This window comes from Periplaneta americana, chromosome 6 (assembly GCF_040183065.1).
Source record: "Periplaneta americana isolate PAMFEO1 chromosome 6, P.americana_PAMFEO1_priV1, whole genome shotgun sequence".
Classification (NCBI taxonomy): Eukaryota; Metazoa; Arthropoda; class Insecta; order Blattodea; family Blattidae; genus Periplaneta; species Periplaneta americana.
In genome coordinates, this window is record NC_091122.1 from 117,667,983 (window position 1) to 117,956,340 (window position 288,358).

The following is a 288,358-nucleotide window of genomic DNA, read 5'->3' on the forward strand; positions in this document are numbered from 1 at the left end:
ATGTTTTTTTTTTTTTTAACACAGAACCTGTTTCTACAAATGTTCGATACCACAACATTATGAAATCGTATTTAGGTACATTATGCACACCATACTCACTCTCAAATTTAGCATACCAAAGAACACATTGTGCTCGCTGTTGATTTGTAGTAGCCATTTTAATCATTTACGATTTTCATTTGTCCTTTCAGACTACGCATTGCTGATTGTCATATCTTTTAATCATAATATAACCAGCAAGAAATTGTTCCTACTATCATAAGAACTTTATAAGAATAAATTAAAATTATCCATACCCAAACGGATCAGACTGTATTATAGGCCTAAATATTATACATTTCAGAAATTATTTTGTCTGGGATGTGATTGCTTACCAAAATTTCAAACAATTTATTTCCGTTTATCATGTCGAAAATTTTAATAAAATCAACAAAGCTAAATAGCAACTTAACTGTTAAATGAACTTCACGACAAATATTACAGTGACAAACCAATGACTGTAGAGGTGCCGTGTACTAGATTTGCGGCACTTTAAGTAACCCTGTCCATGATACAGGGATTTAGGGACAATTTTCCACATATTTCTCGCCGAAGTCAAAATTTAGAGGAAATACAATGAGCCCATATTTATGGCCAAAGTGCTCTACTTTCTACTTGACACTCCATTTTCTTCAGTTCATAATTAGCAGAAACTTTCTAATGAAGTATTCAAGACATATTCAGCCACCGGCGTGGCTCAGACGGTAGCACGTTTGCCTGTTGATCCGGAATTTTGCTCGGGAGCGGGTTCGAGTCCCGCTTGGTCTGTTTATCTGTTTTTACCGCGGTTTTCCCCACTCTAAAGCGAATGTCAGGTAATCTATAGCGAATCCTCGATCACAGCTCGCCAAATACCATCTCGCTATCACCGATTCCACCAACGCTAAAAACAGCAGTTGATACAGCGTCGTTAAATAACCAAGTAAAAAGGCATATTCAGTAATCAATACACTATGACATTAAAATGACAAATTACATCTCAAACAAATTCCTTACAAAGGCCGTATTGCCATGGAAACCAGAAACGCTACGAACATGTGCATCAGCCTGTTAGAAAGTAAACCTATATGCGAGTTAGAGTTTATTTCTCTTATTTATATATTTATTTTTACATAGGATATTGATGTGGATTTTAGGGCCAACTTAGAATTTTAGTAAATCCTATTCACTTCTGTGCTTGATTTTCATCATTTAGGGTAAACATTGGTAATTTCGTGATAATTTCATGAAAATTAATTTAGAATGCAAATGTGTAAATATATCCTTATTCTGATTTTTTCATCAAAAAGACGATAATTTGCTGTACAAATCTGGAGACATAAAAGATTGGACACGTTCTTGAACAAGTGCCAAAAACCACTTTTACAACTTAAGCTGAAAGGTTGGTTATTTCGTGATAATCCTGATAATTTCGTGAGAGGTAGAAGAATTGTGGAAAAATGCATTAAAGTCAAATAAAATTCTCATTTATTGTTACAAGACTTCAAACATAGTAGTTCCGTCTAATATTCATAGCAAGAAAACATAGAAATATATATCAACACATAATAAGAATGAAATCAAAGTAAAAAAAGAAATTGAAAAGGGATCTTCTTTGCCCTGAAAGGGTGAACACTTTTATTACGGACTTTACTATAGCCTACAGTATATTACTAGGGTAACTCCAAAAGTAATGCATAGCATTTGTTTAAAAATTATATTTTTATCCTACAGCTTTGCTATTTTCACAGAATGTAGATACATCCTTTAGGAACAAAATGTCACTTTTCCACATAATCCCCGTCCCTTTCAACTGCCTTACGTAACCTAGGAACGAGGGTCTGTAGACCAGCACGGTAAAAGTCTGGACCAACTCGTCTGAGCCACTCTTTAGCAGCGTGCACAAGGGAGTCATCTTCTAACCTCGTTCCGCGAAGGGATCCTTCAGTTTGCCAAAGAGATGGTAATCGCACGGTGCCATTTCAGGACTGTAAGGCGGATGTTTCAGTGTTGTCTATCCGAATTTTCTGATCTGGTCTGCAGTCTTGTGACTGACATATGGCTGTGCGTTGTCATGCAATAGCAGAACATCCTGCTTCTCCCGATGTCGTCGAACACGACTCAGTCGAGCTTGAAATTTCTTGAGAGTTACCACATACGCGTCGGAATTAATGGTGGTTCCGTGTGGTATGATGTCCACAAGCAAGAGTCCTTCTGAATCGAAAAACACAGTAGCCATAACATTTCCTGCCGAAGGTGCACTTTTGAATTTTTATTTCTTTGGTGAATTTGCATGATGCCACTCCATTGTCTGCTTCTGTCTACGGTCCAAAATGGCGGAGCCATGTTTCATCTTCTGTCACAATTCTTGCAAGTAAGTCATCTAGCACTTATCATTGGCACCTTAGCATGATAAAAAATCAAACAGAAGCTACACTGAACCCATTACGCCCCCCTTTTCTTTTTTATTATCACATCTTATCTTCAGATTTCTAAAATTCGTATTTTAATACAATTTTTAAAATAGTATAAAATGTAACGTTTAATGCTCAACAAAATTTCGCCTGAAATAGCTAAGATTTCTATCGGTAAAGCTAAGCCTGTGTGGCGACTACAGCTGTATCTAAAATTCCAAAAACATTTCCTAAAATTTCATTAAGATATAATAAATCATTGTGCCAAATATCATATGCTTACCTTTAGTAATAAGCCTGTAATGTAATAACAAACATCCACAAAAATTTGTACGCCTGAGAAGTCGACGCTAACTTGCTCTCTCCAAACATAAAAGCTCACTGAAGCAGCTACAATAGTCACACAAAGCGTAGCTGTATGTTTCTGGAAACCGGACAACATATGCAATCCCTTGGCGGAAATTTGAATCTCGTAATATCATTGGTTAGTTCACGAAAGAGCAAAGAAAAAGTATCACGAAATAACCACTGCCACGAAAATACCAATGTTTACCCTACTCTCTGTTTAGATACGCCGCGATGTCACACATGTTATTTATTCAAAATAATTCAGTTTTGAAAAGTCTGGCAGAATTCTCATTGGATTTGTTAATATTTTAAACTTTGTATTCATGACGACTTCAGCGGAAGAATTTCAAAAGGTTAATATTAAATGTGCCTCGTGATATCAGTATTCCATTTGTCCTTATACCCTTGAGGACACGTGCAAGACTGCAACATCGCGAATTTAATTACTTAACAGCATTACTAAAGCTGAACGTTAAAAATTTGATTTAAGCCGAACGTAAAAAGAAGGAAAATTCTAAGAAATTCCTACTGTGGAATTATATCTTGAATTAAACGGTAGCAAAAAAAAAATTCATTTATTAACAATTTGTGGCCTTGCTGGGAAAATTTCCATCGCCCATGTGAAGTAAAGGGTGTGCTAAGTTTCAAGCCTTGAACACGTAAAGAAGTTGAACAACAAAACACAGCTCAATGAAAATTCAAATAACACAATTTCCAGTCTCTTTGTTCCTATTTTCGGACGAAACACCTTGACAACATCTGAGTGGTTCAGTGCCAGACGTGCCTAGAAACAACAATTACTCTGAAAAGAGTTGAAGTTTAAACTTGGACGTAATTTTCTTAAATAATAATTAGCTCTCAATTGGAAATAATTTCTCCTTTACTATTATCTAATATTTATCTAGTCCATGTAAATCAGTAAGTTGAAAAATGCCATTAGTACAGAAATGAGTTAACTTAAAAACAAATTATAGGCAAGTTTAGTCCTAAAAGAAATTACATTTCAAGATCAAACATGTGGTATAGGTGGGGTGACCAGACGTCCTCTTTTGTCCGAACATGTCCTCCTTTTTAGACTTTTGTCCAGAGTCCGAGCGGATTAAAAAAAATCGAGAAATGTCCTCCTTTTCGTAACTTGTATGCTTGAAATGTTGAAATTATCTGATTTGACTCCTTCTTCGAGTAATTTGTCTGTAGGTGGCAGCAGCATTGAAGGAATATAGATACTCTTTGCCGATGATCAGAACATAACTCTCCTTGCCCTTACTTGTTATGGTCGTTGCTTTCATTTGTAGGTAACTGTAAAATGATTTTATATTATTAAGTATTTTCTGTCCCCTTTAATATTATACGTAGTTCCCTTGACTTTCATATTTTAACTAACTGTAAAATCATCATTATTTATTATTATTATTATTATTATTATTATTATTATTATTATTATTATTAAGTTTTGTCATAATTATTTTGTAATAAAATAGATATTAACATACTTTTGAATACGATATGATGTAAGCTTAAATCTGTACTGTAAATATTTTGTAATAAAATAGATATTGACGTAATTTAAAGTATAATATAGGCCCAAGCCTAAATGTAAGTACATATTTTCTGTCCTCTTTTTTCCAACAATGTCCTCGTTTTTTAAGCTCTGTGTCCTCTTTTTCATCGATATAAATCTGGTCACCCTAGGTATAGGCAATGTTCAGACAAGTTTAGCCCTCATAAAAACGTTTCAAATTCAAATAACTGGAATATACATTTTAAGTTGAAAAGGATAGGACATTAAAATCATTGTATTAACAATATTTTCTTTTTAAGTCCGTCATAAACTTATATAATAATGTGATATTTTTATTTCGTTCTACTTGATGAACGTTTTCGGCTTAGTGAGCCATCTTCAGATCACTTGCACTGTTACCTCTATTGAACTCTTGTGTTGATGTGCAATGGGTTACATTAACCATATTGTATTAAAATGTAAAATATAAAATATGAGATAAAACATTAATGATTGCACATATTTAAAAATGATGACATATTAAATTAAATTAATCTGAAATGAAGGTTTTGCAGCTTATACAGTCCTTTCAGATGTGAAACAATTATTTTCTTATGACTTTTACGTAGTAACTATCATGATACTGCATTTACAAGTAGTTATTGCATAATTATGAATCACTGAAATTCGTGCTTCATAATTATGCAATAACTACTTGTAAATGCAGTCTCATGATAGTTACTATGTAAAAGGTCATAAGAAAATAATTGTTTCACATCTGAAAGGACTGTATAAGCTGCAAAACCTTTATTTCAGATTAATTTAATTTAATATGTCATCATTTTTAAATATGTGCATTCAATAATGTTTTATCTCATATTTTATATTTTACATTTTAATTCAATATGGTTAATGTAACCCATTGCACATCAGCACAAGAGTTCAATAGAGGTAACAGTGATCTGAAGATGGCTCACTAAGCCTAAAACGTTCATCAAGTAGAATGAAATAAAAATATCACATTATTATATAAGATAAGTTTATGACGGACTTAAAGAAAATATTGTTAAATTAACAAAACTTATCGGAACAAAAATGGGTATAAAAATAATTGTAGGTCAATGGTATGATGACCGATTTATCAGACTAATTTATTGACAAAATACAAACTTTAAAGCTTTGAAACATACAAAGAAAAATACGACACTCTTGACTCATTATCCTCGTCAGTTGCTTCCATCTTTGGATTGTTGAAAGCTTCACCTTCTACTTTCAGACTTCGATAATAGTTGTGGTAAATATTGTTGGAATGTATTTTAGTAATGATATTAGACCTAAATCTTTTTTCTTCTCTTTAGTGATTAGCCGACTTCTAGGATAAAGGACATTGAATTTCTGAGAAAAATTTCGTGATGGGCGCCCTTGGTTCCCTTTCCGTGCTATATTGGCCACATAAAAATCTATACAGTCTGACACGCTGTACATTTTGAAAAAAGTTGTCCTTTAGTCTTCCTGATGACTTTTTTATGTTCAACTGGTCGCCTCTTTCGCTTTCTTTTTGGCATATCCTTTTTGTTGTAGAAGTGCCTGCTGCCTTTTTAGTCCTGTTTCTTCCTATACAGTAGTCTCGTAGTCTTCATTTATGTCAATGTTTTGCCCATTTCCCAGGTGGATATCACTCAGCAGCGGCTGATAGCCATTCTGAACTCCGTAGTCATCTATAATGACGAAGAAAGTGGTGCATATGGTGACGTAACATATAAACTTTAGCCTCACTAACAACAATTATTTATACTTAGCTCTAAGCTTGCCTAAGGAACCTTGTCGAGGTTTGTTTTAAATAGCCTAGATTTGATTTTGTAAAATACTACCTTCAATTGGATGGAGTTACGCAATAAGAGACCAAACGACAAAAACATATTTTCGAGATATTCACCATTGAAGTAAATTTGGTTATTTATTAAATATTTTATCCAAGGAGTATTGCAACATTCATACTGTTACAAAAATAGCATAAATAATAATAAAAAATAACCGATTTTTAATAATATACCAGAAGTTGAGTTAATATTGCAAAGCAAAATAAATAAATAAATAAATAAATAAATAAATAAATAAATAAATAAATAAATAAATAAATAAATAAATAAATAAATAAATAAATATTATTCAATAAGCGAATTTTGCTTATAAATGGCAGCAGAGTGCAGATAACGCATTCTTGATTTTTTATGAGTAAAATAATCCAGCCAGTAACAGATTTTTGCAAATATTTTTTTTTCTCAAAATGTCGGTTGGTCTATTGTTGCGTATCTCCATCCAATTATGTTTGATAAAATGGTCACAGTCCTGCCATCTATCCGCAGTACGCGGAACCCGAATCACGAAAGTGAAGTGGGTAAACATTATGAAGAGTCAAGTTATAGCCTTCAGTAGAACTCGAAGTGTACCACAAACTAAACTAACACTATATGGTACTGCTCTTGAATTTCAGGATTCTGTTAAGTATCTTAGAATCCATTTGGATAGTCGTCTGTTATGGCATACCAACATTGCAAATACACGAGCAAAAACAATAGCAAGAATGGAACAACTATATCCCCTTCTAAAAACATATGCATTGTCAACATCTAAAAAAGTGACAATTTATAAATTGCTGATTAGATCAGTGCTTTTGTATGGTTCAACAGTATGGGGATATGCACCTAAGACAACGTTAGATCCCATTCGAGTAGTACAAAATAAAGTGTTACGTGTAATTCATAACAGCGGGTGGTACACAAGAAACGAACAGATACATCAAGATCTAAAAGTGGAAAGTATCCCAGTTATCATTAGGAGATTCGCTGAAACATTTTATAAGCAGGCACATTCCCACCAAAACGTGTATATATCAAAACTAGGAACTTATAACCCTCAGTACTACACAAGACATCGTACACCTTTGTTCCTCTTCTCATAGTTATCTGTCAAATTTGTTTTCACGCTGTTCATCCTGGTTATGACGGGAGTGCAGCATCATAAATGAACTACCTCTCAGCAATAAGCAAAAAGTATTTAGGAACAGTCGGGAGATCACCCAAATTATTTCAATACTGTATCCAAAAAGTTGATGAATTAAAAAAAAAAAAAGATAGACATTAGACAAACACACATGTTTGATGCACGGGAGGGAAATAAAACAGGAATGTTCATCATGTTGTAGAAGACTTCAGGAAAGAAACTGTCTGTCATTTCTCACCACGTTCAATATCTATGCTGAATAACAGCTGCAGTTCAAGGCGTCATTAAATAAAATATTATTTCTCCTCCTCCTCCGTTTCATGTTCTTTACATAACGCGATATTGTAGGCCTACCGTTGAATTTTCTTGTTACCGTTTTCTTCATGCTTTTGGCTCTAACCTCTTGAGTTGACTATACCGGGTGATTCAGTAAAATAGCGTAAAAATTTAAATAGGAAATAGGGACTGCGATACTGAATATTTTGAAACATGGAACGTGGGATGAAGACGATCAAGTCATAATCTCTGTAAATATCTGGCTCTGCTTTGTAGATAATAGGACATCTCATTAGGCCAGTGCAATGGTGGCCAACCTTTATAGGTTTCAGGCCTGCGAGTATTTTTCATTTCAGAAATCACTTACGGTCTACTTTTAGACTATAGATAGTCCAGGCATGCGCCTAACGGAGGGAGGTAAATGTGATCCAGTTCACCCGTTCCACAATATTTCGGATGTGTTTACACCATATAAACTTGCTTCTCTTTTTTTTTTAGTAGGTTATTTTACGACGCTTTATCAACAGTTTAGGTTATTTAGCGTCTGAATGAGATGAAGGTGATAATGCCTGTGAAATGAGTCCGGGGTCCAGCACCGAAAATTACCCAGCATTTGCTCATATTGGGTTGAGGGAAAACCCCGGAAAAAACCTCAACCAGGTAACTCGCCCCGACCGGGAATCGAACCCGGGCCACCTGGTTTCGCGGCCAGACGCGCTGACCGTTACTCCACAGGTGTGGACACTTGCTTCTCTTCCGCTTAGTGATGTACAAAACTAATGCGGCTTGCCATTACATTAAAGTGATTAAACATTTCAAATGTAGTCAAATACCGGTACTTAATATAGGCATTCATATGGCTTAACACTCATTATAAATAACCACTTATGAGCTCTAGATCGCCTATACTGTTTGCTCAGGCATATAGCTGTACACTATTAAGCGGTTCCATTGTATTGACGAGGAGCAAACACACAACTTCACTAATCAAGCAGTTAGGCCTACTCCTCATGACTTGCATGGGTGGTGCCATTTGGAATTCGGGTGGAGGAAAGACCAAGGTCAAACATGTATCTGATAGGAAACTGGAGTGTTTGCCTCATCAGGTGGGAAAAAATCAGTCTTCTTACTTTATTGTATCCACACCTGTGGAGTAACGGTTAGCGCGTCTAGCCGCGGAACCAGATGGCCCGGGTTCGATTCCCGGTCGGGGCAAGTTACCTGGTTGAGGTTTTTTCCGGGGTTTTCCCTCAACCCAATATGAGCAAATGCTGGGTAACTTTCGGTGTTGGACCCCGGACTCATTTCACCAGCATTATCACCTTCATCTCATTCAGACGCTAAATAACCTAAGCTGTTGATAAAGCGTCGTAAAATAACCTACTAAAATAAAATAAAAACTTACTTTATTGTCCGACCTCGTCATCTATTTTATTATTTATAAAAAAAACATAAAAATTTGCAATCTCTTATGTGTGATAAAGCAAAAACATTGCAAAATTGAATCATAAACATACTTGCATATGTTTCCCATTACAGATGATTGATGAAATGAGGGGTACGTGGGAAACGTTGGTGGAATAAAAGGAGGGGAATGGGATTAAACCCACCCTGAGGAAACTATCTGCAATGTCAGCTTTGTACGCCAGAAATTCAATTCCGACCAGGCCGGAGATCGAACTCCTGCTGCAAAAATGGAAGAACACTGTGCTAGCGCTGAGCCATATTCGCGGCGATTTTTTGTAGGATCAAAATATATTTTCCTTACAGGTGGTATAATGAGTAGACCACGGAACTTCTTGCACTAAAGACCCTGAAAATATGCATTCAACTATGCAGTAAAGACTTGGAATATGCGCTAAAATTACACTTTAGAGTTTTATATGGTTTAATAATATAGTACAAATAAAAATAATACTTTAAAGAAATAATAATCATCAAGCCATCATCATTAATAACTAATGGTAACCATAACAGATAATTCTGTAGGACCAAAAATTTAATCTTTACGTAGATCATTCGCCCAACAGTGCACACATACTGTGGAATCCCGGCCACCAATGAGTGCGCTCCTTATGTGATGACAATTGACTTAATATAGCCTAATGTACAGTGAGGTTAGTTGGGGACGCTCGGGTTTTGCAGGAGCCGTTCCCCGCCAAGAGATGGCATGATCACCGGGAATAGTGCGTTCGCAATCTCGGCGCGCAAGCAATGAGTGGCACTGCAGTTTCGCTTTAGTTCCTGGAGGTTCATTGTCGCCCTCACATAAGCCCGCCATCGGTTCCTATCTTGAGCAAGATTAATCCAGTCCCTACCATCATACCCCACCTTCCTCAAATTCATTTTTATATTATCCTCCCATATACATCTCAGCCTCCACAAAGGTCTTTTTCACTCCGGCCTCCCAACTAACACTCTATATGAATTTCTGGATTCGCCCATACGTGCTACATGCCCTGCCCATCTCAAACGTCTGGACTCCAAGTATATTTGGATATCCTTATGAGGAATGTTGTACTTTTCACAATTAAATTTTTTGATGTGGCAAAATGGACTGACCTAACTCCATTATCATTACTACTTACATGTAGGCTCTCTTTTCCAATAGTCGGTTTAAAAATACTACTTTAGAATTGAAGTTAGCATTGAAATCCTCCAACAAAATTTTCATGTGATCTCTAGATAGTTGATTAGTGTGTTCCAATTCCTCATAGAAGCTATTACATTTCATAATACTAGGCGAAATATGAAACTTGAACCGAAATATAATAAAAAATGTAGGCACATTCATTCTTTATATCATGAATAATGATTATACAATCAGTTTATTAAAATAAATGAAGAATTAAGTAACCTTAATAATAGGCTAACATTTTCAGTAAGAAAATTAAATGTTACGTTTCTTTAAATTGAAATAGTTTATTATCTAATTTTAATATATATATATATATATATATATATATATATATATATATATATATATATATATATATATATATTCAACTGATTCTTTGTTCAACTTCTATTATTTGTAACTGGAAATGCTTCAAGCGCGAGCATTTGCTCTTTAGTTCAAACTTGAATTTTTAATATTAATTAAATAAATAATTTGTAATTTAAATTTTAATAAATTCAATTCAATTGAATAAAAGGAAATACTATGTTTCCACGAACTTTTGTTTTTTTTTTTTCGAAGGAAATCACGTCCAAGGATTTTTATTGTATTTTCCTCGTGCAGTAACGAACTCATTTATCTAGGGATACTGGGGCCACTGATGAAATGTTTAATTTCTTGGTTAATCATATTTAACATTCTTCAAAACTTGACGGTATAACATCGCCTTTAGAAGACTAAACGTTTACTGTTAAAAGAGACAGAATATGTTCCGGAGAACAAAGATGTGGCATCATACCTTATAGGTGTGGTGCCTGTGTAATAAATTTTATTGTTCATAGTTATATGCCTACTAAATATTTAATGATCACTAAAGTAATTTAAAGGACTAAATTAAAACGGTGTGATGATAAACGAGGCTTAGGGCATGTCATGGCAACTATTTATTTTTCAAAAGTAAGGGTTGGTATCACAAAATGACATAGCTATGTAGTCATAGTGTGTGCCCACAACACACGATGGCTCTATGCTTGTCTGTAATAGAACAGAGAGTTAATGTTAATTCAGTTGTCAGTGTAGCGCCGTATAGGATGGATATAAGATACGTTGAACAACGCTCGTATATCAAAATAGCCGTACTCCATGGGAGAAATGCCAGAGAATGCCACAGAGAGTTGGTAGAATCTGTCGGGAATAATGCCCTTTCATACTGGACAGTCGCGAGGTGGGTAGCTACTTTGAGGACCTTTAGAACGAGTATGTGTGCTGTAATGATTCTGGCACAGAAACCCTGTAATGCTAGGGCAACGACCGTAATAAACATGAGGAGCAAAATGATGGCGTGTTGTTAAATATCCGTACATTTCGTCCAGTCCTGGTCCTTGTATCTGTATATTTCACATTTTCCACCCACGCTCGAATTCTCACAAAAAATAATTAGTTGTCATATCTTATCCCCCAACCCTAGATAGATAAAATAATACCAACTTCACCATTAATTTCATTGCACTGGGGAAAATTAGAATAGAAATAAAATGGAATACGTTGTTCGTTAGATAAGAAATTACTATATAATATTAGACTATATATTCAGCAATTAATTATTATAAATTACCTTTTTTACAGACAAATGATAGTAACTTTGACATATGCATTATTCTCACTTTCTCATTATACGATATAAAAAGAAAAAAAAAACTCTGAAACTATAAACATCGATTTCTGTATCTTCTCGGAAATTACATGAGTAGGCTACAGTACAGCAATTTCTACCCGACTACTAGGCGAGCTTTTTAGTACTCATTATCTACGGGTAAATTGATCTGGCACTGATGGACAGGGTATACAATGGTTAATGTCTAATAATAATATTTACAAAAGTGATAGAGGGTTCATCGACTTCCAGTAATTGCATGAAAGTTTATGCTATTCATGATTGTTATTGTGAGCATGGTTGGGATTGTAAGGATGCTTGGGATTTGAAACAAAATGTTGATATTTCTTTTCCTTTCTGTTTTTTTACACCCCGCATTTAAATTTAATAAGACGGAGCATTCTATTTAATATTATTGAATGGGATTGAATTTCGGAAGGGGGTACTACAACTCAGGTCCATCATTGTGGAGTAACGGTTAGCATGTCTAACCGTGAAACAAGGGGCTGAGACTGATTATTTACATATGTTCATTATTCTATCTCAATTTCAAAGTAATTGCCTTCTACTTGAATGCACCTGTTATAGCGTTTCTTCCAGTTCTCGATGCAGTCCAGTCTGAATAAAGCGATCATTCCATTCAGTTCAACTGTAAAAAACCTGGGAGTTCATTTTGAATCTAACCTTACCTGGGTCACGCATATCAAACACACATGCAAGAAAGTATTTTCCACTCTTCACTCATTAAAAGGATTGTACCACTGTCCAGCTAAATTAAAGCAGACGCTTGTACAGACTCTTATTATGCCTCATGTCGATTATTGTGACGCTTTATTCAGTGATCTCAGGGTGGATTTATCCCAGAAACTGCAAAGTGTTCATAATGCGTGTGTTTGTTTCATTTGTAATGTCCGCTACTACGATCACATTTCGCCTTGTTTCGATAAATTATTGTGGCTCAGGTTAAATGAGAGGAGAAAGTTACATTCCCTTTCTCTCTTATACCGAATTTTGCACACCTCTACTCCCTCTTACGTATCTGTCCGATTTCACAGTCTTTCTCGGTATCATAACTTAAATACCCGGTCACAATATGATAACACGCTAGAAATACCACTGCACACATCATCTCTTTATTCTTCATCTTTCACTGTTGCTACTTCTCGTCGCTGGAATTCTCTGCCGCCTGAAGTCAAGGGCTGCCGAACTTTAATTTCTTTTAAATGTAAATTAGAAAAATATCTTATGATGAGTTGCCAGACCTAACGCATTGAAAATATTTAATGCAATGTATTCCACTGTATTTATTTATTTATTTTTGTTTCTTATTTTTATTGTGTAATCATGTAAATCGTGTTTATTTATCACTTAACACCAATGTGTATCCTACTGTGTTGTTTCTTTTATTAATCTATTTTCTGTGTACATTTTATTCAATTGTCGGTTTCTGGTTTAATTATGTGAATCCTACTTAATTGTAATCTAATACTAATATGTATACTAATGTGTTTATTTTTATTTTTACTGTGTACATTTTTATTGAATTATTGGCTTCTGTTTTTATGTAATTCGTATTTGATTCTAACAACATTAATATGTATTCCACTATGTTTATTTTTATTTTAGGAGGTAAATTTTTATGTAACTACCTCTTTTGATCTCATTATGTACCTAAATTGTATCAGTGTGTAATTACTTAATTCCGACCCAGTTGTATGTTCAACTGTGTAAGCAAGTTTTAATCCCGGTTGAGTGTAAGAGAAGGCCTTAACTCTGCCAGGTTAAATAAAACCATTATTATTATTATTATTATTATTATTATTATTATTATTATTATTATTATTATTATTAGCACGTATGGGCGAATCCAGAAATGCATATAGAGTGTTAGTTGGGAGGCCGGAGGGAAAAAGACCTTTGGGGAGGCTGAGACGTAGATGGGATTTGAGGGAGGTGGGATATGATGATAGAGACTGGATTAATCTTGCTCAGATAGGGACCAATGGCGGGCTTATGTGAGGGCGGCAATGAACCTCCGGGTTCCTTAAAAGCCAGTAAGTAAGTAAGTAAGTAAGTAAGTAAGTAAGTAAGTAAGTAAGTAAGTAAGTAAGTAAGTAAGTAAGTAAGTAAGTAAGTAAGTATTATTATTATTTGTCAGGTCTTTGACAATCGTCTCATATTTCTGGAATCAGTTATCACCGGTGATGTGTCATGAAGCTACATCATTATGATTATGACCCTGAAGAAAAACAAGCCAGCACAGTGTGGAAAATAAAGAGAACGTGTGATCTGTATACCGATATTTAAATTTCGTTGATCATATTACGACACAATAAACCTACTGCAGAGAAAATTGCGGGTCTTTTTGCCTCCGAAGATAGTGAGTCACCAAAATATCGTTAATCTCCTTATTATTCATAATTGGAACACAGTGCCCCACGTCAGCAAAACAAGCTCGCTAGGATGACTTTACTTCAATTTATATCATTTCGGATTGCTGTTCGTAACCATTTCTTACACATTCATTAATCACACAAGTTAGTCCAGCAATATTTAGTAGACCAGTATTGTCGGGTGGAAAAACAAAGATTACAATTCCTGAAGAAAAATCAAAATATATTACTTACTGCTCAAATAAGAGGTCTATAAGATTTTGTAGTATCCCAATCACTTCAGTAAGGTCTCTTAACAGGAAAAATAGTGATTCTGGCCTGTATATTTGATGACAGTTCACGAACCATACATCAGCTATACCGAGATGCTTTATCATTGTTTGAAAATCTGACATTTTGCTAACTCTCATCTGCAACCCGCAATGACCTGAAATAGCTACTGCTTTACTTCCACATGAAAAACCCGCTGATCATTCTGATATTACTTGCGTTTTCGCATTAAAACTCAAAGAACTGAAGATGGATATGTTCAAGAAAAGGCATTTGGCATAAAAACCGTTCTGAGGGAAGCTTTTTATAAAATATATTTTTGACAGGATTACACTTCATTCTGTTATTACGTTGCTTTCAATGTTACGTATTCCATGGAGTATGTTTCATTGTTATGGGAGCATATAACTTTCAAAATGTCTGGAATTGTTTCCGGAAAATAAATCTGAACAGCATTTGCTGCACAATGCACTAGTAATATTAGGCTATATTTGGCTGTGAATCTAACCTAGGACATAAAGTACGTCCTTTTAGTTCTAAAAGTATGCATATTTTAGAAAGTGTGAGGATAATTTGCTTTTCGTTATTGCAGTTACCGTAACTAGGCCTATAAAAGTTTCACATTTGCGCAATGTTCACAGTGACCGAGAATAAACACTAAACCATAAGTAATGTCACTAATTTCAGGGGATTATTCTTTGAGATATTTCAAACGAAAAGGTTTAATATAATTTTGCTCATTTTTGCTTCCTATTCGAGATAAAAATAGTTTTATATGGAACATTTCATAGCGTGTTTTGGGAAAGTCATTGATTTAATTCTCAATAGTAATTTTAAGGGGTTAGGTACTGCTCAGAGCAGTAAAATTTTTGGAAATATTCGACATTTTTTTCCCTCCATTACTGTATCTTGTACAATAATGAAAATTTGTATATGTAAAACACTGTCCTTCCGCTATAAGAAAAAATACTTTTACGATTTAAAAATATCATATATATATATATATATATATATATATATATTTAAGATTCATCATGCTGGTAGTTCACTGTGCAGTGATGAAGCGTTTCCCTCATAACTCATAAACTTGTTAACTTTTTTATGTTCTCTCACTTTTATTTTTTTGTTGTTGAAACTCATGTTTACAATATCATGCTCTTTCAGCTACATTCCTTAATAAATATTATTTTTTTTTTAATTTTGTGTCAAAAGAAAATAATGATATTTGACCATTTTTAAGTGAATTTATTTTTTATCAGACAATCTATCAAAGTAGAGAAGTGATTTTGCACCATATTGTAGATATGACATGCATAAATACACACAACAAATTTCATCACAGAATGTAGGATAGTTTTTGAGTTATGTGGGAAAAGCTTCATCACTGCACAATGAATTAAATTTTGAAAAAAAAAATGTAAATAAATTTTTTAATTGTAAAAATATTTTTTTCATATAGCAGAAAGACAGTGTTTTACACATACTAAGTTTCATTGTTGTACAACATACAGTAATGGAGGAAAAAAAGTTGAATATTTCCAAATTTTTACTGCTATAAGCTGTACCTAACCCCTTAAGACATTATGATAATAAATGATTGAAATAATTTTAGTTTTGTCCTGTAAATGTGGAGAAATGTGATCGGAACAAATGTAATTTTTCCATCTGCAAAAGAATTTTACTTCCGTTGTAGGCCTATGTCTTATCCGACTCAACCTTTTCTATTTTTTTTTTTTTTTTTTCAACTTTCGGTTCCCTTCTTCACATATTTGACTCGGAACCCCTTACACATCTTCTAACCACGCGTTTTATCACAACCATGTACTCATCATATTATCTTACTACGGTACCTTTAAAGAGTGAAAATGGTATATTGTGCATGTTCAGACTTGTGAATACAACAGAGAACAACAAGTTTATTGAGTTCTCAGTTTCAAAGCTTCTTATGCTGGGATAGGATATGACTAGTTCACAGGGTACCAAATTGCTGTAATTATAAGTTCAAACAAACGGGAATTGCTATGAATACGTTTGTATGCATTATTAATTACAATTGAACCGGAAAAGGGAAGTTCATTGTACTTTTTTTATCGACTATACATTAACTGCTGTTAAATGACGTAAGATAAATGGAATAAGGACCAGGTCTTAATTTACTCAGTCAGCTGACAGCTTCTAGTCCAGACTCAGATCTTTGTAAGACATAAGGCGTACAAATTATCTCTCTCCAACTATATTCTGATTACCTGATTGATTTTTTTTTTTTGGAAATTTCCACCAATTGTAAGGCGAATGTCAGAAAATTTCATGGTGATTCCTCGGATATCTCGTTATAATTTTTATCTACACTAGATAATCTCGCAGTTGATACAGCGTCGTTAAATAATATATTTAAAAGTAACAGTACAAAAAATAGGGAAATAACATTACAGATCAGAACTGTATCAAAATAACATAGAGCGCAGAAATCTGTGTTTGCACAAAACAATTTCACGAAATCAGTGGGTGGGTTTCGATAGAGTGACCCTGTCCATGTTGTGTACCTCCTGTCCGCGTTGACAGTATACTATCGTGATCGAGCCGCGTTTGAGGCCCTGGGACTTATCAGATAATCGTCTGAAGATGAAATTTGGCTCTGTTAGGGTTGAGGTAGGATGGTCCACCTGTCAGTAGCGGATTCACGAATATTACCAAAGCCATCTGTCGGACTAGGACAATAATTGCGTTTATAGAGCGCACAATGGACCAAAGCAAGAAACTATTGATTTGATGTACAAGTTCGTAGCGTTTTTTCGCTGTGACAAATTTCTTTTATTTGAAATAAATAGAGGACAGAAATTATTACCTATGACTGTTTGCCAATGCTGGTGTAATTTTCTGATTCCGCGTTTGGAGGCATCTGTTGGTCTGGAGTTAAAAAAGTCGTCAAGTCTAGTTTGTAAACCATCTTCGTTTTTTTTTTTTTAAGGAGTTCACTTGAAGATTGTTGAATAAAGAACGGAAAAGGTGGAAATCTGAGGGCGCAAGATCGGGAAAGTATGGAGGATGTGAAATAACCTCCAAACCAAGCTCCTGCATTGCTGCTTTCGTCATGTTAACGGAGTGAGGGCGTGCATTATCGTGTTGCAGCAGTACTTGATACAGCCTTCCCGGTCGTTTTACTTCAATTGCATAAATTCCCTTCTTGTGCCGAAGGGCTCGTGAAATTATACTAATGAGATGAAACCACGAGTGCAATTTAATAAGATTATTCAACGAATGAAATTAAATAACTTGCAAAACCGAATTACTTACGTAAATGATAATAATTAAATTATTATAAAACACAGTATTAAGACATTACTATGTTTCCTTGTAATGAAGTTCGAAAACAAACTGCTATCTATCACAACATACTAAAATATTGCCAATTACTCAGAGCGGAAATATGAAACAACAATACTTAACGTCAAAAATAAGATAAGCTGGAATGTTACATTAACAGAATAAAAACACGAAAGTTTTTTTTACAGACATTTATTTATTACTTGAAGTTACAGTTATTGAAAACGAAATTTTCAAAGTTAAATTTTGTTGGCATTTCTTGATTTTCTGTGATTGACACTGAAGTGGACTGAACTGAGCTGGAGGTAGAGGGAGTAGCAGTGGGATGGGTAGGATTTCGTAATTTCTCTACAATCGATAAAATGATACTGATTGCTTATGTGCAGATAGTGTTTCAGTGATGCTGAATTGCGTGACTTGACATTTGTAATAATTATATATTAATTTTATTAATCACTGCTTACTAATGCGATTACATGTCTAGTATTTTACGAGGCGTCTTATCAGGTAAGACTATGAGACGTCGTATCAGATAATACGCTTCCTTACAAAGCGTCTTGTGAAGAAACACAACTGTGATTGGTCCTGAAACGTTATTGGCCAATATCGCAAATTCATCCTATAAGCACAGTCTAGTTTATACAGTCACGAAGCTTGAGTTTATGAGGGTACTAGGAACAATAGACTGTGCAGGTACTATTTCGCATTGTCTGTAATAAGGCGATAGTAGCGATCCTAGTGGTTAGCGACTGTCTATGGATGCATATTTACTACGTATTGAGCTTCGTGACTATGTAGGCTATACTAGACTGTGCTGTAAGTTGAATAGTCTTAATAATGCTGTAGTATAATTTTAAAATTCGAGGAAAAGTTATGTAGAGGGATAAATGATTAATTTTATTAGTATTTTGGCAACTGTTGGCTGGTGATTATTCCATATTGATTATATTTATTGATAGAGATTTATTATTATTATTATTATTATTATTATTATTATTATTATTATTATTATTACTGTTATTACTATTATGTTACGGAAGTGTAACTTTTCTATCATGTTAAGAAATGCCATGCCAAGAGAAGGTTACGTAGAGAGTTAAGGTAGCTGTCCTAGCATTAGATTACCAATTGGCTTAGCTTAGCTTTTCGAGGGCCAGACCCAATAGGCATATATATATTTATATGTAGTCATGAGAGTAGCCTATAGTGTACTATACCGTAGTATATATGTATATACATATATATTATTATTATTATTATTATATTATTATTATTATTATTATTATTATTATTATTATTATTATTATTACTGACCACTAAGTATATGTTTCTATAATTCTTCTGTATGTGCATGAATATTGATATTTTTAGATCTTCTCCCTAGAAGGATAAAAATTATTAGATTTTATCTCAATTTTAATCTTCTTAATCTTTAGATGAGGGTAACTATTTATTAGTTATTCATTTAATAATAATAATAATAATAATAATAATAATAATAATAATAATAATAATAATATTAATGTAGAAAAACTGATTCAATCTTATGTGCCAACGAACTGTTAAACGCCAGGAATTGATATGTCTTAAATCATAGCCAGGAAGAGAAAGATGAGATAAGTAAATGTAAGGAAGTCAGCTACATAATGAGGTTTGAAATATCTCGTGCTCAAAAGCCTTTTAATTGAGCAGAATTTCTCAAAAGAGTAATGATTAAAATAGCTTAAATAACTTGTCCATAAGAAGTTTTTAATTTTGAAAAACTACGAATTTCTCGACCAAGTATCGAGAGAAGAATTTAGAAAATTCCTGATTATATTCAAGAGGAATCTTAAAAAAAGAAGCAAGAAAAATCGTATATTATGCACTGGCTCTTGATGACAGCAGTGACATTACTGATACAGCAAAGCTTGAGATTTTTATCCGCGGGATTGATCAAGATGCTAGTACAAGAGCCACCACTGGTTGTAGTTTTCATGCCAAGTACCTTATCTCCTTTCCTTACTTCATAGGCTGTCTGTCGCATGTAATCACTGCAGTTCGAGTTTTGGTCATATATATATATATATATATATATATATATATATATATATATATATTATTGTTGAAAGATACAGGTATATATATATATATATGCCTGTATCTTTCAACAATAATGCTGTATTATTTATAGATAATCTGTATTTTATATAAATTAATTATTTTAATATAAATAATCCTATTTTTTATTAAATTAGATTATTTTATTTAAATAATTAATTTATATATAATAACTTATATTAATAAAAATTGAATTACCAAGAAGTAAGCAGAAAATATATTACAAAATAAAAATTATGAACCAATAAAGAAACAATTTTCTTAAAACAATAAAAATGAAGTGCCTGAATAAAGGATTATCTGATAGAACAAATAAAGTAATGTAAAATTACCTTTATTACATCTAACAGAATTAAACTATTACCTAAAATATCAAAACTTTTTGTGCACCATATACCAAAATGTATTCCTATTATTATTATTATTATTATTATTATTATTATTATTATTATTATTATTATTATTATTATTTCGTTTTTGTGTTGGTACCGCAACTCTGAAACGTGGGTGTGCGCTAAGGAAGCTCTTTAATATAGATGAGCCAATACGGTTTGATTACAGCCAGCCTGACAATGGACTTACGACCGCCGCAAAACCTACTTTCCCACGACACCTGAAATATTAAGCAATCGATGACGATCGATGTTCTCGTGTAGGCACGTAGCTCCACGAGGGGTCGACACGTGTCCCATTCCCAATAAGCGAGTCCTGAATCATGGGTCCCATTTCCGAAACGTTGGGGAGGAGGTCAAGAATCTTCTGACATAGCTAAATGCGAAATATCCACCATCAACGGTAACATCGGCATGTACTTAAAAAGGGGGGGAAGTGGAAGATGTTGAAGGAATAACAAAAAGTGTTACATTATTTTTTATTCTTTTACTTATATAGAAGGAAAGAGAAGGGAACAAAGAGGTTCAGGAAAAAGTAAAAAAAATAAGATGAGAACGAAAATAAATGAGGAGAATAGAAGATGAAAATAAGGAGCAGGAAGAAGAGAAGAATAATATGGTCGAAAAAATAAGTACTCCCCCATTGCATTCTTATTTCACTTACTTTGTGAATGTTGAATGTGAATGATGGTACTCCCATGTTTACGTTGGTACCATAATACTATGGTAATCGTGCAGTTATAAACAAACATGGCTGAACAGAGTCCGTTTACCATCGAACAAAGATTAGCGACAGCGGTTTGGCTTCATGAAAGATGTCATACCGGCGATACCGTGGAAACAGTGAAGATGAAATTTCGTGACCGCTTTGGTGTGGAACTGCCAAAGAAAGCAACAATGTTGAGGCAGAAGAAATGTGCATTCGCAACACTTCGCATTGCAAGAGCGCCGATACCTTTCCCAACCGGTGGATTGGAAGAAGATGTGCATATGATCAAGCTCCTCTTGCCTGCCTACACGAAGTCCCGACCTCATAACACCTGATGATGCTCTCTGAGGGTTCATCAAGGATAACATGCGAAATCACCGCTATAACACAACAGCACAATTACGAGCAGCTGTGGAAGACGCCTTCAAAGAAGTGACCCTTGATTATCTCCGCAAAACATCTGCCAGGACATGGCACCGAATTAAGCTGTGCTATGAAAATGAAGGTCTTCATACCTATGTCTTGGATCGTTAAATATCAGGTACATGTCCAAATCAATCAATGAGCCTTACATAGCGGGTACGGCCACTTTGTGACCTTTCTGTACATATCTAAAATATTGATGTACAGTTGTCAAAAAAAAAGTGGCCGCACTCGTGAACAGCGAATATTTTCAAAGTCCACTTCGGGTCGCGGCGATGTTACACAATGCATGTGCTTGTACAAGCAGTTCCGGAACTATGAAAGTGTTCCATATCTGCGCCTCGTAGACCAGCGGTAGAGTGCTTGTTTAATGATTCAAAGGTTGTGGGTTTGGGCCTTCTTCAAGTTTTCATTTTATTTTTTAATCGTTCTTTAGCTATGTAAATGATATTCAAATTATCATTTATATCCAGTTATCGTTCTTCATGGATATCACGTTATTTATATTTTGTTATCGTTCTTTAGAGATATGAATAAAATTCAAGTCATCATTTGTATTCTGTTATCGTTTTATAACGATATGAATAATAATAATAATAATAATAATTATTATTATTATTATTATCATTATTATTATTATTATTATTGTATCTCCAATGGGGATTAGCCCTATTTTACATATGTATGTTAGGGCTATAGTTTTATACACAAAAAAGATAAGCATAAAGAGAAATGGAAAAGAAAATTAAATTAGCTTACGCGATGTAAACAAAACATAAACAATCCGTAAATTAGGCATTGCGATTGCAAAACAAATATCAGTTATCAATTTGAAACATACAAAAACATTAACAACACACATACGTAACACTTCTATAACACAAATATGCAGCTTTCCGTACCATACATCATAAATTAATACACAATAGTCACACAAACACAATCAAACTATAATTACGACATTGCGACGACATCAAGCATCCCATAACTGACTCACACACATAACAAATCAAGCATCCGTTGCAACACATACACTTCAACATAGTAACCACACTTTTAAAAGTTACAAATTTGGCTCCAAGAAGAATAAATAGGACGCTGTTACTAATTACTATTCTTCTACAATTTCTTAAATACATCTGTAATAAATATGTGAAATTTCGATACGAATAATATTCACGTTTTTTGTATTGTTATCGTTCTTTAGCGATATAAATAATATTCAAGTTATCATTTATATTCTGTTTTCCTTCATTAGCATTATAAAATAATATTCAAGTTATTTATATTGTTATTGTTCTTTCGCAATATAAATAATCTGTATTTTATGTAAGTAATTATTATAACACAAATAAACATCTTTCTTTGTAAAATAGGTTATTTTATTTAGATAATTAAATACGTATTATATAATATCTTATATTAATTAAACAAACCGATATTTATCATTTATATTCTGTTATCGTTCTTTAGTGATACTGTATAAATAATATTCAAGTTATTTATATTGTAATCGTTCTTTAGCGATATAAATAACATAAATTTAATATTAGGTTTGGAAAAATCCAGTTGCATAATACTGGTATTAGTTTTTTTTTGTATTATTACATTATACTATCTTGAACCACAATAAAATGAAAAGGAGTAACGAGGAATTGAACCTGAGACGTTGACATCTAAATTCCGACGTTCGTCCGCTGTGCTACGAGGGCAAAAGTGTGGAAACATTTTCAGAAAAATTGGCCCAATCACACTCTAAGATTTGCTGATGATTCGTAGAAGCTAGTCCAGGATGCGGGGGGCAAAGGCTAATTGAGATTTCCCGGTCTCTGATCGGGTCAAACATCCTGATAGAATTAATATTCAACCCTTGCCGTGACTTGCGGTGAAGTCCGGAGGGCCCAATTAGTCAAATCCACTCTCCTCATCTCCACGCTTGGGCCCCCTGGAATTTAATAAGATGCGAAAGAGATAGTGGTGTGCAGAAAGCAACGGGATGTTACCGCATTTAGGCCTATCCTTCCCAAGAAAAACTGCAAACATGAACAAAGGAAGCTTTTAATAGTAGAAGAAGGATCTTCTGCGGACCTCTGGTAAAAGAACTAAGGAAGAGACTAGTGAAGTGCTTTGTGTGGAGTGTGGCATTGTATGGGGAAGGAACATGGACATTACGACGAAATGAAGAGAAACGAATTGAAGCATTTGAAATGTGGATGTTGAGAAGAACGGTGCGTGTGAAGTGGACAGACAGAATAAGAAATAAAATTGTGTTTGAAAAAGTGAGTGAAGAAAGAATGATGCTGAAACTGATTAGAAAGAGAAAAAGGAATTTGTTGGGTCTCTGGTTGAAAAGAATAATAGACGACATTAGGATATGTGGCTCATATGCGGAGACTAAGAGGAAGGCAGAAAATAGGAAAGATTGGAGATTGCTGGGTTTGCAATGAAAGATCTGCCCATGGACAGAACACTTATGTATGTATGTTCAGAATGCCTGGAATATCGTGTCTAAGAACAGTCGCTATTTGCAAAGACTAGTCAATTCCATGCCCACTCGACTGCAAGATGATCGAGATAAGAGGAATATAGACTAAATATTGAATTGTGGCTTTTTGTTTTGTTTTTTGAACGCTTAATTGTTTGAATGTTTTAAGGCCGACGCCAGTAAATTAGTTTTGTTTATGCCACGAAAGATATTTTTATTGAGAAGAAAATCTTTTTTCTTTCTATTTGCAGCCACAATATCATAATGATAAAGTTATGGCATAATATATTAATGAACCTGATGTTAATTACTAAAATAATCGTAAAAGAGAAAGGAGGCATTATGTATAGTTTGTCTCTCTCAAAAACAGAACAAAAAAGAACATAAAAAGCACGTGGTTGTAGTCGAACGCATGACCTCATGAATAAGAGGCCTGAACGCTACCATTACGCTATCGAATAACACACAGAATACTTCAATTATAACTGTAGATATCGGGCAAGGTGGTCCAACAACATGTAACATCCCCTGTCTCCGAATTGTAGCGAAGATACCCGAAGGGAACTTTGTTTCAGGAGAGCGGCCACTTTTTCTTTTGACAGCTGTACATTCAAGTGACGAAATAAATAAATAAATAAATAAATAAATAGATAAATAAATAAATAAATAGAAAAATCTCTTTTCTATCGGTTTAGTTAATTCATTCACGAAGGCCTTGTTTCACTTCATCAGAAAAGCCTATGTTATCCGTCTATGATGAAAATTACGAGGTTTGGAGTAGGACAAATGACGTCATGGTAGACGATGCTTGAGCAGAGCCTACACACACTGCATCCTTGCACTGCGTGATGGCGAGGTATGCCCGAGGAGGATGCGAAACCGGTTAAGGCTGATTCACAATAAACCGGGAACGGAAACGACAACGAGGACGGAAATACGGTTAAAATAAATGTATTTAAATGTGAGCATTCATAATTAAATTTCACGTTTCCGTTCCCAGGTTCGGTAAGCTTTTCGTTAATTGTGAATGCTCACATTTAAATACATTTATTTTAACAGTATTTCCGTTCTCGTTCTCGTTCTCGTTGTCGTTCCGTGACAACGCTTTTTAGTTCTTTTAAGTATTCCGGTCATTGTATTGTGTTTCTGTTTAGTGAAGGATTTTAGATAAGGGCGCAAATAGCCATAGTAGCCGACGCGCCCTTCTTAAACCCCACTAACTAACTCGTTGTCGTTTCCGTTGCCGGTTTATTATGAACCAGCCTTTAGAGAGCTCGAGTCTTTTGAAGAGGAGTATGGCCACTGTTTTTACGGCTTTAATGCACACTACATCTATTAAATATACACCCGGCCAAATAGAAATTGTCAAGACGAAATTGAAATACAAACTACTGAGCCATTTATACCCAAACCCACACTTTCTGAAGTCGAAATTGCGATAGAAAATCTGAAAAATTATAAGTCTTCAGGTATCGATCAAATTCCAGCAGAATTAATACAAGAGGGTGGAAGCGCATTATCTAGTGAAATTTATAAACTTGTGCTTCCTATTTGGGAAAAGGAAATTGTACCAGAACAATGGAAGGAGTCCATAATCGTACCTATCTTTAAGAAGGGGGACAAGACTAATTGTAGTAACTTTCGAGGAATATCACTTTTGTTGACGTCGTACAAAATTATGGCCAATATTCTTCTAAGAAGATTAACTCCATATATAGATGAAATTATTGGGGATCATCAGTGTGGTTTTAGGCGTAATAGATCAACTATTGATAAGATATTTTGTATTCGACAGATAATAGAGAAAAAATGGGAGTATAAGGGTACAGTACATCAGTTATTCATAGATTTCAAAAAGACATATGACTCGGTTAAGAGAGAAGTTTTATATGATATTCTTATTGAATTTGGTATTCCCAAGAAACTAGTAAATCCCGAAAAGACAAAGTATATGATTATGTCTCGTGACGAGAATATTGTACGAAATGGAAATATAAAAATTGGAAATTTATCCTTTGACGAGGTGGAAAAATTCAAACACCTGGGAGCAATAGTAACAAATATAAATGACACTCGGGAGGAAATTAAACACAGAATAAATATGGGGAATGCCTGTTATTATTCGGTTGAGAAGCTTCTATCATCCAGTCTGCTGTCAAAAAATCTGAAAGTTAGAATTTATAAAACAGTTATATTACCGGTTGTTTTTTTATGGATGTGAAACTTGGACTCTCGCTTTGAGAGAGGAACATAGGTTAAGGGTGTTTGAGAATAAGGTGCTTAGGAAAATATTTGGAGCTAAGAAGGATGACGTTATAGTAGAATGGAGAAAGTTACACAACACAGAACTGCACGCATTGTATTCTTCACCTGACATAATTAGGAACATAAAATCCAGACGTTTGAGATGGGCAGGGCATGTAGGACGTATGGGCGAATCCAGAAATGCATATAAAGTGTTAATTGGGAGGCCGGAGGGAAAAAGGCCTTTGGAGAGGCCGAGACGTAGATGGGAAGATAATATTAAAATAGATTTGAGGGAGGTGGGATATGATGATAGAGACTGGATTAATCTTGCTCAGGATAGGGATCAATGGCGGGCTTATGTGAGGGCGACAATGAACCTCCGGGTTCCTTAAAAGCCAGTAAGTAAGTAATGCACACTACAGTGATATATGCTATCGGAAAAAATTCTGGCTGGCTTTTCGGGTTCGGACTCGGAATGTATCCTGCACTTAGGTTTGCTTTGATACATCGTGCGCCCTTTATTATGTGATGATTGTTATAAATACAACAGGTGGCCTGGATGACATTCTTGATTCGGACGCTGAGAGACTGAATAATCTGCCTGCCTCAGACGAGACCTGATAAGCCCGCAGCCACAGGACCTTAAATCTTTATCAGCATCGGAGAGCCTTACTACCTTCAATAGGCTACTTCATCCCTGTTTATATTTAACTATTTCAGATGATAGATGAAATGAGAGGAAGGTGAAGAGGGTTGGTGGGATGAGAGAGGGAAACTGAAGTACCCAAGAAAAGTGTCTGAAATGTCTGCTTTGTCCAGCACAAATTCCATCACGATCAGGCCGGGAATCGAAGCCGAACAGTCGGGTTGAAAGACCAATACGCTAGCACTTAGTCACAGTCAAGGAAAAACACTGCTGAAGCAATTGGATTAAAATGTGAAATCTCTGTTCGAGACTAAAAGGAATACAGTAACTTTTGTAGTTTATTATTAAAATGGAGACTAAAACGAGAAAAATAACTTCACTTTGTGCAGCTTTTTTGTCCTCCTAAACACATTAAAATTATTCCACCTCCAAGAGTGAACTTCGTTGTAAAGAAGACAGCCCATTGCTCGTATTAAATATTCATAGGTTCTGAAATCACAATGGGAAAATTGTCTTGTACTAAAAAGGATCATTGTCGGACTTAATGTTGTATCTAGAAGAGAAAACACGTATTTTCTAGTCTTATTCAAAACATGACTGAATCTCTTTACAAGAAGATTGTAAAATTAAATAATAATTCTCGTAATGACGTGCATTTGCAATATTGCAAATTCAAATAATGAAAATATTAGTATTCACAGTAGAACAGACTAGCAGCAATTTAGTGAGCTGGATTTGTACTCAAGAAATTAGAGGTTCGAAGCTTGATACCGACTATTTGGATACTGTCCAAAGTTATCCTCATTTTCAACCTATAGGGATGGTAATTTTTTGCAAGAGCGGTAAAATGCAAAATGACTGCAAGGGCTTATGTTTTATATTTTCATTTTTCACGACCTATGTATCTCATTTTAATGAATTTTGAATATGCGATAAAATGCTAAATGCATTCAAAATGCAGAATTTATACTAAAATACGTTTTAAGTATAAAACCGAGTTTTTTAAATAAAATATATTTTATATGAAGTTAAATTTACATTTATATCATAGAGAACAGCTTTATATATTACATTCAAGAAGTTTGAAAAATACTTATGAGTTTTCTTGAGGAAAGATATTCAAACGTATCACCAGTTTACACTCTGGAATTCATGGTTTTAGTCTGAATAATATATTGACAAGTACTTACCTGCATTAAAAATTTGTTTCAATTTTGGATGAGAATTTAGTGAATAGTAATTCTTTTTTCCTTCTAAATATTTTTAATGAAGACTGCAATTATTCTGAAATATAATATCAGGTTAAGTTTGTGAGCCAGGTTTCGGTTTCAATTAGTAAGTTAATCATTCAGTTAGAGAGTTCTTCTTACCTTTTTGGATATAAACTGCGGGACGAACTGTTAACATTATGCACTGTCCTCGAAAGTTATGCTGGATGATGGTTACCCACAGATGTGTTAGAATTCTTAAACTCTTTTTTCAAAAGAAAACGCTAAAATACGCTAAATAACGAATGTATACAGTAAATGCTATAAAATGCTACATGTTAAAATACAGGAGGTTTTTAGTAATATAACGAACTTGAATTCTTTAAGGTATTATAGAGAAATGAAAACTTTCTCGGAACAGGAAGAGAATGTCAGATTAAACACAAGAAAAGTGAGAGTAGAATTAATCTGATGGAGAGTAGGTTTTTGGAGACTCAAAAATAGAAGAAGTAATGTGGGCAAGGATATTTTGTCTCCCATGTGAGTGTTTTGAAGATGCAATCCATATACTCTTAAAATGCACAGCGACAAATGACCTCAAAATTAATGGAATAGAAAATAAATTTTTGAAGATAACTGAGAAGATAACTTTCATAAAATTAAGTGAGCCATTAAATATTAACAAGATTAAGGCCTAATAATTTAGGTAAATTTCTGTTCAGAAGCACAATTAGATGGGAATAAAAATAAAGGAACAATGTGAAGATATATTATAATGTGAGAGAATCCTTCACAATACAAAAGCTATTAGTTAAGGAGTAACCAAATTAGTGGTCTGTTTAATAGTTAAGTAAACAAGTGAAACGATGAATTAGAATAAGAATAGTAAAATATTATTATTATTATTATTATTATTATTATTATTATTATTATTATTATTATTATTATTATTATTATTATTATTATCAGGGAACGGATTTATATGGACTAAAAATATATGAAATATGTAAATATATATGTAGTTATTTTTACCAAAATATGGAATTAAATATGGATTTTTACCAAAATATGGAATTAAATATGGACTTAAAATTATAAAAAAATGACTATGTACGTTAAATATTGGTACATTTTAATCAAACTAAACAAAAAATATAATGGACGTACCTTATCTTCCAATGTAGTTTCAACAAAACACAATTTTTATTGTCTGTTACCATAACAATAGGTTACAAACATTTCTTTCAAGTGCTGAAAAGTGAATCTTCTTCTATTGTCTCTGAGGATAGATTTATACTGACTAAAAGAGCGTTCGACGTCACAAGAAGTAACTGGTACATAATTCAATTTCACAATGTCTGCTGGGGATAAGTCCAAGTTAATCTTCACTGTTGATTCACCACTCATCACAGCAACAACCTTTTGTAGTTCTTCATATCCAGGGTTTTTTGAAAGTACAGTGTCCACCTTAGCTCTTACTGCATCTGCAACTTTACCTCTACCACGATTCAGTTGTTCCACAGTACTATTTATAATTTCAAAACTTTCAGATAGTGAAAGGTGCCTATTTTGGAGACTTTTGAGCGTTTTTATGATGCATGAAAATGTATGCTGAATGTGAGCTAAGTCATTCTTCACACTTATGTCACAGGTAACTGTTTTCGCAGTATCAATTGAGACTGCATCTTCAGAGTCCAATGCAAGGAGAACATTGTTAATAGAGTCTATATGTTCGGCATAATATTCAACTGCTTCTAGCCATGTACCCCATCTAGTTAAAATTGGCTTTGGTGGCAATGGAATTTCAGGGTACATTTCTTTCAACACGTTAACTCTACTGGGAGCTTTGAGAAATACTTTTTTCACTGATGAAATCAACAAATCTACTTTAGGGAAATTGTCTCTGACCACTTCTGCCACACGATGAAATGCATGCGCCACACAAGTAAAATGAGTCAATTTAGGATATACAACAGATAATGCTTGTCCAGCTTTGACCATATAAGGGGCAGCATCGCTAATAAAGAATAACACATTATCGTACATAATACCCTTTGGCCACAGGATACCCATAGCTTCGTTGAACAGTTTAACTATAGTTTTGTTATTGCACTTTTCTAGAACATCACAATGTAAAAGAATTCGTTCAGAATATTGTTCACTTAACAAACCGATAACTACATTACCAACAAGTCTACCTTCTTTGTCGGGAGTCTCATCAATGGAAACCCAAATTGAACTATCTTTAATTTCATCTCTTATCTTCTGTATTGTCTCATCGTAGATGGATGGAGCATACGTCTTCCTAAGTGTTGACTCATCCGGGATTGTATGTTGAGTATATTTTTCAAGGAATTCCCTGAAGACCTTATTCTTTAGTTTGTAGAGAGGAATATCAGCAGAGATGAGAGAACGGCACAGGTCGATGTTAAACTCAGATCTTACATTCGATGTTGTTGGTTGTGTTAAAAACAATTGTCTCTGCTTGGAATTTAGTTGTTTGTTGGCCTGATGTTTACTAGTTGTAATGTGTTGTTGCACCAGGAACTTTTGTGTAGATGATACTGCACACTGACACAAATTACAAAATAATATTTTATTGTCAGTTGATAAACCATCTTCTTTAAATTCTGAAATGTAACTTGTTAGTTTTGATTTTAAATTGACTGAATGACGTACTTTTGGCATATTTACCGTCTTTATAGTATGATTTACAAAACTGAACCTATGTGTACTCTGACTGGCATTTAACTGTTGAGCTGCACAACTGAAGTCTGTTAAAAATTTTAAATTAAATTAATACAGTTTTGTAACTTACTTTCCCATTGTTGATAGGACTGCTAATTTTCAAATAACTCTGATGTTAAAGGGATTACTGAACATGTGTTTAAATCTCTATTGTTGAAATGTATTTTTAAAAGTTAATGGAATTTTGTTTTGTTTTATTGTTAAACCTAATATAATATGGACTGTTTTATATGAAATATGGAAAATATATGGAAATTAACGAAAATATGTACTAAACTCTAAAATATGGAAAAATATGGAAAATAAAAGTAGGATTTTTCAACCCTACACATTGTGAAACATAAAGATAATGCAAAATATAAATTATATTAGCTTTATAAGTAAATATGTATTTACATATAAATCCTTTCCCTGATTATTATTATTATTATTATTATTATTATTATTATTATTATTATTATTATTATTATTATTATTATTATTATTATTATTATTATTGTATTCGTGTTGCATCGTATAGTATAGTAGATATACAGTATTAAATAGTATCGGTACTAAACTGTTGTTAGCAGAGTTGTTAAATGAAGAAGTTGTTCATAGTAGCCTACTAGTGAGACTAGGCCTATATGTTATATTTCGTCGTTGTTCCTGCAATAACTCCTATGTGCAAAATATAAAAATTTTCAGTAAGAAGAAAAACACATTTATTCATCCTGTGGCAGCCGTATACAGGTGACTTTGAATTCTTACATTTTCGAAACAAAGAAATATGATTACATATAGGAGATTTCATTATTTGCTGTATCACTATTTAAGTTATTTAATAGAGCAAAAATCTGAAAATCGATCAATATGTCACATAGGAGTTATTGCAGGAAAAACGACGATTTATATTTGATATGTGAATGTCGGATTTGAACTGGAATGTATCAAATCCGCCATATCCCTACAGACAAGATCGATGAGAAATGAATTAGTAAATAAATAAATAAATAAATAAATGAATGAGTGAGTGAGTGAATGCATAAATAAATAAATAAATAAAAATAAATAAACAAATAAATAATAGTACATTATGCAACGAGCCTATAATGGTAGTAATTAAGACGCGAGTATGTTTGTTTATGAAACGAGCGCAAGCGAGTTTCATAATTTTCATACGAGCGTCTTAATTACCATTACAGATAAGTTTCATACGACTTTTTATGCTCGACCATATTTCTAACTTGAAATTATTCATAAGTATTCATGTTATGGTTATATAAGTGAGGAGGGGAACTGACCTTCTAAATTGTGAGATGTGCGCAGACGCGAAAGTATTGATTTTTTCCGAGCCACGAATGTGTCATTGACCTTGATATAATCTAGAGAATAACATGAACATTAGTCTTGATATAACCTGGAAATTGATTTAGAATTGAAAAACGAGATGACAAATTGAATTTATTTGAATATTATTTATAATTAACGCTAATTATTATAGTAACAGAACATAACCTTCTGCGACAGTATTGGATTTCCAGCCTCCGTGACTTTTCGCTAGTTGTCTTTCGATTGCATATCCGAGAATAATCGATACTTGCGCTTTTATAATGGTACAATGGTGATTTCTCATTGGCTGAACAACTGAACTATAATGAATAGGTATACTTTAATGAGGTGCATTAAAGGGCTACTACCAGGTGTATAATTACTACATTTCGGCATGGTCGAGCATAAATAAATAAATAAGTAAATGTTAAAATCAGAATGCTAAATTTCTAATTTAAAATTGCTAAATATCGTCACTACTATCAATAGGTAGGATAAAGGTTGGTAATATTGTGATACTGATAATATTATGACAGTACTTTTTGAGATTTTGAGTATTTTTTACAATTTTACTGAGCGAGAGAAGGACCGGTTTTGTACAGAAACTTGTCCACAAACATTCCCTCAATATATTGACGCAAAAAACCGATCTTCCTCTAGCTCAATAAAATTGTAAAAAATTCTCAAAAAGAACTATCATAATATTATTAGTATCACAATATTACCAACCTTTATCCTATATGTCCTGACAATGGTAAAAAATATATCTTGCCTACAGATTGAAGCAATTCCCAATTTTGTAGAGATGAGATCATCCAGAATTGTCTTTCTGTTGAGGTTACATCGGAAAATGCCTAGCCAAATAACCAACCCAAGCAAGATTCGAACCCATATCCGACTGAAGTCTCTGAAACACCTTTTTTATGCCTTGCATTTATTATGAGATAATTTGAAGGCCAGACAGTTGTAGAAGTAACAAAAACCGAGGTCGAATGTACGCCAAGGAATAAATTAGAAATGAAATTCTAGTATGAAAAGTTAAGAAATTATTGATCACTGGAATCAATTCAGCAAGCTGTCAGAAATACTAGTCTGAAGTATTTGTGCAGCCCTGCAAATCCTGCACAAGATGCTGTGATGTATTATGCAGTGTGCTCATGCACAAAGAGAAAAGACAATCATTTGATTCTTAGTTATTTCTAAGCCACCTACGAGTATTTCAAAGAAAAAGTAATAGCATCAGAACGAGGAAAGTGATGTATATATAACATGCAGGCCGGTGCTTGTCATTCTCAAAGTTCAAAGTTCTGTTAGATAACAAAATTAGTGAACAAATTCAGTGATATTTAGAGGTTTTCAGTGTCTCCCTATATCTCCTACTACGATATTTCTGAAATTCAAATTTAATTAATAAGCTGAAAGTATTCATAAAGAGGAATTATTTATCATACATTATACCGAATAAATAATTTAATTTTCGTTTTATCTCGAAATAAAATTAGGAGATTCTTACTTATTCGTGTGCCGTGAATTCGAATCCGAAATTCAAAATGCCCATCATTTAGCATTTGTCGAGGAAATCAGATTGTAGACTGGATAGGGGGAAGTTGCCTAACTTTTTCTTTCATTGAAAATTTAAGATAATGTTCATTTTGTTTTCAATTTCATATTGAAATATCAAAGTCTGGAAGGTATTTTGAAACTATATTTTTGGTACAAAACAGAAAATATTAATTACCTTGTTTATAGGTAAAGATTTTCTTCTTATCTGCACTGTAGGCATCTTTCCCCGATAGTCGAGTAAGATGGCAAATGCAATTAACACATTTAATGATATATGTATTTTACTTGAACTTGGTTTGATACATATATATAACAAAAATAACTTAATCTAAAGCTCATGGACACTTTTTCACTCGTTTATCACTCGTTAGCAACACAGTCATTTACAGATTTTATTGCCGTGTGCAAGACTCATGAAATCACTTCTTGCACATAATGAATTCAATCCAGTACATTTTTTGTCATCATTCTTTTTTAGACGGCGTTTAAGGGTACGGTAAAGAATCCCGTATTCCTTGCGGTGCTATAAAACAGTTCATACCCCTTGCTCTAACATGTTCCATCGCAAGTTGCAGACTGTCCTCAATCCACTGACCTTACGTAATTATTACGCATTGCCTGCAATAAAACAAAAAATAAAACTCTTGCAACAAGTTGCCATCTTACCCCGAAAAAAAAGCATCTTCCTCAAGTATCGGGGTAAGATGCCTAGTGCTGTGACGCAACCTAAGATGGCGAAACAAGGTCGTTGGTTGTTAACAATACAAACTTTAGAATCTTTACTACAATATCCATTACAAAGGTTTGACAGTTATTATGAATTTAAGGATGTATTAACATTTTAACATACCTTTGCAATTATTTTATAGCAGAAAAATGAGCTGTTTTCGTGCGTTTCTTCTTCTCACAACAAGAACACGTGCAAAATGAGTTAGCTTCCACTCTACAGACATTCAACTGTCTCAGTGATCATGAAGACATGCGCGTGGCGCATTCTTCCTCTTGGAAGAATGTGAAACTACAAAGAAATAAGCATCTTCCCCCGATAGTCATCTTCTCCCGATAGTCATCTCCCTCCAATTCACTCTATTATTTAAATATCCTACATAATATAAGTATTATGTAGAAGCAGAAGAAGATATCAAATAGTAGACAACATTAAGATACATGGATCGTATGCGAATTTTAAAAAGAAGACGAAAAGAAGTAAGATTGGAGAATACTAGATTTTGCAGTGAAAGACCTGCACTTGGACAGAAGACTATGAATGAATGAATGAATGAATGAATGAATGAATACAATTATTTTTTTATGTTTCCATTTCTGCAAAAAATTTTGCAATACGAAACATTCTAAGTAGTCAATTTTAATTCAGGAATATGTGCAGAACACAACAGAACGTTTATATATATATAATAATTACAGGGTCCTATATATATATATATATATATATATATATATATATATAATATCTCTAAACTTTACTTCGTCGTCTTTTGCAGTTACAACTTTACAAATTTGTAGTGATGTAAGAACTACGACTCATTGGTCCTGTAATCCTGTGAATGGATTTTAAATAGGGTGCATGACGGCGTAATTGTCCTTAATCTCTTTCTTTCTTCAAGCGGAGCTTGGCATCATCTCCATGGGTATGTAAAAACCCAGATCAATAGGTATTGGAGCTCCGAAAAAATTCAATTTTGTTCGTGAAGTGCCTTCCATGATGTGAAAACAGGAGAATGGTATGCTATGAGTGGTGAGAGCATAATAGCCTATTTTTTTAACAAACTTCGTGAAAATTATTTTGCGTCCGTTACATCGAATCACTGATAACACGTTCGCTCCGTAACCAGCGCGTGGGAGCGTCTCGACCCAAGAGTGAAGTTGCCGCTTTAGTGGTTCACTCATTCAGTATTTATAAATCAGTTACTTTTAAAATCCAATTGTTGTTTATTTTCTAATCTGTTTTCATCCGAAGTGCCTTATTAGATAGGAAATCCTTCCTATATGTCACAATGCTGATTAATGTTGTCGAGTAATTTTACATTGACTTATGTTAGTGAGTTTTGATAGAAAAGTGCGGGATTGTGACCGGGAAATCTACCCTTGTGTCTCTGTCTTTTTAAATAATTATTATTAGTCTTCCTCATACCTCAATATGTCCAATGTAAACATTATATTAGTAGAGATCCCTACACTTAAGCACGCTTTGATCCATTGTGCGTCCTCTAAGGGGTGTAAGGGTATGCCATTATTTTAACTGATTATTATTCATGTCTTAAGGAAGAAAAAAATTCCCTTAAAATTTTTTCTAATTGCAATATTTAACTAATTATTAAAGTTTACAATAATAGACGTTTTGCAACGTTGCTGGATGGGGAGGAGGGAGTTTAGAAATACACAGTACAGCTTAAGCGGGTAGAAGGAGGTTTAGAAGTACACACTACAGCTCAAGCGGAGCGGAGGGGGTTTATAAGTACACAGTACAGCTCAAGCGGGTGCATACATACCGGTACATAACAGATGCTCGGTTCTAATGCAGGAGCGACCATGACAATACTGCTGTTTATATAAAACGAGCAGAAAATACAAACTTTCACTTTCATTAATATAACATTATGGTAAAATTACATTTTAGGTAAAAAATATTGTTCCATTTTTAATTGTACGTCTAAAGAATAAACAATAATGGTTTTCTGCACAAAATCACATCAACTTTTTTCTAATGTAATATTTTAATCTCTCCCTCTTCCGTAAATCAATATCATTTTTAAACAAATTTCTGGTTGTGTGATTGTCGAAACGGGTAAGAGACGTCTAATTTCTAATAATCGTTGAGAAACTGCTACTAAAATTCGCCGATTAGGTAACCTTCTTTGAGGAAAAAATTGACGGTACATCCTTCTTGCCTTATTTGAATTACGACGACTTTCTCCATAAATTAATACATATGATATTCCTAAACTGTGAATGACATTGTAAGTTGTTTATCGAATACCCTGTACTGAACTGTCATCCGCTCGGCAGTATACCTATGGACAGGGAGCTTGAACTCAGTGGACTCGTACTTATGTATGTGCAGAGTACTGCCTGCTGAACATTGCCACGTCTCTCACGCCAGAATATTAACAAATTTAAGCATGCAATTTTATTTAATTTCACGAAAACGTAATAGGACACACAAATATTTATTTAAACTAATATTAACTCTTTGCTAGATATACCTACTGATATAATTGTTTTCGTAATTTTACTAACGATATAAGTAGTATAACGCAAATAAAATAACAAAATAAATATTTTTTTCTGGAAAAACTATCGAGTTTTGATCCCATGTTGTATGGACATTTTTTGATCCTGTAGACCGTCCACGACGACTGTAAAAAGGACGGCACTTATACCCCTTACACCCTGTATATGCGATGATGTCCAAATCCGACAGGTGGCCTGGATGGCATTCGTGAATCTGATGCTGATAGATGGAAATTCTGCCTCAGCCCCTGGTACAGCCAGGTCCCATTTGCAAACGAGTAGCCTGATAAGCTCTAAGCCCTTCATTTATCAGCAACGGAAACCCATACTATGCCCAACACTCCATCACAACCTATTTTTAACTATTGCAGATGATAGATAATGTATTTCGGAGAAGGAATAAACTTAAATGTAAAACGATAGTCTTACGTAAACGTAAGCATATGAACATTGAGAATGAGAATTCTACTCATAATTTAATAACCACTTGCATTCGTTCCCTAATGCTATTCTTCATTGATGGAATCGATTGCGGGGAGGAGTCGATTGTGTATGGTTGCCGAGGCAACAATTTTTGTTTACTTTATGTGCCCTGCAGTGTGGGCTCTAATTCCGATATAGTAGGCGAATTTTACAGTGTTGCTCGATTCCTTGCACCATCAAGGGCGGAGAACACACTGAACATTACGACAGTAGGTTTATCCTGTGCTTGATTCGAGTCTCGGTCTTTCATTGCTCACTTTATTCCTGTCTTATGAATGGCTGAATGACTGACTTTGACGTAAACTTAATCTTAAAAGCCTGGAATTACAAACTTTAATTTCGCGTCGCTGCAGGTGCGTTTACGTGAACTTCTTTCGAATGGTCATATGTAATGGAATGGTTCCTAGGGTTTTTTTTTCAAAGTTATGTTTAAGTTTAAATTATCATTGTGAAAGGGATCTAAATCTCCAAGTCCAGTCACATAGTTACTCGTACGAGAGAAAACCACGAGATAGAATCTTATCCCGGACAGGAAGAGTTTCGGACAAAATTTACTTGTCACTCATTTCACCAATATTTCTGCTTTCCGAATAGACGTATCAGTAGACTGATTTTTTTTTTACTGAGATTGCGTATGTCATTACTCCACGTTAGTGACTCAACGCTAGTGAGCTGGTTTGCCATCTAGACGGCCCGAGTTCTATCCTCAGTCTGGTTGTGATAGAATTTGTGGTGAACAAAACAGGCATTGCCTTTATCATGTCTAGTAGCTGAAAATGGGCTGGGGTGAAGTTTTGTGGTAGTGCGGGCTTCCGTGATAGAAAGTACAATTTATGGACTTTCGACTCCGGGTTCTGGGGTTTATCAGATACTTGTCTGGGGATGGGACCCAGCCCTCTCAGGGATGAGTTAGGACGATCCCTTTGCTAGTATCGGATTTACCCAGGCAAGTCATCGGACTTGGACAATCATGGCAAATAGAGGGGGTAAAATGGGCCAATGAGTGCGTAGGTGAATGAATCCGTCCTGGACTAGGGTCTCGAAAAGTCAAGTCAAGAATGTCTTTACGTGACAAAGTAGGAAAGAAGTTAGAATATATTAGGGCAAACACAAGTAAAAATAGCACGGAGAGCGCCGATTCCCTAGTATTAGTGTATGGCATAATACACCAAAAAAAATACGTATATATAGAGAGTGAATTATAAGTAATGTCATTAATTCCAGGGGGTTAGTCTTTGAGATATTTAAAAAGAAAGAGTATAATACAATTTTGCTCCTTTTTGCTTCCTTTTCGAGATAAAAATTGTTTTGTATGAAACATTTCATATCGTGTTTTGGGAAAGCTATTGATTTAATTCCCAATATGCTCAGAACTTTTAGTTCTGAAAAGGAATTTTACAATATTACATTTGTTCTCATCAAATTTCTGCACATTTAAAGGACAAAACTAGAACTCTTTCAATCATTATTATCATAATAAACTGATCTTTTACTATAAATTGACTGAGCATATTGGGAATTAAATCAATGGCTTTCACAAAACACGCTATGAAATGTTTATTATAAAATAATTTTTATCTCGGAAAGGAAGCAAAAACGTGCAAAATTGTATTTAATTTTTTATTTTAAACATTAAAAATAATAACCCCCTGAAATTAAAGACATCACTTACTATTCATTCTGTATTATAGTTGTTTTCTTCTTGTTGTTCCACTAAAATTAGTCCTTATTTTTTCCCGTATTAAAGGAAACTTTCTTGCCATAAACTAAGTGATCGACATACACTACAGCTCTCTATTATACAGATCTGTAGTACAAGGTGTAAGTTATTTTCGTGTAAGGCGTTCTTTCATTCATATTGTATGTTTGTACCAGCTGAAATTTTTTAAGTTAATTTTTCTGTTAGATTAAAGATATTTTAATTGTGTCCGTATTTCTGCAATTTCCACTTCATCTATGAGGGATCAATAAGCAAAAGCGCGTAGAAATTTCAACTACACAGTCTCAACTTTTCTCTTCAACATCCAGTTCTTTACTTTTTACTCGTAAAATAGGCCTACTATATTCAAGCTATTGGCAGAAGCTTCCCAATCTGTTCTTAAAAATATTAACGACGTTTTTCAAAAGACTGAATGTTGAAATTCATCAAAGATTTAGCACAGTCTAGTATATACAGTCAAGAAGCTTGAGTTGTGAGGGTACCGGTACTATTTCGCATTGTCTGTAATGAGGCGATATTAGCGACCCTAGTGGTCAGCAACTATCTATGGGTGTATATTTACTACGTATTGAGCTTCGTGATTGTATATACTAGACTGTGGTTATAGAGAGAGGTAGATAGACAGACAAAGACAGAGTGGGAGCAAGACAAATAGAAAGAGAGGACTGTCAGACAAAGACAGACATAAAGAAGGCTATCCAGAAATGTCACCGTCAAAGAGCAACCGGTCACTTAGCCATGCATATTTTGTAACCTTGTGTACCGACGTATCCAGGCAACGATGACCAAGTCATTAACTATTTACACTGCAGGCAAAGGCAAGCTCAGGCAATACAATTGATCCAACCACAGAGGGAGGGTGGGGGCAGTGTGGGATGTAACAGGTGAGTCTCCGAAGACAGTCCCAGTGTCCGATGTGACATGTGGTGAAGTGGTTAATTCAGGAGTGCACGGACAGGTCTGCATGGCACAGGTGACAAGGTGACATGGCACAGCTACCAGGGACTAGTCCTGCGGCTATCGCCGAAGAAGACGAAGATGAAGAAGCAAAAGGTGGGCTAAGTGTCGTCTAACGTCAAACTGTGAATATTGTTAGTAGCCTGTTTCACCAACACAGAAACGTTCACTGTGAATATTAAAACTGGATGTTCTTTCCACGTAGTAAAAGGTAAAATTCCACCATGTGGTGTACAACTATATAACACACAATTTTGGTAAGCTTACTTTATGTTTGATCAGTTATTAAGAAAAATCTGCACGACATCCTTGATGACGTCATATTCTTTCTGTGTGTTTTTCCATTCTTCTTTATCTTCTTTCGCAACAGTTATTCTTTTTTTATTGTTTAGCCACTAATTTTTATACACTCAGCTTGTAAATAATATTGCATTACTACATCTACCCAGCATGATTCTGTTTGTTGTTTTATCACCATTACCTTGTTATCGTTTCTTTCTTTTTCATTTTCTTCAAGCATTCGATCCTGAAGTTCATTGCAGCTCTAATTTTTCAAGCTATCTCTTCTTCGATAGTTTCACGTACCTTCTTCCGGCCTATGCCTTCTGTGGTTGTCTTAATTCCTCATTTAAACTGAATATTTTCAATTGAATTTCTTGATCTTTTGTTTCTTGCAAACACCAGTTCTTTCGTTTCTATTATTTAGCCAATAATTATAATTATTATTCTCTTAACTTATTAGCAGTCTGCATGTAGCCTACTTGTATCTTTCTATATCACTGTTCATATTCAACTTCCATATAGCCCACAAAATACTACCATCGCTTATGAAATATTAATTTTCTTCCCAACATTATGTGTTATAGTATTGTAGTAACAAAGTCATGTCTCATGTCTGAATATTACAATGCTATCGTTACCGTACATCAATTTCTTCCTTATGACAGAAGGGCAGCTTAAGTATTTAGCGTTTCTAACTTGTTAAATCAGTTTGCAATTTTATTACTTTAATATTTGTTATATTTAGGTTCGTTCAATATAAATCGAGTTTATGTACAAAAATTTTATTTAATAAAAATATTAAGCAAGAGTTACATAAAAACTACGTGTGACAATTACATGCAGTGTATAATTTGGAGGATCATTTGTAAATTTTTTCTTAATAAATAATATTTAAGACTAAAAAATTATTGCTTACTTACTTACTTACTTACTTACTTACTTACTTACTTACTTACTTACTTACTTTTAAGGAACCCGGAGGTTCATTGCCGCCCTCACATAAGCCCGCCATTGGTCCCTATCCTGAGCAAGATTAATCCAGTCTCTATCATCATATCCCACCTCCCTCAAATCCATTTTAATATTATCCTCCCATCTACGTCTCGGCCTTCCCAAAGGTCTTTTTCCCTCCGGCCTCCCAACTAACACTCTATATGCATTTCTGGATTCGCCCATACGTGCTACATGCCCTGCCCATCTCAAAATTATTATTATTATTATTATTATTATTATTATTATTATTATTATTATTATTATTATTATTATTATTATTATTATTATTCAGAAATTCAGAAATATTTTTTCTTTGTTGTTAACACATTCATTTACGCTAATTTTTAGAGACTATTTAATACACATAATCAGTTTCAATATATTGGTGTTATGAAATATAGATTAGAAATATTTAAAAACACGAAGGTTCCCCCATAATTAAAGCACCACATTTGTAAACCTAAGTTTAATGAAACACGAAAAGCTGAAAATGAGAATTTTTTGTGCCCCTTTTACTATCAGTTTCTTGTTCAGCAACAAGAAATTCGAGCTGTGGAGTAACGGTTAGCGCGTCTGACCGCGAAACCAGGGTTCGAATTCCGGTCGAGACAAATTACCTGGTTGAGATTTTCTCCCTCAACCCAATATAAGCAAATGCTGAATAACTATCAGTGCTGGACACCAGACTCATTTCACCGGCATTATCACCTTCATTTCATTCAGACGCTAAATAATCTGAGATGTTGATACAACGTCGTAAAATAACCACTAAAAAGAAAACGAGAAATTCGATCATACCTATTACTTACAGATTCCATCTTGAAACTCGTCTATAGCTGCGCTATCTGTTGGAATGTTCTGTAATTTTTTTTTCGCAGGTCCGGAAACTTGGAAATTTTAGCTATACAAGCTACGTACTTCCTTCATTCTTGTAGCCGAGAAATCCCCATAAAAATGTAAGAAATATTTATGTATTTCGTAATATATTTATTTAAGAAAACTGTTACATTTCTCGTTATAAAACTTTTTTGAGACGACAAAACTTACAACTTACTCATATAGCTTACTTACTTACTTACAAATGACCTTTAAGGAACCCGCAGGTTCATTGCCGCCCTCACATAAGCCCGCCATCGGTCCCTATCCTGTGCAAGATTAATCTAGTCTCTATCATCATAATCCACCTCCTTCAAATCCATTTTAACATTATCCTCCAACAACGTCTCGGCCTCCTCAAAGATCTTTTTCCCTCCGGCCTCTAACATTCTATATGCATTTCTGGATTCGCCCTTACGTGCTACATGCCCTGCCCATCTCAAACGTCTGGGCAAACCGAGGCTTATTGTAAGATTTCGTAACAAGCTGTTTTTACGGTGATAGGTTGTTAGCCCTTCGCCGAAGCCCCAAGCTGGAGGACCACTCCTTATCGGCTGTCCACGACTGCTTATTCAATATATTCACAGCTACCCTCCATATCTGGAAGCCGCCTCCTCTATCCGAAACCTGAGGATCGCCATGCCGTGGTGATAGGGACCCACAATGCATGGACTCATATAGCTACTAAATAAAAACTGTTCTTGTACAGTTTGTTAATTCACTTTTACGTTATTGTCTAAGTTTCATGCCTATTAAAATAAATCTGCTTCCAAATGTAAAATATCATCATCAGCATCATCATCATCATCATCATCATCATCATCATCATGAGTCTTCATGTTTTAGTCCCCAGTGGATCTGTTAAAGTCTCGTGCCAGCGTTTTTTAGATCGTCCTAAATTTCTTCGTCCTCTTGGAACATACTGTAAATAGAGTAAAGCCTCCGAGAAACGCGCAGCAGTGTGGAGTGATGTTTAGTGAACCGTGCCAATAAAAACCAAAGCTAGACGGCAGGAAATGAGAGTTCCAATGGGAAAAGTTGGCAGTGAGCAATTCATTAGGAAAGAAGAAGACGTATTTTATCAGAAAGAAGGAGAAATTTTTCTTTTGAAAAATTAAAATGTTTACATTCACTCGTTGTAATGTATAGAGACTCGTAAAGCAAGTAGTCGATGTAAATAATTTTGTTTTTATTGTGATCTTTTGTATTATTTTAATTTCCACCTTTTATTTATGTATTTATTTATAGATGTGTACATATATAGGCTGTGTTAATTACAACGTTCACGTGTAAAACAAATAGGCCTATTCATAGCTAATTTCTGTAATCTGGCATTAGAGATGGTAATAGAGGGACATCACTTTATTTTTACCAACATTTTTAACATTAACTGTCTATACTCGGAAACACTGTTATCCCCTTCCATTACAGGAGTTTGGTGTTACTAGTGCAATATGTAAACAAATGATTTTACTAGTTATAGGAGGAGAGAAAAGTAGTGCATCCATTTATGCGATATTAGGATTTTCAGTTTGTTTATTACTTTTACAGTATTTTATCAAAATACAGTAGAGTTAGTAACAGCTTTTTTTCACAAACTCAACTCTTCAGGCGGTTGTATTCTTTATACAGGGACATCATTTTATTTTTACTAACATTTTTAATATTAACCTGTCTATACCTTTAGAGAACCGGAAACCCCGCTTGCTCCTCCCTCCAAGACTGGAGTTCGATGATACTGGCGTAAACACAAATCACTCTACTAGGTATAGGAAGGAAGAAAAGTAGTTCATCCATTTACGTAAACTAGGAAATATCGCGATTTTGAGTTTGATAATTTTCATTGGGTTTTTCTTTAATCAAAATACAGTACTGTATTAAGAATAAGTGTTTTTACTCACGAAGTGAGTTATCCATGCGAACGTATTCATTATGCAGTGTATATTATACTGTTTACAGCACATTAGCGTACAAATTACAGGGTGTTTCAAAAATACGGGGCATAATTTCAGGTATGTATTTCCCACATGTAGACAATCAAAATAGTTCATTACAACATGTGTCCGGAAATGCTTTATTTCCGAGTTATGGCCTTCACAACATTGAAATTCACCGGAACGTTTTTCTTTCCGCAGGTCGTTGCCGTCAAAGGAGACATTAAGAGGGCATTCTGACAGTTCATTCCGAAGCGAAGTTGTACATTCAGTGTTGTGTAGGCGTTAGACTGTGCGACATGTATTCAAATCAAGACCTGGCAGAGATACACTTCATGTACGGTAAGGCGGACGGCAATGCTGCGCTGGCTCGTCGTTTGTACCAGGAGAGGTACCCACAGCGACAATGTCCAGATCGGAAGACATTTGTATGTCTCCATTACCGTATGTGCGAGTATGGAAAATTTAACTCTCCTGATCGATGGATAGGTAGAGGTGGACCAATTGCTTGGCCTCCACGCTCACCTGATCTGAACTCTCTCGATTTCTACTTGTGGAGCCATTTAAAATCATTGGTTTATTCGTCTCCGGTGCCTGATTTGCAATCCCTTCGGAATCGAATTGTGGCATGTTCTGAGGACAAACGCAATACTCCTGGAGTTTGGGATTGTGTTCGCAGGTCAATGAGACATCGATGTAAGGTCTGTATTCAAGCAGGGGTTGGACATTTTGAACATCTTCTGTAATGACAACGACCTGCGAAAAGAAAAACGTTCTGGTGAATTTCAATGTTGTGTAGGCCATAACTCGGAAATGAAGCATTTCCGGACACATGTTGTAATGAACTATTTTGATTGTCTACATGTGGGAAATACATACCTGAAATTATGCCCCGTATTTTTTAAATACCCAGTAGAGAAAGAAGTTAAATTGAAAAATAATCATAATATGAATATTTAAACACAATTTTGAAAATGGTGGCCGTTCATTTCGATACAGGCTTCAGTTCTTTTGTGCATATTATCGCACTATAGACTATTGCATCTAATTCCAATTGCCAGTTTCGTCCTTCGTACTAGTAACTCATGTTGAAATAATTCTGTACCTACTCTACGTACTGTAAATTCAATCTTCACTTCTGCCCGACCCGAAAATATAAAATTACTCAGACATGCTATCTACTGTCCGTCCAAGTCGTTACGCCGCAGGATTGTAGAAAGGGAGGAAATCACATGACAGTTAATTACTTAACGAGGCCCTTTTATTTAAGTTAAATTAAACAGCTGTATAATATTACGTAAACTTCCAATTCCTAAGAGAAATTAATGTTTTCAGAAAAGAGCTAAGACAGGCCAGCTATTACAGAGGGGCGAGCAGAAGCAGGTGGGGGAAATCGGGATGCGACGTAGGCAAACGGACAGTACCTGTGCGAAAATATGATTCAATATTGAAAGCTCTTTCGTCACTGGAAAACGCGAACATATTTCTGGAACGTACTATACTCAGTAACTCAGTGCTGCTTACTATCTGCGGTCTTGGTTCTGTGTGGAGTTGGAACTTCCTTAGTAGAAGGGGTGGGAGTGAAGTACATTCAAAAACTCAGGTACAATAAAAATTGAAGAAAATAAAATGATGTCCCTGTATAATGGCTACTTTATTCAGCATATTACCGTACTTTCGGTAACTCTAATCTTCACTTCTGCTCATTCTACACAGATAAAGTTATTCAGTCATGTTACACACCGCACCTGTGCGAAATAAGCAGGGGCGGGTATTTATGGAGATCGCGAATATCACAACATAATAGATATACAATAGATTTTTACTAATCTTTACGAATTAAGTGATTCTGATTAATAATATACGGATAAAACAATCGCGACAAATCACGAAATAGAGTTCTAATAGCGAAATATGAACACATTCGCGAATTATTATTATTGTTGCGTCGTTTTATAGCGAATTTAATATTCTGAGTTCGTTTTTAGGACTTTTTCTTTTGAATTTGTTATACATTCAAGCAGCCTACATTACATGGTATTCCAGGTGTTCTGATTACATTAGTGAACTCAAAAGACGGAGAATTCAACATTTCACCAATAATTTGAAAGTGTTAATTTGAGGGCTGCAAGTTTTTTTCGTGTTTAATGAATGTGTGGTAAATGCAGTCTCAATCCAACAAATATTGTCTATTGGCCATACCACACCTTTACCAGAATCCAACGAACCTTTAACGTTAATTATTTGGAAAGTAATATTCATACTGAGTTAATACTCCAATTTCAAAATAATTGTATTTTCCAAAATTTCCATTAATACCCGCCAAGAATACAAATCAATCTCCAACAATCTCCGCCGATACCAATATTAAAAAACACAATTGATAAAGTTAATCTCCGTAAATACCTACCCCTGAAAATAAGCTTCAATAATATAGGCCCTTCCTTCTATGGAAAACGCAACCATATTTCTGAAACACACTATACTCTGTACTGTTTACTTCACTGCTAGTAGACTTCGAATGCAACAGCGGCGTAAGTTTGTGTGGCTGGCCGGAGCAAGAACATTAGTGAAAGGGGTGTAGGTCAAGTACATTCAGAAACGCAGGTACAATAAAAATGCAAGTAAAAATAAAGTGATGTGCCTGTACATGGAGACAAAAACGACCTACAGACATTTCTAAATGAACAAAAATTGAATATCAGAGCCGAAATATATTATATATTTCAATATTAACACATTTTTAATCGTGAATATTCTAATTTCAATAAATTATCATATTATTTTCTTCTAAACTCATTCCGTTTTATAAAATATACTTCTTTATTTTAATAGTGCAATTTAAATATTCAAAACTCTGTAAATATGCGAAAAATAATGAGTATTGACTTAACTCGGAAAAAAGATTACATTTCCAAAAAATTATAATTATCAATTAAGACAAACGCAATATTCCCAAGTTCCGAATTCAGTCCTTTTATTGTCCGTTCTTTGTTGGATTTTCGTTTCGGCATTCTGATACAACCTCAAGTCACTCAAGCAGGTCTACTATTAAGGAAAGTCGGATGTTCACTCTCTCTGCTCCTTCAGACAGTAGGGACACCGGACAACGCGATGCATGTTGTAAACAATGTATATAAAAGTTATTTACTACCCTGATATCAATCCTTTTCTTCAGCCTTGAATTCACATTATTTCTTTACAATCTACGACTCGCTGACATAAACTAGAACTGGTCGTGCATGGGTTTTATTTATTCTCAACTTTGTATATATTTGTACTTGGAATGGTTTGAATACATTGATAATAATTCCGGTAATTTTTAGAAATTTAGAAATTTCGTTAGTCATATCAACATTTATGTATGATAAATTATAACCTAAATAACTAAATGAATTCACACGTTCTACGTATTAATGTATTATTTATAATAATTTTGTAAGGACTTTGATCTTTTCCTAAAAATTCTATCACTTTAGTTTCTTCAGTTAATATTTCCATGTTAAATTTTGAAGAGGTTCTCTATAAGTTGTAAATTATCTTCTGTGTAGGCCTATTAAAAGATAAGAAACATAAATAACAAATGTTGCATTTATTTTTAAGAGTTTCGAGTAATACTGTCTACACCATTTCTATTTAAAGCTCTTTTCCTACAAATAAACAATAGGAGTAGACTAATTCAAAATAGTCTACCTATTATCTTCCAAATATCTATTATTTACTAATGCTGATGGCTTCATGGAGACTATTGAACCTTTTATACGTTTTATTGATCGTTTACATAAATAAAACAAATGTAACCAACTGCCGTCATGAAACATAAGTAATAGCACTTATGAGCACATACATTTAAGCATAATTTATATTTTTAGATACCGTCAACGCGGGCTACTTGGACCCTTAAGGTGTTACTTGGACTCAGAAGAAAAAAAATGTTTACTTACCATTGGAGTAACTTAGGTGAAAATATTTGTACAGATGAAAGTTTGCAGAGAAAAAAGACCACAACTTTCGACACCAAACTGTTATTTTACATCGACGAAAACATTTTTCTCTTCTGGGTTCAAGTAACACCTTAAGGGTCCAAGTAGCCCGCGTTGACGGTACATGTTTTAAATGACTAAAATTAAATCCGAAGGCCATTATGCGACTGCGGTGGCTGAGTGGTTAGACTTCGAGCCTATCACGCAGGCGGCCCGGGTTCGAGTCCTTGTCAGGCCTGAGATTTTTAATTAAAAAAGTGCAGTGACACTTATGACGGACAAGGTCACAATTGGGGTTTTTCTCGCGGTTCTCCAGTTTCCCCAGATTGTTTTCTTATTTATTTTTATCTTTAACAAGGTAAAGCTCTAATTACAATAGCCAATACAAATATTTGCTTAGAATATAAAATCGGAGATAACACGAAAAGAGATAAAAACAGGTACAATTGCAAGATACAAGTGTAAATACAAATAAAAAATGAAAAGAAAAAACAGACAAATAGATAAGTTACTACCTAAATAAAAGACATAGATATAATTGAAAAATACAAAATAAAAGTAAATGAAAAATAGATCAATATGATATAACCAAAAGATGTAAAATGTAGCTATAAATGGCAAATTACAGAGTAACAAATAGATAGCAATATTATTTAAAATAAACTACCTTCAGTATATTAATAAGAAAATGTTTATATTTCATGTAATAAATGTTGAAATCTAGATCTCATGTTTTACATATTTCATTGAAATTTGAACACATTTTTAACACTGGTGAATTTTTATGTGCTGAAGTGTTTGTTTTTTTATAATGTAACAATTGACGATTTCTTAAATGTGATTAGGCATCTACATCATTCCTTTAACATTTCTCCATTTCGTTACCACTCCATAGCATTCTCCGAAAGCCGGCTTGCGACGACGGATGGTGCTGATCTAGGGACGAGTGGAGTTGTTTGCTCGAACCTGGATACGTAGTGAATCTTAGTAGTATGGGTTTGGGACTGCTCCTAGCTTGAGGGTTAGCACAATATATCGTAAGAGGTCGCAGTTCTGCGTCATACTGCCCCCCTCCCCGAAAATTCCATTCCATTCCAAAGGCGTTACGCTAATATTTGCAATGTTTTGTGCTTATGTATTCTGCAGAAATGAACAATGCTGATAAATAATTTACTGGGACATGGACAATAATAAAATGGGCCTTAATACTTAAATTCTCATAACATGAAACTACGTAGCCTATCGTCTTTATGTTCACTATTAGAGTATCAAGATGTTGCTAGGCCACCGGCATAGCTCAGTCGGCTGAGGCGCTTGCCTGCCGATCCTGAGTTGCGTTCGGGCGCAGATTCCTCTGCTTCGGAATGCAAACGTGAGGCCAGCAGCCGGCTGGTCGGTCTGGGCCCTTCAAGGGCTGTGACGCCACGGATTTATTTTATTTATCTTTTATTTAGATAATGTAAATAATAATTATAAATACAACTATCTAATTTGAAAAAATATATTGAAATAAAGTAATGAAATATTCCCCTAAAACAGTCGTTCTTAACTTTTTTTTGATCATGAATTCCTTTGAAAATCTGGTGGAAGCTATGCACTCTTTTGTTGTAAAATTGCAAAACAGTGGCAGATTACGTTAAAATAAAATAGTGAATATACATGCTAATTTTTATCTACTTTACGGACGTTCTGAAGCCCTCCACGGACTCCAGGTTAAGAACCGCTGCACTAGGAGATTAGCGACTGAGTGGTCGCCACTGAATTCCTCTTGCCTCATATTAAAATCAACGTGTGCTCAGTACTTTCCCACCTAAGCCACAGCATACCCGATTCCTGACCACCAGACCACCTGTGGTCTAGAGTTTGAGTAAACTATCTATTGAAAATAAATTTTAGAATATATATCTTATATGTCTGAGGTGACACGTGGACACATCGTAGGAACGTGGGAAGCAGGTCTTCCTATAAATCAGATAGTAAATTATGCAGTCCAGCGAGATATGAGGGCTATATATCGATTGTGACAATGAAAACATCCATGGATAATAAATGAGATCGTGGTATAGCATGTAAAACGAAGTAAGGCCGTGTCTCAATGCTACATTTTTACAGTTGAAGTGAACTAGATTGTTGACTAAATACTCGGATATGATGTCAGAAGTCATGATATAAAGCTTCATAGTGCATAGCAATCAAGTCCGTAGTAACTAGTAAACGAAAATTCTTGCTTAGTCCGTGTCTCAAAGCTCGTCCATACTACACACTAGTGACTAGCAACTAAGTGACTTGTAAACTACACACTAGGAAGCTTTGGAAATGTATGCTTGAAACACGGCCTTCTTCATAGACTATTTTTCTAAAAACCATGACATCACGGTGGAGAACTAAATTAAGAAGGGGTCCCCGGTTCATACCCGGGTGCCCCCTTCAAATAATTTTCAGGATAATAGACAGGGTTTGGAGTTGAATGGGTTACATCAGCTTCTTGTCTATGCGGATGACGTGAATATCCTAGGGGAAAATCCACAAACGATTAGGGAAAACGCGGAAATTCTAGTTGAAGCAAGTAAAGCGATAGGGTTGGAAGTAAATCCCGAAAAGACTAAGTATACGATTATGTCCCGTGACCACAATATTGTACGAAGTGGAACTATAAAAATTGGAGATTTATCTTTCGAAGAGGTGGAAAAATTCAAATATCTTGGAGCAACAGTAACAAATATAAATGACACTTGAGAGGAAATTAAACGCAGAATAAATAAGGGAAATGCGTGTTATTATTCGGTTGAGAGGCTCTTGTCATCTAGTCTTCTGTCAAAAAATCTTAAAGTTAGAATTTAGAATATATAAAACAGTTATATTACCGGTTGTTCTGTATGGTTGTGAAACTTGGACTCTCACTTTGAGAGAGGAACAGAGATTAAGGGTGTTTGAGAATAAGGTTCTTAGGAAAATATTTGGGGCTAAGAGGTATGAAGTTACAGGCGAATGGAGAAAGTTACACAACGCAGAGCTGCACGCATTGTATTCTTCACCTGACATAATTAGGAACATAAAATCCAGACGTTTGAGATGGGCAGGACATGTAGCACGTATGGGCGAATCCAGAAATGCATATAGAGTGTTAGTTGGGAGGCCAGAGGGAAAAAGACATTTGGGGAGGTCGAGACGTAGATGGGAGGATAATATTAAAATGGATTTGAGGGAGGTGAAATATGATGGTAGAGACTGGATTAATCTTGCTCAGGATAGGGACCAATGGCGGGCTTATGTGAGGGCGGCAATGAACCTCCGGGTTCCTTAAAAGCCAGTAAGTAAGTAAGTAAGTAAGTAAGTAAGTAAGTAAGTAAGTGTCCTAATGCAGTTTCATTACGAGTTACGTGGAAAATATAAGGACCTAATATATTACAGTAATGTTTAAAACATTATAAAGAAGATACTAGCAATGTCAGTGTTCAAAGTTAAAGTGTTATTCTACATTATATTTAAATTATTTAACTTCCAAAGCATCTTCAGATTTCCAAAGCATTTTCAGATTTCATAACCCCAATAAGCTGATGAGGCATCCAAGTTTGTTTAGTGAACAAGTGGTCAATCAAGCAAGCATTTTCGTTTACTGCTACTATGGTCTTGATTGCTGTGCACTATGTAGCTTTGGATCATGACTTCTGACGTCACATCAGGCTTTTTAGACAACTATCCAGTTCACTTCAGCTGAAAATGTAGCTTTGAGACGCTGCCTTATTTGATGACTTGTTCATTAAATAAACATGGATACCCATCAGTAATTGGAGCTATGAAATCCGAAGATGCTTTGAAAGTGAAATTATGTAAATACAATGTAAATAACACGTTAAATTTGAACATTGACATTTTGAAAATACAGGTACTATTGTAATATATTAGTCTCTTATCTTTCTCGCAGTGAAACTGCATTAGGACATTGCCTTCTTAACTCAGTTCTGCAGCGTAATGCGTAGTTTTTATAAAATTAGTCTATGAAGAAGGCCATGTTTCAAGCATACATTTCCAAAGCTCCCTAGTGTGTAGTTCAAAGGTTAGCTAGTTGTTAGTCACTAGTGTGTAGTATAAGTCGCGAGATTTTATTGCTGAAAGCTGAAGCGCTGAATCACTTCTAAGCGGGCAGTTATTTGCCCATGTCACTTTTAAAAACTGAGCCGTACTAACCAAAACCTGTTTCCAGTACGCTTAGAATGGCCAGAGAAGGTGGTCAGAATGAAGACGGAATAGTCTACAAGTCTTCTTCTTTTACGGAGATGTTAAGTTCGAGCATATGAAATAAAAGACTAAGGCCCAGTTGTACCAACACGGTATAAAGTCCTGTTCAAATTCATTCCATGGTTACACGAGAAATGTGTTGTACGAACTCGGAATAGTGCGTTATTCGGAGGTTATCTCCCGAATAAGCTATTCCATGCTTTCAGTCGCTGTTAAATAGTTATCTAGAGAATAAAATATTAAATGACAGCAGCATTAGACGTCAATAATTCCGATAGTGATGATGAATTATTATATAATGTATTTTTGAGAATGCGGAAACAAAAGAAAATGAGACATAGATCTGACCTATTAAATGAATATGATGATATGATGATGTGTTTGTGGAAGAAGATTCTTCATGTGATGAAAGAAGAGATATGTTTTGCATGCCATTGTCACTAGATATCGGTTCCTGTTCCACACTTGCATATTTATTTGCTTGAAAAGCGGGATGTAAGGGAGATTTCAGCATTTGTGGAATATATTTACTCCACAGTTGACCTACTCCAGGACCAGTGTCATCATGAACATTCGCAACGTTAATAGCAGTCACTGCTTCTGAGGCAGATTCTAATGTCACTTCTATTGGCTCATCTACACTAATTTCTTCCAAGACGAAACCACTATTTAATTCACTTGCCATGAAATTAGCATCGGAATCATATATGCTGTCGTGTATGCTGTCCGCAGAGAGTTTGATCATTTCTAATACTTTTTCAAATAACGTATTTGTTTTAACTGTATCTGCAGGACCTCCGCCCGTCTGGAGCCTATACTGTTTCTTTTTTGCTGCATATTTCCTTGCCTCTCTCTTTATTGAATCGTACTTCTGACGAAGCTGTTCTGCATTTCTGTAGGTAATTGTCTGAGCATTAAACAACCTAGCGATAGACTCCCATGCTCTTACATGATTTGAGGTTATGGGATCGGTCTTTTTGTTTTCCAGCACGTTCCGATAATCAGTCACCATCTCAACTAGGTTAAGTGTATCTTCGATATTATAGTTTTGATTCCTGATTCGTTTTGACTTACTCATTTCTTTATAATAAATTCCATAGACAAAATAGTGTAAACAATTACTGCACTTCATAAAACAAAACACCATCTATAGTGTTGCCAACCTCTGTTCCAATTCTGCTAACTATGGAATAGGTAACATTGGAATAAACGAATGTCATACAACACGGTAGTCCATTTATTCTATAGACCCTAGTTAGGCTATTCCACGAATAACTATTCCAAGATTTATTCCGCGATCGTACAACAAGTAATAAAATTGCTTCTGAAATCATTTATTTTGACACTACAATTGGAAGACTATAATCCATTAAAACTTTCTAATAGAGTTCATACAACTTAAGAAAGTAATATGAGCCATTCAGAGCAGAAGTGGTTTAAGTCAAGAATGGGTAATGAAGGTTAAAGTAAACATTCTGTAAAATACAGCGCAAAGTAGCAATTAATATTCAATTTATTTAAACTACTCATATTATAGTCAGTGGAGGACATATCAATTGCTTCTTTGTGCTGTATTTTACAGAATTTTTACTTTAAACCTCATTACCCAATTTTGACTTACACCACTTTTGCTCTGAACGGCTCATATGTTGTTACTGTTGTAAGCTACCATGCAGGCGATCGAGGTTCGAGTTCCGCTCAGGCCCGGAATGTTTTATTGAAAAATCCATAGTGACACTTGTGGCGGACAAGGTCGCAGTTGGGTTTTTTCTCAGGGTTCTCCCGCTTCTCTATATTAGGCATCTACATAATTCCGTCAACATTTCGCACTCTCAGTAAAATAGTGTCGTAACTCGAAAATTGTGGTTTGTAAAGATATCCTATTTCCTAGTAAAATACTGCTGTAAAAATAGTTTAATAAATAGGTACCAAAAACATTTGATAATTTTATGGATTTATTAATTTCTCCTACAGAATAACCTCTGTAATGTTGACAATTAATATCTGAGGAGAAAAATTCGCTCCGGCGCCGGGGGTCGAACCCGGGTCCTTGGTTCTACGTACCAAGCGCTCTGACCACTGAGCTACGCCGAATTCAATCCACAGTACCGGACAATATGAATTGTCAACATTACAGAGATTATTCTGTAGGACAAATTAATAAATCCATAATATTCTCATGACTAGCAGGGCATCATAAGTGCGAATCCCGGCCAAATAAATCACTCAACTGAGTGCGCAAAATTAATAAGTCCATAATATTCTCATAACTAGCAGGGCATCACAAGTGCGGAATCCCGGCCAAATATGTCACTCAACTGAGTGCGCAAAATTAATAAATCCATAATATTCTCATAACTAGCAGGACATCATAAGTGCGGAATCCCGGCCAAATAAGTCACTCAACTGAGTGCGCTCCTAGTATAATGGCAGTTGAGACTAGACAAATACGTCAACATATATGCCTAACTTGGAGTCAGGCCACAAAGGGAAACACTGAAGGAGGAAGATTCGATCCGGTACTGTGCATTGAATTCGGCGTAGCTCAGTTGTCAGAGCGCTTGGTACATAGAATCAAGGACCCGGGTTCGATCCCCGGCGCCGGAGCGAATTTTTCTCCTCAAATATTAAATATTAACTTTGATAATTTACTATTTTATTATTAGAATTTCATATCTTTAACTAGTAAACAGCGTTGGAAATAATTTACGAAAATAATACGTGATTTTCGACACACAACAATATTTTACTAGGGGTGCAATTTCTCCATTTCGTCATCATTCCATAGCATTCCCCGATCGCCGGCCGGCGACGCACGGAGGGGGCTGGCCTAGGGACGAGTGAAGTTACCTGGTCGAAACCTGGGTACACAGCGAACCTTAGTGTAGTTCAGCCGGTGTGGGTTGGAAATGCGCCTAGCTTGAGGGTTAGCGCAATAGATCGTAAAAGGTCGCAGTACTGGGTCATAGTGCCCCCCTCCCGAAATTCCATTTAATTCCATTCCATTGCATTCCACAGTCTTGTAAGATCAGCTGTTTGAACAAAAACTTCTTTTAGATTAATTTCATAAAATTTACTTAGTCTTACGTTAAAAAAGTGTAAAATTGTTTAAAAAAAAGGCATATACCTTCGACAGATGGCCCGTTTCAACGCTATGTCGCGTCATCTTCAGTGTCTCTTGAACCACTGGCGATCTTGACTCTATGATGTGCATTTGTCGATGGTAGGGGTGGGGGTGTGTTGTTCCTATGGTGGGGGCTGGCTGTTTGTGTGTTATGATGTATTATGACGTCGAATAATGTGTGTGTATTGAACTGCAATTGTGTGTTAAGTATATATTGTAGGTATGCTATTGTATTCTTATATATTTCGTACTGTTCTAGGATGTTTAATTGTGAACTTTTTGGTGTGATGTGTAAAATTTCCATATCTATTTCTATATTATTGTAGTCATGATTATTGTTGATAATGTGATCTGCATAATTTGATTTGATGTAGGGTTTGGTTATAGCTTTAATATGTTCATTATATCTTGTATGAAAGGATCTTCCTGTCTGTCCTATGTAAAAATGTGGGCAACTATTGCATTTTAATTTGTAAACTCCAGTTGAATTATATTTGAGTGTTTATTGTGATTATTTAGGTATCTCTGTGTTGTATTATTTGTTTTGTATGCTATCTTGTATTTTAGTTTTCTGAATGAAGTTGCAATTTTGTGAGTATTGGTATTATGATATGTTGATGTTATGTATTTATTCTCGCGTGGTGTTTGTGTTGGTTTATTCTGTTTTTGTTTTGCCTTTTTTATTAGTGTGTCTATTATGTTAGGGTTGTATCCATTGTCTTGTGCTATATATTTTATTGTGTTTAATTCTTCAGTGTAGTTGTCATTGTTCATTGGTATATTAATTAATCTGTGTGTCATTGTACGGAAAGCTACATGTTTATGTTGTATGGGATTAATTTGCGTAAATATAATTTACTTTGAGAACATCTAGTTTATCTTATCATTATTATGCACTTAATTCAATAATAATTGAGATAGGTGTTGACTTTCGATGTTACATTAATATTTCAATTACCGTATTGGTCCGAATATAAGCCGCACTTTTTATTCAAATTTCAAACTCGAAAAGTTGGGGTGCGGCTTATTTGCGCGGCCGATAAATTTAAACTTGAAATGTGGCGCATGTTGCTACCGGTAATTTTATCATTTTGAAATGGAGCAACAATGCCACGCGCTCGTGTTTGAAATTGTCAGCAGTCGTATGGTATATGACGCAACAATGTACCAGTCTTCATATTACAGTGATCGTACTCTTTTGTATGATAGGACAGATTAAAACAGTTTGTACGTAGCTACGGGTTCAGCCATGAGCGGAAACGTAGAAAGAAAAGCTTCAACAAGCTTGGAAATTCGGCGCAGTTATGACGCTAGTTTCGAACTTGCAGTTATTCGTCATGCTAGGAGTACGTCTAATAGGGAAGCCGGCAAAAAGTTTAGTGTGGATGAGTCTAATGTGCGGCGCTGGATCGCCTCGGAGGATAAACTGAAAAATGCCAATACAACCAGAAAATTTTTCAGAGGACCCAAGGCTGGGAAATACCCTGAACTAGAACGTAGGGTCCTTTCCTTTGTACAAGACAAAAGGAAAGAAGGTTTGCCTATCTCTCGACAAGTAATCCAGGTAAAATCGTTGGAAATAGTGAAGACCCTAAACATTCCACAGACAGAATTCCATGGGAGTATAGGTTGGTGCCGCAAGTTTATGCGTAGAAGTGGCCTTGTTCTCCGACGAAGCACTTCATTAGCACAGAGACTGCCAGAGGATTTTACTGAGAAACTCATCACCTTCCAGAGGCACGTCATTGAATTGCGTCAGCGCCACTCTTACCCATTACACCAGATAGGCAATGCCGACGAGACGCCCGTATTTTGGGACATGCCGAGCAATATGACAGTTGACAATAAAGGGGCGAAAAGCATATCATTGAGAACAACTGGAAATGAAAAACAAAGAATCACTGTGATGCTGGCGGTTACAGCAGATGGAGGAAAACTGCCTCCGTACGTTATTCTGAAGCGTAAAACTATGCCCAAGGAGAATTTACCTAAGGGATTAGTGATTCGTTGCCAAGAAAAAGGATGGATGACAACCGAACTAATGGTGGACTGGCTAGCTACGGTTTGGAATCGCAGACCAGGTGCGCTGCTCTGTAAGAGGGCTATGTTAGTATTGGATGCCTTTAAAGGTCACCTCACACCCGAAGTAAAGAAGAAAATTACTGCATTGAAGACAGACCTAGTCGTCATACCTGGAGGTATGACATCAAAATTGCAGGTGCTTGATGTCGTCGTGAACAAGCCTTTTAAAGACCATCTCCGAAAACAGTATTCGGATTGGCTTCTAGAAGGGGGTCACGCATTCACTCCATCTGGGAAGATCAAGAAGCCATCTGTCAGCCTTATGTGTGAGTGGATTCTCTCTTCATGGCACACGATATCACCAGATTCAATCATCAAAGGCTTCAAGAAATGCTGCGTGTCTAATGCTCTGGATGGCAGTGAGGACGACGTACTTTGGGCGGAAAGTGATGAACAAAGTGACAGTGATGAAACAAATACCGGTACCGGTAGTAGTGAAGTCAGCAGTGACATTGGAGAAGACGGTGATTAGGTTTACCGGTATTTTTGGTGATTTACCCACGTAATACCGTAATTGAAGAAAAAGTGCTTAAATAGTATAAACAGTTTTGTAACTGGATAATGTGACAGGTAAATTTCACTGCACTCAATTTTCCTTTTTTTCTCATTCTGCACTCAATTTTTTCTTTTTTTTTTTTCTCCTTTCCCCCTAAAATTAAGGGTGCGGCTTACACTCGGGCCAATACGGTATGCTTATGCATTAATGTATGAATGAATTCCAACGGAGCACATACAGAGAGCTACTTTTCTTTAAAATATACGATATCAGGATTAGTGGGTTTTAAAATGCTTTTCTCCAGTGAATTTCAGATGACTAAACAAGTACGGCATTTAAAGATACGAGTAAAATGAAACACCAACGCTTTCGCTTCGATCGACTCGTCACTAGGATACCGATTAGTAAACAAACTCCCACCGTAAACAAAATAAAACGAAAACAGAAAAGCTATGAATTCTATGTATGTTCCATTAAAAATCATTAGAATTACAGCCCTTGTGTTTCAGAAACTGACAATAGACTAAATGTAAAACTCAAGATTTTGTATTCGTCCTAGAAAATAGACTCCAGGTAGCTTTCACAGAGTGATTATTACTGTCTTATAAAACTTCACCTCTTTGCACGAAACAGAGAAGCCACTTCGCTGTGTTTTAGAAAAAAATATCCAGCATAATAATAGCAGAAACGGCTATCATCGAAAACAAGAATTGAATAACTATAAGAACGATTAATTTTGGTTTTCAACCTATGTAAATTTGATATCTCTGGACTTTTGGAACAATTTACAAATTCCATCATAAGTATAATTTTGTTCAGTACATTAAAGGTAGCATATTCTGTTGGGTCCGTTATGCTTATCTAGCCCAAAAAAGATGGAGCGAGTCCTGAACCAATTAAGGAAACAAAATTAGAGGGAAAAGTAATAATCTAAAATGCATACACAAGCACGCGTATTTGTAAGAGGTCATGGAACAGTGTATAAGAAACTGAATGAGCTCCAAGACAGTTGGCCATCTGTCTCAGTCGAAGGCCACTGTTACACTGAAAGAAGACACTTAGAAAATTTTGAAAGGAAAAGCCAGAAAGGAGGCTGCGTCTCTGTTCAAGCGCTAGAGCGCTGGCCACCAATCCAGGCGGCCGGGATTCGATCCCCTACGAAATCTTCATGAAATTTGTGGTGAACAAACCAGGCATAGTAGAGTTTTTTTTCGAGGGACCCCGTTTCCCTCTATCATTCCACAAACACCCTCGATTCATTTCATGTATCATCTGAAATAGTTAAAAATAGGCTAAGATGAAATCTTGGATGAGACCTGGCTCTATCAAGGCTGAGGCAGGATGACCCACCTGTCAGTGTCAGATTCACGAATGCCATCCGGGCCACCTGTCGGATTTCGACTATCATTACAATCACCGGATAATTCAGTAAAAGCGTGCTAAAATTAAAGTGGAAATAGAGGATGTTCTACTAAATATTTTGAGATAGGAAACTTAGGGTGTCCACCGCTGTGGAGTAGCGATTAGCACGTCTGCTAATCGGGCCCGGGTTCAAATCCTGCTTGGGATAAGTTACCCGGTTGAGGTTTTCTCCGGAGTTTTTCCCTCAACACATTAAAAACAAATGCTAGATAACTTTCGGCGTTGGACCCTGGACTCATTTCGCTGGCATTATCACCTTCACTTCATTCAGACACTAGATAAACTTAGCAGTTGATAAAGCGTCGTAAAATAAGCAATTGTAAAAGATACTTGAGGTCTGCGAATACAGATTAAGGCGATCAAGTCAGTTTCGATGTAAATATTTGAGTCGTCATTGTAGAGTATAAGACCATTTCATTGGCCTATATCTCCTACCTGCTCGCCTGAAGTCCACATTTGCATATTTACTAAGCTTCGTGCAAAGAGCTTCACCTGAGTTGTTGCAGAACGTACTCTTTGTTGTCCGTGGGAGGATGTGGCTTCAGCACAAGGATCACCGCCTCACTTCAGTCTATACTTCGTTCCACACTGTCTGACAGGAGACGTAAACATAGTCGGCAGAGAAAGAGAGAGAGAGAGAAGTATAATTGTTTTTGAACCAATGGGAGAGATCTCATTCCACGCTTGTCTTGAAGTTGGGCAATCTGAAGCGTTCTACCTCCTCCCAACTTCAAGACAAACGTGGAATGATACCTCTGCCATCGGTTGAGTAGCAATTATCCTTTTCCCTCTTTCTGCCTTCACTGCTTACAACGCCTGCCAGACATTGTGGGACGAAGTATACATGTCCGCAACCTTCTGGATGATACACTATCTACCAAAAAGTAATTGGGCACTGTTTTTGCCCCTTTAGAACCTCGTGGTACCACCTCTTGTAGCTATAACAGCAGCCACCCTGTCAGGCATGCTCTCCACTAGTTTGTGTAGGATATCCACTGGAATGCGTCGCCATTCCTCTTGCAACATGGCACTCAGTTGGGGAGCTAAAGTGAGTAGCGAAATTCGCTTTCAAAAGCCAGCTATAACGACTCCAGAGATCATCGTACAACCAAAGTCACTCATACTGGTTTGATGATCGTTCACCTCTGTTGAACCAAGTGAACTTGAAGTTAGAGTCAGCTTGTCGGCCTTGGCCCTTTATGGAATGTCACGCCGTGGATTGGTTGACTATTGAATAATGTTCTGAAGGTTGGACTACCTGAGGATGGGCGGGTATAGGGGTGAAAAGTGGGACAAGCTCACGCGCAGTTGATGAGGTGGATTCCAAAGTGTCCTAAGTCATTTTTTTAACTGAATGTAGCTTCAGACTCCTTGTTTCGCCTTCTATTAAAAGGACATAAACATATATTCTGTAATGCTAAAAGTGAAACATTACGTGTAGTGAGAAATATTAAATTTGTTCCAAATTATCCTAAGTATTCCGTTTATTGCTTCTCAATTGACCTTAACCGGCATAAGTGGCTATAATATACAAGATACCCGTAAAATATTAATGAACACGTGGTTTAATGCCAGTAATTTGACAACTGATGAGGTAAATTACTTTTAATATATATCTACAGTTACAAAACAATGTCTCTAATGGCCGAGTTACTGTTTGTTATCGATGACCCAAGACATACGAAGAGATTGAATGATTTATGTATATATTTTATTAATCAAGGTCACAGTAGATCAAATAGAAGAAGAGGTAGCAGGCAAACTACAAGGGATGTGCGCGTTTATTGCATTTATTTCGAAACTTAAATGTCGGGAGAGCCATTATGAGAGGAGAAAATAGCTATATTCTTCCATCCTCGAGTTCAGTGTTACGAAATTATGGTTTATGTAGAAATTTGAAAGAAATGATTCAGTATATCAAATTTTCTCCTCAAAGTTTTTAAATCTGTTTTATCCACTTTTTAATTTATTCTTCGCAAATCTATACTGTATAAGTATAAGTTTCTTTTCCAGGTTCTGAGTCTTGACTTAGATCTGTTTGAAAAACTCTAACTTCATTAAATCTATAATAACAAGCAGAGTAACTCTAAATACTTCAAAGAAATGTCAAATCAAATAAAATATGCAGGCACTAGAAGCGTCAGTTTTTGTCATTTTTCTCATAACTTCTCATTTGGCTTAGGGTCGGGCTAGGTAGCGTCGGTATAGTGCTGGTCTTCTGTGCTCGAGGTTACAGGTTCGATCCCGGCCCAGGTCGATGGCATTTAAGTGTGCTTAAATGCGACAGGCTCATGTCAGTAGATTTACTGGCATGTAGGCCCTAAATGAAATCCTGCGGGACAAAATTCCGGCACACCGGCGACGCTGATATAACCTCTGCAGTTGCGAGTGTCGTTAAATAAAACAAATTAAAAAAATTGACTTAGGTCAATTTGGAATCTACCTCTTCAATTAGGTCATTGAAATAGCCCAATGTGCTACCTCTAACTTCACCAGGGGCAAGAAACAAGTATAACCTACTCTATAAAACGAAGTAATAATAGTAATAATAACCATCATCATCGCCATTATCATCGTCGTCATGATGTCGTTCCTATAAAAGGGAAATAAATCTTCTTTCCAAGAATCGAATCCAACACCACAAGTTTTATGACTATAAATCAACAATTATTGGAATATAGGGAATAATTTTATTATGGTAATATTTCTTCTGTTTTCGTTCCGTCCTCGAGAAGATAGGTATATACGTCGGATTTTGTTTATTGATATGGTATCTGAAAACGACACAAAATTATTCTGAAAATTATCACCACAAAAAAGAAACATTTCTTGCCTATGCCCGGTATTCAAATTGCGACCTTCCGATCTGTATTCCGTTTCGTAGGTGTCGGATCGATGGGAAACTCTATAAATGTGTCATTTCAGTCCAAAAATATTTTCTGGATTTACAGAGATAAACCTATTTCTTCCAAAAATAATTGTTGGTCTTTACTTTTAGACGATGAAAGAGTAATGGAACGGAGAAAAATTCTCTCCGGCGCCGGGATTTGAACCCGGGTTTTCAGCTCTACGTGCTGATGCTTTATCCACTAAGCCACACCGGATACAACCCCGCGTCATTTCAGTGATTTATGCATATCATATATATTTACGCATATCATATATATGATATGCGTAAATCACTTCGTGATTTAAGACGGCGCTTATTCCGTCGGATCCCGGCCAACTAGTCACTCATAACGAGTGCACCTCAGCACATGTGTGGACTTCGGTCCTACGTTCATAGACATCTATGACGTAGTGCAGAGGGCGGCCACTAGAGGGAACCCAAGAGTTGGAGCTTAATCTGAGACGATTCTATTCGACGCCGGGGTTGTATCCGGTGTGTCTTAGTGGATAAAGCATCAGCACGTAGAGCTGAAAACCCAGGTTCAAATCCCGGCGCCGGAGAGAATTTTTCTCCGTTCCATTACTCTTTCATCGTATGATGACGCAGAATATCTGCATGGAAATATCATATGTACTTCGGTACATTAAAATAATATATTTACTTTCAGAGCTAATATTCTTGTGGTTTGACGATATTTATAATATTGATGAGAATGATGATGTAAGCGATTTGTTTCGTCATGCTAATCACATAATCACCTGAGAATCATAATAATCCCACTATTAATTTGCGAATATCTGGTATTGATTAATAATACCAACAGGCATGTTTTGTAGCACAAATTTTGAACGTTTCGTGTAGCTTTATTAATGTTTAACTTATTATTATTATTATTATTATTATTATTATTATTATTATTATTATTATTATGTTTATTATTATTATTGTTATCATTTTCTTTCTTTAATTAAGAACTCATTACTTATTGTTATTCGTAGATTCTGAGCGATCTCAAAATATAATAACAGATACCCAAATATTAACCCAGTCCTCTTCTAAGGTCAAACTGTTTGGCTATTTCGTGCTATAGTATTCTGATAGCAATTGAATAAAAATTTAAGACGCATACTATGGAGAAATGTGAGTTCTAGATTATAATTTGACGTCATAAATGTGCAGTTTTCTCAGTGAATTGCAGAGGTTCCCACACTACGTTTCATCAATAGTGTAACAACTGGTGACCGGTTTCCCACGCCTACTAATATTACACAAGTTATTACATAACAGCCTATTCGAATGGAGGGAATTTTATAAAAGAGGCTTCAGTATTGTGGCATTATGACTTTTAACTCTAAGATTGAACCTTCAAAATTTACAGACCTGCATTTATCAAATGCAAATGCGGGTGGAGGAAGGAAGGGAAACAGGTGTTGAGCTCGCGTATCTGTACAACACAGACAATGTGGGTACCATTGGCTCTGTTCTTAGCAATCAACGCGCGATATTCATATTGGTGTGGTCGTACTTCTAGTTTTTATAACTCTGGATACTTTAAGAGAAACTTGGTACAGTTCCAGGAAAACTAACATTCCTGTTCTCCGAAACAGTATAGAACGTAAGATATACAGTAGTGGCAAAAAAAACCGGACCGACCCTTGTAGATGATTTCAGAACCTTGTTCACTCCAGAGCACGATACGCTGGTAACTAATCCCCATTTCAGTTTGGTTGATAGGCTTTCCCCTCTACTCACCCTCTTTACCATCCGTGAAGGGGAAGATGCTACTGTCTATCTTACTAACGTTCGACTAATTGACTTTGAACATAGTGAAAATTCTTATTATTGAAAATGTTTACCGGTACTCTATATTTAAAAAATCTATACTAAGCGTTTGTATTTCATTTTATTGTTGTTTATATCAACTGGCATATTTATTTTTTATTTTTTATTTTAGTAGGTTATTTTACGACGCTTTATCAACAGCTTAGGTTATTTAGCATCTGAATGAGATGAAAGTGATAATGCCGGTGAAATAATTCCGGGGTCCAACACCGAAAGTTACCCAGCATTTGCTCATATTGGATTGAGGGAAAACCCCGGAAAAAACCTCAACCAGGTAACTTGCCCCGACCGGGAATCGAACCCGGGCCACCTGGTTTCGCGGCTAGGCGTGCTAACCGTTACTCCACAGGTGTGGACAACTGGCATATTAAAACGCTACTGACAGAAGAAGATAAATGTTTTCTTCACCGCTAGTTGCTACTCTACAACACACACAATGGGACAATTTGCACTGTGTCACTCCCCCCTGACTTCATAATACAAACTGACATTCCTTAATTTAATTAATTATTAGTTGAAAATATTATAAGAACGACAATAAAGCATACTGAAACATGTAATTGTCAAACATCTGTGTCACTGTATTTTATATCCACTTATGTACTTTATTTAAAATTATATTTTCTTGTGTGTACAACTTGGGGAGTGCAGGTATAAGAGATAACAGCTACCGGTCTGTTATTGACGTACTCAGGGCAAGTAGAAGGGGAAAGAAATGCCTTCGCATCCTCTCAACTTGTATGAAATGTCGTTTAAGACTTTCGTGGTTCGAATCCTGCCAGGGAAGGAAACTTTTTTTTGTTCCTTATTCAAATTTATTCCCAATACTTTTCAATTGCTGGTAAAATTCATGTTCTGGAATAATAAGTTAATTAAGTAGTAAAATATCGCTGCAATTAAAAAGTATTGGGAATCAATTTGAATAAAGAACAAAAAAAGATTCCTTCCCAGGCAGGATTCGAACCACGAAAATCTTAGTTACCAGTCTATAGTGCTCTGGAGTGAACAAGGCTCTGAAATCAGCTACAAGGGTAGGTCCAGTTTTTTTGCCACTATTGTACAACAACAATATCGCCCTGTCTCCAAAGACAAATGTTTGATATTACTGCTAAATTTCGAACTCTGTTTCACAAATATATATATATTTTTTGTGTTCAATTTTTTTCAATTAATTGAGAATAATAAAACATAATATAATTAAATTCTCATTCACTCAGCTTCTACCTACTCATTCTTTTACCACTTTCCTACATATTTCTGCTACATTAGTTTTGTTACTCTTACTTCTGTCGTCTCATTAATATAAAACAAGTAATCGTGATGCACTTGGGGAGCTACGATGAGTAGCGAAATCCGGTTACGAAAGCTATAACGGCTGGGGGATCACACACCACACGATACTCCCATTCTGGTGGATAATCGTCCACCTCAGCGGAAGCATGTGAACGTTACGTCAGCAGCTGGCTGGTCGGTCTTAAAGGGCAGTAGCGCCAAGGTTAATTATTATAGGTGCTATTCATAGATATTTCGCTAGCCCGCGCTACGAGCGTGTTAAACTAGCCGCGGCTATCGACTGGTTATTTGTACAGGATTCATATCATATCATATCGCTAACACTGGTTTATGAATACGAAAAACGTTAGTTCGCTGATCATCCACCGGAAGCCCGGGCTAAGAATGTCTATGAATACGGCCCTATATGATTATAATAAAAAACCACACCCGTAAAACTTCTCTTTCCTTCCCTACCCTTTCCATTTACACCTCCTTCTCTTTCTCCTGGTCTCATAAACATCCTCATCATCGCCATTTACATCGTCCTTCTCTTCCCCCCTTCCACTCTTCATCAACATCCTCAACAATCGCCATTGTCATCGTTCTTCTCTTTCCCCTTCCCCTCCTCATCAACATCCTCACCATCGCCGTCGTCATCGTCTTTTCTCCTCTTTCCCTTTCCCCTCCTCATCAACATCCTCAACAATCGTCGTTGTCATCGTCCTTCTCTTTCCCCTTCCCCTCCTCATCAACATCCTCACTATTGCCGTGGTCATCATCTTTTCTCCTTTTTCCCCTTCCCTCCTCATCAACATCCTCACCATCGCCGTGGTCATCGTCTTTTCTCCTTTTTCCCCTTTCCCTCCTCATCAACATCCTCAACAATCGCCGTTGTCATTGGCCTTCTCTTTCCCCTTTCCCTCCTCATCAACATTCTCACTATCGCTGTTGTCATCGTTCTTCTCCTCTTTCCCCTTTCCCTCCTCATCAACATCCTCAACAATCGCCGTTTTCATCGTCCTTCTCCTCTTTCTCCTTCCCCTCCTCATCAACATCATCAATAATCGCCGTTATCATCGTCCTTCTCCTGTTTCCCCTTCCCCTTCTCATCAACATCCTCAACAATCGCCGTTGTCACCGTCCTTCTCTTTCCCCTTCCTCTCCTTATCGACATCCTCACCATCACCGTTGTCATCGTCCTTCTCCTCTTTCCCCTTCCCCTCCTTATCATCATCCTCAACAATCGTCATTGTCATCGTCCTTCTCCTCTTTCCCCTTTCCCTCCTCATCAACATCCTCAACAATCGTCGTTGTCATCGTTCTTCTCCTCTTTCCCCTTTCCCTCCTCATCAACATCCTCAACAATCGTCGTTATCATCGTCCTTCTCCTCTTTCCCCTTTCCCTCCTCATCAACATCCTCAACAATCGTCGTTGTCATCGTCCTTCTCCTCTTTCCCCTTTCCCTCCTCATCAACATCCTCAACAATCGTCGTTGTCATCGTCCTTCTCCTCTTTCCCCTTTCCCTCCTCATCAACATCCTTAACAATCGTCGTTATCATCGTCCTTCTCCTCTTTCCCCTTTCCCTCCTCATCAACATCCTCAACAATCGTCGTTGTCATCGTCCTTCTCCTCTTTCCCCTTTCCCTCCTCATCAACATCCTCAACAATCGTCGTTGTCATCGTTCTTCTCCTCTTTCCCCTTTTTCCTCCTCATCAACATCATCAATAATCGCCGTTATCATCGTCCTTCTCCTGTTTCCCCTTCCCCTTCTCATCAACATCCTCAACAATCGTCGTTGTCATCGTCCTTCTCCTCTTTCCCCTTCCCCTCCTCATCAACATCATCAATAATCGCCGTTATCATCGTCCTTCTCCTGTTTTCCCTTCCCCTTCTCATCAACATCCTCAACAATCGTCGTTGTCATCGTTCTTCTCCTCTTTCCCCTTTCCCTCCTCATCAACATCCTCAACAGTCGTCGTTACATCGTCCTTCTCCTCTTTCCTCTTCCCCTCCTCATCAACATTTTCACCATCGCCGTTGTCATCGTTCTTCTCCTCTTTCCCCTTTCCCTCCTCATCAACATCCTCAACAATCGTCGTTGTCATCGTTCTTCTCCTCTTTCCCCTTTCCCTCCTCATCAACATCATCAATAATCGCCGTTATCATCGTCCTTCTCCTGTTTCCCCTTCCCCTTCTCATCAACATCCTCAACAATCGTCGTTGTCATCGTCCTTCTCCTCTTTCCCCTTCCCCTCCTCATCAACATCATCAATAATCGCCGTTGTCATCGTCCTTCTCTTTCCCCTTTCCCTCCTCATCAACATCCTCACTATTGCCGTGGTCATCATCTTTTCTCCTTTTTCCTCTTCCCTCCTCATCAACATCCTCACCATCGCCGTGGTCATCGTCTTTTCTCCTTTTTCCCCTTTCCCTCCTCATCAACATCCTCAACAATCGCCGTTGTCATTGGCCTTCTCTTTCCCCTTCCCCTCCTCATCAACATTCTCACTATCGCCGTTGTCATCGTTCTTCTCCTCTTTCCCCCTTCCCTCCTCATCAACATCCTCAACAATCGCCGTTTTCATCGTCCTTCTCCTCTTTCTCCTTCCCCTCCTCATCAACATCATCAATAATCGCCGTTATCATCGTCCTTCTCCTGTTTTCCCTTCCCCTTCTCATCAACATCCTCAACAATCGTCGTTGTCATCGTTCTTCTCCTCTTTCCCCTTTCCCTCCTCATCAACATCATCAATAATCGCCGTTATCATCGTCCTTCTCCTGTTTCCCCTTTCCCTCCTCATCAACATCCTCAACAATCGTCGTTGTCATCGTCCTTCTCCTCTTTCCCCTTCCCCTCCTTATCATCATCCTCAACAATCGCCGTTGTCATCGTCCTTCTCCTCTTTCCCCTTCCCCTCCTCATCAACATTTTCACCATCGCCGTTGTCATCGTCCTTCTCCTCTTTCCCCTTCCCTTCCTCATCCTCATCCTCACCATCTCCGTGGCCTTTCTCCTCCTGCTCTTACTGGTCTTCACCATCAACCTCATCAGTCACTACCTTCCTTTCCATCCTCCATCATTCTTTCCTACATTTCAAGATCTATTTCAGACTTGTTCCAACACTCACTATTTTGTTGTACGTATACATCGCTTTGTTTTCGGTCATCCTGAGCCTCTCTCTACATATGTTTTCTACAAGGATACGTTACATAAATATTCATGAGAATTCTCTAGTTTTGTCGATTCTATTATTCTTCCTTCTCCTAACTATTTTGATATGTATTTTCTCTTCAGATTATACTGTACCTTACAGCTGCTCTGACAATATTTAGTTTCGGTGGAATTTAGTTGCAGTTGGAAAAAAAGCATGGCGTCTTCATTCTTTTCTTCCCTTGCTTCCACTGTTCTCTGTTGTCGCTTTCAAACGATCACAGACAGCTTATTGAAGAACGGAGAAATGCATGTCACTCAAGTGCAAGTTGGTTGGTTTTAATGTTGCACAGTCTTACACTAATGATGTACATTATTTGCATATTATGGATTGTGGATGTGTTTTATTTTTATATACTATATATGATAAACGTGTATTATTTCTCAGCTTACATCATGAACGACCAGAAAATATCTGACAAGAGGAGGCTTTAGACTTCACGACGAGAATAGTTACAAAACTTTCTGAGATGGACAAGTATGAGACCAAAGTAACTGGCGTGAAGTGCAGCATTTCGCAAATGCCGTAACCCCTATAACATGGCTTATAAAAGTGGAATGCGCATCTAAAATGTTTGACGCTACGAAGTGTCTAACACAATTTACCCGTGAGATAATAGACATGTAAATGATGAGAGAGATTATGTACTACATCATAAAGTTGCAAATGTCATACACATACCTCATTCCATGTGATGGTAATGTGGTATGAAAAGGCAGTGTTGCAAACAAAATTGATTCCCGCAGTACGAACAGATAATGACGGCACTGTAATCATAGTCAGGAATACTACTTGTGAAAAAAAAAAACAGCAAAATTGATGTCCAACATAACAGGCGTGTCATGTTACATGTATCCAGACACCTTCCACGCATAACGAAGCAAAGATTGGTAATGTGGTGCACTCAACTTATTGTGTATATAAGAGAATGCAACTTGAAAATGAAATGACCTGAAATAATGTTTAAAAACAAATCAAGAAAGTTATTTAACCCTAAAAGGATTTTCATTTTAAAGACGGAATATGTAAACAATAAGCTTGGTAAGGAACAACGCGGGAGTTGTAGCCTATAACCTATTGGAGCAACACAATGCGGCGACCCTGTCATGTCGGAAGGACAGACAGGCTATTGTGATTTGACAGTCATGGAACGTCGTATACTTATCTGAAGATATAGAGTGTTAGTTGGGAGACCGGAGGGAAAAGACCTTTGGGGAGGCCGAGATGTAGACGGGAGGATAATATTAAAATGGATTTTAGGGAGGGGGGATATGATGATAGAGACTGGATTGCACATAATAGGGACCGATTGCGGGCTTATGTGAGGGCGTCAATGAACCTGCGGGTTCCTTAAAAGCCATTTGTAAGTAAGTAAGTAAGTGGTATTCCTGGTCCTCCAGCACACAACACAGTAACAATTTCCACTTCCCATGAACCGTCACTCCCCTAAATGAAACGGAAAAGCATCAGTTTTCTGTAAAGACAATGCAAAGTGACTATGACAGTGTCAAGATTGCGAAGAAAACTGTTCAGTAACTGCTCTAAAAATCAAGAGATCACCAGGAAAGGTACGGCAAATAGCAATTTCTCTTGAGAGTGGTAGTACGATAGAACACACAACTGCTCCAATTCACAAGAAGATTCCGGAATGCGCGTGACATGGGGCACGTAATTCACTACTGGCATTTAAAGACGCAGACGAAAGAAGCAGCTATTTCGAGGGTATTTCCAATTTTGAAGTAGGCAAATATTTCCTGGACCAATTCAAACGCCGCTATAAAATAACTTCACACAAGATCACAAGGTTCGTTATTAGGCGAAATGTTACTCTTGACACCGTCGTGAGGATCAAAGCATTGGAATTTGAACGAGATACAGTGTGTATGACACTTTATGGCTGCCAACATTACAGGCGCGCGCTCCACTTTCGTGAGCCATGTTATAGGACCTACGTAAAAATTAATTTTTGGTCCTACAGAATATATCTGTTATGGTAACAATGATTATTAGAGGAGAAAAATTCGCCCCGGTGAAGCTAACTTTAATGAAATAGAATTTCAGTAAGTCAATTAATATTTTATTGTATTAGAGTACTGTATTTCTTCTAATCTTTATATACTTTCTTGTAATCGTGTAATAGTCAATTAAATTCCACTCGAGTTTCGATTTTCTCTAGATAAATCAAAACCTCTAGTGTGATTACTATTGAAAAATCAACCCTCAGTGTATAATAAAATTATCTTTCATAATCGAACCCGGGTCCTTGGTTCTACGTACCAAATGCTGTAACTACTGAGCTACGCCGAAGTTCAATCCACAGCACCGGATCGAATCCCTATCCTCTAGTGTTTTTCCCTGTCGCCGGTACTGTGGATTGAATTTCGGCGTGGCTCAGTGGTTAGAGCACTTAGTACGTAGAACCAAGGACTCGGGTTCGATCTCCGGCGCCGGAGCGAAGTTTTTTCCTCTAATAATCATTGTTATAGGAGTTACGGACGATTGCGAAATACCGCACTTCGCACCAGTTACTTTGTTATCATCCTTGTCCACCTTAGAAAGTTTCGTGATGATCTCGTCGGAAGGTCCAAAGCCTTCCCTTGTGAGTTTAAACTAAATATGATTTATTAGTGTACATTTTCAGTTAGACGTTTCAATTCTGTTAATGTGAATGAAAATCTTGTAAAATGGTTATACACTTTCTGTTTATTATTATTATTATTATTATTATTATTATTATTATTATTATTATTATTATTATTATTATTATTATATAAGGGTATAAAGGAATTTAAGAACGGATATCAGCCAAGGGTAAACGTGATCAAGGATGAGAATGGTGACTTGCTTGCAGACTCTCCTAAACAGATGGAAAAACTATTTTGCGCAACTATTAAATGTACAAGGCCAAATAGAAATGATCGGAACGAAATTGAAATACAAACTGCTGAGCCATTTATACCTGAACCCACGCTTTCAGAAGTCAAAATTGCGATACAAAATCTGAAAAAGTACAAGTCTCCAGGTATCGATCAAATTCCAGCAGAATTAATACAAGAGGGTGGAAGCGCATTATATAGCGAAATTTATAAACTTATACTTGCTATTTGGAAAAAGGAAATTGTACCAGAACAATGGAAGGAGTCCATAATTGTACCTATTTTTAAGAAGGGGACAAAACCAACTGTGGTAACTTTCGAGGAATATCACTTTTGTTGACGTCGTACAAAATTTTGTCCAATATTCTTTTGAGAAGATTAACTCCGTACGTAGATGAAATTATTGGGGATCATCATTATGGTTTTAGGCGTAATAGATCGACTATTGATCAGATTTTTTACATTCGACAGATAATGGAGAAAAAATGGGAGTATAAGGGTACAGTACATCAGTTATTCATAGATTTCAAAAAGACATATGACTCGGTTAAGAGGGAAGTATTATATGATAATCTTATTGAATTTGGTATTCCCAAGAAACTAGTTCGATTAATTAAAATGTGTCTCATATGTATGTGTGAAACATACAGCAGAGTCCGTATAAGTCAGTTTCTATCTGATGCTTTTCCAATTCACGGCGGGCTAAAGCAGGGAGATGCACTATCACCAGGGAACGGATTTATATGGACTAAAAATATATGAAATATGTAAATATATATGTAGTTATTTTTACCAAAATATGGAATTAAATATGGATTTTTACCAAAATATGGAATTAAATATGGACTTAAAATTATAAAAAAATGACTATGTACGTTAAATATTGGTACATTTTAATCAAACTAAACAAAAAATATAATGGACGTACCTTATCTTCCAATGTAGTTTCAACAAAACACAATTTTTATTGTCTGTTACCATAACAATAGGTTACAAACATTTCTTTCAAGTGCTGAAAAGTGAATCTTCTTCTATTGTCTCTGAGGATAGATTTATACTGACTAAAAGAGCGTTCGACGTCACAAGAAGTAACTGGTACATAATTCAATTTCACAATGTCTGCTGGGGATAAGTCCAAGTTAATCTTCACTGTTGATTCACCACTCATCACAGCAACAACCTTTTGTAGTTCTTCATATCCAGGGTTTTTTGAAAGTACAGTGTCCACCTTAGCTCTTACTGCATCTGCAACTTTACCTCTACCACGATTCAGTTGTTCCACAGTACTATTTATAATTTCAAAACTTTCAGATAGTGAAAGGTGCCTATTTTGGAGACTTTTGAGCGTTTTTATGATGCATGAAAATGTATGCTGAATGTGAGCTAAGTCATTCTTCACACTTATGTCACAGGTAACTGTTTTCGCAGTATCAATTGAGACTACATCTTCAGAGTCCAATGCAAGGAGAACATTGTTAATAGAGTCTATATGTTCGGCATAATATTCAACTGCTTCTAGCCATGTACCCCATCTAGTTAAAATTGGCTTTGGTGGCAATGGAATTTCAGGGTACATTTCTTTCAACACGTTAACTCTACTGGGAGCTTTGAGAAATACTTTTTTCACTGATGAAATCAACAAATCTACTTTAGGGAAATTGTCTCTGACCACTTCTGCCACACGATGAAATGCATGCGCCACACAAGTAAAATGAGTCAATTTAGGATATACAACAGATAATGCTTGTCCAGCTTTGACCATATAAGGGGCAGCATCGCTAATAAAGAATAACACATTATCGTACATAATACCCTTTGGCCACAGGATACCCATAGCTTCGTTGAACAGTTTAACTATAGTTTTGTTATTGCACTTTTCTAGAACATCACAATGTAAAAGAATTCGTTCAGAATATTGTTCACTTAACAAACCGATAACTACATTACCAACAAGTCTACCTTCTTTGTCGGGAGTCTCATCAATGGAAACCCAAATTGAACTATCTTTAATTTCATCTCTTATCTTCTGTATTGTCTCATCGTAGATGGATGGAGCATACGTCTTCCTAAGTGTTGACTCATCCGGGATTGTATGTTGAGTATATTTTTCAAGGAATTCCCTGAAGACCTTATTCTTTAGTTTGTAGAGAGGAATATCAGCAGAGATGAGAGAACGGCACAGGTCGATGTTAAACTCAGATCTTACATTCGATGTTGTTGGTTGTGTTAAAAACAATTGTCTCTGCTTGGAATTTAGTTGTTTGTTGGCCTGATGTTTACTAGTTGTAATGTGTTGTTGCACCAGGAACTTTTGTGTAGATGATACTGCACACTGACACAAATTACAAAATAATATTTTATTGTCAGTTGATAAACCATCTTCTTTAAATTCTGAAATGTAACTTGTTAGTTTTGATTTTAAATTGACTGAATGACGTACTTTTGGCATATTTACCGTCTTTATAGTATGATTTACAAAACTGAACCTATGTGTACTCTGACTGGCATTTAACTGTTGAGCTGCACAACTGAAGTCTGTTAAAAATTTTAAATTAAATTAATACAGTTTTGTAACTTACTTTCCCATTGTTGATAGGACTGCTAATTTTCAAATAACTCTGATGTTAAAGGGATTACTGAACATGTGTTTAAATCTCTATTGTTGAAATGTATTTTTAAAAGTTAATGGAATTTTGTTTTGTTTTATTGTTAAACCTAATATAATATGGACTGTTTTATATGAAATATGGAAAATATATGGAAATTAACGAAAATATGTACTAAACTCTAAAATATGGAAAAATATGGAAAATAAAAGTAGGATTTTTCAACCCTACACATTGTGAAACATACAGATAATGCAAAATATAAATTATATTAGCTTTATAAGTAAATATGTATTTACATATAAATCCTTTCCCTGACTATCACCTTTATTTTTTAACTTCGCTTTAGAATATGCCATTACGAAAGTTCAGGATAACAGACAGGGTTTGGAATTGAACGGGTTACATCAGCTTCTTGTCTATGTGGATGACGTGAATATGTTAGGAGAAAATCCACAAACGATTAGGGAAAACACAGAAATTTTACTTGAAGCAAGTAAACCGATCGGTTTGGAAGTAAATCCCGAAAAGACTAAGTATATTGTAACTTTATTTCAACTAAACAATAATAATTCCTTTCTACAATTCACATTAAACGCTCTCGGCAACAATGGGATTTGCTCTCCACACACGTAACACAGTATTCGTTAGTGCACTCCACAGACGACGACAATGACAATTCACTAGGACTATTACGAACAACAATGAACTGTTAATCTTAACTAATATTTACAAAGCACTATTTACAAATCAGAACTGTCAGTTCTCAGTTCACAGTTCTTCTAGCACAGTCACTCGAGTTCACAGTATCTTGAACCACAGACCTTCAGAGACAACCCACTGTACTCGAACTCAGGTCCCTCCAACTGCGGTTCACTGCACTCGAACTCAGGCCTTCGGATGCTGACACAGTTGCGGACGCACACTCAAGTCGAACTCCGGTACACAAGACTGGCTGGCTTGCTCTGTTCACTGGCTTACTGACTGAACTAATCATGAATCACACTCTGTCTAAGTTCGCTCGCGCTTCTTCTTTTATAACCATAGCGACGTAGCCTGGAAAGTTCGAATTCCCGATTTTTCCACTTCGACGGACTTCTCGAAGAGTCGGGAGGGTCCGTCCCCCCTTCACTCCGCACGCAGCAGTTGCGCGCGCACACTCCCTCGCCGCGTAGGCACTTTCCCCTATCTTCTCTCCGCCGCGCGCCGTCCCTCAGTGCTCCGTGGAGCCCGCGCGATCTGCTCTCTTGCGGGACGCTGGTCGTGAGTTCGAATCTCACGTCGCTGTCACAATGTGATTATATCTCGTGACCAGAATATTGTACGAAATGGAAATATAAAAATTGGAGATTTATCCTTCGAAGGGGTTGGAAAAATTGAAATATCTTGGAGCAACAATAACAAATATAAATGACACTCGGGAGGAAATTAAACGCAGAATAAATATGGGAAATGCGTGTTATTATTCGGTTGAGAAGCTTTTATCATCTAGTCTGCTGTCAAAAATCTGAAAGTTAGAATTTATAAAACAGTTATATTACCGGTTGTTCTGTATGGTTGTGAAACTTAGACTCCCACTCTGAGAGAGGAACATAGGTTAAGGGTATTTGAGAATAAGGTGCTTAGGAAAATATTTGGGGCTAACAGGGATGAAGTTACAGGAAAATGGAGAAAGTTACACAACGCAGAACTGCACGCATTGTATTCTTCACCTGACATAATTAGGAACATTAAATCCAGACGTTTGCGATGGGCAGGACATGTAGCACGTATGGGCGAATCCAGGAATGCATATAGAGTGTTAGTTGGGAGACCGGAGGGAAAAAGACCTTTAGGGAGGCCGAGACGTAGATGGGAGGATATTAAAATGGATTTGAGGGAGGTGGGATATGATGATAGGAACTGGATTAATCTTGCACAGGATAGGGACCGATGGCGAGCTTATGTGAGGGCGGCAATGAACCTTCGGGTTCCTTAAAAGCCATTTGTAAGTAAGTAAGTATTATTATTATTATTATCATTATTACTTATTCTCGTTACTGTATACTGTATTATATAGATTAAAAAAAATAACGCATAATTGCAATCATTAAATTGAATGAAGGACTTTTGGAATAAAAAACTCAGACATATCAAACCTTGATTTAGAAAGGAATATTTTTATGAAAGCAATTTTTTGCAATGTTGTGCGAGTAATGACGTCATCGAATAGTATATTTTAAATGGCACCTTATGTTCTAATGTTATCTCAGAAAACTTATTTTTCACATTAGGCCTATAATTACTTCATTTACTCTATACATAATTACTGTGATTATGGTTACTATGTTATTTCTAGTGTTCTGAAAGCAGTTTTATTGATGAAATCAGCATAAAATATGAAACTTTTAACAAAAAATGAGAGAATTCTCACAGTTGGCTGAGAAATAGATGGCCGATGGATGAGTTTCATTCAAATGTACAATTTATATACTTCTTCTGTCAGCAAATCCTAACCTCTTCAGTAGAGCTCGGAAGTTGATGTAATATCATCTTTTCTTTTTCTTCTTAAACCTCAAATACAATGCAGGATACAATACAAATTCGTTTCACTTCAACATGAACTAATATAACCTACTATTATTCTGCATTTATTTGCATTTTTCGGTCTTCTATTGTCTATTGGTCATTTTTTAGGAAACGTTCTACTTTTTGTTATATTTTTGCCTTTTCTGCTTGTGAACGAACATTTTTTTAGTCTATATTCGAGAACCTGCTACAGCTTGCTTACGAATTCGATTTCGTCTTACAAGTATTTTCCTTATGGTTGCATCAGCCTTGACTCCTGATCACGTGTGTCACATTCTTCCCTCCATTCAACGCAACAGAACAAATACTGCAGTCGCAATGCTCACAATAAGCATATTGTATCATACAAGTGAAGACGTCAAAAAGTCGAAAGAAAAACAAAGCAAAGTTTTTTGCGACAGTCAATGAGCTTGGTAATAATGTATTTTCCACAGATGGAAGTAGTGTACAGTATACTATAATTTTATTTGTATTTTACTATTAAAATCATAGTCATTTTTTTTAAATATAAGTCATATTTTCAAAATTTAAAGTCATATTATAGGTCATTTTTCTATGATTTTTAGGTCATCAACTTCTGAGCCCTACTCATCAGAATCTCGATTTTCTCACTTTCTATAAGAATATTTTGATTTATGTTCATTTCATTAGTGAAATAATTGCTTTCATAACACAATGACTAACAAGATGTATCAAAAATTAAATTATTACCATTGAGCCATAACCATAGAGCTTCTATTTAAAACAAATGAAGTTCTGTATAGCGATACAAAAAATACTATTTTAGATGATATAAAAAAGTCTATAGGGTTCATTTAGAAATGTTCTCGATTACGTAAGTCGCACAATAGTCGAAAAAATATTTTGTTTCTTCCTACATACAAGATTTGATGTGTCTGAGCTTTGCAAAATCCATTTGATTCAATTTTAAATAGAATTATGCGTTACTTTTGAAAATATTGTGTATACAATAGGTCTTTGCAAGTATCTTAAGTAAATGTTTAATATATGATCAAAAGTTTACTTTGTCGCTTGTGTTTAGTGAAACAGCTTTTTGCACTCCCATTTATCTTGTGCACTTATTATAACTTTTTTGTTTGGATTCGTATTGAAATTTTTGTTTTTGAGAGTAATGTTAGAACGAGGGGCTAACATGAGTGTAGAGATTTGATGCATGTAACTACATTATGGTACAAGGCACACGTGACGTCATCAATTTTCTAATAGCACTACGTACTTTAATCATGTTACATTGATTACATACATTAAGACGAGTTCAAAAATGTATCGCAATGTCTCCGTCCCAATAAATAACAACAAAATTCAGAATGAATGTCATCAGAATGCGCCGTTTGTTGTGGTGTCCCATTCATCTTGTGCATGAAACGAAAGACGACTGACATCCGTACACGTCGTGTGTTGTGTGTTTGCTGTCCTAACATGTAAACAAACCACAACAACTGTCGACGCCACAATCCACGTACAGTGGCCTCCACGTTCTCCGGGCCTGTCGCCACTCGACTTCTTTCTGTGGGGAACTGTAAAGGATAGTGTGTACCAGAACATTGTGACAACATCAGACGACTTGCAGCAACGCATTCGACATGCTTGTGTGTCCATTCAGCCAGCAATGTGCAGGGCAGTCATACGTTCTTTCGGGGGACGCCTTCGAATGTGCATTAATGTGAATGGTCTTCTGTGACTCTCATAGCATAACATTATCACATTGGAAGTACGTTTTTTGTTTCGTTTTGTTGTTGTTATTGATTAGGAAGGTGACGTTGTGATACATTTTTGAACTCGTCTTAATGTGTGTAAACAATGAAACATGATTAAAGTATGTAGTGCTATTTGAAAAATTGATGTCGTCACGTGTATCTTGTACCATAATGTAGTTACATGCACCAAATTTCCACACTCATGTTAGCCCCTCGTTCTAACATAGCGCTCAAAAACAAAAATTCCAATACCTATCCAAACAAAAAAGTTATAATAGGTGCACATGACAAATGGGACACTCTGTATAACTTATATACGAGTGTGGACAATGACAGTTTAAAGAATCCAGATGTTTTGAGAACGAGTCTATTGTGATTTCTATAACTGAATTGTATGTTATTATTATTATTATTATTATTATTATTATTATTATTATTATTATTATTATTATTATTATTATTGATGCAATTTACGGAACGCGCCTTCCCCGGTACTTGTTGGCGGGTTTCCAAGTACAATTTCAAAGAGAGCCAAAACCTACGAGTTTATTCGACGTGTGGCCGACTATTAATATTAATAATAAGCAGTCTTATTCATGAATTAGTAACAGGATCGAGATTGTATAACATTCTTGATTTTAAGAATTTATAACAGTGTCGTACACGCTAAATTAGAAATTTGTTTAGGTCTGATAAAATTGATAATGCAGTTGTCGGTACATCGGGCTTGTCTTTGACTTACTCCTATCTAGGAACCAAACTCCCTTCAAATAGCCGCGAACATGTTGCGGAGGTAACAGTCAATGAAGGAGAGAAGTGTAATAAGCTATTCTGCCACTATTCGCGTTCTAAGAAAAACACTTGAAATTGAATAAGATCGATCATTAGGTCAAGGATAGACAGTCTTCAACGTCGCTCCGGTGCGTTCCGCCTGAATATTTTCCCTGTACTTATTTGTAATATGTACAGTACTAGCAAAAAAAAGCCGGACCGACCCTTGTAGCTGATTTCAAAGCCTTCACTCCAGAGCACGATAGGCTGGTAACTAAGCCTTGCGTGTTCGAATCCTGCCTGGGAAGTAAACTTTGTTTGTTCCTTCAAATTTATTCCCAATCCTTTTCGATTGCTGATAAAATTCATGTTCTGGGAATAATAAGTTAATTAAGTAGTAAAATATCGCTGCAATCGAAAAGTATTGGGAATAAATTTGAATAAGGAACAAAAAAAATGTTTCTTCCCAGGCAGGATTCAAATCACGAAAGACTTAGTTATAGGTCTCGCAAGTACGGATTACCGACGGAAGGAATGCGAATCAAACACTGCGATAAGGAAGAGCGGGCGAGAGAAAAGGTCACGAGATAACTTGAATGATATTCAAGAGTACAGTCGGAAGGGAAATAACATCGACAGAATCAGTCTTGCGTTGTTATAGTTACATTACGACTTTAGTTTGTTCCATTGCATGTGAATACGTGTCTTGTATCGCACGGTATTGTTATTTCAGTCGTAAACATATGTTGCGCGTTTAATTAGCTTCGAATTTTTCTCTTGCTACGTTCTTTATTTTCACAGCGATGTCCTCATTTGTTCATCTTCTTGGAAGAGACAGTACTTCCTTCGGCTCGCACCTCTCCTCCTCGGCGTGCCTACATACACACGTCAAAACAGACAGCAACGCCACCATTGGTTTTCGGTAATCGTTTCTTGCGCGAGCTATACCAGTCTATCGTGCTCTGGAGTGAACAAGGCTCTGAAATCAGCTACAAGGGTCGATCCGGTTTTTTTTCCACTACTGTATATACTCTCAGGGCCGTCTTAACAGCATTATAGGCCCCGGACCAAAGCAGTGCACTGGGCCCAGCCTATAGAGCCAACCACAAGAATAAAAATGTAAATTACCTATAAAATAAAGTATCTGCAACAAAATCAGTGCTTTAATATTAAAAAGAACCATGATGCACAACACAGTTTAGTCAATATTTACTTTTGGACAATAATAAAACATGAACCTTGAACTTGAAAAACAGAAAATTTCAACATGAAAATGGTACTTTGTAAATCATACTAACGGAGATAACATAGACCCACATTATGAAATTACTTACTTATGGCTTTTAAGGAACCCTCAGGTTCATTGCCGCCCTCACATAAGCCCGCCATCGGTCCCTATTCTCAGTAAGATTAATCCAGTCTCTACCGTCACATCGCACCTCCCTCAAATCTACTTTAATATTATCCTCCCATCTGCGTCACGGCCTCCCCAAAAGTCTATCCCCTCCGGTCTCCCAACTGACACTCTATATGCATTTCTGGATTCTCCAATACGTGCTGCATGTCCTGTCCATCTCAAACGTCTGGATTTAATGTTCTTAATTATTTCAGGTGAAGAATAAAATTCATCCAGTTCTGCGAGGTATAACTTTCTCCATTCTCCTGTAACTTCATCCCTCTTAGCCCCAAATATTTTCCTAAGCATCTTATTCTTAAACTCCCTTAATCTCTGTTCCTCTCTCAAAGTGAGAGTCCAAGCTACATACCCATACAGAAGAACCGGTAATATAATTGAAGGGTACAAGGGAAAAACGAACAATGTCACATTAAATTAATGGTGAGATAATGATCTATTTTAGTATATTACTGCAAAATTTATTGGTCTTTCTACTTGAAATGAAGGAAATTATGAGTGTATCCATAGTTTCAATTCTCCTTTACCACTTTTGGTAAAAAAAAAATAGCACTAAAATTTGTAGTAATACAGTAAATTGGATAACGACATCACCCTTAAAGGAATTGTGACATTGTTCGTTTATCTCGTGTACCCTTCAATTGTTTTGTAAATTCTAACTTTCAGCTTTTTTGAGAGCAGACTGGATGATAAAATCTTCTCATCCGAATTATAACACGCATTTCCCATATTTATTCTACGCTTAATTTTCTCCCGAGCATAATTTATATTTGTTACTGTTGCTCCAAGATGTTTGAATTTTTTTTCACCTCCACTTTATGAAATTACCATAAATTATTTATTACTGATCATGTGTTAAATACAAACATTTGCGAAATTTCTTTTCAGAGAATTCCTTCTGATCCATCATATCTAATAAGACTAACTTCGCTTTCCCCCCCTCCCCAGAATTTTATAATCTGAATCTCAACATCTACTTCTGGCTTTTAATTCGTATTACAAAACGTGTCTCTAATTTCATGAAGATAGGTTTTTAGAGGCTTAACAAGATTCAGGGCGACAAATATATTCACATCTTCTGACTTCAGGATCTTACTTATTTTGTCCTATCTTTAAGGATGTAATTCCAAAAAATTGTAAGGAATATCATTTTCAGATGCTAAATTTTCTCTCTCAGTCTTTCTACTTCTCGCCTTATGTTCTGTGCTAAACTCAAAACATACGTTTCATTTCTGTTCGAAGGATTATTTACGAATTTCACTAGTAATAACACGTAATAGTCCACATCTGTGGAGTAACGGTCAGCGCGTCTGGCTGTGAAACCAGGTGGCCCGGGTTCGAATCCCGGTCGGGGCAAGTTATCTGGTTGAGGTTTTTTCCGGGGTTTTCCCTCAACCCAATACGAGCAAATGCTGGATAACTTTCGGTGTTGGACCCCGGACTCATTTCACCGGCATTATCACCTTCATATCATTCAGACGCTAAATAACCTGAAATGTTGATACAGCGTCGTAAAATAACCCAATAAAATTTAAAAAAAATTAACACGTAATAAGTCTACAGTTTCTTTTACTTCACTCCACTTTCTTACACTTCGTCTAACCTTCACCATACAAAATATAATTCTTGGAACAGAATCAGTGGAGGCTCTGATTCCGATAATGGAAATGCACAGTGTCAGTAATGAGGCGTTCAGAGCTAAAGTGGATCAAGTCCATGGGACGTAGTTTTGAGATAATAGGATTTAAAGCTAATTTGCTCTAGTGGATTATCTAATTCCACTAGCAATAATTTTATTGCTGCATTATCAAATTCTAGATTTATAAAATATAAACAATTGTGATGTTAATTGATGCAACGCTTTGGTGACTTGATCCACTATGGCTCAGAACATCGTGAACAAATAATCTGAGCCAAAAGTGACTGGTGTCACCTACCGGCGAATGCTTGAAATTAAGACTTGATCCATTACTGCTCGGAAAAGATCCAACTTCAAATAATCAGAAAATGAATTAAACTCAATTTATGAAAATTTGTGACTTGATCCATTTCAACTCTGAACGACTCAATTATTGTTTTCTCCGGGCGTTAATTGCCTCCCGTGAATCCGTTACTATATTTTGCAACCATAACATCACAAGTAATCAAAACGGCAAAATTTCTCTTGCGAATGCAGTTATGTTAATTCTCCGATACAAGTCGTAATTTTTCTCTTTCTACCGAGTTAGAAGGAGATTTTAATGATGAGGCGGGTGATATAAAATTTAGTATTAAATTATTGCCTATGCATAGAATAGCATGGGACCGCTATGTTCTTGGGGCCCTCTGGGAACTGCCCCGTTTGGCCATGCTTTAAGACGGCACTGTATACTGTATATTGTTTTCGTGTAATTAACACACTATATGCGAAACCTCTTTTCTTACTATGTGTGCTATGTACAAATTTTGTGTGCTATTAATCAATTTAATGCACTTTTTGAGTGTCAGTATTTACGTAGAATAATTTATTGTTGTTGATGTTGTTATCGGTACAAGTAGAAATAGTTGTAGTATTGGTAATAGGCTACAATTAGTAACAACAATAATAGTGGTAGTAGCAATATGTTGGCACTAAAGTATTAGTAGTACTGTAGTAATAGTATGTAGTAATAGTAACCTAGTAGTAATGGTGTATTAGCAGTTACAGCAACACTAGCGAAAGTGGTATCAGTAGCAGTATTTATTGATTTATGGCAGTCATCAAGGACAAAAGTTACGTAGTAGTTGTATTGTCATTTATATATGACATCCAGTTTATATTTACAGACCATCAAGAATTCATCAGAAGTTGGAGGTCTTGGAAACACATAATATATTTAAAAGTGAAAGTGATAGCAAGTATTTTAATACATCACGTTATTTATTTTAGTGCGAAGTTTTTCGGAGTTTGCGTTGTGTCAAAACTACAGGAAATCCAAAATTTCGGAAGTACTTATTGGATCCATTAGAAGGGAAGATATGGAAAGAGAAACTACACTGGACTGGAGAAGAGTTACCAGTAACGGATCCAACACACATGTTACTCTTTCCTTACTCTTCCTGATGATAGAGTCTAAAAGTACTTCCAAATCTTTGGATTTCTCTGCATTCATATCATCGTAATAGTGTTAAATGATACTTTAATAATTATATTTTATGAAAGAGTTGATGAATTGTCAGGAACTTATAAATGCAGTTACAAACAATGGAGTCATTCTACAAGCCAATTCAAGATCAGATAGCTGCGGTACAAAGCAATTTGGTTACTGTTCAGGATGAAGCCCTGATGTTAAAGATATTTATGCAGATTATACTGTTTTTTTTTAAGATTGCTCACGACGGCTCAAGTATGATAGAGAAGTACAGAGTAGCATTTTTATTTGTCAAAAAGTTTCCCGCTAGGGGCGCTGATAAGATGAATCGCTTATGGATCTAGGATCGCTCTGACTCCCTGATATTATTTTTCCATTTGTGTTTAAATAGTTTTCTGTTGAAGTCATGTGTTTTTAATCAGACTGTTTCACTTTGAAGGAGCGTCTATGGCTCAAGTCGTGCTCGTCTTCTATCCAAGCGGCCAGATCGTGATAGAAATCGTGGTGGATAAAGCAAGACAAAGAAAAGTTATTGCATGTCCTTTATTATGTACTTCTTTTATCGCAGGCTCATACTCTCCAAATCGAAACAAAAATAACATTACTGTAGTTTTCCTCTCGAAATTTGGTTATATATTCTACGTGCCGGTTTACCCCTAATACAGCGCAGAATATTTGTATAGCTGTTTTATCAAGATTGAAAGTGGAAGGGTACATATTAAGGAAAAATGGAGAGGAAAATTCTTAGATGCATACAGGCCGCAGAATTGTAAATCCGTCACTGCCTGCAGGACATAGGATTATTTACTCAGTTCATATTGTGTTAGGGGAGAGTCGGGTAGTATCGGACATCGGGTAATATCGGACAGTGAGTTTCTTTGATCTACCACACGATGATAGTACCTGATTGACATGGTTACGTTTCTGTGATGTCGCATAGAGAAATGTAATCATGTCATTCAGATACTACCATATGGTGGTAGATGAAAGAAACGCACTGTCCGATACTACCCGACTCTCCCCTAAATAATGACACTCGTTTTTTTTTTTTCTAAGTTTCATTGTGCTCTTTCCAATGAGGACATGTTTGTTGTCTGCGACATCAGTAGTTGTTTTATGATCGTCAGTAATCCTGTGTTTCTTTCGAGTGTTATTTTTTTTTACCATGGAACGCACAAATGCTTAAAATTTGCCTGAAATCTAGTAAACTACAGTCCACACCTGTGGAGTAACGGTCAGCGCGTCTGGCTGCGAAACCATGTGGCCCGGGTTCGAATCCCGGTCGGGGCAAGTTACCTGGTTGAGGTTTTTTCCGGGGTTTTCCCTCAACCCAATACGAGCAAATGCTGGGTAACTTTCGGTGCTGGACCCCGGACCCATTTCACCGGCATTATCACCTTCATATCATTCAGATGCTAAATAACCTAGATGTTGATACAGCGTCGTAAAATAACCCAATAAAATAAAATAGAAAACTACAAAGAAAATGTAACAAAATCTGAATAATGTGTATGGTGCAGCTTATGAGTCGTGCACTGGTTTTCTGATGGTCCGCAATTATTAAATAAGGAAGAACAGTTTGCGTTCGATATATAACAATTGTGGATAATGGACGGACACTATTATTTGCAAATGATAGAAATTATAGTCTGCACGAACGCTTGTGGGCAGTCCTAACCAGCTGTTGTTACACGAAGACGCGCTCTCTCACACTGCGTTGAATGTTAAAGCAGTTCCTTGCCTTCAAATCGATTAGAGTGATCCAGCATCCTCCGTACTTGCCAGATTTTGGACCGGTAGGATTTCTTATCATTTCCTAAAATCGATATCCAATTCGATGAGACAGGTCAATTGAAAGGCGTTTCTATGCTGGACTTACAATATTCTTTCCGATAGAAATTATAAACGGTGTTGTACGGAGTTGATTAGGAGATAATTAATTGTATTGAAAGTTTCCAAGTAACTTCTAAGTAGTCTATAAACATTTTCTTTTGCCCTAATAATTGAATATTAGGAAAAGTTACAGTATGCCCAGGGGAGGTATTTATGGAGATTAATTTTATAATTTGTGTTTTTTAGTATTGGTGTCGGCGGACATTGTTGGAGATTGATTTGTAGGCCTACTCTTGTCGGAGATTAATGGAAATTTTGGAAAATACAATTATTTTGGAATTGGAGTATTAACTCAGTATGGATATTACTTTCCAAATAATTAACATTATAGGTTCGTTGGATTCTGGTAAAGGTACGGTATGGCCAATAGACAATATTTGTTAGATTGAGACTGTATTTAACACACATTCATTAAAAACGAAAAAAAAAAAAAAAAAAAAAAAACTTCCAGCCCTCAAATTAACACTTTCAAATCATTAGTGAAATGTTGAATTCTCCGTCTTTTGAGTTCACTAATGTAATCAGAACACCTGGAATACCATGTAATGTAGCCTACTTGGATATATTACAAGTTCAAGTGAAAAAAAAAATCCGAAAAAACTCAGAATATGAAATTCGCTATAAAACGACACAATAGTAATAATTCACGAATTTGTTCATATTTCGCTATTAAAACTCTATTTCGCGATTTGTCGCGAAAGTTTTATCCGCATATTATTAATGAGAACCACTTAATTCGTAAAGATTAGTAAAAATCTATTATATATCTATTATGTCGTAATTTTCGCGATCTCCATAAATACCCGGCCATGAATATGCCCAAAACTGCCCGCTGAATTGAAGGTTGCCTAGTAAATTCTATCTTAAAAACAATAGCTGCTGTGCTGAAGGACGAAGACATTTATTTTTATGTAGGCAAGCAAAGTAAAAACCAAAAGAAGCATGAAAACAGAGTCCTATGAATTGAGATAAAATTTAATTAATTCTGGGAATAGAGCTGGTGAATAGAAGAGAAAGTTACATCGCCCAGGCGACAGTGACTGCTCAGAGAGGTGACAGATTTTACACCGAAATTAGCTCTGTGATAATATTAAATTTCTAGCAACGTCTCCAGCAAGATCCTCCTCCAGCAGCGTCAACCCACGCTCAAGACCAGCAAGCCAGCCTACAGAGTCATGTCTGGAGCTGCAGCCACCCATATCACGCTCTGCCACGCCGAGCAGGAGCCCCTCTCGTCTGAAGGAGGGGAGTGATGAGACCCTACGACAGCGGCCCGCAACCGCCAGCCAAGACCTGCCCGGCACCGCCACCCGCAGCGCCACCCCCACCTCCAGCCCCAGCATCCCTTCCTGCACCATGCGCCGCTTCTCGAGGACGGGCATCCACCCCATGCTGGGGGCCGGTCTCGCCATTAGAGAAGCTTTTGGTCAGTTTCCATGACAACTATTTTCAACTTGTTTCCATAACAACTAGGCCCTACTATGAATTTGTTTCATATATAGGTAACTGTTAAGACTTTGTTCTCATAATATTAATTACTTGCCTTGACCACATCTACAGTATTACTTCATAGTTGAATTTTCTACACTTTGTATATACAGTAAAATACCGGTACGGTATAACGAAATCTTTGGGACCACTGAAATTATTTATACCCTTCTCGCTGTAAGAAAAATCCTAATGTAAACAGAAGCACGTGGCTGTCATACCCGTGATTGGCTCCCAGTCGAAACACTCACACGACATAGGAAAATATAATTCCCTATTTGGAAATCATAATCTTGTATTATTTTAAAATAAAAATTCAATTCTAGTTATTAAATACAACGAAACATATAACTTCACTCATATGTAAAACGCTATGTGAAAGAAAAGCTACTTGTATATTTTGTTATTTACGTTGTAAGCGGATGAATACTAAGAGTAATACCAAGGTAGTCTGTTCTTGTAATAAGCTGGCGCCACTTGACCTTGTTCTCGTAATCACGGCTTCTGCATACTCAATGTGTGTGGTTAGTAAACGTAAGAGTCGAAACCCTCCCAAAAGCGGAGGGAAAGAGTGTTGAAAGTATATAGTAAGTTCCAATTAATAAATTGTAAAGCAACATTTTCCTAAGCAAACCAATGCATAATAGTGAGGTTAGGTCTACTTTTACAGTAACGGGAAATGTTTAACATGAATGTACAGGAGTGGGCGAGATCACTTACTGAGAATCTCTGGCGCCAAACTGCGGCTAATCAAGCTTCATTTCAGTCACGTGCCATAGGATTATTCTTACAACGAAAAGATTATAGTTATAGTGCAATTTCGTTATATCGAAATACATTATTTTTCTAAAGAAAAAATTGCATGTTTGTTCATTTACCTGTACTTACACCGTAAATATTGCATATTCTACATGTAGATCTGGAAAAAATCCCTAAATAAATTAAAAAGCTGATCTTGTATTGCATTTAAAAATAAAAACAGAATTCAAGTTTTATAAAGCAATTTGCATGACAAGAGGTGTCATGTTGTTAGGTAAATCATGTTGTGAGATTAGTGTAGGTCATAGGGAAGTTAAATGGGGAGAACAAGAGAACAATTGCACGAAAAAAAACTAACTCAAAATTCAGAGACAATTGCATCACAGTAGACATGCTAAATTAATTTGATATTTAATGACCACTGGTCACTATGAAATTGCAATATTATTGTAATACAAAACATGTCCTTACTTGCTATTGAATTGTACTCTTTATTTGAAATTTTTTCGTTAAAAAAAAATAGATTTTTTCGGCAAGGGAGGAAAATTTTTATTTCGTTATAGTCTACTGATTTTTTTTTTTTCGCAGAAACGAAATTTGTTAAATTAAAATATTTTAACATTAAACAATGTGGTGAAAAATGGAAAAATACAGGGGACAGAAAATAATTTCGTAACACTGAATGTTTCGTTATAATGACATTTTACTGTGTGCACACGCGCACAGAATGACCCTAAGTTATGTCATTAATTTCAGGGGGTTAATCTTTGACACATCTCAAACAGAAAAGTTTAGAAAATGTATTATGTGTCTTTCTCGTGTTAAATTTTACATTACCTCGTGACATGTTTCAGCCTGTTATCAGCCATCTTCAGAACTGGTTCTGTTCTGAAGATGGCCGATAACAGGCTGAAACACGTTAACGAGATAATGTAAAATTTAACACGAGAAAGACACATAATACGTTTTCCGAAGTGATTTAGTGTTAAAAGTTGTATAATATATGTAGAAAAGTTTAATACAATTTTACTAGTTTTTGCTTACGTTTCGAGAAAAAAGGTGTTTTAAATTAAACGTTTAATGGCGTATTTTAGGAAAACTATTGACTAAATTCCCAATATCCTCAGTCAGTTTAAGAGAGAATGAATTCTGATAGTAACTGATTGAAAGAATTTTAGTTTTATCCCTTAAATTTTCAGAAATTTGATCCGAACAAACGGTAATTTCCGTTCCTCAGAACAGTTTTAAAATTTTATGGAACCGTGACAACCTTTTAAAAGGTTATTGCCTGGAGCCAACATATAAAAATAGACTACAACTAGCATGTACTGTGCTTATGTTATAAGCGAAGAAGGAGGGAACAAGAAATGCAAACAATGAAATATGTAAACCGTAAACAATTGCGTTTAAAGACGAGTTCTAGATATTTACCCTCTCTTATGTAAATTTACTGGTCAACTACTTCAAAAATTGAAATGGGAGGTAACTCAAAACACGTCCGGTGAAGGGGTTATTCACCGGAACAAGCAGACTAAAATATAATCCATCTTTTTGTCAACAGATCATACTGTTTTTGAAGGATACAAAAAACCATAGTCAAATTTAAATCGCTAATTCTGCTTTATCTATATCAACACTAGTATAATTTATATTATTGTAATAATACTGTTAATTGTTAGACATGTTGTCACTTAATTTATTGTTTCTCTATGTTGTAATTCACATTTCCATTGTTAATGTATGTATTGTGATTGCGATTATTGTTAAAACGATAAAAATGAATTGATATTTAAAAAAGACTGCTATACTTTCGGTCACTGATTACAACGTTGCACGAAGGTACAATTCACGTGTTCAAAATTGCTTGTTTTCTGGAAAAGTATTTACAAAAAGCTAAATAGTACTTGATATTTTGTTGCTATTTACTAAAGAAATCATCCACCAGAAGTATGACATATTAATTTTGGTGGATGTGTGTAGTTCGCTTGTTATTTGGAATTGCATTGCATTATTTGTTTATTAACTTCTCGCGTTCTTTCCTCTGTTATTACATGTCAATTAATTGAATTTAGTTCCTTGCAACGGTTCGCTTTTTCGCCTTCGAAAGGTTATGAATAAACTCTTTATTTTATTGAAAGTGATAAACAACGATCTATACGTCTCTCAAATAAGCCACTACATATAAAACTACTAAAAATACGGTGAACAAAGTTAAACATAAGCATATGATACAAGATCAAATCACTTATCTAAAGGATAACTTACAGTAAGTTGTGTCACAGATAAGAATGGACATCGTTACATTTAGATAACAGCAGACAAAATTATTTAGATACTAGTTCAGGCAGATAATGTCTACTGCACTTTGATGAAGCTGATAAGATATTTGTTGCGAGGGGTGAAAAAAGTTTGCAAATAAATTTTGTGATACCGTTGATCTTGTTCTGAGTCAAAAAGACGATGAAAATCATCAATAAAAAAATTCATGAATATTTCCAACAGTACTACTGTTTCATAGTATTTTGCTGTAGCTAACGTGTGGCGATTTAAATTATACATACAATGGACATGTGTTCGATTCTAGACAAAGTAGTGAAAATTTGTTGGCGTAACCTTCCGCGGCCGGTGTTCATTGAGAACGACCACAGCTGGATGGTCGAAACGTTAGCTCTAAAAGCCGAGATAACGCGGCAGAAGTCCGGAAAACCACAACCCATAGTGAAAATTTATTTAGTTCCCATACTATCAACAATTTTTGTGCACCATACACCTAAATGTATTGAAAACCTCGGAAAAAAAACATACATAATTATATCAGATTAAAATAATTTGGATTTTCTAACAATTTTAATTTTCTAGAATATAAAAGTTATTTACTAATAAACGAATATATAATAAACCAAGAAAACTATAAATAATTATACTTTATTGTACTTTTGGAAGATTAAGAATATTTTCGTTTTATTTATTTTTGTTTGGGAGTAGGCTATTTAGTACTCCTTATGTTTGTGTTGAGGATGATAATACATTATAACTAATCAGCTTATAATCATAATGGTATTCTGCTCTGATACAGAGTGGCTAAAATTAGCACAAATTGCAAATTGCTGGATAAAGTTGTGGATGCCAAGAGGGTGATATTGAAATATGGAAACGGCCAGAATTGAAAGTCTGAAACGATATAGTAGTTTAAAAATTGTTTTACGACGAACAGGTATTCTTTCATCCATATGCTATTGTCAAGCATATTTGCACATGCTTTGAATCTTTTCCTTCTCACGCGCTGCAGATTTTGTTCTGTGCTTTACACTCAATGTGAAAAGTCGCTTACATAATCTGATGTACTGTAAGGATTCCATAGCAGCAATAAAAGAAAATCTTACCTGCAAAAACAATTAATAAAATTATTAATAATACCTCAAGGAATAATTTCCGAAAATGCGTTACCTATTTCCTTCCCTTTGGCATGCATACATCTATATCAGTTTCCGGCAAATATTTTGAATTACTCTGTATTTGTGCAGACTTTAAGACTGTAAGTAATTGAAGACCTAACATTATAAATGTGCTAAGTGCCAATTTTTCAAATTTCATTTTATTCAATCTAAGGGAAGATCATCCATATGAGAATATCATACCAAATTGTCTTTGTCGTAGCTCAACTGTGTATGACTCATTCGCGCGCCAAAAGACGGTGTTGTAGGTAACTCAACATACATTTCGCAGTGTGCTTTTCATCATTATCTCAGAAAGTTGTTTTTGGGATTTACCACATTTAGAATGTTAGGACCTCAATTGTAACTAATACAATTAAACGATAACAACAACAACAATAATATAATTATAATAATACGTAAGTTACATTAATTGTACAGGTATAAATAATAATGATAATAATTATCGAAATTAATATAAATAAAATGTGGTATTATTCAATTATTATCTTACATATTAATATGAATATTAAACATAGTGTATAATAATTTAAGATTAAATTATATATACTTTAATTTAGTATACGTATTTCAAGGTAGACATATTTTGAAAAATAACAATTTGCAGGAATTGCACAATTAATATGTATATGGTTAAAAAGTTGGTATCTGGATCTATGTCTTTTCTTGCAATATGGTCTAGCTTGAGTGTAATATTATATCTTAATGACATATAATATACTTTTCTTGTAGCCTAATTCTTTGTTAACTCTCTAGTTTTAATGCTTTCTAGTTGAGCTCACAGTGCCCAGTCTTGATATATTATTTTTATTTGAAGACTGGGTAATTAATAACACGGCACAAAAGTATTCACGCTCTAATTGATACAAATTTCCAAGACACCCAGGGACCGCTTCTTCTTCGAGGAAATCTCCTCGAGAGCCGAATCTGGGAATCAAGCTTGAGAACTCCAGATCTGGAAGCCAACATACTGACCACCAGGCCACGGAGGCAGTTAAAATAATAATAATAATAAAAAAAACAGAAATTTGTAATACGAACATATAAGATATTTTAATGTTATTTCAATAATTTAAAAGATATGCCTTACGTTTTTATGCTTGTACTTATATTAGGCCTACACATAATATTTCAAACGTGTACAGATTTTATACATGCAATATAGAGAAGAAAAGAGATGAAAATGAAACTAAAATATTCCGTAATATTATTTTCTAACAATATTTTGTGTCTTAGTTGCAATACAAAGAAATAATAATCATTAGTATAAGCCGAAAGAAATGTCTATAGTCATAAACAATACAATGTACGAGTATGTAGCCTACGTGGTTGCCATTTTGTTGATATTTCAACACCATCGAATACCTTTAACTTATTTCGAAAATTTGCAATTTGTTGCTGCAGTTCTACTCTATCAGATGACCGTATGCGGATGAGTCCGGTGGTCTTGCTGGCCTACCAACAGGTCTTCTATTATCCGTTTATTTGGATAAAAGAAACCTTACTTGATGACTGAAATGTATAGCAGTACCATCACACACTTACCAAAACTCACCTGTGTAGCAAAAGAACAGTGAAAAGTTGCCCTGTATTACATCATTTAACATAAATAATTCTCAGAAGAAGTAACGAAGGACATTATATTTTAATTTTAACTTTTGCCTCTATAGTACACACTTAATATTTTTAAAGTTACCTATGAAAAACAATCTGCAAAAAAAATATTTTACCACAATCTATCAGAATTATGTTTGTTCATCCCTGAATCGCGTAATTGCTGCAAAATATCTCAGCTGTTAAATAACAGTGATCATTTCCCATTTTTAGAGCCAGACTTGATAAGAGCATGGAAGAGACTGTCAAGTATTGTGTACATAACATCAAGTATTCGTTGTCAGTAGTGCTTGCTATTAAGTGTTCATAAGGAAGAGAGGCAAATGGAAGTGTAAGAATGATAGAGGTGCTTATAAGGTAATGTAATTATTTATTTAAAGACATTCTAAAATATATAGACTATTTCTAAACGAAGTGTTAGTGTTGTGCTTTCAACAGAACAATAGTGATTTCAAAATAGCAGAAGAAACCTGAAATCCTCATAGAAAACCTGCCATAATTTTGCCTACTATGTTTGTGTCAGTGAGATGGTAAGATATTTTGTTGGTCATTTAGTCATACTGTATCATCTGTGATGTTACCTAGCGTCGATGGAATTGGTGATAAGAAGGGAGGATTTTGATGACGTAAAAGTTAAAAATAACAGTGAATATATATCGTTAGCTGTGTGTAAGAATACGTAAGGTAAGCGTCTGATTTTTCACTGCTTTGAAATTCAAAGCGTCTTTGCTAAACACATGTTCTTTCAAATGAAAATATTCGTTTTCTGTACAAACCGCGCGCCACAGATTTTGTTACCTACTGGGAGGATATTAGAATCTTCCTTTTGTTTATGTTCATTGTCAAAGAATTGGTGAGTAGATTAAGGAATCAGTGTTCCCCAGGCCGTAACAAAGTAGCCAGTAACATTGAGGATTCCACTTGAGATAGAGGAAATGTTCACTGATCTTGAGCTGTACTACGTTGCAATAGGCAATACTAAATTTTAGGTAATCAAAATCCTCCCTCTAGTGATAAAGATATGGTGTTTTGCCGAAATCAGACAGAGGATTCGCTAAAATCTTAGCCTACTTGAAATTCGCCTTGCAGTTGGGGAAAAACCTCGAAAAGAAATCCAATCAGATGATCAGCTCAAGAAAGATTTGAACTTCCATTAGAGCGTAGCCCCGGGCCCAGAGTTCAGTCCATTTCCTTTTAACTAAGCCAGTGGCTGTGAATTGGTTACATGATAATATAATATTTGTCACACGATAATGTAATATTGGTCACATACAATATAACATTGGTACATGATAATATAATATTGGTCACATGATAATATAATATTGGTCATATGATAATATATTATTGGTACATGGTAATATAACATTGGTCACATAATAATATAATATTGGTCACATGATAATATAGTAATATTGGAAGAAACTCGATCACCATTTTACGACTTCCGACTGATCCGTCAAAGTCAGATGATAATTAAGCAATTATAGGAAAAGTGAGAAGGGAAATCGAAATACTTCATGAACACATAGTTTTATAGAATCTGAAAGGTCTCCATAGTTTAAAAGTGTCATTAAATAAAGACCTTTTCTACCTCTTATTTACGTTGTTATCATTCTCATAAACGAAATCATCAGGCTACCAGATTCTCTCATCAGGAATTCAGAACGAATTATGGTACTGCGTACCTTAACGTGCCTACTACAGATTGGATCTAAATCAATTTGCAATACAACTGATTTTATTTGTTTTATTTATTTCAACTATTTATATAGAGTCTAAAATGTTTAATTTGTTACATTTGTCCTAGATTATGAAATTTCCTTTGAATTATTGATAAAATCTGAAAAACAAAATGTCATAGTACACTTCATCTATACAGAAAAAATGCGTTATACTGTTTAAATTTTATTAATACTAAACCAACTTTCAAAGAGTGTATAGAATAAAAATAAGTTACTATATAATATCAAATAATACTACAGCGTTATCATTTTTATTTCAATACAACCCGATAGGAGGCGCCAGGCGGCGTTGACGACGATGTTGAATGTGGTTGAACAGGGTCTTGAAAAAATGAATAAGGAATTAAAAAAAAAATTATAGAAATGAGCAAAAATTGTTCTTTTCCTATTTTTTTATATTCCGGGACAAATATAACTGAATCCAGGACACAGGACACACCATTAAAATCCAGAACAATCCTGGAAATCCAGGACGTTTGGCAACCCTGGAAATCATACTGATAAATAAGACCGGTGAACGTGAAAGGAGACAATTGAAATCTCTTAAGAATAAGGTAGTAAATCGTCATCATCAACCTCCTTCGTCTCAGGCCTATAACGGACTCAATCCAACGTTTCTGGGGTGGTTTTAAGCTTCTCTTTCTCTTTGGCATGTACTACATGCATCGAGTGCTTACTTCTCTCTATCCCTCATCACAGAACTTCTTTATATTCATTCTCCTACACTGTCGAAATACCTCGCCTCTGGAATTCTTTATCTAATGACGTCAGGGATTACAGGACATTATCACAACTCAAAATTAAATTGGAAAATTTCGTCTTATTCCATAGTTTTTAGGTATTGTTATATGTGTTGATTTGTGGTTCTACTCTAGATTAAAATTGAAAGTTTCTTGTTCGTTAATATCTTAATTAACTAGGAAATAATTATGATACCTAATTTAAGTCTAGCTTCACTCATTTAAACCTGGTTTCCCCTACAGAAGTCTCCCACTCATGTCTATTCTGGGCACATTCCTCCAAACTCTCATGCCCAACACTCCAAAATCCTTGCTAACGTCATCAAACTATCTCTTCCTTGGTTTGCCTGATCTTCTTGTGCCTTCTGGGCGTTAATTGAGGTCTTCTTTGAGACTCTGTCCTGCACCATGCGTATCACGAGTCCCAAATATTTCAGCCTTCTTTTCCTTACCTCTTATTTTTCATTTGGTTTTGTTTTATATTTATAGTTCGATTTTTCTGTTATTGTATATATGTGCTCGTATTTCCGGTGGTGTGAAAGAGATGGGCTAATGGCCTGAACTACACCATAATAAATAATAAATAGTAATGCAGTATGAAATTGTTCGTTTCAGAAGTACGCTTTCTATCCTCTCGATATGATGTTTTAATCTTTATTTGAAGATTATATTAGGCCCATAAAAGTATTATTTATATTGCTAATTATTTTAGAATGCCTAACTACCACAATTCTTGAAATTCGCTAGCTTTTCACACATGTCATCTCTGTCATTGTCAGCTTTTGTAGGCAAGATTTTTAATGGCCACACATAGCTAGTATCATTATTTTCCTTGACAGACCAGGAATACCCAAATAAATTTTTGGTTCTGTCTTCATCATTATCGTCATAATCATCACCATCATCACAAAGAGAAAGTTGCAATCCGACAGTTTACCGCAGGTAGATTTATTTATGGCAATTTCCTCCGTAAAAGAGAACGGTCTTCGTTACGGCCGAAGTTCTACAAGACAAGCGATGAAAGTTGTCTCTTCTTGAATAATTAAATCTGTCTACTGTTGTAACATGAAACTATTATAAAGCTTCCTTCCCTCCAATTTTGTAAAGGATATCGACAGTGGAGAGGATTTATGTCCACGTCAATCGCGAAAGTGAAAGTACGTTGGAAGAGCATAAATTGTCCTTGTAAGCGTAGGACTATACTAAAAGCCAGGTTATGAACCGACTAAACCGGAAGCAACGTTCTGTTGCTCTCTTTCTGAGCTCTATTGCCACATAGTGGCGCGAGATTAAAAGCGTGTTCAGCGTTTGTCACGGATATGTTTAAAATAACTACTATATATAGTTCTCGATAACACCATCAACAATATTAGTAATTAAAATTATTGTTTTAAGAAAGCACGAGCTAATGACGCTGGTACGAAATGCGATTCGCAATGCATGTGGTACTGCAAATGAACTGGGAAGTTTGGCTACACTGTCTCCGTGATTCCGTTGCCAGATTTTCGTTAGCAGACGACATTTGTGATGTACTAATGTATCTCCTCTCCTTACATTCCAATAATAGCCTATATCAGACAAAAGATTTCTTCGTATGCCTATTTCCAGCAGAAATACATATGATAGTTAATGTACACAATAACTAATGAGCAAACGCGCGAGCCACCGATGTAACTCAGGCGGTAGAGCGTTTGCTTGGTGATTTGGTGCTGCGCTCTGGCGTGGGTTCGACTCCCACTTGGGCTGATTATCTGGTTGGATTTTCAAGAAGTTGTCTACAACTATAAGACGAATGTCAGGTAATCACATGGCGAATCCTCAGCCTTCTATCGTCAAATATCATCTCGCTACCACCAATTCCATTGACCTAGTAGGCCTACTTTACATTTCATTAATTCATTCACTTATAGTTTTCTGCCTAAGATCAGGTATTTCACTCCAAACTTAGCATTCTCCATCTTTCCAATTGTTTGCCTTCCTCTTAGTCTCCGCATGTAATTATATATCTTAATATCGTCTAACATTTGATATCTTCTTTTGTCACAAACTCTTCTCCCTTTCACCATTCTTTCATGTGCATCCTTCAGTAGACAATTTCTTCTCAGCCAGTGGCCCAGCCAATTCCTTCTTCTCTTCCTAATCAGTTTGAGCATCATTCTTTCTTCATCCACTCTTTCCAACACAGCTTCATTTCTTATTCTGTCTGTCCATTTCACACGCTCCATTCTTCTCCATATCCACATTTCAAATGCTTCTAGTCGCTTCTCTTCACTTCGTCGTAATATTCATGTTCCTGGTCCATACAATGCCACACTGCACACAAAGCACTTCACTAGTTTTTTCTTGTTTCTTTTTTCAGAGATCCACAAAAGATGTTCCTTTTGCTATTAAAAGCTTCCGTTACCATTGCTATCCTTTTGACTTCCTGGCAGCAGCTCATGTTACTACTTATAGTAGGCTACACCTGCAAGTATTTGAAGCTGTCCATTTGCTCTACTGCCTCATTTAGTATTCGCACGTTTAACTTTTTTATTTTTCTTCCTGTAACCATGGTCTTCGTCTTGTTTGCATTTACCTTTATCCCACACTGCTCACAGCTGTCATTTAGCTCCAGCAGCATATCCCTTAGTATCATCTACTTTTCTGCTTACAACGCCATATCATCAGCAAATCTCGTGCACTTTATTCTTCTTCCTCCTACTGTGTTCCGAAAATAGTTCTTGACTAAATTCTTCAAGTAGATATTCAACAGGATAGGTGATAAAGAGCATCCTTGTTGTACTCCTCTCCTATTCCACTCCTCTCTGACATTTCTTCTCCTATCTTGACTATGACTCGTTGTTTTATACCTGACATTTTGTCATTAACATTAAGTGAATAAAAAAGGCCGCTGAGAAGTTTCAGGCCATCTGAATCGTATAAATACTATTGGAGTAACCTATTTCACATCAATTAAATGACATATTCGAGTCACGTCATATTAATTTTTTTAAATCGGTCGCATTTAATTGACGACTTTATAGGGAAGGCAAAAATAGTATTAAGTTTTTAAATGTACTGTTATTGTGAGGTTACAAATATGTTTGTCTTTGGAAGGAAAATAAAATGCATGAATGTCTCCTATTATTATTATTATTATTATTATTATTATTATTATTATTATTATTATTGATGATGATGATGATGATGATGAGGGTGATGATGATGATGATAGTGATAATTTGATAATGTTAACGATGGCGACGACGATGAAGATGATAATGGCATTGACGACAAAGATGATTTATGATGATTTTGATAAATATCATGACGGCTATGATCACAATGATGCTGATGATCATGGTTATGATGGTAATGATAACGAACTGCAATACCCATGAAAGGCAGCTAGTGTTCTACTTATAACTTAAGTACTTATTTCTGTAAGTCCGTTTCTAACATCATCTGTTGCTCATAATATATAAGACATGAAAGGATAAAGAAAATATATGCTGACTACAGGTCCACGAGTAACAATGCTGAATCCTAGCTACGAGAGGGCTCCAGAACACGACTCACCATTTCCTGTTGTAGAAGAGCTCAACGTTAGCAATCTCAGCAATGTTAGCACGATCAAAGAACCGACTTCGTTCGAGGACTCCTTGGGCGGACTGGCGGGGGTATACAGAGCGGAAGAACAGGGGGCAGTAAGTACCAAACTGAAACGTTAAAATATTTGTTTATTCTTATGTACTATACAGAGTAGAAGGAGACCGATGCACCAGAATTTAAGACGTGATTCTACATGTTAAATACAATAAAACTTTTATTACACTTTTTTTAGATGAAGCACCGTTAATCAGGAAAAAAAAGTCTTTGCTCAATGTTTGCAGCGCTCTATTGCGGCAATGGCCCGGGAGAAATGACTGATTGATATACAAGCAGATAGGTAAAAATAATCTGAACCGTTAATGTATTGAGTTTTTTTTTTTTTTTTTTTTTTTTGCAAATTAAACCGTTTAGCCATGAATTTAAATTAAACAATTGCGAAAATCGTTACAATAAATCTAGCAACGCAGCGCACCGTCGCGTTGCAGCGACTGAGTACAGCAGAGGGGGAGGGAAAGGTAGGGAGCAACGATTTAGAAGCAGTGAGCTCTATATTAAACTGAAGGCAACACCACAATGCTCTTTCCTGCCCTGCCTATCTTTCACTTACTGAAATTTATTCCCACATGCACGTATTTGTTTCCCCAATAAAATGAAAATTCGTACGTTCTTCAAAATTACATATTGACTCCTTATTTCAATTAGTTTAAAGTTTCTCAGAAGATTATATGAATACTTTCATCTCTTTTTTCTATCCACCTCTTGACCCACAAGTTCCTTTTAAACTTTTTTTAAATATAGTTTCTTTTTGGTAGGCTAATAAAGCTTTTTGTCTGTCATTCATGCTGCTTGTCAATCCAAGATTAATCTAATCCCATAAAACAGTCATGTCAACTGATGCCCATAGGTGCAAGCGCGCCCTTTAGAGCTCAGGAGAACATGAGCGCTTTACAGTGGAAAGGAAAGAGACAGACGAGAGAGGTATTATATGCCGCTTGGTCGAGCTATATACAGAGATGGCCAGCACTGATTCAGTGGATAAAGGAAAGAGAACTTGTTAAAACTATATCCATGTTAACTTTTAGATTTGTCTGAGAAGTATAAGTGCATTATAAGAATGTAAGTTTTAATTTTAATGCTCATTTTTCACAAGTTTGCTTTTATTCAAAAGGAATATGTTCTCAACTTTCTTTTTACAGAAAAGTGAAATTTTCAGATATGTTTGTTTAGTAGCCTTACACGTACTGAAACAATGTTGTAGTAAATCTAATATATCGTAAATACGTATTACTGAAGATAGTGTTTTGAAAATTGTGAAAATATTCGAATATAAAATGTTTGTAAGGAAATGAATTAACAAAGCAACTATTGTTACATTATAAACATAAGATATGTGCCCATGTGTTGGTAAGACATCAGCTCTATAGCTTCAGCAGAATTCGAGAAAATAATTTAATATTCTGATAATAGGAAGTTGCGCACCAATGTCACCTTAAAGTCATAATGCGATAAGAGTTTCGTTATGTAATATTAATTACAATTAAAACATATACCTAGGTAACTTTGCTTTGTACTATAATATTGTTTTGATTAGTTTATTGATTACTTTTATAAGGCTAAAGATACCATGAAGATCAGTTCCAACTTATTATGTCATACTCAAACTCTTTCTTTGGGATACCACTTTCTTTATAAATGATGTGTTTCATTCACTTAGTAAAATATAGTTGTACTACTATTGGAATTTATGTGAATATTCCTTCTTAACTCTTTATTATGTTATTAACGTTTAAAAAAAATGCAATATTAAGAAATTGGTGTTAGTACTTTTATTTTACAGGCAATATATATAATCTCAAACAGAAAGAAGCCATATAAAAATAACAACATAAAATTTCACGTTCCGTTTGAAGTTTGTACACCACTGTTTTCTTAATCCAACAGGCTGCTTATTCATATAAATAATACTTCCTCCTTCTATACCTAGCGCTTGATGCCCTCGCACGACATCAGGGTCAGAAAAATGCACTTGCTTTGACATCACTGCCATAGAAGCAGGGTTTCTTATTTCTTATTGGTCGTAGAAATACGTATACAGAGAGAAAATATTAATTGTATCAGGAAAAAACATTGTCAATAAATATTTTAATAATATCTGTACTTAAATTCTCAGTTTCACCAGTACTTTAACGGTACCGTAATATTTACTAACCGTTTCATACATAAACATACAAATAGGCCCATATACATATTAAACATGACGTATGTGTTTCTTTGAAAAAACGTGTTTAGCTAACCGAAGAGTATACATTTCAGTACAAGAACCACAATGTTGCTCAGGGCTTACATTTTCTTTGAGAAAATCGATTGTTTATACTTCATTTTCTACTCTGTTGCCTTTACTGCCCCCATAGCAGTGGGAGTTGATACTTTTAATCAATAGGAATGAAGAAGGTGGACACAAACGGAATGGCAAAGTCATAGCATTAGTGAGGTAACTATTGATCTGATACTGCTGCTATGACCATTTCATTATTATGTGCAGGTGGCTAGTATTGCTACAGAATAACGCAACATTCATAATAAATATTGTATTACAGAGAAATCAACAGACCTAACTAACATTTTACGTTCTAAAAAATAAGCTAAAGTTTCCAATAATAAATTAGGCTACTGAAACATGACAGAGTCTTTCAGCTAAAAGGTCACTACTCCCACATATGTATTACAGAGACGAATAAGCCAGCCTTGGGTTACTTTTCTTATCTTGAGAATCAATCATCGAACTTCGTAGCGCCGAAGCTACGGAACCATCACTATTAACGATCGAGAATGGCTATTTCAGTTCCTAATCAGAAATTGGGTCATAAACACAAAGCCACCTGGAATGTTTTGTTACTATGCCAATCATTTCGAAAACAGACTAGAGTCGAGTGAATTACTTAGTTTGTGTAAGTTACTCGTATTGTGTACACACGTGACAAATGGAATGACATATGCTATCAATCTTAACCATTGTTTTTGAGAACATTCAGCAGTTCACATTCAAAATGAAACACTCCATGCTATAAAATAATACCACTGGCTTATGAGAATAATAACGTCATGAAAATACAAAGCCTTTAAAAATAAACACATTACTGATTACTCAAATAAATACAGTGAAATAATAATAATAATAATAATAATAATAATAATAATAATAATAATAATAATAATAATAAATCTTGCACAGGATAGGGATCGATGGCGGGCTTATGTGAGGGTGGCAATGAACCTTCGGGATTCTTAAAAGCCATTTGTAAGTAATAATAATAATAATAATAATAATAATAATAATAATAATAATAATAATAATAATAATAATAAATCTTGCACAGGATAGGGATCGATGACGGGCTTCTTAAAAGCCATTTGTAAGTAAGTAAATAATAATAATAATAATAATAATAATAATAATAATAATAATAATAATAATAATAATAATAATAATAATAATAAATCTTGCACAGGATAGGGATCGATGACGGGCTGACGTGAGGGTGACAATGAACCTCCGGGCTTCTTAAAAGCCATTTGTAAGTAAGTAAATAATAATAATAATAATAATAATAATAATAATAATAATAATAATAATAATAGTAATAATAATAATAATAAATCTTACACAGGGATCGATAGGGATCGATGTTAAATGTTATGTTTCATTCAACGACGCTCGCAACTGCAGAGGTTATATCAGCGTCGCCGGATGTGCCGGAATTTTGTCCCGCAGGAGTTCTTTTACATGCCAGTAAATCTACTGACATCAGCCTGTCGCATTTAAGCACACTTAAATGCCATCGACCTAGCCCGGGATCGAACCCGCAAGCTTGGGCATAGAAGGCCAGCTCTATACCAACTCGCCAACCAAGTCGACGATAGGGATCGATGACGGGCTTATGTGAGAGCGGCAATGAACCTCCGGGTTCCTTAAAAGCCATTTGTAACTAAGTAAATAATAATAATAATAATAATAATAATAATAATAATAATAATAATAATAATAATAATAATACAGTGTGTTTTATAAGTTACGCACTTTGTTTTTTACATTTAAAATAATATTTTTTTTGAAGATCGCTCGGATACGTCAAACCTTATGTTTTAAAGGAAACTTTTTCTCAGAAAAAAACCATTTTTAATATCACTGTTGTGCGAGTTGTGACGTCATACAAGCATTTTAAAATGGCACCCTACATTTTTCTTTATACAGTTTAAAGAGAATCTTCATAAATGTATGCCCACGTAGATCCCATTCTTTTAATTGAATTTGACGTTCGTAACTTGAAGTGTTAGTTGGCAGCCCAGAGGGAAAAATACCTTTGGGGAGGCGGAGACGTAGATGGGAGGATAATATAAAATGGATTTGAGAGAGGTGGGATATGATGATAGAGAATGGATTAATCTTGCACAGGATAAGGACCGATGGCGGGCTTATGTGAGGGCGGCAGTGAACCTGCGAGTTCCTTAAAAGCCATTTGTAAGTAAGAACTTGTTGAAAACAATACACATCTCGTATAACTTCAATAGTTGGCACTTATAATTGAGAATAAAATTGTTAGTAATTTCTCTAAAACGAATAAATTAATTTATCTTAGTCAATACAGCAAATGTTCAGTTAATTAAATGTTCAAAATGTTTACCATTTACGATCTAGCAATGATAAAGACGCAGCACAAATTCCTTCTTTACATTTTCAATTACGTATTTCTCTACACACAATTCGTATTCTTCTTTTCAATTCATCCATATGAGCAGGCTTCGTAGCAAATACCTTACATTTCAGTTAACTCCATAGAAAATAATCAAGTGGGAAAATATCCGGCGATCTAGCTGGCCACTCTATATGTCCTCTTCTTCCGATCCATCTATTAGAAAACACCACATTAAGATTTTCCCGTACAGGAACAGAGTAATGAGGAGCCCCATGTTGTTGATACCAGATGAAATAATTTGTTAAGTCTGTACCCTGAAGGTTTGGGTGAATAACGACAAGGACTGGTATCAAATCTTCACGTAAAAATTCTAAATACCGGTCCCCATTAAGTGTACCATCAAAAAAGTAGGCCTAAGGGCTCAAAAAACTGCATCCTAGAATTCCTGCCTATACATTTACTTTTTGGGGAAACTGAATCTGAGTTTCTACCATCCAGCGTGGATTAGTTTCTGACCAGTACCTGCAATTTTGTCTATTCACTTCTCCAAAATGTAGATTCATCAGAGAAAAGCAAGCTTTATACAAAACGGGGTCTCTATCGCAGTGATTGGTCATTTCCTCACAGAACTGCAATCCGTTATTTCCGTCATCTTCCTTTAACTCCTGCAAGGGTTCTACTTTATAAGGATGATATTTAGAATGTTGGAGCATTCTCCAGATAGTTGTTCTCGATATATCAAATGTAGAAGCGAAGAATGTTAGCAAAATGTCTAGCTCCAAATCTTTATTAGTTGTCGTTGTACCAGATCTTTTTACATCTCTGGCATATCCATGTTACCTGAATTTGTTTTCTATTCTACTCACAATAGATTGATAAATAGGAGGTCGATTTGAATGTTTTTTATTAAAAAATATAGGCTACATACCACCTTTGTATATGTTTTCTGTCAACATATCCAATCATTATTAAAATCTCATTTCTCTCATTTTCACTTAAGAACACCGTTATTTTCTATTGATTTCAACAATTAAATGAACGCCAGGAAACCAAATTATTTATTTAGTTATCATAGCAACGTTTAGTATAACAACAATATTGCTAGAGCATGTACTGATAGTGAAAAAAAAGAAAATCTTTCAGATGATGCGAATAAAAATATAGAATGCCATTTTAAAAAAAAAGTTTCCCATCACATCACAACTCTCATAACAATGACCATAAAAATGTTTCCTTAATGCTAAAATGTTTCCTTCAAGATATACATGTAAAATACAATATGCAGAACTTATGTACTATGACAGATATTTTCATCTTTAAAAACTCACAACTCTTTGTTAAAGGAAGTTGAATTATAGTTTTATCATTCATACGAGATGTATAGTTATCTCAGTTTACTTATCACAATGCAGTTTCCTGTGTCAAGTCTCCATACTATTGGAATAAAATAAATTGTCTACGTAGCATACAGTCGGTGAAAGAAGCACGAAGTTGCAAGTGATGTGCGCTCAGTGTTCTATATGTTAAACATGTCAATTTTACGTTTTTAAATAATGTATCGTGTTTGATAGATAGTAACTGTATGTTATAGTTCTAAATATTTTCAATGTTAATCAATAATATTGCGTATATTAAGAGCCAGGTATGAAAAAAATAGTTATAGACTAAATAATGTTTTGTAGGTAAATATTACATGAAAGTTTATAAATGAAATTATTCCCAGAATAAAATTGAAAGTACAGGAAGGAGTGATTAAAAATTATATCGACAAAATAATAAATAAAATAAAATATAATATAATATAATATAATATAATATAATATAATATAATATAATATAATATAATACCGAGAACTTCACGAAAATGCAAGTTTTCAGTGTCCCTGATAGCTAAAAATTGTTTTTATTATAATTTCTTTGGCATGTTGTTTAAAAAATGGAGGTAACATATAAATTTAAGACCCAGTCACAGTTTGGAAAGTTGTCGACTTCTTACCAGAGCTTGTGGTTTGGTTGTCAGATTTTGCAGAATTTATGGTGGACAAAGTAGCTGTTGGGACCGGTGTTTCCGAATTGGCTCTCAGATTAAAATACGTCATCCGAATTGGCTTCCAAATATTTTCGGATGTTACTTCCAGAGATAAACAATTCGCGTCTGAATAGGTTCCCACAAATTGATGATTTTTGTGGTTATGTGTTAAAGACATATAATATTTCCGTCCTAAGTTTCCCGCCTAAAATTTGGGCTGAATTTTTGGATTCTATTTGCCGTACGACTAACTGCTGTGAGTCTTTCAATTCAACGTTGAATTCACAGTTCTATTCCGCTCATCCCAATATTTTTAATGTTATTGATGTTTTAATTAGTATTCAAAATAACACATATAGGTCTATCAAACTGAGCAACAAGAAGAAATATATAGGTAAATCACAACTTGAGAAAGAAAACGTTCTTAAAAGTATTACGGAAGAATACAGACGACGTCATATTACACAGATGCAGATTTTTAAAAAGTGGGCTATAAGTTTTTATCACAAATTTAAAACAAACGAAGCTATTGGTTTAAGTACTGATTTACTGCAACAACATTTTTTATACTTTTATTTTGCATTTTTATGAACAGAAAGAAAATTGCACGTTTATTTTTAACTTATTCTTTAATTTGCAATTGACCATTTCCTCTTACAGAAGTATGCATGAATAACGCGAGAATGTCCTGCAAATTGTATTCAATTATCTTCTATAATACGAGTGCTGATAGTTTCTCGATAATTTTATTGAGCTTAACGAATATATGTTGTCATGATATTTTTTTCGAGACCGAAGGTAGAGAAAAAATTACCTTATGGTAACATACATGAGTTTAGAAGCTCAATTAAATTACCACAGAGAAAATATCAAGCACGAATTATATTCAGTGAGATAATTCCGATGCTAGAAAGATGCCATGTTGATTGGAATTTTTGTAGGCCTAATATAATCATGAAGTTCATGTTCATGACAGTGATCTACCTCTTTCATCTTCGCAAAACACACCAATTTTATTACCTTTATTGCAAAGAGAACCGCGCAGATATCTGAAATTTAATTTATTTAAAAACAACTGAACATTTCAGGTTGTGTAGCAGCATAATGAACCGTCATTAATCAATAGCAGAATGCATGTTTGCATGAGTAAAGTTTTCAACATTAAACTTAAACTTATAGGCATAGATCTAATAATTTTATTAGTTATTTTTCCATCAACTCTTATTTATAAGTACAGGCTTACTATCGAAGCAGAGGTGATGGTAAAAAAATGAATGTAGGATAAACAAAAGAACGTAAGAGAAAAATATTATCGGTTATTAATTTTAGAGCATCATGCTATGTAGGCCTACTATCAGTATAATCAGATTCTCTTAGGTCAATCGAGTGTCAATGAGCTGGTTGATTGGCGGTATGGCGTTCGTTTGGAATTATCTCTATTATTACATATTAAATGTTGAAAAATGTTAAACAAACTCCGGATATTCAACGAAGAAATTTGAGCACAGAGTAAAGGAACTGGAGCGCAGCGGCTTTTTAAAAATGACGTAACAGCAATTATTTTCTTCCTAACGACCTTGAAATTTCACTCAAAATGAAGTCAATACTATGAAATATTTCTAGGCTAGAAATAAAAAAAAATGTTATTTTCCTGTAGTTCCTTCTCCTTACTTTTTAGTTCACTGGAAATTCACAGATATTATTCATTCTGACTTTGGGTGTTTGTTTATATCTATTTCCCTCTTTCACTTTCATTTACCATCATTGTCTCTGTCACTATAATCCCTTCCACCATCATCCTCATCATTGTCGTCAACATCACTTTCTTTCATATTACCACAGCGATCATCATTAAATCAGATCAAAAACACCACCATCACTACCATTACCAACACCACACTACCACCAACACCAACCACCATTGCCATCATTATCCCATCACTACTATTACAAATTGTCACCACCACCACCGCTATTACTCTATCATCATCATCATCATCATCATCATCATCATCATCATCATCATCACCACCATCATCATAACATCATAATTAATGTCATCAGCACCACTATAATATACAAATAAGTATTGAGTCTCTGGATGTCCTTTCTTGTCTTTGTAGCTCCCTGACACAGAGACACTGCTGTTCAGGGATGGCAAGCGTCGTATTGACATGGTGTTAGTTTATGAGGAAGAGGATTATGGTGTGATGACGCTGGCAGAGGTCACCAGGAGAGAGATGCGGAAGGTGTTTCAGGAAAACCTAGTGAAGGAGGGACTGGAACTAGAACTGGAGGAGAAGCAGGTAGGAAGAGTGTAAAGCATAATAATTGCATCTTTGATATAACAGAGATCGTTAGTAACTGGCCTTCACTTTATATAGAGGAAGTGTTACAAATATGGAATACCATTTTGTTTTTTTCGTTTTTTCGTTTTGAAACATACACGTTTTCAGTACTGAACGAAAAGTATCGTCCTGTTTATTGATGTGAATGGTACAGCGGACTTAGAAGTTCGTAAGATGTTATAAAATGTTTGACAGAAATAAATTCCCCAAAATCTAATATATTTCCTGATAAAATGGAGGTACAAATATGGAATACTATTAACAAATTACAAGAATAACAGAATTGCAAAGTCAAAATGGCGTCTACTAAGAAAAGCACAGAACAAGCATTCAGCATCTTCATTAGAAAGTGTTTTCCTAACCGTAATACTGAATCCAGTTGAATCGTCTCTCACGTTTTTTCTCGAACTTGTTTCATGGCTTCTTGCGTTACTTTTTCATTCCACTGTTTTCTAAATTTGTTGAAAAGTAAGGTTTTCCCTTCTCTTACAGGTGCCAACACTTGTAACGAAACAAAAAACCAGAGTATAAAGGTGAAATACTAATATTATTAGTATTTCATATTTGTAACACATTGGTGTTGTAAGTCATAACCTCAAAACATATCGTAATTTAAAAACAAAATCAATTAAACACACATTGCTATAAACGTAGATTATTTATCTTTAAGAATAACCTACATATAATTAATAATTCTAACATTGAGGAATAACAAAGTATATTCAAGAAAAAACTTACTTCCAAAATTTTCACTTTCCTCGAAAATGCAGTAATGATAAACATTTCAACAGTTCAGCTTCTAACTGCAAACTAACACATTCCAGCGAAAAAGAGTATCAGTGCGTAGTAATTTGGAAGACTTTCGCTAGAATACAACATGTCTCAGGTCATATATCACACTATTTCATATTTGTAACACTTTCTCTTTCAATTTAGTGTATTCTTTCCGTACAAATTCAGTTTTAAAGATGCCAGAGTATATCACATAAAAATGCACTCAACATTAGTATGCATCATCACATATTTACTTAGCTATAGACATACACATATGTGTAAACAGGAATTTTCAGAAGTATAATCAGTTTAGGAATGTCATGTACAAGTCAAAATAGGGCTATAATACTCTATGACACTTTTTCTTCGAATACTCACATTTACAGTGCAAAGAAATAGTAACGAACAGTCAAACTGAAAGTAATTTTCACAGTAACAAGAACAATAAACAACAGCAGCAATAATAATAATAATAATAATAATAATAATAATAATAATAATAATAATAATAATAATAATAAACATTCGCATTTTGTTGGTCCTGAACTCGGAGAGAGACGTTCTCGTCATAATTTCGTAATGCCATTCAATCTGATTCCTCTTTTTGAATAGTTTTGCAGACACATTCAATTTGTCGCTGTAGTTCTGTTATGTTTTTAATATAACATTAGATATTTCAGGCAACAGCGTAAATAGAAATTCAGAGGTGCGAGTCTGGTGTTATGACCAACTAACTGGTCTTCGATGACCTATCCATTAGTTTGGATATCCAGCCTTGAGAAAGTCTCTTATTGGTAGGTCTATTTGATAGATAAAATACACACAAGTACAATAAGATTGGTACGTAAGTCATACGCTAGTTCGTGTAGCAAGAAAACAGTTGGTACAGTTTGTTACTATCTCTTTAAAGTATAACTCTAAAATAAATAATTCTCGAAAGAGTATCACTTTATATTTTATTATTATTTCTTCCTCTTACATTAGGCCTACACCACTAAAATGTTCGCACTCATTAAATACTCAAGCTTTCTATTTATTTTAGTAGTCAAGTTGTTCCAAATAATTAATTTACAAATTGGAGTACCGGTATAAAATATATATTTAAATACATCAAATTCTTGAATGCTCGAAAAAAAGAGTTAAATACTGTAATGTGATTATTATAATGTATAGGCCTACAGTAATTTCATTATTAAATATTTAACGCTTTACTCTTGTAAAATTGTATTTGATGACATATAATTTTTATTAATGTAAAAAAGTCATATTTATGTAAAAGTGAATCAATTAGAACATTTAAAGAAAATTTATTAAAACATATTTGTGAAATAATATTTTATCATCATTGGCTACTTTAATCTAATATAAAAATCAACCCTTATAAATTTATTAAATAAAGATATAAATAATCTTTATATTGCAGATGGCTTTTGACCAAGAAAAATATTTTGTGAAGATACACGTTCCCTGGAAAGCGTTAACACGATATGCTGAGGTGATGAATATGAAGATGCCCATCAAGGTAATAGATTTCATCTTTTATGTATGTTATTATGTCAGTATCAGATGGTTCTTGTAACAAAAATTGTTTATTATATGGCTGTAAGTACGGGCTTTTCAACAGTAAAATAACTACAATATTAATTTCTTAATAACAGTAGACTTACCAGTACTTTATTTCATTCTTATTATGAATTTAATTTTCTCTTGAAACTCTTGGATCATGAAGTACGCAATAATTTTAAACATTAAAAGAAACTGTTGCGTTTTCCATAAACTGGTAAATTTGAACGAAAAGCATTCAGTGAAAGCAATAGTATTTTAAACCTTTTAAGAGAGAATTCTAGTAAATAAATTAACAAGACTCTCAAGTGAGTGCATTGTTTTATTCATAGAGAGTACAAATGCTGTATAATCAATCATTCGGCCATGGCACATGTTACTTTTCCGCACACTTGCCAAAGTAATTTGTTCTGCTAACACACAAGGCATTGATCATAGCATAGAAGAAATCATAATCAATTTTGTTCCATTATTTTGTAAATTAAGTATAAAATGCCTGATACCTTAATCAATTTTGTTCCGTTATTTCGTAAGTTGAGTATGGAATCCCTGAAATCATAATCCATTTTGCTCCGTTATTTTGTAAGTTGAGTATGGAATCCCTGAAATCATAATCAACTTTACTCCATATATTGTAAGTTGAGTATGAAATCCCTGAAATCATAATCCATTTTGCTCCGTTATTTTGTAAGTTGAGTATGGAATCCCTGAAATCATAATCAATTTTGCTCCGTTATTTTGTAAGTTGAGTATGGAATCCCTGAAATCATAATCAACTTTACTCCATATATTGTAAGTTGAGTATGAAATCCCTGAAATCATAATCCATTTTGCTCCGTTATTTTGTAAGTTGAGTATGGAATCCCTGAAATCATAATCAATTTTGCTCCGTTATTTTGTAAGTTGAGTATGGAATCCCTGAAATCATAATCAACTTTGCTCCATATATTGTAAGTTGAGTATGAAATCCCTGAAATCATAATCAATTTTGCTCCGTTATTTTGTGAGTTGAGTATGGAATCCCTGAAATCATAATCAACTTTGCTCCATATATTGTAAGTTGAGTATGGAATCCCTGAAATCATAATCAACTTTGCTCCATATATTGTAAGTTGAGAATGAAATCCCTGAAATCATAATCAATTTTGCTCCGTTATTTTGTGAGTTGAATATGGAATCCCTGAAATCATAATCAACTTTGCTCCATATATTGTAAGTTGAGTATGAAATCCCTGAAATCATAATCAATTTTTCTCCGTTATTTTGTGAGTTGAGTATGGAATCCCTGAAATCATAATCAACTTTGCTCCATATATTGTAAGTTGAGTATGGAATCCCTGAAATCATAATCAATTTTGCTCCCTTATTTCGTAAGTTGAGTGTAAAATCCCTGATATCTTAATCAACTTTGCTCCGTATATTGTAAGTTGAGTATGGAAGCCCTGAAATCATAATCAATTTTGCTCCGTTATTTTGTAAGTTGAATATGGAATCCCTGAAATCATAATCAATTTTGTTCCGTTATATTGTAAGTTGAGTATGGAACACCTGAAATCTTCATCAATTTTGTTCCGTTATTTATGCAAGTTGAGTATGGAATCCCTGAAATCTTAATCAATTTTGTTCCGTTATGTTGTAAGTTGAGTATGGAATCCCTGAAATCACAATCAATTTTGCTCCGTTATATTGTAAGTTGAGTATGGAATCCCTGAAATCTTAATCAATAACCTTGTTATTTTGTTACACTATACTGCGATCCTGAAGGATAAACATATCAAGAAGTTTGCGTTGTGTACACAGTTTCATGCAGCGTTTCTTACAGGGGCTGAAGGTGCATACAGTGACACGTAGCCCCTCAAATACAGATTCAATGTATGAACAACGTATACAAACAAATAAGCAACATTGGGACCGAAAAACGTTGAAGGATACGTCTAGTAGAGATGTATGTCGTTGCATTCATTGGTAAATACTGAAGAGTGAGCACTGCACATTCTTCGCATGGCTTGCAATGGCCGGTTTCCGAAACTGTCTACTTATTACACAGAGTTTCTTCATTCCTATTACTTGTGAAACTTTCAAGTGTGGAAACATTTTGATGTATTGCTTGGTGTACAGAAAGCTATAACCCTTATGGATTTCTCTGTGAATTGTAAATTTTACTAATGCATCATAACTTTATCTTATCTTACAGCAGTTGGAGAAGTTCCCTGAATACATTTCTTGACTAAGAATTTCATAAACTTGTATTAGTAGTTGTTAATGTTTTCAGGTGTTCAGATTATGTAAATAATTTAAGCATACTAAGATAACTATAGGCCTATATTATTTATAACCTAATTAACCTAACCTAATGTTATTTTTTATATTATATAACAATACGGTTTCAAAAGTACTGATCAATAATTTGGGTATGAAAAGTAAAAACGAAGAGAAGCGAAAAAGTTCCAGTAAACATGGGTCCGCAAAATAACCATTTACGAGATAATGCCATTTTGTGCTGTGTGGGGGCTGCTGAATACTAAATACTAATTCCCAACAAAAGCAGTGACAATTTTATTTAATTTATCACTCATGAGACAGTAAAATTCTTAATTTTGGCTTCAACAGCACAGAAATGTGATTAAACATACACAGAAGAAATTTTTGTTTGAACAACAATAAAGTTTGTGGATAAACAAGGTACAGTACAGTACAGTATGAACATGCTAGCTGAAGAATGCTGACTATGCACTTGAATGCATCCGTCTAGTGTTCTCCGCAAAGATCCAAGAATGCGCTTGAGCATTTGCTGGAAGACATCTACAATCCGATGCTGCAATGTTTCAGGTATGTTGATGTCTGTTGTATAAATTATGCTTTTTGCATAATCCCATACACAAAATTCCAAAGTATTTAAATCAAGTCCTCCTCTACCTATCCACCGTTCACCATATCGACTGTTCAGATATCGTCTCACACTTAGAAGGAAATGGGATGGAGAGAGTGTGGCATGCATACGAACTTTGTCGTATCCAGCACTCGGTTCACTGCCAGGCCAACCAGCAAATAAATGGCATTATCTCGAAAATTGTTAATTTGATGACCCATGTTAACTGGAACATTTTTGCTTCTTTTCGTTTTTATTTCTCATATCTAAATTTTTGTCCGTCACTTTTGAAACACCCTGTATAAACTTCACTCGACCTCATAATTGGGACACGAAAATGAATTATGATGATGATATACACCGTGTTCCGCTTATAAGTATAATAAAAGAAATAGTTATAATTTCATAACAATGCATGCAAATGGGTTAAGATTGGTACCATTGTAAAGAGGAAATTGGGAAGTTTTAATCCATTGTTGTTACTTATTTTTAGAAGACTCACGCATGCGCAGATCATTAAATAAGAGAATTCGTATCGTATCTTTAGTCAGTCAGCATGTGGACGCCACAGCAGAAAGCCTTTTGTGTGCTGTCATTAGCAGAACATAGATCCATAATTCGTGTACAGCGCTTGTTTCGCCGTCAGTACAATCTTAGACCGAGGGAAGCTGTACCGACGTACGTCTCAATAATGAAATGGGATAGGCAGCTCAGAGAAACAGGAAGTTTGTTGTCTAATGCAGGTAAACATTCCAAGCGTAAAGTGTCTGACGAAAATGTCGAACGCATTCGCGAGGCATTTCAGAGAAGCCCGCGGAAATCCATTCGACAGGCTAGTGTGCAGTTGAACATCCCACCAACAACAGTGCATACAGTGCTCCATAAAAGATTGCGTTTGCGAGCGTACAAGCTGCAACTTCATCAGATGATTACGCCGAATGATAAACTGGAACGAAAACGCTTTGCAGAAACAATGTTGGATAAAGTGGACGATGACGACACATTTCTAACTCGAGTCTGTTTCTCAGATGAGGCAACCTTCCACGTCAGTGGAAAAGTAAACCGACACAATTGTCGCATCTGGGGGTCGGAAAATCCAAGTGTCGTAATTGAACACCAACGGGATTCCCCTAAATGGAATGTTTGGTGTGGGATCATGCGTGACAGAATCATTGGTCCCTATTTCTTTGCTGAAAAGACAGTCACTGCAAACACGTACCTGGATATGTTGCAACTGTATGCTGTGCCACAACTCCCAGATGGAGCAATTTTCCAGCAAGATGGGGCTCCACCACACTTTGCCAACATGGTTCGCACATTCTTAGACGAACAATTCCCTGCAAGATGGATCGGAAGAGGATCACCGTACATCACATGGCCTGCCAGATCACCAAATCTAACACCACCTGATTTTTTCCTGTGGGGGTTTGTTAAGGACCAGGTCTACAGGACGCCAGTACGTGATTTGGCAGACTTACAAGAAAGAATTTATGCTGCTGTCAACAATGTTACACCACAGATGCTTCATAACACTTGGGTCGAGGTTGAATACCGGTTGGATATTTCCCGTGCCACCAATGGAAGCCATGTTGAGGTTTATGGAACATAAGGTAACAAAAATTCCCAGTTTTCATTCTTTGTAGCAGTTGGTTTCAACTATATACTTGTATTAATTCAGAAGTTATAGCTATTTCTTTTGTTATACTTATAAGCGGAACACGGTGTATTTCATAAAGTACTAATTTACATATTTTGAAAACGATAAGTACCGGTACCATTCACAGACAAGTTAAGTCAACAAATCTGAATTAGTGCTTTGTAAAAGTCATTCAGCGTCAGTGATATGATAGAATCATTATAATCTTATGTAAAGGAAGGAATTCTGAAGTGATTGCATCTTTTTCTTGGAAAGATCTAGAAGAGGAAATTTCAGTTATGATAGCCAATGTTCATTATAGACTTTCGAAATTCCAACACAGATAACAGGTAAAAAAGCCATAACACAAATTGAACAATAATATACAATTTGAAATAAAAATGTGAGATACTAAAGTGATATATACTGTAGTTATCATAAAGTGATATACACCATAGTTATTATCATCAGCAGGGAAAGGATTTATATGTAAATACATATTTACTTATAAAGCTAATATAATTTATATTTTGCATTATCTTTATGTTTCACAATGTGTAGGGTTGAAAAATCCTACTTTTATTTTCCATATTTTTCCATATTTTAGAGTTTAGTACATATTTTCGTTAATTTCCATATATTTTCCATATTTCATATAAAACAGTCCATATTATATTAGGTTTAACAATAAAACAAAACAAAATTCCATTAACTTTTAAAAATACATTTCAACAATAGAGATTTAAACACATGTTCAGTAATCCCTTTAACATCAGAGTTATTTGAAAATTAGCAATCCTATCAACAATGGGAAAGTAAGTTACAAAACTGTATTAATTTAATTTAAAATTTTTAACAGACTTCAGTTGTGCAGCTCAACAGTTAAATGCCAGTCAGAGTACACATAGGTTCAGTTTTGTAAATCATACTATAAAGACGGTAAATATGCCAAAAGTACGTCATTCAGTCAATTTAAAATCAAAACTAACAAGTTACATTTCAGAATTTAAAGAAGATGGTTTATCAACTGACAATAAAATATTATTTTGTAATTTGTGTCAGTGTGCAGTATCATCTACACAAAAGTTCCTGGTGCAACAACACATTACAACTAGTAAACATCAGGCCAACAAACAACTAAATTCCAAGCAGAGACAATTGTTTTTAACACAACCAACAACATCGAATGTAAGATCTGAGTTTAACATCGACCTGTGCCGTTCTCTCATCTCTGCTGATATTCCTCTCTACAAACTAAAGAATAAGGTCTTCAGGGAATTCCTTGAAAAATATACTCAACATACAATCCCGGATGAGTCAACACTTAGGAAGACGTATGCTCCATCCATCTACGATGAGACAATACAGAAGATAAGAGATGAAATTAAAGATAGTTCAATTTGGGTTTCCATTGATGAGACTCCCGACAAAGAAGGTAGACTTGTTGGTAATGTAGTTATCGGTTTGTTAAGTGAACAATATTCTGAACGAATTCTTTTACATTGTGATGTTCTAGAAAAGTGCAATAACAAAACTATAGTTAAACTGTTCAACGAAGCTATGGGTATCCTGTGGCCAAAGGGTATTATGTACGATAATGTGTTATTCTTTATTAGCGATGCTGCCCCTTATATGGTCAAAGCTGGACAAGCATTATCTGTTGTATATCCTAAATTGACTCATTTTACTTGTGTGGCGCATGCATTTCATCGTGTGGCAGAAGTGGTCAGAGACAATTTCCCTAAAGTAGATTTGTTGATTTCATCAGTGAAAAAAGTATTTCTCAAAGCTCCCAGTAGAGTTAACGTGTTGAAAGAAATGTACCCTGAAATTCCATTGCCACCAAAGCCAATTTTAACTAGATGGGGTACATGGCTAGAAGCAGTTGAATATTATGCCGAACATATAGACTCTATTAACAATGTTCTCCTTGCATTGGACTCTGAAGATGCAGTCTCAATTGATACTGCGAAAACAGTTACCTGTGACATAAGTGTGAAGAATGACTTAGCTCACATTCAGCATACATTTTCATGCATCATAAAAACGCTCAAAAGTCTCCAAAATAGGCACCTTTCACTATCTGAAAGTTTTGAAATTATAAATAGTACTGTGGAACAACTGAATCGTGGTAGAGGTAAAGTTGCAGATGCAGTAAGAGCTAAGGTGGACACTGTACTTTCAAAAAACCCTGGATATGAAGAACTACAAAAGGTTGTTGCTGTGATGAGTGGTGAATCAACAGTAAAGATTAACTTGGACTTATCCCCAGCAGACATTGTGAAATTGAATTATGTACCAGTTACTTCTTGTGACGTCGAACGCTCTTTTAGTCAGTATAAATCTATCCTCAGAGACAATAGAAGAAGATTCACTTTTCAGCACTTGAAAGAAATGTTTGTAACCTATTGTTATGGTAACAGACAATAAAAATTGTGTTTTGTTGAAACTACATTGGAAGATAAGGTACGTCCATTATATTTTTTGTTTAGTTTGATTAAAATGTACCAATATTTAACGTACATAGTCATTTTTTTATAATTTTAAGTCCATATTTAATTCCATATTTTGGTAAAAATCCATATTTAATTCCATATTTTGGTAAAAATAACTACATATATATTTACATATTTCATATATTTTTAGTCCATATAAATCCGTTCCCTGATCATCAGTATCGTCGTCGTTGTAGTCTTCATCATCATCATCATCATCATCATCATCGTTTCAGAAAATCAATTCCTAATATGATATATTAATGATTTACAAATCAACTTAAAAAACTACACATTTAATTTTAAACACTTCAGTAAAATTTAGTAGCCAAGTGGTTACCATTCTTGCTATTATCTCTGACGTTCTTGAGTTCAACTCGACCAAAGTTGATGAACTTTATAAAGAGTGATAGAGACCTTTAGAAGGGCTGTCTTCAGAAAGAAAATACATGCATGGAGTTCTCTTATGCTTGCTTTTTAAATTACAGAGCTCCATGTAAATTTTGCCGACCTCTCTTGAGCATACCAAATTATAATTTTCTCATGGGATCTCAATGAGTAAAAATAAACCAGGTTAATTAAATAAGATTTCAGACACCATTTTAAAAATGAGATCTAAATTATGGTACCGGTACTGAAGATTCTTTCATTCATTTACAGTTCTGCCCAAGGGCAGGTCTTTCACTGCAAACCCAGCTTTCTCCAATCTTTTCTGCTTTCCTTTTCGTTTCCTCATATGATCCACATATCTTAATGTCGTCTATGATCTGATAACTTTTTCTACTCCGAACTCTTCTCCCGTTCACCATTCCTTCCAGTGCATCCTTCAATAAGCAGTTTTTTCTCAGCCAGTGACCCAACCAATTCCTTTTCCTCTTCCTGATCAGTTTCAGCATCATTCTTTCTTCATCCACTCTTTCCAACACAGCTTCATTTCTTACTCTCTCTGTCCACTTCACACGATCCATTCTTCTCCATATCCACATTTCAAATGCTTCTATTCGCTACTATTCACTTCGTCGTAATGTCCATGTTTCCTCCCCATACAATACCACACACCATACAAAGCACTTCCTGAGTTCTTTTTCCAGAAATCCGCAGAAGATGCTCTTTTTTCTATTAAAAGCTTCCTTTACTCATGTTTGCAGTTTTTCTTGGAAAGGATAAATGCGGTAACTTCCCGTTGCTTTCCGCACACCATTATCTCTCCCAATTTCAATTCCTTTTGACATTTCTTCTCCTATCTTGACTTTGACTCGTTGTTTCATATAAAGATTAATGAACAGTCTTCTCTCTTTCCAATTCACAGCTATTTTCTTTAGGATCCCCATGAGTTTATTCCAATCCATTCTGTCAAAAGCCTTTTCTAGGTCCACAAATACTACATACACTTCTTTATTCTTCTCTAGGTACCGTTCAATACTCCGAAAAATAATTTAATTTCCATTTGAGATAGAAGTCCTCAAACGTTTTTCTTGCCTCTACTATTAATTTTACCTCACACTTTTATTTTAATTGAGATTTTAAATTTTAGATAACTAAAACTTCATTAAAAAGAATACATTTACAGATAGATCTACATAAGAACGAGATATGAAATAGTGTACATAGTCTAGTAGGTATCTAACATAGAAAATAATGACTTTTTAACTTTTAAGGCTGTAACACATAATCATTTTAAATACCGGTGTGTTCAGAGATACATGTATTATTGGGAAACCATGGTGTAGATCAGTGGTCGTCAGCACTCGCTGAAATGGGTAGAGCGCATGGAGGGTAAGAAATCTGCTCCGTCGTGCACAAGGGATAGAGAGACAGCATACCCGCCAGCAGCGACGATTGCACGCTAGGGCTATGTCTTGTCCGCGGGTAAGAGACGCTAGCCCGAGAGTGCAGTGTTCTGATGACCGCTGGTGTAGATGATAAAACTGTATATTTGTTTTATTCCTATATTTCAGTTAAAATTCTTCTTTCGATGTTGGAGCTTCGAGAGGTGAAGGTGACATCTTATTTTTATATGAAAATATAATATGATTTATGTAAAATACTCATTGTCAAATGAATGTACATAAGAAGCTGTTCGTATTTAAGTATTCCTTCCAGGCTCTAACTCCTCTGTATATTATTTCCATGAACAGTGTTTTGTCAGGACCGCTGATGGACCAAGACCTGTATTCAAGGTGCTGTATAGTCGCCTAAGTTTTAAGTTTATTGATTCACCGGGTGATGCTTGCTCTATAACAATATATATTTTTTTCTGGTACTTTAAGCTTTGTACATATGCCTGTGAGTGCTCATAATGATTGTTCTTCTATTATTTGTTTTTCTCTTTCTACTGCCACGCTAAAACAAGAGATTCGTAAGCCTGGGTAAAGCCTGGGTAAGTGCGATTACCATGCCTGCATGATGCTTTCGTGGCATGTTTGCATGCTGTGTCAGTAGAGGGCGCTCAATCACAGCAACTATACCAACCTTTATTGAGCTGATGTTTGTGCTATGATTTAATTTGAACAGGTCAGAAAATATGAAGCATTACATTTAGCTGGCGTTTCATTATCAGTATATTAAGTTTTATTTAATTACTAGCTGTACCTGTGCGCTCTGCTGTACTTATTAGAAATAAATATAAAGTAATTACATAATTAAAATAGAACATTGGGTCCAGGGAACATTCGTGTTTGATAGAAGAATAAATCGTTTAATATGCTACTTAATTTAAATTATTTTTAAATAAATAAAATGCTATCATTTTGGTTCAGAGACCACTCATTTGGTGCAAAGATAATTCGTTTAACATTTTTCTAAATTAGTCTTGAATGCATCCTTTAATAAATCACTAAAAATTAATAGAGTTGATTGTGTACGAAGATCATTTTTATGTTAACCTTACTGTGCATTTTTTTTTTGTTGAGTTTATTTTATTCACGCCTTAACATCTGTGGTCATGTCGCGTGTTTAGAATGTGTGGGTATATCAGCAGGCCGTTTTTGAACAACGACACTATAATCTGAAGCGGCGGTGGAAATGTGTTGTATTGTTATTTTAAAACTCTTGCATATCCTTAAATATCAGTCCCATCAAAATTTTGCCTGGGATAAAACTTATCGAAAATCATTTTTAAAGAAACGTTTGTTATGTAACATTTTTCACAAAAAATCAATAATAAGCGAGATATTTCGGTTTATTTAATTCAGGCCCCCTTATAACCCCCCTTTTAAATAAAGTATTTTGAATGCCATATAGCCTAAAATCTAAGTTACAACGAACTTAATTTATATTCCAATTTGCATCGAAATCTGTTCAGCCATTATGGCGTGAAAAGGTAACAAACATCCAGACAGATAGACAGACAGACAGACATACAAACAAAAATTTCAAAAAAGCTATTTTCGGTTTCAGGATGATTAATTATACATGTTAACACCAATTATTTTTGGAAAATCGAAAATTACCAAAAAAATTTCGCTTACAGATTTATTATTATTAGGATAGATGTTTAGTTATAATTTAACAGTTTTTATATTTAATAATAACTTTTATCACAGCCTTTACTTACGTACGGTACTCAAAAATATTTTTATTCTTTCTTAATTTCTCGGATTATGTTGTGTTTCTGCAAAGAAAACTATGAAAACGTATATATAGGTTCAGTTGAAAAATGTTCATAGGCCTACATATAATTTTCAAAGAAATCTGTGGTGTTTGGGTAAAGGGAGATAAGTCATAAAAATGAGTTCGGAGATAAATGAAAATCAAACTTTGAACCCTGATTGCAAATAATTTCCTACACAAATAAAACACATCAACTGTTAGTATTCTTTGATTTTTGCACACCCACTTGTATAATTTAACTTGTGTACTCATCTGGGGAACAAAATTCCACCTGGACAAAAAATGACTTATACCCCTTTACCCGAACATCACAGAAATATGCACATGTGTCTATCTAGTCAGGCTTGGCAGATCTTACCATGCCCTGTATAGGCCTATGCTAATTTTTAGTTGTTCCGTTAGTAAATTCTTTTTGGTAATCTGCTATTTTCTATCCTCAACAAATGCTCTATCCATTTCTCTCGGCATTATATAAAAAGAAGATATTTTAACCTTTTGGCGGGAGCGTCTTTTCTGGTAACACGACAAGGCGCGCGGAGCACACTATGCGCCACACAATTTTTCGTTATAAAACGGCCTTTTCTATTATGTTAACTGAATATTTTTAAGAGCGTTCTTATACACTTTATTATTATTATTATTATTATTATTATTATTATTATTATTATTATTATTATTATTATTATCATGTTTTAATACAAAGCGAACATTCGAATGTAGGAATAAGCGCGCGCAGAAGAAATAGGAACTTATCCCCTCCACACACGACCGGAAAATCACAGCATGGCGCACACCGTGCGCCACCGCGCCAGCCGGAGGATTAATTAATAGTGAACTATGAAAAAATAGGCACAGAACTGCTAGTTAATTTTATTACTAGAGAATTTAGAGACAATGAAATACGGTATCCCACGATTCCAGAGAAGTGTGTTGCTGCCACCTGGGTGGAACACCACAAATCTAGTTCCTGGTGAAGTTCTGTGGTGTTCTAGTCAGTCGACAATAGATCTTTGACTTTCTTTCCAAATTCTACAGTGAGAAGTTAAACTAGGAGCAGAGACATGCGTAGGATTATTTAAGGGGAGAGGTTTTTGAAGGCGAAAAAATTATTTTTTTTTATTTTCAATGAACTATTAATGACAATACCACGATTTAAAATGATGTATATACTTCCGGTATTGTATAGGCATCATATTGAAATATTTCACTATTCCACTTTCTAAATTTGAGGGTCGAGACGTTTTAACCCCCAGACTCCACAACTGCCTTACCAGTAGCACATTATTTATTAAAATTGCTTTTATTGCGCTAAAAAAGGAATTTAAGTTTTATATTAAGACAATCCAAGTATGAATTGGTTGCAATTTACTTGTCACATTGCTACATGCCTTTATTGCTAGTCACTTAAGCTTGCTTTAAAATATCAACACACATACGCACAAATGTACTTGCACATTAATTTATTTAAAGTAGGAGGCCTAGTTGTGTAGAAAATAAAAATAAAGTAGATTTATAATTAACATAGTTTAATATAATGACGTAGCTGTTACTTATACCTAGTACACTGATTTTGATTTTGTATGCGTTTACAGGTCAGTAATATTAGTGAGATTTCTGGTAATTTATAGTAGAGTACTGTGCATTGTTGTTGTTTAACAATTTTCTAGAATGCATTTCAACACATCCTCATGTCGATGACAATTATTACAAAATGCACCATATAGTTTTACACAACACGACAAATTCAGAACATGATATAAATGTTCAAACATTACAAATTAACGTAGTACCTTATTGCACACATTATCACATTTCGGTTATATTAGTAATGCATGTCAGTAATATATAAGATACAAACACTTACAAAGAGACCCAAAAAATGTATACACACTTTAAGGTGCAAAATATCTGCATAAAAACTTTATTACTAAATTGATAGAAGCATCAAGGGATGGTTGTGAGACATGCTTAACTAATATCACTAGGCTTCGCATAAGTGTCACAGCTATATTGGATGGAGCAGTTTCTCCTGGTATTGTCGGACCATTGGATCTGTGCCCCTTCAGCGCTGTCGTCGTTCTTGGAAAAGTTAACGCCTGTATTCACTCCATTTCACCCGCTTTCCTCCCACCACGTTAAACAGCAGGCCACGAACCTTGCCGAATAGGGATGTTGCCAAACTTCCGTCAAACGGTGTCATAAATAACTGGTCCTCCATGCTATAATATTATTTCTTTCAATCAAAATACATCTTGTATTTCTACATTTTTTAAACCTAAATCCCATGTCTCGAATCACTTTCCGTAGTTTTTCTCTCCAACCTTGGAAATTATTACTTCTCTCGCAAGCTTCAGTAATTTCTTCAATGTTGAAACTTCTTTCTGAACGGTATAAAATTCTTATATCTTTCTTCTTAAAATACATCGGTTCATATCATCTACAATAATTAAAAGTTCAATTGGTCTGTTCTTCTCTGGTTATTCTAGCTTTTCATCTCCTGCACAGACTCCCTCTCTCCTGATTTTCTTTATTAGGAGTTCTGACCTGTCTATACTAATTACATAAAATGTTGTATTATTAGTATTAGTTAAGTAAGTAATTTTAATACATAATCAATTGAAATAAAATAAGCCTCACCTGTGATATCAGTTGCTCTTTTCGTTGCCTGATTTATAGGAAACAGATATTGACCTGTTTTTTTCTCTTCATCGCAAAATGCTATTACGTACTTGCTTAATAATATTTCTTTTGCCACTCCGTGCTACAGTATTCATGTTGAGTTGACAACACTGGACTGCAAGTGCAAATATTGTAAACGGACCTGCAAGAAGGCCAAAATTGTGAGTAGTGGGGGACAGAAAGGGAGAGAGGTAGAAAAGAGAGAGATAGGACTGCAGGGAGAAAAATGAATTACCGAGGCTGAGAAGGAATTAGAGCTGAGTTCGCATATCTTACGGAAGCACAGATCCGATGGTACATTAATACCGTCAGTCAGAAGCACAAGCAGGTTACAAGACCTCTATGAGTTCTGACTTGTGTTATGTAGAAGCGTACGTTGTTACGTACGAGTATGTTTGTATGTCGATGAGTTCATTGTAATCCCGTTCAGTCATAGATGAGGCGCACCAGGAAACAAATGCCGCCACCAATATCTACATTACAATTGTTTATTTCGGAATTTGAAAATGATTATTTTTGTGTAAGAAATGGTAATATGTTCTTAGAATGTATATTTTTTGTCATTTAATAGTAGTTATTTCAACAAATAACAGTAAATTATTGTTTGTATATTGTTTGCTGGTCGCTCATTATTATTATTATTATTATTATTATTATTATTATTATTATTATTATTATTATTATTATTATTATTATGAGAAAATCCACAAACAATTAGGGAAAACATGGGAATTTTACTAGAAGCAAGTAAATCCCGAAAAGACAAAGTGCATGGTTATGTCTCGTGACCAGAATATTGTACGAAATGGAAATAAAAAGAAATTGGAAATTTATCCTTTGGAAAGATAGAGAAGTTCAAATATCTTGGTGCAACAGTAACAAATATAAATGATACTCGGAGAAAAACTTAAATGCAGAATAAATATGGGAAATGCCTGTTATTATTCGGTTGAGAAGCTTTTGTCATCCAGTCTGCTCTAAAAAAAATGAAAGTTAGAATATATAAAACAGTTATATTATAGGTTGCGAAACTTGGGTACTCACTTTGAGAGAGGAACAGAGGTTAAGAGTGTTCGAGAATAAGGTGCTTAGGAAAACATTTGGGGCTAAGAGGGATGAAGTTACAGGAGCATAGAGAAAGTTACACAACTTTGAACTGCACGCACTATATTCTTCATCTGACATAATTATGAATATTAAATACAGACGTTTGAGATGGGCAGGGCATGCAGCATATATGGGCGAATCCAGAAATGCATATAGAATGTTAGTTGGGAGGCCAGAGGGAAAAAGACCTTTGGGGAGGCCGAGCGTAGATGGGAGGAAAATATAAAAATGGATTTGAGGGAGGTGGGATATGATGGTAGGGACTGGATTAATCTCGCTCACGATAAGGACCGATGGCGGGCTTATGTGAGGGCGGCAATGAACCTCCGGGTTCCTTAAAAGCCAGTAAGTAAATAAGGTCTATAAAAATTCTGCTGTATATTTGTTATCAGATTATTAATTTTCAAATTCAATTGTAATCAATGGCGTGGCAAACACATTTGTTCAAAACGTTTAGATAGTGCGAACCATTAAAATTAAGTTGCAGTGTTGTCATGATATGCTCCATTATATTTTACATTCACCGTAGGCCTACTGTACCGCTTCTTATGCAGTGAGCGCCAAACATTTGAATTCCCTCCGTACAAGGCTATATTCCTCGATAAATTCAGCTTGACAAAAATGCGAACCCTATCACATCAAGTGCTCCCCATTAGCATCCAGACACTTCTGGATTCAGTGAACTACTCCACGAGCAACGTTGACCAATGTGTAGACTACACTGTGGTGATTGCATGTGCCATTTCAATTTCTTCAAGTACTTCCGCCAGTGTAGCTGGTTTTCTTCGATAAATCACATCCTTCAGGACCCCCCTCGAAAGTAAACGTCGAGAGAAGTTAAATTAAGTGAGCGTGGAGGGCATTCAACAGCACCTCTTCTTCCTACCATGATCTGTTGAGGTAAGTCCTCACGTTTCGGTGGTAGTGTCAAAGTGTGCCATCTTGCTGAAAATAAAATCCCTCATTTCCATAGAGTAGGACGAGTAGGCCTATACATATGGCAAGTAAAATGCATGTGCGAAGCATGTCGAGGTACACAAAGTCAGTAGACCCTAAGCTTGTAGTTCTTTCAGCCGCCATGAAGACATTGCCATTTGTGTACCATAGAAGGCGAACTACGTAACACCGAATGATGATGATGATGCTTAATGGAGCAATAATGTAATGCCGGTAGAGGAAACAGAAATATCCAGTGAAAACCTATCACTGTCTTTGCCCATCACAATTTCTGGTTGGGCCTGCCGGAATTCGAACCCGGGTTACCAGTGTGGAAAGCCGACGCTCTAGGAGTTCGGCTAACAATGCGCTTCCTCTGATAGAATATCACACTACATATTCCCACCGCAATTCAGTTCAGCTTTGAAAGAGTACATATTATGTAACGTCTGAGATAGTGTGTATACATTTTTTGTTGCTCTCTATTCATTTGATAAACCAAAACACTGATATTTATCAATTATAGACAGCCCTTATTTATAAGCAGAGGCAGGTATTTATGGAGATTAATTTTATCATTTGTGTTCTTAATTTTATCATTTGTGTTTTTTAATATTGGTGTCGGCGGAGATTGTTGGAGATTGATTTGTACTCTTGGCGAAGATTAATGGACATTTTGAAAAATAAATTATTTTGGAATTGGAGTATTAACTCAGTATGAATATTACTTTCCAAATAATTAACATTGAAGGTTCGTTGGATTCTGGTAAAGGTGCGGTATGGCCAATAGACAATATTTGTTGGATTGAGATTGTATTTAACAGACATTCATTAAAAATGAAAAAAAAAACTTGCGGCTCTCAAATTAACACTTTCAAATTATTAGTTAGCCTAAATGTTGAATTCTCCGTCTTTTGAGTTCACCAACGTAATCAGAAATCTGGAATACCATGTAATGTAGCCTATTTGGATATATTATAACAAATCCAAGTGAAAAAAAAAATCCGAAAAAACTAAGAATATTAAATTCGCTATAACACGATGCAATAGTAAAAATTCGCGAATATGTTCACATTTCGCTATTAGAACTCTATTTCGCGATTTGTCACGATTGTTTTATCCGCATATTATTAATCAGAATCACTTAATTCGTAAAGATTAGCAAAAAATTTATTGTGTATCTATTATGTCGTGATTTTCGCGATCTCCATAACTACTTGTCCCTGCTTATAAGAAATAAATACAGATAAATTAATATACAGTACTTGGTTATTTATTATAATTGTTGCTCTAAGTGTATTAATTTCAATTAGATTTCACTGATTGTTATAAACAGAGGTGGTTCTGAAGCTTCTGAATCGCTAAGATGTACATTAAGTCCTTGAGTACTAATAACAAAATATTGGACAGGTTATACAGTCACCTTTTATCTAATTTCCTGCAATTAATGATACTACTAAACTCGTTCAAAACAGAGAAATAATTATGGAGTCAAGTGATATTCAATTCAGACAATCGTCTGTGACAAAATTCTCCCTTGAAATACCGTGGATCGTAAGCAACTTTTTATCATTAATTATTTAATTAGTGGTAAGTTTTGAAAAAAAATCGGTTGAAGCTGCTCTAGTGGACATTGTTAATACATTTAATCATCAAACACACGTTATAATACACTACAAAAATATTGACTATCACATGCTTTAGCAATTCGCAAATACCTGAATGTGCAGGTACCTACAGTCCCAGAAAGACATAGATATTCTGAGTTCCTCGAACAATTATTTTCTCTTTATATCACAGTATAACAAATTATTATTAGAGTGCCAAATTGTAATAGCTTATCATCAGTCTTCTTTATTAGAGATGAAACGTAATAAATCGTGGCTCAAATGTGACCGACATGCTTAATGTGAATAATATACTGATATTAATTTACTGTAGGCCTACGGTAGGCCTACCAATGTTCTACTTCACTGCTACTGCTGCTAACTATTACTGCTAGGTACTAGTACTACTGCTGCTAATGCAGCTATTGCGATCACTGCTATTCTTATACCTGCTAATACTGAAACTAATATGGCTGCTGCTAATGCTAATGGGCCTACGGCTGCTGCTGCTACTGCTATGCTACAACTGCTACCTACTGTTTCTTTTAGATCACACTGCTGTCAGTTATGATCGTCACAGCACGATTGGTATCTCCACTAAACAGATTGCTCATGAAACATTAATTTGATTCCTTTTACAGTTAATTACATCTTATCAAATCAAGATATCGAGAACACTTTGTTTTGAGTCTTGCAAGTCTAACGAAGATAGAAATCTAGTTCTTGTGTGCTAAATGGTTTTATTTCCAAACGTAACATCTAAACTCAATGTGTAAAACAGAATTTTAAATGTGAAAAATTTAATTTTCGAAGTACATCCGCCCTATTTATACTACTACAAACCAGACTTACGTGAACTGAACTGATATTACTTGCAACATTTTATAAAAAAAAAAAATATATATATATATATAAACTTTTGTACCGGTACATCTAATTAAATACTTCTTCAATAACGTAAATAAATCTGAAGCTGAATCTCTTAATTCTTTCATTCATAGTGTTCTGCCCAATGGCAGGTCTTTCTCTGCAAACCCAGCATTCTCCAGTCTTTCCTATTTTCTGCCTTTTCTTTTAGTCTCCGCATATGATCCCTATATCTTAATGTCGTCTATTATTTGATATCTTCTTCCGTCCCGAACACTTCTCCCGTTCATCATTCCTTCCAGTGCATCCTTTAGTAGGCAGTTTGTTCTTCTCAGACAGTGACCTAAGCAATTCCTTTTTTTTTTCCTGGTCAGTTTCAGCAGTAAAAGCAATTATTAATATTTTTGAAAAGCTTGAATGAATTCTGTAATATCTCCCTTGCATTTATTGAACAAGTATAACTTGTGATATTGGAAGAATATAGACCTACTTGTCATAAAATCAACGTCGTTCCTGTTGTTGCAATCTTATTCTTTTATTGCAGACTTGCATTTTCAGCCCCGATAATGATATTTTGTTCTGTACTAGAATCTCCCCTTCTTTCTTTTATATCGATTTATTGATAAAAACAGTCACACAGTATCACAGACAAACTAAAATTTTATATCAACACTAGTTTCCATAAATTCATTTATATCACAAAAAGGATTTTTGATTAGCCAGTCACAAATACCACACCTAAATCTATTAAAATTAACAATATGTGCACTGTAAGCAAGTTTATTAAACATAGGCAATGCAATTGATGTAAACCATTGTTTAGACTTGGCTAATCTAACCCTAGGGGTCACAAGGTGGTAATTATGTCTTGTACCATAATGATGAATCTCACTATGTGGATAATAACTGTTTAAATTTGACTTAATTTTAATCAAACAACGGAAAATATACAAATTCACAACAGTTAAAATTCTTTCAGCAATAAACAAAGGTCTGCAGTGAGCATCAAAATCAGAATCAGTCAAAATGCATATTGCTTTTTTTTTTTTTTTTTGCAAAAGAAGTAACTTTATCAATTTTCTGACAATTTCCCCACAAATGAATACCATAAGTAATAATACTATTAAAAAAAGCAAAATATGAGGTTTTAAGAAATTCTTTAGGTACAAAGTATCTAAGTCTCTTTAGTAAATAGATTACTCTTCAATTAATGTGACCTTCCCATATCAACTTAGAGTCAAGCACAACACCCAAGAGTTTAACCTGTTGAATGGTATTATCACATACCTCTCTACGCAACGAAAATAAAATACTCTGAGTCTTGTTGTCATTAAGGCAAAGACCATTAGCCAAAAACCAAGAAGCAGCTATAACAAAGGATTGAGTGATTGTTACTTTCAATTCATTCACATTCCTATCAGTAACATAAAGTGTGGTATCATCTCCAAGTAAAACAGTTTCGATATCAATATTAAATGGCAAATCATTGATCATAAAAAGATATTAACAAAGGTCCCAGATAGCAGATCAATTGACTTTTTAATGTCCCAACACTGCGAGGAACGATTCAAAATAGTCCCAGTCGAATTTCAAACTTCCATACACTATGCTACTAGTACGTTTACTTTGTTTGCAGTGATGTGATTATTCGGCTCATGAAGAATAATGATTTGCAAATATAAATGTGATTTCCCTGAATACATTAATATGCCAACTGAAAAATATATTTTAAAATCAGCCCTCTTTCAATGTAAAAAAAAAGTGGATATGAGCCACGCAAGCCTTTAATGATGAACAGCCCCTGGAAATCAAGTATTGTAAAAAAAATTACGTATATTTCTGAAAATGCTTATTTTTTAACAATAAATTTTCATTTGTCTCAAGTATTTTCAGTACTGAGAAGTTTGCATAGCTGTATACAAAATTGCTCTCTGATGTAACGATACTAGAAATATTATTTGTATAATATAATTTGAGCAAGGCTTTGACTGTCAGGAGGCAGTTAACCAAACTTGCGTGAATCCTTACGCGACTATTTTGCCTGCCTCACAATGGCAAAGCTGCCTCTGTTTATAGTTAATAAGAATAATTTATTCACGTTATGAAAATGATGAAATAAAATTTAGCTGCAGAACAGGAAATATTGACAATACATACAACTCCATTTGCAGATATTTTTACATCGTAAATATACAGAAAAAAAGTGAAATTTTGGGGGCTTATATAATATACATTATGCAACATATTCTTCACTTTCCCACAAATCCAGGGAAGTTCTACCATTGATATAATTTTCAAACGTTTGAACGAGTACTTCTCATATGTAAAATAACAGTCTAATATGTATTTATAGGAAGTGGAAGAAGATACAGAAAGTAAGAAAAACTCCATACTACCCTATAAGTTCATGAAAATCTTCGAGTATGACCATTCCCGCATTGCAAAGGAGCCATCATTCTACACCGCAACATATCGACAGGATAAGGAAGAGCAGTAAGTGGATTGATAAGCTATGGTTTGATCGATGAAAGTAAACCTAATGTTTCTGACAAGCATCTAATAAGCAGAACAAACTGCTTAATCAGTTTTATAATACATGCTCACTTCAAAAAGTTTCCGAATATATTTATTTTCACCGAAATGAATGTTATGTAGTATATTTCTGTTTCTGGTTTTGGCATCATTCATGACGTCACTTCCATATAAGTTTCATGATCATAGTCGTTGTTGTTGTGTGGCAACTGGCTGTTGTTGTTTGTGTGATATTCGTTCGTCGCATTTCAGAATGTGGGATACAGAGCAACGCTCAAATATCAAATGTTGTGTTCTTTTGCACATATCTCCTTCAGAGACATTAAGAATGCTTCTGTTGAAGGAGCAATGAAAAAAAAACGTTTTCCTGAAGGTCGACCGGAGCGCTGGTCGTCTGTGGCCTTCATCACACAAACAACGACAGCCAGTTGCCACACAACAACAATGACTATGATTATGATACTTATAAGGAAGTGACGTTATGAATGATACCAACACCAGAAATAGAAATATACCACATAGCATTATTAATTTCGGCGAAAAAAAATTATTCCGGAAACTTTTTGAACGGAATAGTTTTCCGTTGTTGGTAACTCTGTAGCATCTATTACATGCTTTATGGTTGTGCTAACAGATCGAGTTACTTGTCAAAAATGTGACGCTGAAACGTGTGTTCAGGTTACTGCCCAGCGACAGTCCTGATGTATTTTATCTTTTGATGATTGGTTAATTAATATTAACCCGGCACACTCACAATCACACTCACATTCATACAAATTTCCAGACTCTAGACACCCAGGTAATTTTTCTTCTTCAAGAAAAATTCACCGGGAGCTGAGCACAGGAATCGAACCCGGGACCTCCGGATCTGCAAGCCAGCATGGAACGTAATAGTATAATCAAAGAATAAAGACGTTACTCTCAATCTCTATCAAATTCGGTACCATCCCTTAAATTTCTGTTCTTTGTACTGCCTTTGATTTCATCTGTCCATATATCGGTTCTGCTAGTACACAGCACTAGAGATTTCATTTTGCAACTTGCTTAACAATTTTGCGCCAGTGGTACAATCTAGAAGTAGTAGAAAGGACTCGTGCTATGAGCTGAGTTCGAGCATGAATTCGAATTGCTCGTGAACTGATTCTATGATAGAGTTTTCAGTGTGAAACGTTTATGCTCGGGTGTCAAATGAATAAAATGTAACGAAAATGTCAACATCTGACATCAGTTGCTTAGCAATGAATCAGCGTGAAACGTTTATGATCGAGTGTCAAATGGATAAAATGTTACGAAAATGTCAACATCTGACATCAGTTGCTTAGCAATGAATCAGCGTGAAACGTTTATGATCGAGTGTCAAAAGGATAAAATGTTACGAAAATGTCAACATCTGACATCAGTTGGTTAGCAATGGATCAGCGTGAAACGTTTATGATCGAGTGTCAAATGGATAAAATGTTACGAAAATGTCAAGATCTGATATCAGTTGCTTAGCAATGGATCAGCGTGAAACGTTTATGCTCGAGTGCCAAATAAATAAAATGTTACAAAAATTTCAACATCTGACATCAGTTGCTTAGCAGTGGATCAGCGTGAAACGTTTATGCTTGAGTGCCAAATAAATAAAATGTTATAAACATTTCAACATCTGACATCAGTTGTTTAGTAATGGATCAGCGTGAAAAGTTTATGCTTGAGTGTCAAATGGATAAAATGTTACAAAAATGTCAACATCTGACATCAGTTGCTTAGTACGAAAATGTCAACATCTGACATCAGTTGCTTAGTACGAAAATGTCAACATCTGATATCAGTTGCTTAGTAATGAATCAGCGTGAAACGTTTATGCTCGAGTGTCAAATGAATAAAATGTTACGAAAATGTCAACATCTGACATCAGTTGCTTAGCAATGGATCAGCGTGAAACGTTTATGCTCGAGTGTCAAATGAATAAAATGTTACGAAAATGTCAACATCTGACATCAGTTGCTTAGCAAGGGATCATTGTGAAACATTTATGCTCTTGTGTCAAATGAATAAAATGTTATGAAAATTTCAACATTTGGCGTCAGTTGCTTAGCAAAGACAATAAGTTAAGTCAAACTATTCTGACGTTAGTTGTTTAGCAACAGCAATGAGTTACCGGTACATCACACTATGCTGTAGTCACTTGCTTAGCAACGGATCATTAAGATGAAACAGTAATTCCATTTTAAATACTTGTACATTAATATACATCTTGATTACACACTTTTAACATTTCATACTACTTTAAGAATTAGTTATAAAAACAACTTTATATTGTTAAATTGTAACTAAATTGGCAAATTACCTTAGTTGATAGTTTCGACTGCAGTGTTAGTCATCTCCAGAACTAGTGAGGTCCTTCTTGTTTCTGGTTACATATATAATCTAGAGTTATACCCTATTATACGAATAATATGTAGTAGACTACAGTTCAAGCCCTATACAACTCGGCCCGAAACATCGCGGATATGGATGTAACATTGTAAGAAACGTGCCCCCGAAAATATCTTTATTAAATGATCATATTCCGATATACTGTACCACGGTCAAGCTATAACGAAGGGGAGGAGGTAAATGATGTCTCCCATAATCCCGTTATATGGTGATTCTATGGTTTTCCTTCCCCCCCATCCTAGGAGACGGTTCTCTCTCCGCCTATGGAAGTAGTCTATCATTGCAGAGAATTGGATCCATTTAGAAATTTTAAGTACTATAGAATTATTAGACCACAGTACGTTAAATTAAAATTAAGCGTTAAACTCTAGAATACAGGATGCAAGCAAACTGTTCCAACATTAGTGACCGTGTCGTGTCGAGTCTTGAACTAAAGGAGAGGAGAAACAATTGAAGATCAGTAAAAATAATTATTTAAGTATTCTGGTTTTTTTCTCTGGAATGATTACTTCACAAGCTTCTCTGTACAGTTGGCCTTGATTTCTCGCAATGTTGCGGCACGGTTTTTAGCTGCTTTCTCGCATCTGTATTCTAGAGTTGTTTCAAAATTAAGTTTAATTAGGTCTTGTTGCTTACATTACAGAAGAATTAATATTTGGTATTTTCAAGTAGGGCTCTACATATTCGTTTAAAGCTTTGCACCAAATTTGTTGGCCGAACATTCGAACATCTCCTTTAATTTAGACTAATTTGAAGTAAATGAATCGTTTCAAGCCGAAATTACTGACAGCCTTCGCCACTTAACAATTAATGTCAACGATATTGGAACCATTAATTCACGTAACATCCGTAAACAACTTCGTGTCACTTCTTATAATCAGTGGAGTAGATTACCTGGGAAAGGTAAAGGAATTACATTCTACTCTCACTGGAAAAAAAAAGGTAACACCAGGATTAGCAATAAGAAAGGTCTATATTGTGGCCAATGGACCGAGGCCATTAAAATGGGCACCAATGTTATCGCAGTTAGATCTCTCCCCGGTAGAAGCCTTAGCAATACCTATTGCAGGAGATGCAATGAGCTTGAAACGTTACCCCACGTGCTAGGTTTCTGCCCTCAGGGCGAATTACTGCGAATTGACAGACATAACACAGTCCGCTCAATAATTGCTAACAGATTAAGGGAATATGGTGAATACGAAGTATATGAGAAAGTTCAATGTCTTTCTACGGAAGGATCTACATGGCGTGCTGACATCATAATAATTGACCAAGATAAAAAAAAAACTGGTCTCATTCTTGACCCCACTGTAAGGTTCGAAATTAATGAAGCTCAACCAAAGCAGGTACATGAAGAGAAACGCGCTATTTACCTTCCATGCTGTGATGATCTCAGTCATAAATATAATATTCGAGATTGGAATTTCATTGGACTTATGTTTGGTGCGCGAGGAACAATTCCCAAATTTACATTGGAGATCCTCAGAAAATTAAAGGTTCCCGAAAAGACTCTTCAGACAATTGCATCAACCATTTTAAATTCTTCATTGAACATCATCAATCACCATCTCTATTCATCTTTATAATATTCAATGTATATTATTTATTTTCAATAAATGTTTATCGTTTTGATAGCTACCACATCTTGTCGCAGAATATTCTTTTTAAAAATGTCATTATGTATTTTTTTAACATTAATTTACATTTCCTTTTCTGTTCATTTGAATTGATTAGAAAGCCGATATTTTAAATCCAAGATTTGGACGGCTATCATTTCGATTGTTTAGTAATTATTATTTATAGTAAATTACGTTTTAACGTACAAACATTTCAAATGTATTGAGATTCATAAGAAAGCACTTCCGACCCATGGTTACTTGAAAATGAAAGAATTAATCCATTGCTAAAATATGTAGGCCCTATATTCATGACGATACCGTACTATCTTTCTTAGATTTATCATCAAAGATAGAGAGACATTCTTCACGGCAGCGCAAAGAAGTCAGGTGGTGTGGCAAATCATGATGAGGGCAAAGTATGACGATAGCGAGAAGGTGAGATTTTGTTTACTCAAATTGTAATTTTGTATACTTCAAATGCATTTTTATAAAGTTATGCTCAAATAGTTATCATAATTTATTTTATTCCTGTGTTGTATTTTATTCATAAAGATTGCAGTGGGATTTTAACTATTGATTTCAGGTGGGTATAAGAAGGCTTCTTAACAATGGTGCCTATCTCGCTGCTTTCCCTCTGCATGAAGGCAGCTACAAAGTTGATGCACCGAATGGAGCCAACTTGGACAGACGGGTGAGTTCAACGCACAATAAAAGTGTTAATATTGTATACGTATATCAGTTCAATTTATTTTCAATAGAAGTAAAATACAAAAAGGGCATTAATGATAATAGATAATAAAAAAGAATAGGTACTGAATATAAGAACGAGAAACCAAGACACAGCGAACATTAGCGTAGTCGGCTGGTAAGGTTTGGGAATACTCCTAGCTGGAAAGCTAATACAAAGATCTACTCTGTCGCAGTGTTGGGTTATAGCGACCCTCCTCCAAATAGTACATTTATCAACAGTAATCTCACTAGAGGTTTCGATTTATCTAGAGAAAATCAAAACTCGAGTGGGATTTAATTGACTGTTACACGATTAGAAGAAAGTATATAAAGGTCAGAAGAATAAAGTTCTCTAATAAAATATTAACTGACTTACTAAAATTATGTTTCACTAATGTTAGCTTCACCAAAGAGTTTGAACGGAGTCGCCATTTTCAGTTGACTATCTATCCGGTAAACAAGTGACGATCGCAAAGCATGTTTTGTAGTAAATTACCGTAAAGAATTTGCGATTTGAAATGTTGGCAAACAAAGAAACAAATGATAAGGAGGTGATAAAAACAGAAGAAAGTATATAAAAATTAGAAGAAATAAAATGCTCTAATACAATAAAATAGGTATTAATTGACTTAATAAAATTCTATTTCACTAATATTAGCTTCACCAAAACGTTTGAACGGAGCCGCCATTTTCAGTTGACTATCTATGCGGGAAACAAATGATGATCGCAAGGCATGTTTTATAGTACCGTAAAGAATTTGCAGTTTGAAATGTTGGCAAACAAAGAAACAAATGCTAGGGAAGTGATAAAAACGAACAAATGCTAGGAAAATGATAAAACTGTAGCGATAAACAGCCATGATTGGTTGAAATACGTCCTTTCGTACCGTTTTATTGGTCAAAAGTAGTATGACTTAGTAAAAAGTGTAATAGTCAATGTAACTAACTGGTTACAAAATATGTTGATCGCTTCCAACTCGCAATCATTGCACAATAAATTGTATGGTTATTGATGTGTTGTTGCAATGCAGTTTTTATTACTCCTGATGAATATTAATTTACGTAAAAAAATCCTCTTGATTGCCAGTACAGTTATATTAGATTTTGTCTTCGAAGTAGGCAATCCAATTCGTCTCAAGATTAGCACAGTAGAAGCGTTGTCAGCTGGAAATCGGGAAATGTTATTGAATGGAATGGAGCTCAGAAATGAATGATGCTGATTTTTAACTTAGGAAAACGAAAGAAACCTTAGAAAAATCCCAACTGCGATCTTTTCCGCCACAAGTCACTGTTAATTTTTCATTGAGCTAAATGACAGCTGTGAGCAGTATGGAATGAAGATAAATGCAAATAAGACAAAGATCATGGTTACAGGAAGAAAAATAAAGAAGGTAAAAGTGCGAATTCGAAATGAAGCAGTAGAACAAGTGGACAGCTTCGAATACTTCGAGTTTACTATAAGCAGTAACATGAACTGCTGCTAGGAAGTCAAAAGGATAACAAAAGAAGCTTTTAATATAAAGGAGCATCTTCTGCGGAACTCGAAAAAAGAACTAAGGAAGATACTAGCGAAGTGCTTTGTGTGGAGTGTGGCATTGTACGGTGCAGAAACATTGACATTACGACGAATTGAAGAGAAGCGAATATAAGCACTTGAAAAGTGGATATGGAGAAAATGGAGCATGTGAAATGGAGAGACAGAATAAGAAATGAAATTGTGTTGGAAGGAGTGGGTTAAGAAAGAATGATGCTGAAACTGATCAGGAAGAGAAAAAGGAATTGGCTAAGAAGAAACTAACTACTGAAGGATGCACTGGAAGGAATGGTGAACGTGAAAAAAGTTCGGGACAGGAGAAGATATCAGATGATAATCGACATTAAGATATATGGATCATATACGGAGACTAAGAGGAAGGCAGAAAATAGGAAAGATTGGAGAATGGTGGGTTTGCAGTGAAAGACCTGCCATGGTGCAGAACACTATGAATGAATGAATGATTCCTAGAACTGACCGGGAATCGAACTGAATTTCCGCAGGGATTTATCTACCCAGTTTTTTCTCTCTCTGTGAGGCCAGGAGGGGAACATCCCTATGCACCGCGACCTGAGGTCTATTGTGCACCCCTGGGATGAGTTGCAAGCCCACCGACCGCACCCACGCCGAACCGACCTATCCGCTAACACCCTAACGACCAGTCCCGCCATCCCTTCAAGTCTGTGTACCATTCCACTCCAACAGCCCCTCCACATTCCCCCCTCAAAAGATCTGAGGTGTACGCCACCCCTCCCGTATATCTACCCAGTTACTAAGTATTTTATGATGTATTTTAGTAAAATGGTTACCTTGTGTTATCTGTTATACAGACAATTACAAATTTTCACAGCCTCTAGAGAACTCTGTCAAATTCATAATTCTCTGAAACTGCTGTAAGAACTCTCAATAAGGGTACTTTTCAGTTGATTCCAGCACACTAATAGATTAAAAAGAAGTGAACTTGCTAATTCGCCAGAAAAGAAAACGCATCTGTTGAAGTGCTTATCAAAACAGTAGATATTACAAAGAAATATAAAATAAACTTAGCGTTAGTAGCCGAAGAAAACAATTTGAGATGCTGCCAAGTCAGCTTACTATATTAGATATCCTAGGTCAGATCGAATGATTCCAGCTATATATAGACCTAGATCATATATAGGCCTACCCAGATTGCTCGGCTTATAGGCTTTGACGGTAACAACTTTTGTCAGATTTACTATGCTGCCATCTAGTTGTTACATAAGGAGTCACGTCATAACTCCCATTTGAATTGCATTAGCGACTGTATTGTCATCTCGTGTTCGTTTACGGCGGACAGGTGGCGATCCTGGCGGTTGTTTTCTTCAAAGTGCTACCGATTTTAACATAGGGATGAGCAATCTGTTATATATATTATGTGATCTGGGATGTAGATTATGACAGTCTTGCATAACACCTGCACACTTTCTGCCTTTTCATGCGCTCATTGTGTCTTGTACAGAAATGCAAACACTTCATGAACAAGGATCACCTTTTAGCATAAAAAACACACACACAAATTATCCGTACATTAATTGCTAATAATTATATGTTTTTGTTTTCCTTTTAGCTCCTGTACACAGAGTGGGCTCGTCCCAGCAGATGGTTCAAGAAGCAACCGCTGTGGCTTATTAAAAAGTATTTTGGTGAGAAGATAGGGCTCTATTTTGCCTGGCTTGGTTTCTACACAGAAATGCTCATCCCAGCCTCTGTTGTCGGGCTTCTCTGCTTCTTCTACGGTCTCCTATCCATGAACTCCAGCGATAATATTCCGAGGTACTTTACAGTTACGAATTACACACAGTACGTATTTTCTTAATTTGTGATAAAGGTAATATTTTATTAAAGTACAGCCGAACCTTAGTGATAGAAATATATCTAGTAAAAGTGTGATTGAAAGACAAGGAAGTCTTAGCCCTTAAAGGAACTGACAAGCAAACATTCTGATAGGAGCAGATAAAAAAGCTATTTTTTTCTTCCACCATGTTAATAATGTAAAAACAAGTGCTTATGCAAATTTTGACCACTGGACCGTAATTACGAGGGCCGTAAAAAAGTACGTACGCCAGGGGCCGTTAACAGAAAGAAAACACAATTTCATTGGAAAAATTTATTGGAACAGACACAGCAATTGTTGAACTATTTTTCAACATATTCCTCACCGGAACTGAGACATTTGTCATATCATGCGATCGACAGAGAGGTGCAGACGGCTGTCAAACGCTGGTTCCGATCTCAGGGGGCTGAATTCTACGATACAAAGATACAAAAATTAATCTCATGGTATGACAAATGTCTGAATTCCAATGGAGGATATGTTGACAAATAGTGCAGTAATTGCCGTATCTGTTTCAATAAATATTTCCAAGCAATTATGCTTTTTTTCTGTAAACGGTCCCCGGGAAAATCACTTTGTGGATTACATGTGTGTGATTCATTAAATTTTAATACAGTAAAACGTCTTTTATACGTTTCACACTTTTGCATCTTCCACACTTTTCCGTTTTCTTTTCTGAGATCCCGGCAAAATTCTTTCACTTTTCATGTTAATCTATTTCGGTTATCACGATAAGTTTTACGTTTATTCATTTTTTACACTTATACGATCGTACTTTAAACTCTAAGACTCCCAGTAAATACGAAACGTCATTTACACGTTCTTAAATCAGTTTTTCTCGAAATTAGGTTTGCCGTGAAAATGTCAGAATGCACAAATACAGTACGTGTTCACTGTTAAAATTCGGCCACTTTGAAATTCGTGGAAATTCGAAGCTGCTCATGCTTCACTCCAACAGTCTTTTGTCCTTTAATGACGCTGTTACTGCTTTAGAAACAGTCAAAACGTTTCGTAACATATCATATTGTAAATGGCATATTATGGAACAGTTATCCACATTTGAGGGTATGGTTTATTCCTTAGGAGCAAGCAGTCCAAAATAACTTTTTTTTTTGTAATATAACAACATGTTATTAAATTAAGATCATACGGTAAAAACAAGGTATCTACGCCAATTTCGTAAAATTATCTGGATTTCAATTCGAAATGTAATATATCAGCCTACTTTGGTTCTAAGCAGCTAATATTTCTTACAAATAGTCCTACATTTTTCAAGAACATGTTTTATAAATTTGAGTACTGTATTTAGACTCAAAAATGGCTGAACTATGAAGTTCTAAATTTCTTTTGCGAAAATTTTACAAAATTGACTTACGGTAACTTATTCTTTGCATACAGTCTTCAAATACTATTTCAGATGCTATTAAATGTCTTTTCAGTTATACATTTATCTCACATACGTACAAAAGTGTACAAATGAAGTTATACTGTACTTATTATTTTTTGGAGATCATAATTTTGAAAAAAAGAAGACAATGAAAAGAAATAGCGCGTAAGTCTTTGTAACTGAATGAGGTTCAAGGTCTGTTTAAATAAAGCTTTCCGTTGTAAAAGTGATAGATACAATAGCCTCATTGGGGATGAAGAGATCAGGACTAAATTAATATGTCTCTAGTCATATTCTCTCCTGCTCTATCTTAACTTTAATGGTAACTTAGACTATTCACTAAAGTTTCTTTGTTTTCTTTCGTTTATTTATGTTATAAAACATACAGAGAAAGTACAGATGAATCAGCTAAATTTAAAGACAAACGAGAGCAACTTCATAACAACAAAATTAACTCCCATAATGCAAAGCATAATAGATACCGTACCATATCTAAACTTAATAATAATAATAATAATAATAATAATAATAATAATAATAATAATAATAATAATAATAATTTCCTTGGAATATATATTCAGAAAGTATAATTAATATCTGCTCTGTTATTTGTTTCAGTAAGGAAATATGTGACGCTGAAATTGGTGGGAAGATCATCATGTGCCCCCTCTGTGACAAAGTATGTGACTATCAGAAACTGAATTCTTCGTGTGTCTTTGCAAAGATCACATACTTATTCGATAATCCTGCCACAGTCTTCTTCGCAATATTCATGTCTTTTTGGGGTAAGTGTAGCTATAGTACCTATTCTGGAATAGCAACGAGAAAATTGATAATATAGGCTTTCTCATGAAGACATGCATTTTATGAATGTAGCCTATAATAAAAATTGTAAAAAATAAAAAATATTCACTGTGAGTAACACAGTGTGTACATACAAAATACTAGTTACTTTATTTTGATGAACTAAATTAATATAAAACATGTAAATATAATGTAGACAGAATTACAATTTCAATTAAGAATTTTATATTTCTTGATATCTGAAGTTCCACTTTTCTGGTCTAGGTTGTAAAATAGCACACATTTTGTTTTTAAAAAGTCCTTAAATTAGTACTTAGGCTGTATATACTGGTAACAAATACAGAATGATTACAGTTGAGTTAAAACTTGTATGGATAGGGAGTTCCTATACAGACCGGTCTCACTCCAACTTCTACCCAACAAAATCTGTTGGCGGGCGGCGAGTGGTCGTACGTCGGCTTACGGATAGGTCCGTGTACGCTTCTCTCCGTTGACCGGTTCCACTCCACTCCTTACCGCTTAGCTTCCTCGGGATGGGAACTCCGCACTACCGTCACTGAGTTCACGGAACATGGCTACCTGGGACAGGTCTGCATAGGAACTCTCTGGATATGAGCATCTAAATTTTTGTTTATAGGAAAAAAGTAAAAAAATTTCATTTCTGCCCATACAATGAATAAAACCTGTAATAAAATAGCAATTCATCTTCAATTATTCAATGCAGTTCTATAAATATGTTTTTAAAATAGCACTACACTGGTCTCCTTCCAGCAATACAGTCTGTCCAAAATTTTATTATCTCTTTTATATGTGAGACATAGATGTGTCTTGGGATTTATGAGTTATGATGACACCATGACTCAGCCTTGATAATATTAAATCGCATATTATTGGTATTATTATTATTATTATTATTATTATTATTATTATTATTATTATTATTATTATTATTAATTAGGAACATTAAATCCAGACGATTGAGATGGGCAGGCCATGTAGCACGTATGGGCGAATCCAGAAATGGATATAGAGTGTTAGTTGGGAGGCCGGAGGGAAAAAGACCTTTGGGAGGTCGAGACGTAGATGGGAGGATAATATTAAAATGGAATAGAGAGTGGATTAATCTTGCACAGGATAGGGACCGATGGCGGACTTACGTGAGGGCGGCAATGAACCTTCGGGTCCTTAAAACCCATTTGTAAGTAAGTATTATTATTATTATTATTATTATTATTATTATTATTATTATTATTATTATTATTATATCTTTTCGCACATTTTTTACCCTGTACGGAGGATGGACCCGAAGCCTTGCACTGCAACCTGAGACTTATTGTGCTTACCACTCCTATTCTTGTGAATGATTGGGTAACCGAACGGCCGCGCTCTTGTACAAGTACAGCATGCCGCACCGTGAACTTAATTTGGGTTATGGTGTGGATGATGTTGATGATTATGATGATGATGATGATGATATGTGAACTAATGATGGCGAAATGAGTCCGAGATCCAACGCCGGAAGTTACCCAACAATTCTGCTTCAATTGAAGGAAAACAAACCAAAACAGGGAACTTGTCCCAACCAGGATTTGAACCCGGACCCGTTCGTTTCACGGCCAGACGCACTAACCGTTACTCCACAGCGGTGGACATTTTTGCACACTACTCCATAAAATATTTTTATTATTTCTTTTGCACATTACTCCATAGAAGATTATTATTATTATTATTATTATTATTATTATTATTATTATTATTATTATTATTATTATTATTACTACTACTACTACTACTACTACTACTACTACTACTACTACTACTATTAGTCATCAGGTTGCGGATAGAGGAGACGGCCTTGAGATATGGAGGGTAGCTGCGAATATATTGAATAAGCAGTCGTGGTCAGCCGATAAGGGGTAGTCCTCCAGTTTGGGAGTTGGGCGAAGGGCTAACAACCCATCACCGTAAAAAACAGCTTGTTACGAATTCATACAATAAGCCTCGGAATGAGACTGATTTTCTGTATGGTTGTGAAACCTGGACTCTCACTTCGAGAGAGGAACAGAGATTAAGGGTGTTTGAGAATAAGGTTTTTAGGAAAATATTTGGGGCTAAGAGGGATGAAGTTACAGAAGAATGGAGAAAGTTACACAACACGGAACTGCACGCATTGTATTCTTCACCTGACATAATTAGGAACATAAAATCCAGACGTTTGAGATGGGCAGGGCATGTAGCACGTATGGGCGAATCCATAAATGTATATAGAGTATTAGTTGGGAGACCGGAGGGAAAAATACCTCTGGGGAGATCGAGACGTAGATGGAAGGATAATATAAAAATGGATTTGAGGGAGGTGGGATATGATGATAGAGACTGGATTAATCTTACTCAGGATAGGGATTGCTGGCGGGCTTATGTGAGGGCGGCAATGAACCTCCGGGTTTCTTAAAAGCCATTTGTAAGTTGTTATTATTATTATTATTATTATTATTATTATTATTATTATTATTATTATTATTATTATTATTATTATTATTATTATGTCCTTTTTTTGCACATTAGTCCATAAAAGATAAATTATTTCGAATGCATGTTTTTCACATACTGTCAAAGCTATTCACTCCATTGCCGTTGCTTATCGTGTGATGTGTATTTCAGCTACTACATTCCTGGAATTGTGGAAAAGACGGCAAGCTGTGATAGTTTGGGAGTGGGACCTGCAAAACGTTGAAGATGACGAGGATCCGCGTCCAGAGTTCGAAACGTCTGTGAAAACTTTCCGTGTTAACCCAGTCACAATGGAGAAAGAACCCTATCTTCCAACGTGGAGCAAGGTGTGGAGGTTCATGGCCACCACGTCAGCCGTCATGTTCATGGTATGTAGGCATATTGTTCTCCTCTGCAGGTGCTATTTCTAGTCTCATTGGTCATTAATTTCAATTCTGAAAGTTTAACATTTCAAATGGCTCAAATAGTTTTAAGAACTTTCTAATAAAATTCTTCATTACCTCACATAGGATATCGATTATACAGGGTGATTCAGTGACTATGTTACAAACTCTTAGGGATGATAGAGGATACAGATATGAACAACTTTCATAACTTTGATTCCAGGAAATTAGGTAAAATCTTCTTCCTTCCCCTTCTAAGATCAATATGGAACGAAGAAGATTTTTTTTACATTTTAAATAGCATTTTTGTAGTTCTTTGGGCATTTTTGCTTTTAAATACCGGTAGACTCTTTTTGTTTTAAATATACTGTACTTATAATATAGGCAGAAATAGTTTTTAGGCATTTATAGTATTACTTATATGGTTAATTTAGGCGTTTTTAGGTCATATAGAATTTTAATAGGAGAGTCCTGTTTGTATGAAACGTAGAGATATCTGAATAACATACGTCTATCACGTAGCAAACAAAATAGGCACGGAACTAGAAATCCGTTGCCTAGTGTTGAGTCTTGGGTGAATCATTACCAGCCTGAGACAAAGCGTGCATCATGCTGCAGAGATGCTGCCATCTTGCAACTGCTGCTTCTGTCTTTTGATTGTGAGCACATCAAAAATAGTGCCATCTAGTGGTGATAGCTACAGACGCCTTATTAAAACACATAGTCGCTATTTTTTAAAAAATTATAATTTATTTGTTGACTCTTCCTCATCTTTCTGCACACAGATGTGTGTGGTTCTCGGAGCTGTTCTGGGGACAATAATATATCGAATATCTGTCGTGACGGTCATCTACGGCAGTGGCGAGCAATTCCTCAAGCAGCATGCCAAAATCTTCACATCCATCACAGCTGCTGTAATCAACTTGGTGCTCATTATGATCCTCACAAAGGTAAAAAAATGTTGATTAAAGACACATCGACAATTTATAGACGGATAGTTTATTACCTGTTCACATGTTTAACTATTTTACACATATTTATTATGCTGTTTCAGCTCTACCAAAGGTTAGCCCTGTGGCTTACAAATTTGGAAAATCCGCGAACACAGACAGAATATGAAGACAGCTACACATTCAAGATATTTGTGTTTCAGTTTGTAAACTTCTATTCTTCGCTCATCTACATTGCATTTTTTAAGGTATGAATCTCAAATATGGTACACTGATTGCAGGAGAAGGTAGATAGAATAAAAATTATTTATAGGTGTATAATAGGGATTTGTGGTTACGTTGAAGAGTTATTACCGGTACTCACCTTATAAAAACACTTCTCTAATGGCAGCCTACATTCACTTAAGTTTTATTTAATGAAGCACATGGAAAAATTAAAATATAAATACAAATACTATTAGGTTCAGAAAGTTTCCGGAACATATTTTTTTTCGCCGAAATTAATCATTTTATGTGGTATATTTCTGTTTCTGGTGTTGACATCAATGATGACGTCAAATTCCGTATACGTTTCATGATCATAGTCGTTGTTGTTGTGTGGCAACTGGCTATTGTTGTTTGTGTGACATTCGTTCGTCGCATTTCAGAATGTAGGATGCAAAGCAGCGCGCATACATTAACTTTTGTGTCTTTTTGCACATATTTCCTTCAGAGATATTAAGAATGCTTATGGTGAAGCAGCAATGAAACCTTTTGAACCGAGTAATGTAATATTCAATTACCTATAAAATTTTAAAATCAAGTAATTTAACATACCGGTACCTACAGTATATTGTTTAAAAGTCGCTCATTGTTTAGGGAATCCATTTAATACTTTTTAACTTTAACAATGTATGAAACTATTCTACATCGAAAGTAATTTTTTCTCTATGCCCCAATAAATATCAATTACACAACACAGTATGCATACCTACATTGAAGAGGACGATTTAGATGGGTGTGAATGCTGATGAAAATTATAAAATTGCAATGTTTCAAATGTTAGGTCTGCCTACGGATTCAGGTAAAATATGAAGGAACAGGAATTTTACTCGTTGACTTGAAGTCTGGTTAGCTGTTTGTAATGGCTATAACTGCTATACCAACAGAATTAATTTGCTTTTTTCTTACCAGAAAACAGCGATACATTCTTCTTCGAAGCGTCGTGTTTTTCTAATTCTCATCAGCGATTACATTAAGAATCTCACTTTCTCAATAAGTTGTCATTGCTTTTCTTACAGTTTTATATTTCGTAAACCAATACATTTTACATATTTACTAGCCGTACCCGTGCGCTCCGCTGCACCTGTTAGAAATAAATATAAAGTAATTACATAATTAAAATAGGACGTTTGATCCAGGGAACATTCGTGTTTGATAGAAGGATAAATCGTTTAATATATTACTTAATTTAAATTGTATTTAAATAATTGAAATGCGATCATTTTGGTCCAGAGAGTACTCATTTGGTGCAATGACAAAATTCTTTTAACATATTTCTTATTTGTTATTACATGCAACCATAGTTTAATGAATGTACAAAATAGCCTATCAAGTTTTCTGTGCATAAGAAGCTATTTTAATCTTACCTGTCCTCGATTCACTCAGAAGTTACTGTAATAACCAGGGAAAGGATTTATATGTAAATACATATTTACTTATAAAGCTAATATAATTTATATTTTGCATTATCTTTATGTTTCACAATGTGTAGGGTTGAAAAATCCTACTTTTATTTTCCATATTTTTCCATATTTTAGAGTTTAGTACATATTTTCGTTAATTTCCATATATTTTCCATATTTCATATAAAACAGTCCATATTATATTAGGTTTAACAATAAAACAAAACAAAATTCCATTAACTTTTAAAAATACATTTCAACAATAGAGATTTAAACACATGTTCAGTAATCCCTTTAACATCAGAGTTATTTGAAAATTAGCAGTCCTATCAACAATGGGAAAGTAAGTTACAAAACTGTATTAATTTAATTTAAAATTTTTAACAGACTTCAGTTGTGCAGCTCAACAGTTAAATGCCAGTCAGAGTACACATAGGTTCAGTTTTGTAAATCATACTATAAAGACGGTAAATATGCCAAAAGTACGTCATTCAGTCAATTTAAAATCAAAACTAACAAGTTACATTTCAGAATTTAAAGAAGATGGTTTATCAACTGACAATAAAATATTATTTTGTAATTTGTGTCAGTGTGCAGTATCATCTACACAAAAGTTCCTGGTGCAACAACACATTACAACTAGTAAACATCAGGCCAACAAACAACTAAATTCCAAGCAGAGACAATTGTTTTTAACACAACCAACAACATCGAATGTAAGATCTGAGTTTAACATCGACCTGTGCCGTTCTCTCATCTCTGCTGATATTCCTCTCTACAAACTAAAGAATAAGGTCTTCAGGGAATTCCTTGAAAAATATACTCAACATACAATCCCGGATGAGTCAACACTTAGGAAGACGTATGCTCCATCCATCTACGATGAGACAATACAGAAGATAAGAGATGAAATTAAAGATAGTTCAATTTGGGTTTCCATTGATGAGACTCCCGACAAAGAAGGTAGACTTGTTGGTAATGTAGTTATCGGTTTGTTAAGTGAACAATATTCTGAACGAATTCTTTTACATTGTGATGTTCTAGAAAAGTGCAATAACAAAACTATAGTTAAACTGTTCAACGAAGCTATGGGTATCCTGTGGCCAAAGGGTATTATGTACGATAATGTGTTATTCTTTATTAGCGATGCTGCCCCTTATATGGTCAAAGCTGGACAAGCATTATCTGTTGTATATCCTAAATTGACTCATTTTACTTGTGTGGCGCATGCATTTCATCGTGTGGCAGAAGTGGTCAGAGACAATTTCCCTAAAGTAGATTTGTTGATTTCATCAGTGAAAAAAGTATTTCTCAAAGCTCCCAGTAGAGTTAACGTGTTGAAAGAAATGTACCCTGAAATTCCATTGCCACCAAAGCCAATTTTAACTAGATGGGGTACATGGCTAGAAGCAGTTGAATATTATGCCGAACATATAGACTCTATTAACAATGTTCTCCTTGCATTGGACTCTGAAGATGCAGTCTCAATTGATACTGCGAAAACAGTTACCTGTGACATAAGTGTGAAGAATGACTTAGCTCACATTCAGCATACATTTTCATGCATCATAAAAACGCTCAAAAGTCTCCAAAATAGGCACCTTTCACTATCTGAAAGTTTTGAAATTATAAATAGTACTGTGGAACAACTGAATCGTGGTAGAGGTAAAGTTGCAGATGCAGTAAGAGCTAAGGTGGACACTGTACCCTGGATATGAAGAACTACAAAAGGTTGTTGCTGTGATGAGTGGTGAATCAACAGTGAAGATTAACTTGGACTTATCCCCAGCAGACATTGTGAAATTGAATTATGTACCAGTTACTTCTTGTGACGTCGAACGCTCTTTTAGTCAGTATAAATCTATCCTCAGAGACAATAGAAGAAGATTCACTTTTCAGCACTTGAAAGAAATGTTTGTAACCTATTGTTATGGTAACAGACAATAAAAATTGTGTTTTGTTGAAACTACATTGGAAGATAAGGTACGTCCATTATATTTTTTGTTTAGTTTGATTAAAATGTACCAATATTTAACGTACATAGTCATTTTTTTATAATTTTAAGTCCATATTTAATTCCATATTTTGGTAAAAATCCATATTTAATTCCATATTTTGGTAAAAATAACTACATATATATTTACATATTTCATATATTTTTAGTCCATATAAATCCGTTCCCTGGACTAATAACATTATAGCATTATGTCCATCTAGAGAAACTACACTTTCCAATGGTGAAATAATAATTAATTATACAAATCGGTTTATTTAGCATCCGATATTACTTCATACAAACACAGAAACATTATCTTTATGCTATGTTTAATATCTTTCGATTGGTGTTGTCCAAGGTCCCTTATAGACGAAGTCTTTTTTCTTATTTCATTGCACGGCCTTAGATGGCGTTATTTTAATTTTAAAACTCATTTATCTCATTAAATATCAGTCCTATCAAAATTTTACAAAGAGTACAACTTATCGGAAATCATTTTTAAAGAAACTTTTGTTATGTAATATTTTTCATGAAAATCAATAATAAGCGAGATATTTCGATTTATTTAATTCAGGCCTCCTTATAACCCCCCCTTTCAAATAAAGTATTTTGAATGCCATATAGCCTGAAATCTAAGTTACAACGAACTTAATTTATATTCCAATTTTCATATAAATCGATTCAGCCAGTATCACGTGAAAAGGTAACAAACATCCAGACAGACAGACATACAAACAAAAATTTCAAAAATGCGATTTTCGATTTCAGGGTGGTTAATTATATATGTTAGGACCAATTATTTTTGGAAAATCGAAAATTACCATAAAAATTTCGGCTACAGATTTATTATTAGTATAGATATCATTTTCACACAAAATAGATTTTTGTAAATTCTGAAAAAATAAAATAAATTTTAATATTAATTCAGTAATCACTGTGAATAACTTAAACTGAATAAATTACAAAATACAACATGGAATAAGAATTTTTCGGTCTAATTTCATTTCAATTATCAGGGTCGGTTTTTTGTTCATCCTGGGGACACGAGTGCCAGAAACTCAGCTTTTACAAGGCTCAAGATAGACGTCTGTGATCCTGCAGGCTGCCTCTCCGAGTTGTGCATACAGCTGTCGATCATTATGGTGGGCAAGCAACTCCTTAATAACTTCCTGGAGATCCTCTATCCGTAAGTACAGTAGAATGTCACGTTTTTGGTGCAGAGTAAAATACATTCAACAAGAGAAGTGACGCGACATAAGATAGGTAGTGGTATGCAGAATGAACCTTAAGTAAGGTCATTAATTCTGGTCGATGATTCCTTTAGTAAAGAGCAACAAAATGCCAAATATCATTTTGCTATATTTTGAATAGTTTTCCAAAAACAACGTGCATTTTAAAATACGTGAATTATGAGATCGTGCAACACTGTAATCAGTAGGGAGTGCACATCAGGTTGTGGTGCTCTGAATAACTCCTTCACTTGGCTTGTTCTGAATAAGGAAGTTCAAGGTCTTTGCCATGTACATTGTTTTTAAATTCGTAAGGAAAAATACAGATAATATATCTTTCAAATTTGTGTTTAAATTATGTTAGAGAACGGAGAATGAACACTGCTCATTTCACGTTAAACAAAATCTTTGAAATTTGAAAATAAACTCTACAACCTAATTTTAATTAAATATTCGGAGAACAATAACATACTCTTATTTCAAAATAAATTCAAAATATTAAGAAATATTTCTACATTTCCATTTAAATTGAATATTCTAGAGAACGAAAACAATAATGATGCTTATTTCACGTTATAAAAACATATTCTTTTTTTAAGATTTAAAACTTTACACGCAAAAATTAAAATACGATATGCTTATTTTACTTTAAACGAACAAAATTTAAAATGTTATTCTTAAACCCTTTTGGTTTAATTTTAATTAAATATTCAGTGAACACAGGCAATAAGAAAAGCTTCTTTTACGTTATAAAAATCTACTTAATGATTTAAAAAAAATCCGTTTGTCGTATTTAAAGCATTTTCTTCAGATAATTAGAAATATTTTCCTCCCACTTTCATTTTTAAAATGGTAACCAGAAAACTTACATACAATAAATAAAATTAGCCGTTTTCCATTAGGAAAGTTCAGGATAACAGGCAGGGTTTGGAATTGAACGGGTTACATCAGCTTCTTGTCTATGCGGATGACGTGAATATGTTAGGAGAAAATACACAAACGATTAGGGAAAACACGGAAATTTTACTTGAAGCAAGTAGAGCGATCGGTTTGGAAGTAAATCCCGAAAAGACAAAGTATATGATTATGTCTCGTGACCAGAATATTGTACGAAATGGAAATATAAAAATTGGAGATTTATCCTTCGAAGAGGTGGAAAAATTCAAATATCTTGGAGCAACAGTAACAAATATAAATGACACTCGGGAGGAAATTAAACGCAGAATAAATATGGGAAATGCGTGTTATTATTCGGTTGAGAAGCTCTTATCATCCAGTCTGCTGTCCAAAAATCTGAAAGTTAGAATTTATAAAACAGTTATATTACCGGTTGTTCTGTATGGTTGTGAAACTTGGACTCTCACTCTGAGAGAGGAACATAGGTTCAGGGTGTTTGAGAATAAGGTGCTTAGGAAAATATTTGGTCTAAGAGGGATGAAGTTACAGGAGAATGGAGAAAGTTACACAACACAGAACTGCACGCATTGTATTCTTCACCTGACATAATTAGGAACATTAAATCCAGACGTTTGAGATGGGCAGGGCATGTAGCACGTATGGGCGAATCCAGAAATGCATATAGAGTGTTAGTTGGGAGACTGGAGGGAAAAAGACCTTTAGGGAGGCCAAGACGTAGATGGGAGGATAATATTAAAATGGATTTGAGGGAGGTGGGATATGATGATAGAGACTGGATTAATCTTGCACAGGATAGGGACCGCTGGAGGGGCTTATGTGAGGGCGGCAATGAACCTTCGGGTTCCTTAAAAGCCATTTGTAAGTAAGTAAGTAAGCCGTTTTTAAAAGCAATTGTGTTTGTTATGATTACATTTTTCGTTTTCTCACCCGTTGTTTGGAACACGCCAGATATTCAGGGTACCTGGAGTAAATTTCTGCACAGGGATAAAGGAAGACAGCTATTTACCGTTTTCTTGTAACAAGGACAATAGAAAATCTGCCAGTTTAACCCTCCTGAATTTAGTGATTTTATGATAATGTTGCTTTAATTAACATAATATTTTTGGGGTCTATATAAGACTGCATATTGTTATGACCAATTTTAAGCATCGTGAACATTACAGGAAAATGTACAACTGGTGGAGCAAACGTTTACATCGCTCCAACACCAAGAATCTCGAGAGGAGTTACACGCGTTGGGAAGAGGACTTTCAGTTGCAGGATCCAGGCCGACTTGCTCTCTTCGAAGAATACCTGGAAATGGGTAAATATTTCCAGGATAACATATTCATATTTTAACAGTGATCGATAATTCGAGTTATAACTTAGCATCCACCCTCACCTGTTAAGAAAACAGTTCAAAACCTCAACCATTTTTAGATAAAGTAATGACGACTCTGTTTTGCGACTTTTTGCAAGATCATCATATTGTGAATAGCAATTATTACGAATATTACACCAAAAACAAAAGAGTTTCGCACCCTCGTCGCCCACTAAATAGCTAACGCTATGTCCGCGTCAGTAGTGACGTATCTGGCGACCTATGTTCACGTTCGTAAAACTTCGGAAAGAATCGTGAGGGATCGGTGGACGTATTCATTTAACGTAAGGTTCTATTATACGGATTTCCCGCTCAGTTAAACATTTATCATGTTGTAGCTCCTATGATAGTCAATGAATCGCTCTGTAATATTGTTTAAATGATAGCTAAATGTCTGAGGAAAGCATAGAAAAATTTCGAAATGAATTTTTTTTGAAAAGTGAAAAAAAAAATACTAACTTCGATGTGATTTGTTTAGAACAGACATTTTCACCTTCAAAAGTTGGTAAGCGGCAAATTTTTTATTTTTTACTTTAGATGGTGGGGGGGGGGGTCAAAGTTAGAGAAATGTTGAGAAAGAAAGTGGTCGCCACTTAAAATCTTTAGTGGTTTCCGAGTTATGGCGAGTTAAACAAAGGAACCTTTTCGCTTGGCGGAGTACTCAAGACTCAACCATTTGTCTGTTGGAATCTAAAAGAAAAATTCTTTCCTGAGCCTTCTTGTACTTCGGCCTGAATAATTTATCCAACTTGAGATGTTCTAAGTAGATGAACATCATCCACAGTGCTAAGTTCTCGAACGGCATGCCATGTTTTAACCCTTTCTTACCTATAGATACCATATGGCAATAATTAACTTTATAGCATTTATATACTTGTGTGTTACATATGAAGGTAAATTTTGCTGGATAACTTCTATTTCAATACATTTTCATCAATATAGTTTTGTTTCAAATGTTGCCACTCCCGTAACTTGGTCACTTAATTGGTCCTAATACAGCTATTTGTTTCAACATGGATTGCTTGTAAATTTAATTTGGGTTAGAAAGGGTTAACACCAAATTATGCCTATTGTAAACTTCGTGTCTTCCACGTTATTCATCTAGAGATACCGGGTCGGCTACTGAAATAACGTGAGGTGAATGGCTCTGATTGGCTCTTTCGTCAATGACGTCAACATAGCGTTAACCGTTTAGCGTACCAGCAAGGTGTGAAAACTCTCTATTAGGCTAGGATATTCTGCCACTTCTCCGTTATAACCCAGGGCTGTTGGTGAGAAGACAGTAGACTAATCCTGATTTCAGCTGTGATTTCCTCCACAATTCAAAATCGTGTTGGTGGTAGTAAGGCATATATAATTTATTTTAAGACTCCAGTTTGTTACTTACGAAGAACCTTGAAGTCCACCTCTGTGGAGTAACGGTTAGCATGTCTGACTGTGAAACGAGCGGGCCCGAGTTCAAATCCTAATGAAGCAAGTTATCTGGTTGAGGTTTTTCGGAGTTTTCCCTCAACCCAATAAGAGCAAATGCTAGGTAACTTTTGACTCCGGACCCTGGACTCATTTCGTTGGGATTATCATCTTCATCTCACTCAGACGCTGAATAATCATCGCAATTCATAAAGCGTCTTAAAATAAACGAGTAAAAAAGAAAGCACTTAATGTTGGCAATAGAGATGCCATGTATTGGATCCTATAATTACTATTTCATGTAAATTTCATAACTGCTTTACACAGTTACGTGTCATATCGTGGCTGCATCTCCAAAATCGGCAATGTATTTTTAAAAAGATTTTGTGGGAGAAAGAAAAAGGCAATGTCACTTTCAATTCCCTTGATTTTCAAAGCTACTTTCTGTATAATTTAAAATATTATAAGAAAAATGATGAAATTATGCCGAAAGTAGCTTTGAAGATCAGGGAAATTAAAAGTAACACTGTTTTTTTCTTTCTCCTACAAATATTTTAAAAACATATAGGCCTAGCGTATTTTGGAGATGCAGCGACGAATCCTTTTTACGATTGACAACACAGTCATCATATTTAATAGACGAAAAGCCACCTCAAGTCGGAATTTCATCTTCTAATGTCTATCTTCGCAATATCACACTACCACATGTTTAGTTCCATGAAAGACACTCCCTCAGAATCATAATTAAATTTGATGACAATAATCAAGTGAAAATAAAAATGTAAAACTGCTTATGGACATCAGGATAAGATTTCGGTCTACGTAAAAGTTAAAAAATTGTAAAGAGGTGGGCTGTTTTGGAAAATACAGTTACTGGTTTCAAAAATAAATTAAATACGAGTGTTTTGTATTTCTTTATATTCAAATAACTTTAATAAATCTGAAGACTTTTTCATACAAACTGTATTCCATATCATAATTGTAACAGTCATCAAAATGCATAACAACAAAATATTCTTATCGCTATATATTTCTTTATATTCAAATAACTTTAATAATCTGAAGACTTTTTCATACAAACTATATTCCATATCATAATTCTAACAATTATCAAAATGCATGACAACAAAATATTCGTATCGCTATATATTTCTTTATATTCAAATAACTTTAATAATCTGAAGACTTTTTCATACAAACTGTATTCCATATCATAATAGTAACAGTCATCAAAATGCATAACAACAAAACATTCTTGTTGTTATATCAACATTACAACACTTTCCTTTTTCTGCAATTAAAGGAGAACAGTAATAAAACGAAATATTGTACATTTAAACAATATACAAGTTAAAAATATTTAAGATTCCTAATCTAAAAATCTTCTTAGACATTGAACAACTCTTCCTGATCTTCCTTATGTTATATTATTGGCTAAGACCACACCGTACTCGAGCCTGGCTCTTACGGTAGTGGCTAGGAAAATTTCTGTTTTATAATTTTAATTTGTACTCACTAGCTAGCTAGCTGCTAGCTAGCTAAATAAAAGAAGATATATAAAAAATTAATTATTATTCCTCTTTTTTGAGTAGCATCAGATTGACCGCTAGAACAAGCATTATTTGGACTGATCACTGGACTGCTTCTTAATTTAATTATAGTTATATACTCCTCATAGAATTCGTTTTCAAGTATTTTTCTTGGAAAGAAAACAAACCTTTCATAATGTTACATTAGTACCAGGAACAGAATGTTTATCAAAATGCTCCAAAACCATATCAAAATGTTGTTTCAGTTCCCTTGACAGGGAAAAGGAATCAAAAACATCCATCAGGTCTGAACACCTTCATGAAGTAACACAGCAATCTTATTTTCATCATTAGCACGTTCAAAATATACATCCACATATTAAGTTAAGATGATCGTTTGTATTTTTGTAGTTGTTATCCATATCTCCATCATACCTAAGAGACTCAATTCCCTTCACTAAAGAATGAAGAGCCATTCTGACACAACAGATTTAAACGAATCTCATGTCAAGAAAATTAATATTAAGAATATTATAATAACAAAGACTTCACCACTGCCACCATATTCTGTAGTTGTTTATATTGAAATAACTTTAATAATCTGAAGACTGTATTCCATATAATAATAATACATTGTAGCACTCATCAAAATACATAACAACCAAATATTCTTGTTACTATATCAACATTACAACAACGAGTATTCTGAATTACTCTGGTTTATCTATTTATGTATTGAGTAACATAGTAGTTTATAGAAACCATTGCCATTAACATATTCAAAATTCTCAGTTTTTCTGTTTCTCCTACCACTTATTCCGCTATTGCTTTATTTTCGCCAGATTATTGCGTGTCATTCTAAATCTATCATTCCTCAATGATCGCCATATGATGGTCTATCTTTGACCAGTAAGTTTACCCGTAGTATAGAAGAGATAGTAAATAAAGTATTGCCCTTACCATGTGTCTAATATTGGACTTGTAGTTTTCAGATCTGTTATCACTTTCCGTAGGCTTACTGGCAAAAGCTAACACCTCACATAAAATACACAACTTCTTATCTTGTCACTGGTTTCAGTTCTTCAGTATGGCTTCGTCACCCTTTTCGTGGCTGCATTTCCTCTGGCACCTTTGTTCGCTCTTATGAACAATATCGGAGAAATAAGACTGGATGCTTATAAAATGGTGACACAAGCCAGACGACCCCTAGCTGAACGAGTACAAGATATTGGTGCCTGGTATGGAATACTGCAAGGTGTAACATACGCAGCAGTCGTGTCAAATGTAAGTAGTTACACAGCTTTGTAGTCAAATATTTCATTAATCATGAGCTATGGCAGGTTGTACTTCCTTGAGAAGAAATTTCACTTTGAAAATATGACTTAGTTAACTATTTCTCACCAAAGGAGAACAGAATCTGATTAAGGGCATATACCGTGAGATTTGTTGGGAATTAATTTAAATTATAAACTTGAAAGGGCATATAATTTTAAGGATGGTAAAAGTGCCGTACATAACTATGGTTGGGAATAAGTCTGCTCGGATTCTCAGCCAGGTGAGTTTGATTGTTGCTTCAAACTCAACCGGCTGAGAATCCGAGACGAATTATTCCATATCCAACACCAGGAAAGCCTCACGTCGTACAGCTCATGCATTTTGTCAAGACAGGGTGTGATTCAAGTCATTCATAAATTGTTTTAGGCATCACTCATAACACGACTAAAGGTGGAGATAAAATATTTTTCGTAGTTGAAATTCTCTAACTCGCAGCGTTTGTATTTTAGTTTAAGTATAGATTAAGAACAGCTAAAATAATACACTAGGTTCGAGGGACTAATTGACACATTAATTCATACGATACGTCAGAGTGAAGAAACAAACATTTATAATACGCGAATCTCTCGAAGATAGTTCATGGCTCTTAGGTAGAGTGATGTGTTCGTATGAAAGTTTGGACTGCCTGAGAGGGTTCGATATTCGAGCCTTCCCTTCGTAAGTTTTTTATTTCGAACTGCGATATCAGGTGGTTATAGAATATTCTAATTAAGACTACTTTAAAATATAAATACGCAATCCACCGGAACATCATATGAACCAAAATGTTCCACAGCAGTAACTAAAAAAGCTCGAATTCTACCATCGGTAACCATTCACGGTTCGAATCTCTGAAGCTCGTAACAGCAAAAGTGAAATACAGCGAGAGAAAATTTAAATATTAGCTATTCCATCAAGCAAACTACGTCGATATCGTCCAACTCCATGCGGGTTGTTATCGATCTCGTATGTCTTAGACCATAATTATGGTATGTCACAGTTTGAGACCAACTTTTTTCTTGGTCAACTCAGGTTTTGACGTTCTCATGACAGTGACACTATGCATGATATATTATTCAAAATATATTGAAATAAATCAATAAATTGTGTTAAAATTCTGCGCTGATTCTTCTTTAAAGATACGTTGCTTATTCCGAATGAAACAAAATAAATAAATTTATTTGGAGAATTGGACATAACTTGCGTATTAAGAAAACGATGTTATAGGAACTATAAGAAGAGCAAATAACTCGAAAAAATATTATAAGACTGGAATAAAAGTAAGAAAGGAGAAAGACAATAAGTAATTAACATAACAGATTGACTGCATATCGTCGTTGTTCCTGCAATAACTCCTATGTGACACACACACACACACACACACACACACACACATATATATATATATATATATATATATATATATATATATATATATATATATATCGATTTTCATATTTTTGCTCTATTAAATAACTTAAATAGTGATACAGGAAATAATAAAATCTCCTATATGTAATTATATTTCTTTGTTTCGAAAATGTAAGAATTCACAATCTCCTATGTACGGCTGCCATAGGATGAATAAATGTGTTTTTCTTCCTACTGAAAAATTTTATATTTTGTACATAGGAGTTATTGCAGGAACAACATATGTTTAACATAAAATCTGCAGTGCTCGGGAAAAGTGACATAAGTCAGTTTCCACAAACCTTTTTTGATAATTTATTGACAACTTACGGAACATCTGCTCGCTTGGAAAAAAATACATTTTTATTTATTCATTAAAGACATCAGCTCAAGGAATGTGAGTGACCACAAGGGTCCTGAATACAATAAACATGTACAGTGTAATGTGATTTGAAATATTAAAGAAAAAAGAAAGTTAATTGTTGAAGGCAAATAATATAAGTGGATTAATTGAAATAGAGATGATGATGTAATATTTGAAGGGAATCCTTGATAATATTTATAAGAATAGACATTACATAATCAAAAGGAATGTGAAATTCCTTAAGATTTCCATGTGAATTTTGTAATATAACCTCTACTACCAAACAGCAAACCAATGACAGACCATTGTTTAAGAGGGACGTTGTACTTTTGAGAAAGATACGGCAGACAAGGTTCATATATAGACTTCTTCTCAATATCAACTTCGGTGGCTTGATTTAGTTTTCTTTCGAAACGGATAGTAGGGTCAGAACAAGAGCCCGCTTTAAGCGTCCATTAATAGCAATAATGTCTGCCCATCTGTATTTCTCCCATTACAATAATTCATACAGAAAAAAATCAAATCGACATAAACCAGTGTAAGTTGTCAATAAATTATCAAAAAAGGTTTGTGGAAACTGACTTATGTCACTTTTCCCGAGCACTGCAGAAATAATCATACGGGGTGCTATTCATAGACATTTTGCTAGCCCGCGCTACGAGCGAGATAAACTAACCCCGGCTATCGACTGGTTAGTTGTACAGGATTAACATCATATCTTATCGATAACACTGGTTTATGAATACGAAAAACGTTAGTTCGCTGATCATCCACCGGAAGCCAGCGCTAAGAATGTCTATGAATACGGCCCACGAAGACTAAAATTTGTAACATTCACGTGATGCTGCCAGTGAACGTTATACTCTCCTCTGATTTCCCCTAGGAAACCGTAAAATACCTCCCACACGTCTCAACTGTTATTTAGGCTGCCTAAGCAAAAATGAACGGCTTAAATCGAACTTCCTATACATAGTATTGATTTATTCGAATTGCAAGTAGAACTTGGAGGTAAGTTCGCATGTAAAAGAACACTGTTTCTGAGTGAGAGAACTCCGGACAAAATTTTCTGGCGGCACATGTGTTATTAAATAAGATTTGCGTTCAATTATTATATTCATTTTAGGGAATAATTTTCTATTCATAAAATAACTTACATTGACATTTTATTATATTGCTGAAAAAATGTTTCACTTTTTGCATACGACATAATATTCTTGTTCACATACAGGCATTTGTTATTGCATACACCAGCGACTTCATTCCCCGAATGGTGTACAAATTCGTGTACTCAAAGACGGACGACCTAGTAGGCTACATTGATTCATCGTTATCTGGTAAGTTATTTCTTCATTTCTGTTTTCGATAAAACGTTAGACTGCCTCCGTGGTCTGTTGGTCAGCATGCTGGCTTCCAGATCAGGAGGTTCCGGGTTCGATTCCCGGGCTCGGCTCTCGGTGAATTTTTCTTGAAGAGGAAGAGTCTGGAAATTTGTGTGATTGTGAGATTGTGAGTGTGCCGGGTTAATATTAATTAACCAATCATCACAAATATAAAAATACATCAGGACTGTCGCTGGGCAGTAACCTGGACACACGTTTCAGCGTTACATTGTTGACATGTAACTCCATCTGTTAGCACAACCATAAAGCATCTAATAGATGCTATAGAGCAGGCATGTCAAAACCCTGCACATTGTGCAGTCGCACACATTGTGCACTGGTCTGCGTGCAACGAGCAGTTCCTATTCCCCTACCTTGAGGGAGAGTGAATCTGCTTGGAGGGGAACGCGACAGGGCTGTACAGTACCTATAGTAGCAGATCAGCTTTTGTTTCAGTAACACAGATCAGTACGGGTGCTCATTGAGCTGTGATTGTGAATGCGTTATGAAAAATAAAGTGAGGAGTCCACAGATATAACGAAGAAGAGAAATCACGAATCATATAACATAACTGTTATGATTTTTTTCCTCAGCCAATAGTAATTATTTTTAAATGAAAGGCTTTCATCATATCATGTGGACCTAATAGTGATATGAGAATTTAAATCATATTAGTAAAGTTCTCAAAATATGATATTCGCCAGCTCTTATTTCTTAATTAGTACTCTCGCGGCAAGACAAACATGAAAATGATGTTGTTTTGGAGTCTGTACTAACACAGCCATTAATGGTTAGACGACTTACAACTTTTATTTGATAAGCTGATAAGTGATGAGAATATAGTGAGTAATACATGTGAGGCTCTTGAGGTTGTAAGGGAAGGAAGAAAGCAACTATTTGTAAGGCGGAAAATTTTTCTGGAAAAATAATACATAATGGCGAATTTTCCACCTCACGTTACTATATTATTTAATATACTTACGTTAATAAATCTTTAAACCTGACATAAAGAAAATGTCCTCGCTTCATAGCTTGTGAAGTACTCTTTTAACTCAATTCAATAACGCTCCCAACTTGCTAATACTTGCTCTCAACGTTTTCCAAATAAACTATATATAAATTTAAATTCAAGCTTAATTTATCCAATTTATTAATAATAATGTGAACTTATATTAATATACAGCAAGGAAATGATTCCAGTGTAAAAGCCTCACAATGTCCTATTGTATGTAATTGGGAGTAAAATATTATTTGTGCACAAATGGTCCCAATAATGCTTGAGGAACAATGAAAGGGTATTAGTTTGAAATAATCAGTACCTACTATGTAAAATGAAATATTGTGTTCGTTTTTTGTTGTTTCGAAATTACTGCAATATTTATATTTTCTTCAAATACTGTATACAAATCATGTAAATAAATTATTCTTTACAAACGACTGCATTGTGAATTGTAACTGAGTAAGTCTATTGTTTCTTGTATTACAATTATTGTCAAATATAGATACTGACAATAATTGTGCTTTTTCCTTCTGCTAAGTATGTTTATAATGTCCAAATGTCAATTTAATTGAACACTAGAAGCGCAGAATAGATTCTTGTACATCCCTCCCGCTAAGAACTGGTAAGAGTAACACGTGAATGACGCAATCTGCACAGACGTTCCGCGCACATACAGTGCACTTTCAGTGTCTGATTTTTGACATACCTGCTATAGAGTTACCAACAACGGAAAAAAAAAAGTCAAAATATGTAGCATTAATATTAATGTAATTGTTTACTCTACAAGAAATTTGAATTTTGTTTAAACCAAAATGGTTGGATGTTAAAATTTCCATAGAAGTACTATTAAAATAATAATAATAATAATAATAATAATAATAATAATAATAATAATAATAATCATCATCATCATCATCATAATTATTATTATTATTATTATTATCTTCTTCTTCTTCTTCTTCTTCTTCTTCTTGTTCCTCCCATTAACTATTCCTTGGGCCCCCGAATGACAATCACTGCACTAGATCACCAAAAACGACTCTGTTACTAGCAATGTAAATATTTCATACAATTACTATGGTAATGCTATTGACTGTAAAATAATGATTCACTGAGCTGCCATCAAAATACTCTCGCCAGGAAAGCCTACTTTACAAATTGAACCAGTCACAAACAGTAGGCCTACTTATGGCAGCGGTGACCAAAGCGGGTGTCGTGATTACATCGTGTAATCACAGACATTCAAACGGCTACGAGGAGTTTCCTGTACATTGCTGTGTGTTGCATTCACGTACTGAAGGCAAGCAGTGGCGATATCATGTCTCTCTACAAACTCTGTCTCTACACGCAGTACGAGGTGGTTTCGTAAAGAATGAGAAAGAGAACTTTTTTGTCGTTCCGGCAGACTAAATGTAATATGTTTACTTTGCTCAACTGTTCAATTAGGAGTATATAGAAACATTAATTGCCACGCTGAGTAATGTATTATTATTATTATTATTATTATTATTAATATTATTATTATTATTATTATTATTATTACTGACCACTAAGTATGTGTTTCTATAATTCTTTTGTACGTGCATGAATATTGATATTTTTAGATCTTCTCCCTAGAAGGATAAAATTATTAGATTTTATCTCCATTTCAATGTTCTTAATCTTTAGATGAGGGTAACTATTTATTAGTTATTCATTTAATAATAATATTGTAGAAAAACTGATTCAATATTATGTGCCAACGAACTGTTAAACGCCAGGAATTGACATGTCTTAAATCATAGCCAGAAAGAGAAAGATAAGATAAATAAATGTAAGGAAGTCAGCTACCTAATGGGGTTTGAAATATCTCGTGCTCTAAAGTCTTTCAATAGAACAGAATTTCTCAAAAGAGTAATGATTAAAATAGCTTAAATAACTTGTCCATAAGAAGTTTTTATTTTTGAAAAACTACGAATTTCTCGACCAAGTATCGAGAGAAAAACTTAGAAAATTCCTGATTATATTCAAGAGGAAGGTTAAAAAAAAGAAGAAAGAAAAATCGTATATTATTCACTGGCTCTTGATGACAGCAGTGACATTACTGATACAGCAAAGCTGGAGATTTTTATCCGAGGGATTGATCAAGATGTTAGTACAGGAACCACCACTGGTTGTAGTTTTCATGCCAAGTACCTTTCCTCCGTCTCCTTACTTCATAGGCTGTCTGTCGCATGTAATCACTGCAGCTCGAGTTTTGGTCACCGCTGACTAATGGTCACTGCGGTTTCAGAAAGACTTAGGCTGGTATTCATAGTCGACACTTTCGAGTAAAGTGTCCTTTGGAAGACGCAAAATATCACTTTTCCGTTGCACAGTCGACACTTTGGTCCAAAGGAACACTTTGGATGAAAGTGTAGTTCCGACCACACTTTGAGCCGAAAGTGACACTTTGTAGAAAAATGGCCGACGTCTTGGAAGTTGTCGATTATTAGAACGTGCGGAAGAGATGGCACAATGTGGACAATGTACAAAAGGGCTACATTAGAGATAGGCCTAAAGACAATCCCGTGGAATTTTATAATGATATAGAATGTAAAAAAACGGCTCCAATCCGATAAAGAAACTTATTGAGATTGCTTATATTTTCGATGACTGGTTGACAAAAACGAATAATAGAGGTTTGCCAGTGCCTCCAATAATACAGTTATTGACTGCATTAAAATTCTATGCTACAGATATGTACCATACATTGATATATATAATCTTATAGTTCAGATATTAATGTAGTAACATTCGTATATTTATAACCTCACTTCGATGAAGTGATATGTAGGTAGATATGCCTATATAACCTATTTTTTATTACTGAAACGAATTTTTTAACTTAAATAATATTAAACTAACTTCAATCTAATGTAGGCATAACAATCTTAAATTAGCATTGAGAGATCTCACGTGCCTGCCTTATAAGCAGATTCTATAATTATATTGGGTTTAAAATTATTTTGATTTTTGTTGACTACCTGTATTTTGAGATAAGATTTTCTTGATGTTGATATAATCATTACTGTTTTGATACCGGTAATATATATTTTCACGCCGGTAAGCAATACATCTACTGTCTCTAGTTCACGTGCAGTCATAACCTCACCATGAAAAGAGATCTCATACTATTAGGCCTATTTTGTTATGCATTGTAGAAACATTTAGCATTCAAAATATTCCTGAAGAGCAGGCAGTAATGGAAACGAGAGAGAGAAAATATTAATAATAATAGTAATAATAATAATAATAATAATAATAATAATAATAATAATAATAATAATAATAATAATAATAATAGCAGTAGTAATATGTTTATTTCATTCTTTTTTTACTTGTATTCACTATTCACGAAAAAGACAAAAATGAAAATAAAGGAAATAACACGATATATCAATAAAGGAGATACGTATAAAACCAAACTTAAACTATATATATATATATATATATATATATATATATATATATATATACACACACACACACACACACACACACACACAAAACTTAACCTACTCAATCCAACTTAACCTAACTATATAAACTAATAGAAGATATGTACAAAATCTAACCGAACTATATAAATCAGTGGAACGGATACATACAAAATTAAACTTAGCGACATAAATCAATGAAAAAGATATGTACACCTTGGGGATTTAGTGAAGTGAATTTTTTAATGGCAGGCAGAGTAACTATCTCATGCCCCCATGTTTTAGATTGCTACCTGTGCACTTCATTAGAACCAGGTACCCAGCTTCGAAGCCGTTAGCCCTGTGCAGAACCTAATCTAACTATATAAATTAATGGATCAGCTATGTACTGTACAAAACCTAACCTAATTTCACCAGCAGTATCACTAACTATTCAATAAAATGTTATATATCTGAACTGACTGAAATAATCTAAACTATCGTCAACAAAAACTAGAAACTGAAATAAAACAACTTTAAATATATATTTTCTCTCTCTCGCGATCAATTAGGCGATCAATTAGGCTCCCAATTCAAATCACAAGCATTGTAATTTGTAGGTTATACGTCATTAATTTGTTATTGTTTGTTCTCTTGTTTTGAAAGGCATTGTGGGACTTCTGTTACCAACCAAATTGTAACTCTACACTTTGCTGGCGTAAAGTGACACTTTGTGAAGTGCACTTCTTCAATCGTCTATGAATACCACTAATATGAAAGAGCCACTTTCGTCAAAAGTGTCACTTTGCAAAGTGGTGATATAAAGTGTCGATTATGAATACCAGCCTTAGCACTATTGTATGCTACAGAGTTCAACACATCTGATTACGGCAAGGACATGGGAGCAGTTGATTCTCCAGAACCGGACCCTCCAACATGCCAGTACAGAGGCTACCGCAATCCTCCAGGTGCAAACAAGTATGACCTCTCTCCGCAGTACTGGCACGTATTTGCAGCGCGTCTTGCCTTCGTTGTAATATTTGAGGTACGTGTTTAATAGAAGTGTCATACGACAGTAATACTAGTGCTGGAAATTACGTAGGGTTAGCAGAAGACTGTTTACTGAGTGCTAAGTCAACATATGTAGGCCTATGTATTCCTCTATCTGATTTTTATACAGGGACATCATTTTATTTTTACTTGCATTTTTATTGTACCTGCATTTCTGAATGTACTTCACTCCCACCCCTTCACTGATGTCCTTGCTCCCGTCAGACACACAAACTTACGGCCGCTGTTGCATTCGAAGTCTTCAAGCACTGAAGTAAACACTGCAGTGTATAGTGTGTTTCAGAAATATGGTTGCGTTTTCTATAGAAGAAAGAACCTATATTAATAATATCGTACTAAAAATTATATTCAAGAAACGATAAATTCAATTTCAGAGAATATGCTTCAAAATGTTTTAATAATATGCATAAAAGAATTTAAACCTGCATTGTAATGAACGGCAACCATTTTCAGCAACTTGTTTAAAAATTCAGATTAGCTTATTTTGAATTGAGGTGGCTAGAAGCAAAGGAATGCTAGTGACATTTGTAATAACATGAGTTAAGTGCATGCAGTGTAAGCTAAAGTATCTAAAATTTTAGTGGCAAAGGGATATTTTAATCGCATCACACATTAAAATTTAAATAAATAATTTCACCGATTTTACGAAAGCTTAAATATTTAAACCTCATTTTGTCAAAAGTAACTTAAGTGCACTTACAGCCCTTTACTTATGACCCCTCAATTTAAATGCACTCTCTATATTTTATGTTAAAACCAATAATTAATTTGATAAATTAAGTAGACATGACATAACGAACATAGCCGCCTGAAAAGTTGAGTTTTGAAAAAAATTGTTACTACTCTACTGTATTTTGATAAAATTCCTTAAAAGTGATGATCAAACTGAAAATCGTAATATCTTATTTCCCTATAACATAAATAGATACACTACTTTTCTCTCCTCCTATAGCTAGTAAACTGATTTGTTTACATATTGCACTAGTAACATCAAACTCCTGTAATGGAAGGGGGCAACAGTGTTTCAGAGTATAGCCAGGTTAATGTTAAAAATGTTGGTAAAAATAAAGTGATGTCCCTGTATCATTCATTCATTTCATTCATTCAAAGTGTTCTGCCCAAGGGCAAGTCTTTCACTGCAAACACAGCATTCTCCAGTCTTTCCTATTTTTTGCCTTCCTCTTTATCTCCGCATGTGATCCATATATCTTAATGTCGTCTATCATCTGATATCTACTTCTACCACGAATTCTTCTCCTGTTCACCATTCCTTCCAGAGCATCCTTAAGTAGGCAGTTTCTTCTCAACCAGTGACCCAGCCAATTCCTTTCCCTCTTTCTGATCAGTTTCAGCATCTTTCTTTCTTCATCCACTCTTTCCAGCACAGCTTCATTTCTTATTCTGTCTGTCCATTTCACACGCTCCATCCTTCTCCATATCCACATTGCAAATGCTTCTATTCGCTTCTCTTCACTCTGTCGTAATGTCCATGTTTCTGCCCCATGCAATGCTACACTCCACACAAAGCACTTCACTAGACTCTTCCTTAGTTCATCATGCAGTTTTTATATCATAATGAAATTTATTATTTGTTCATGTCACACATCGTTAGCCGAATACTCAGCGCGTCAACATAGCCCCATTAAAATAAAGTGAAACTTGTGGTGGATCAAATGGTACTGGAACATGTTTACCCGAGGTTCTTCCGTTTTACCTGTCATAAATGAAGGGCTCACAACCAGAGTGAACCAAGTCCACCAGTGATCAGTTTGTGGATTAATACAATTTCGGATGAAGAAAACTTAGATTTATGCATTGCCATAACAAACAAAGTCCATAACTCATTTGTTACTCCACAGAGGGCAGCATTTCCTACGGAAGGTGAAGGTTGCTAAGCGTGAGCCAGGAACTTTAAGACTCAATATCTCAAAACTATTCCATATGGACTTGGTCCACTCTGGTTGTGAACCCCTCAAATAACAATTCTATTTTCTACTATTCTAGCTTGAGGAAGTGCCCCGACCATGTCATCCGGCTCTGTAAATATCGTCCAACACATGTTAGGGGCTTCATATCTGACGAAGCATTTGAGTTGAAAAAAATAAGAAACGATAAAAATTATTAATAGTTTTGTTATTAGAAATGCTCCTTTTATATTTACAGCACACAGAGGAGAAGTGTTGTGTAATTATAAAAATCGACATCGATGATTTTACGGAAATACGCATTTTCGACATTCCTATTACCGAAAAAAAAAGTGTTATATTGACGCATTCACTACGTCTTTGTATTCGGCACAGAATGTATAGGTTTGCCATCTGTCAAAGACTGCTGGGCAGGAAAAACCCCCTCATCCACAAGAACCGAGTTCTAAATTGTGATGACGGCGTAGCTAATATTATTCTACCATGAACATCACTGAAAGCCACTGGCGTAGCTCAGTCGGCTGAGGCGCTTGCCTGCCAATCCAGAGTTGCGTTCGGGCGTGGGTTCGATTCCCGCTTGGGCTGATTAACTGATTGAATTTTTACCGAGTTTTTCCCCAACCGTAAAGCAAATGTCAGGTAATTTATGGCGAATCTATGGCCTCTTCTCGTAAAATACCATCTCGCTATCACCACTCCCATCGACGCTAAATAACCTAGTAGCTGATACAGCGTTGTTAAATAACTTACTAAAAATACTGAAAACCGGAAAACAACACAAGCGAGTCAAGCCGGACGTGCACGATAGGGGTGAGAATAGAAAACGTAGTTTTGTTGTGAATACGACTAAAGAACGAGACGGCATTAATGGAATCCTGTGTACGAAGACGTCAAAAACTTCGTAACTTATTCTTATACAGAGTGAGTCATAAGTATGTTTGGAAAACGCCTGAGCGTGCTCTGGATCAAAAATAAGAACAATTTCTTATATGAAAATTTGACAGAAAATGCTTATTTATTGGAAAAAATAGTAATAGTGGCTCTTATTTTCATAAGTATCTGATCATATTATTGTGTTTTTTTGTTTTGATTTTGTACCAATGTTTGTTTACAAACAACACAGTGACAAGACAGTAGCACATTGTTTTTGTTTTGATTGAACGCGGTGGTCCAGTGCCTTGGCCACCCAGATCACCCGACCTCACCCCATTAGATTTTTACCTTTGGGGTCACTTGAAGGCTGTCGTCTATGCAACACCAGTGAATGATGCAGAGGAGCTATTGCAACTTGTTGAAAATGCATGCCAATTGATCCGTGATGACAACAAGGTGTTTGAGCAAACTTGCCAGTCGTGTGTACGTCGTGCTCAGGCATGTGTAAACAGTGGATGGGGGATACATTGAGCACCGTTTTGTAAACGTTAAATGACAAGTTTCCAAACATGTACTATTTGTGAGTCGGCGTGGGTAGCGTAGTCGGTATAGCGCTGGCCTTTTGTGCTCGAAGTTGCGGGTTCGATCCCGGGCCAGGTCGATGGCATTTAAGTGTGCGGTAGTTGCGAGCGTCGTTAAATAAACCATAATTTAAATTTGTACTTGTGACAAAACAAAAAAAGAACAAAAACAAAGTATGATCATTTCTCCAATAAATAAGCATTTTCCGTCAAATTTTCATATCAGGAATTATTCTTATTATTGATCCAGGAGCACGCTCACGCGTTTTCCAAACATACTTATGACTCATTCTGTATTTAGTCTTGCTATAATCCTGAACTTTCGTCCACACCTGTGGAGTAACGGTCAGCGCGTCTGGCTGCGAAACCACGTGGCTCGGGTTCGAATCCCTGTCGGGCCAAGTTACCTGGTTGAGGTTTTTTCCGGGGTTTTCCCTCAACCCAATACGAGCAAATGCTGGGTAACTTTCGGTGCTGGACCCCGTACTCATTTCACCGGCATTATCACCTTCATGTCATTCAGACGCTAAATAACCTAGATGTTGATACAGCGTCGTAAAATAACCCAATAAAATAAAAATAAAAATCCTGAACTTTAAACAAGTTATGTTATTTATTTCATATTTATTCTAAAGTCTGACTTTGAGATCGTGTACTGTTTTTATTTCCTTTCCGCAGCACATCGTGTTTGCACTCACTGGAATAATGGCATATGCAATCCCTGACGTCCCTACTGAAGTACGAACGCAGATCCAACGAGAGAAACTCCTGGAGAAGGAGGCGAAGTACGAACACGGGATGCAGGGCAACTTGAACGATAACTACGGCGAGATGCTGCTGGCCCAGAGAGAGCGCAGCATACAGGCAGCGGCGGGGGCGGCGCGCAGTTGGTGGGGCAGAAGACTGAGTCGCGTGTCGGATGGCTTGGACACAGAGCCGACGCGACAGCAGAAGGCTCATAACAGCAGTTCCACTGTGTGGGAGGTGGGGACGGGGAGGTAGTGCTAGTGCTAGTGGTGCAGTGACAGTCAAAATGTGCGGAGAACCGAACAAGCCACGACTGTCGGTGGCCCTCTGATCCAGTACCTGTATCCACAATGCTTGCAAGCACGTGGCAGTGTGAGAAGACTCAACATTTTATAAGTAAGACGATTCGTAATTCGATTTAAATTTTATTATTAATCAATTGCTCATTTGATTATGTGTGTTTATACAAACATTACTCGACTAATTTATGTACCTAAATGAAAAACCACTTGAATCCCAAGAGTTTCAGTGGATGGTCACTTATTTACTTTTGTAAGGCTTCAAAATATTTTTAAAAATCTCTTGCAGTGAAATGACAATGTAATGAAATTAGGCGCATCACAAAAATATAGGTTACATCAGAATGTAACACGATATAGTACGTAGGTAGGCTTACTCAGGGCTCGAAATGGATGTTTTCACGAACCGGAGTGCTCTGTTATTTTCGTGGACATGGTGTTGTTGATGACGACAACGACAGAATCCATGACCAGTGAGATACAGAGGTGTACTCGTGCCATGATGCCGCCCCAGTACTTTTTTCTGCAGCTTGGAAGTGCCCTGCTTCTTCATTTTTACTTTTTAAAATAATAATTGTCTTACTTCCGTCAGACTCAACTTTGTATTTTATAATAGTATGGATTAGTAGTAAATAGCACCAGCATTACTACTGCTACTATTACTACTACTGCTACTACTGCTACTATTACTACTACTACTACTACTAATAATAATAATAATAATAATAATAATAATAATAATAATAATAATAATAATATTAATAATGACAATAACTGTAATAGTAATAATAATAATATAACAATAATAATAATAATAATAATAATAATAATAATAATAATAATAGTCCATAATAGTCCCGCGCCTTGGCGTCGTGGTCTTAGGCATCCTGCCTAGGACTCGCATTACGGAATGCGCGCTGGTTCGAGTCCTCATGGGGGAAGAAATTTTCTCACGAAATTTCGGCCAGTGTATGGGCCGGTGCCCACCCAGCATCATGCACTTGGGGAGCTACGATAGGTAGCGAAATTCGGTTACGATTGCCAGCTATAGGCTGGGGGGATCATCGTGCTAACCACACGATACCTCCATTCTGGTTGGATGATCATCTACCTCTACTTCGGCATGTGTGCGTGAAGTCAGCAGCTGGCTGGTTGGTCTAGGCCCTTTACGGGCTGTAGCGCCACGGATTATAATAATAATAATAATAATAATAATAATAATAATAATAATAATAATAATAATAATAGCATTAAATATTATAATAACAATAAATATAATAATAGCAATAACTATAATAATAATAATAATAATAATAATAATAATAATAATAAAAAACCTTTCTCGATGAGCTCTGGTACTATTTTATTTACACCCCTAGTCAGATGAAGCCGAGTAGGCCTATTACAATGAAATATTTATATACACATAAATTAATATATTACAAATTTCGGACACGTGTTCGGGAATGGTCATCCCTTTTACAATATTTTTACAGACGGAAACGAGACGCAAGCCTTCGGGTCGCTTCTCCCTAAAAAAATAATAAAAGGTTACGTTCTCATTCCGACCTTCTTTCTCTCTCTCCAGACCCCTTACCAGTAGGCTTATACCGTAATGAAATCTGGAGTGAGACAAGCGGACAGCAGCCTTGTGGTCCACACAGAGCTCGTTCATTTTTCAGATCCCGTTACTTTGACAATATTATTAATCGCAACTCACTGGAAGTCCAAATAAAAATGAATGCGATAAGACTGAATTTATGTAATAAGGAAAACTGATTTTTAAATTATTTTTAAGCTTCAAAAGTCAGAAGAAAAAAATGGTTATTCACTGAAACTGTTGAGAGACAAGGAACTTAAAACTTTGTAGCCGAAAAGTTGTTCAAGGTGCCTTCATGTGAGTGTTGTCAATGCTAAGTTGTGGTTTGTGTTTGCAGTATCAGTACAAAGAAACTCCAGCTTTGGAGAAAGAAAAAAATACAGAACAGTCACTACTCATCAGATCAACTGAGGCGCCTAGAATCAAACTTCACTTTATCAAAATAAAAACTTGTGCAGTTGGACTCCAAACGGTGATTCTACTACTAAGTTAAGGCAGATAAATTCTAGTTTGACTCCAAACGAACAATTTATCACAATCCCTGCAAAAATTTACACTGATACATACCTTATTCCCATATTTCATAATTTGAAGAAAGTGCAGTTTGATTCCAGGCGATTTAAATTATTAAAAAACGAAATGACAACAAATTTTTTCTTCTGGAAATTAAAACTTTATTTAATAAAATGAAGTAACTATTAAGAAAACGATAATGCCAAAAAATACGGAGAAAAATTATACAGAAAACAATATTGTGAGAGGTAAGAACTTCCCTGTAAGTGGCATCGTTCTCTGACAGTTTCTGCGCCTTGGCCAAATCGATTCGCTGCAGTCAGTGGCGAGAACCTATAGGCCTATTTTTCTTATTAAATAATGATCAGAAACATTTATTAAAGTTGTATCGGTATTTTGTTTGCTTGTTTGTACCACTTTAAAATTTGCAATTGAAAATATTAGATTAATATTCGAGTGAATATTTATCAAAAAGCAAACATTTTAAACGTTGGAAAATGTGACATTCACATAAGAATTAAGGGTTCGGAACCATAGTGGGCCAAGCGCCATTTACTAAAACCGTAGAAAACAAGGATTAAAAGGAAGTTATTACCATAATTCAATGGAAACATACAGCAAGTAATATAAAGTATACACATTAAAACTAAATGATAGTTTAATCTTTATTAAACTATAGTATTCACTTAACTTTAACCCTTGCTTTCTCCGTTTTTAATAAATGGCGCTTGGCCCACTATGGTTCTGAATCCTTCAATAGGGATATCCTGAACTAGCACCAACAGATAGCGCACGTGTACTTTGAGGGATGTGCTTTGCGTGTGCATTTGTTTTTCGGTATATAAACGTTGAGGATATACGTAGTGTATTAGTATATTAAATACTCTTCACAACAACTAAAAATGACAAATTTTTGTTATGTTTCTATATGTAAAACCAGGGAAAGCTTTTTGTCTTCAATAAGGTCCCGAAATATTCTGAATATACGCTTTAAACCTTAAAAAATATAACTAATTAAATTGCGCCTCGAAAGTGCTAGCTATTAAACAAAAGTAACTACTTCAAGTATAGAATCGTTGGCTACAGTTTCATTTTGGAAGAGGAAAAAGAAAAATTAATAAAAGCAAATGCAACTTCGACAGCGAGCTATACTAGCTTGGATTATATGCAGTAGTTGTAGGAGTCTCCGAAGTTTACGCCTGCAGTAAACTCTCGATAAACTGGAGTGTTTATTATTCAGGACGATCTGTAGTGAAATCAATTTCGTGAATAATGTTTTTAATATACTGTAGACTAAATATTAAAACCATGTTTGAATTTCAAATTTTCAAAATCATCCTACATAGTATTCACAACTGCATGTCCTTAACCTACAAAACGCACGAATAATTGTGATACTACTGCGACCATATATCATCCTATTAAAACTTGCATTTGATCTTTCTGCAACTACAGAAAAAAATACAAGGAATTCAATCTCGATAGTCCCTTCCCCATAAAAAAAACACTTTGGTGGGTGCATTTCCTCTTTTCAGTGTAAGGTACTTAAATACTAATGATTAAAAAGGACAATATTTACCTTCGACATAATTCCTATTTTTTTATTCGTGCACCTTGTTCTCAAAGTTCTCGTTTAGGTTCATGAACATTCAATTTACTCGTATCTATTTTCTGCATACTGCAGATTTCCCCACCCATCTCGGGGAATCGCTCAATATTATACAGATTTACGTTACTATTTATTGTAAATTAAATTATGAGGTAAGAAAATATTGAATTATATTAAATTATACTAGGTTATACAAAATAATTGAAAATATAATTTTGACACGCACAGAAAACCAACAAGCGGGAAAACGTAAACAACTGTAGCATATGACATAACATAGCCCTACAACAAGTTTCGCCGCATGGAACTCTCCTGCCATCTAACGGTAAAACTTCGCATAAGATATCCCTATTGCTCGTTGTTAAACATCCTTGCTGCGGGAACTGCTATCCGTTGCCACGTTTTATGCGGATATCTGCCTCACCATATTCGTAGTAAGACTCAACCCATCGCTCAACTTTCAAGAAGCACACATCCTACAATGTTTTCTGTTCAGCAATGAAGGTCCAAGGAAAATTAAAATTAAATTAATTTCCCTATCTCGTAATGAATTATAAAATTTACTCTAAAGAATGCAGCTATGTTAATTCTTATGGGCGATCCGCTACTGACTGTAACTCACTTCAATGAAAATCCGTTTCACAATATACACTGCCGATCTGTGTCACGTAGTAACAAGAACACAGTATCTTTGTCATGTTTGTTTCACATTTGCATTGATTAATAGTAATCCTGTTCGCGACAGCCCATAGAGGACCAAGGTCTATCAGCAGACTTTTGGCCTCACGTGCACATGCCTCAACAGAGGTGAACTCTCATCCAACCAGTACAGGTGTAACGTGTGATTACGTTGATACCCCAGCCATTATAGCCGACTCGCGGAACCGGATTTCACTGTCTACTGTAGTTCTCCAGATTCATTACGAAGCTGGGTAGACAAGGATTCCATACACTAGCCGACATTTCATGAGAAAATCTCCCCCCATGAAGACCAGAAGGAGATCTCATTCTGTAACGCTAGTCTAAGACATGATATTTTAGGCCAGCGCAGGACATTCACTTGAATTCCATCATCATCATCATCATCATCATCATCATCATCATCATCATCATCATCATATACTAGCCTATATCGGATTAAGTCTGATAAGCAGTTCCCAAATCCCGGATGTTTATGTTTTTCTTGTCTCTATTATGCTGTATTATTACAAATTAGGGAAGTGAAGAATGAAAGCTACTATATGAGCTTCATAATCGACGTTATTTTCTTCTCATTATGGCAGGAAAGGGGTATTCCCAAGCAAAACAAGGAAATCTACAGCTACATAGCTTCACTATGCTATATCTTTACATACAACTACATGTGTGTGGTGCGAGAAATAAAACAAGGAGACAATAGGAATAACGGGAATATAAGGAGAACACGGGGAAGGCAAGATGAAAAAGGAAAGATAAAAAGAACAAATGTAATGCAAATGAGAACAAGAAAATATAAGAATAACAAAGCGAAGACGAGGAGAAAAAAGGCGAAGACAAGGAGAACAAGGGTAACAGAAAGAGAACAATGGAAATACAAGCAGAACACGTGGAATACAAGGAGAACACAAAGAAAACAAGATGAATACAAGGAGAACAAGGGAAGAGATTGCATTTTTATGTGATAATCATTTCCCAAGTTATCCTCCCCATTTCTAGTGAGGAGAAATATATTTATGCGATGCCTTCTGTGCCGTCACATTATCTCTCATTCCCTCGCACAAGAACTGTTAGAAATGTACTCCCATCGGCACTACTTTAAGAGGATACTGCAAACACAAAATTAGATAAAATTTCTGAACTCTATACTTCTTGTTTTCCTATGGCATATCTGTGTTACTGTAATTCACGCGAATTTGTTCTGACCTTCTTTGTTCCACATACAAGGAATTCCTCAATCAACGACTGTGATTGGCATACTTTGCCACTGAATCCGAGGATCACGGCTAAATTCTTAGCTTGACTTCTTTCAGGCGGAAAATAAAGCTGGAAAGCTCTTGTAGATGCAGTGAAATCTCTTTATTGGACACCTCTGTATGTTAGACACCTCATTATATTGGACATATTTTCTGCTTTTACATGGCCAATATATCCTTTATGTTGGACACCCCTTATAGTTTATCTTGGACGATTCTCTTTTTCTATTGTGTATTTCTGCTACCTGTTTAGAGTTGAGTTCCATTGAACCCTTGTGCTTTACAAGAACCATTAACACAGTGGAATGAGGACGGGGTTTTCCTTGTACAGTAGGCTAAGCAACAGTGAACCTCTTTCTACTTTCCTGGAATTACCCACTTTATCCTTTTTATAACTGTACAATGGCTATGAGTATGAAGTGAAGGAGAATTACTTTTCATAACACTTAACTTTATGATGCGAAATTATTTCAGCAGGCCTGCACTATAGAAATCAGTCTCTGTTGAGGTGTTTACCTGTGAGAATAAGTTGGTGGAATTAACCACTGAAAGGAAGAAAAGTTATTGATTGTTTGTGTTATGTTGTTAGTTGTCAACAGTTTCAGACATTAGCAACAATAGGACCTCATTATTAAATGCATGGGAACAAAACTGCAGTTGGAAAGAAAAAGAGTTAGCAAAACTGTTAATAACGAACTAAATGGCGAAGTGTTTGAATACTGTAGTTCCTTACGTACAATAATTTCCTTTCCATTGCATGCTAAACAATTTCTTTATTGAACTATCGTGTCCACATTAGAGAGGTTTCACTGTATAATGCAGGTAAAATAATCCTATCATCAAGGGCTTCAGGCAAAATATCCTGGCAATTTCTCGCCAACGTCAAAATTCAGCTGTAGATTTATCACAATAAGCAGTATTGGTACCCTAGTGCACGTGGCTTTACCGAGTTTCTACTTGTAATCCATTCTTTCATCTTTGTAACTTCGGTACCAGTAGAAGCTTTATTCCCTTCTCGACGAAAGGAAACATTATTCTCGCGATCAAAAATCGGGTCAGACTTCCGACAAATATGCTCTATTTCCCTTCTAAAATTATCAGCCGCTATCACAACTGACAGTGATAGTCTTGTCAATTTCAGGTCGAGGAATTCCCTTTCTTTTACAGTTCAACATTCCAAACGTGAGTCATTGAGTCAGTGAGTGAATATTAGTATGTGTGAGTGTGTGTGGAGATAATATTGTAGCACATCCGTGAAGCATATTCCCTCTCTTTCGTGTTGATTGACTTCTATATTGAAACTTCTATAGACGTCTCGAGGAAAAATCAGATTTAGTTTCAAACAATTTCTTTATTACTTCAATTCCTTTGAAATATGTCTAACAAAATATTGTTTGGGACGATAAAAGTTCAAATTATAATTAATGGATATTGAAGTAAATGGGCACTTTATGGCCTGAACCTTGTTTATAGAAACATAATTTTGACTTTTCAAGACAATTTGAAGTGTAAATATATATTTTTCCACCTGTCTCACTACATGTTCGTCACAGAGAAATATTTTCAGTTATAAATATAAGTTATTTTTAAATCGTACTTATTATTATAATGTACAGATATTTTATACAAAGAGCTTGAAAGGGTGTTCGAAATTCATGCAATGTCTGATTGTATGAAATATTGTACTGAAAATATGCATATATCACAATGTAATGCATACAAATATTTCCTACTTTTAAATAAAATGTTAATTACAGAAGTTATTTCTTGTTGTAATTGTACTTTTATTCGAGAGAACTCAATGTCCAGTGTCTTAATGGATACTGCGTTCACAGTTGCAGATTTATCTCCACTTTATGGGACTGGACTGGATATTTGTCCCTTGTCTTGTACAGAGTGTCCGGACTAAACAGCATATAATGCGAGAATTTTACATTATAATTTTTAACATAAAGCGCAATTGATAGAAAATCTCTTCGAGATTTGTTCTGTCACACTTGCAAGATGATTGTTGCGTCACCTCCCGTACAAGCGCAAAAAAAGGAAGGTTATGCATCACTTGTTTCCTTGTCAGTCCAGCTCTGGACGCCACAGCGTAAAGTGCAGTGCTTGCTTTGGTTTGCAGAATTTAATCAGTTACACGTGTTCAGCGGCGTACATGAAAGGAATGGAGTGTGGATTTTCCCACACGAAATGAGTTCATGGCAATGAGTTCAGTGAATTCATCTTGTGTGTCCTCGGTTTTAACTTATTTTGTTGCAGTGTTTTTTTTTACAGAAATGTTCTCTTTACAATATTTTATGTAAGAGTCAACAAGAGGAACCGGTACGAGGTACAATGAGACAAGAAGATAGGCACATATAAAGTATAAGGATATATATGTCTTAAACTTGACCCATTAGTTATCAATAGACAGAAAATTGTTTGATTTAATATGGCGAATATTTTTTTTGCAATACCGTAATTATTTTTGTTTTGATATCTGTTTCGCCTTCATATATAATTAGCACCCTAGATTGTTAATTTCATTTACTTGTTCTAATATTGTATTCTCTACTGTAATATTTCTTGGAGTGGATTGGAATAAATTTACCGGAATCCTAAAAAAATATTGATGTGGATTGGAAAGAAAGGAGGCTATTCAGTAACCTTTATTCAGTGTTGACCAACTCAGGTGCTCTTTCGAAGCAGTAGGTGCGTCCGCGAGTAAGCAAGCCGGCCGTGTGCAAGATTCAAAAGATATTTGAGGGATCGAAGGAGACTCTTGTCATGCTATAACCACAGTCTAGTATATACAGTCACGAAGCTTGAGTTGTGAGGGTGCTAGGAACAATAGACTGTGCAGGTACTATTTCGCATTGTCTGTAATGAGGCGATATTAGCGATCCTAGTGGTTAGCAACTATCTATGGATGCATATTTACTAGGTATTGAGCTTCGTGACTATATATACTAGACTGTGCTATAACCACAGTGTAGTATATACAGTCACGAAGATCGTAGTAAATATGCATCCATAGACAGTTGCTAACCACTAGGATCGCTAATATCGCCTCATTACAGACAATGCGATATAGTACCTGCACAGTCTATTGTTCCTAGGGTCCTCATAAACTCAAGCTTCGCGACTGTATATACTAGATTGTGCTTTAACTTGAAGCCGGTTTGAAGGAGGGACATAGCAATATTATGGATTTATAATGCATATATTGCCAAGCAGGCTGCAGAAATTGGCGTACTTGAGAGTCTGAATGGTCATTCGCTTGATTTTGACCCATTTTTAATTCACATTAAAAGCCTTGCATTTGCAGTAGATTTCATGTACTCTACCATACAATCAGAGCAACGCACGAAGTGAATGAATGTAACCTCTATGAAGATTACCATAACAGATTTAACACTGTAAAATTATATTTATTTATTCTGCCAATGAACAGGAATAAATCCCACTTATGTTGACACAATTGAGCCCAATTATGCTGCATGATCCAAAACAAAATAGTTAAACTCATTAAGTCTGAGGATAAAGAAAAATATTCGACCTACATAAAATCACAAATTTTAATCAAATGGCGTGAACAAAAGTTCATAAAGCAATTTTGTATAGAGTATGTTGTATCCAATGAAAAGCCAAAATCTAGAAGGTTATTATTAAGAGATAGGGAAATAAAAATAAATTATACATTTGAATTAAAGATTAGCATTTTAATATCGGCACTGTTGATTAAAATGAGAATATGCAGTAATTGTATATATTTCTTAAATTTGTTTTCATTGCATTAAAATTAATAAGACATAATAGTTCCTTACTCATAATTACACTATTAAGAGTTTTATATAAGAATAATTGCAGCCAATATTAAAGTTAGGCCTATGTAATGAAATTCCTTTAATAATGCATTATAAGAATTGTTATTGTTTATTTAGTCAACTGTCCGAAGACAGGCCATGTATTGTGGGTCCCTATCACAACGGCATGGCGCGTCCTCAGGTTGCGGATAGAGGAGACGGCCTCCAGATATACTCGACACAACATATAATGACGTACCAAATAATCAAACATGGCTGCACTTCAGTGCTACCAACATTGAACGTAAACCACTAATGTTAATAATGTTCATGGCTTAAACTACCTTGTTGTTTCTCTTATCTCGCAATCAGTTCTTCTTAAAACTGTATTACATCCATCCCTATTATTTATTTTTCATTTATTTTGGTACACACATTCCTCTTTGAAGCCTGATCAGCAAGAATTTGAATAAACATATAAGTGGAATAGTAGACAGCCTAATTATATTATATATTAAATTGCCCTATTTTCTTCGAGGCTATCATCGCAGAAGGGCATATGAGCAAAACTACACCGTAACATTAGAACCATTTAAATATAGAATAATTATTCTATCCTTGTTTACATAACAAGGTACATTCCTGATCCTTCCTCATACCCACTGTAATTAATAAACGTTAGTTCAAACTAAGTTTCTATTGAAATATTTCAATAACCCTGCATTTGTTCATACTCCCTTCTGGTATGATGTCCTCGAAATATTCAATAGGGCAATGGGATTTTTGAAATTAAATAAATAAAAATTTTAATAAACAGATAATGAAAATGTAAAATATCGTACTTACTTTTGATTGCCAATTTCTATGCAAGAATTAACTTTGTATGATGGAATTTGTTTCAACCAGCAGAAGGAACAGAATTGAAATATTTGTATTATTTCAGGACTAATGGAAAAGTGTGTGTGACATAATAACCAAACTTTTTTTATTATATACATATATTTATATAGAACATTATGGAATGATACATTCAATCAGGATAATACAATGTTAGTATTCCAGCCTTTGCCTCAGGAGTGAGAGGATACTTTGACAAGGGACAGGTTGCAATTAACATGTATATTTTTTTATTTTCTCATACAAACTTAATATAGGTAAAAAAATGTATTATAGTTAGGCAACAACAAAGAAATTAGACAATAAATAATCAACTCACTATTTTCTGTGTAATATCAAACTTATTTTTCTGAAAATACAAAGTGATACAAAAATAAAATAATTATAATTTTCTGACAGACATATTATGGTCCTCGAGCATTCATGTTCTTTGCACAATGTTCTAATAATTCTGAAATTGGTCATATTGTCGAATTTCCAGACATCCTCTGCTTTAAGTAGTCCCTTGATCATATTCGGTGGAGCTATCTTGGCATCATAAGATCCTTTGAGACTGAAAAAAAGACAGAAGTTGATTTAAGAGATGGTCAATATTAGAAGGGGATCTGTGTATGTTTTACACAAGAAACTTGTGACACATAAACCCTTTTAACACCAACAGTAAATGAATGAATTTTTTAGTAGTCATTATGCTGACAACACTGGACTTGTCAATAAATCACGTGTCATTAGAAAAGGAGGAAAAATTAAAATTAGAATCAAGAAAATATGTTATACATAGTATATAAATTAACACTGGATTAATAAGATTTGCATCTAAAAATGTGACATCAAGCTCTGAAACAGAAATGTTGAAAATAAGCCAACTTCCAATGCATATCTCAAGGGCCTGGCAAGTTTTGAAGCAAAATACCACCCCCACAGAAATTTATTCCTTGGTTTTTTAAAATACATAAATCTAGCTATATCATATTAAAAAAAAAAGGGGGCAAAGAAAGCAATGATAGGTTTTGATATGAGATGTCTGATCATCAGAGACACATTTACTTTCCTTGACTTAATGATGGGCTCTGATACGCCTATCCAGCTATATGTCGTTGTGCAATCTTCTGTCACGGATGTCAGAAGGTTGGTGCATTCAGCGAAGAGACCAACGAAATAAGCTTCACTCGTTTCTTGGAGCACCATGATAGCTAATCCCTGGAAGTGAAAATCTGTTGTTAAGTCCTAAGCAATTTCAGAATAATAGAAACGAACATAGCTTGAAATTATCAGTGATGAGATCATACAGCCTCATTGTATTTTAAAGTACGGAAATCTGTCTATACATTATATTGTAAAAAAAAAAAAAATAGTAGGTTGTGATATGAGGTGTCTGATCATCAGAGACACTTTTACTTTCCTTGAATTAGTAGTGCTGCTGATGCGGCTGTCCAGCTGTGCCATTGTGCAAAATGGCGTGGATGTTAGAAAGGTTGGGGTATTCAAAGAGAATGATGAAATAAGACTCACCAGCTTCTTGCAGCACCATGGTACCTAATCCCTGGAAGTGAAAATCTGTTGTTCAGTCCTAAGCAATTTCTGAATAATAGGAAAGATAACTTGAAATTATCAGTGATGAGAATGTGGGAGAAAGCATACTAATTGATGCAGTATATTCAATAAATTATTTACAATGCTCTTTGTAATATAGACTTTTAAAACAACTCAAACTCAAATTGTATTTCATATGAGGTATACAAATATTAACCACTTGTTTTTTACCTTGAAGTCCCTGGTAGAGATTCAATAGGAGTGGCCAACACCTCTTCGTTATCTTCTGTGTCATTGTGATCAGCATCATCCTCTTCATCAGTATCTCTAAGATCGACAATGAACTCTTGAAATTCTGGCGCATTTCTCACTTCTTGATTATAATACTTCATAATTATTTTCTCTGTATGGTTTACTTCATTCTTCCATATATCTGGAGTTACCTGTATAGTCATGATATGAATACAGTATTTAGAATATTAAATATAATTACATTAATTATAATTTATATAAATATACATAATTAATATATAATTAATTACATATATATATATATATATATATATATATATATATATATATAACTAGTATTGAAACTGCATTTTTAAATATGTAAAGAAAGATATGCTTGTGTTAACTACATACCTTGCTGAGTGCTTCATGCCATACAGACTTGGCTCGATCTAAGCCATGGCCTGGGCGTGAAGCTACTGTTTTGTTATAATAGTTCTTTGCCACTGACCACACAAGCTCAATCGCATTAAAGAAAGAATGGTATGGAGGGAGTCTCAGAACTGTGTGGCCTTCTCTTGCTAAAAGTTCATCAACAATATGTCTGAAACAAGAATATATAGTAGGCTCTGAGGATGGTGTCGAATAGCACCGAAACAGCTGTAAGACGCACATGCTTACATAATTAACACGAGTAATATCCCCATTTAATCAATTATTTATATTCAAGTGTTAAAAGTAGTATACGAAAGATTCAACATGGACTTAAAAATAAGTTTCCTGACGAGATAAAAACAACAATTTTATAAGTTTGTCGGAATGTATATTTTTTCACATTTATATGTCATTCACTGACTTTTTGATATGATTTGCTTAACATTTGGGGACTATTTTTATTTAACGGACTTATTTTAGTTTATCATGTTATCTAAAAGTTGGCTAAACTGTTCAGTGCCATTATAAGGTTATCGTATCGGTGCCAATATGAACTATCATTGAACCTACAGGAAATATCTGGGATTACAGATAAAAAATGCTGAATGTGTAGGGCGCAAAAGCTATTTTGTCTGGCCTGCAATTCCGGATATTCCTGTAGTAAATAAAAATCAGTTATGGTGATTCATAAGAACTCTCTGTATATTAATATCTATGTAAGATGAATTCAAAAACTGTAATGAAAAGAATTTATTTTTAAGACACCATAATTAAATATTATAACTAAGTTGCATTACCAAGTGAAGTCCAGCCAGAGTATCCGCCCCATATTCCAGCATCATGATAGGTTTTTTGTACTTCTGATACCAAGCCCCTGCCTCTGCTATCACATTGTTACGAATTGTATCAGTCCTTCCAGTATTGCTGTACCAGCCATTATATCGGTTGAAGCCAATCACATCCAAATATTGACCCTTCAATAAAACAAAACAATATATTATATCACTGATTAACTATTAAATTATTTAAATTAATAAATAACGACTTCACTGTGTTAACATTTAACATTTTAAATTTTCTTCGAACCTGTTTGTGCTTCCTCAGACTCAATGATAATGCTGAAATTCTCAGCAAGAGCAGAATTTACCTACAGTCTTTATAAAATAAATTCCCACGTATTTAAAATTTACTGTTAATTAAAACTACTGGGTGTTCATTTCAAAGTGTCATGACGTCACTGTTGTGAGTCAGCGATTTGAAGCGAGTTTCAGCTTTTATGTCAGAGAAGTTGCCTATTAATCAAGGTATTCAATCTGAACTTGAAAACATGTACGGAATGACTTGAACGTCGTAGCAACAGATGGCGGTCTGTACGGTCTGTGTGCTACCATAACCTCTGTGTTTTGCTCGGGCAAGTCGTACGCAGGGTATTTGTTAACATCGGTTGCGTACGGCAACATTCCACAACACAAATCAAATGCTCCATGTCCATGTTGACAGTCAAAGTTAATGTCAACAAATACTGTACGTAAGTTATCGTCTTAACCCTCTCCCCATATCGCGACAGTAAGAAAAAACTCACCTCAGTACATGTTTCCAAACAGTTCACATTCCTGCCACTACCGGCGTTACCGTGCGTATTGGTACGTACTCTTCAGAATGAACGCCATACTTGCCAGGCAACTTCTCTGACACATAGGTAATACGCCTCTGCGGAAGTGTAGGAAGATTGAATTGTCTAGGCTCATCAGCTAGGCACATGACGTCACACAGCGAGCCATGACACACTTTGAACTGAACACACAGTACAGTCAGTTATTTAACATACAAAATTCTTCATTCTTGTATACACTCTTTTAACACTCTTTTAACTGATTAACTGTTAAGTTATTTAAATTAATTAAATTAGGTACAATAACATCATTATTATTTATTTATGCAAACAAAAATTTGTCGTTCTTATTCTGATACCAGTGTACTGATTGTCTTTGGTCTTCTAATCAATACTAACAGCTTTCTAACGTGTGTTGTTGCTACAGCTGGTAAAAATGGAATGCATGAGAAGATGGTTTAGCCAGGGACACATTTTATCGAGTTCCGCAGGGTTTATATAGAACTTTTTTGTATTCAGTGACTTATCCAAATATCATCATAAGGAAGGAAATGGTGAACAGAGCTTTATTTTTCAAGAAAGAATCTTTTTTCATAGAAATAAAATCATTTTCTTTTTTCACAGATTTAGTGGTACTTAAGTTAGTTCTTTGTATGTCTTTGAGAGAAGAAGCCAAAATCGTCCTGCTTTCTTTTTCTTTAAATTAAACCCATGATTAATGGAGGCATATGCTCCGCTGCCTTGCTGCCACTTAGTACTGTATGTTACCACCTATAATATTGAAAAGCTTGTTTATATTAGATTAACGAATGTTATGCATATTACATCGAGATACTAAGGATTTCTAAGCATTGTGCCTGTTAGATTTTAATTCATACTGACTGTCCGATCTTCACCAGATCCTCTGGCTAGAGCCATAGTTATGGGTCGAGTGGAATCTAACCTTCTCACGTGCTCCACAATGGCCCTGCAAAACAAAAGAATGAGCAGTGAAAAATTAATTTTCTGCTGATTATGTGGAGCTTATTTTATCCCAAATTAAACAAAAAACAACATGCTATCACTAGAAATTTTAATAGCAAGTTACTGTTTCAGAGAAGTAAATATGAAAAGTCACTGGTAAGAAGAGGATATCTAATTAGATTCTTGAGTAAATTTGAACAATGAACTTAGAGATAGCAAAGAGATTTAAAATCCAGTAGTCTATATTTTCTACTTTCACCAAGTCCTCTTTGATGCATATTACAAATACACCACAGAAAATTATTAATAATATTTTCATTCAGTTACAAAGTTAATTGTTGAAAAAGAATAAACATTTTTTTCAGCACTTGAAATAAGAATCAGCATCTGGTAACTGTGTTCTAGCTTCATTAGCTATGGACCAAAATATTACACTAGGACGGTTCTTGTCTCGACGAATTAATTGCGTTAATGAATCCTTGTGTTTCTCAAGTAGAGAAGGAGAAAAGTTCCTGAAACATAAGTCATTGACATGACAGTCATTAAAGACAAGTAATAATTGGCATAGAAGCATTTCAATTTAAGTATGTACAGTAACAAGCTATAAGACATAAAATTAATTAATTTTACTTTAGAAAAGGAGGGAACACAATATCGAAACGCACATTTTGTATACCGTATCGATTTTGAAAAGGCATTTGATAAAGTAAATAAGTCAGAACTGTGGCAAATACTTTCAATTAATTAGAGCCATTTGTAGTTTATATCAAAAATATGTACTGACAAGGGAAATGAGCTAGGGAAACAAATGGTAGAAATAAATGGAGAAGCACGACAAGGGTACCCATTGTCACCTATTTTATTTGATATTTATCTTAACGATGTCATTGGAAAAGATATAGAATATGATTTTAAAGTTAATGGTATAAACTTGAACTGCCTTCTATTTGCGGATGACCAAGTCGTGTTGTCAAATTCAGAGAATCACCTCCAAATGGCTGCTCACAAATTACAAAATGTAACCGCGAAATATAACCTAAAAATATCAAGTACAAAGACAAAAACAGTGGTATTTAATTGGAACCCAACATAACGGCTTTCGTGAGATCTGTGGAACATCTATTCTTTTCTTCCCTGTGCTTTACTTGCACTTCATTTTATTTTTATTTTTTTTAGTAGGTTATTTTACTACGCTTTATCAACATTTATTTAGCGTCTGAATGAGATGAAGGCAATAATAATGCCGGTGAAATGAGTCCGGGGTCCAGCACCGAAAGTTACCCAGTATTTGCTCATATTGGGTTGAGGGAAAACCCTGGAAAAAACCTCAACCAGGTAACTTGCTGTGACCGGGAATCGAACCCAGGCCACCTGGTTTCACAGCCAGACGCACTAACTGTTACTCCACAGGTGTGGACCACTTCATTTTATCTGTAATGCGATGATAATATGATATCCGTAGGTATAGTAAAAAAGACATGAACTATTAAAAGAAAATTATGAAAAATGGCCATCCTTTTACTAGTCCGTAAATACGGAATTTTGGATGTCTTGGAAGGAGTCAATAAGGGACAAACTTTTACAGTCTCAAATATGGGACACCTGCCAACCCTAGTGATTGTGGTAATAAACCATTTATTGTGAAGTATTATAAATATCTCTGTTCTAAGTCAAAACATTTAACCTTATATCACTGACAGATTTTCAGAACAGCGCAGTTCTAAACCACTGAAGATTGCTGTCTGTATCGCATAGTTTGGCTGTAATATTTTGTGCATATTTGCTTAGATATTTCAGTATACTACGTGTTCAATTCAAAGTGTGTCATGGCTTGCTTTATGCCGTCATGTGGCTAGTTGATGAGCCTAGAGAATTCAATCTTCCTACATTTCCGCAGAGTAATATTACCTATGTGCTAGAGAAGTTGCCTAGCAAGTACGGCGTTCTTTCTGAAGAGTACTTACCGATACGTACCGTAACGCGGGTAGTGGCAGGAATGTGAACTGTTTGGAAACACGTACTGAGGTGAGTTTTTTCTTACTGTCGGGATATGGGGAGAGGGTTAAGACGATTACTTACGTACAGTATTTGTTCATATTAACTTCGACGGTCAACATGGACACGGAGCATTTGATTTGTGTTGTGGAATGTTGCCGTACGCAACCGATGATAACAAATACCCTGGGTACGACTTGCCCGCGCAAAACACAGTCGAAAGAGGTTATGATAGCACACAGACTGTACAGGCCGCCATCTGTTGCTACGACGTTCAAGTTATACCGTACACGTTCTCAAATTTGATTGAACGCCTTGATTAATAGGCAACTTCTCTGACATAAAAGCTGAAACTTGTTTCAAATCGCTGACTCACTAACAGTGACGTCATGACACACTTTCAAATGAACTCCCAGTATGTGTCTGCATACACATCCAGGCTCTTTTAATAATGTTACAATTACTAGTGTATGACAATATTTCACCATTTCTACCACGCTTCAAGTAACTGTACCATGCACTTACTCAGTATCTACACTGGGACATTCATCAATAATTATTATTCCTTCTCTGTCGGCGAAATCCATCAGCTCTTCTGCATATGGATAATGTGATGTGCGATAAGAGTTTGCTCCAGTCCACTTTATGAGATTGTTGTCTTTCACGATTAGAGTGTAATCCAGTCCTCTACCTCTCAACTGCAACATTTAAGACAATTCAAAGTAAACGTGGTTGGAAAGGGTTTCTTGATATTCTCAAATGCAACAATAAAAAATCAAATGAAAGAATCAAAGGTAAATGAAGGGCATCATTAATATAGGCTGACCAGATTTTTTATGGTCCAGCAGGGGACATCGGCAATTTCAAGAAAAACCAAAAATGCTTATCTAGTCACTCTCCGTTGAAATGTTAAAGAAAATACATGTAACAGTAGATACAACTATAAAACTTTGGTCCACACCTGTGGAGTAATGGTCAGCGCGTCTGGCTGCGAAACCAGATGGCCCGGGTTCGAATCCCGGTTGGGGCAAGTTACCTGGTTGAAGTTTTTTTTCGGGGTTTTCCCTCAACCCAATACGAGCAAATGCTGGGTAACTTTCGGTGCTGGACCCCGGACTCATTTCACCGGCATTATCACCTTCATCTCATTCAGACGCTAAATAACCAGAGATGTTGATGCAGCGTCATAAAATAACCCAATAAAATAAAAAATATAAAACTTTGCACACTAAATTTATAGAGTATATTAACGGTTTGAATGAATTTTTTCTTAAAATATTGAAAAATACCATACCACTTCTCACCTATTGGTTTGTCACAAAATTCCTCATTTTTTGAACTACTTACAAATGGACTCTGCGGCAGTTCTAACGCTTCCACGCAACTCAAATGCTAAGATGACCAAAGATAACGATGCTTCCCCTGGTAGAGGGGAAGAGAAGGCCTGATGGCCTTATCTCTACCAGGTTAAATAAATAAATATAAATAATAACTGTTTTTCTCAAAGAGTGCAGAATATCTCATACTGTGCTCGCTGATTCTTCTGTCTGATACTGAGAAGCATTCAGAAATGTGCATGATTCGCAGCAGTTCCCTCACAATCCTTAAATATTTATGTGTAACATTTTATTGAAACAAAATCAAAGCTTCTGGGGACAAAATTAAATTCCGGGGACAAAACAAGAACATTTGCTCCCCGGGGACAGCAACTCATCACTGGGGACGTCTGGTCAGCCTACATTAATATGCAATTTATAAAAAAAGTAAAAGGGCTCCTTATTGAAAACATAAGCAAATTCTTCTTAATGGATACAATAATACATGCAGTATAATTTTTAATGACACACTTAAATTATACCTTCAAAACTATATTTAAATCTTTTTAATTACACACAGAGATTTATGTCCAATTCAAGTAATTCGTGAAATGCAAATCCCTTTGAACTGTATAAATTACTTTAAACTATTTTTTTATCTGTCCTGGCTAATAAATGCATAAACATAGGCTTATTGACGAATTGTTTAAATTATCTACACCTTGTTCTGCTTAGCGGGATCGAAAAATAGATGCTCATCATTTAAAATCAGATGAAGATATTCTTGTAATTTACATCTGACAAGATAGAGGAACTGTCCAAGTTTGTGCAATAATGATTTAAAAACAACCACGCACCAATGTTTAATGCAGAAACAAGTCTGGTGCCATTGAGTACTAGAGCATTTCGTCATTGGACCATTATTCTTCATTGAGGCGACAGTCATATGGAATGTGTATCTGGACATGTTGCAGAACTTTTGTTGTTGACCAACTCCCCCAGGATCAGCTTTTCAGCAACATGAAGCTCCACCCCATTCCTATGACTTTTCTGGATGTAAATTTTTCTGATAGGTTGATCGGAAGAGAGGATCCTTTGGCTGGCCATCTAGGTGCTGGTGGCACTGGTAGTATCAATGAGCACTTTTGGAAAAGAACTGTTTTAACTTCTGAACTTTCCTCGATCAAGAAATTTGTAGCTGCAGGATGCTCATTATAAGCGAATCTTTTCTTCTTATGATAGATCATACATGGGCACAATTTTCGGTTACGTGAGGCACTCGATTTGAAATAGTTTGTTTACTAGGAGAGGAGACTGCAGATTAGGATGGGAAATATAAACTGCTGTGACCTGCGTCACCTTATTATAATCGGTAAGGCAGTCAGTGGCGAATTATTATCAAAGCGCTTGGTTAACGTGAGAGACTCGAAAACTTTTATTCAATTTGGCAAATTAATTCGGCAGCTTTAATCATAAACCTCTTTACTATTTCTCCATCATTGAATTGATTTAAATCACAGGCGAGAAATTGCGTAACTAGCCAATAATATTCCGTCACGTTGTCTACGTTTATTTTCTTGAATATTCTGGCGTTTATCAAGATTACATAATAGATATGCACGTTCTCGACCTAAATAATTTCAGAAAATCATATTTCGTTTTCTACGCACATTTGATATTTTTTTATAAATTTCTTTTGGAAATAATACATACAAACAACATTAAATTCCTCATACCTTTTAATGCAGCGTGTTTAAGGTATAATGTCGTATATAGTATACTATGAAAATGTTAAGATCGTAAATTTTCTTCGGAATAGTACGAAAAATAACATTTAATTTGTCTTACCTTCTAATTCAGCATGTTCTTTATGACATAAGGAGTAATGTCGTTGTATATTAAATTTATTAATGCCTAATACATCGTATGTTCTCCCCTTCTAAACAGCAAAAAAACTCTTCCTCCCATTTCTCATGAGATAATCGTTTTCTAACGCGTACACACTGCTTTGATAATGCCATTATGCCACCACTGATATTGCTTATGAAACTGATATAGAACCTGCCCATGCCTAGGAGCTACGTGAGGGAGGAACGGGGACTGTGAAGATGTTAATCAGAACGATAAGCTCTGTGAAGGTCAGTGAGGCAATAATTCTCAAGTGAGGCACGATGCCCATCTATGTGATAGATTATCATTCTACCAATATTCTTAACTTGCCAAAATTCTTTGTTCCTTTCCGTAATTTGTTTCCTGATATCTCAAAAAGACTAAGATGTATGGAAAAAGAGAAGCTATATGTGAGCTATGACGTCCATCTCACAACTCACACGAGTTATTTCTGTCACAAATAAATACCTTCATTGGGATTTCCTTAAATCTTCTGTTAGTTGTATGAGATACTGTGTACATAGATGACTTAGCTCAGAATTTCATGTTATGAATACCAAACTAACTAGAAAATTGTATGAAATACGCATTGTAAAATTTAATTGCGTCTAAATTAACTTAAAAAGAATGGCTAAGTAAAAAGGTATGACAAGAAACTTACATCCGAATCTTCATGTCGACCAAACCCTCTGAGATAAATGGGTCTGCCATTTATAAGGATACTTGTGTTGGTCCATTCCACTGTTCTAATTCCTACTGGAAGACGATATATATCTTCAATTCCCCATTGTGATGCTGATAATCTGACCTGAAAGTGTAAAGAATACGTGGCTTATACTTTTTCTGTTGGATTACTTCTTATACTGGTATAGATAACATTTTATTGAGCATTTTCGCTGACTCTCAACATTACCACCAAATGACTGCTACTACAGTTATTACTAATATTGTTGCTACTACTACTACTACTACTACTACTACTACTACTACTACTACCACCACCACCACCACCTCGGATAGAGGTTCTGGTTCTGATTGATATGTACATCTATTATCAGACAGTACATCTCACTTGACGATATGTATTACCTACATCTGAAATCTGATTAGTGTAATATGTTACCAGTGAGCGATATATGCAATGGAGGGGCAAAGGGACTAGCCACCCTATCCCATTAACTCCTGGCTTAGTTGCCTCATGAATAATGCCTTATCTTGCTGCTACCCCTCCTAATGCTACTAATTCTACTACTATCACTATCACTACTGCCACCATCACTGCTTTTACTACCAGTGCTGCCACATCCACCAACACTACTACTATTGCTGCTGCTGCTGCTACTGCTACATTTTAATAAAGAGTACACAAAAATGAACGGTTACATATATACAGTTAACTCCAGATATAGTGAACCTCTGCGGACTTGCATATTTCGTTCATTATATCCGAGGTTCACTAAACTCGAAGTCTCTGTTCCCTAACCTTACATGACAGGAATGAATGAAATTGTGGACAAAAAATAAAATACTATATACAGTAATTAAAAGATTTAATTTTTGTGGAATGGATTACACTGTATACTGTTACTCACAGTTGATTCACTTAAACTATGCTGTCGATCCACGTCCACTTGTGAAAGACCGCATTCAATGTCACTTATAATATTCGCCTTATCTTCCAAAGAAAACACTTTATGCTTCGACATTTTTATACAGTACATTCACTGTTCGAAAACTAGAAACAGACTGATCAGGTAGAAATAACAAATTCTGTTATAGTGTGACTGAGTACTCACCTTGGAATTTCCCGGGTCACTTAATGGAAACTGGGAGAGGGTTGATGGAGTTTGAAAGCCATCGGAATCTTATCTTCATTTATGCTTTAGACATAATGTCCGTCCCCTTTTAATATAAAAAGACAGTTTCATTTTCCATTGTTTTGATTCTATTTGTTATAATGGAAATGTTTCTGAGAACAAAAGGCAACCCTTTTACGGTGGAGGATTGGAAATAACAGAAAGAGTAGTGTGCCTGAGAACAGAATGACAACCCATCGAAGGTGGAGTGAGGCAAGGTCGTCACGCATTGTCTAGATTTACAGTACAGCTCATTGTCTAGGAATCACTAACCCTACCTTTGTCCTTTGTCTAAAAGAGTAAGAAACTCAGAATGTTGTTCTCAACACATTCTTTCAATTTTATACAAGAAGGTCTGACTTCAAATAAGAATTTGTCAGGATACAAGGTTCACTTTAACCGAAGCGAGGGTTTACTATAAACGGAAATATTAATGTACTTTTTAATAATTAATTGATTAACTAGCGAACTTACTCGTGTTAATTAGGCCTATGTAAGATTTATGCGGCTTACAGCTGTTTCAGTGCTTCATGCACCATCCTCAGAGCCTACTAGATCTCGGCGTCATCTCGAACTTCTCTGCCTGTTATGTGGGTGTGTTTGATTGTTGAAAGGTGTTGAAGAGTGGAGTCAAATAGTGTGTGTGTACTGAAATTGATCTGTGTGTTGAGAATTTGATTGGGGTGTGTTTTAGTGTGTTTGTATATTTCGTATTGTTCTAGTGTGTTGAGTTTTTGGTTCTTGGGTTGTATGTGTAGGATTTCCATGTCCGCATTTATGTTATTGTATGTATGGTTAGCATTGGTTATGTGATCGGCATATGTAACACACCCACATAACAGGCAGAGAAGTTCGAGATGACGCTGAGATCTAGTAGGCTCTGAGGATGGTGCGTGAAGCACTGAAACAGCTGTAAGCCGCACAAATGTTACATAATTAACACGAGTAATTTCGCTAGTTAATCAATTAATTATATTCAAGTGTTAAAAGTAGTGTATGCAAGATTCAAAATGGATACTTTTTAATGTATGTGGATCAGGACCAATGATTTAGGTTCACTATAGCCGAATGTTCACTATAACCGAGTTCACTATATCCAGAGTTGACTGTAGGTAAATATAGGTTTGTTGTCTACCTACTTGGTAGTATTCATACCTGCAGAGTATACATATAGCCAGGCTCTGGATCCATAAGATAGGGCCACCAAAGTCTCGCCACAGGGACTTCGAGTTCTCCTTGCAGTCTCCCAGATCCTGCATCTCGTATCACATAGTTACCATCACGGTCCAGTAGATCAACAAAGCAGGAAGGTCCTTGACTTGTGGCCCGCAGGAGTCCTCCATAAGTTACGTTGTATTTAATGATACCTAGGAATCATAAGTCAGTAATTTTGTTATTTTTACAAATATTTTCATGTCTGACGATAGTATTAAAATATTATATTCCAGCTAATCTCACCATTGCCACTGTCATCATAATCATTGCTGCTGCTGCTGTTATTGCTGTCTAATGGCTAACAGTTGATAATGAAGCCATTCGTCCTTCTGCATTTTAGTCTTTCTCATAGATGGTTAAGTGATTGACATTTAGTGGGATCGAAGAATCTACAGAAAGATTATTATTTTTTTTGTTCCTATAGAATACATCAATGTTATGGTAACAATTAATATTAGAGGAGACTTCGGCGTAGCTCAATGGTGAGAGTGCTTGGTACGTAGAACCAAAGACCTGGGTTCGATCCCCGACGCCGGAGTGAATTTCTCTCTTCTAATATTAATTGTTACCATAACAGTGATGTATTCTGTAAAAATAAAAAAATAATAATCTTTCCGTAGATTATTCGAGCAACAGTGCATATTACTGTACAGATTACTATGCATATTACTGTGGAATCCCGGCCACCAAGTCACTGAACTGAGTGCACTCCTTGTATAATGACAGTTGACTTAATAATATAAAATGTCAACATACATGCCCAACCGGGAGTCAGGCCACAAAGGGAAAAAACACTGGAGGAGAGGGGTTCGATCCGGTGCTGTGGATTGAACTTCGGCGTAGCTCAATGGTGAGAGCACTTGGTACATAGAACCAAGGACCCAAGTTCGATCCCTGGCACCGGAGCGAATTTTTCTCCTCTAATATTAATTAATTTAGTAGGATGTTCTTGGGCCAGTTTCTTCTTGCATCCCTTCTAGCGAGCATTCTAATGACTGGAAAGTTACAAAAACTTTGCCTGACAGTCATGGCTACCAATTAATATGAAAACTGCCATGGCTAGTTTTCTTTGTGTGCTAGGGATTTTTATTGGTCTATTACACATTTTCTCCCATTTATTCTTTAGAGAGTTATCGATGTTAAGTTTTTCTTCATAATCTGATCATTGAGTTAATCAATTTTCTTTTTGCTGAATGGAAAGGTATATATTTTCCATAGGTCTATTATACTTCTGTGCAAAAATATGTCTACCTGTTATTTCGTCGCTGCATCTAGAAAATCCACTTACTCACATATAGCTTTTAGAGAACCCAGAGATTTATTACCACCCTCGCATAAGCCCGCCATCAGTCCCTATCCTGAGCAAGATTAATCCAGTTCCTATTGTCAATATGAGTCATCATGACATTATTTAGTCAACAGACGTAGTGGTTAGTAACGAGACATGTGGAAGAATATTGTGTTTCAAGACAGAATGTACTGCGACATGATAAGAAGGAAGTGTTAGGTGTTATGAATGCGCGGCCTGACCTGTGTGACCCAGCTCGCCAGTAGTGATGAGTAACTCGCTCTTAGCCTATCTACTTACTTTTTGCAGGGGCCAAAGTCCCTGAATCAAGCTGTACATGATATTTTTGAGCATTAATTAGTTCTTTAACAGATGATTTGGACATTGTTAAAAAATGCCCCATATCTATTCAATGGGGCAATTTTGAACATATTACAAGAGTTAGTTCTGACTTAATTTTTGTTTCACGTATATGTAATTTCTGCAAAAATAAACTTTTGGGGTGTTTATTAAGCAGTGTCTTATAATAGCCTACTGTGCCATTTAAAGTTAAAAAAAATTGATAATGGATGTGAATAAAAAGTGTAAATAGAAAAACTGTTCAAATGTGCCCCCTCTTCCCCTACTTAGTCACTGAGTTATTTTCGCCTCTATAATTTATCATCAAAATATATACTGCTGCAGCAATGTTACATAACTTTAATGACAGTCTAAAAAACTGCCAAGTTAGTGCCATAATGATCTTACCTGTGTCACCTCTAACATCTGTGTGAATTGAGATGTCATCTATATAAATACTAGGTGTTGTGTAAAGATACACTGGTCTATGGATGCCTGCATAGTTAAAGAAGTCAAATGTGTATGACTGTATAATCTTCGTTCCGTTTTCCCTGCACAAAAGAAAGTACACATAGTCATACCACAGTCTAGTATATATAGAGTCACGAAGCTCAATACGTAGTAAATATGCATTCATAGATAGTTGCCAACCACTAGGATCGCTAATATCGCCTCATTACAGACAATGCAAAATAATACTGGCACAGTCTGTTGTTCCTAGCACCCTCACAACTCAAGCTTCGTGACTGTGGTTGTACTAAAAGTAAATCACATATCCCTTATTTATTCATAATCTGAAGTTATTTCACTGTCTTTTGTCATTTTTACGTTTGGCATCGACAGCATTTTCCACACAAGAGCTAACTAATTGATCTATTAAAAAACTCTTTAAGTAACTAGTAGATAAATACTAGGATACGAGCATATCTATACCAATGGGACAATAACAGAAAATAATGTTGGATGTGCATTTGTAATAAACCATGATCATAAAATCTTCCATAAACATCCTGATTCATGCTTACTATTCACCTGTGGACTGTATGTAATCAAAAAAGCACTATTACACATTCGGCCATCACATCCCAAAAACCTCTACATTATCTTTATATTTGTATAATATAGTGTACAGGATGTAAATGAATATTTTGTACAAGATTCTAAGGGGTTTTTACAGCACATCAAAATGAATAATTTCAAGTAAGATATACTTGCTCTGAGACGCCTATTTATAATGACTATTACACTTTTACTACGTCATACTACTTTTGACCAATAAAACGATACGAAAGGACGTCTTTCAACCAATCATGGCTGCTTATTGCACAATTTTATCGCTTCCCTAGCATTTGTTTATTTTTATGACTACCCTGCCATTTGTTTCTTTGTTTGCCAACATTTCAAACTGCACATTTTTTACGCTACTATAAAACATGTTTTGCGATCGTAATTTGTTTCCCGCATAGATAGTCGACTAAAAATGGCGGCTCTGTTCAAACATTTTGGTGAAGATAACATTACTGAAATTGAATTTTAGTGAGTCAATTAATACCTATTTTATTGTATTAGAGTACTTTTGAATAAACTTCATTTACATCGAGGTTTTAATTATAATTTATTATATTGTCTACATATGTCCGTACATGTACACAAGCGCGAACTATGTAACAAATGTCTTCAAGTGAGAGATAACCAGGGGCGGCTTTCGGATGGGGGCTGCGGAGCTGCAGCACCCCCAGACATTTGTGGCTTTTGTCTCGTTTTATGTTGTGAAATACATTTATTGTACAGTCTCTATTTAGCTGCTCGAATTTTTAAAAAAAGTTCACTCTCATTGACATGCACGCAATCGTTAGTAAAGTCACTTCCTCCCCTGGTGTTGTCAGAGCGAAACGAGAGACAAGGACGGATTGGTGAAGCCACTTCCTCTCCTGGAGCTGCCAGTCTCGTCTCGGATGCTTTGCGCGTTAGTTTTACCCCTCCCCCTGCTGCCCCTCGCCATGAATCTAGAGTTTCCTGGCGCTGCAAAATTTGCAGCAGTTTGTCAGTAGCGCGCAGTTTTAAATACATTTTCTTTAATGTTGTGAGTATAACAAGTGCGACAATGTTTAATTCTGTGCAATATTTACAGTCTATTCAGTTCAGTACCGTAACAATTCAGGAGAAATATGAAATTAAGTGCCCATCAGTTGAATCTCATAATGGAAAGACCCGCTAAACAAAATAGCCTACAAAGTTCGCATATTTTTTGCCAATTTATCCAGTATACCTGCTTTCTTCTCTCGATCTCCACACAGTCTGTATTAGATTAATGTGTTTCAAAGACAATTCCATCAACTGGGGCAACAAGATGGAGTTTTAAAATAAGAAAAGTAAATGTTGTTCATGAGAAGAAGGAGCCATTGCCAGAATGTTTTCAAACAATAATGGAATCTGAAACATCTAACAACATCACAATAAATGTGGCAAGCGCCCTGGTGCGTACTCTTGAAGATCCTGAATTCAATTTCTGGCTCAGTTTTTTTCATTTATTGATGTATCAGTAGATATATTATACAACCAACTACAACATCGCCAGTCAGATATTTCTAAGGTTCAAATCTGCATATAAAAAATTATATTATGGTTTATTTCACGACATTCGCAACTGCAGAGGTTATATCAACGTCGCCGGTGTGCCGGAATTTTGTTCCGCAGGATTATTTTAAATGCCAGTAGACTACTGACAGGAGCCTGTCTCATTTAAACACATTTAAATGCCATCGACCTGGGCCAGGATCGAACCCGCAACCGACTCTGCTACCGAGGCCGACTCTGCATATCAAGCTTTGTTAATGCCATACAGACAATACGGAACAGGGCACAGTAATGTTGAGCAGCGAGATCTGTGAAAATGAAAACCCTAAAAATCGTCGTAAGGTCGAAGGGATTCAGACAAGGGTTGCGGCAGCCAAGGAGGTGTGTGACCTCATTATCACACAAGCTGACACCTGATTCCAGTTCATAGATCATCTGATATTATCTTCTCTTCTGTGTCAAGAAAAATTTGAATGCTACAAAAGCTCATTTCCTGAAAATGACCTAAATGTGTGTGTGAAGCTTTTTCTAATGTTCGATAAAGACAAACTAAAAACGGAACTCACTGTGTTGTATCAGAGGCAAGAATTCAGAAATATCAGTGACGCAGTCAAGCTCTTGCAGGCCTCATTGTCAGAAGTTGTGGAACTACTACCCATAGCTATCACCATACCAATGACAACTTCCGAACGAGAATGTTGCTCTTCGTGTTTGAAGAGAGTAAAATCCTATCTTAGAAATACGATGAGAGAAGAGAGACTGACCGCATTAGCTATGTTTTCCACTGTAAAGACTATGTTAAACGACATATCAGATTTTAATAAGAAGATGATTTAAAAGTTTGCAACCTACAAGACAAGGCGCATGGAACTAATCTTTAAATAAGATACGTTGCATGGTTTATTTTTTGTATGCAGCCCCCCTGAATTCAATACCCACGAGCCGCCACTGGAGATAACACATTATTAAATGCACTTCTATTTTTATCTTTTTTTTTTCAATCACGTATCATAAACTGGGGTTACTTTGAACACGCAGGAAACTTTGAACATTTTTTCAGAAAATCATATTTAGGTTTCTAGATGCTACACTTGTTAGATGGAGGTAAATTTGGTATGAGAATGATTTTTATGATAATTTACCTCCATCTATAACAAGTGCACCATGTAGAAACTTAAATATGATTTTCTGAAAAAAATGTTCAAAGTTTCCTCTGTGTTCAAAGTAACCCCAGTTTACGGTACTAACAAGTCAAATTCACTATTACAGTTCTGATTAAATTAAAGTTATCACTAACTTATTGAAATTGAATGTCTTATAATGTAAATGGAGAAAAGTATCTAGTTTTAAAACTAAAAGGTTTCCTACGTGAATATTAAACAACTTAATTTGTTCACTGAATATGAAAATGTTGTTGCTGTTTAGTCAACTGTCCATAGACAGATCTGAACCTCACAAGTGATACCAACAAGGCACCACTTAGGCAACTAGGCAAGGAGATAATGGGGTAGGGTGGCCAGTTTTTTTCCTCTCATATGAAAAATGATTGAAACATAATTACATAAGTAATCTTATGATACAACCTCTTCAGTCTATTGTTGGTCAATTGGTCAGTTTTCGTTTAATAGGTTGGTCAGTTGGTCAAAAAGAATGAAAGAGAGACAGTGACGACAGGGAAATAGTTATATATTGTCAGTGGTACTTATTTTAATACAATGCATGAGTTAGAAGTCAATTTATTTAATATAAATCTTAAAAATTGGATTTAGTTTGGTAAAATGCTTAAATATAATAACAATAACCTATTGCCAGTCACCTTTCCTGTCAATCTTTACCCAAATCAGATTATAAATAATTGATTAAATGGCGATCTTACTCGTGTTAATTATGCAAGCATGTGCGGCTTACAGCTGTTTCGGTGCTACTTGACACCATCCTCAGACCTACTAGATCTCGGCGCTATCTCAACTTCGCTGCCTGTTGTGTGGGTGCGTTCGTGTGATTAAGAGTTGTGTCAAATAGTGTGTGTGTTCTGAAATTGATCTGTGTGTTGAGAATTTGATTAGGGTGTATTTTAGTGTGTCTATATTTCATATTGTTCTAGTGTGTTGAGTTTTTGGGTTGTATGTGTAGAATTTCCATGTCTGTATTTATGTTATTGTATGTGTGGTTAGCATTAGTTATGTGTTCGGCATACATACATACAATAACCTAAATACAAACATGGAAATTGTACACATACAACCCAAAAACCAAAAACTCAACACACTAGAACAATATGAAATATACAGACACACTAAAACACACCCTAATCAAATTCTCAACACACAGATCAATTTCAGAACACACACACCAGTAGCGGCCGGTGATCGAAATCCTCGGTGAGGCCAGATGCAACTAGTTTAAGTGCTTCCGATAGGAAATGTTTGTTTATGATATTAATTATTATTGTTATTATATTATTAATATCATTATTACTGTAATATTATTATTATTATTATTATTATTATTATTATTATTATTATTATTATTATTACTATTATTAGTCTATTCTCATTACTATCAAGAAAAATAATAATTTCACTCACCAAATAAGCTGTTATGCTGTGAGTTTCAGTGATTGTTTCAGTGTGATGAAATAACCCATATTATGTGTTGAAATTCCTCTTTCTTTCTTTTCTTTTTACTTTTTTCCTTTGACAGCAACAAACAAGGCCAAGAGAAGTTTATTTTGCCTCACATTACCACATAACCATTTATGTTGCCCATACCAGGATGCAATAGAAACTCGCGTTTTAAGATTATCTGTCAGAAAAATTATCAGCGATGTCGTAGGTAGTCTCTCTCTTTATTTAAAACTTCCTTTCTTTCAGTATTATTTCTTCTCGAAAAAGGACATTCTAACAATGAATTAACTTCTCCAGCATTATTTCTCTCATTTGTTACTGTTTATATTTTCCCAAAATACATAACAACATTGGCCCAGATTTACTACTGTACTACGAAGTATATACATCAAAGTTTTCAAATGCTTCTACAGCGATATATGCTTCATTCAAACAACTAATATATTATATAAAAACACAAAATTTGATTTCAGTTAAGCCAAGTGACTGAGGCCCGGCCTCACTTGCCTCAGTCAATCAGCCGCCACTGACACACACTATTTGACGCAACTCTTCATCACACGAACGCACCCACACAACAGGCAGTGAAGTTGAGATAGCACCGAGATCTAGTAGGCTCTGAGGATGGTGTCAAGAAGCACCGAAACAGCTGTAAGCTGCACATGCTTACATAATTAACACGAGTAAGATTGCCATTTAATCAGTTATTTATATTCAAGTGTTAAAAGTAGTGTAAGAAAGATTCAACATGGATTATCAAATCAGATTGTTTTGTATTTGCTAATTCTTACGTTAGCATTTCTGAGACGTGTCCCTGGGGTACTGAGGTCTGGAGCAGGATGTTGTCCACAGCGACTGTGAGTCGATTCTTTGCTCCAAATTTGACGACAGAGGTGACATCAGCTTGGAACGGCAAGTGACCAATCTCATGACTCATCACCAGATGCCCGTTCACCCACTGTCAATCAGGAAGGAAAGCAATTATTACCGGTACTATCATATTAGTTGAAAAAGTTCTAGAATAACTTTACTCAAGTAGGTCCTACTGCTTCATGATCTGTATTTACGTGTATTAATTTACTTCATAATTTTTGTAGTACCGGTAGTAACACATTTCAGTTATATTCACTAGTAGGATAGCAACAGAGTTCGTATAGGTAAGTTTCTGTCAGATGCGTTTCCAATTCACTATGGGCTAAAGCAAGGAGATGCACTATTACCCTTACTTTTTAACTTTGCTCTAGAGTATGCCATTAGGAAAGTCCAGGATAACAGACAGGGTTTGGAATTGAACGGGTTACATCAGCTGCTTGTCTATGCGGATGACGTGAATATGTTAGGAGAAAATTTACAAACGATTAGGGAAAACACGGGAATTTTACTGGAAGCAAGTAAAGAGATAGGCTTGGAAGTAAATCCCGAAAAGACAAAGTATATGATTATGTCTCGTGAAGAGAATATTATACGAAATGGAAATATAAAAATTGGAAATTTATCTTTTGAAGAGGTGGAGAAGTTCAAATATCCGGGTGCAACAGTAACAAATATAAATGATACTCGGGAGGAAATTAAACACAGAATAAATATGGGAAATGTCTGTTATTATTCGGTTGAGAAACTTTTATCATCCAGTCTGCTGTCGAAAAATCTGAAAGTTAGAATTTATAAAACAGTTATATTACCGGTTGTTCTGTATGGTTGTGAAACATGGACTCTCACTTTGAGAGAGGAACAGAGATTAAGGGTGTTTGAGAATAAGGTGCTTAGGAAAATATTTGGGACTAAGAGGGATGAAGTTACAGGAGAATGGAGAAAGTTACACAACACAGAACTGCACGCATTGTATTCTTCACCTGACATAATTAGGAACATTAAATCCAGACGTTTGAGATGGGCAGGGCATGTAGCACGTATGGGCGAATCCAGAAATGCATATAGAGTGTTAGTTGGGAGGCCGGAGGGAAAAAGACCTTTAGGGAGGCCGAGACGTAGATGGGAAGATAATATTAAAATGGATTTGAGGGAGGTGGGACATGATGATAGAGAATCTTGCTCAGGATAGGGAGCAATGGCGGGCTTATGTGAGGGCGGAAATGAACCTCCGGGTTCTTTAAAAGCCAGTAAGTAAGTAAGTAAGTAAGTAAGTAAGTAGGATAAATTTAACGTGCTTTGTTTTTTATGTATATTTTATACATGCAGAATCAAGAGCTCTTATTCAAACGGTTTTCAAATTCAGAGCTAAAAACCAGCTATCAAAAATAAGAATTGCATAATAATAAATATCGTCAGCATACAAGCGAAACTCGCTAAGTCCAGAATCATAGTTATGAGATAATTGAAGTTAAAGATGTTGTCATATTTATTTACTAGATATCTTTCGTTAGAGGCAAGATAGAAACCTGAATTTTTTAAAAATATTTATTTACATCTTCTGAATTGACTCACCTACTAAAAACAGGTATTTTAAATTATTATTTTGTTGGTATTAATTGTTTTATGAAAAAATGGCATGGACTAGTTGCTATCTCCTGTCTTCATGGACTAAGTTTATTTCACCAGTAACAAAATATTTCAGGACAATATTTTTAAGCAGGAGATATATAGGACATTACCACTAAGTCCAATAATGGATTTCTCCTGTCAAACGTTTTGTGAGTTGTTTTAGTTAGTGATAATGAACAATCCTCGATAGCCCGTTTATTTATTATTTTAGGACTAAATGGATTTCACCAATCGATAGAACAGAAGAAATTCCATAAAGTGGTATAAATAACTCAAAATCACCAAAATTGGACTTAGTGAGTTTCGCTTGTATACCGACGATATATACTTATGGTGAACCGCAAGTAATGTAATTAATTTCAGAGAGTTATTCTTTGAGATATTTCAAACAAAAAAGTTCAATACAAATTTCCTCATTTTTGCTTTCTTTTTGACATAAAAGTTATTTTATGTGAAACATTTCTTAGCATGTTTTAGGAAAGCCATTGATTTAATTCCCAATATGCTCATTCAATGTAAGAGAGCAGGATATTATGATAATAAATTATTGAAAGAATTTTAGTTTTGTCCTTTACATGTGCTGAAATTTGATCCGAAAAAAATGTAACATTTTAAAATTCCATTTCACAACAAAAAGTTGAAGTGAATGAAAATAAAACAAGTCATTTCATTTCACAGTATTCTTCCAAGCTCGCCAACTTCCATACAAGCCAAGTGTCTTTCATTTACAGAATATTACGAAACTCTTGTATATAAATTCATTGCGATTTTATATGTATGTCATCCTCATTACATTCGTTCTAAACGAACAAGTAGAAAGGAAAGTAGGCTACGAGTTTTATTTGTATTCGGTTCATTTAATTCTCTGACCTCTAAACTTAACTCTTACGTGACATTTTCGTAACATAAAATGTTGCTTTCCGTTGCTGGGGAAATTTAGTTTGGTGACTGGTAATTTTGTCTTTTGTATCAAGCTTACACCTGAAGTACTTTCCAAACCTCACTGGCCTGTCGCATGTCCGCCGCCATTCTTTATAGCGAGGAGCAATTGATAAATTGTAAGCAACTTAAACGATTTGATAGATTAAAGCAGTGATAGCCATGTAGAAATCAACAACAATAATAATAATAATAATAATAATAATAATAATAATAATAATAATAATAATAATAATAATAAGATTGTGATCAAACTATTTAACCAATTTCAATGTACTTTTCAATATTTATGCACTCTACTATGGTAAATTTGCACGAAAAATTTCATGCAGATATCTTTGATTAAAAAAAAAAAAGTATAGTCAATATATTGAAAATGTAGAAAACTCACGTCTGGTCCCCTAAGTTACTATTGGAATCTGAAATGATTTCTTTAGTACGTAGTAGGCCTACTATAGAAAATAATGGAATTAGTCCTGCTCAAGGTCGTCACTTTTTTATAACTTTACCCTCAAAAGGGCAGAGTTAATCAAACAACTCTGAAACTAAATTGGATTCAGGAATTTGAAATATCTTTTCGTGATGTTCAATGTTCGGATTTATGATAGCTTACAGGTTTATTGAATTAAATTTATTGTTTATACAGGGTGTTTCTAAGTTAGACCGACAAACTGTTGGATCAGGAATTTGAAATCTCTTTTTGTGATGTTCAGTGTTCGAATTTATGATAGCTGCCAGGTTTATTGAATTAAACTTATTGTTTATACAGGGTGTTTCCAACTTAGACCGACAAACTTTTGGATAAGGAATTTGAAATCTCTTTTTGTGATCTTCAGTGCTCAAATTTATGTATCTTCCAGGTTTATTGAATTAGACTTATTGTTTATACAGGGTGTTTCCAACTTAGACCTACAAGCTTTTGGATCAGGAATTTGAAATCTCTTTTTGTGATCTTCAGTGCTCAAATTTATGTATCTTCCAGGTTTACTGAATTAAATTTATTGTTTATACAGGATGTTTCCAAATTAGACCGACAAACTTTTGGATCGTATAGATAACCTTCTTTCAAACACTTTTCGTTAAAGAACCCATGGGTTAGGACGCTTTGTTTCAGTGCAAGAGGGGTTTAACACACCCAGTTTGTTTACTCCGTCAGGACAGTATCATTTTTCGACCCGATTTGTTTATTCCCTGAGCTCGGTTGCATTCATTAACCCAATTTGATTACTACCTGCAGTTTATGAAACCCCTGTTGACTCTGAAGAAAATCTTGCAACACACATTATCTGCGCAGTAGCTGAAATCAGGGAAATGCCTGGCGTCTTCGAAAGGGTACGACAAAGTATGGCACGTCGATGCAGTGCTTGTCTGGAAGTCAATGGACGTGTGTTGTAGTGATGAGACAGTAAAGCAATGCAGCCATCCTTCTAATTTAACAGTGAAGTGAGTGTTTTTCCTTTTCATTCGGTTTGTTTTCTTTGTGTTTGGGTCAATAAATTGTGCCTGTAACATTAATGATTTGTTTATTCACTTTTCACATAACTAATTACTTCGATCTCTTTCTGTACGAACGAACCATGTAATGACATAAACCCTTCTTGCTCTGAAAGAAAGTGTCGCAGTCCATGGGTTCCTTAAAACAAAAACTGTTTGAAAGAAGGTTATCTATCAGATCCAAAAATTTGTCGGTCTAATTTAGAAACACTCTATATACCACTCGATCCATTCTTCTAGAGCAGTGATGTCAACTAATACCCATAGGAGCAAGCGCGCGTTTTAGAGCTCAGGAGAGCCTGAGCGCTTTACAGCGGAAAGGAAAGAGACAGACGAAAGAGGTATATGCCGCTTGGTCGAGCTATATACAGGGCTGGCCAGCACTGATTCAATGGATAAAGGGAAGAGAACTTATTAAAACTGTATCCATATTAATTTTTAGATTTGTCTGAGAAGTATAAGTGCATTATAAGAATATAAGTTTTAATTTTAATGTTCATTTTTCACAAGTTTGCTTTTTTATTCAAAAGGAATATTTTCTCAACTTTTTTTTTTATAGAAAAGTGAAATTTTCAGATATGTTTGTTTAGTAGCCTTACAGGTAGTAAAACAATGTTTTCGTAAATCTAATATATCGTAAATACGTATTACTGAAGATAGTGTATTAAAATGTTTGAAAACATTCGCAAGGAAAATGTTTGTAAGGAAATGAATTAACAAAGCAAATACTGTTACATCACAAACAAAAGATATGTGCCTATGTGTTGGTAAAACGTCAGCTCTATAGCTTCAGCAGATTTCGAGATAATTTAATATTCTGATAACAGAAAGTTGCGCACCTAAAAGCATAATTCGATAAGAGTTTTGTTATGTAATATTAGTTACAGTTAAAACATATACCTAGACAACTTTGCTTTGTACTATAATATTGTTTTGATTACTTTTATAAGGCTAAAGATACCATAAATATCAATTTCAACTTGTCATGTCATATTGTGTCTTTCTTTGGGATAAGACTTTCTTTATGAAAGATGTGTTTAATTCACTTAGTACAGTATAGTTGTAATTATTATGGAATTTGTGTGGATATTCCTTCTTTACTCTTTATTATGTTATTAACGTTTAAAACACAACTACAATATTAGGCTAAGAAATAGGTGTTAGTACTTTTGTTTTATAGACAATATAGAAAATAACAAACAGAAAGAAGCCATATAAAAATAACGTTCCGTTTGAAGTTTGTGCACCATTGTTTTCTTAATCCAACAGGCTGCTTATTCCTCCTAGCATACCTAGCGCTTAATGCCCGCGCACGACGTCAAGGTCAGAAAAAAGCGCTTGCTTTGACATCACTGTTCTAGAGAGATTACAAGAACTTTTATTGGAAAGAATTTCATTTTATGCTTTCTATAGGGACAGTGTGCTGCCAGTAGGCCAGTTACATTTCTTTCTTTCTTTCTTTCTTTCTTTCTTTCTTTCTTTCTTTCTTTCTTTCTTTCTTTCTTTCTTTCTTTCTTTCTTTCTTCTGCCATGGAAGTACGACATCAAATAGTAGCTATCTTCTGAGATGTAATGCATTGTATTTATGGGTTACTGTTCAGTTTAGAGTTCGTCTCGTGTTCACTTGTGAATCCAGGTAATACCGAGAAGATCGATAAGAGTGCGAGTAACTGAAGGAGTACAGAATGGGATTCTTTTTAAACAAATATCACTAATTTAAGATATAACTCTACCTAATTTTCCGAAGAAATTTCAGAACTGTATGTCTCTTCTCCATCACTGCCGGAACCCATGTTGTTAATCCTCTGTTGCTTATTACGGTACATTAGAAACAATCCGGCTCTTTCTTAGTACAGTGCGTCCCAGCGAACGTTTCCGGTGTGTTTGTCGGCTGACTAGCGGCAGGTCTCTCGCTGCTTGCAATCGCGAACTCACGGCGTTTCGCCGGATTAAAACTTACGTAGGCCCTACTCTGATATATTAATATCATTCGGTACTCATCCTCGATACAGTAGCTGCTGGAAATGTTTCCTATCTTGTGTGATAATTAATTTACATCATATCATTCAAAGAACTATTTCATTAAACCTATTCACAGCATTTAGCATTATTTTTCTACCCAGGACTGGGCGGCCAGGGAATTTACGTCTGAAACTTCCGTTGTTCTGGCACACGATTTCTTTTACCATATGTATGTTTTCAGAATGTGTGCACGTTCATGTACTGAATATGTAACCATTGCAAAACATAACACAACATACCTAATAAACTGCATTTATTTTTAGCTGACTCACTACTTGTTTTTACTGCACACAGACTGACAGCTAATTTCGGGAAGATGGGGATTCACCAACCATGCAACTTTCACTTGATATATACACCTCTCTTTCCCTCATGCCCTGCTCATTTCCTGTCTGCTCGTAGGCATAACAAGTCGCCAACCTCTTGCACTTTGCCTCCATGACAATATCCACAGGCCAACCGACTCGGTGTTCGATACTTCTCCGTTCTTCAGAGAACTTTTGCATCCAATTGAAGAGTGTGATTCCAAAACACACTCAGTCCAATTGACCGTTTTTATTGTTTATGCATATGTATGATTTTTATAGACCTTAAATCCAATTATAATTAAATATAGAAAAATTAATTAAAATCACAAATACACATAATAAACCATATCCTCCCAACTTTAATAATACACTCATAATTATAATATTTGTAATATCAGAAAGTTGTTTATTTAAAATATTAGTTTTGGGAATTAATGAAAAGATATAATCTTTTTTCTCAAGTTTTAAAAGGTGTTCCTTATTTTTGGTTTACAAGACCAATATTTATATTTTACGCTTCTTTTCTTCCAAAACAAAGCCAATAATTGTCTAAAAGTTTGCGTCTTTGTGCATGTCACTTGAAAACTCGCTCAGTCCGCAAATCAGTAGATAAAAAAGTAGCCCAGTCTTTTCATAAAATAGACTAAACGCATTTTGGAATCACATTCTTCAATTGAGGGGTTTGGGGGGAAAACCAGGCAGCTCCATTTTTTTTTAGTGTAGTTTGGTCGAAGAACCAGGTAGTTCCAAGAATTACAGCCATAGTTATAATGCATTTCGGACTTGTCTCTTCTGTACATTGGCGGTAAATTTTTCTTCATTATCTCGAAAAGTACTGAATTGGAACTGCCAGGTTTTTCCCCCAAACCCCTCAATTTAGACAGTATGACGTGACAGGCAATGTTCACAACACAGGGCAACATTTATTTATGAACATCCTTTGCTGCCAGTTCTTTTTTCTAGAAAAAAATCGCACAAAGGAGCGTTCTTCGATAATGGTAGCCTACATTCGTACAGAGGTCCTACCATTTTGCAACTGCTGATTATTCGTTTCACTTGTGCCGCTTGTGAGCACATCGTTAATCTTGACACATGTATAATACTGCCATCTAGCGGCAATACCTTCAGGGGCTTCATAAAAATCTAAGTCGCTACTTTAATTTTAACTTAATGTTCGCCTGTGTATAATCCCGATGAACTACAAAGTTTGTTTTGTTTATGAAAGCGAATTGGTTCCATTTGGTAGAAACGCTCACAATAACTTGTTGTTTCGATTGGTTGTAATTCCTCGCGCCCCAGACTGTGAAATCCACTCATTGAAAGAAGTACTTTATATTTATCAGAAGTGCTTATCAGGGAAATCGCTATTCTCCCCACGTGCGAACACTTTTCTAGTACAATAGCCGGCGCGTGACACGACCGAAAGACCAAAAAGAATATGAAGTGGCAGTCTGCGGTTGCCACGGTTCATGAAACAACCTTAGATTTGCACGGTTGCAGTCACTGAATCCGTTTATTGCGCACACTAATGGGAATATTTCGCCTAGAGTCCTTCACCAATTTCACTTGCTAGGAAAGAGAAGATAGAATGTACAGTAAATTATTTCATTGTAAAATGTGTACAATTAAAAGCGTTTGCGCAACAATATTACTACCAATAGCGCGAGTCTTGCAACAAAGTTAATACGGCGAGGAGAAAAGGATAATGAAACGTTTATGCTCATTTTCAAGGTACTACCACAGTCTAGTATATACAGTCACGAAGCTCAATACGTAGTAAATATACATCCATAGATAGTTGCTAACCACTAGGATCGTTAATATCGCCTCATTACAGACAATGCGAAATAGTACCAGCACAGTCTAGTGTTCCTAGCACCCTCACAACTCAAGCTTCGTGACTGTATATACTAGACTGTAGTACTACTTTGATATTTTCCTGGAGAAACTAAAAAAGAATAAGAGAGAGAACGAAAAATAAAACACTGAGTTCACCTGACTTCAGGAGTCGAATTTCGAATCTCTGGTTACTAGCGTAGCAAGCAATTAGGCAACTAGTCCATTAGATGGAATGTACTATACCTATCTGATGTAATTTCGATTTCTCGGAGGTAATACGTTACTGATTTTTGCTTATGAGTAGATTACGCTACATATTTTGGCAACGCATCAATATACAGTTAAAAATTATGTTACAAATTCTTCATAAAACAGTTTTCTATACTGAAAGCAATAAGTACACATAGAATGGAATTTTGGGCGTTATGAGAGCGATTATGATATGATTCCTGCAACTGACTTGGTTCTTTTCAGAATTTAGTCCAGTCCTGGTTTGAAAATAGGTATATATCTTGGTAAATGTCAAGATGTATTTAATCGTAGTTATAAAAGTTTCTTTCGCATCACAGAAAGATGTATTAAATTATATTTCACATTTTGTAGCAGATTTTTTTCCTTTGGTGGGCCCGCAGGCAAGCACCGCAGCCTTAGACTTATTGTGCAACCTTCTTACGTTAGAATGATTGTTGAAGTCCATTGGGATCGCTTCTTCAAGCGCATGATTCACTGCATGGTGCCATTGTATCGATTCAGCCACAGCATTCAGTTCTGACTAGAGACCTGATCCTACGCCTACCTGTGATGTTATTCTGCGGTCTCCTTAGATCGACGGCATTTGTTCGCAATTCTTGTGTCTGAATCTGTTGCACCCTTACCAAAAGAACATGTCGCAATCGATTCCACGACTCACCAACTCGCCATCTATCCAAGGGAGCTAAACTACCCCGGTCACCTGCAGTCCGATTATTAAAGCCCCTGCAGCTTCTCTGGATATGTCCAGCTCTCTCAGATAGATGCCGCCTATAGGCAGATCATGGAACAACGTCCGCCATGTCCTCCTGGACAAACTGTAAACTGTTAAGATGAATAATGGAATGATACTAATGAAAGTGAAATGAGTCCGAGATCCAATTCTGCTTCGAGTAGTTGAGAGAAAACCTCAGAAAAATCCCAACGAGGTAACTTGTCCCAACCAGGATTTGAACCCGGGCCAGGGCTCATTTCACGGTCAAGAAGGCTAACCGTTACTCCACAGCGGTGAACTTGTAGCAGATTTAAAAGCAATAAAATTAATTATAATATTATTAAAACCTAAAACGTAGTGCAAAATATTTAATCGATTAAATATTTGAATTTAATCGAATAATCGATAGATTAATCGAGTTTTGATCGAGTTGAAAAAATGTTTTAATATACTCTAACACACGATTATTGTTAAGTATTAAATGTTGTGTATACTGTATGTATATATTGTATCGTTATATTACAAAACAACTATTTTAATTACTAACATATTTATTATGAGGCTTATAATTAATTGTGTCAATTTCTCCGGGAATTTTTGAGACAAACATAACTAACAAAAAGTATGAAGACTCTCCTAGTGCTTCATCCATGATTTTAAACATGTGAGTGCATTCACATGCTCCGAATTAAGTGCCGCTCTACGTTTAGTAACAATTTTCCTGCATTACTAAACATGAAAAAAACTTTTTTTTTCTGTCAAGCACTTCTCCAAAATCGTTCAATTTAAATCCAAACGTTTCACGAGTTTACCTCTCAAATTCTCATATGACATAATGGAGTTTACACTTTTCCCAAAACACAGAAAACTGATTTTTTTGTTGGTGTTGTTTATCAAACTAAACACACCCAACAACCTTCATAGACAAACTCAGTACAGAAACTGCAAAACTACAGCGGTCGAAACAGAAGACTAGCCCCTATTATAATCGAATTACCAGATTTTAGAAAGAGAAGAAGGTATAAGGGCAGCCTACTGTCTTCGCGCTAAGAGTTGGCGCGGGGAGTAGATAGACGGGACGGGGGAACTTTACGCTACACTCTGACCTGAAAACTTCAGTCCACTTACTTGGCTACAAGTGAACGGAGTCAGACAAAAATTTCCGCATCTTCGGTGTTGTCGCTATGACTATCATTATCACATTTTTCAAAATTGCTGGAGTATGATCTGTCCATGATAATCGTCTGTTTATGTTCCAGCCGTGTATATTAATTCGAATCTCTCAACAAAGCCATTAGCCCCACCGCCCCCATCCTGATGGACAACAATGAGTGTTCTGGACACATTTATGGTAGTCAAAACTCCCGTAACATTTTTATCGTGCCAGCACCTGGGAAAAGTTAAATTGGTAGGCCTATCTATCCGCATCTCGTCCATATACAAAATCGGTTTTTCCACTTTCCTAAGCTTTCTTATTTGCTGTAGATATCTTCACGTATTCTAATTTACAGTGATTCCTCTTTTTCTTTTTTGCTGCACACTTCTTCCACCTGAAATCCTTTTTCTTCAGTATTCGTCTTAATGTTGTCTTTCATTTCAAATCAATTTTCTCTTGTAGAAGGGTATAAGTTTGTTGCAGCTTGGTACTACTTTTTTTTACTTGTTATTTAACGACACTGTAATAACTACTAGCTTCTTCAGTGTCGATTGAATTGATGATGGCGAGATGGTATTTGGCGAAATGAAACCAAGGATTCGCCATAGATTACCTGACATTCGCCTTCCGCTTGGGAAAACCTCGGAAAGAACCCAACCAGGTAGTCAGCGCAAGCGGGAATCGAACTCACTCCCGAGCGCAACTGCAGATCAGCAGGCAAACGCGCTACCTCCTGAGCTACGCCGGTGGCCCTCTTTCTTTTTCAAATAAAAATTCTCAATTACATCTTTTTTTGTCAATCTCCCGTCGAAGTCATCTACATTTGCGTTTCGGTAGTCTGGACGTTTCCGTTTTTTCTTTTTTCTCCCTCAAGTGTCGACAACACACTTTCTTCTGTGCAGTCTTTCATTTCATTCCTTATGCGCTGTATTGTTCTTGTGGAAAAATTAGAGTATTTTTCTACCTTTGCTGTAGGTTTCGTAAGAGGAATGCAAAGGCACTGTTGTTCTTTTTCTTCATCACAGAATTATTTTGCACTTCTAATAATATTCCTTTCTTCGCTATAGATTGTCAATCCTTGTTTCCTCTTTGTCGACATATTTACAATAAACAAAAAACTGTCATAAACCTAAATAACAGTATACAATAACATAAATTCTATTAAATATATTATTATCAACACTATTAACACGAAAAGCAAAGGATAACTAAAGCAATACAAAGATTTGCGGTATACTGAAAACAATTGTCTTGTTGAAACTAATAAAACACTACAATAAAAACCGCACTATTATTTTCACAAAGTCGCAAAGACTCATAGACAAGTGCAGCAGATGTTTGTGAAACAGGAATATTGCAGTGAACAACGCGGTGCGCATGCGCGACTGTTTCCCCTCCGCCCCGTCTAAGTACTTCAGGCGACTTCTCCTGGCGTGACAACAGTAGCTAACGTAGTGAACTGACGGACACAGCGTTGTAGAATAAATTTCACATTTAATCGTAAATTATACAAACCAAATATCTTTTCCAGTAATATGAACGTAACTATACACAACATATGCATACCCCTCGACTCTACAGCACTGTAAGCATCACCTCTACGCAGACGATTTACAAATCTATATCCATACAATCCCTGACTCACACAATGACGCAATACACAATGTTAACGAGGACCTTGAATCTATATCTGCATGGGCCAGAAAGTTTGGTTTGACTCTGAATGCAAGAAAATCACAATCAATTCTAGTGGGACATCAACGTCTATTATGCAATATTACTCCTGCTCTTCCAGTCAAGTTAAACGACACAATAATCCCTTTTGCTTCCTGTGTTAAAAACCTTGGAGTTTACTTTGATAAGCATTTAAACTGGAATAACCAAGTAACCCATACTTCCAAAAAAGTGCTTTCCATACTACATTCTTTAAACAGCATTCGAAAATTCCTTCCGCTATCACTCAAGAAAATACTAGTGGAAATACTAGTAATGCCCCACTTCGATTATTGTGATTTTCTACTGACTGACCTCAATGTCAACCAGTCGCAAAAATTACAACGTGTTCATAATTCTTGTGTTCGCTTCGTCTGCGATGTCCGTCGCGCTGACCACATTACCCCATCCTTCCAAACTCTAAACTGGCTACGGCTTAACGAACGTAGAAATTTTCATTCTCTTGTTCTCCTTTTCCAAGTCCTTCACACTTCTACACCTACCTACCTTGCCTCCCGTTTCAGTTACCTGTCATCATATCGTAATCTCTTCACACGCGCGCAAAATAGCCGCATACTAGCCATACCAACACATAAGACATCATCGTATTCATCATCATACACAATCTCGCTCTCGCGCTTGTGGAATACCCTACCCAGTGACATCATAGACTGTCGGAATTCAGTAGCGTTCAAAAGCAAACTTATTAAGCATTTTCTTACTACGTAGAGTAGGTTTAATTTTTATTTAATCAATGAAAGAAATGCTTCTCTCTTCTTAACTTTTACAATAAACTGTCTAGCATTTATTAATCAGTTAATCTTTTAGTGCTTTGATTTTTATTGTATTTGTAAATTTAATATTAATTGTAATTATAATTGTAATTGTATTCTTAATATTGTAGTTGTAATCCCCAGGTAGAGGGGAAGAAAAGGCCTGATGGCCTTATCTCTACCTGGTTAAATAAATAAAAATAAATTAATTAATATTAGCAATGGGCAAGTAAATGAAAAGGTAATTGATTGTGACTATATTATGCATTATGTGCATATGCTTTGTTACAATGAATTACAATATACATTTTGAAGTTTACAATTGGAAAAGATCTTCTATTCTCCTCCAAAGATGATTTGTGTTGGGAAAGATTTCTCTCTCTACGTCGCATGACATGACGGGGGCAAATTTAAATCAAGAAGAAGTATTAGTGTTTCCTTTATGTGGGTTAACATTTTGGTCTTCTCTAGAACATTCTTGTTCATCTCGAATAGTACAGAGTTGAAAATCCTACATTTTTCTGGATAAAAGGTATTGTGTCTGTTTGAACTGAAGTTAAACGTTCAAGGCACATTTTCCTCTCTCTCTGTGTTTATGTAATACAATATGTTTTTTTATGCATCTTAGTTGCGATATGTTGTTCTATATAACATTTATGGTAGCCCCCTCTTATTTTTGTTCCACACAACTTACAAACAATATTCCGACCATCAGAGGAAAAATACTCACTGCCATAATCTGCCACAATAATTGTATCTGTTGTAACTGTTTTCGGACGTCCCCGCTTATGCATGATTTGATTTCACTTACAGCGTACGGGTACGCACACAAAGAACGCTGGTTTCCCGGTTTCAGGTTACCGGCGCCGACACGCGCTTACCCGCGCCAAGAAGTTCTGCATGTTAACTAATGAGGTCCGAACAGAAAGGATACAGGTTCGTACTTGTCAACGCGTGCAACAAGAGCCTACAAGTTTACCGGAATGAATCTTTAATTCCTGCTCGCTGGTTGTTGACGCCTGTATTCTGTATTATCGGTACACAGCAGAAAGTAAAATGAATAGTGATGCATTAATTGCTGCTATTTATAATAATCCTGCTGTATGGGATAAAAAAGACAAGTACCATAGCAAAAGGAATGTAGTAATTGTTTAGTCAACTGTCCGAAGACAGGTCTGAACCTCACAAGTGATACAAAAAGCATCATTTATTAGGCAACTAGGCCAGGAGATAATGGGGTAGGGTGACCAGTTCCTTTCCCCCTCCATTACATACATCGTTGATTAGTGAAGAATAAAGTTGTTGGAAAGGGATAAGTGCAGAAATGAAGCAGGACGGTAAGTAAAATATCTCAAGATAAGAATAGAAAATGTTCCACAATAATTGAGGGCTTTCCAGATTAAACATCACGTCACAAAAATGTATTCTTAAAAGGTTTATATGATTCTAATGGGGAAATTAGACTAAGCTGACTGTTAGAAACCTTTAAATGGGGAATTTCTTAAAAATATTTTACAAACATTTTTTTCTATAGGTAAGATGGGATTACGTTTTTAAAATGTTTTCTGAAAAATCTTATCGATTAATTTGATAACTTTTATCTTCCAACACTTCAGTTGTTGATTTGATTGCTTACGATATGCTACATTAGAGCTAATTAATTCTCACTTATAATACTCTTTTTAGAAACAAAGCTGAGGATGATGTGGGCGTATAGGCTACTATAACAGATTAGTTTGCAGTCCATTAGTGTAATATGTTTCTAGTCAGCGATGTATGCAAAGGATGGGAAAACGAACTGTCCACCCTATCCCTTTATCTTCTAGCTTAGTTGCCTCATGAGTGATGCCTTATTGGTGTCACTTAATGAGGTTTATACCTGTCTTCGGACAGTTAACTAAACAATAAACAATTTGCCGTCAAACGTGGGAAAATTCCACGTTTTCGATGTGCAGATCCTGGTAATTGCAGCGATCACATAGTAAAATGATCACATTTTTGAAGCTATGAAGTTCCTCAACATGTAGTGAAGCCCAGGAATTTGAGCAAAGTGTCTGTAGCTCCTGGTAATCCAGACGAGACACATTTCTCGGCAGCGACTGAATTCGAAGACCATCGTAGTGCAAAACCATCCTCACCCTCACCGAATAGAGAGGATATTAGTGACATTAAGCCCTAATTTTTTCCACAGACTAGACCTTGGATTTTTAGGCATTGAAAACTGACTTTTAGGCATCTAAAATTGGTCCTGAATTTATCAAATTAGGCACTAAAAACATGCAGCTAAAATGTAATTTATAGCCACACAAACTACAGTAACATTTTTATCGTGCCAGCACCTGGGAAAAGTTAAATTGGTAGGCCTATCTATCCGCATCTCGTCCATATACAAAATCGGTTTTTCCACTTCCTAATTATGTACCGGTATACAGAGTATGATCTGTCCATGATAATCGTCTGTTTATGTTCCAGCCGTGTATATTAATTCGAATCTCAACAAAGCCATTAGCCCCACCAGAATATAAGACTTAACAGAAATCAATTTCTAAACAGTTTTCCTCTTTGTTGTCTGCAAAAGGCATATGTAGCGCTATCATTGACCTCCAATCGAAAGTAGATATAATATTATCCGTGTTCCACACTGCCTTTGTGCAACAGTAGCCTATGTAGGATCGCGAAAATTTAATTGTATGAATCAAATTCCCTAACAAGTCTCCTAATTAAAGAATTCATCGGCCTCAGTGTTCTAAGGCTGCTAATACATAAGTGCTTATATTACAATTTAATTAATTAATTTACCAATGAATTTACAGTTAACATATTATTCATAATTGGCATTTCAATACATTTCAATACATAACTACATTTTTCTCTAATTTTCTATCACCAAACTTTGCATGGTAAATATTGCGAGATTTAAATATGTATCCATTGCTTCAGTGTCATTGGGAAGAATTCTTTTCCATTATAAAATGGTTCTGTCTAAGAAACATGTTCCTGAAGCAGATGAGAAGTTGAAACAGTTGGAACACTTGGAAAAGTTGGCACTGAGGTTGTAAAAATATTCTTATGAAACTGTTTCTTTGAAACTGTTATTTTGGAACAGCTTCGTTCATGAAACAGTTACAGTTGAAACTGTTTCTTAAAAAGATCAGTTTATCCCATCTCTAGTAACTTGCTCCGACCGGGATTCGAACTCGGATCACCTGGTTTCGTGATCAGGCTCTCTAACCGTTACTCCACAGGTGTGGGCTGTATGTATGTATGTATGTTCAATAAAACACAGTGACATACACTGTTAAAAGATTTCTAGTCATGTCATAAAACGTGTTAATGATTTTTATCTTTGCCTCGGAACTCCTTATATATAGATTAACTAAGAATGGAACAGCATCATTGGTACCATGACCAACTCTGTTCGATCAACGAAATCTATCATATCCCAGTAAAATTTACCTCAAACTCCCATTTTGGAATGCTTATAGCTTCACTTGACATAAAAACGACAGTTTTGTCGTGATGTATAGTCTCCAGAAAGTGTCCATTCTTCTATGACAGAGCAAGATATTATTATTTTAAAGGAAAATAAATCTTTGTTACATGCTAAATCCCAAACTATGTTTGTGGCTTTCCAGCAAATTGAAACTGTTTAGAAAATAACATATCTACAGTATTACTTCAAGACTTTGGGAGAAACACATAGCCTACATATGAATTCGTTGGTTTCATAAATTTGTTTACTGGACTATAAACTGAGACATAGCATTGTTTACAGCCATATACTTGCTTGTATATCCGTTCGAATCAATTGCTATGAATCGTTGGGGAGACCGTATTTATTTTACGACATGTTCTTGTGTCCTTTATTTGACTTAAGTGGAGTTATTGCGGAAGATTAATGTTTAGAGATGTTACGTTAACAGTTGAGTTGAACTTCACAATCAGCAGGCTAACCAAACCAAAACAAAAAGTTTTTACATGCAGCAATAGCAAACCGTATATAAGATCCCTAAATGAATGTAAACAGTATGATGTAGTAGACGCTCCAAAATGCAGAGGTTGTTTTAGAGCAGCGTTTCTCAAACTATGGTCCGCGGACCACCTGTGGTCCTCGAGATCTGCCCTTGTGGTCCTTAAAAAAAAAAGGAGGAAAAATAAAATTCAAACGAATTACGTATCACACTATAGCTTAAAATCGAGGGCCGTATTCATAGACATTTTTAGCGCGGGTTTCCAGTGGATGATCAGCGTTTTTCGTATTCATAAACCAGTGTTAGCGATAGGATATGATTTGAATTCTGTACTAGTAACCAGTGGATAGCCGGGGCTAGCTTAGTACGCTCGTAGGGCGTGCTGCGAAATGTCTATGAATAGCACTCTCAGAGTTTGGAAATGACACATGGCAATCGAGTTTCACTTTTTCTCCCAGTACTGCATTTTATGAAATTTATTACCCTACCCATCTATCGACTTCCCATTCTACTCTCAGCAACAAAAGAGGGATTTAAAGCACTATATACGTGGTGTTTCTCGACATCTTTTCCCTGCACATCTGGCGCCGCGTCTGTAACTCAGCCAGGGACCACCCGAATTCATAACAGAGGACCAAAGTACCGAACCTTAATTCAATTTTAAAATATAAGTATACTGGCATTAAAATATGCTACGAAAATGATAAATTTGCTTTCGATGGGAACAAGAGTAAGGTGGTCCGCGGAACTGTTCTGACTTTAAAAAGTGATCCCCACTTCAAAAAAGTTTGAGAAACGCTGTTTTAGAGGAATCCATTGCAATTCAACACTGCAACCTATGTCGATCTTCTATCCTAACCTCCAGCTAGGCGTCTTCTTACACATGTCGATTACCCTACGTCTAACAAGCAAACATTCTGATGGGAGCAGATAAAAAAAGTTACTTTATTTTCTTCCACCATGTTAATAATGTCAAAAGAAGGCTTATACAAATTTTGGTCACTCGACCGCAATTAAGAGGCCGTCCAGAAAGTGATTTTTCTCTCTATGTATGTATTTATTCACACTGCAAATGGGTAAATATTCGGTGGCAGTGGTAACTAATTGCACTCAATGTCATGGGGCCGTTTACAGAAAAACAGTACAATTGCATGAAAAGATTTATTGAAACAGATACAGCAATAATTGTTGCGCTATTTGTCAACATATCCATCTCTAGATTTGAGACATTTGTTATACCATGGGATCAGTTTTTGTATCCTTGTGTCCTAGAAGTCAGCCCCCTGGGATCGGAACCAGCGTTTGACAGCCGTCTGCACGTCTCTGTCGATCCCATGATATGACAAATGTCTCAATTCTGGCGGGGAATATGTTTAAAATAGCTCAACAATTGCTCTGTTTATTGCAATAAATTTTTTCAAGATGAAATTGTGTTTTCTTTCTGTTAACGGCCCTTGGCGAACTTATTTTTTACGGCCCTCGTAATTGCGTTCGAGTGGCCAAAATTTGTATAAGCACTTCTTTTGACATTATTAATATGGTGAAAGAAAAAAATAACTTTATCTGCTCCCATCAGAATCTTTGCTCGTAAGATTCACTGTGTCATGAAATGACTAGTCGGCCTCGGTAGCGTACTTGGTATAGCGCTGGCCTTCTATGCTCGAGGTTGCGGGTTCGATCTCGGCCCAGATCGATGACATTTAAGTGTTTTTAAATGCGACAGGCTCGTGTCAGTAGATTTATTGGCATGTAAAAGAACTCCTGCGGGACAAAATTCCGGCACACCGGCGACGCTGATATAACCTCTGCAGTTGCGAAAGATCACATAACTAAAATTATGTTGAAGATCACATAACTCAGGATGTTTTAATATACAGTTTAATTCAGAAATAACCGACTCAAAATTAACGTCTTACAAATACATGTTTTAATAGTAAACAAAATATAGTTCTGGAAATGATAACACTGTTTTTTTATTTACTTATGCTTACCTACAAATTGTCATGAAAGTATTTTACCACGGTTAAAAAAAACTGAAGGAGTGAAGTTACAGTTTATAAAATTTTCGGAGAATAGTTTTAAAAATGTGACACAAAGTTTCCAAATAATTAGATAAACTAGTTTCATAAAACCAGTTTTGCGGACAGGGAGTTGTCTATCGATTACAGTGAACAAAATTTAAGGACATTTGGATGTGGGCAAGAGAATTTATTGTGTGTCTTGTTTTATCTGTCATGAAAATATCTATTAAGCGATGTTGGTCGTTAACAAGGTAAAAATAGTACTTGTATTAGCATTCTTTTCTGAAAGATTCTGTGTATTTGTTACATAATCCTTTAGTAGACCTATTTATATTCAGTAAAATGGTTATTCAAATCAAGGCGCCATAATGACAAATAATATACATTTAATTTCAAATGCTGTTTTCCGAAATCTACATATTCCAAATTATTGGTACACTTTGTAAAAAAAAAACTATTTGAGCCAGACATGAAATTTGCAGTCTATTTTACAAGATATATAATAATGCTAATGAAAAACATGGTGTCTCAGGAGAAATGTAAAATACTTCAAAATAATGTAGTTTGGGGTAACCTATCGATTTAACCTGATATATAGACGGTTTTTTTTTAGATATGATACAGTAGCCTATTGAAATTGAGGGATCGTATGTTGTTTCAATAAGTTTATTTCATAATTAAATACGAACTCGGTAAGAAAATAAAATAATTACGCAAGAAAAATTATTAAGCTTGCCCTTCTTATAAATTAAATAAATTGTAAATTCTATCAGGTACCGCTACCGTTTCTCTTTCCGACTTCAATGAGACACTTGGTAGCTTTCCAGTTTCAGATAACATACCGGTAAACACGGGAGAGCACACAGCCAGATGGAACCCTTCGATTGGGAAAACGTTGTCTGCATTCTACAACAGTATCCAACGCATTGTCATTACAAAATTTATGAACAACAAAAAGTGTGCCTATATATTCACTATGCGAATACTCGAAATAAATGTCAAGTGAACGTGTTTTCTTTGTATATGTTACGCAGGCGTTGCGGTGCCCAGATACTGCCGTGTGCAAAAGATCTGGTGTAACACGTCAAGTATAATATACGGAACTGCAAGACGTTCCAGTATTTCTCCCTTAATTTCTCCCCAACCACTAGACATCGGACATAGGTGTAGCAGTTTAAATCGACGTAGGATAACCCAAACTACATTATCCTGAAATATTTTGCGTTCCTCCTGAGACACTCTGTTTATTAATATTATTCTGACCTAGATGCCACTATATGACAGAAAAATATATATATTTTTTAAATTAATAAATTCAAATGTTCCCGAAGACCATAATACCTAAAATAACATTTTCCTTTGTGAAGAATGCCTTCTATTATATTTAATCTATGACATTAATTTTTTTAATCAGAATTGTAGGAAAAGAGCAAATTGTGACAATTCACGTGCATGTACTGTTATTGTTAACGGAAGCTTAATAAAATTCTGTTATTAATTTTTCTCAAAAGTAAATTAATGTGTAAGAACTTTTAATGCATATTTAACTCTTTCTGTTCGAATGAGTACATTCGGTATCACTAACATTTCTGTACTCTCTGAACCATATGATTTGCCTGATGATTATATTTTGTATCCTCAGAAGTAGTTTCGTTCTTTACCGACAGAGTGTAGCACCCGCCAGTTCCTTGACCATCTCCTTTGTTTTTTTTTCTCCATAGTGTGTCTATGATCTTGTGCAGCCGTAAATTCAGGTCAGAAAGGGTTGACTAGCAAGAGGATATAATAGGGAAAAGTTCATGTAGATAAGAATATTATAACCTAAGCTAACAATAAGACAAAATAAAACGTAGTTATATTAAATGTCCTAATTCAAAGTCCCTAATTTCAAATTCTGGTAACAAATTAATCTGGCCAGATCTTTGTCTTTTCCAGTGGGAAATGGTAAGATACCTCCCCAAGTTTCGGTGAATTTTTTTATTTCATGAGCAACGGCAGTTAGCGGTGTTTACAGACAGATGTGAAAATGACGTCTGATGGAAAGAAAGTTTATGCGAAAAGATTTCATCATTACGGTGCAACGACGCTTCTGTGCGATGTACAACAGGGATCCATCTGATGCGAAGAGAATTAAGGCATGGAAAGCTGCGTTTTTGGAGACGTGATCAGTGACTAAGAAGGTTTTGAAACAAACCCCCGGAAATCCATTCGCAGAGCTCCGCAGGAACTGTGCAAATCAAAATCAATTGTGTATAGGGTTCTTCATAAGCGACTCAGGCTGTATGCCTACAAAGTTCAATTGCTAGAAGCCGTTCCATGGTGACTGAAGTATGACCTTGGATATTCTGTGGACCGTAAGATTTCCACGTGCTTCCGCCCACATAACCTGCGCGAGATAACTAGGTCATGCTTCAACTATGGTGGAACGGCTTTTACACGAATTGCAACCCGACGACAAAACCGAACGGAGCGGAAGACATGCTGGATTGCATCGATAACGATAATGTCCTTTTGTCCTTGGAAATGTTTTGGGAAGAGCCGACTTTCCACTTAACGTTAATCGTTATAACGTCCGGATTTGGGGTAGGCAGCCTCCTCATGAGGTACAAGAGTTAATTTGTGATGTGTTCTAATGCAGGATATGGTTGTAGGAATTTAATTTTTTGCAGAGCTTACAGTGAATGGCATGTAGAGGTGCTTTGATTTTTTGTTTGTAAAAACCCATGTGATTGTGGCTTTCAATGTACATTTTATTTCGCTGTGTCACATAAACCCGGAGTTACAGGCCAATCAAATTAGGGCGTTTCAATTGGGATACACTACATTTTTAAAAAATTCACATTGTCTGGCAACAAATTCCCCTTAAGTATCCTAATCCATACCATCATACTGAGTGATTCACGAGGACTTACCGTCACTTACGGAGCTTATTTTCGAAGACATTCTGAGCAAAAAAAAATGTCATATAAACATATGTCCTAATCCCGATATTTTCTGAGTTACATTAATTTGAAGTTGTTAGGAAAATACTTTTTTATTTAGTTTTATGGGTAAAAAAATATTAAAAATAGAGAATGAACTATTCAGAAGTGTTATTTCTTTAATTTTCTAGTGTTATGAAGCTAAAGATGTGTTGCTAATTGCTTTGTACAGATTTTATTTTTCAATTTTTAACTAAAAATGACATCATTCTTACGCACTTATCACAAAAATTGTTACAAATCATACGACTTTAAGAACTTGATTCTTTACAGTTTAACTATGCATCCTAATGTACAGTCTTAAAGAAATTACAAGAGTAGCGTGATTTGCAACAATTACTGTCATAAATGCGTAAGAAAATGTAATTTTATAGTTAAAAATAGGGAAGAAATTCTGTATGAAGCAACTATGGAATTCATAACACTTTTTATCTTCATTATAGAAATGATACTCCTGAATAGTTAATTCTTCATCAGTAATATTCTTTTACCCTTAAAACTCCAGAATAATGGTACTTTACAAATAACTTCAAATTAGTGTAATTCTGGAAATGTTGAGATTAGGACAAATGTTTATATGGCTTTTTTGCTCAGAATGTCTTCGGAAATAAGCTCCGTAAAGGACGGTAAATCCTCGTGAATCACCCTGTTTATTAGAAGTACAACCAAGTCGTTTCCATCCTTAATGTACACGAGAGGTTACGTAAGTCAGAGCTCTTCTACATCCCATCCATTTGCGCGATTGGCTGCAAAGCCTCGCTTTTGTCGAACTTCATATTCTTCCACATGTTCCTTATGTTTGCGAATAGGTTTTCAACTGAACGCAGCTATACTAAATTTCTGTAGCCATTCAACACTTAAGCTTAGGATTCAGAACTTCTCCTAGAATGATTGCTAACTCTGTATGATATGGCTCTCCTACAACTGGGTTGTTTTATTTTTAGTAACACAAGAAATTAACTTGGAAAGAACAATGTATATTTTTATCTCTAGTGGACAGGATAAGAGAACTATCACGCGAGCATAAAGATCTAACACAACATCTCTGTAAATTTTAGTGCCAGAAATCTAAGCTAAGTCCCTTCTAAATGTTGCCCATCGCTTAAATGTGCGTATAAATTGTATTTGGCAAAGGAGTTATTATTTTTACGATATGAGTGAAACGTTTCAATTCCTGTATACTGAAGACATTAAGAAGTTATGTTGCATGCTATCTACTACCATAGTTGATATGCTTTTTTTATCTCCATTATATTTTTTATCCTATTTTATAGATATTTCCAACATGATTTTACCTTTTAATTACTTTAACTGTAAAGGTATGAAGGGATGAGTTTTCAATTTGAATGAGTAATTTGTCTGCATTAACCATTTGATTATCCGACATAATTTATTTATTCTGAATTCCAAGTACTAAATATTGAGCAAATATATAAACATACATTACTAATTTATTTTCACAAAAATCGAATGCATTGTATAATTGACAAACATATACATAACACCAGAAGAAATGTCCCAACTCTTTTGGCAGAACCTAAATGCCACACTACGGCTGGATTAAGACACGGTAGGAATTATGGACCAAGACTATACAATTCAGTATTGAAAAATAATTCAGACCTAAGCAATTTACACATTCCTAAGTTTAAAAATAAAGTAAAAATGTTTGTATGATATTTGTTTCATTTTATTATTATTTTAAGTGTTAATAGCATTGTATGTTACTGTCCACACCTGTGGAGTAACGGTCAGCGCGTCTGGCCGCGAAACCAGGTGGCCCGGGTTCGAATCCCGGTCGGGGCAAGTTACCTGGTTGAGGTTTTTTCCGGGGTTTTCCCTCAACCCATTACGACCAAATGCTGGGTAACTTTCGGTGCTGGACCCCGGACTCATTTCACCGGCATTATCACCTTCATTTGATTCAGACGCTAAATAACCTAGATGTTGATACAGCGTCGTAAAATAACCCAATAAAATAAATTATATGTTACTGATATTTATTGTATTTATATTATGTATGTAACCTATAAGACAAAACATTGCAATAAATATAAATAGATCATTTTCTTAATTAATAGCAATGTATTTTTCCACATAAGTGATTTCTTAGCATCGCCACAAATAAATTTCTTGTACTTGTCACTACCTCTTTCACTAGAGAGTTCTTAAAATTTATATTTTCCCAGCCATTCACAAAATATTTTGCACCAAAGGAGAGACCTGTAACTGAAAATTGATTAATATATTTCAGTATTATTATTGTATTTATCCTGGTAATAATGAACAGTAGATACTTTGCTTTTCAGCATTAACTTCCCATTATTGTAGTTAGAAGATTCGAAGAGAACATCAGGATGTAGACCTTGGTCTCCCCCCCTCCTACCAATAATGCATAACACAATATCAATATGGCTGTTGCTGTCGTCTGCGATACAACGAACTTTTTTGTTGATTTCGAGTTCGTTATTTTTTTCTGGTTATTCTATGCTTATATAAATTGTGCTAACTCTCGCTAAGTGGTTCTTATATTTTATTTTATCATTCTTACAGTTATTATTTTATTATCGTTAATAGTTTTATTTCATTATAATTATTTATTAATTTGTATTACTATCTTTGTATTATCTCCGTCACTGTTATTCTCTTATTACTATTATTATTATTATTATCATTATTATTATTATTATTATTATTACTATCATCAACATTATTATTGATGTCTGTAACATTTATGTAGGCTCTACTGGACTGTACACTAGCACGAACACATTTCAGGTACCGTAGTTTCCCCTAACTATGGTCCACATTTGTCACATTTTTCTTGGTATATTCAATACTATTCATCCAGATTAAGCGAAATTTTGGCTTCGGACTCTTGTAAGTGTATATTAAATAAATATTGACATATGTGTTGGAAATTATTTAATTACAAGTGTTGAAAAAATGATAAGCATTGGTACATAGTTGTATTCTGAGTTTCCCAACTATGGTTCACTCATATATTCATGTTTGAAAGCATGAATGGACTATAGCTGGATCTGTAATTATTCGTAAATCAATAAATTGAGTTTCTAATTTAAGGGTAGAAACATAATCTAGCACAGAAATATTAAAAATAAATGAAAAGTACATGGATTCTTTTTATTAGTACACATTGCATAAACACACAATAAACAAGTGAAATCTGAAAGTAATTTTCCTGCAATAATGAACAACTACACTCACCGGCAAAAATATCGGGCCTCCTAAAGTTGCTCAATTTTTTTTATGAGGTGAGAATCAGAAAACCCATTATGAAATGAAGAAAACATTGCTTCCCAGAAAAAAAAAACTCTTTTTTTATCACTTGCGCTATTATTTTCAACGCCAAACAATGGATATAATTAAAAGGTGTAAAAACTTACAAATTGTTTCAATTGTCGTCCAAATGTTCAACTGATTTTGTGGCCACCCAGATGTTACTAATAGCGGATATTGCCTCCCCTCAGTAATTGCCGCTTCTTACTATACATGAAACAACAGCTCCATTGTTCTTCACTTCCAAAACTTTCCTGGCCACAATTCCTCCTCATAAGTAACTACCATATAACTATGTGCCTTTAGCATTATTTTAACATATTTCGTCTTCTTTTCCACATTTGACTCACTGTCTGTAAATATGGAGAGTACACCGGAAACTGAAACATCATAGTCTGTATTCAATTCAATTTCATCGCTCTCATAGCCACTTACAGGGACGGTTGTGATCTTTCTACCTTGAAATTTTTGTTTTACCGGACCATTATTTGTGCTAGTACCATTGATGCTGGAACAGCCAGTTTCTTTATTTACTAGGCTATAACGTTAAATGGTGTTTTAGAATATACTGAGATACCGTATTTGCAGAAGTAAATAATCAAATTGTTCACATTTCATTAAAACAAATATTTCAAAATGAAATACAACTACGGTCCACGAAAAATTGTGGTACATAGTTGAGGACTGACTTGTACACTTGAGGTTAAACATTTTTCACACAGAGTTCTTAACCTCTGCCAGTCTAATTATTACGTGAAAGTAAACACTATATAGCCAGGTTTAATTGTACAAAGAATCATATATCTATAATTTACCAGTTCTACAGAGGAGAGCTTAATAAAACAGACAAACACAAAGTGAATGATTTCGTGTCTTCACACATTTAATAGAACGATGCACACTGACCTTGTTAAGCATCCATATCATTGCCACGTGTAATGGTAGATAGAAGTATCTATGGGGAACATAATTCCACCATAGTGGCGCCTTAAATGGCAAACACCGAACTCTTGGAGGACTAAGTAGTAAATAATGCGTTTTGGACCATAGTTGGGTGCCTGGACCATAGTTATGGGAAATTACGTTATCTATTCAAATGTACCATTTCAAATGTAAATTATGAATAAATTTGAATTTGACATTTGAATTCGAATTTGAATGTCTGTCAAAAAGAAGGTGAAAAAGGACATGGAGGAAAATAACGTCACCTTGGGTATTTTAGTTGGCAGAGTTCTGGCTTATGACGACCACAGACCCGAGTTCAAATCTCGGCGATGAAGGAGTTGTATTTGTAGTGGACAAAACCAAGGCAATTCCACTATAAAATATTGTCTTTTCATTATAATTTACATTTAGAAAAATAGGACATCACCTGTGTTTGTGTAACGTCAGAGCCGACGTCCGCCACAGAATATGTTCCGTGCGCGGTTTGTCCGAAGGTTAGTAGATGACAGTTGCGGTGAGATTTAGACTACTCATTGTTCTGTATAAAAATGCTTTAATTGTTCATTTAATTACGTTGTATCAACTACTAATATTTAGCATTGGTAAAATTAGTGACAGCGATATAATATTTTGCAAGATGTGGATAAGAATTCGTCAAATAACTTCCTGACATACGCTTTACTGTTGAGGAAAACAGTGAAAAAAAAAACGAACCAGGTAATCAGCTCAAGAGGGTATCGAACCACACCCGACCCCAAATTTGGATCAGCAGACAAACACCTCAACCGCCTGAACTACATCGGTGGTCGTATTCTTCTTCACAACATACTTTATGAAGTGTAAAGAGTTCTGAAAGCTTATTAAACAGCCATCCTATTTATATTAGTTACTTCAAAAAAAAATAAAAGTTAATATCTCAATTAAAAACAATATTGGTTTTCCTCTTGCCGATTAGAAGCTGTCGTAATTTGGCTTTTGTGATGTAATCAGTATTCCCTTGTTAACCTACTGCGCGGGACAGACCCACCAACTTCTTACTACCGATTGGAGATGAGGTCGCTGCTATCGCTATAACCAGGATACATGCAACCAGCTCAATACTTCGGACTCTTGCCGTCGGTAACGGGAACTTGGCTGGTCTATAGATCTGTTACTTTTCTCTTGTGTGCCTCACTCTGTCAGTACTTCAATATACAGCCTGGCAGACGAAGACAATGTACCTCCCCCACACCGATGAATTTTAGTGAACACAGCTGTAGAAATTCATGTAAATATAGAAACGGATTTACTTAATTATTTATTTATGTATTTATTTATTTATGTATTTATTTATTTATTTATGTATTTATTTATTTATTTACTTACTTACTTATTTATTTACTTAATTATTTATTTATTTACTTATTTATTTATTTATTTATTCATTCATTCATTCATTCATTTATTCATTTATTTATTTATTTATTTATTTATTTATTTATTTATTTATTTATTTATTTATTTATTTATTTATTTATTTATTTATTTATTTATTTATTTATTTATTTTGCTAATAATTGTAACATAAAATATAATACAAACAGAAAAAACTTTAGATCGCCTCTGCAAGACTTTATATATTCCATATCTGGGAATCTTTAATTGAAACCTTGTTCCCTCATATTCATATACTTCATACTTTCACACACACATATCAGTCTACATACCACATTTTGAGACATATAACCATACACACTTAATACATTTCTGGAGACCGAAGAATGCAGCATTGCGGACCGGACAAATGTCTTATGAGCACACCTCTGCAATACTTCGTATACTTTGATTCACTGACACTGCAAAATGCAGCTACACCGTCAGTTGAAACACCTTCAACAAATTATTTTAATGTCCGGCCAAAAACCACTTTAACATTCCTCTGTTTATTTTGCAGCTGAAATTTTTGCTGGTGTTCTATTTGAGCAATTGCATGAGGATTTCGATCGTCCCAATGACGGATTGCAATTTCTGGAGAATGAAGCTGCATCGTCACGAAATCAAGTTAACAACGACTAATTACAAAACACTATTTGGGACAGCAAATCAAATTTACAAACTGTTTCAGTATCTGCATATATTATGGGTAAAATTGTTAGATGTCATTTTTACGGCCTAGTACAAAAGGGAAACAACTCAAAATTTGAATTTTTGAGAAACCTGAATTTTAAGGCTTCATGTTGCTGTGAATAATTAAGTCAACATCATTCTAATTTGAAACTTATAATACATATAAAACAATCATTTTAATTTGCAGTAATTTCAACGATCCTTTGATTTTTCACAGCTTTCTATAATGCAGGTGTCTCAAAACTTTAAATTTTAATTGTTTCTCTTTTGAACTGGGCCGTCGATTTGATGTACAATCTCTGAATACTCGGTTCATATCGCCAAAACATTATCTTGTTGCCACCAATTTCACCGAAGGTAAATAAGTACCCAATCGATGGAGAGTCTTAAAATAATCGACTAAATATACATTATTCTTGATGATATAAAAAATCCACTCCTCTAGGCAGTCGTTCTACTTCCAATAGATCTACCACAATGATCTCAAGCTTCCTTTAAACATGGCGTTCATAGCTGTTAAAAATATTTTATTATACAAACGTCCTCCCAATACATATGCATGAGGTTCACTAGATTCCATTAATTCCGTCTCGTTCTTTAGCCGTACTATACCGCAACTACGTCTTCTACACCCACCCCTACTGTGCACGTGCACTCGCCTGTATTGTGTATTCCGGTTTTCAGTGGTGTTCATGTTAGAGTAGCAGCTGCGGCGTCATCACACAAATTATAACTCGTTTGCGATATATGCCAACATTTCAGAGGCACAGCGGCACGCCACTACTCATATGAATGGCTCTTTCTGTGCCTTGTGTTCTTACTAGCATAGCAGTGGGAAAGAAATGAAGTATTGGATGTAAACTACTTCAAAACGTGACAATATTCATGAAATAGATTGTACATATTGTATCTACCAACTTCCGTTTTGAATAGTATTCCATACTCACAGCATATCAATTAAATTTAATCTAAATGCATTCGTAGATATATATTGAATAGCCTGCCTTTACTCGTAGTTCGACATGAAATATACGCTTCATGGAACAGACATTGATCTATTCCAGTCTGCGCCTCTAAAATTGATCAACAACACAATGACAATTACTAGGAACTCCTGGTATGACATTATTTTGTTGAATATGTGCTAAGGTCATAATTAGAGCACGGATTAAGGAGACAGATTCCGTGGATTCAAGTTAGTAATGTAGGGATGGAAACGTTACATTACGAACGTCATTTGTACAGGCAGTGGATATAGAAACATAACAGTTTTACCTAGTAATAGGTGATAATTTTCCAGCACATTAGATGGGACACACATATTGCATTTTTATGTAATAAATTACCAAAAATTATATATAGATTTGTTATACTTCGTTCTTACCTCCCTATTAATATTTTAAGATTAATTTTATTTATCCTTTGTGCAATATGTATTACGTTATGGCATTGTTGGTTGGAGCAGTGTTTCTATATCCATAAGAAAGTCGATGGATTTACTACAAATGAGAATAATCAAAATTTGTCTGAAAAAAACTTCTTGATTACCCTACTAAACTTCATATTTGGATTTTTACGTTTGAAATTGGAGCTTATATATACATACACATTACTGACTTTCTTTCATAAGAACAAGAAAATTTTCAACAAATATTTGCATGATTATAATACGAGAAGAAACATATTATTTCATTTTACCAGAATCCAAAAGTTCAATGGCTGCTGATATGAAACATGGCTTCAATTGCTGCTTAAAACTTTACAACAAATTAAGTTCTCAGTACCCTGTTTCAGTTAACATAAGTATGATAAAATTTAAACTTAAAATTAAAGAAATTATTAAGAGAACTTAACATAAGATTAGATAATTAATTGCTAATAGGCTATTAGTCTTATATTATTATACTTGTAAATATTGGTTATGAACGTTTTCAATTGTGATTATTCTTTATCATATAGGCTCTTATTTGTGTAATCAGTGCTGTTTTATTGCTTATATTAATTTGTTTATTTTATCTTCTTCTTTCTGCTTATCTTCAGTGCGGTTTTGAACTCCCAACAAGCGTTTGCTCATACGGGGATAAATTCTTTAACTTATATTTCTGTTTTATGTATGTAATAGTTTCTAATGTGTCTTTGTTTCTGTTACATATGATACATAAATTAATAAATGTGTATTTAAATTAAATATTAACATAAGAATACACTGAAGTGAAGTTTCAATTTCCTAAAATTTTAAAACTAGAGACCTGAACATTTTTACATTTATAATGCTGCATATAAATATTCTCTGTAGAAAGTTTAATCCAATCTGGTTAAGAAATATAAGAATTACTAACGTTTTTGTAAATTTAAATGGCATTTTGGAAAATCGCTACTCTTTCCACAAATTTCAAAATTGTTATCTAAAATTTTGTCTGCCTTTGAGATTCTCATTACATGAAGAGAATTTGATGATATGAAGTACTTCTTTTATCCATATGTTTGGTAAATATTTCTACGGATAGGAATTTGTGAGACGATTGAGTTGCAAGAGAACCTTGACATATTATGATAAATTGTAATTTACAAGTTAGGCCTATTATGTTCGGAACAAGAGAAGGAAGAAAAATAATTTGAGTGTATGTACTGTAAATTCTGGAATCTTACCAAGAATAGCGAAGTACAGCTTCCTTAAGTTTGGCAGAAACTTTTGTTTCACGCATTTTATCCTCAAACTCAGCTGAAGTTAGCATGAAAGGAAAAAGCTTAAAGTGTCGCTGCGCTCACAGAGATAGGATAGTTAGGGGTGAATAGAGTATTCGAAAAGTAGGACACACGTGAAACCTTATCAACAAAAACTTCCTTTAATTTAGGAAGAGTTCCGAGAAAAGACTAAAGCTTCGAACGAAGCCGAAGAAAAGTAATAACAGAACTTTACTGTAGAGTTTAAATTAGAATGTGTACTAGCATAATAAAGAGTGAGGTTCTGAGAATCAATCCAGCCTCACATAATAGCTGTGTTAAATCAGTAAGACCCTTGTCCATCTGTCCACTACGACTTAAAATCGAGCAAAAATGTTCAATTCGCAGGCGGAGAGTTTCTACATCGTTCACAGGAGTCGAATACACAAACAACTTCAAGTGTCCCCACAAGTAGAAGTCCAGTGAGTTGAGATCTGGTGAGCGTGGAGGCCAAGCATTTGTTCCACCTCGCCCTATCCATCGGCCAGGGAATGTTGCATTAAGTTGTCTACGTACATCCAGACTGAAATGTGTGCTAATTGAGCAACACTGTCGGACAATACGTGCTATGCCAGGAATTTGGGAGCAGGTCCAGACGTCAATGCGACGAACTGGTGCCTGTATTCAGACAGGAGGTGACATATTGAACAGTTCCTGTAAACAAATGTACACAAACTGAAACTAATACATCAGTTTTGTAGTTCAAAATAATCCTCCTTGTAACCCCTATAGAGCGGCAACCAAGCATTTCTGGACTCATGTTTATATAACCTTTTTTTTTTCTTCTCTACATATGAGGAAGCTTTACCTGAAGTTTTGCCCACTACTTTCGCTACACTCTTTATATATTATATTAAACACCCGAAAACAACTTTCCAAGTTCTTAAACTTACTTTATCATCATCATCATCATCCAATTCAAGCACTAGATCTATACTGGGTTGCAAGAAACCTGTTCCACAAATTGCTATTCTCTCGTTAAATAAATGACCTTTAAACTATTTCAGTCTTTAAAGTATAGGTCATTGCAAATGTGATATTTAACGAACTGTTAGCTATTCCATCTTCAAACGGAAAAATTCAAAGCGACAGAGCCATCGTAGCCGGCGCAAATAATTCCCTTATTATACGTGCGTGTCGCTATGTTAATATCACAGTCTACTATATACAGTTACGAAGCTTGAGTTTATGAGGGTACTAGGAACAATAGAATGTGCAGGTACTATTTCGCATTGTCTGTAATGAGGCGATAGTAGCGATCCTAGTGTTTAGCAACTATCTATGGATGCATATTTACTTCGTATTGAGCTTCGCGACTGTATATACTAGACTGTGGTAATATTGTGTTTTTGGATATTCATTGTTTTCAAACTTTGCAAGTAGAAGAACAGGCACTAAATACTGACCCAGGCCAACTTGCAACGATTCTTAGTACAGATTGATAGAGAAGTAACCCTTCCTGTTTCGGTACATCTCATTCAAGTGTCCACTAGGGCTTTGAATTTTCATATGGCTACAGTCTATGCACCAATAACTTTGGGAAAATTGCAAATTGAGAAGAAATCCTGTTTTACTGTTTGTACAGAATTTCCTTGAGGCATAGTAATGTATTGTTCTCTCATTCTTGCAATGCAGTCACACATCTTATTATTCTACAAACTGTAGATTTATAAACGTGAATGTGATCCACTACCACATTCTGAAAGGCTAATATTGTGTAATAGCGCAAGACAAACAACAGCTGGTTACTTGCTGATATTGTATTACTGCGTGCGATTTGTTTTCCAATATGATGCCCTATTTCATGCAAGAGAGCTATGAATGTGTCTTTCGATAATCTAAATCAATATTATCGTATTCTTCTAGAGGATTCGATCTGTCTCTCAGTATTCTTGGTCTTGGTAGATGTTGTACCATATCAAACATAGGCCTAACCTCTACGTCAGAGGATTCTATAATAGTAATAAAATTGTTTTATTCACAAAACTTTTCATGGCAGTTACTTACTTAACCGGGCCTTTTGTTTTAAACACATTTACGTCTATATAATACTTTTAAGTTGCAACAAAATAATTTTTCATAATGGTTTTTTTACATTTATGGCTTAAAAGCCCTGTTAACTTAAAAATAAAGTGGTGTTCAAAATAAAGGTTTCGTTTAGAGAAATATAAGAGTGAAAATCGCAAGTTTCTACGACTTTCCGTTCTCTTAAAACTGCGTGTATAATGATACACCGGCTGTAGTCGTGACGTCACAACTCCAGGTAGTTCAATGCGATTCTTAGAGCTTCACTCAATAGCGTTTCGTACGGTGAAGCAACTAGTGTCTTATTATTTTATATATACCTTTGTGTGCTATTCTATCGGAAATGCCTCATTGTCTTGTTTTTGGGTGTTCAAATATTACGAACACATGAATAAGTATTCATGTATTTCCTAATCGCCAAAGATCACCGATTAGATTCAAAGCGTGGGTGAATCGAATAAATCGGTGTAATTTCGAACTCACCCGGAATTCTGTTGTTTATTCTGAACACTTCACACCAGAAGATTTTGAAATTACATCTCGGCTTTGAAATGAACTTCTGCCTATCAAAATAAGTAGATCAGTTTAAAAAAAAGTGTAATTCCTTCTTTGAAATTGAAACCGGATGAAATTAATGGACCCCATCAATGCCAGAGAAAGACTGGTGCATATGTAAGGAAGAAGATTATAAAGCAAGCAATAGACTGGTCATTTACAAGTTCATGCCGCGAACTTTGTGAGACGGTGAACGAAGAAGCAGGGACCAACAAGTGATGATGCCAATTTAAACACACATACAAATTGCAATGAATTAGGTGTGCAGTGTGGGCTGGGGAGTGAAATTTTAGGAGTATTTCAAACTGTGAAAGTGAGGAAGTAAATGATATGGATGTATCGTTCTGTGAAACAATTACAGTAGTGACGAGTGCACTGACTCCATAGGAGAAGAGGTTTTACCGAAATATAACAATTTAAAAATAGACAAGAGTGCTATATTTTTTATTGTGTAGGAATATTTACTCTCTCTATTCGACCTTTGTCCAATAAAAATTTCGATGTGTATATTGATAAAAATTTATCAGTTAAAACTTTGAATTGTTTTAAAAAATGCAGGTTGTAATAGTTTTTGAAATTGATTACTTTTTCCTCATCGAGTTATCACTAACATTGAAACAATTATAAATGACCAAGAATAAGTTTATTGGAGGTAAAGTTATTAAAAGTTTATAAAAGGTAGGAACAATTTAATGGTTAAAAAATGTTAAAATTAAGATAATTTTTTAATGTTCTTTGTGTTGGTTGCAAAATATAATAAATTGTGGTGATTTTTTTAAAATTAAGAACAATTTCTAATTAATAATAATTCGAAATTTCCCTTCTATCGGTAGTTTGAAAGTTTCTCTACTCATTGTCAGGTCGGGTATTCACGACGAATTTCGTTTATTACCCATGAAGGTATGACTTTTTTGTTTCTCTTCCGAGGGGATTCCAAGAATTAATTCAGTAAACAAATTGTTTGTAAGCTACATAGCGTATGTTCCTGTTATTTACCTCCCGTAACTCTTCCCTTTCAAAATTAAGACTCCGTCCTCACCATCATAACATGCCTAGCAGTATTCAACGTGTCTCTGTTTAGTACAACAGCGTGAAATGCATTATGAAAATTATGTACTCATAATACTCGTACACTCAGCACTTTCCTTTACATACCTTACCATTGCACTTCCACAGCAACAGAAACACTCTTGATGAGTTGCTGAAGAAACACCAGTCCGGTCTGTATTCTCACTGCTTTCTTTCCATATTCTTACAATTTTATCTTTCCTGGGCTCAAATTGATATGGCCTGATTCCAGCCGTGATTCGTGTAAAGAACTATTTCATGTAAGACATGACACCAGACACCAGAAATTTACACTAATAATAGAAAGAGACTGATGCGGGAAGAAGCTTACAATTACCGTTTGCTGCTACTCAGGGCCTGGCATACTCTGCATAGTGGATTTGTGACGTCACTTCTGTAACTCCGGGGTTTTAACTGTGGATTGTCGCTGTACTATTAATAGAACGACGCTCGGGTTTTCACAGAAACTAATCTATACACCTACTCTGTTAGAATCATTTTCTACCTAAAAGTGCATTTTTTTAAGTTGACAAGGCCTTTAAGAGTAACTATTTTAATACTTTAATTAATAATAATTCAGTTTAAGTAATGAATAGTTTGCAACGCTGTTACAAGATGCGTGCTACACCCTAAGCCTGAGTACCGTGGGGACAGAGTGTAATGGCAGTCTCCTCATCACTGCCATCAATGCTGCAGGGAAGATTGTTTCCGTCTAGTGGCAAGTGCTACTGAATTCACTGCCATGTAGCAGTTTTTTTCTAAAACCAGTGGCTGCTGATTAACTGAGGCAAGTGAGGCCAGATCTGAGTCAGTTGGCTTAACTGAAATGAAATTTTGTGTTTTTATATAATATTCTGTATTAGTCATTTGAATTAAGCATATATTGCTGCAGAAGTATTTGAAAACTTTGTGATGTATATAGACCTGTTTTGCAGTAAAAATTTGTTCCTGCGGCCAGAATCGCTCGTGTCGAGTCTGACTTCTGCATTTCATATGTTTTCGCGGGCTTTGTGGTTGAAATTGAAACGTTGTACCTGAAAAACAATTCGTCTGGCCTCGTGGCCTGGTCAGCTTTCCCTCCTCCCATCCATGGACTGGTCTCAAGGGTGGAATGGATTGGGTATAGCAGTGATGACTTGTCTTCCTAAATAGACCATAAATAACATAAAAATTTCCGCTTTTTAGCAGGCAGAGACCCACATTGTTCTCACCCGTTATGTCTTAGTTTATGACTTAAGCGAGAGTGTTGTACTATTGTATTTCATAGTACAGTAGTGAGTGTGGTTCAATGTTTTTATGTGTTTCGGGAAAATATAAACAGAAATAGATGCGAGGAATAATGATGATGTATTTAATCCATTGTTAGAGTCTCCTTTTTCGAGAAGAAATTATATTGAAAGAAAGGAAGTTTTAAATAAAGATATAGCTTACCGAGATACCTACAGCATCGCTGACAATTTCCTTGACAGGTAATCTTAAAATGCGAGTTTCTATTGCATCCTGATAAGGGCAACATAAATGGTTGAGTAGTAATGTGGTGCAAAACAAATTTAAATAAAAATAAACCTTGTTTGTTGCTGTTGAAGGAAAAAGATAAAAAGGAAAGAAAGGAAGAATACTGCTAGAAAAAAATCGATTTCGTAATAAATAAAAAAAGAACACATAATGGCGAAGGAAGATCCTATTCCTCTCATCTTAAGGAGTTAGTGTGTGAAGTTACTGTTATTGAACACCTTCCACCCTGCTTGAATTTTCGTACCACCATTCACAGAAGAGATGCAGCTCTTTGCTTGTTTCATTCTCTTGAACTGAAACAACCCAGAACTCACCACGTGGAGGTGGCTGCATGTCGAGTCCCGCCCTGCCCATCCCAACCTCCCTACCATGTGGGCAAGTGCATTCCATTATTCCTTCTTTGTCATTTTCAATTAATGTTCGACTTGAATCAGTATTTAGGTTTCCATTTCATATCTTTTTTGTCTCAATTTATGAAAGTCACATGATTAAGGTACTATAATCAATCACTGCATGTCAGTACAACGAAAAATATGAAGAAATGCTTGATGTCATGCTTTTAGTCTGCCATATATTTGTTTCCCTTCTGTAGGACCGTGCATATAAATGTATACACTATAGTTAAGTGTAAGGTAACTTTCGGTACGATGGACAATATTTTTTTACGTGAATTTAGGTAAGTTTCATTTCATTTATTACTGATTCAGGTTGTCGTACTGTACAAGATGGTCCTAATCACAATACCATCAGGAGCTACTTTCAGAGTATGTTATATTGAGACGATGAAGATGTTTTCCATGTAGTTCACACTATTTGTCATTATGAATAAAACGACTAAGTCTCTCCTTGTTTTACAACAATCTTTCATCCAGATTTCACTTGTTCTCTTTGATAAGTCACATTTCCGTTGAACATTATAGCAGTTCAGTCCAAATTCAGAATTAGTTACACGTTTAATAACTTCTTGTGAGTTTTCTGTTTCAGCAGAAGAATCGTAATTTTCGATTGCAAGTATAAAATTTCGAACAATTCTTCAATGTTAGATATTCTAACTTTCTTAATGATACAAATGATACTGATTTTAAAAAAGTAATATTCTTAAATCCATAGGCATTTTACATAATCATTTATATAGGTAATGTTTAATTTTTAAACTTTATAAATTGCATATTGTAGGCTACTATGATTACCACCTATTGTATTGATATATTCCATATTTGTCTCCATTCCATATATGTATTTTTCCGGCATTGTTTTCCGGACCTATATGATCATCTGTTATGGTAGACGGATGTATTAATAATTATTATTTATATCTAAAATTTCTGCATTCTTGTAGCATAAAAGATTATTGATTATTGCAGACAATAGTAAAATTTATTGCAATTTTAGAAATTACGATTATGTCCTTTATTACGGTGTTGCAATATCAAAGTTTAAAGTTTGCATTGCGATGGTGTAGGTCAATAAATTATCAACTGTTTAATATTTCAAGTTGTATATACTGTGAATTGTATGTCTCTGTTGGGTACAATTTTAGTTCTGTTTCTTATTCCAATTTCCGTTTTTACGTCCATCTATTTCTTCAGTAAAATAAGTGTTCTCGAATACAAGATTAATACATTTGTATAATATGTAATGAGATTTCTTGAAGTCATGCCTCAAAATTTAGGTAAACAAATTTTTTTGTTACAAAATTGCAGTGACACTGACTATTCAGTGAATACTCGATGAAATAATTTAGAGAGCGGAATTGTAAACCATTATCTGAAGTTAACTGTGCAGTTTACTATTACTCGTCCATGTGAAAACAAAAGCATTAAACTCTTTCCTTTATCGATCGTACAGTCGTATCCAAAGAAACTAGACACTATAAAAGAGTCAGTTTAATTTATTAACAGCTTACCATCAAGTACATTATGGTAAACTTAAATAGTACATACTTCAACTGAAGTATTGTAGCTAATGTAGATGTAAATGTAACGCATTCGCAGTAGGTACCAACCACTTTCACTATAACGATCACTATCGATCAACATATTCGAAGAGAATTATACCAGGTATCCCATCTGCGCCGTTTTGAAAACGATTATAGAAAACCTATCAACAAGAGAGCACAAAGGATTTTCTAAATTTCAGGGACAATGCTTTCATGAAATCAATGTGATGGCGATTGTTGCTGGTTTAGATCCATGGCTAAATATACTGAAAAAGAATTGTAGTTTGTAATTATTATTATTATTATTGTTATTATTATTATTATCATTATTATTGCTATTATTATTATTATTATTATTATTATTATTATTATTATTATTATTATTATTATTATTATTATTTATTAACATCACTTTCAAACTACTGCCGGTAAAGCCTTCGAGCTGCAGTTGCATTTTGCTTTGTTTCACCGTAGAGCAGAACAAAGTCAGTGTCCTCATCATTCGTAAACGCACCAGGAACTTCGTTTTTATCATTTATTAGTAACAAAACAGGAACAAAGTAAATGGACCGGGCTCATAATCCTGTTACTAGTTGTACTTGACATTTCAACCAGTAGGACACTCGAGTCAAATGCTTTCATTTGTTTTGGTATCCGTTCCCTAAGCCTCAGAACTAGGCAGCTATTTAGCGTTTTATGTACGAAAGGAAGTCACGTTCAACACAAGAGGACGCAGATGGGCCGCCTGGTAGCTATGCTACACTAGGGTTGCAGTAAACAATGCTGTCTGTACAAATGAAAATAGCCGAAATTGAAATGAAGTGATCACTTAAATAGTGCTTACACTGCAAGGAACTTCTTTGAATGTCGCAAAATGTGGTAGATGCGTAAGAATAACATGAAATATCACTGATTATTTTGCATGACGAAATCGTCGTGTCTCATAGTGGACGGCCATTGTATGTTTTAATTTCAAATAAGAATTGATTTATTCTTGATAAAAATTGTGTCGTGTGTATCATTTTGGGGTAAACTGACTGGGCAACAAAATATTCAGCTGACTCTTCATAAACCGAAGATTCCTTATAATAATTATTTTTAAGGAGCTGTTACTATTAAACTGTTACAGAAAATAAACGACACATTTTGTTAAGAATTTGAAATATAATTTACTTCACTTCAATGTAATTAGTGTCAGCGAGTTGATATTTGGCGAAGTTGATTCTGAGATTTGTCATTTTATTACCTGACAATCGTTTTATAGTTAGTATAAACCTCTGGAAAATAGTAAACAGATAATCAACTCAAGTGGTAATCGAACCCACGCCTGAGCACACCTCCGATTTTCAAATTTAGTTTATCAAAACATTCAATTAATATGATGTAATTTTTGTTACTTACATAATCTTACTTCATGAGCTGCTTAATATTAATATGAATTGGCGATATCTGATTATCACAGTTACACGTCCAGTAAAAGCTCTCTGCACTTTTGTCCACTCAGTAATCATTGTAGTAAAGTCAACTTCAACTTGAAGAACTTAGAAGACATTCAGCCCATTACTTTGCTGCCACAACTTGAAATGTTTTCAATTTTAATACAGGAAACGTGCAGTGGAATAAAAATATCTGTTAAAGATCCAGTTATTGAAAAGACTACAATTTATTTTTAAATCGACAAAACTGATTGTGTAATGATACATTACTTGATTGTAGAAATTTAAAATTAATATAGGGCAGATCAGATCAGATCAGATCAGACACTAAGGTTTTGGTGCAAAACTAAGGTTCAGGTTAAAATAAAGAGTGTATTTAATGTACGTAAATTATTAGATATCAGGAAGTTACATGTCAACATTTTTACCACAAATAAATTTATACAGAAGTTACAAACAAGCAATACATAAAAACAAACAAATAGAAAAAAAGACAGATACAGAAATGAAGCTCAGATTAAGAGTAGGGGAAGGCCAGAAATCTGCGATAACTAAGGATTTGGATATTAAAATTGCAAAGGATGCGATAAAAGAAATCTAGGGATGTGATCAAGAAATGCAACTAAAGTGGAATTGTATAAAAATCGATAAGTATGAGAGAGAGAGAGAGAGAGAGAGAGAGAGAGAGAGAGGAAGTGTAGAATCAAATGAGTAGAGAAAAAATATAAGTTGGCCTATTTATTGGAAGTGAAAATAATGAGAAAGAAAACTTATGTGTAGGTGGAGTAGTGAAAAACTGAAAATGAGCGCAAATAGAAAGAGTGAATAATAATAGCGAAAAAGTGTTAAGAGAATTGAATAAGTGACAACAAGAAAGTAGTGCTAAAATTTGAACTTTGAAACAGTAAAATAATATAAAAGAAAAATAGGAGAAAAGGTCAATGAAAAAATAGGGTAAATGACACAATATGATAATGTATAGACAAAGTGAAATTAAGATTTTAGTGAATATTAGAGAAAAAGGGGGATTGAAAGAAGTAGCCTATGTATTATCTCTGGTCCTGGTCCTGGTCCTGGTCCTGGTCCTGGCCCTAGCCCTGGTCCTGGTCCTGGTCCTGGTCCTGGCCCTGGCCCTGGTCCTGGCCCTGGCCCTGGCCCTGGTCCTGGTCCTGGTCCTGGCCCTGGCCCTGGTCCTGGTCCTAGCCCTGGCCCTGGTCCTGGCCCTGGTCCTGGCCCTGGCCCTGGTCCTGGTCCTGGTCCTGGCCCTGGTCCTGGTCCTGGTCCTGGCCCTGGCCCTGGCCCTGGCCCTGGTCCTGGCCCTGGTCCTGGTCCTGGTCCTGGCCCTGGTCCTGGCCCTGGTCCTGGTCCTGGCCCTGGCCCTGGCCCTGGTCCTGGCCCTGGCCCTGGCCCTGGCCCTGGCCCTGGCCCTGGCCCTGGCCCTGGCCCTGGCCCTGGTCCTGGTCCTGGTCCTAGATACAGCAGTTTTCCTTTGTTCAAAACATATTCAATGACCCTTTCATATAATTTTTGTTGTATTTCTTTCTACGTTTGACCCTGATTACATGTAATCTGTAAGTACGTTGCATGCATTTGTTATTTTTTCCACCAGACAGTATTGTTATACCATAAAGAAATTTAAAGAAAAAAAATGGTCTTGTGAAATGAGAAAAACGCTAAGAAAATAACATCCCAAAATAAGACTGCTACATAATCAGTGCATTGATAAGCATATATTTTTCACGAAGAAGTATACAATGGTAATACTTATCATTTAAAATTATTTGGACCACAAAAAGCAGCAAATATTCTTCATTTAACAAAGGAAATCGGATGTTGTATTCACTCACAAATTCAAAGCTACAAATCTCACAACTCTTGAAATAATTTCCAAAAGAACCGCTCATGTTATTGCAAGAGCGCAGTGAACAAAATCTATTTTATAGTACAACTTCTGTCACTTACATATGTCACCAAAGTTACACTTATTTCTAGTATAATTTCATGGTAAATTTAAAAATAAATACCAGGAAATTATCCGTGTATCGAAATTAGCCGAGTTTTCCCTATTGATTAGGGTTATATAGCAATAAATTTTTCGAGATTTAATACTAAGAGATTAATTATCAAGGAAGTACAGTAATTTAGAGTAAGGTAAATAAAAATTACAAATTTTACTGAATAGAAGCTTGTGTGGAATTGAGGGCAATTTTAGCTACAGAACTACGACGGCACGAGAAGACAATAGCAGAATGCAGTTAATTCTCAGTTAGCAAGATGCAGTGTTCACAACAGTAATTCAGAAAACGGGAAACTTCTATAACACTATGATATGCCAAAGCATTTAATATTATCAGGAAAATGAAATTATGATTTAACAACATTCAAACATTATACTAATTTTATAATATTATAAAACTGTTTTATCTTCCTATATTTAAGGTGCGATTACCATTGTAGCTGTAGATTTAATTTTTCTAGAATTTGCCTTTATTAAATTGGTCTTTTCAAAATTATTTCACACATATGTACAGTACATATGCACTCATGTAGGCGTAATGGATACGAATAGGAAACTACATTGTGTAGCTGACAAGAACTTATTTAACTGTTCTAATGTTGTTATATTAATGCCGATTATTGTATATTATTTCAGGCACCTACCATCTGCCCAAAGCCATTTCGTATGTTCTTTATTTATGCAGTAAATTTTAGACGCATAATGAAATAAATTGCAAGACAACTCAATATTTTGTGTACAATGTAAATTTAATATCGGCAACATTTAGTAACATCCAGTGTTATACTTAAAATATTGGTACAGTAACCATTTAGATTATATAAACGCAAATAATTTATTTTTATTAGCGTTTCTCGAAAGGATACATGCTTCAGTTGCCTTTGATATAACAGTGTTAGTCCGAAATTACATGTATGAGTATTAATCGCTCTTTAATTGTTCCCTTTAATTTACACATTTCCAAAAAAAAAAAAAAAGAACATGACAAAGAGATTTAGCAACTTACTTTAAATGATTTTTAATCCAAATAGGCCTAATATTCAAAGAAAATTCTGGACGCTGTTTTCTTCTCATAATTATGTAAATAATTTATATTTAACTATATATCTAATTGTTTTTGTAACGGCTGCTCAGAGTTCGCTGTGGTGCTCCATGGATGGATAATTTTTTAAAACATTGATCTGCGAGTATTGCATGATATTTCGTAAATTATAAAATACTACGGAACTCATGTTCAATAAAAATGATTTGTAAGTTTTCTGAAACTAGTTATGATAGTAAAGGGAAGTTGACAGAGTCCCTTTTCTTTATTCTTTGTAACTTATTTAATTTGCAAAAATAAACTGTACGAACTGTATGCTTTCAACGGTTTCACTACATCTAATACAGTTACTTAACCTTTATTTTAAAAAACATCTTTGTAGAGTGGAATAGATTGTACAACTAATTTCATCTTCGGAATATGTATGATAAGAACTTCCTTGTGTTAAATATTAACGTACCTTGTTAACATGTTTCGACCTATTTTCAGTAATCTTCGGAACTGGTCGTTGTTGGTCTTGGCGCCTCTTGTTTCCTGTGTTGGTGCGTTCGTAGTGTAGAGTCAAAGAGTGTATGTGTTTTGAAATTGAGTTGTGTGTTGACTCTACACTACGAACGCACCAACAGAGGAAACAAGAGGCGCCAAGACCAACAACGACCAGTTCCGAAGATTACTGAAAATAGGTCGAAACATGTTAACAAGGTACGTTAATATTTATCACAAAGTTCTTATCATACATATTCCGAAGTGATACAGTGTTAAAAATTGTGTAATCAAGATGTATAACTAATTTCAGTTGGCTCTAAATACATTGATACAAATGGTGCGAACTTGAGAAAGAGCCTAAACTATGTTTTTCCTTGGTATCACTAAATTTAAATGTACTTATTATCTGTTTCTATGTAGAACGGGAACATTGGGATATTTTCTTAGAAATCGTCCTTTTACTTTTCAAAAATCCCTGTTTTTCAGATGTCATTCATTAAAATCCTTTGCTCTAATATAAATTTCAGTGGTGTAATTTGAGCGAGCTAATCTAGAGAACTGAAATGTGAGGATTCGATCGTTAAGTGTAACTGAAGTGGAGCTGAGGAAAAGATCTAGGAATAATTAGTTAAGTGTTAAGGAGAAGACGCATAGAATAAACCAGTGAAAGGGAAATTAGTAAAGAGAGTTAAAATAAGTCATAAATGGTAAATAACCAACACTGAGTGTTTTATGTAGTACAGAGAGGAAGAATCTGGGAAGTGCAGTAGACAATAAATGAAAGTGAGTGCAAGTAGGGAGAAGATATACCAATGAAACAGAAAGAGATATAAGTGAATTGAAGAAGACTACTAAGGAAGTTACTACAAACATTCGAATTTTGTAACATTGAATGAATGCAAGAGTAAAATTCTGAGAAAATGTCAGTGAAAAATAGGGAAAATAATGTAGTACAGTAAAACGTGGAATATAGATACGTAAAAATTAGTGAATTTTAGTCAGAGATAAATATGCTTGAAGATAAAAAATTAGGGATAATAGTAATAGAAGATAGCAATGACAGTAGAAGAGGATTAGTTGGATTGTAGCCGAGAGTGTTTCTAAACAAGAATAATGTACACAAGTATTGCATAGTTATCAGGAATAGGATAGACAGAAGATAAAGAGTATTACAACTACTACTACTACTGCTGCTGCTGCTGCTGCTGCTGCTGCTACTACTACTATTGCAACTACTACTGCTATTGCTGCTAATATAAATTGTTGTTTTCTATTTGTTTTTACAATGAAACGACTTAAGAGCCATAATCAGATAGTTCACCCTTTTCAATGTACCAAAATAAAAAGAAAATAATTGTTATTAAAAATGAATTTTGCTGTACTCATCTCAAAGTTTAAGTGTGCTGTGATTTCCGAAAACGGTTAACAGCTACTCACTAACGTGTGCTTAATAGTAATATATTTTTTAATTTCTGTAGTGACTCTTGTCTTCGTCTCCCTCTGGAACTGAATTGATATTCTCACTGAATCAGTTATACTGGCTTAAATATTTAATACTGGGTTGCAAGGGACAGTGAAGTGCATTCTATAACCTCTCCTATCCAAAACCCAACCTCAACCTGCTCGTGGTGCAACCTGCTTTTACAGATGAGGCTCTGGGGACCGAGTATTGGCGGTATAACCACACCATCAGGAATAGAGGAAATGCTATTTCATCTCTTACGCTGGCCTGCCACTGCGTAGAAATGTTCCACAAGTGGTACTTGTGAGAAAGGTCGGTGGACTCTAAAACTCCTCCCGGCCAGGTCCGATGGACCCATTAACCAACGACAGGTGTGGCCTTCCAGTCATACTGGGGGTTTACGTGAGTGGGTGATGTAACCACCATTACAAACAAAAAATTGGTGCCCACTTAAAAAACGGTTACACTTATGCTAATCTGTGAAGTTCTACCTGATGGATCCACCACAGAGAAATATTGGAGAGCAAGAACGCTAATGGCTTCGTTGCCAAAGCCCGGCATTAGATAACAACAACAACAACATATTTAATACTTTAATTTAGACGTGTAGTTGCAAAATCAGATACATCACTTTTTTTCCGAAATGAGTTAATGTTGTATTTCATATCTTCATATGATTCTACAACTGCTATAGCACTGTTATGCTCCAAAGCCAGATACATAACATGGATTTGTATAATGAAAAAGAGAATTGGTTGCAAATCCTTAGTTCCTTGCAAACGTTTTTCCTTCGTACTGAAAAATTATGTTTTGATTTTGCAACTATACGCCTCAATTCACTAATGGAACTTGTTTTATAATCTTCACATAACCGATACACACTCTTACCCACCCATGCACACGACAGACACAAGCTGTCACTGGCCTTCATAGATTATTTCCGATACATGTAAATCTTATTTTTAAGGGGAGATGTTATATAAATTGAATTCTTACCTATTTTATGATAATTTCTTCATTTTTGTATATATAAATATCATTGCTGCAACAATTTAAATTTGAGATTACTTACTTACTTATGACTTTTAAGGAACCCAGAGATTCATGGCCGCCGTCACATACGCTCATCATCGGCCTCTATCCTCATCAAGATAATCCAATTTCTACCATCATATCCCACATCACTCAAGTCCATTTTAATATTATCCTCTAATCAATGTCTCGGCCTTCCCAAAGGTCTATTTCTCTCAAACCTCTCAACTAACAATCTATATTCATTTTGGAGTCGCCCATTTGAGTTTAGTAAAAATAATTGGGGCAGAAATGTTGGGGGGGGGGAGTATCAAGGCACTGTAGGTCACGATAGTGAATATATCTGAGCCATTTTTAAGATAAGTTCAAAACCTCTTTGTCATTTTACTCCTAAAAGAACATTCTTTAAAATGGTTGTATCATAAATTTGATATTCGTTTTCAAAATGTGAAAATAAAGAATACATCTTAAGAATCAATTTTGGAGATACCATTAGAGAAACATGTGAGGATATTATTTTATCAAATGCAACAAAATAACAAATCTCTGTTACACAGAACGTTTCCTAATTATCTAAGAATGTGTGTTTCAAATAAAATCCATGTATTAATAGTTCGAAGATATAAAAATATTCACTCTTTGTATGAGAATGAAGCAAAAAATTAAAGTTACCAGAAATTGCAATTAAAATTTAGTGTAATTTAAAAACTCTGTGCTTTAAAAATGACAGCCTAAAGGGTTATATAAATGTGCATTAAATTTTGTGCGATGAAATTTTGAAATTTCAAAGATTATTTTAAACAAAGAATTTTTCTTTTTAAAAATTCACTCGTTTTCCACCACATTTTAACCATTCTTGTTCTTTGAAAACCCTATGCATCATAGTTTTAAAGATAGCGCTGCAGTAGTTGGCAAGGGCATATATCCTCATTAAATTTCATGCCATATATATTTCTCACATATTAAAGTGTATTTTACAGCAAAAACATTATTTTTCATTCAATGGTTTTCCACCATATTAAAGCCATCCTCCCTCCTCAACATCGCAAGTAGCATTTGCAATGAATTTTCCTATTGCTTTTCTTTTTGTATTAAAGTTTTATTTTCTCATTGCTTATCTATTTTTATTTAATTAACATTAACCAGGAATCTGAATGTTTATAGAATAATCCATTAACTGTACGTAAAAAAAAGAAAATATGACGCCCGAAGTTAATTTCACCTCTGTCCATTTCAAGTGGTGGATAGTGGTGAGAGTTGCTGGGAAATATACGAATATATTCCCGCATTATTGGCAATTAGTTCGGTTTGGTTAAGTGGTCATAATTTTACCTTAAAACATTAGCGATGAAAGAGTAATGGAACAGAGGAAAAATTCTCTCTGGCGCCGGGTTTTCAGCTCTTGTGGATAAAGCATCAGCACGTAGAGCTGAAAACCCGGGTTCAAATCCAGGCGCCGGAGAGAATTTTTCTCCATTCCCTTACTCTTTCATCGTATTATGATGCAGAATATCTGCATGGAAATATCATATGTACTTCGGTACATTAGAATAATATATATGATATGCGTAAATCACTTCGTGATTTAAGACGGCGATTATTCCGTCGGATCCCTACCAACTAGTCACTCATAACGAGTGCACCTCAGCACATGTGTGGACTTCAGTCCTACGTTCATAGACATCTATGATGTAGTGCAGAGGGCGGCCACTAGAGGGAACCCAAGAGTTGGAACTTAAACTGAGACGATTCTGTCCAACGCCGGGTTGGGTATCCGGTGTGGCTTAGCGGATAAAGCATCAGCACGTAGAGCTGAAAACCCGGGTTCAAATCCCGGCGCCGGAGAGAATCTTTCTTCGTTCCATTACTCTTTCATCGTATGATGACGCAGAATATCTGCATGGAAATATCATATGTACTTCGGTACATTAAAATAATATATATTAAAACATTGAGTTTAGAAAAAAATATTTCAAAATTTTTACCATGTTTCCTTATTAAACTGAAAGCTAGGATGGAGTTTTTAATGTTGCTGTTGTTTTCTAATACCAGGCGTTTGACAATAAAGTCACTTGACCTCCTGCACTTCCTATATTTTTCAAAGATATTGTCATGGTCAGCCACTGAAGCACAGATTTTGAGGGAGTTGTTAATGTAGTTTCAGACAAAATATCACATAATTTTAAAAACTGCTAGCCATTCATAATTACTAACTACATTCAAGAAAACAAAGCAAATGTATGAACTTACCTTACAGTAAGTCCATTGCCATCCAAACATTAATTTCAGTGCACTCTAGTGACAGCAAGAGAAAAAAGGATTTCTTAGGACTGAGGTTAAAAAAAAAGAACTAAGAAAAAACGTAAATCTCTTTCCTATTGTATGGCCATAAAGATATAATTAATTCATAATGTACAGGTCCAAACGTTTCTAAGCGTGATGTGCCTATCGGGAAACAAAATATTTAAATGGAAAACGCGACCACAAGTGTCTATTTATCGCTATATTGAGTGGAACCAAGGGACGGAGCGTGATATTCAGACATATTGTTAGAACATAAAGAAACAGGTCGCCAAATAAAATGAAAGGTTTGATGATAGGTAACATTAAGGAGTGTATATAAATTACTATTACTCTAACAGAAGCTTTACTATGAACAAGTGGGGAGAGAAACATGGGAACACTCGGAGGGCAATCTATCTGAAAATGGCTCTTAGAAGTACAATATTTATACTACTTACGCCTCAAACAACAACAAAGAACACAAAATATATACCTTAAACAAGACCAACACGTCGTTGTTGTTTCCTCATCTTCATCTTCCGTTGCTAAGTGCTCCAATGATGGTCCAGGCATGGAACCTGGCAAGGATTCAGGCATGGGATCTTCCATCGATGATGCTAGCAGAGGAGTTATCAAGGGATCTCGCATAGGCGCTGGTAAAGGATTTTGGATGGGATCTAGCATGGGCGTTAACAAGGCATTTGACATGGGATCTAGCTTGGTTTCTGGCATGGGAACTGGCAAGGAATCTTGTATCGGAGTTAGCATGGGTGTTACCATTGGAGCTAATATTGGTAATGGCAAGGAATCTGACATGGAAGCAGGCATGGAATCTAATATGGGTGCTGGTATGGGATGTTGCTTGGTTGGTGACATGGGAGCCGGCACGGGATATGGCCTGGGTGATGGCAAGGCATCTGACATGGGTGATGACAAGGAATCTTGCATGAAAGTAAGCATGGAAAATGATGTGGATGTTGGTATGGGATCTGGCTTAGTTGGTGGTATAGGAGGTGGCATGGGCTCTGGCAAAGCATCTCGCATGAGTGATGGCAAGGAATCCGGCATGGAAGCAGGCATGGGATCTGGTATGGGGTCTGGCTTGGTTGGTGGCATGGAATCTGACAAGGCATCTAGCATGGGTGATGGCAAGGAATCCGGCATGGCATCTGGTATGGGGTCTGGCTTGGTTGGTGGCATGGAATCTGACAAGGCATCTAGCATGGGTGATGGCAAGGATTCCGGCATGGAAGTAGGCATGGGATCTGGTATGGGGTCTGGCTTGGTTGGTGGCATGGAATCTGACAATGCATCTAGCATGGGTGATGCCAAGGAATCCGGCATGGAAGCAGGCATGGGATCCGGTATGGTGTCTGGCTTGGTTGGTGGCATGGAATCTGACAAGGCATCTAGCATGGGTGATGGCAAGGAATCCGGCATGGAAGTAGGCATGGAATCTGGTATGGGGTCTGGCTTGGTTGGCGAGATGGAATCTGACAAGGCATCTATCATGGGTGATGGCAAGGAATCCGACATGGGAGCCGGCATGGCATCAGACACTGGAGCTAGCATGGGTTCTCGCAAGGAATCTGGAATGGGTGATGGCATGGAAGCTTGTATAGGATCTGGCAGGGGTGCTGTTATTGAATCTGATATAGGTGTTGCCATTGGAGCTGGAATGGGGTATGGCAAGGAATCTGACATGGGATCTAATATAGGTGCTTGTATGGGGTCTGGCTTGGTTGGTGGCATGGAAGCTGGCATAGGGACTTCTATGGGTACTGGCATGGGCTCTGAATAGGTTGCTGACAAGGAATTCGCCATGGAATCAGACATGGGAACCAGCATGGGGTCTAGCATGGGTCCTGGCATAGGCGCTGACATGGAATCTTGCACTGGTAGTGGTATTGGATCTGGCATGGGAGCTGTCATGGGTCCAGGCATATCATCTGGAATTGGTGCTGGTCTGGGTACTGGCATGGGATCTGGCAAGGATGCTGTCACAGAAGTTGGCATAGGTGCCGGCGTGTAATATGTCTCGTCATCTAGTACAGGACGTGGCCCAAAAAATATATATCTTAAACAAGACCACCAGGCATTCCTTATTCGGTGCCTACCTTCTGCTGGCATGGAAGCTGGCATGGGTAATGGCATAGGACCTGGCATAGGCGCTGACATGGAATCTTGCACTGGTAGTGGTATTGGATCTGGCATGGGAGCTGTCATGGGTCCAGGCATATCATCTGGAATTGGTGCTGGTCTGGGTACTGGCATGGGATCTGGCAAGGATGCTGTCACAGAAGTTGGCATAGGTGCCGGCGTGTAATATGTCTCGTCATCTAGTACGGGACGTGGCCCAAAAAATATATATCTTAAACAAGACCACCAGGCATTCCTTCTTCGGTGCCTATCTTCTGCTGGCATGGAAGCTGGCATGGGTAATGGCATAGGACCGGGCATAGGCACTGACATGGAATCTTGCACTGGTAGTGGTATTGGATCTGGCATGGGAGCTGTCATGGGTCCAGGCATATCATCTGGAATTGGTGCTGGTCTGGGTACTGGCATGGGATCTGGCAAGGATGCAGTCACAGAAGTTGGCATAGTTACCGGCGTGTAATATGTCTCGTCATCTAGTACGGGACGTGGCCCAAAAAATATATATCTTAAACAAGACCACCAGGCATTCCTTCTTCGGTGCCTATCTTCTGCTGGCATGGAAGCTGGCATGGGTAATGGCATAGGACCTGGCATAGGCACTGACATGGAATCTTGCACTGGTAGTGGTATTGGATCTGGCATGGGAGCTGTCATGGGTCCAGGAATATCATCTGGAATTGGTGCTGGTCTGGGTACTGGCATGGGATCTGGCAAGGATGCTGTCACAGAAGTTGGCATAGTTGCCGGCGTGTAATATGTCTCGTCATCTAGTACGGGACGTGGCCCAAAAAATATATATCTTAAACAAGACCACCAGGCATTCCTTCTTCGGTGCCTATCTTCTGCTGGCATGGAAGCTGGCATGGGTAATGGCATAGGACCTGGCATAGGCACTGATATGGAATCTTGCACTGGTAGTGGTATTGGATCTGGCATGGGAGCTGTCATGGATCCTGGCATATAATCTGGAATTGGTGCTGGTCTGGGTACTGGCATGGGATCTGGCAAGGATGCTGTCACAGAAGTTGGCATAGGTGCCGGCGTGTAATATGTCTCGTCATCTAGTACGGGACGTGGCCCAAAAAATATATATCTTAAACAAGACCACCAGGCATTCCTTCTTCGGTGCCTATCTTCTGCTGGCATGGAAGCTGGCATGGGTAATGGCATAGGACCTGGCATAGGCACTGATATGGAATCTTGCACAGGTACTGGTATTGGATCTGGCATGGGAGCTGTCATGGGTCCAGGCATATCATCTGGAATTGGTGCTGGTCTGGGTACTGGCATGGGATCTGGCAAGGATGCTGTCACAGAAGTTGGCATAGTTGCCGGCGTGTAATATGTCTCGTCATCTAGTACGGGACGTGGCCCAAAAAATATATATCTTAAACAAGACCACCAGGCATTCCTTCTTCGGTGCCTATCTTCTGCTGGCATGGAAGCTGGCATGGGTAATGGCATAGGACCTGGCATAGGCACTGACATGGAATCTTGCACTGGTAGTGGTATTGGATCTGGCATGGGAGCTGTCATGGGTCCAGGCATATCATCTGGAATTGGTGCTGGTCTGGGTACTGGCATGGGATCTGGCAAGGATGCTGTCACAGAAGTTGGCATAGGTGCCGGCGTGTAATATGTCTCGTCATCTAGTACGGGACGTGGCCCAAAAAATATATATCTTAAACAAGACCACCAGGCATTCCTTATTCGGTGCCTACCTTCTGCTGGCATGGAAGCTGGCATGGGTAATGGCATAGGACCTGGATTAGGCTCTGACATGGAATCTTGCACTGGTAGTGGTATTGGATCTGGCATGGGAGCTGTCATGGGTCCAGGCATATCATCTGGAATTGGTGCTGGTCTGGGTACTGGCATGGGATCTGGCAAGGATGCTGTCACAGAAGTTGGCATAGTTGCCGGCGTGTAATATGTCTCGTCATCTAGTACGGGACGTGGCCCAAAAAATATATATCTTAAACAAGACCACCAGGCATTCCTTCTTCGGTGCCTATCTTCTGCTGGCATGGAAGCTGGCATGGGTAATGGCATAGGACCTGGCATAGGCACTGACATGGAATCTTGCACTGGTAGTGGTATTGGATCTGGCATGGGAGCTGTCATGGGTCCAGGCATATCATCTGGAATTGGTGCTGGTCTGGGTACTGGCATGGGATCTGGCAAGGATGCTGTCACAGAAGTTGGCATAGTTGCCGGCGTGTAATATGTCTCGTCATCTAGTACGGGACGTGGCCCAAAAAATATATATCTTAAACAAGACCACCAGGCATTCCTTCTTCGGTGCCTATCTTCTGCTGGCATGGAAGCTGGCATGGGTAATGGCATAGGACCTGGCATAGGCACTGATATGGAATCTTGCACTGGTAGTGGTATTGGATCTGGCATGGGAGCTGTCATGGGTCCAGGCATATCATCTGGAATTGGTGCTGGTCTGGGTACTGGCATGGGATCTGGCAAGGATGCTGTCACAGAAGTTGGCATAGGTGCCGGCGTGTAATATGTCTCGTCATCTAGTACGGGACGTGGCCCAAAAAATATATATCTTAAACAAGACCACCAGGCATTCCTTATTCGGTGCCTACCTTCTGCTGGCATGGAAGCTGGCATGGGTAATGGCATAGGACCTGGATTAGGCTCTGACATGGAATCTTGCACTGGTAGTGGTATTGGATCTGGCATGGGAGCTGTCATGGGTCCAGGCATATCATCTGGAATTGGTGCTGGTCTGGGTACTGGCATGGGATCTGGCAAGGATGCTGTCACAGAAGTTGGCATAGTTGCCGGCGTGTAATATGTCTCGTCATCTAGTACGGGACGTGGCCCAAAAAATATATATCTTAAACAAGACCACCAGGCATTCCTTCTTCGGTGCCTATCTTCTGCTGGCATGGAAGCTGGCATGGGTAATGGCATAGGACCTGGCATAGGCACTGACATGGAATCTTGCACTGGTAGTGGTATTGGATCTGGCATGGGAGCTGTCATGGGTCCAGGCATATCATCTGGAATTGGTGCTGGTCTGGGTACTGGCATGGGATCTGGCAAGGATGCTGTCACAGAAGTTGGCATAGTTGCCGGCGTGTAATATGTCTCGTCATCTAGTACGGGACGTGGCCCAAAAAATATATATCTTAAACAAGACCACCAGGCATTCCTTCTTCGGTGCCTATCTTCTGCTGGCATGGAAGCTGGCATGGGTAATGGCATAGGACCTGGCATAGGCACTGACATGGAATCTTGCACTGGTAGTGGTATTGGATCTGGCATGGGAGCTGTCATGGGTCCAGGCATATCATCTGGAATTGGTGCTGGTCTGGGTACTGGCATGGGATCTGGCAAGGATGCTGTCACAGAAGTTGGCATAGGTGCCGGCGTGTAATATGTCTCGTCATCTAGTACGGGACGTGGCCCAAAAAATATATATCTTAAACAAGACCACCAGGCATTCCTTATTCGGTGCCTACCTTCTGCTGGCATGGAAGCTGGCATGGGTAATGGCATAGGACCTGGATTAGGCTCTGACATGGAATCTTGCACTGGTAGTGGTATTGGATCTGGCATGGGAGCTGTCATGGGTCCAGGCATATCATCTGGAATTGGTGCTGGTCTGGGTACTGGCATGGGATCTGGCAAGGATGCTGTCACAGAAGTTGGCATAGTTGCCGGCGTGTAATATGTCTCGTCATCTAGTACGGGACGTGGCCCAAAAAATATATATCTTAAACAAGACCACCAGGCATTCCTTCTTCGGTGCCTATCTTCTACTGGTAGGTAATTGGAATATGGTGGTGGCATGCGATCTGGCATGGGAGATGGCATGCGGGCTGGCCTGCGAAATGGCATGTCAAATGAAATGGGAGCTGGCCCACGAAACCTATATCTTAAACGAGACCGGAGGCTCATTGCTCTTGGCGTGGGAGCTGGCATTCCAGTTGGCATGGGGGCTGGCACGGGATCTATTATGTGACTTGACATGGGAGCTGGAATGATATCTTGCATTGAAGCTCGCATGGGGTCTGGGATTGATTCTGGCATGGGAACTGACATGGTTTCTGGAATAGGTACTGATATGGTATCTTGCATGGGAGCTGGCATTGAATCTATCATGAGAGATGACATAGGCGCTGGCATGGGTGCTGGCCTGCGATTCGAAATGCGAAGTAGCCAACGAAATAAATACCTTAAACAACGCCAGCAGCAATTCTTCGTTCTCCTGTCATCTTCTTCTTCTGGTGGGTTCTGTAATGATGGTGCTGGCACGGGTGATGGCACGGGTGATGGCACGTGTGGTGGCACGGGAGGTGGCACGGGTGGTGGCACGGAATGTGGCACGGGTGGTGGCATGGGATCTAACATGTGAGCTGGGATTGGTTCTGTCATGGTAGCTGGAGTGGTTTGTGGTATTGTACCTGGCTTGTCTTCCATGTATCCTGGTAAGTCTGCAAGAAGCAAAATAAACTTGATTGTTATGCATGTGTCACTGCATTCACTTACTTTCAGTGAATGACATAGACCTAGTAGTAAGGCGAGGATACGTATTCAACTGCATAATTTACTCTCCATTTTCAAGTCATACAAAATCATTTTGTACATGTTTTGAACGACAGTAGTAACGAATATACAAAATTAACCGTACCTTTTTTTCATATTTCAGGCGTTCCTGTGTATATTAACTATTGAGCATGCTATGCAGCATATTTTCAGGACTTCATGGCATAAAGCTTCAAATTAGCATACTTGGTAAAAACAATAATAATCTTAATTGTCAGCACATAATATTTTTCTCTTAACTGTACTCGATGGCGGAAATTCCTTGCATATGCAATGTGGATTGGTAAAACCAAAACAATCACACTATGCATTTGTTCCATTGCACTACTGCGCAACAAGAACCATTTCCAAAGACATCTATCTACCTGACTTCATCATCATCCATACAAGTTTTAGGTCATGTGGTCTATTAGATCTCATAATAAAGAGTAATTTTCTCTCAAACTCTTTATGGGGCTTCCCAGAAATCTTTTCCCCTAAGATAGATAGTGAAGCATAGCTTTTGGGATTCTGTGGGATCTCATACATCGCAAACGTCTCATGCAATTGTTCTCATATTTTGTATGAAATTGAGTATTGATTACAGGCCGAGTTCTTCCATTACTTCATCGCTGCGCTTATGGTCTCATTTTTATATAATACTGTTCTTCGCATAAATCTTATTTCATTAGCTGTTCTTTCCCCTTAATATATTTGCCTCACTACCATAAGTCCATTCCTGTGGAGTAACGGTCACCTCGTTTGGTCGCGAAACCAAGTGGTCCGAGTTCGAATCCCGATCGGGGCAAGTTACCTGGTTGAGGTATTTCCGGAGTTTTCCCTTAAGGGAATAAGAGCAAATGCTGGGTAACTTTCGGTGCTGGACCCCGGACTCATTTCACCTGGATTATCACCTCCATTTCATTCAGACGCTAAGTAACGTGAGATGTTGATACAACGTCGTAAAATAACTCAATAAAATAAAAAGAACTGCCATAACTGAGTACAGGGTTTGTTGAAGCCGTATTCTAGTGCTTTTCTGTACCAGGGAAGGTTTCATTACTCTATTGATCATTTCCATAGTCTTGGAGTGTTTTACAGTTTTGCTCATTATTCTAAATAATTATCAAATGTTAATTTGTAGCCAATATATGTAATATCATTTGCTCTTTCTAAAATTTTGTCTTCCAAACATATTTTACTAGGGACAAGCTATTTTCGCCAGAAGGCGAAACTTTCTTTTTCTGTATTATTTCCATGTTATATTTTGCAATGATATTTTACTAATGTACTGAGTATTGTAGATCATTTTCTGTAGGTGCTATTAAAACTAGGTTATTCACAAATATTAATTAACATATTTTTAAATATCTGTTTATCTCCAACTCTTTATATCGCATGGCTCTCCATTCCTGAATATTTTTTTTCGTGTGCATTATAAACAGAAAAAGAGAAACACCGCAAATCCGTTTCACTCCTATGTTAATTTCGAGCCATTCTGAGGTCGTGTTATTCATTTTGTCTAAAATTAAATTTATCCTACCTGACTTAAAAATCCCATAACCACCTTCTCCTGTTTCACTTATTCTCAGTTGGCATCTCTTTTGATAAGTTTATTCATACACACTAACATCTATGATCGTATCACGTGTGTAGGATCTTTGGGTATATCTGTAGGCCATGGACTTTTGTTCTGACTCTGTTTTTATTGTCGTGTGTTATAAATGGCTTGTGTTCATGTAATTGATTTAGATTTTATTTTAATGTTCATGATATTGGTGATTAAGGGTGTTATGAATCATGATATGCAAATTTCCAATCCAGTATATGCCTTCGTGACTGAGGGAAACCATGAAAAACATGAGTCAAATTGGCTGGGCACGGAGTTTTAACCCAGAATTTTTCGAATATGGGCCTAAAACATTACCAGTTTTCTTTATTGCTTATCCATTTTTGTAATTTTATTGTTAGTTACAATTATAACAATAAACGTTACATTACAATAGACTATTAGGTCATGCTGTGTTGTGCAATACTGTCCAGATGTGCAATTAAACGGTCTTCGGAGTAAACTTTGTTACTTAATCTTTCATCCAGTGTTCGCACTATGTAAGTTTTCGGGGCACTGTACTGGAATGTGACGCTTTTTAGATTGTAATAATGGTGAGGGTATACCTTGCACCAAAATATATGACGGTCTTTCTTCCTGGAATTGTAAACCCTCGTAAATCCCTATCTTCTTAACCCTTAGGCGCGTGGCATAAATACAATGTGATAATGACTTCAGGAATTGGCAACTCAGCTAAATTTTATATAAGTGTCTATCTGTAGCATACAAGAGACGTCTAATTTGGGTCGGATGAGATCGGTCGAGCTGTGAGGAGTAGAAATTTTCAGGTGTAGCTAGCTATATTGTATGTCGAGTTCTTATTGGCTACCATCGACTAATGTGTGATTCGGAGACAAATAGAAATGTCGCTCTCAAACATTCCATGTGACGTCATAGAGAGGTCGGGCTTCGCGATCAGCTGTATGCTCTGTGCTATTGAAGAGAGATAAACGTTTCAATTTCGATTATAAAGTAATTCATTTCACTTATAGAATTAGTTACAAAACACTTTGACATTTCGACGGCTTAGTGTCAAAGGACACTATCGCCAAAAATCGACTTTCTGAATTATTTGTAGTATCATGTTGTACAAAGTAGCCTTTATAATAGTGTGAAAGTAATATGTCTCTACAAGTAATAGTTTTTTTTTGTTTTTTTTTTGTTTTGTTTTTTTTTGTTTTGTTTTTTTTTTTTTTTTTTTTTTTTTAAGATAGTGTTGTGTTAATTTAGACAGATGCTGAGTGTCAAACAACACTATCTAGACTTAGTTTTCTTTGACAATAATAAAATATAAACTAGAAGAACACTGAGTTGAGATAGTGTTCTTTGTCTCTAAATTATTTAACATTTCTAAGATTTTATTGGTGACACTTCCTCAGAACATACAACCAAGAATGTAATACAATCACCATACTATTTATTGTTAAAGATTTGATAATTTTTTTATTAATAGAACACGCATTCTTAAATCAATTCAGTTTGTAAGAAGTTTACAGTTTGTAATAAACGTTCTATATCTGGACTGTACACCTTAATCAAGGTAACAGGGTTGATGAATTGGTATTAAATGATAAAACATAGGTAGCACAGTAAGCCTAAGGTTGCGGTGCATCCGGATCAATGATGAGCCCAAATGTTGGGGGGAGGGAAATTCAGGAATGCTAATGTTCAGACAGAAAACCTTTCATATTAACGTCATATTTTCAAAAATAATTTTAATATAGCTTTTCATAATCCCAGAAAGTATCAATGCAATAAATGTTATAAATATGATCACATGTCTGAACTTAAGAAGATAGAGACGGAGGCAGTTCGTCAGTCCCACATTGAAAGAAAGGAAGCAGCTCAAGTAAAAGAAAATTACAAAATTATGGCATCAGTGAACGTTCTTTACTTTTTTTAATTTTATTTCGAAGCTGTGCGCTACAATCCAAGTTTTAAAATGGAATGAGTGTTTTATAAACGTAGATTAGCTGTAGGCCTATATAATTTGACCGTGTATGCTGTAGCCAACAGAACAGCACAAAATTTTATATGAAACGAGATAATTGCATAAAGGGAAGCTGCAGTAGTACCATCACGTCTCTTTGCTCAAATGAAAAAACTGCAGAATGGTAAAAGGTTCTATTTCATGTTCGATACTTGTGGAGGAATGTGCTTATATCAACCATGCTCCTCTACGCTGCGAATGTTTTTGACATACCTCAAATCGAACATATTTTTTTTTAACCAGGACATTCACAAATGGACACAGTCCACGCGAACATTGAAAAAAAAAACAACCAAACATACAGAAATATTTGATCCATCAGGGTGATACACTATACTTTAAGCTGTATCAAAAATAGAAGTGAAACAGAGTGATTTAATTATGTAAGAGAAATTCAGAAGACATTAATAAAGAACAAGAAAGTTGACACTAACGGAAACATTGTAAGATGGCTGGATATAGTGTGGTTCCAGTATCGGAAAAGTAACAGTGAACACTTATTATTTAAATACAAGTATGATGAAGAATTCCAAAAATTCAATGTACAAAGCAAGATTACACTTGGATTTAGGCTGGATAATCGTCAGCTTAAACCAAGGCATCAAGGAGCACTAAAAATATACAAGATTAGAAAATTAAAAATCTATTGCAACTGTGTAAACAGAATATTTTACCAGGAAATTACTAATTCTTTTACAATAGTTTAAAAATGGAGAACAGGAAATCGTAATATAAGATACAGTACTCAAAATGAAGAGCAATGAGTGATTATAAAATTAATAGGAAATTTAAAATTTTTATATGAGAGGTGTAGATATTGATACTATTCAAAACATAAAATACTGAATCAAATATAATATAATATATTCATATTATAATTTTATTCTATGTCATTTAGGGCACAAATTCTGAGTTAAGTGTGTGTTTTCTTTTCATTACGTGCAGACAGACTTTTAAATGAACTGAATTTGTAGAATTCATTATTTTTTAAATAAATTGATCATTAATTGAATAACTTTTTCGTCCAAACCCTCATCAGCTGTGGTATATTAAAGTAACATTAGCAATATTTAAAAACACTGATGTTCTAAAATGCAATGTAAAAATGAAGATAACTTTGCTCTTTTATTATTTTATAAATGCACTGTTAAAATTATTATTTCAGATAATAGTATAAATTGATCTAATAATGATAATATTATGCTTTTATGCTGCGTAAATAATATTAACTGGTATTTTTATAATCTTACTGATATGTTCTAAGTTTAGATAATATTCCTTTATGAAGAAGAAGAAATTGATATTTGCTGCTCACCACAATAATTAAATTTATTAATTTGCATTGTCAAATAGCTATAATTTTTTATTAAAATGTTTAAATTCAATATTTTGGCATTTATTTTTAACACTGTCTACTAAATTGAAAGCTTCGTTAGTAACAAAGAACACTATCTCCAAAATGTGTTAATTTTTAAGACAATACTAAAATATTTCTAGAAAATATGTACTGTATTGTATTGTCTTTAGGTTTATATTTGATATATATACAGTATATATGATTTAAATTTTATCAACATATCTCTTAAATTAAAGCAGTAACAATAAAATGTACACAATTAAACTGTTTTTTGCCTCCCCTGTAAAGTTCTGATTTTGGAGTTAGTGTCCTTTGACATTAGGCGTCGATTTATTCTAAGTCTCAGATATTGTGTTTCTCTTGAAATGAATAGGTGTAGTGGTCTAATAAGTGTTACATACATTTGTACGCCAATTGCTTTTAGACCTACACTTCTAAAATGTATCTTATTTATAATTAATAAGTAATGATTGCACAATAAAACATTAACGATTGTACTGTTGGGTCGAGTGAAATCAGTCGCGCATGTGTGATTTTGGTTCGATGCTTGTTTCCTGCATGTAAGGTTCCTATATTGTACTAACATAATATGAATATCCCCACAAAAAATTGATTAAATCCAACATAAATAATTAATATAAGAACATCATTAATAGTATGTCATGAAATACCATATAGGTCACTCACCACTTAAATCCAATCTACAAATGAATGTGTAGATACCAGTTTTTCACTTTACACTGCTGAACTGTACATCACTGTATATAAATCTTGCCACCCATAGATAATGTCAGGATAAAATGAATAAACTGTCTTATGAAGAAACGAATTTAACAAATACAATATTACTAAATAACAAACAAACAACAACACTAAAGAAACATGAACTGTACATATATTTTATTGATCTGTTTCCTTTCTTTGCAAAAGTGACAGAGAAATATTTAGAACTTCTTTGCGGATTGGCTTGCTCATATCAGATTTGTTTTTGTATTTCTCTTTTGTTCAAAACGGTCAGTCTGTCGAATAGTCTATCTCTGGTTAATTTCATGAGAGTTGATATGTCTTTGTCTAGTCTTCTTGTTTTTTTTACAGTGTAGGTATATGTGCTTTAGAGCACTACGTTGCATCCGTTCTATGTGCATATTAATATCTATACCACAATTATTTCCTACGGCAGCAGGCCCAACACACTACGTTCTTCATGCAGTAGTAGTAAAATATTAAAAAAATAATGATAATTCAGTATCACCTGTTAAATACTGAAGGATTCCTACCAAAAGTTTAGCATAAGTGTTCTCGTCATTTTCTGTGTGAAGAACTCGTAAATACTTGTATGTTACTGCCTGCTAGGTTAAATCGTTTATTTTATTCCTAATGTTCTTACTCCATACTTTTTCGATGTGCCAGGTGTAAAACAAGCGTTTATCGGGAGGGCCCATCGCAGTTACCCAAGCTTTATACAGTGCGATCCAAAAGTCCCTCCGCAGCTCCATTAGTTGTAGTAATCCTGTAGACAGCTGGTACGTAATCTTGTAGAAAGTTGACATTTTCCCATTAATTCCGGTTTGACAACCTCACATCCCCAGTCAATCATATGCTTAGCGGCCAGTGCTGCCACTTGAATTCTCTGCCTGGTGGATTCTCGGCTGCACCGTGGCTACAGAAGCACTGCGGTGAAACTTCTCGCTCGCACTGTAGTAATATCTATTGCCCAGGCACTTGGAAGTTCTTCATTCGCCTTCTAGCTTCCCGGTATAATTTAGAGTCCTAATCCAAAAAATCTGATGCCAAAGCTGGACATTTTCGTAAACCTTTATAAAATTCTTCTTTCATGTCACTCATGAAGATTTTGTGGCCAGGATACCAATTTCTTGTTTAACACAATTAAAAATCAAAAGATAGCACATTTTCATCTGTCCTATTAGATATTAAGAAAGTCCCTGGAAATCCCTGATTCATTTCATCAACTGTCATTATTGCGATAAGTTGAAATCCATAATCACCCATACCATGGGTAGGCCCTACCATCAATAATTGAGGGGTTTGCCGGAAAAAGGGCGTATACGTCAATATGGCTAAACGAGATACATGCAATCTAAGATTTTAAAACGCACCTGAATAAAATGTTATACACGCATGCAGCCCTGTCCTGCAGGTATGTACAGTACAATCAAAACAAAATTCCGCTATTATAATTAGCGAATTATTCACTACATTTTAAACCGTTTTTCCGAAGAAGGGCATATAGGTCTATCCGCCTTTCTTCCGGCAAAGCCCTCAATTATTACTTTCTCTGAGCCATATGTTTTTAAAATTTCTCCCTGGGCTTTGTATTATAAGAACAAAATCTTCTTCTTTCAAAAAATGTGCTGTCATGTCAGGAGCAGTTCCTTGTGGCTTATAATCAGGGAAAGGAAGTTCATGCCCTAAAAATGTGAAGAATATGTATTTATTTATGCCGTAAAAATTGTTGATAAATATGCTACAAAGTATTCATTATCAGTCTGAGATTATTTTAACAGAATAATAAGGTATAGGTAACTTACGTTTAGTCTATGGATTTTGAAATGCTAGCCTCATTGCTGAATGTTCCATTTATGCTGTTACAGTTCACAACTAAGCAGTGTCGTATGTTTTCTGTTGTCATTCTTTGCCTGTTGTCTCTCAGCATAGCTTTGTAGCGCGATAAATTTCGTTCTACGTCACAAGAAGTAAGAAGGGCTTGCACAAAAGCTGTGAGCTGTTCTACAGAACATTTTGTTGGTTTTTGGGGTGTTTTTCCTTCGAGAATATCTTGAATTTCTTTAAGTTGATAATATCCAGGGTTTTTGGAAAGAATATTTGCTGTTTTCTCATTCACTTTATCTCCTACATTTTTTTGGAACTGATGTTAAACTGGATATTGTTCTATCGAAATCTGCTCAAGACTGCAGTAAAGGAATACTAATTGCTAACTCAAGAGGCTCCCTATGGGGGCGCCATCGTTATGTTCAAAATTCATAAACATAAATTAGTCGTGTTTACAAGGTTACATACTTTTAAAAATGAGGGAAAGACAAATAAACATACATAATAAGCAGGTTCCCTGCATAAATGTTAAAATATGATGCTTTTATAAATAGAGGCAAAATATGCACATTAATGCACAATAAAAGTAATATAATTGTATTCAGAAATGTGTGATTCATGTAGATAATCTTTCAGCATATTCAAACAATGATAAAGAATAAATATGCAAATACATGAACTTCCTTTCCCTACTTATAATACAGAATACACTGATCACTGCTTTCTGTAACTTCCTGTATCCAGCATTACGCATCCCCTCTTCCGAAAGATTGAAGGCTTTCTCAGTATTATACAGTCCTTTTTAGTTAAGAGATGTACTGTTTCTAAACTGGATTCTGTGACAGAGTCTCGTATCTCATTCAATATGGTGTCAAATGGTATCTTGTTAGCTATCTTACTGGCTGTTTCCAGGCGCTGAGAAGAAGAGAGAAACAAATGGCCAAGGTCACTTCCATGCCCAACATGTGTGTCCGTAAATTATAACTTCCAACTCTCTTATTTTCATACTGGCCGGACAAAAAGCATTAATTTTTGCTGCCCTGTATTTGTATATATGCTTTGTCTGTTTCACGTAGGCATGTAATACTCAACTGTGGTAACAGGAAAAATAGTGATGCTTAATGTTACTTGCTGTTTTCTGACACGCTCTAACTTACTGTATATAAAGTTTTCTCTGGTCTCCACTTCTGTGTTTTTCTTCCATTTATGAACTTCTTCTAAGTTTAGAAATGTTTCCGATTTAGTTGTGATATATTATGAATTTCATTATAATGTTTGAATCATTCATATTTGGTTGTTTCATATGAACAAAGAGAGCAATGATGTTTTGATACATTCTTACGCGTCACTGCTTCTAACTGATGCACCTGACTTTCGTGTTATTTCAGAGTTTGTTTTCTTGATTACTGAGCATCACACATTTCACATTTAAAGATTTTGTCACTTTTAAACCTATTATATACAATATTATGTTTTTTTTATGCCTTTTAAGATTCTTCACATGATTGAACTGCGCGTCATAATAATCGCACTTGAAGGACTTGCTTACTTTCACAACATGCTTTACTTTCTTATGAGTTTGTACATTACGTTTATAAGAAAACTGAGGAACCACAAAACTTACATAAAAAGTATGGTTATTACTAGTTACATTATATCAATACACATCTAAATAGCACAAATAAATAGAGAAACAAATTTAACAAATTACAGAAAAAACACAGACAATTCTATGAGATTTCGAAGGCTGCCGCCAGGATGATGGCATTGGCCTACACGATATAGACCACAGTCTAATACGCGTATATATACATATACACGAGATGGCTCTTACAACGGCAGACGACCGATCTCGACCAATCTCTCCCGACCCAATCAGACACGCAGAAATTGAGACTCCTGTTTGCTACAGCTAGACGCTTGTAAATTTTACCCCTTGCTCGTTTCTACAGTTAAGTGGTGAAAGGTGTGAAGGAAGGGCGTCATGTTTTGGAGCAAAGTATAAATGTAAAGGTGTCGGCTTTATATGCAATGGAGTCATTCCACGTCAGACCGGACAAATTTTTGATCTCATATTTTTAGAATTGTTTGAAACTTCTTGTATGCTTTCTAAGGGTAAAAATAAGAGACCCATATTATTTTTCTTGGCCCCAGTTCTGGTTATTTTGAGATCTATACAGCATCAAAATTATTGAAAAATTGTACACATTGGCATATACAAACATTCGTTTCTCCCATTATGTGTATCGTATGAAATCGAGGTTAGTTTCATTTGGAAGGTTAAATATCAGGCTTTTAGCCTGTATATAATCACTTTCCATTTTTATGTATTCACAGTACTTTATGCCATAATTATTATATAGGTTAATTTTGTTGTTCATAATGTTAGCAAACTTAGAACACCATTTTTAAATTATCAGCATGTTCTCCATTTAATTATGTGTAAGTAGACCAAAATTTCATAGTGGAAAAGCAATAAATGACAGAGTAAAAAAATACTAAATAAATACGCGCATAGAGCTCTGTTGCGCTCTTAATCCCTTGTAGCGGCACACTGTTAACTGTTGGCTGAAGTCTGGCATGCGACATCACACTGGCGACTGTCAGTCCTCTTTGTTTATGTCTGGAGAAGATTGGCTGGGATATACAATACCATACCTAATCCAGGTCCAAGGCGGAATGAATTCTCTTCAGTTTGTTCCGAGATTTTCAAACGTTAGGGCATTAATAACACTGTACTATAGTATTACCGCGAGTGTGTGTGGCGTAGTTTCTGTTATTGTTTTTAGTTGGTGCAATTAGTGTGTAGGCTATTCACAATGAGTAATAACAGAACCTAGACATGATCAGTGTTTTAATCCTTTCAAAATAAGCAATCATAGTCGTAGGTTTAAGAAAGGGAAATTAAGGTGCGTGACTTCCAACATGCTTAAAAATTGAAAATGCAACACATTAAGTTGTCGTACAATCTTAGGATTTGTGAAAATTGTCGTAAGAAAATTTTGTTAATGTCAAATATTAGTGAATCAAGTGCTGTTCAAACCAGCAGTGTTGATATCTTAGGCGGTTCTAGTGTCCAGAACATTGAAGAAGAAACAACAGGCAATTCGGAAATTGATAAATAATTCAGAGGTGTCAGAGGTGTCAGTGACGGACATTGATAATTTTAATGAAAGTTTGATGTCAAGGGTGAGACATCAATTAAGAAGAAGAAATTATCACAGAAGAATTATCTCTAACAGAAATATCAGAAAATAAAACAGACACATAAGGAAAAGATTTTTCGCGTTGAGAAAAAAGGAAGTAGAAACAACACCAGATGAGAAGAGTAGCGGTGACATAATTAATAAGCTACCAGAGTGTTTCGGAAACACTATTGACTTCTGTCAATACTATATATTTGAAGAGTGGTCATACAGTAAAATTAGGGAACACTGTGATGCATCTAATCACATGATCAGTGTTGCAAAAAACTTAGCTGCAGAGAGGGGAATTCTCTCAAATCCAGAATCTAGAATTGGATAAACTTTAGACACATCCATAGTGGAAAAAGTACTTAATTGACCATTACACTAATAATGATATAAGTCGCATCATGGCGAGAAAGTAAAACTTCGTTTCTGTAAAAGAAGACGGCCACAAAGTACAGAAACAGAAAAGATTATTGTTATCAGATTTAAAAGAAACATTTTGAGCTTTTAAGGTTAAATATTGAGACATACAAATTAGTTTTTAAAAATTTGCGGAACTAAGACCAAAACAATGTGTGCTTCCTGGAGCGAGTAGTACTCATTCAGTCTGTATGTGTGTGGTCATCATGAGAATATAAAGTTGTTAATTGATGGTGGAAACATTGCGAAATTAACAGCCAATCTACGACTGAGAAATTACAAAGATATGATTTCACAGATTGTATGTAACCCTGTATCCCTTAAATTTTATTTTTGTTCCTTCAATCGAACAAAAAATTTGACAGAAATAAAAAACATCAAGGTTAAATTTCCTTTATATTTGTCCTGTTTGAAGTGGAATGACTCAATGAAGATATTTGGTGGCCAAGGAGGTGGAACTCCATGCCGAAGATAACTCCCAGATCTTGTGAGAAGAAAGTAATTATAGAGGATTTCACGTTAAGAAAAAAGCATTGATTATAGGCCTATGGGTCTTGCCTAATACGAGCGCTCCAAAAGTCGCTCACATTAAAATTATGGTGTCTATATTGAGTAATGCAGTTGGAAAGTGCTATCGGCTACCGCATCATGGGTATTAACAGCAACAAACCTTGTCGTCATTGTGATGTGTATGTATACACTGACGCTTGCAATAGTTCTTTGTTTATTGCTCGGCAAACATGTCGTTTTCCAAAGAGCAACGAGGTTTCGTTGTTGAACATTATTTTTCCAGTCGTCCTTGTACACGTGTTGTAGACGAATTTCGTAGGAATTATCCGGATGTGGTAGTGCCCAACAATTCGACCATAACGAGAGTAATCGTCAGTTTCAGGGAATGTGGATCAGTTGCAGACAAGAAGAGAACCGGGAGACCGGCCATTTTAACTCCTGCTAAACTGGCTGAGGTGAGAAATGTGATGGAGCGTTCGCCTTCAAAACGTTCGCGGAGACTCTGAGCTCCACTCTTAGAGTTCATGTGGAAGTGCTCAGAGAGCGATGAAGCGGTTACATTTTCGTGCTTATCATGTACGCAGTGTTCAAGAATTCAAGGAGCCTAATAAACAAAATCGCGTAGTGTACTGTAGCTTACATGGTTGCGGTCATTAGTTGACAACCATGGAATTGCAGAGCTTGACCGTGTGTTCTTCACAGGTGAGGCGTGGTTTCACCTTAGTGGTTACATGAACAGTCAAAAGTCTCGAATTTGGTCCACCGAAAATCCACATGTGTTCCATGAAACCCCCTTACACTCTAAAGAAATTGGAGTGTAGTGTGCCGTTTCACGTCGTCGTATAGTGGGCTCCACTTTCTTTGAAACTACAGTGCCCAGTGTTGTGTACATAGATATCATTATACAGTTTATTGCGCTTCTTGACAGTGATGAATGTGATTGTTGGTTCCAGCAGGACAGTGCCATATGTCACACATCTAATGAAACCATGCAGTTTTTGCGCGAGCTTTTGGGTGAGCGTATCATTTTTCGAGGATTGTAGCGTCCATGACCTCCTATTTGACGTCCCCAGATTTCTTTATGTGGGGTTATCTTAAAGGAAGGGTATACAAAAACAGACCGCACACTCTGGAGGAACTAAAGAGTACCATAACAACGGAGATTAACAACATCAGTGTACGCGTGCTCAAAAAAGTGGCCGCAAACATGGTAAAAAGAGTTCGTACATGCCACTGTAAGTATAACACGGTACATGTCATGAACTGGATGCGCGGTAGCAAACTCTGTCTCTGGCGTCAGCCGTTGTACAGACCGCTTATTTAGTCCTGACAGCTCAGCGACGCGAAAGAGGGGAAAAGTTCCGGAGTAGAGATAAGGGCGAGCGGTCGGTAAAGGAATGCAGTACAGCTTAATTGTACTGGAAACATGCCGCTCCACCGCACGCATGACATCCCGATCGCTTCGAAGGCAAGCGAATGAATAACCCATACACCCCTTGGCGTAACTAAATGGATTCGCCTGATCTAGGCGCACATCTCCGGCGACTGTCAGGACTAAATAATCGTACTGTACACTCCAAGTGGCGGGGATTACCAGTCTTACAGTAGTTTGAGGGTTTGAGTGAAAATTGTTTGTTTTTTGTGTTTGTAAATAGTGATTGTACATATTTTTGTGTTAGGTTTAATAGAGCTACTTCATTCTGTACATACAAGTAAGTTTCATCATAAGGTCATTTGTTTTAATAATAATTTCTGGAAAATGTTAATATAAATAATGTTTATGCTATCTTTCTCAGTCAAAATATGTCCTACGACCGTATATTGCATAACTGAAATATAAATTTAATTGGTCTAGTTCTAAGGACTAACATTATGACGTACTATTGAAAGTAGCTATTGCGAAAACAAAACAAGAAAAAATGCCTTTTGTATGCGCTATTGCTACCTGCTCAAACAGCCTACAACAAGGATTTCTGCCCGCGCGAGTATCACTTTCCACAGATTCCCTAAATAAGATGTGCGTAGGAAAAGATGGGCATATTTGTGTAAAAGGGAAGATTCTTTCAATGAAGAAAACGCAACAGTCTGATCTTATCATTTTGGTGAAAATTATTATGAAAGGGATCTTAAAACGGAGCTTCCAACTTTGAAACATAAATGGATATTACGTGAATGAGCTGAACCCCATCTAAATAGGCCTATACCGAATTCTAATCCCGAATCAAATAATGATCCTTCAGAACGCCGGACCCAACGCATGGAGAGGAGAAATAACAAAAAGATCCTAGAAAATGTGTTGGATTCCAGCGTCTCGAACACGGGAGAAAATTATTGTCCTGCAATTAATAATGGAAATGAACAAGTGTTCACTAATCCTAGTATCTCTGACACGAAAAAATTGATATTTTGAAAAAAAAAATTGTTGAAATCCGAAAATGAGATGCTTTCGGACCAAATTACAGAGCTAGAAGAAACTTTGAAGGAATTAAAACATGAAAATATGCACTTAGAAGCCCGTATTAAGACTTTTGAAAATGAAAGTATTAAATTATCCTCCATTTTCAGTCCTCAAAAAAATCCGTGTTAATAACTAGAAGAGCAGTAACTTGAAGGGGGAAAAAGTCGAAGATGTTGCTGTAGCAGTCACGTTACGAGCTCTGTCTAAAACGCCTATGATTTTAAAAGACAACTTAAATATCCATTACCTTCTCCTCGAACATTACAAAGGCATCTCTTCACCATAAAATGCATGTAGGTTTGATCTCTTTTAGTTTTGAGATCTTAAAATATAATATAAATAATACGATTGACATGGAAAAAGACATAATAATAATAATAATAATAATAATAATAATAATAATAATAATAATAATAATAATAAATGCAAGTGCAGCATAGCATTTCTTACGACAATACATTTGACTGTTTAGCAGGCTTGTGTACCCACGGGGCGTGAAACGCTCGCGTCAATTTAAAAATATCGTGATTGCTCCACGCCAGTTCCTTCTTGCTGGAAAGCGTGGTCCGTTCACACGGAAGGACAAAGTAGTCAGTCGAGACGTAGCCATGGTTAGTTGCTGAAGAATGTATGGCAGGGATCGGAGAAAATGTCATCGTGATCATTAGCAATAGTGCTGTCGAAGGGGCAGCGCAGTAAACTGTCTTTGCTTCACTCTCTCCCTTCCAATCAACTCCCCTACAACTCCAGTACACAGACATCTATCAGTGGATACCTGATTATATTAGATTGTTTCTTTCTCAAAACCTTCAACGTCTGTTCGGAAACGTGTGTTTAAGGAAGAATGGGAGGAACAGTAGGTGTGCATATGGTGACAATGTAGACGCCTCTTCTGTTCTAAAATTATAATAGACACTTAAAAATCAAACATCTAGCGACATTACGATACGTCATAAGATTATCACGAAATCATAGGTAAGCATGAACATATCCAATGTAATTGTAAACGGAAATGTATGCAGTAGAAAATAAGTATAAAAATAATTTTCTTTTCGTAGGGCTAGACGGAGTCAAGCAATTAAAATATAGAAGAACGAAATTCAAATAACAGTTCCAGTATTAAATTATGATGGAACAAACTGAGTCAAAGGGAACTCCATGCAAGTTATATTATTGCTTTGGAAATCGCAAAATAAGGAAGGGGGGCTATCAATTAATTTCAAGAAAATAAAATACATGGTTGTGGGTAGTCGCAGCAAGGTAAATTTAGATACTGGGGATACACAAATAGAAAATTCTGAATCATTCAAATATTTGGGTGTTACCCTCAACAGTCAGGCCAAAAGTGATGAAGATAATAATAAGATTGGCCAAGGAAAGCGGGCCATAAGACAATTAAATACACTCCTGTGGAATGACAAGGTAACAAGGAAAACTAAGACAAGTATATATAAAACTATAATAGAAAGTATATGTACCTATGGATCTGAAACTTGGGAAATGAGAGACAGGATGAAGAAGAAACTGTTGGCTCTAAAAATGGATTACTGGCGCCGTAGTTGTCAAGTTTCGAGGATGGACCACATTAGGAATCAGGATGTCCGAAATATAATGCAGGTATCAGGAGATATCTTACAATCAGTGGAAACTAAACGCCTGATATGGTATGGGCATCTCCAGAGAATGTCAGCCGACCGCTGGCCTAATAAGGTCTTCAACTGGACTCCCCCGGAAAAAAAGAGAAGAGGAAGGCCAATGAAGAAATGGAGCGAGGAGGTTCAGGAGGATATGGTCTGCAGGGGTCTACAAATGGGCGATTGTCAAAACCGGAGTACCTGGAAGTTGAGAAGCGGGAGATGGCGACAGCCGTAAAATTACTCGCAATACATACATACAAATCGCAAAATCATTGAAGTGCTAAAATAAAAGACAATTCATTAAAACATGTCAGAATAAAGTTGCTAACATTATTTGTCCCGAATAATCTGATGTTTTTAACAGTATGAAATTATCCACACAGACATTACAAAGGAGGATAAGGGATATTGAAACACTAGCTGAACGAGAAATAAAATCAAAGATGCATGAACAGTGGTCTAATCTCTCGTTTCAGGTGAAAACACAGATATTGATGCAGTATAAATGGTAATGTTCATCCGCGGAGTTACGAATTATCTCTCTGTATAAGAATATTTGCTCGATGTCATTACACTCGAAGGAAATACAATAAGAGAAAAGTTATGCCAAGCATGAAGAAAATATATAGAAGAAACGAATCTGAACAGAAAGTAATTAGTATCTATAGTAACATACGGGACTCGAAATACGACTTTAAAAAAGTCTACTAGGTGGACTAACGTGATATTAAGAGAGCTGGAAATAAGTGAGGACATTAAACGTTGTCATTGTATAACACACCAGACTGGCTTAGAATTATTTAAAATGCTCTCCATAGAAAATATCTATAGTATTATCATAGGTTGCCTGCCGCGACCCTACATAGCCGCTATGTTTGTCTCTACATTCGATATATTTCCGAACAATTTTTTTCTGAACGAAAACTTGTAAAATCTAAACAAAGATCGTGACTAGCAGACGAAAATTTACGAGTTGTATTAAGAGTGGCAATTTGTGAAGTATTTTCCTAGGTTGTTGTAGCACAGCAAACATAAAGGTGAAATACAATACAATCTGTTCATCTATAAAACAATATTGTGTAGTCTACGTCAGATGATTGGGTTGAGAGTCCGCCACTGGGATCCGAACGGAGTGCTCTATACTCCTCGACTAATATTACATCTTACGTACTGCGGCTTGCGTCCAGTGATGTCATCGCGAGTACAAAATTGCCGACGGCTGGGTTATATGTTCAGTTTCAGCGAATGAAATCGTTTCTTGCAAAGAAGAAAACACAAGAGAAGGAGATGGTGGGTTAGGCAGTGGACACTACAACGCAAAGCTTTGGGAGCTTGAAGATTTATTGAAGGAGAACTTAAAAATCATCCTGAGGATTTCAAAAATTCGTTAAGAATGACAGAGGTACAATTTGAAGATTTGTTTGAGCGAGTTCGACTTCTTATAACAAAATATGACACAAAAACTGTATGAAACGAACAATAACTGCCAAAACAGAACTAGAATGTCACTTGAAATAGTTTATTTTCATTAACCAGGCAGCTTTAGGTTTGTAGATCTCATCGGTAGACTTTTCTGATCTCTCACTCTCAGAAATTTTCCTCATTTCCTGGCAAAAAACTTTTCAAGTTTTTAAATTTCATTATAAATTCCTTCGGTCCAAATGTTGGTATATTTAGGGTAGCAGACATTCGTTTATCCGCTGCTGCTGGTTTATCACGATCCCGATACTCGCCCAATGTTGGATTGTACAGAACATGTTTTATTTGATACCTATAGTTCCAAAAATTGTATTGTATCACTCTTACTAAATCTAAAAACAAAGCTAACAAGACATCTTGCTTCACTAAAGCCAGGCGGCTTACGACTGAAAATCAAACATGTTTGATCCCGTCACGACCGAATCGTGAGCTTTTGACGTCACCGGCAAGCTTACTACACCGCGTTCACATGGATAGTGGCTTACGAAAGCGTACTTGACAGAAGCGTTTCACGCCCCGTGGGAAATGATGATACGCATTCTTATAGATAATATTTTACGATCCGACAGCGCAGTAACCCCTGCCATTCTTCATACTGCTGTATATGAATTGAAGAATATAGGCCTAAGGATGAGAGGATTCGTAAATGACATGGGGCCGTGTAATATGTGGATTCTGTTAAAGTTGGGTCGTGTCCAAAATAAAACCCAATTTCAGAATACTAACGTTCCTGAAATAAGTATATGGGCTTTTTGTGATGTGCCACATGCGCTGAAATTCTTAAGAAACGATCTTCTTGATAGTGGTTTTGAAATTTGTGAATGAGAATACATTTTTAAAACTTCTGAATTACAACAAAAGAGATCTGAAATACACATACAAGATACAAAATGATCATTTAACTCTGTGTGGAATGGAGAAGCAAAATGTAAGAAAGGTCGCAGAAGTTCTTTCTAATACAATATCCAAAACCATTTTGCACCTTATTCCAGAAGAAAAGCATGTATCAGAATTCATAAAATGTGTTAATGATGGATTCGATGTGTTGAACTCTAGCCAGCCACTAAATATAATTTAAAGATCATCTACGGCATAGAAACTGAAAAACAGGATCAAGTTTAAGATTAATTATTTCAATTGTTCAACTTAATGCGTGTAGTGGTAAGAAAGTTATTTTGCCATTTCAGAAAGGATTTTTGATTTTTATAAAGAGTGTTCGAGGTCTGTTTGAGGAACTGAAGAGAGACAACTACAAGTATCTTATGACATCTAGATTAAATCATTTCCGTCAGTAGCTAGCTGTTTCCAGCAAGATAGACCTATTCTTATATAACAGCTTCATGTCAGAGTTTTTAATTTATAGATCCTAAAGCACAGTTTAGGAATCACAACACAACTTTTCTGCTCCATTTTATAGTTTTTCTCAGAATTGAATAGTAGAACAGATATTGACTTACTCTGTGTACATATTTGTTCTATTGAATGATCCAAGAGAGCTTTCACACAGCCTCCTCTAGCATTTTCCTTTCTTCCTAGTGTCACCAAGTACAAAGTGCTGGCCATCCTAACTCCTCTCTTCTTTCGTATTTCGAAATCTAAAGAAGACGCCATCCTCCCTATATAATACGCTCTCTTCTACTGTTAAATTATTTTCATCTTCAACGAAAGACTTCGGAAGCTCTCTGTTGCTTCTTATTGTACCGTAAACCCTTGTCTTTCTTTCAAGAAAATGCCGTAGATAGAAGTTCGGTTCCAGAAAGTGTATATCGTGTCTATTTCTAATCTCTTTCCTTCAGTAGCATATGAGTATATTTCCATGTTACATATACGTTGTTATGACCTCACTTACCATTCTCACGAGAATACCGTGTTTTACTAATTTTCCAGAATTGCATGTCCATACTCTTAGACGGCTTCTCTAAAGAATAATTTCCTCATTCAGGGACAGTTTCAACTGAAATTTTATTGACGGTTTGTGAATGTGTCTGTACGCTATAAATTTTTAGGGGAAGGAGGGGAGAAGGATCCAAAGGTAATAAGAAACTTCCTATTCAATAATATGTTACGACAATTAAAAGCCTGTGACTTAATCTACAAAAGTTCACATATGATAAAACAAACCCTTACGTAAAACCAGAAATCTCCGTGGCCCCCGACACCTACAGCTGGCCACCTAACTATGGAGATTTCCGTAGCCAGACGCCAATGTTTTAAGTAATAGTGCTCATTGTATTTTGCTGCGTGTATGCATATATTATAGTGTTACTGTTTTCCTCCGTTTTTAATGCATGTCTGTGGCGCGTAAGCTTTCACACTTTGTACAACGGATGACGTAGAGAAGGGCGGGGCTTGCCTCGTAGTCTGCGCGTGGCGAGTACCGTGTTATAGCCTACCTACCGTGGTATAGGTCTCGCAAGTAGAGAATACCGAAGGAAGGAATGCGAATGAAACAATGCGATAAGGAAGAGCGGCGAACAGGAAAGGTCATGAGATAGATTAAATGACATTCAAGAGTACAGTCGGAAGAGAAATGACATCTATAGAATGAGTCTTGCGTTATGATAGTTACATCACGACTTTAGTTTGTTCCGTTGCATGTGAATACGTGACTTGTATCGCACGGTATTATTATTTCATTCATAAACATATGTTACGCGTTTAATTAGCTTCAAATTTTTCTCTTGCTACGTTCTTCATTTCCACAACTGTGTCCTCATATGTTCATCTTGTTGGAAAAGACAGTACTTCAATCGGCCAGCATTTCTCGCCCCCTCGGCGTGCCTACATACACACGTCAAAACAGACAGCAACGCCACCATTGCTTTTCGGTAATCGTTCCTTGCGCGAGCTATACATGCGTTACTGAACGGGGCTGCAATTTTCAGCATATGTTGTGAAAAATGATGTAACTTAAGTTAAACCTGATGTAAGTAAATGTAACAAATTCATCTTTATAAATATATGTGAACGTATTAGGACATAAATACAGACGGTATACCAAAAAAATTGTTATAATAAGGTCTACCCATTTATTCATCCATAGAAATCTATTAAGATGTGCGCTACTTTTGGATCGCTCTGTACATTGTACAAGCTATGTGATAGGTAGACGTTTCTATGGCAACTGGTCATTTGATGGAATAGCCCCATATGTTCAATGCTTTTTTCTTAAAGTGAAATCTTCTATAGGGGATTCTAAATAGACAGAGTAATTAAATAACATTATTTCATGATATGAATACTAAGCTTTAGGTTGTTCCATGTTAATTTATCTACGTAGGCCTATTTCCATGATTTCAATTTGGATTAAGTTCAACAATCCTTTGATGATTTTTCACAATAACATGAAGCTTCAAAATTCAGGTTTCTCAAAACTTTAAATTTTGAGTTGTTTTCTTTTCTAAATGGGCCGTCGATATTGTATTCCTCCTCTGACTGTCTGCACACTTGGTTAAGAAACAACGATTTAAAAATATGATACGATTATATTTACTGCCATATTAAAAAGCTAGAGAATTTCATGTTAAAATGTTTAATGTTCTTGCTTTCTCTCAAGAACCTAATGTATTTTAAACTTCAAACATTTAAGAATAGATTCTACGAATTGTGACTAATTCAACAAGTGAATCGGGCGACTAGTGAGAACTGGTTACATGACATCTCTGGATAAATGCCATATTCGCTACTAATAAGAATTCAAGTCTCCTGAACTTGTGCACAGAGTCCGTAGATATCCAGAGTACCACAATCCTTTGCGCCGGAAAACCGACAAATCAGTCATTGCAATTCCAGCGCAGCGCTCGCTATTTGTCGTATATGCTACAGTTGTATAGGAATGAAATAATATAGTCTAAGTCAGAATCAAATAACCTACTCTTAATTTTAAGGGCCACGGACACTGCCTAAATTGAGCTTTACTTTAAATATTCCTATCCCAAGAGTGTTGAAATGGAATAACAATGGCGGCTGATTAGCTGATTGCGCTACTCTGGGTATCCACGAGCTGCTTGTGCATAGCTGAAAGCAATTGTATACTTCGGGATGTAAACAGTTACTGTACCTTCCCGGCTATCGAATTGGAAATAATGAAGTCCAGCCTCCAAATTCTTCAGATTCTGCGGGTCCCCCTGCCTGACTCTCTTCTCCGCATTCCAGTTGTTAAATGCCCGCTGTTGGTCGCTGCTCGAAGCCTCCACCATCATCGGCGTTTCCATCTTGTCATTTTCTTCTTGTCGATCTAAAAGGAAGTGTAATTCTTGGTTAAAATCTTCGTAATACACTGATTGGTAACTACGAAGAGGATAAATGGGTAGCTACTGTCCAGCCGAATGCTTATGTCGCATCCCGGTTTGCCCCAAACGTTTCTCCTGTCCTCTCTGTAAGAACTAGTGGATACTCTTCTCTGCAAATATTTGCTGTACAGAATTGGAAATTTACGTAGTATTATACAACTGTTTAAAATAATTTAAAAGAAAGGGCACGGTTAAGTAAGTAGGCCTAACTGCTATGTGATTTCCCCTGTTTGGACGACCCTGCGAAATAACCACTCGGACGGACAGTAGTATGGTAATTTGTACGTCTCCAAACTATTAAAAATAAGTGAATCATAAAAGTGAAGTCTGAAAAGGAATCAAAAGATGAATCGCATAGTAACGGTTACTTCTAGTATAGGTACAGTATAACCTAAAAGAAAAATACATTCAGGGAACTGAAATGATGGAAGTTTAGACTTTCATTTAAAATGAAATTAATTTATCCATATTCTTTTATTCACAGATGGCTCCTAAATGTTGTGTGATTGTGTACCAGCAATTACCAGAGTGCTATAAGTGAGAGTGTTATGTTACAGTTCTCAAATTTCCAAATGAAAAGGATAAGTTATGTGGCTAGAAGCTACTCGTATATCTCGAAATGTCTTCACGTCAACAAAGCATTCAATTGTTTATATTAAACACTTTGAAATATAAGAATTAGACACGGATTATCATTTAGTTGTATCCCCTATTAGAATACCATAACCATGGAATAAAAGAAAGAATAAAAATTTCAAGCAAGAAAATAATAGGCTTAGGTCTATATTTAAAATAGATTTATTGAGAGATAGTAGTATTCAATGGCTTTATGAATGTAGAATAAAGGAACACCTTCAACAAATCAAAATTTCAGGAAACATAGAAGAAGAATGAAATAACTTTACATATATTTAAAAAAGGCTGCATTTGAATTTAGTGCCCTAAAAATTATAGGCAAAAGAGAAAAAAAAGGCATACCAAAATCGAATGAAGATATAAAAAATGGTAAAGGGGAAGCATATCTCCGATTTTTACAATAAAAAAACTTGAAGATGAAATAGTACAGTAGAAAGTGGGCAATTGCATTGATTAATGCACAAAATTGCTTTATCCTCGCCAGATATGCAATAGCTTCCTCTACATAATCTACGGTCTTTAACCGTAACAAAAAATACATTCAGTCATTCAGTCATTCATTCATTCATTCATTCATTGTTCTCCCAAGTCCAGGTTTTCCACTGCAAACCCAGCGTTCTCCAATCTTTCCTATTTTCTGCCTGCCTGTTTGTTTCCTCATATGATCCATATATCTTATTCTCGTCTATCATCTCAGATCTTTTTCTGCCCCCAACTCTTCTCCCTTTCTCCTTTCCTTCCATTGCATCCTTCAGTAGGCAGTGTCTTCTCAGCCAATGACCCAACCAATTCCTTTTCCCCTTCCTGATCATTTTCAACATCATTCTTTCTTCACCCTCTGTTTCCAACACAGCTTCATTTCTTATTCTGTCTGTCCAATTCTCATGTTCCATTCTTCTCCATATCTACATTTCAAATCCTTTTATTCTCTTCTCTTCACTTCGTCGTAATGTCCATATTTCTGCTCTACAAAATGCTAAACTCCATACGAAGCACTTTACTATCTTTCTTAGTTCTTTTCCCAAAGGTCCGCAGAAGATGTTCCTTTTTCTATTAAAAACTTCCTTCGCTATTGCTAGCCTCCTTTTGCAACTCCCCACTATTTTCCCACCTCCCTCCTGATATTCCCATCACATCCACTCTGTTTGTTCTTATTGCTTTCTTCAAATTTTCCAACTTACCTGGCTGCAGAGTAGCTCCAGTTCCAGTTGCAGTCGTCAGTCTTCTTTCTTCTTTTTCGTGTTCTGGCATGAATCGTCCTTCTCCTGTATCCCCCACCCGGACATCCGATTGGGGGGATAGTTTACGTCCGGAATTTTTTACGGGAGAAAAACTCATCATGCACTTATTTTTAATATTATTCTTCTTGGGATAAATAAATGCGGAAGCTTCCCATTGCTTTCCGCACACCACTCTCTCTTTCGCATCTTAAAAGATCCCAGGGGGCCCCAGCGTGGAGGTGAGGAGAGTGGATTTGACTAATTAGGCCCTCCGGACTTCACCGAAATTCACCACAAGGGTTAAATATCAGTTCCATCAGGGTTTTTGACCCGATCAGAGACCGGGAAATCCCAATTAGTCTTTGCCCCCCTTATTGAGTCTAAAGCATTATGAAGGTCATCGATGTGAAAAGGCCAACTAAGATCCTTAGCGAACATGATACCAAGAAAGTTAGGCTTCCAGGATGATTTATGATTAAAGTTATGTCATTGAAATACTAGATATGTGAAATTAACATTATTACCTACTAAGAAATAAACATGATGTCCTGGCTACATTAAGAATAAAATAATTAGAACGACACCATTTTTAAATTCACAAATACCATTAATTATTAATTTTCAGTTTGCGCAATACCTAGATGTGAAACAGGAACAAGATGAAGTTAAACTTATGTGAAGATTAAAGAAACTAGCACTTCAATATTATTAATTTATGCAGTGATAAGAGAGATTTTGAAACAAATGCTGTGTGGATTGGGGGCACACAGGTAGGCTTGGGATAATTTGTATTGTTCTATGAAAGCCCCTTGAATCTTGGTGTCCCTGAGTGAAAATATGTCTAGCAGAGCTCATATTTGAGTGGATGAGAAATTGCATGTGAAAATTATTTTATGTGCTGTGCACTTGTCTTTGGACTGACACTAAAGACAGGTAGGTCCAAACATTGCAAGTCATCATGATGATCAGCACAAACACAACTACCGCTCAGACAACACTTTCTATAGGTTATGTTTTGCAGAATTCCCCAGTCTTAGTATTAAGTATTCATGTTGTAAATTCGTGTACGTTACACTGTTTAATATGAATACTGGAATAATCTTACTCTCGCTGTTTGTGTTTGTTGTGTACATCATAAAAAGCATACTTAAAATTACAGCACTTTTCATTTCCACGACTGATCCATTAAAGTTACACTAAAATGCTAACCAGATTGAACAGGCGTTACAAAGAGCGAACAGCCCGTCTCAACAAAATCGTAATAAAAAAGAAATATTACGCATTCTCATACGCACTAAGTACTTATTCTACTCAAAATTCTTTCATGGAGTGAGTCTTCATGGGAGTCCACCTGTATCTAGGCAACAATGTCACACGACTGTCCACAAATAGCATATAGGGGTTCTTGTTTACTGCGCATGCGCAGTGTGTTGTAGGCGAAACTTATACAATAAGGAAACTCCAGATTTTTTCCGTATCTGCACATACTCGTAGATCTGTGTTTGTAACAACTGGTGTTGCCTAAACTCCAAAAGACACATACTATTTTGTAGTCGTTAAAATCTACATATTTCCACACATTCGAATATACAAGCTATAAAAAAATCGGTATAAATTAATTTTAAGAATTAAGAGAATTGCCCATTCAAGACGTTATGGACAAGCAATAACTTAACTTGAATATTTCTCAAATCAAAAGCCTTGTATTCCTAGAGGTAAATAATCTTAAACCCTCACTTCCCTGCTACTGCATTGTGGACCAGGAATATTGCTGGAGTAATAGTTCATGTTATTTCAATTATTTTACCTAGACTGCACTCCATTTCTGAAATCTGTGGAGTAAATCGACGCATTTGGGAGGAGCCTACGACAAACAAATGGGCGGAGTCTATCAGTGCGGGAGTATATTGCGAGCTGCATCGGCTCACAGTCGCTATGGGGTAAGATGCGCATGACAGAAGGTGATAGGTAGAGGTGGCATTTTAGACTCTCGTCTTCAATCAATGTTTTCCCCCAGAGCGGTCATTGGACTGGCACCCTCCACTCACCACTTGCGCAAAGGACTTGTTTTGGTTCCTATACTCTACAGATTCCAGAAACGGAGTATAGTACAGAAGATGAAAGCCACAAGGTCTAAACCTGTTGGTGAAACGTTTATTCCATTAATTCCGTTGAGTATCCCATCTTTGTCTGGTATTCTGATGTAACCTGATGCTCGAATGGGTTAGTTATAGGGTCCCACTCCATGGGCTGCATGTCATTCTCTGCGTCGATGTCTTCCAAATGCATGGGCTCCTGTTATTCCTACAAAATTTCGAAAATGTGGAATAATAGATGGTAAAATTATAATCGACGATGGAGTAGTTTTAAGGGCAATAAATTTCGTAATTTTGGCTCTCTTTAGAACAAAAATAAAGTGGAGTGTCCCATGTTGTACACTGACGCAATTAAATTAGTCTTATTCCTGAATGGGTGGATTCTAGCTATTAAAGATTTAAAGTTCACTTTCTATGAAAATTATCTCTGTCGCAAGGTAGATGTCTCTGTAGACCTACAATACTTACTTACTTACTGGTTTTTAAGGAACCCGGAGGTTCAATTCCGCCCTCACATAAGCCCGCCATTGGTCCCTATCCTGAGCAAGATTAATCCAGCCTCTATCATCACATCCCACCTGCCTCAAATCCATTTTAATATTATCCTCCCATCTACATCTCGGGCTCCCCAGAGGTCTTTTTCCCTCTGGCCTCCCAACTAACACTCTATATGCATTTCTGAATTCGCCCATACGTGCTACATGCCCTGCCCATCTTAAACGTCTGGATTTAATGTTCCTAATTATATCAGGTGAAGAATGCAATGCGTGCAGTTCTGTGTTGTGTAACTCTCTCCATTCTCCTGTAACTTCATCCCTCTTAGCCCTAGATATTTTCCTAAGCACCTTATTCTCAAACATCCTTAACCTATGTTCCTCTCTCAAAGTGAGAGTCCAAGTTTCACAACCATACAGAACAACCGGTAATATAACTGTTTTATAAATCCTAACTTTAAGATTCTTTCACAACAGACTGGATGATAAAAGCTTTTCAACCGAATAATAACAGGCATTTCCCATATTTATTCTGTGTTTAATTTCCTCCCGAGTATCATTTATATTTGTTACTGTTGCTCCCAGGTATTTGAATTTTTCCACCTCTTCAAAGGATAAATTTCCAATTTGTATATTTCCATTTCGTACAATATTCTCGTCACGAGACATAATCATATAACTTACTTTGTCTTTTCGGGATTTACGTCCAAACCTATCTCTTTACTTGCTTCAAGTAAAATTCCCGTGTTTTCCCTAATCATTTGTGGATTTTCTCCTAACATATTCACGTCATCCGCATGGACAAGCAGCTGATGTAATCCGTTCAATTCCAAACCCTCTCTGTTATCCTGGACTTTCCTATTGGCATACTCTATAGCAAAGTTAAAAAGTAAAGGTGATAGTGCATATCCTTGCTTCAGCCCATAGTGAATTGGAAACGCATCTGACAGAATCTGACCTATACGGACTCTGCTGTACGTTTCACTGAGACATATTTTAATTAATCGAACTAGTTTCTTGGGAATACCGAATTCAATAAGAATATCATATAAAACTTCTCTCTTAACCGAGTCATATGCCTTTTTGAAATCTATGAACAACTGATGCACTGTACCCTTATACTCCCATTTTTCTCCATTATCTGTCGAATACAAAATATCTGATCAATAGTTGATCTATTACGCCTAAAACCACACTGATGATCCCCAATAATTTCATCTACATATGGAGTTAATCTTCTCAAAAGAATATTGGACAAAATTTTGTACGACGTCAACAAAAGTGATATTCCTCGAAAGTTATTACAGCTAGTCTTGTCCCCCTGATAGGTACGATTATGGACTCCTTCCATTGTTCTGGTACAATTTCCTTTTCCCAAATAGCAAGTACAAGCTTATAAATTTCGTTACATAATGCGCCTCCACCCTCTTGTATTAATTCTGCTGGAATTTTATCGATACCTGGAGACTTATAATTTTTCAGATTTTTTATCGAAATTTCGACTTCAGAAAGTGTGGGTTCGGGTATAAATGGCTCAGCAGTTTGTATTTCAATTTCGTCCTGATCATTTGTACTTTGCCTATGTATATTTCGTAGTTGCCCAAAATAGTTTTTCTATCTGTTCAGGATTGAATGAGAGTTTTATCCTTGATCACGTTTATCCTTGCCAGTACCAAATCTCAAAACCTTATTCCTTTGCTGTGGTCGTGCCAGAGAATCAGTCCCATTCCGAGGCTTATTTGAAGGTTTCGTAACAAGCTGCTTTTTACGGTGATGGGTTGTTAACCCTTCGCCCAACCCCCCCGCTGGAGGACCACCCCTCATCGGCTGTCCGCTTATTCAATATATTCACAACTAACCTCCATATCTGGAGGCCGTCTCCTCGATCCGCAACCTGAGAACGCGCCATGCCGGTAGACCTACAATACTGCAAGAAACTTGGATGATCTAATCAGTGAATTACATGTAGATCCCTGGAATTGTTTCGAAAATTCTGAAAGACTTGTAAATGCCGCCTAAAAAATTTTCGGAATGCTTGGAATGTAATTTAACACAGCTAGTGATAACCGGCGTAGATGGAGTAGGGAAAGGGACACAAGTGTTGGGGATGTGAGTTTGATTATACTTCGGTTAATTGATTATATGTGCATATATTTTTTCTTTCCATGCTCTGGGGGACAGTGCCGAAAATGCAGTACACAGTGCAGCTTTCCACATTCGACCGTGGAAACACAAAATGTATGAACTTTTTTTTTTCCGGCAGCTTATAAGTCTGTTATATAACGAGGTCACTCAGTGTCGAATGAATTGGTGGAATGGAGATGATATTGTTATGCGACCGTCAACTTAGGTCGGATGACTTGCTGAACGGATGATTACTGCGTTCGACTGCCGCTCACACTTAGGCTTATCAGGATTTCTGACATCACCATTACACGTATAATGTAAAAGAAACTATTTTACTGAAAGAGCTGGGACTCTCAGGATATCATAGGAAAACTACATGATTACTGAACTCAGGTTCTAGACTGAATTAGTTATGAATGAAACTATGCTCGATTTATTAAATATATACAAATATACATAACAAGTTACTTACAATAGTATATCTCTTGTCTCTGCCGACGCCATTACGACTTGGTCCTCGATCCCTGCCCGACCGTGTCACCATCCGACTGTATCCTCTCACCATCACTTTTTATGTTCTCTTATCGGTCTCCCGAACGGGGTACCACCCACGCTATCGGACAGGTGAGATAGGCTTTAACCCCTTTTGATTATTCGTGCTTGAAGATGTCGTCTTAATCAAACCTCTGTTACAAATAATTCGATTGATTGCAATACAGTGATAAGTCGCTTTAATGAGATTACGCGTAAGAAAAGAAATCGAACAATGCGTGATTTAATTTAACCAATTAAAATGCATGCTTTGTTCCACTGGACCATTGCGAATAGTCCAGCAGTAATTCGTGGCGTAAGAATACATTTATCGTAGGCAGTGATTTACCGCTCGCGCGACAAAACTCTTTAACGCTGGCTAAGCATCTATTTACTTCACAAGCTGGAATTGTATTACATTTCTGCTAAAGACCATGTATTCCGCTGACACTGTTCCTGGACTGTTTCAGATTTGACACCCCACAGGAAATCATGCTACAGGGCGTTCTTATGCCCTGAGGCATAACAATGCCCAGGGGCGTATTTTGCGGGCTACCGGCGGTAGCCCAAGGAAATTACAAAAGAAAAAGTTTATAATATAACATAATGTAATAATTTTGTATTATTAGTTTTACCATAGTAATTAAAATTAGAGTAATTGTTAGATATATTTTGTGTAATAATAGGGTCAGCGGTAGCCCAAACCCTTTAACCAGTATACGCCACTGAATGCCCCTTCATTTCAAAAAGACGATGCCTCAGTGGCACGTGCTTTTTCATTGAACTTGTTGTCTGGCCTAGTGATTGTGGATTAGATTCTGGAATACATTCACACACACAAGCAACAGAGAGAGTTTACAGAGAGTTAATCTCGTGTCAGGGACTCTTTCTGCTCAGAAAGGCTTAAGGGGTATTTATTCCTTCGCCATTGGCTTTCACATGCACATCATGTATACTATGAATCTGGTGGTCGCTGAATTACATAGGCAGAGCGGAATCATTAATAACGTTCATTTAATGTATTCTAATTGGTTTTGGATTTTCTGTGTTAAACTTTGAGATACTGTATTCTATGATTTTGTGTTGGTTCGGTTCGTTGCATGGCGCCAGCTATAACACTTATCAACTCTAGGTACAATAATAGATTTTGGATACTTCTTTTTCGTTACAATAAAATTTCACAATATGGGATATTATTAAGATAACATTATTTCTCTCTCTCTCACACTCATTCACTTTTATTTTTTCTGGCCCCGATATATATTCTTTTCTTCTCATGCATACCTCACACACACACACACACACACACACACACATTTTTTCAATGTAATTCACTCCATTCTTAAGCTAAAATGTTTATCCTAAAAGCATTCAAGTATTAACTCTGTTTTTTGTGTTGGATCCCTTTTCGTACATACAATATTCTCCTTCTGCTGACACATACGGTTGAATCCCATGCTAGGCGCTGATAGTGTTCCAGCTGGCGAGTGACGTCACCTATCCTTCGTGGCTCCCGTTGCTTACGCTGCTGTTCATGTTACACCACCGGCGTCCGGCAGTACGTCTTGCATTCTCGAAGCCTAGAGTACATACAGTACATAAGTTCGAGTAGCACAATGATTAAATTAAGATAATCATTTACTCAACCACGAAAGAGTTTTAGTTATGAATGTCTAACTTCAATTTTCACATCAACTGTCTTTTCTTTAAATCATCACTTGAGATACGTTTGGATTTGAATATTTACACATATATATTAACCTTCAAGACAATAATATCCTTATGTTAAATTGATCCTAAGCTTAGAAACATATTATGTCATTGTTCAAAATGTTTCGAAATCTATATACATATTACATAACAGTTAACTCGATGAACAGAATTATTTATGATACAGTTATTTTAAGTTACAAAAGTAGAAGTAAATTTTACAAGTCCCATTTTGAACTTTGGCATCTCCAGGCGAGCTTCATGCCCAAATTAACATTATACAATATACTTAGGGTTTTTCTTGGAATGGACGATATCACGTCGAAGGTCGTTCAGATCCGATGACACAGGCTTCCTCAGTTTACTCTGGCTAGAATTGCGGCTGAGTAGCTGAAAATATTGTTACATCCGGGGAACAGAGAGTATAATTCTCGTCCCCATATTTTATTAGATCACTTTTTTTTGCGACAACAATTAGATAATCTGTAATCCAATAGGTTAGTAAATATTTCTAGTTCGCAATCCGTAGCGAGGTGAAGTTGGTTGGCTCTTCTGTTCGGCTGTTTCATTACTCACACTGGGAGCATTAAATGAATTATGAGGAGAGTCGAACTCATGGTCTGGTTCAGCAGAATTGTGTGCCTGGGGAGGATCATCTGATCTCACTTTCCACGAGGCGAGAGGGATTTCGTCCTCGGACTCAAAATCTTCATCTCTTCCTACTCTTTCTCTTAATTCGCTTAGCGGTATCTCATTTTCCGATGCCCACGCGTTTTCTTTCGCCGTTCCTGACATTTCACTGATTATTCCTTCACCTTGGGGTTCTCTGTTCGATTCCATTCCCAGGGGTCCTTCATCATTCTCCCAATAGTGCGTATACATACTTTCCGTATTATTTTTGGTAGGATGAATGTCGTCAACCTGACATCGGCACAACTTTAATCTATTTACACGAACTACTTGTGTTCTACCGTCTCCGTAGCGAATGCGGTAATTGACTTCATTTAGTATTTCTACTATCTCAACTGGGCTTGTCCATGGTTTAGCTAATTTCTTCGTTACTTCCTTTTTCAACACTGTGCTTTGTATGAATACTTTGTCTCCTAGCTCAGATGTTTGAAGTTTCACATTTCGCCTCGTGTTGTACTGTCTCGCTTGCGTTGTCTTACTTTGCTTTAACCGTTCTCTAACCACTTTGTAGGCCGTCTCTAGTTTCCTGGCTTGGCCAACTATAGGGTCGGATTCTATATTTTCTCTTGGAAATTTCGGACTCATATCAACTGGAAATGGCAGAGGCATTTCCTTGCCATACAAGAGAAAGAATGGGGAGTACCCGGTCACCGAGTGGGGTGTAATTCTGTACGCCTTCTGTACTATAGCTATCCACTTATTCCAATCTCTTTGGTCTTAACGCACAAAGTGAAATATCATTGCCGTGAACGTTTGATGACTGCGTTCAACTAGTCCATTCGCCATAGGATGATACGGATTTGTCTGTATTTTCTTTATGTGTAGCAATTTGCAAACTTCCTTGAACAATGTAGATACAAAATTTCTGCCTTGATCAGTTAATACTTGTTTAGGGGTTCCATGACTAGCAACTATTTTTGTGACAAATTCCCTAGCTACAGTTTCCGCAGATTGGTCAGGTATCGGAATAGCTTCACTCCACTTCGTGAAGGCAACCATGAAAATCAATAGATAGACGTTTCCGGAAGTGGTCTTTGGAAATGGACCAAGGATGTTCATGCTAACTACTTCAAAGGTTTCACCACTTCACCGAACTCCTGAAGAGGGCTACAGGATGTTTTCCTGTTTTTCTTTCCCAACATGACATGCAATTTGCAACATAATTTTCCACGTCTGATCTCATATCTAGCCAATAGAAACTTCGACTTAATAAGTCATAGGTCCACCTTTGACCTTGGTGTGCACCGATTGGTGAATCATGATATATTTTTAGTATAGTCAATCTCAATGGTATAGGTACTACCAAACAAGGTTCACGGTCATTTTGGATTCGAAACAAAATCCCATTGTCATCTAATTTAAACTGATTTGCGTCATTCAACCATTGTGCATATTGCGGTTCGGCAATTGTAGATTTCGAACGGATTGAGATTCCATCTTGTCGATCGTAACAAAGGGCACTTTATGAATTCTAGATAGAGCATCTGTGTTCTGATGTTTTTTTCCTGGTTTGTACTGAATCTGAAAATTAAATTCAGAGAATCTGAGCGTCCATCGGAGCAGTCTCGAACTCGGCTCCTTGAGACTCATTAGCCAACGAAGAGCTGCATGGTCGGTCACTGCGATGAACTTGTGACCGTATAGGTAACATCTAAAGTACTTTGTAGCTCATACAGGGACATCACTTTATTTTTACCAACATTTTTAACATTAACCTGGCTATACTCGGAAACACTATTGCCCCCTTCCATTACAGGAGTTTGATGTTACTAGTGCAATATGTAAACAAATCATTTTACTAGGTATATGAGGAGAGAAAAGTTGTGTATCCATTTATGTTGTAGGGAAATACGATATATATTTCAGTTTGATCATCACTTTTACGGAATTTATTAAAATACAGTAGAGTAGTAACATTTTTTTTTTTTTTCAAAAACTCAACTTTTCAGGCGGCTATGTTCGTTATGTAATGTCTACTTTATTTAGCATACTAATTATTGGTGTTAAAATACAATATAGATAGTGCATTTAAATTGAGGGGGACATAAATAAAGGGCTGTAAGTGCACTTAAGTTACTTTTGAGAAAATGGGGTTTAAATATTTAAGCTTTCGTAAAATCGGTGAAATTTTTATTTAAATTTTAATGTGTGATGCGATTAAAATATCCCTTTGCCACTAAAATTTTAGATACTTTAGCTTACACTGGATGCACTAAACTCATGTTATTACAAATGTTCATTCATTCATTCATTCATTCATTCAT

General features: G+C 35.7%; 2 protein-coding genes across 7 annotated transcripts; one reads left to right on the forward strand and one right to left on the reverse strand.

Annotated features, from left to right (window-relative positions):
* Nucleotides 1–84,968: 84,968 nt before the first annotated feature.
* LOC138701673 (anoctamin-3) lies at nt 84,969–176,948 on the forward strand. 6 transcript variants are annotated; one of them, XM_069828810.1, is made up of 19 exons: nt 84,969–87,098; nt 98,975–99,159; nt 107,911–108,093; nt 110,333–110,431; nt 119,611–119,652; nt 130,634–130,773; nt 135,188–135,287; nt 135,436–135,543; nt 138,704–138,909; nt 140,976–141,142; nt 143,823–144,040; nt 144,841–145,005; nt 145,110–145,253; nt 149,682–149,851; nt 151,976–152,115; nt 156,190–156,395; nt 159,428–159,533; nt 164,885–165,060; nt 169,144–176,948. In XM_069828810.1, exons 1-19 carry the CDS (start codon nt 87,029–87,031, stop codon nt 169,465–169,467), a joined length of 2,949 nt encoding a protein of 982 aa, XP_069684911.1. In that variant the 5' UTR covers nt 84,969–87,028; the 3' UTR covers nt 169,468–176,948. The 6 variants fall into 6 exon arrangements, with proteins under 6 accessions (XP_069684911.1, XP_069684912.1, XP_069684913.1 ...); XM_069828811.1 differs by lacking the exon at nt 119,611–119,652 and adding an exon at nt 119,826–119,852; XM_069828813.1 differs by lacking the exon at nt 84,969–87,098 and adding an exon at nt 93,216–93,345.
* Nucleotides 176,949–180,177: 3,229 nt separating this feature from the next.
* LOC138701674 (beta-glucuronidase-like) lies at nt 180,178–235,700 on the reverse strand. The gene is made up of 13 exons (XM_069828817.1): nt 235,241–235,700; nt 200,539–200,705; nt 194,952–195,094; nt 192,857–193,068; nt 190,507–190,653; nt 187,165–187,337; nt 185,013–185,156; nt 184,564–184,648; nt 182,867–183,043; nt 182,049–182,238; nt 181,635–181,846; nt 181,383–181,413; nt 180,178–181,070 (listed from the first exon to the last, which is right to left on the reverse strand). The coding sequence occupies exons 2-10, from the start codon at nt 200,682–200,684 to the stop codon at nt 182,227–182,229; spliced, it is 1,239 nt and encodes a 412-aa protein (XP_069684918.1). The 5' UTR covers nt 200,685–200,705; nt 235,241–235,700; the 3' UTR covers nt 180,178–181,070; nt 181,383–181,413; nt 181,635–181,846; nt 182,049–182,226.
* Between the last annotated feature and the right edge of the window lie 52,658 nt (nt 235,701–288,358).

What these genes read in the sequence shown, in the direction of transcription:
- LOC138701673 (XM_069828810.1), top strand. Translation starts at nt 87,029, where the DNA reads ATGCGCCGCTTCTCGAGGACGGGCATCCACCCCATGCTGGGGGCCGGT. An exon ending in GAGCGGAAGAACAGGGGGCA is followed by an intron (nt 99,160 to 107,910) that starts GTAAGTACCAAA and finishes TTGTCTTTGTAG; the next exon opens with CTCCCTGACACAGAGACACT. An exon ending in CCTTCGTTGTAATATTTGAG is followed by an intron (nt 165,061 to 169,143) that starts GTACGTGTTTAA and finishes TCCTTTCCGCAG; the next exon opens with CACATCGTGTTTGCACTCAC.
- LOC138701674 (XM_069828817.1), bottom strand. Translation starts at nt 200,684, where the DNA reads ATGAGTCATGAGATTGGTCACTTGCCGTTCCAAGCTGATGTCACCTCT. An exon ending in GCTATATGTATACTCTGCAG is followed by an intron (nt 190,654 to 192,856) that starts GTATGAATACTA and finishes TTACACTTTCAG; the next exon opens with GTCAGATTATCAGCATCACA. An exon ending in GTCGACATGAAGATTCGGAT is followed by an intron (nt 187,338 to 190,506) that starts GTAAGTTTCTTG and finishes TAAATGTTGCAG; the next exon opens with TTGAGAGGTAGAGGACTGGA.